Consider the following 281,554-nt stretch of genomic DNA (forward strand, 5'->3'; position numbering starts at 1 on the left):
AGGAAAGACTGTGAGACTCATCTCCAATTTACCACCAGAAAACAGGAAGTAGAGCTGTGGCTCAAAGTGGTAGAGTACTAGCTTTGAGCACAAAAGCTCAAGGATAGTACCCAGGCCTTGAGTTCAAACCCCAAGATGGACACAAAAAAGAAAAAATCGGGGTAAGATAGTAAAACTGGAAACAAAGTAATTTAAACAGCCTCTTATATACATTAGGAGGAAATTAAGAAAATGAAGTCGATGCTATAGTTTTTTTTTTAATATAAGAGAAGCATCATTTTTGTAATGCAAAAGCCACACTTTCATAATATAATTAAGAAGCAAATGCTGCTTGGTTGTCCTGCTGCTCTAGTGAGGTGTCCTTTGTCACACAGCTTTCATGCCTGATGCCAGTCTTGCTAGCCTTCTCAGTTAATCACAATCTTCTTTGTTCTGTCCTCCTCGGCCGCCCCCAAGCATTCATGAGCCCAGTAAGTAGGCCAAGTAGATAACTTCATTTAAAGAAAGAAAAAGAAAAAACTACAGAATTCCTGCACACTCCCTTTTTCAAACACATTTGGTTTGAACTTATTTTTTTTAGTAGCTGTAGGACACAAAGAAAAGCCCATGAGGAAGCAGGTAAGTAAGACTTTGCCACATTTGGATGGTGTTTTCTTGTTCCTTGAACTGGGGTGATGCAGTTCAGTTCTCCAGTTCAAAGAACAAAGTACCCTGGGAAAAGCTAGTGACGCCAGGATTTATTTATTTACTTATGTTATTAATTATTTTTTATTATCTTTAAGTGGTTGTAGGGGTTTCATCTCATGTCAGTTCATGAGTACAATGCATCTTGATCAGTGTCACCCCTTTCATTATTCTCCCCATCTTTCCTAATCCCATCCATCCCCTCAAATTTTCTGGTTCCATTTTCACATATGTATATTGAATATGCCTGGGGTTTTGTTTTGTTTTGTTTTGTTTTGTTTTGGGTCCGGTTGTGGGGCCTGAACTCTGGGCCTGGGCGCTGTCCCTCAGCTCTTCAGCTCAAGGCTGGCTCTCTACCACTTGAGCCACAGCACCACTTCTGGCTTTTTTCTTTTTGCTTATGTGGTGCTGAGGAATCGAACCCAGGGCCTCAGGCATGCAAGGCAAGCGCTCTACCACTGAGCCACCTTGCCAGCCCCTGAATATGCCTGGTTTTGTTTACACCTTCCTGATAATGTTCTGGCTCTGGCTTCTCTCTGTGCCCAGATCCTTTTGAGAGCAGAGTGGCCTGGGCACCATGAGAGGCTGTGATACTCAGAAATATACATCTGCCCACCTGGCTCTGGCCTCAGGGCACATATCACTTCATCTAGATGATGGGAAGCCTGGCATGAGCAAGTTTGCTTTAAAGCGCTAATCAACCAACTGGCTCAGCTGCCCACTCAAGGCCTGGAATCCGCAACAGGTCACTGGCACTGCAATCTGAGCAGAGACCTCCACTTGGCATGGGCTTGGAATGCTGGCAGGAAGCACGGGCTAGAAATTAGAAGCTGGAGTTAATAAAATGGATCACGGTAAGGGCATCACTGTTTGCCAAGCACTTTGCCATAAATATCTATCCTCCACTTGGCCAAGGTCTGGGCAATACTGGCCTCTGACTCAGCTGCTTTCTCTGGCTTCAACTGGGAACTTGGTCCCCTTTGGTTTTGTAGATTACGCATACTCAGTTTGTTTGGCTCAGCTTCCTTTGTGTTCTTTACCTTTATCCTAAAAAGGGAGGCCACTGTATCCCAAAGCCTAAAGGACTTTCAGAGCAGGTATTCCGGGTGGGCCTAGCACAGGTGCCATAAGCAGCTGCCCATGTGTTTTCAAGAGCCCTGATGGTTGCCCCATTCTGCCTTTAGTCCACAGAGCTCCCAGTGCCTTGAGAGTACATAGGAAAAGCAGGTTTGTGAATTAGACCCCTGGGTAGTAACTGGAGAGGTTAAGTACCAAAGATCTCACCATGAGCCAGGCACTATTGGCTCACATTAATAATCCTAGCTACTCTGGAGGCTGAGATATGAAGATCATGGTTTGAAGCCTGCCTAGATAGGAGAGTCCTTGAAACTCTTATCTTCAATTAGCTATCCTATTGACTCTCAAAATGCCAGAAATGAAGCCGTGGCTCAAATAGTAGAGAGCCACCCCTCAGCAAAAAAAAGCAAAGGGTTAGTGCCTAGGTTCTGAATTCAAGCTCCAGCATACCCCCTCCCCCCATACACATACATTCATGTATGTACGCATACACACAAGGCCTCAAGACGGACTCTGAGACTAGCATTGTCTGCTCTGCCGCCTGCCAGCTCATTTTCTAGATTTAGTTAGTCATACTCCTGGAACATAATGCTCTTCACCTAGATTGCCTGTGATCCCTTCCCAGTTCTTGTTTAGCCTTTTGTTCTAGTGTCAGTCACTTACTGAGGCCTTCCACAGCTACCTTCTCTACATTTTTTTTTTTTTGGGTCCGGTCGTGGGGCCTGAACTCTGGGCCTGGGCACTGTCCCTCAGCTCTTCAGCTCAAGGCTAGCGCTCTACCACTTGAGCCACAGTGCCACTTCCGGCTTTTTTCTTTTTGCTTATGTGGTGCTGAGGAATCGAACCCAGGGCCTCATGCATGCAAGGCAAGCGCTCTACCACTGAGCCACCTTCCCAGCCCGCTTCTCTACATTTTTGACCCTTTATCATTCCTTTATTCCATCCTGTACTTTTTTTTTCTCAGCACTGCTCACCTACCTTCCTTACCTTGTCTGCAGCTGGTGTCGCTGCCCAAGTATCTGTCTGTTCATTGCCAATACCATAGTGCTTGACTATACTAATACTAATATTCATGCAAGGTGAGAATGAATGAGGCTGGAGGGTGAGCTGATGGAGCTCTCACCATGGCAGATACCAAGCAGTAATATGGTTTATCTTAATCCTCCTCCTGACTCAGTTTATCTGCTGAGGCGGCACATGAACTGCTGTATAATCTGCTTTGCAGCAGTAATAATTGATGAGTCTAGGCACTATCCACTTACCACCCCAGAGAGGCCCAAACAGAAGGCAAGTGGGGAGGGAGGCAGGAAGCAGCTGCCAGGATGACTAATTGGAATCTCAAGACCTTGTCCCCTAGTGTCAATCCTTACAAGCCTCAGGAAAGCTCAGGATTGTTAGCTCTTGAGACTCACATGGTCCCCTGGCCTGACCCGTCCTAAGTGACCATGAGGTACCTTCAGAAAAATGACTCCATGTGTTAAGGTATTGACACAAAGGGCTGGAATAGAGATGTAGTTAACCTTGTAGTTAAAATGTAGTATAAAAGATGTAATTAACCTTGTATAACCCTTCATAAAACCAGACTTGACTTTTTTTTTTTTCTTTCTGTCCCTTAGCTGTTTTGCTCAAGGCTGGCACTCTACCTTTGGGCCATACCTCCACTTCTGGCTTTTTGCTTGGATGTAAGAGTCTCATAGAAAAAAAAAAAAAAAAGATTTGTCTACCCAGACTGCTTGTGGGCTGGGAAGGTGGCTCAGTGGTAGAGCGCTTGCCTTGCATGCCTGAGGCCCTGGGTTCGATTCCTCAGCACCACATAAGCAAAAAGAAAAAAGCTGGAAGTGGTGCTGTGGCTCAAGTGGTAGAGCGCTCACCTTGAGCTGAAGAGCTGAGGGACAGCGCCCAGGCCCAGAGTTCAGGCCCCATGACCGGACCAAAAAAAAATAAAAAATAAAAAATAGCCTCATAGACTTTTCTGCCCAGGCTGGCTTGAAACTGAGTTCCTTAAATCTCAGCCTCCTGAGTAGCTAGGATTACAAGCATAAACCCCAGCACCAGCTTCCTTCTTGTCTTTGGTCCTACCATTCTCTAACACACCTTCTGTGCCTGCTGGACCTGTTGCCTTTGTGGCCCCCAAATTAATTGTGTGTTGGCTATTTCAGTCCTTTTGTGCCTTCATCAAGTTTTTCTTACCTGAACTACTCTCTCCCACCTTCCTTTAGCTTCTTCAAAGCTGATTATCATTGCTTAGTCAATGGCCCCAACCTGCAAGCAGGCTCTCATACCCTTTCTGAGTTCACCACCTCACACACCTGCTTAGTGCTTAGCGTGAGAGTGCATTGTCACAACTTTCCACATAATTACTTGGTATCTAAGGTTGTTTTGTGTGTGTGTTATCTTTCTATGAGAGGAAACTTAACTGAGGGCAGAGGATTCTTCTCTTTTCATATCCTCCACAGCTTCAGCCTTCTACTTACTCACTGATGAATTCAACCTAAATTTACCAAAATCCAATACTTAAGAAAAATACAGCACTCAGGAGGCTGAGCCAGGAAGATTGCAAGTTCAAGGCTGGCCTGGAAAACCATAGCAAAACTCTCTCTCTCTCTCTCATTTTGGCTGGGTTCTAATGTATTCCTAGCCTCTCAGAAGGCTAAGATCTGAGGATCAGGATTCAAAGCCAGCCCAGGCAGGAAAGTCTATGAAAATCTTTTTTTTTTTTTTTTTTTGTCAGTCACATGCCTGAACTCTGGGCCTGGGCGCTGTCCCTCAGCTCTTCAGCTCAAGGCTAGCGCTTGACCACTTGAGCTACAGCACCACTTCCGGCTTTTTCTGCTTATGTGGTGCTGAGGAATTGAACCCAGGGCTTCATGCATGCAAGGCAAGCACTCTACCACTGAGCCACCTTCCCAGCCCCGTCTATGAAAATCTTATCTTCAGTTGGCCACCAAAATGCTGGAAGTGAAGCTGTGGCTGAAGGGGTAGAGTGTTAGTCTTGAATGAAAAAAGCAAAGAATATATCCAGGCCTGGACTAGATCTAGTACTGACACCAAAAGCAAAACAAAACAAAAAACCCACAAAATATATATTGGGAAAAGGAAGGTTATGGGCATGGCCTGCTAACTGTAATGTGGACTATTTCCATATGAGTAAAACTGTAAGGTAATTGGTAAAAAAATAGAGTTGTGAACTGGAGATACATGTAGCTCAAGTAGTAGAGCAACCGCCTAGCAAGCACAAGGTCCTGAGTTCAAACTCCAGTACTACAAAATAAAAAAAGGGTTCTGTGTTAGTTGTCAAGTTATGAGAGATTTGTTTAAGCAGCCTATGACTATTGCTGGTGTGGGAAAGGTTGTTTAAATGTATGGAGGAATTATGGAATCCTTAAAACATTCCACTGTTGGGTGTAAACTCACTAAGTCTTAGTCAGAGCCTGGAAGGCAAGTGGGGTGGGGGTGGGAAATAGGGAGATTGTCAACCATTTATCACTAAGTCTTAGTCAGAGCCTAGAAGATGGACGGAACGGACGGAGGGGATAGGGGGATTGCCAACCATTTGGAGAATTTACTCAAGAGTTGAACAGAGAGGAGAAAGAAAAGCCCTTTTCTTTTTTCCTCCAAAGGTGGATTCTCTCAGAAAGAGACAGGAGGCTAACTGTTTAAATAACTGAAGGAAGGGCTGGGAAGGTGGCTCAGTGGTAGAGTGCTTGCCTTGCATGCCTGAGGCCCTGGGTTCAATTCCTCAGCACCACATAAGCAAAAAGCTGGAAGTGGAGCTGTGGCTCAAGTGGTAGCTCGCTAGCCTTGAGCTGAAGAGCTGAGGGACAGCGCCCAGGCCCAGAGTTCAGGCCCCACGACCGGACCCAAAAAAAAAATAAAATAAATAACTGAAGGAAATCATGTGAGCTTTAAGGGCTTGTTTCTCTTTGAACAGAAATCGGAAGTCCATGCAGGCTCTTTGAGCTTTCTCAGCATTTTGGTGGCTAATTGAAGATAAGATTTTTCATGAGCCGGGTGCTGGTGGCTCACGCCTGTAATCCTAGCTACTCAGAAAGCTGAGATCTGAGGATCACAGTTCAAAGCCAGCCTGGGCAGGAAAGTCTGTGAGACTCTTTTTTTTTAAATTGTGAAAATACTATACAGAGGGGTTAAAATTACATGGGCAAGGTAATGAGTGCATTTCTTATCAAGCATTGTTGTCTCCTCCATCTCATTGTTGCGATGGGTCAACCTGTATCCCTAGTTAAACGATTTGTTTTTTCCCTTCCCTTCCACAAATTATACCAACATCAAATACAGTGAAAGCAGGGGTATACTGTGGGGGAGGGACATACAAAGCAACAAAGAAATCATCTTATAAATACGTTAGAAACAATCACAAGAAAGAAAAAATGCTTGAATCCTTGGGGTTCATTTCACCTAACATCAACGTATCTGACCTCTTTTGCTTGTCTCAGACATATACTAGTTATTGCAAGTAAGGGAAACCATGGGACCTATGTTTCTTTGGGTCTGACTTACTTCACTTAATATAATTTTTTCCAAGTCTTTCCATTTCCTAACAAATGGAGCAATGTCATTCCTTCTGATGGAGGCATAGAATTCCATTGTGTATATATACCACATTTTCTTGATCAATTCAACTACTGAGGGGCATCTGGGTTGGTTCCATATCTTAGCTATGGCAAATAATGCTGCAATAAACATAGTTGTGCTTGTAGCTTTAGTACGGTCTTGTGATCATTTGGGTAAATGCCCAAAAGTGGGATTGCTGGGTCATAGGGGAGCTCTATGTGGAGTCTTTTGAGGAACCTCCATACTGCTTTCCAAAGTGGTTGAACAAGTCATCTCCAATTAACTACCAGAAAACCAGAAGTGGTGCTGTGGCTCAAATGGTAGAGTACTAGCCTTGAGCTGGAGAGCTGAGGGACAGCGCCTAGGTCCAGAGTTCAGGCAGGCCTTGAATTTACAATCCTCCTGGCTCAGTCTCCTGAGTGCTATTAAGGCCCAGCATCTGGGAGAGGGAGAAATTGACTGCACTTATCCATCGAGGCAAGTTCTGAATGCTGAGTCACACATGTCCTCTGATTCCTTGACCTCTACTTACAAGTTTATCTTATCTATACCACAGCCATGTGGGATCTTAAAGATGAGAGCCATGATCTTCCGCCCAAGTGTTTCTCTCATAGCACCTGCAATATGTAAAACGAATCTAGCAGGTCATAGATCCAATCCCCTTGCCAGACACAGAACAACCAGGCTTTTGCCAAGGCCATCCAGCTAGGAATTCTCTGGAGGACTGGTTTTAGAGTACTCTGGGCTTCTCAAGCTTAGCCTTCATGGTACCACTACTTAGCCTGGGCATTTAGAACTTCCCTCTGATTCATGGATATTTGCCCATATATCCTTTAGGCTAAAAAGATGGCAAAAAAATGGGAAAAGACCAGTGAAAAGTAAGCCAAACTCCTGATGTTAAGAAAGTTAGAAGCCAGGTACTGGCGGCTCACACCTGTAATCCTAGCTACTCAGGAGGCTGAGATCTGAGAATCACAGATCAGAGCCAGCCTGGGCAGGAAAGTCTGTGAGACTCTTATCTCCAGTAAGTTAACAGAAAAATCCAGAAGTGGCTCAATTGGTAGAATGCTAGCCTTAAGCACAAGGAGGTTCAGGGACAGCACTCAGGCCCTGAGTTTAAGCCGTAGGACTAGCAAGAAAAGAAAGGAAAGAAGGAGGGATGGAAGGAAGGAAAGAAGGGTGGAAGAGAAAGAAAAAGTTAGAAGCCAGCTTTACTGTGGCTTTGCTGGTAGGTTCCCCTGGCCAAGGCTCACTGCTTTTTTTCCTGCCACCAAGGATTCCACGTGACCCCAGGCTCCCAGGCCAAGTGTAGCTACATCCATACTGTCCTGGGCCAGCAGATCCTGGTATAAGTGGACAGCTCCAGCCTGGCCCTCCCCTCTTATGCCAAGCTGAAGCTGGTGGGCAGCAGCTGCAGTAGCAACCTCGTGGCTAAGAATCTACAGATCCAAGAGCAGATGTAACAGACCCTGACTTGGAAGGGCAGAGGCATAGTAGTCAATGGCTGGCTTTGAATTATGCTTCTCAGATTTCAAAGTTACTGGCACATGGCTTTTAGAGCTCTTTTATCCACATTAGAGAAATCTCCAAGAGTCTGCGTTAATTCACCCACTGATCCTGGAAGTCACTGGAGCCACTCCAGCCTTAAGGCTGCTGCAACTGGGCAGCAGTACATGTCTCCCCAGAAAGGGAGCCCCACCCCCACTTCCGGGATGGAATGAGGATCCCAGACAAGTTCCCAGTATTTGGAAGCACAGGACCCTCCACTGTCAAAATGAGGCACTCAAGAAATTGGTCTCAGAAAATTAGACACACAAAAGATAAAGGAGAGCCAGGTACTGGAGGCTCAGACATATAATCCTAGCTACTCAGAAATCTGAGACCTGAGGGTCACTATTCAAAGCCAGCCCAAGCAGGAAAGTCTGTGAGACTCTTATTTCCAATTAAATTATTTCCAGAAAAAGCTGGAAGTGGCACTGTAGTTCAAGTGGTAAAGTGCTAACTTTGAGCAAAAGCAGCTCAGGAACAGTGCCCAGGCCCAGAGTTCAAGCCTCAAGACCAGGTTAAAAAAATTATACATACATATATGTGTGTGTGTGTGTGTGTATACATATCTATCTATCTATCTATCTATATATATATAGATATATATAGAGATATATATATAGATAGATATATGAGATCTCTTAAAGTAATTTACTTTGGCACAGAAGAGTGCATAGCCACTCTCTTCAGAGTTAAACAGGCACATGGGGCAAGACTCCTAACACAAGGATTGGTGCTGTTCTTCCTCCCCAGTAGGAGCTTGGTTCACAGGCTGATTGGCTACCAGGGGGATGATTTAAGGACCATAAAAAGCTGTGATTGGCTCCCAGGGGGTGTGATTAAGGAAGCCAAAAAGCATTCTATCAGTGAAAAAATTCTCACTCTGGGAGTCTGTTGTTTTAATCCTACTTTTTTTTTCTTTGCCAGTCCTGGGCTTGAACTCAGGGCCTGGGCACTGTCCCTGAGCTTCTTTTGCTCAAGACTAGCACTCTATCACTTGAGCTACAGTGTCACTTCAGGCTTTTGGTGCCACTTGAGCCACAGTGCCACTTCTGGCTTTTCTGTGGTACTGAGAACTCGAACCAAGGGCTTCATGAATGCTAGGCAAGCACTCTACCACTAAGCTACATTCCCAGCCCTCTCCTAAGTTTTGTGAAATGAAGTTATATAGTTCTTGAGCTGGAAAATATTTGTAATCTTTTTCTTATTGCTATTGCTAGAAAAGCATTTTTTTCTGTCAAACCAAAATGTCTTCATCTTGTAAGCAGCCACCATTATACTTATATTTCCTGGAAGTATTTGCTTCTTGACTTGCAATATAACTGTCAGCTGTGTTGTTTGTAACCAGCCAACCCTGCAAATGTGTATGAGTCCTTACCAATAGGGTTAAAACAAGGCTGAGAATGTAGCTTAATGGTAGAGTGCTTGCCTAGCATGTGTGAAACCTTGGGTTCGATTCTTCAGTACCATATAAACAGAAAAAGCCAGAAGTGGTACTGCAGCTCAAAGGGTAGAGTGCTAGCCTTGAGCAAAAGAAGCTCAGGACAGTGCCCAGGCCCTGAGTTCAAGCCCTATGACTGACAAAAATAAATTTAAAGAAAACCAAAAAAAAAAAAACAACACTTAGGAGAGTTTATACCTGTCAATCAAACAGCCATAAACAGAGAAAACCCACCAGGATTTAGTGAAATCCATTGTCTGAGATTGTTCATTGTATTTTCTTTTCCTTTTTTTTTTTTTTTTTTTTTTTTCTGACTTGAATTCTGGGCCTTGGCACTGTCACTGAGCTCTTCAGCTCAAGGTGAACACTCTACCACTTGAGCCCCAGCGCCACTTCCAGTTTTCTGGTGGTTAATTGGAGATAAGAGGCTCACAGACTTTCCTGCCCGAGCTGGCTTTGAACTGTGATCCTCACTCAGATCTCAGCTTCCTGAGTAGCTAGGATTACAGGCATGAGCCACTGGCCCCCGGCTGTTAATTGTATTTTCTAGTTTATACTCACCTTCACTAAGAACATGCATTTTAACATCAGCTACTTTGCATAATCCTTCTTTTATTGAGTAAGGAAAATGAAATGTATAGGCCTACACAATATGATAGACACTAGTGAGTCACATGTGGTTATTAAGCATTTAAAATGTGGTCAGTAGGTCTACTGGAAGAGGATCTTGATGAGAGCCGAGACAAGTGGGCTGCAGTTGGGTCAGGGTGGGAGAGAGGAACACAAGCACACTATGTATTATAAGGCCCCTGGCAACTGTTCAGTTCTGAGTCCTTGAGTAGAATCCCAAGAGAAAGGCTAGTTGGAGACAATGCCCCTGCACTTATGGGATCAGGGTCCACTAGAGGTTAGAGAGTAGTAGTAGCTAGGAAATGGATCCAGGACGGAACCAGGTGGGAAGAGGACAGGATCAGGAACTTACCAGGAAGGAATGGGGGAGTTGTGGAACTGGGACAGAAAGGAGTACTGGATGGTAAATGCATTGGTGGTTATCTAAGACATGAGTATGTGGGGCCAAGTTATAAAATTAGGAGAGGGCTGGGAAGGTGAACACTCAGTGGAAGAGTGGTTGCCTTGCATGCCTGAGGCCCTGGGTTTGATTCCTCAGCACCACATAAGCAAAAAGAAAAAAGCCAGAAGTGGTGTTGTGGCTCAAGTGGTAGAGCGCTAGCCTTGAGCTGAAGAGCTGAGGGACAGCGCCCAGGCCCAGAGTTCAGGTGCCACAACCGGACTCAAAATAAATAAATAAATAAAATAAAATTAGGAGAGGGACTGTATAGTGATACAGTATCTCTGTTGCCTGTCACTCACTCACCACTTGAGCTCTGGGGTCTGATCCCCCGCCCCCCCCCCACACACACATACACTAGTCATGAGAGTACAGCATGAGAGGGTCTAAGGAAATGACCTAAGAGTGGCCTCTCGGGATCACACAGTGATTACAATTGTGTGATGGACATCATAGTTTTGAACCATCTCCAGTACAGCTGTGCAGGCAACACAAATAGAGCTGGTTCTGCTCTGCCCCCCTAGTGGGCAGGATGGATTAGATAAGGGGCTGCAGGAGAAGGTCCCATTGTGACTCCAGGATCTGGCCACACCCTTTTTATTTTATGTTTCTCCCTGACCAATGGGATATAAAGGCTACACTCACATTCCATGCTCCCTAGTTCCTCTGGCATTCTTTCTATTGGCTCATACAACTAACAGCAGTTAAGAGAGAGGTAGAGGTGCCACAGGGTGATTGAGAGAATCAAGGTGATTTTGGAGATCCTATAAGAAGTAGACATAGTGATTGCAAGAATAGAGGTGGTTTCAGAGAGCCTGGGAATGCCCTTCCCCCTACTTCCCTGGCCCAGCTCTTGGGATGTTGGAGCAAACAAGAAGAAAAAAATTAGTTGCAGAAAAGAAACTGCTGCAAGAATTCCTGCAGAGGAATTGTTCTAGTGGCCCACTGAAGCCAACAAAAACAAGAAAATTAAAAAGGAGGTAACCCCAAGACAAACACCACTGGAGACTGTAACTCAATCAGAGATGTGACCAAAGACCACACTGTTCCTGAACCTCCCCATGTCCTTCTCTGCCAGCGTTCTCCACTGACACTGGAATCAGTAACATGTCCAAAGTCCTCCTTCAATTTTCTAGTGAATATCCACCTTGAGATAATAACCAACAAAAGGTAATGGAGGAGTAGACAGAGCTAGAGAGAGATCTAGAGAACATGAAAGAATGAAAAAATGAAGGTTGGAGAGTGACAACATTGCAGAGGACTTGAAGGTGGAGAGCTCCTTGTGGAAGGAGAGATTCCAACAGCTCTTGGAGCAGATGAAGTCAACCGAGAGGAGAAAGAGCCAGGGGTGAGACAGGTTTTTGAGCTAGAGACCAACCTAGAGCTGCCAACCCTGCAGCCGCCTGGCGCAAGGGCATCTCAGGCTGAGCTGCAGCTGCAGGCCAAGTCCTGTCCGTTGCAGAAAGAGCTACAGATCCTGGAGGAGCAACTTTACATCCAAATGCAGGCAAACCAGAACCTTAGTCTCCAGAACCTGGAGCAGCAGGTAGAGATACAGAGACAACAAGCCCAGGACTGGCACAGGCTCCTTGAGACAACTGGAAGTGAACATAAGATGAGATGCACAATCTTGCACAACTGAAAGCTTAAAGATCAGGTGGCAAAGTGGCAGGATGCCTTCTACAGGCTGAGCGGTGCAAAGGAGGAGCTTGCCAACATCCTGCACTCAGGAAATCAGGGGGATGGTGGTGGTGGGGGAAATCTGTAGGAGAAATTGGGCCAGATAGAGGAGAAGTTAGAAGAATAGAAAGAGATTGAGGTAAAGAGCTGAGTCAAACAGCTCAGAAGCTGCAAGGGGCTGTGTGACCAATACATGGTCCAGCTGCAGGAGCTCAGAGCCACAGTGTCCAGCACATGGCCTCTAATCAGCTGCTCACTTCAGAGAAGGGAGCCTGGCACCTGATGAAGCACACCCAGCTGCTGGAACAGCTGAAGCAGAAGCAGTTGCAAAGCGAATTGGGGAACCAGATAGTAACTCAAAAGTTTCAGGACATACTGAAGTGTCTGGAAGCCACCAAACATGAGAACGAACAGCTGTGGGCCCAGCTGAGCTTCCTGGCTTTCCCTAGGGAAGGTGAAGGCATGAGCAAAGAAGAAGAAAAGGATGAGAAGGCAACTCTCCCCATGTGACTGCCCCATAGTTTGTAGACATCCCACAAACCAAGTGGGATTTTTTTTTACCTTGAAGCACTATTTGTTGCTGAGTCAAAAAAGGAAATTCTCAGCCATCAGCTACAAGAAGAGCAACAGGCCTGCTGGCCAACCTGGCAGCCCAGTGCCAGATAAAGCTGGAACACCAGGCCTTCTTCCCGAAGAGCTGGCACCAGGTTGTGTCTGGGGAGAGGCAGCAGGATACACAGGTGCCCAAGAAGCTAAAAATCTGCTTCACCCATCTTTGTGAAGGTGGACTACCAAAAGCAATCAGACGAAATCCAATATCAATGCAGCCAGCTGTTAGGACACATGACCACCATTAGAGAATCTATTGTATTCTATAAGGAACAGATGTTAGTCTTGGATGAGCTGTATCAGGAAAAGGAGGAATGTGTCAGCCTGCTGGCCCAGGGAAGAGGGAGAAGAAGCAGGAGCTGCAGGAGCTGCTGTTGTGCCTTACAGGTAAGGGCACAGAATACCAGGACAAAGATGCTGGCAGCAGCCCATACTCCTGCTACTGAGGCCACCCCAGACCTTGCAGATCATACAGACATGGAAGTTTTGGAGGGGCAGCAAGCTTTTGAAGCGGTGAAACTTGAAGACAACATGGAACTTGCCCAAGCAGAGGCTGAGGTGCCTTGCTGCCTCAAGGACGCTACAATAGAGCAGATTGTGCCACAGCAGTTCAATATCCAGCAACTGTTAGAGCTGGCAGGCTTGGGCAATGACCTCTGCTTCCCCTTGATCTACAGGAAAGACCTGGCAGCTTCCACCTGGAGAAGTGGGCTCCTGTCCTCTGAAGCATACTTTGGAGCATGGCAGCTGGGTGGCCTTCTCTCAGGCCTAATTATAATGGGGTGAGGGTTGGGAGGCCTAACTGTAGTCCAGACAGAGCAGAGGTTGCTGGGAGGTGACTCAAACACTAGGGATATCTTACAAAGAAAGTGGGAGTGATGGCATAGTTTTAAACTACTATTTTATAGTAGTGATGGTAATTTTTATGTGTGAGCAGGGGCTTGAATTTAGGGCCTGGGCACCGTCCCTGAACCCTTTTGCTCAAGGATATACTCTACCACGGTGAGCCACAACTCCAACTCTGGTTTTCTGGTGATTAATTGAAGATAAGAGTCTCATGGACTTTCCTGCCGGGGCTAGCTTTGAACCAAGACCCTCAGATCTCTCCCTCTGCAGTAGCCAGGATTATAGGCATGAGCCACCAGTGCCAGGTGTGAAAATAATTATTATTAATGATACTATATTGCCTTAAGTTCATAACATTATATTGTCTTAATGTTTATATACATTTATATTATAATATTATATGTTATATTAATCATTTCATGTTATATGTACAGTCATAGTACAGTCACTTGCTTTTTTTTTTGTCAATCGTGGGGCTTGAACTGTGGGCCTGGGCACTGTCCCTCTGCTCTTCAGCTTAAGGCTAGCACTCTACCACTTGAGCCACAGCATCACTTCTAGTCTTTTCTGTTTATGTGGTACTGAAGAATTGAACCCAAGGCTTCATGCATGCTAGGCAAGCACTCTTACTACTAGGCTACATTCCCAGTTCTGTGAGACTCTTATCTCCAATTAACCACCAAAAAGGCAGAAAGAGGGCTGTGGCTAAAGTGGTAGAGAGCTAGCCATGAATGGTAAAGCCAAGAGCACAGGGCCCTGAGTTCAAGCTCCAATACCAATTTTTTTAAAAAAGGCTAAAATGAGGGATGGGGAAGTGGCTTAGTGGTAGAGCACTTGTCCAGCATGTATGAAGTCCTGGGTTCAATCTCAACACTGAAAAGAAAAAGAAACTAATGACAATAAACATTAAAATTATGTGTATTGTTCACAATGAAAATAAACTAATGAGGGGTGTGTTCTTGGAAGCACTCGTGGTGGAATTGCTATTAGAAAATGAACAAGTCAGAGAAGAGAGATGAATGCAAGGATGAAGAATCACTTTTAGGGTGATCAACTGGGGGAGGTCTCACTGAGAAAGCAAGGCAGGGCACAAGAGTGAACCATGCAAAAATCTGGGGCAAGACTGGTTAAACACAGGGATCAGAATTATAGTTATGCATATCTTGGAAAAAGCTGTAAATTCAGGTTCTATTACCGTTTATGGTTTCAGTCATCCACAGGCATGAAGGTGAGAGGATTCTTATAACACATTCCTCATGGAGAAAAAGGACATGATCGTGGCTCGTGCCTGTAATCCTAGCTACTCAGGAGCTTGAGATCTGAATATCGTAGTTTGGAAGCCAGTCCTGGCAGTAAAGTTCATAAGGATCTTATCTCCAGTTAACCATCAAAAAGCTAAAAATGGAGCTATGGCTCAAGTGGTAGAGTTCCAGGTTTGAGCAAAAAAAGTTCAAGAAGGGGCTGGGAAGGTGGCTCAGTGGTAGAGTGCTTGCCATGCATGCAGGAGGCCCTGGGTTCAATTCCTCAGCACCACATAAGCAGAAAAAGCCAGAGTGGTGCTGTGGTTCAAGTGGTAGAGCACTTGCCTTGAGCTGAAGAACTGAGGGACAGCACCCGGGCCCAGAGTTCAGGCCCCATAACCAGCCAAAAAAAAAAAAAAAAGTTCAAGAGCAGAAAGAAAAAGAGAAAGAAAAGAAAAGAAAAAAGATAAAGAGAATAAAAAAGATAGTTTAAAAGCTGGGCACAGTGGCTCATACCTATAATCCTAGCTACTCAGGAGACTGAGATCTGAGAATCACAGTTCAAAGCCAGCCTGGGCAGAAAAGTCCCTGTGAGACTTTTTTTTTCTAGTCATAAGGTTTGAACTCTGGGCCTGTGCACTGTCCCTCAGCTCTTCAGCTCAAGGTAAATGCTCTATCACTTGAGCCACAGCACCACTTCTGTTTTTCTGGTGGTTTATTGGAGATAAGAGTCTTAGGGATTTTCCTGCCCGGGCTGACTTTGAACCATGATCCTCAGATCTCAGCCTCCTGAGTAGCTAGGATTACAGGCATGAGCCACTGGCACCTGGCTCCTGTGAGACTTTTATCTCCAATTAACCACCAGAAAGCTGGAAGTGGCTCAAAGTGGTAGAGTCCTAATCTTGAGCAAAAGGAGCTCACCAACTAACACCCTGGCTCAGAGTTCAAGCCCCAGGACTGGCTGAAAAAAAAAAAAAAGGAGCAGGGGGATAATTTGAGTTCATAAAAGAAAACTTTTGATATCAGCTGAACACTGGTAGCTCACACTTGTAATCCTAGCTACTCAGAAGGCTGAGATCTGAAGACTGATTCAAAGTTAGCCCAGGCAGGAAAGTCTATGAGACACTTATTTCTAAGTGTAATTAAACACACACACACACACATACACACACACACACACACACACACACACACACACACACACAGAGCCAGAAATAGAGCTGTGGTTCGAGTGGTAGAGCATTAGCTTTGAGCATTCATAAGCTCAGGGACAGAACTCTGGCCCAGTGAAAGCCCCAGAACCAGCCCAGAAAACAAACAAACAAGCAAACAACAAAATCCCAACCCTTTGGTATACAGTAGTTTAAAATAGTATCATATATACTTAATACTTGAATTGCATCATGGGTTTATCTTCATCTACTTAAGAAATTTCAAAATACCATTTTTAAAAATGATTTGAATTTCTGGCTGAGGAAAAGGTTAATCTTAGTTGGGTGATTATTAGTATAGATGTTTTAATGTTCTGTGTGTTTATTTTTAAATTTTAATTCTGAGTCAAAATGTTATGAGTTGAATTATGTTTCTCAATTGAAATTAAACTTCATGTATGATAAGGAAAAAAGAAAAAAAAACAGAGGGATCAGTGCAAAAGGCCTGATTCCAGATAAGGATTTGTGAGGTTTCTCTCTAGAAGTAGGGACGCTTCACTTAAGATTTTAGTACCAGGTCTTTGACTTTGATGACATAATAAGGATTTCCAGACAAGTCACAATGGGAAGGAAACTTGGCAGAGCTTTATTAAGCATGCAAGCAGGCAAACAGAAAGGTAGAGTTACACCCTAACAGAAGGTAGGTACTCAAAGGGAGACACACTGAGCACTTTGGCATCAGGGGTATATATAATAAAAAGCATGGTTTGCCTTAAGGTTATTCTAGAATAAGTGATTTTTCTTTGTTCTCACATCTGGCACATTTAATTACTCTTGGTGTTATCACTTGGGCTCAGGGTCTCTAAGACTGGCCTGCTCACTAAGCTTTGATCGTTGATGTTTGGGCCTCATGCTGATGTCACCACCACACATGCTATGCACACAACCATGCCAGGCTCCTCGGGAGTGGGATATCAGAGGGTGGCTGGGGGAGGTGGTTACCATAGATAGACAGGCAGGCAGGCAGGCAGGCAGGCAGGCAGGCAGACAGACAGGCAGGCAGGCAGACAGACAGGCAGGCAGGCAGGCAGGCAGGCAGGCAGGCAGGCAGACAGACAGACACACACACACACACACACACACACACACACAGATAGATAGATAGATAGATAGATAGATAGATAGATAGATAGATAGATAGATAGATAGATAGATAGATAGAGGCTGGGAATTCTGGAGAGAGGGGAAAGATAAAGAAACAGGCCACAAGAGATGTGCCTCCCAGAACGGAGCAGTGCCCAGGCTCTCCTCAGGCCTGAGGTAAGCCCAGGCCAGGGGAGAGGCCCAAAGAAAGGCCTGAGGAAGCTTCTGGATAGGCCTGCATCTGGGGAGACTCAGTGAAAGGCGGGATGCAGCACTACTTTCCAAGTCTAAGGCCAAGATGAGATGTCACCCATGCCTCCTGGGCATGGCTTCCTTGAGAAGCCATCTAGGACCTCTTTGAGAAGTCATCTGGGCCCTCCTTGCGTGGTTTTCTGGGACCACATCAAGAGGTCATCTGGGAATGCTTTGAAAAGTTATCTGGAGCGTCTTTGAGAAGCCATTGGGGACTTCCTCAAAAAGTCATCTAGGACATGTGAGACATATGGGTTAAGTGTCTGTGGCCAATTAGCTGTCTTATCTGTCTTTTGGTGTTGACATTTGGATTCCTTGGAGATACTGTGGATGGCCTTGGCAGGCCGGCTCCTGGGGGGATGAAGATCCCCCCAGGAGAGGCACCCACCAAAACATTTCAAGGCACCATGGTCTTTCTGCCACTCTGTCAGGTAGCTCATAGATGCCAGACATGCCATAAAAAAATCTTTTCAGAGTCAGAAATCTTCCAGAAGTAAGTCTCTGTTTGTCTTCTGTCTGCATGTTTTCTGAATTCTGGGGATCGATCCATCTGGAACAGTGAAGATAATGGGTAGTGGACATACTTGGCAACCCATCCACTACCTCCACTACCACGGTGACAGCACCATGAGGTTCTGTTCTGTAGGGCCATGATTGAGGGAGACCACTCACCATGGCATTTATAGTCTGGCTGTGGTTGGATTCTACCTGGCATCTGATCCAACCATGGTTGAAGAGGGGGACCCCTACTGGCATCTTGTCTGGTCATAGTTGTGGGGGGGTCTCTGGACAGTCCACCTGGTATCTGGTAGTGCTCACATACTATACAGTAGGGAGTTTAGCTTGCTGAGTGGGCATGGCAGGCCCACTCAGCAGACTCTGAGTCCTGGTAGGAATGAGCTAAGGCCCCAACTGAGCCTTTGGTTTTTGTCTTTTCTTGCTTTTGGAATTGGTACCAGTGTTAAATGTGGATCTGTGTTTTTGTTGCTCATTTGGATATATCTGGGGGAATAAAAGTTCCAGCTTCCAGCTGGGCCTGATCACAGGCCTACTATGTCCCCCTCCCTGTGTGTGTGGTGGCAGTCAAGAGGAGGGGCAGAGGTGGTTGCAGGCCTGGTTTGGTCTTCTGACAATCTAAAGAGACAACTGTGGGCTTGGTTCGGACATTTGGCTGATCCTAGCAATGTAAAAAGTTGTAAAGTGGCTGGGAAGGTGGCTCAGTGGTAGAATGCTTGCCTTGCATGCATGAGGCCCTGGGTTCGATTCCTCAGCACCACATAAGCAAACAGAAAAAAGCCGGAAGTGGCACTGTGGCTCAAGTGGTAGAGCGCTAGCCTTGAGCTGAAGAGCTGAGGGACAGCGCCCAGGCCCCAGAGTTCAGGCCCCATCACTGGACCCAAAAAAAAAAAAAAAAAAAAAAAAGTTGTAAAGTGCTCTTGTCTAAAATTAGATAAAAGAGTCAGGCCAGTTTAGTTTCAGGTGACCCCTACCCAGCCTTCCTCCAACTAAAGGTATTTAAAAAAAAGCCTGTGCAGTAGTTAAATTTGGTACATAATTTCCAGTTTGAAATAACATTGTTTTTAATGACATCTAATCTAACAGGCTAAAGTTATAGGTTCCTGGCAAGTAGGGTCAGCACCCCTGAGTTAACCTGAAGAAGTTACCCATCAACCTCTTTTAAGATCAAGGGACCAGAGTCAGTGTTTGGAAAATGGGGCAGGACAAGATTAAAGGAAGAGGCATGGAAAACAGTGAAAACAAGTGTGCAAGTGTGGAAGACTGCATGTGTGAAAAATGGTTACAGGCTCAAGCCTTCTGTGTCTTTCTATATCTTGTTATTTGTCATCCTGGTAAATTGTCCCAGGCCTCTGCCTAAAACTATCTTGAAAACCAGTGGGGCCTCAGCCTGCCAAGCCTATGTAATATATTCTTTTTTTTTTTTTTTTTTTTTTTTTTTTTTTTTTTTGGTCGGCCGTGGGGCTTGAACTCTGGGCCTGGGCGCTGTCCCTCAGCTCTTCAGCTCAAGGCTAGCGCTCTACCACTTGAGCTACAGCGCCACTTCCGGTTTTCTGGTGGTTTATTGGAGATAGGAGTCTCATGGTCTCTCCTGCCCCGGCTGGCTTTGAACCACGATCCTCAGATCTCAGCCTCCTGAGTAGCTAGGATTACAGGCGTGAGCCACCAGCGCCCGGCATATGTAATATATTCTTAACCAGTCTATGTAGAAATTTTCAGGAAACCCAGCAGGAGGTGTGAAAATCCATTGAAGCCGCTAAGAGACAGACACTACCACAACCCATCCCAGATCCAGCCCATCTCTTCCAACCTGGACATTCCGATTGGAAAAGGTTGAAGGATGGTCTGTTGTAATCTGCTGGACCTGCCTCCTCCCCCAGGGAAAGTTTTAAGATTTGGCCCAAAAGAAGGACCTAAAAACCAATGATTTGATTAGACATGAAAACCAGTGGGTAATGTGAGAACCAGGTGGGACTTCCCACCCCACACTGATGTCACCACCATGCATGCCATGCATGCCAGGCTGCTGGGGAGCGGTCAAGGGGTGGCTGGGGGACAGGGCCCCCACTATATATAGGTTGGATGTTCTAGAGAGAGGGGAGAAATAAAGATATGCTACAAGGGAAGCACCTCCTGGAGCAGAGCAGTGCCTGGGCTCTTCTCAGGCCTGAGGAGAGCCAGGGCTAGTGGAGAGGCCTGAACAAAGCCAAGAGGTTTATGTAGATCCAAGAGGCCTGCAGAGAGAGGCCAGTGCAGAACAGAGAAGCCTGCGGAGAGGTCATTATAAGTGCTTTGTGCCAGGAGAAGTCATTTTCCCAAGTATTTGCTTTCCTAGACTATGTATCTTCTTTCTTCCTCTTCCCTCTTCCTCTTCCTCCTCTTCCTCCTCCCCCTCCTCTCCTCTTCCTCCTCCCCTTTCTCCCCGTCCTCCTCTTCCTCCTCCCCCTTCCTCTTCCTCCTCCTCCTCTCTTCTTCTTCTTCTTCTTCTTCTTCTTCTTCTTCTTCTTCTTCTTCTTCTTCTTCTTCTTCTTCTTCTTCTTCCTCTTTCTCCTCCTCCTTCTCTTTCTTCCTCTTCTACTCCTCCTTCTTCTTCTCCTCCCTCTTCCTCTCCCTCTTCCTCTTCCTCTTCCTCTTCTTCTCCTTCTCCTCCTCCTCCTCCTCCTCCTCCTCCTCCTCCTCCTCCTCCTCCTCCTCCTTCTTCTTCTCCTTCTTTTTTCTTTTGGGGCTAGCAAGCAAGGTCAGATAGAGAAAGGTGCTCTTATTCTTTTTTCCCCCCTTATTCTAACATTGAAGCTTATCGAGTATAGCAGTTAAAGCAAAGAAGAAGGTGCTTCTATGTTTCCAAATAACAGTGTTTATTCCTGAAGTCCTGGCTACTGTTTACCATGCCTCATTTTCCCTAATTTATCCTGCCTCATTTTCTGCTAAATTGACTTTGGTCCTTTAATCTTTTTTTTTTTTCTGAAGCTGCAACAAATTTAGTAACAGTAAATGATAACAATATTACATTATACCCCCCAAAATACAACTAATAGAAATGAGCCCACACATGACTGAATGACTGAATACATACTTTTTTTTTTCTGTTGAGCATGGAGCTTGAACTCAGTGCCTGGGTGCAGCCCTTGAGCTTTTTCATTCAAGGCTAGTGCTGTACTACTACGAGCCACAATGCCACTTCTGGTTTTCTGGCGGTGGTTTGGAGATGAGTCTCATGGACTTTCCTGCCCAGGCTGGCTTCAAACTGTGATCCTCAAATCTCAGCCTTTTGAATAGCTAGGATACAAGTGTAAGCCACTGGCACCCAGCAAATATGCTTTTCTTACAGGACAAATCTAATAAAAATGCAGAAGGGTGGAGGGAAATAGGAATAATCATAAGGACTATACAGTGAAAATTGCTACAGATGACTCTACTGATGAATAAATCACGGGCCAAATTTTTGGGAAGAAACACAGTATTGGCATAGGCTGAAAATGCCTACCCCCAAGTATTTCTTAACTACTGAGTTAGTCTAAACATACATCCACAATTTTTTGCCAGTCCTGGGGCTTGAACTCAGTGCCTGGGCACTGTCTCTGAGCTTCTTTTACTCAACTCTAGCATTCTACTTGAGCCACAGTGCCACTTGCAGCTTTTTCTATGTAATACTGAGGAATCAAACCCAGGGCTTCATGCATACTAGGCAAGCACTCTACCATTAAGCTACATTCCCAGCCCCATCACAAATAAATTTTGGGTCCGGTCGTGGGCCTAAAGTCTGGGCCTGGGTACTGTCCCTCAGCTCTTCAGCTCAAGGCTAGCGCTCTACCATGTGAGCCACAGCATCACTTCTGGCTTTTTTTTTTCCTGCTTATGTGGTGCTGAGGAATTGAACCCAGGGCCTCATGAATGCAAGGCAAGTGCTCTACCACTGAGCCACCTTCCCAGCCCCACAAATTTTTTTACTGATGATTTCCCATGTTGGTAACATTCTTTTTTGAAAGATAATTTTATGGTTGTTGTTAGGGTATTATATAGAGGGGTTACTATTTTGTAAGTCTGATAATGAGTACATCCCTTTTTGTGGACAATGTCATCCCTTCCTTTGCTTTCCCCCAGTTTCCCACCTCCCATTCCTGCCCACAAGTTACACAGGTCATTTTACACATAGTATACACTAGGTATATGATCCCTTAATTTTAAACAAACAAACAAAAAAGCAGATGGGTGAAGACCAGTCTTCTGTATTTCTTTCTTCCTCCTCCTCCTCCTCCTCCTCCTCCTGCTTCTGCTTCTGCTTCTTCTGCTTCTTCTTCTTCTTCCTCCTCTTTTGCCAGTCTTGAGGCTTGAACCTAGGGCCTGGGCACTGCCCCTGAGCTTCTTTTGATGAAGGCTAGCACTCGACATTTGAGCCACAACACTACTTCTGCCCTTTTCTGTTTATGTGGTACTGAGGAATTGAACCCAGAGCTTCATGCATGCTAGGAAGGCACTCTACCACTAAGCCACATTCCCAGCCCCAGTCTTCTGTATTTCCTTCAATCTGAGTAGGGGACATTGACCTACCTAACCAGGGACTTGAAGTCATGTCCTATCTTTTTGTTTTTACTGGTCTTGGGGCTTGAATTCAGGGTCTGTGCATTATCCCTGATCATTTTGCTCAAGGCTAGCACTCTATCATTTGAGCCACAGCTCCATTTCTGGCTATTGGTAGTTAATTGGAGATAAAAAGTCTCACAAACTTTCCTATCTGTGCTGACTTGGAACCGCATTTCTCAGATCTCAGCCTCCTCAGTAGCTAAGATTACAGGAGGATAATATACCACAGAAACAATAAAAGGAACAGCAACTAATATTCCCCCGCATATTATTACCACAAAAATAAACATTTTTTCCCACCAACTGTTTCAGGAGAACCATGAGGCAAGGAGCTTGTTAAAGCTAAGAGCAAAGTCAGACCCTGACAGACTGAGAAGATAATTTCTGAGTTTTGTGGAATAAAATGTCAGAGCCATTTTCATGAGAATCCATTGTTTTAATTTTGTCCTCCTTTGGTTAATTCTAGCAGCATGATGGAAACTTATTAGGAGTAGAATTGAGACAAACCATCCCCAGCCAGAGGCAAGTAATAGCCAGTGCATGGAGCATTATTTGAGTGAAGAGTAATTCAATTTGGCTTGCTTAGCTTTGTAGTGATGTCACTATCGACTCTAATCGCTAATCTTCTTTCAAGAACATGAGTACTCATCCCATTAGAACTTCATGTGATCACAGCTTCATTTCTCTGGAAACGATTCTGCTAGGACAGGAACTGAGAATTCTTTCTTCATGACCTCTGGTTGGGATTATGTTCTATGAGAACATTGAGTTTTACATTTCTCATTATACTGCCCTCATAGCTCCTGGGTTTGGAAGAGATCACTGTTGTTAACCTCTTTTATGACTTTCGCCCCCAGAGTATCAGGAATAAAGATGGATAAAAGAAATACACCCAAGGCTGTGAATGAGGCTTAATAGTAGAATGCTTGCCTAGCATGCATGAAGCCCTGGGTTCGATTCCTCAGTACCACATAAAGAGAAAAAGACAGAAGTGACGCTGTGGCTCAAGTGGTAAAGTGCTATCCTTGAGCAAAAGAAGCTCAGGTACAGTGTCCAGGCCGAGTTCAAGCCCAAGGACTGGCAAAAAACAACCAAAACACCATCCAAAGTAGAATGCTCAAATACCCTAAGATGTTTCCTTTTTCATAAAACCTATAGTCTTCTGCCAGGAGTATTACAGACAAATAAAGTCAGGGTAGCCAAGTGTAAATTATACAGTTATAAATAATGCTATGAGACAGAGTCTTTCCTTTAAGATTCTTTAATTTGCTAGAATAAAAAGATAGTAAAATAGGGGCTGGGAATGTGGCTTAGTGGTACAGTGCTTGCCTAGCATGTATGAAGCCCTGGGTTTGATTCCTCAGTAACAGAAAAAGCTGGAAGTGGTGGTATGGCTCAAGTGGTAGAGTGCTAGCCTTGAACAAAAAAGCTCAGGGATGGCATCCAGGCCCTGAGTTCAAGCCCTAAGACTGGCAAAAATAAAAATAAAGCCAAATGGGTTCTTTCCTTCTTGAAACTTTGCAAGCTTTGTGGCTAATGCCCACTGTAGGTAGGCTATAGAGCATCTCTGTCAAGATGTGACAGCCAAAAACAAGTGATGACTTTTCAGAGTGAGCTTGCTCAACCTGCCAGTCCCTACTATCTTGGCCTGGCCCACAGACAAGCTGCCCGACTGTTTGATCTGCAGCCCCAACAGCTTGTCATTTTGTGGAGGGTTCTATCTGCAGTTTAGTGGATGCTAGTTTGGGGAAATCTACTTGGAAGGTGTGTGTGTGTGTGTGTGTGTGTGTGTGTGTGTGTGTGTGTGTGTGTGTGTGTGTGTGTGTGTGTGTGTGTGTGTGTGTGTGTGTGTGAACAGTGGAGCTTGAACTTGGGACCTCCTCCTCTTGCTCGGCTTTTTGGATCCAGGCTGGAACTCTACCACTTGAGACACACCAGCCCGACTGTTTGATCTGCAGCCCCAACAGCTTGTCCACAGACAAGCTGCCCGACTGTTTGATCTGCAGCCCCAACAGCTTGTCATTTTGTGGAGGGTTCTATCTGCAGTTTAGTGGATGCTAGTTTGGGGAAATCTACTTGGAAGGTGTGTGTGTGTGTGTGTGTGTGTGTGTGTGTGTGTGTGTGTGTGTGTGTGTGTGTGTGTGTGTGTGTGTGTGTGTGTGTGTGTGTGTGTGTGTGTGTGTGTGTGAACAGTGGAGCTTGAACTTGGGACCTCCTGGTGTGTGTGTGTGTGTGTGTGTGTGTGTGTGTGTGTGTGTGTGTGTGTGTGTGTGTGTGTGTGTGTGTGTGTGTGTGTGTGTGTGTGTGTGTGTGAACAGTGGAGCTTGAACTTGGGACCTCCTCCTCTTGCTCGGCTTTTTGGATCCAGGCTGGAACTCTACCACTTGAGACACACCAGAACTTCTGACCTTTTTTTGGTTAGTTGAAGTTAAGAGTCTCACAGATGTGTCTGCCCAGGCTGATCTCAGCCTTCTGAGTAGCTAGGATTGCAGGCATGGACCAGTGCCAGACTTTAGCTCAAAATTTATTGCTGAGGGAAGTTTAATGCTATGGAAGGACTCTTCTCTGGAATTTTCTGCTAATACTGTGCCTAAGCCACTGTATTATTCAAAAGACATAGAACCAAGTAGTAGAACACTTGCTTGACAGAAGTAAGTTTCACAGTTTGATCCCCAGCACTGCAAGAAAGAGCATAGTACCATATTCAGAAAGTTTGAGCAGGACACTAGTGTCTTACACCTATAATACTAGCTACTCAGGAGGCTGAGATCTGAGGATCACAGTTCTACGTCAACTTAGGCAGAAAAGTCTGTGAGACACTTATCTCTAATTAACCACCACAAAATGGGAAATGGAGCTATAGCTCAGGTAGTAGAGCACTAGCCGTGAGCATAAAAGCTCAGGGACAGCACCCAGGCCCTGAGTCCAAGTCCCAGGACTGGCACACAAAAAAGGGAGCCCAGCACCATGGCTTATACCTATCATAGTAGGCTAAGCTGGGGGAGGATCTTGGTTCCAGGTCAGCCTAGGCAGAAAAGTCTACGAGACCTCTATCTCAACAGAAGAAACTAGGTAGGGTATTATGTGCCTGTGATCTCAGCAATGATGAGAAACCTAAACAAGATAGATTGGAGCCTAAGTGCACTCCTGAGCAAGAAGTAGAACCCTATCTCAGAAATAACCAGTGAAAAACAGGCTTCAAGAGCGGCTTAGCAATATGGTGCCAGCCTAGCAAGCATGAGGCTCTGAGATCACACCCAGTACTGAGAAAAATGAAACAAACAAAACAACCAACCAAGTTAAGAGTGCAACTCAAGTGGTAGAGTGCTTTCCTAACACGGATGAATTCCTGGGTTCAAACCTCAGTACCACAAATATAAACATTTAAATATATCAATATTCGCCTATTGGTGTTTCAGAGCTGGTCACCAGGATTCACTGTGACTCCTTTTGCTGGTCAGCAGCTTTCCTGTCACAACCTACCTGCAGACACAGATTCACTTGGCAGTGGCAGCTTCTTTAGCCCTCCAGCCCAAACCCTGGCCCAGAAGCACCTGGAAGGCCTGCCTCAGCTGCCAGTGACCTTTTATCTCAGGTCCAAATTGCTTATTTACCTTTCCTGGCTATTGGAGTCATTAAAAGAAATGTATTAGTTTGCTCTTTCAACTTCTCTATTCTCTAGAGTTTTGCTTCCTCCCTTGACAGGATAAAGAAGTTAAGCTGAGTGTTTTTGACTGATTAGTTACAGTTTTTCCTAAAGGGAAGAGGGTGTCAAAAAGGAAGGCCTGATCTAAAATAGAAAAGGAGACTATTATTTCTGTTTTTTCCTTTATATAATCATGCTGCTATCATGTCCTAAGATGTGATTTTTTTTGTATGAAAATAAACAGAGGGCTGGGAAGGTGGCTCAGTGGTAGAGTGCTTGCCTTGCATGCCAGAGGCCCTGGGTTCGATTCCTCAGCACCACATAAGCAAAAAGCAAAAAGCCAGAAGTAGTGCTGTGGCTCAAGTGGTAGAGTGCTAGCCTTGAGCTGAAGAGCTGAGGGACAGCGCCCAGGCCCAGAGTTCAGGCCCCACGACCAGACCCAAAAACATGCCTGTAATCCTAGCTACTCAGGAGGCTGAGATCTGAGGATCACAGTTCAAAGCCAGCCCGGGCAGGAAAGACTGTGAGACTCCTATCTCCAATAACCACCAGAAAACCAGAAGTGGCACTGTAGCTCAAGTGGTAGAGTGCTCGCCTTGAGCTGAAGAGCTGAGGGACAGCGCTCAGGCCCAGAGTTCAAGCCCCACGACCGACAAAAAAAAAAAAAGAAATAAGCCCCAGTACTACAAATATAAACAAACATTTGTACATACACAATATTAGCCCATTGGTGTGGGCCCACACCAGGTGTGGAAGGCCCTGCCCTTCATGAATGTAATGATTTCTGCCTTCTAGGGGTAATACAGTTCACTTGGGCTGTCTGTGTGGAATAAATTACATATACTGGGTTAGGATAGAAGTTGCGCAGAGAGGAAAATGGTTAAATTGTAAGATGGTCAGGAAGGCTTCAAGGAGGTAGGAACTTAAAGGATGAGAATAGAAAACAGAAGGGAAGATTCTGAGTGGAGAGAAACTGGAAGTAGAGCAAGGCTGACACAGGCTGGAGGGGGCTGAAGAACTTGGTGTTAGGAGCTTGCTGGAGGAGAGAGGAGGCGTGGTGGAAGGGGTGAAGAAAGTGGATAACAATGAAAGTAAAGCCTGATCACAGAGCAGAGTCCAAACCAGAGTCCACTGCTGGCTTGGAGAGGCCTGACCCATGAAACTGTTTCTTGGGGGACATTTTTGTACACTTACGTTGAGGTGGCCAAAGGGTCAAAGCCATGGGAGGAGAGCTTTGTATGTCTTGGCTGGGTTTATTCTGGGTTTATTTCTAGGTTTTATTATATGGAATCCAATAGATTGGGGGTAGAATAGAAGAGAGATAATATGGGAGAAAGGTTTTGTAAATGGAGGTTTTTTTGTTTTTGTTTTTTGCCAGTCCTGGAGCTTGAGCTCTACCACTTGAGCCACAGTGCCACTTCCAGTTTTCGGGTGGTAAGGGTTTCACAGACTTTCCTGTCCGGGCTGGCTTTGAACCGTGACCCTCAGATCTCAGCCTCCTGAGTAGCTAGGATTACAGGTGTGAGTTACTGACACCCAGCTTTTTTTTTTTTTTTTTTTTTTTTTTTTTTTTTTGTCGGTCGTGGGGCTTGAACTCTGGGCCTGGGTGCTGTCCTGAGCTCTTAAGCTCCAGGCCAGCACTCTACCACTTGAGCCACAGTGTCACTTCCAGCTTTTTCTGAGTAGTTTATTGGCAATAAAGAGTTTCATGGAGCTGGGAACGTGGATTAGTGGTAGAGTGCTTGCCTAGCATGCATGAAGCCCTAGATTCAATTTCTTATCACTACATAAATAGAAAAAGCCAGAAATGATAATGTGGCTCTAGTGGTAGAGTGCTAGCCTTGAGCACAGAGAGGCTCAGGGACAGAGCTCAGGCCCTGAGTTAAAGCCCCAGGACCAGAAATAAAAGAAGGACTTTCCTGCCAGGGCTGGCTTCAAACCACTATCTTCAGATCTCAACTTCCTAAGTAGCTAGGATTACAGGCGTGAACCACCAGTGCCCAACTATAAATGGGTTTTTTGTTTTGGAGTTTGGTTTTAGTTTTTGACAGTTCTGAGGTTTGAAATTAGACCTTGTACTTGCTAGGCAGGTGCTTTGTCACTTGATCCCTTGGTTATTCTTTCTAAAATCCTTCTGATGAATTTATTCCCAGTATCTTTATTTTCATGGTTGTGTGTGTGTACTAGGGCTTGAACTCAGGGTTTTTTGCTCTTGCTTAGCTTTTTCTACTCAAGGCCTCCATGTCTAACTTTTGGCTGGTTAGTTGGAGATGAGAGTCTTATAGATTTGTTTGCCTAGGCTTGCTCATGGATGGTACTGACACTAACCCTCCCAACTCTCAGTCTCCTGATAGATACTAGGATTATGATGAACCACCTGTACCAGGCTTTTATGGGCAGTTTGGCCTTGGGTCAAGGGAAGATCTGAATTGTCACAGCCAAATTGTCCCCTCTTAACTTTAGGGGAGGCCTTGGCAGTACAAACTCGTGGGCTTTGCCCCAACTCTGACTTAAAACAGGTCTAATGGAGCCCAAAAGTGACAACAGTAAAACTGCAGCTTGGAATGAGAGGTGAATCTGGGGACCTCCTTCAGAAAATCAATTTAACATCATCTAAATCACTTGAAAATGTGTCAGTCTTATGACCCAGAAGTATCCCTAGAGGGAAAAATTCTCTTGACTGTAGACTTTACCATCCCTCTCAAAAGCATTCATAGCAGTCAGTAATAGCAAAAAAACAAAGCAAAACAAAACATAAAACAAAACAAACAAAACAAAACAAAAACTAGGTGTTCCTTTGGTAGAAGAACAGAGAAGAAAATGGCAGTGTTCACCTGGTGGGATTTTATACAGCTAGCAGAGACTAATGTCACAGCATCGTGTTGAGGTGAGGATAACAAACACAAGAATACATGCAGTGGGGGGGGGGGGGAGAGGGGGAGATGGGAAAGGATAGGAAGGGGAAACAAAGGAGGAGGCAACAATGCTTGATAAGAAATGTACTCATTATCTTACCCATGTAATTGTAACTCCTCTGTATGGTATTTTCATAATAATAATAAAAAAAGAATACATGCAGTGTGATTTATTCTACATAATGTTCAAAGTTATACAATGCAGCATATTATTATGTGATGCCTATTAATGTAGGAGAAATTAAGAAAAGTCGGAGAAGGATCAACACAAGTATAGAAGGGGGTAGGATGAGGAGGCGCATACAAGAGGGGTATTGTTCTTTAGTTTTTTTGCTCAAGGCTGGAGCTCTACCACTTGAACAACAGTTTCATTTTTGGCTTTTTTTTGTGGTTAACTGGAAATAAGAGTGAGTTTCACACACTTTCTTGCCCAGGCTGGCTTTGAACTCTGGTCCTCAGATCTCAGTCTCTTTAGTAGCTGGGATTACAGGCTTGAGTCACCAGTACCTGGCTTTATATGACCTTTTCTTTTCTTTTTTTTTTTTTTTTTTGGGGGGGGGGGATCTGGTCGTGGGGCCTGAACTCTGGGCCTGGGCGCTGTCTCTCAGCTCTTCAGCTCAAGGCTAGCGCCCTACCATGTGAGCCACAGCGCCACTTCTGGCTTTTTTCTTTTTGTTTATGTGGTGCTGAGGAATCGAACCCAGAGCCTCATGCGTGCAAGGCAAGCGCTCTACCACTGAGCCACCTTCCCAGCCCATGACCTTTTCTTTAGCATACATTTACCATTAAATTTTGAAAAAATAGCAGAGGGGCCCTGCAAATAATGTGATTACAAAACCCTATCCTCATAATCCTGGAACTCCAAACACATCAACTATCTCTTTGTTTAATAGACCAATAAAATGAAAATGAAAAGGCCAAGGTTACAGACTAAGCAAATACAAACAGAAAAAAAATGACCTAAGAGCCACGAGTTTCTGTCTTCTGAATCACATTTGCCTTTCAGCATTTCTTCTTTTGTATATTTAGTATAAACATTTCTAGAGGATCCCATAAACCAGGAATAGCTTAGCCTGTGAGGACTGGATCATGAAGCACAATACAGGCCAGTTCCTGCCTCCCAAAGAAGATAATAAATCAACTAATAAAGACAAACAAAGACAGGTGTTGTGTAAAAAGGTACAGGATGGGAAAGGGAGATGAGGGAGAGAGATGGAGGGTGTGAGTCTACTTAAGGTTCATGGACATGTCAAAATGAAACCTCTTTGTACAACTAGTTGATGCTAGACTTAAAAAGGCAAAATTTTTTTTAAAATATCATTTTTAAACAAAACAGTTCTGGAGACCATGGCTCCTCAGGGAGGGGCACCAGAGGCAAGCCAACCTTTGGAGATGAACTTCACAGCAATGAAGATCGATGTATTGTTGGACGGTGGACTTATTATTTGTTTTGAACATTTTACAATATTCCTTACAGCATATATTAACACACTAAACCTTCACTTTGTAACAATTTAAATGGCATAAGTATTATCATTATCTCCATATTACAGAAGTTAAAGCTGACAGGCAAAGAAAGGTTGAATGACCAGGAAAAGGACACATTGCTCCTGAGTGCCCAGCCAATACTCATACTCTTCCATCCTGCTGTTCTTAAGAACTACACTCTGCTGCTCCTCATTCATTTTCTGGGAAAGTGACATTCTGGCTAAGACCTGAGATAAAAGGCTGTCTGGGAGGAGAAGGGGCAATAGGATGAGAGTTCTGGGCAGCAGATGACTGTATGCATCACCTGAAGGTTACTCAGAATGAATGTCAATATTTAGCCATGAAGAATGTGAAAGAACCTTCTAGTTGAGAACAGTCTTCCTTCACGGCTTTTCTTTCAGACTTAGTCTGAGAATTGACAGCTCTAAATGAGATGAGGTCTGTGGGAGCAGTCCTGGGAGGCAGGGAGGTTATGCTCCATGGTCATTTTCTCTGGGTGAGATGCAGGCCTTGGTGCCAGGAATCAGTGGGTTTGTTTCTAAAGGCCCATGGCAACCACTGCCAGGGCCCCTGGGAAAGTCCCCAGGCATCCAGGGCCCTGCAAGCTTGGCAGCCCCTGTGACTCCTCTTGGCCTGGGTTCCCAAATGGACCCTAAATGAATCAAAGGCAAAAACCCAAAACACGACTGAGCAAACAGCTGGCAAACTATTTTTAAAATCTAGCCTAAAGTGGTATATGTGTAAGCCCCAATGGATTTCTCTGGGGGATGGGGGGGGGGGATTCTATCTTTCAAGTGGAAAAATTTCTAAGTCAAATAAGGTAATCTCTGTTTTGATTCTCAAGTCCAAGAGCAGGCCCCTGCTGGTCTACAGTAAGTGCTAATCCACTTTAAGCACAAACAAGGCTGAGCTGGGAGGGGGGGGATGGGGAGGGAAGATAAAGTCGGGGAGGGAGGTGTTGCAAGGCGATTTGAGGACCCCGGAGGGAAAAGTCAGGACTGCTGATATTTATCATGTGAATATGGTCAGTGAGTGTCTGGCTCTGTCCTACAGAGAAGAAATCAAAGATAAAAGCTATGGCTGCAGGAGCGAAGGAGAGAAAGGCTTCTGGAATCTGCCCATATGTCACCCAGCTTCTGAAAAAGAAAATAAAATTAGAGAACTCAGAAAGAGTAAAGAGAGAAATGGAGCAGGGTTCTAGAACAGAGAGGGAGGGGGAGGGCAGGCAGGGTGTGAGGCAGCCAGCCTGCCCAACCCTCTAGGGCCTGCTTGTCTGGCTCAGACTACTGCCTCCTTTTGTGATTCCACAGGCATCAGGCTTAGGCTTCAGGCGCCAAAGGATAGATAAAACATCTTGTCCCCAAGCCAGCAGCACTGTGTTCTCTGGGAGGAGGACATCATTTTTGCTGCTTCTAACAAACACCTTCCTTGCAACGCAGATTTACTTGTCTGGGTTCCCCCCCACCCCTGCCCCTGTCTAGGGCTTAAAGTTACAAATATGGACAGATACAGCTGGAGAAGGATTTCTTCTGTATTTCTCCCCCTCACAGGGCCCTTTGCAAATGTCATTGCTCCTGCCTCATACTTTTTGTCTAAAACAAAACCAAAAAGCAAGTTTTAAAGTACTGTAAAAAGGACCCTTAGCTACCTGAAAGATCAGATCTGCTGTAGCCATATCCCTTCCTACCACAACCTTCCTCTCAAAGACATCTCACCAAGTAATTGTTTTCGGTAGTTGAAAGGAGGGAGAAAGCCATGCTGTCAGATCCTGGGGTGGGGGATGAGATAGCAATAGAGAAGCCCTGGAGAAAAGGGAGAGCATCTGAAGGAAGCTTCTTATAGAAACACTTTGGAACTTTTCTACTATGAAGTGGCCCACAGAGGTGCTATAGAATATTCTGGAAAGAAGGCAGATCCATTAGAAAAGGAGGAAGTATATATTGGGGGTAAGAGATTGTCTGTAGCCATGCACTGATCACAATTTCACCAGGCAGCTCATGTTCAACTCTCATTTTTTAAAAGTCATTCTTGGGGAAAAGCACAAGAAGGGGTGACATTGTCCAAGAAATTTACTCATTACCTGATTTATGAAATAGTCACCACTCTGTACAACACCTTAATAGTAACAATAAAATTATATTTTTAAATGTTCTTCTTCAGATATTTAGCCAATATTGTCTTCAAAACCAACCCTGTAGTTGGGCCCTGGTGGCTCTTACCTGTAATCCTAACTATTCAGGAGGCTGAGATCTGAGAATCACAGTTTAAAACCAGCCTAGGAAGAAAAATCTGTGACTCTTATCTCTAATTAATCACCAAAAATCCAAAAGTGGAGCACTAGCCTTGAGTGAAAAAGTTAAGGGACAGCACTTAGGCCCTGAGTTCAAGCCTTAGTACTGGTGTGCACATACAAGCAAGCAAGCAAACATGTACGCATGTATGCATATACATACACACAGCAACCTTGCTCATATCGGATCCCTTTTGTTCTTGTTTCCATGACAAATGTATTCAGTGCCTTCCACCCAACATGATATCACACAGATTCTAGATATAACACTATGATATGACCACTTCTATAGACATTTAAAATATGGTGCCGAAGCATACACGCAATATTCCAGGTATTATCTTCTCATCCTAGAATATAAGGAAAAGTGCTCTCCTTGCTTTGCAAGGCATTATGCTAGGCATGTGTAAAATGCTGGAGATACAGAGATGAGTCAAACAAAAACAACCTGGTCCAAGATGATCTTTGTTCTTATCTCTGTACTGGATACTTTTAGTGATTTCTACATAGCTGACATTACAAGAGTTCCAAACAGGCCGGGCACTGGTGGTTCATGACTGTAATCCTAGCTACTCTTAGCTGAGATCTGATGATCACGGTTCAAAGTCAGCCCAGGCAGAAAAGTTCATGAGACACTTATCTCCAATAAACTACTTAAAAAACCAGTAGTGGTGCTGTGGCTCAAGTGGTAGAGTGCTAGCCTTGAGCTGAAGAGCTGAGGGATAGCGCTCAGGCCCAGAGTTCAAGCCCTATAACCAACCAAAAACAAAACAAAACAAAACAAAAAACAAAAAACACACAGTTCCAAACAGGAAAACACCCAAGGCTGGGAATGTGGACGGTGCCCAGGCCCTGAGTGCAAGCTCCAGGACTGGTAAGAAAAAAAAAGAAAGCACCCAAATTATCCACCATCAAATATGAATGGTTAAGTAAATTGTGGGCTATCCACATAATGGAATATTTTACAGAAATGGAAATAAACAACATAGAGCACTCAACAGTATGGATGAATCTAGTGAATGTGACTTAATTTAATCACACATTGGTAGCTCACACCTGTAAGCTATTCAGGAGGCTGAGATCTGAGGACTAGGGTTCAAAGCCAATCTGGAAAATCTGTGGGACTCTTATCTCCAATAAACTAAGAAAAAATTGGAAGTGGTACCGTGGCTCAAGTGGTAGAGCCCTAGCCTTGGGCAAAAGCAGCTCAGTGAGCAAGAGGACCTGAGTTCAAGCCCTAGTGATAGCATGAATACCCCAGGCTTAGGGTTAGAAATGGGCCAAAGAGGACTCTTGGAGGGACAATAACACTAGACATTTTGATAGAGTGAAGATTGTGTTATTAACACTATTCACCACTAAAGACCTTGTTGGGAAGAAGAAACAAAACTGCTCTGAGGTCTTCAAAACCCCAAATATCCCAATGGCATTTTTTTGTTTGTTTGTTTTTGCTGATTTTAGGGCCTGAACTCGGGGCCTGGGCATTCTCTGAGCTTTTTTGTTCAGGGCTAGTGCTCTACCACTTGAGCCATGCTTCACTTCCCATTTTCTAGCTGAGAATTAGAGATAAGATTCTCTTAGATGCCTGCCCAGTTTGGCTTCAAACTGAGATCCTCAGATCTCAGCCTCCTGAGTTGCTAAGATTACCGGTGTGAGCCACCAGCACCTGGCCCAATGGTTTTATTAATGTAGCTAAACAAGGTTGTCTTGTGTCAGGACAAGCATTATCTCCCAAATATAAGAGATCCCTCATCTCCCTCTCTATTATCTCTCCATGTTTGTTTGTTTGTTTGTTTGTCATTCCTGGGGCTTGAACTCAAGGCCTGAGCACTGCTCCTGAGCTTCTTTTTGCTCAAGGCTAGCACTCTATCACTTGTGCCATGGTGCCACTTCTGGCCCTTTCTGTTTATGTGGTACTGAGGAATCAAACCCAGGGCATGCACTCTACCATTAAACCACATTCCCAGCCCTTCTCCATGTTTGTTGTCTACTTTCCAAAGACTTTTTATTTATTTATGTATTTATGCATGCATGTATGAATTTTTGGCAGTCCTCAAGTGTGAACTAAAGACTTAATACTTTTTTTTTTTGGGGGGGGGGGTCTGGTCATGGAGCCTGAACTCTGGGCCTGGGCACTGTCCCTCAGCTCTTCAGCTCAAGGCTAGCGCTCTACCACTTGAGCCACAGCGCCACTTCTGGCTGTTTTGCTTATGTGGTGCTGAAGAATCGAACCCAGGGCCTCATGCATGCAAGGCAAGCGCTCTACCACTGAGCCACCTTCCCAGCCCCATACTTTTTTTTTTAAGACTTCATACTTATTAAGCAGGCATTCTACCATTTAAGCCTCACCTCTAGCCCCTTTTTATTCTGGTTATTTTTGAGATAAAGTCTCACTTTTTGTCCAGGATAACTAGACCACAATCTTCCCTGCTGTAGCTTAGATGATAGATAAACACTACCACACCCAGCTATTGGTTGACATGGAGGTCCTGGTATTGAGAACTTTTTGCCTGGGCTGGCTCTCAATCAGATCTTCCCAATCTCTGCTTCTCCAATACCTTAGATTATAGATGTAAGACAATAAGTTTGCTAGGTGCCACTGGCTCACACCTGTAACCGTAGCTACTCTGGAGGCTGAGATATGAAGACTGCAGTTTGAAGTCAGCCTACGCAGAAAAGTCAGTGAGATTCTTATCTCCAATTAATCAGCAAAAAGCTAGAGCCGGGCACTGGTAGCTCACGCCTGTAATACTAGCTACTCAGGAGGCTGAGATCTGAGGATCGCCGTTCAAAGCCAGCCCGGGCAGGAGAGACCGTGAGACTCCTATCTCCAATAAACCACCAGGAAACCGGAAGTGGCGCTGTAGCTCAAGTGGTAGAGCGCTCGCCTTGAGCTGAAGAGCTGAGGGACAGCGCCCAGACCCAGAGTTCAAGCCCCACGACCGACCAAAAAAAAAAAAAAAGCTAGAAGTGGAGTTGTGGCTCAAGTGGCAGAGTGCTAGCCTTGAGTGAAAAAGGGATGGTACCTAGGCCCTGAATTCAAGTCCCAGGATACACACACACACACACACACACACACACACACACACCACAATCTATGTATACCTGTCTCTCAATTCTTAAAATTTAACACAAATGAGATCATATTGTCATGCATATTGTGGGTTTTAAAAAATGTTTTAATGATTGCATACTGTCCAATATACAAATGTATTTAATAGGTCTTATGCTGAGGAATGTCTGAGTGTTTTCCAAAATTGTTATTACAATATTGTAGTGAACATATTTGCTCATGATTTGAGCATATTTTGCCAATATTTCCCTAGGGCAAATTACTAGTTAGGGAAATGCTGACTCAAGTATTCCAAATGTTGACAGACATTGTTAAATTGCCCTCTGGAAGAGGTGAACCTGTTTACACTCACAGCAGCAATGAATGAAAATACCTATTTTTTCACAAACTTTTAAGCACCAAACTTTGTTTCCAAATTGACAGATCAGAAAAAAATGAAATTTCATTTTTGCTTTACATTTGACTATAAGTGGAGACTGAGTATTTTTTCACCTGTTTATTGGCTATTTGTTATTTCTTGTAAACTGTTCTTTCTGCTTGTATGGAAATTACCATATTGAGTCTGGGTGTTTGAACCATTATCTGATTTCTCAGGGAAGTTGATAGATTTCACCTATGCCCAGGTAAGGTTTGCCTTAGCCAATCGGGGGTTTGAGCATCCCAGACAGTTCTAGGAAAGGGCCAGTTACCTATGCTTTTGTTCTGCTGGTGTTTGGCCGGCCAGCTCCCTTGAAGTACCACCACCTTCTCCTTTCTACCATCTGTGTAAAACATCCTCAAGCATCAGGAAAATTAGCCAGACACATGGCCACTTAACTGTTTGAGAAAGGACCACAGCACAAATCAATAAACTTTAACCTAGTACTTCTATTTTGACCAATTATTGTACTTTGGGAATCATTTCTAAAGGAAGAACTCCAAATATATGAAAAGGTTGTTTGCACAAACGTTCATTTACAGTGTTTAAATAGTGGGATCAGTAAATCCTCTTTTGTCCTATTATGAAATAATAAGACAAATAACTGTATAGTTATAAATACAAAAGCTGGTGAAAAAAATGATTCAAATCTGATGAAACTAGGGCTGGGGATATAGTTCAGTGGTAGAGCAGTTGATTAACATACATGAAGCCACCGGCTCAATTCCCAATAACACACACACACACACACACACACACACACACACACACACACACACACACACACACACACACACACACACACACACACACACACACACACTAGGACCTGGTACTGATGGCTCATGCTTCTAATTCTAGGTATTCAGAAGATTGAGATTAGAAGGCAGTCTGGTTAGATTCCTGACAAATCCATAAGACTTAATCTACAATTAACCAGCAAAAAGCCAGAAGTGGAGATGTGATTCAAGTTGTAGAGTGCCATCCTTTAGCAAAAAAGCTAAGCACGAGCTCAAGCCATAGGATTAGCACACACACATGCGCACACACACACAGAGTTATAAAACTAATATATTATTAATTTGCTGGAGTATATATAAGTACTTTTTTATGATCAAGCAATAGTTCAGGGCATTGCTTTGCTATGTTTTATTTATTTATCCTTTGGTAGATGGTAGCTTCCACTTTTTTTTTTGGGTGTTGGTCCTGGGGCTTGAACCCAGGAGCTAGCTGTCCCTGATCTCTTTTGCTCAAGACTAGCACACTACAATTTGAGCCAGAGCTCCATTTCAGGTTTTGGGGGACATAGTTTATTGGAGATAAGAGTCTTATGGACTTTCCTACCTGGGCTGGTTTCAAACAGCAGTTCTCAAATCTCAGCCTCCTAAGTAGCTGGGATTACAGGTGTGAGCCACTGACACCCTGCTCCACATTGTGTGTGTGTGGGGGGGGTGTGGGTGTGGTGCTAGGGCTTGAACTCAGAGCCTCATACTTTCACTTAGCTTTTTCTTTCATTACTGATACTCTGTCTCTTGAAAATGCCATCTGTTCCTTTTTGGTTATTTGGGAGATGGAGTCTTGCAAACTCTTCTGCCTCAGGCTGGTCTCAAAACAGGTCTCAGGAGGCTGATCTCAGGTGATCTCAGCCTCCTGAGTAGCTAGGATTATGGGCGTGAGCCACTGGTGCCTGGCCATGGAATATATCTATAAATATATAACAAGTATAATGTTTAACACAGTAAACATATATATCTCTTCAAATATTTATTTTTATAGGTGAATATAGTTTTTGCTTTTGTTTAAGAGACAGGATGTCACTATTTTGTCCAGGCTGGCATGAACTCCTGGCTCACAGAATTCATCTGTCTCAGCCTGCTTCATAGCTGGGAATATGAGTACACATGCCCAACTGAACAGTCTTTTCTTTCCTCTTTTTTTTTTTTTTCTTTTCTGCTCTTCTCCCTTCTCCTTTCCTCTTTTCTCCTTTTATCTTTTTTTTTGGAGGGTCCGGTTGTGGGGCTTGAACTCTGGGCCTGGGCGCTGTCCCTCAGCTCTTCAGCTCAAGGCTAGCGCTCTACCACTTGAGTCACAGCGCCACTTCTGGCTTTTCTCTTTTTGTTTATGTGGTGCTGAGGAATCGAACCCAGGGCCTCATGCATGCAAGGCAAGCGCTCTACCACTGAGCCACCTTCCCAGCCCCTCTCCTTTTATCTTTACTTTTACTTTTCTCTTCTTGCATTGCTGGGACTCAAACTCACAGCCTTACATAGGCTACATATAGATTGTACATATGAAAGATAACACCAGCCCATATTAAAGTGATAAAGCACATCAAAGAATGTTTGGAGGAATAGAACTAGTGATCCAGAAACAAACCCATACATGACAGTCAACTGAATTTTCAACAAGGTGCCACAACTATTCAGTGAGAGAAAATTCCTTCAACAAATAATAGTGGAACAGCTAGACAAATAATACAGGATGGTGAATTTACAAGAATCTATGAGACTCCATTTCCAGCACAACCAGCAAAAAGCAGGGTTGGAGGCAACACTCAAGTGGTGGAGCGCTAGCTGAGCAAGGAAGTCAAGTAAGTGTGAGATCTAATACTGTCAAAAAAAACCTCACGGTATATCATCAGTATGTATAATTTTTATTTTTTAATGTGTCAGCCAAAAAGCAAATGTAATAATAGTGTTTAAAAACTCAAAACACAAGGGCTGGGAAGGTGACTCAGTGGTAGAGTGCTTGCCTTGCATGCATGAGGCCCTGAGGTCGATTCCTCAGCACTACATAAGCAGAAAAAGCTGGAAGTCGCGCTGTGGCTCAAGTGGTAGAGTGCTAGCCTTGGGCTGAAGAGCTGAAGGACACTGCCCAGCCCAGAGTTCAGGCCCCATGACTGACAAAAAACAAAAACAAGAACAAAAACCACCACAAAACATGGGATAGGAATGTGGCTTGGTGATAGAGCGCTTGCCTAGCATTCATGAAGCCCTGGATTTGAATCCTCAGTACCACATAAACAGAAAAAGCTGGAAGTGGCACTATAGCTCAAGTGGTAGAGTGCTAGCTTGGGCACAGAGACGCTCAGGGACAGTGCCCAGACCCCACAACAGATAAAAAGACAATGGATACAAGGAAGTTAAAATATCCAAGTCTATATTTCTAGTTTCCTTGAACAAGAATATAAAACACATGTAAATCCCAAATAAATATATAATTTGCTGGGCGTTGGTGGCTCACACCTGTAATCCTAGCTACACAGGAGACTGAGATCTGAGGATTGTGGTTCAAAGCCACCCTGAGCAAGAAATTCCCCATGAGACGCTTACCTCCAACCATCCACTAGAAAACTAGAAGTGGCGCTGTGGCTCAAGTAGATTGTTTGCCTTGAGGTGAAGAGCTCAGGGACAGCGCCCAGGCCCAGAGTTCAAGCCTCACAACCAACAAAATAAATAAATATATAATTTTTATCGTTATTTTTATTTTTGCCAGTCCTGGGGCTTGAACTCAGGGCTTGGGCACTGTCTCTGAGCTGCTTTTGCTCAAGGATAGCACTCTACCACTTAAGCCACAATGCCACTTCCTGCTTTTTCTGTTTATGTGGTAGTAAGGATTCAAATTCAAGGTTTCATGCATGCTAGGCAAGCACTCTACCACTAAGCTATATTTCCAGCCTAATTGTTTTATTTTTTTAAAAAGAAATAACTAAACCCAGCATCAATGGCTCATGCCTGCAATCCTAGCTAATCAGGAGTCTGAGATCTGAGGATTCCAGTTCAAAGCCAGCTGGGGCAGGAAAGTTCATGAGATTCTTATCTCCAGTAAACTACTCAGAAAAGTAGGACGTAGCATTGTGGCTCAAGTCCTAGAGTGATCACCTTGAACAAAAGCTCAGGGACAGCAAGCATCCGGGCACCGAGTTCAAGTGTGTGTGTGTGGGGGGGGAATCCCATAAAAAACAACAAAAAATACTATAAGGAAGGAATATCTGTATTCATCATTTAGTTCCCAAAATAAGAAATTGCATAAGAACATATTTATTATTAAAGTTGTGATAGGTAACTTGGTTTCTTACAAAAAACTGGAGGGCTGGGGGTATAGCTCAGTGGTAGAGTACTTAACCTAGCATGTTCAAAGTCCTGTGTTCAATCCCAGGGATCACAAAACAAGATAAATCCCTCTGGGTATTATACAAATGTCTTCAGCCTTTCCCACATCCTGTGCTGCCAAGTGTGCCTTAAGAGGAATCTCAGGGTGGAAGCATGGCTGGAGGCCAAGGGGAGAGCCTGGCAGTATCATTGGTGGCAGCAGTAGACCTTGCAGGGTTAGAAGTCCATAGAGAGGGCAGAGTCTGCACATTCAGACCATGTGTGCGAGCTATTTATCAAGTGGCTTGGAAAACATAGTTCTCAAGGCTCAGAGTGTAGGCACCATGAACAAAGTGTGATTCCAAGTAGGATTTTCATACTAAAGCAATGCATTAGAGCAGTGTTGCCTCTGGAACAGAGTATCTCAGAACAGTACTGCTTAAACTGAAGATATGGCAGTACTCGAGTGTGGCTATTTGTGTGTATAATAAGTAGTTGTAGTTTGTATATCTAAAAAGCAAAACTTGGGGAGTGGGAAATGTGCCTTGTCTATGATGAGCACTTGTCTCTGATGCACAAGGACATAAGTTCAGTCTTAGACACTGCAAAAATAAAATTAAAACCCAGTGAAAACAAGATGATTTCAGAAGAATTAATAAAGAGAAGCATGGAACTGTCTGTCCCACAGAAGTTTCTGTAGTGGTGCTGACTCTTCAGAAGCGGGTCATTTGGTACTGGAGAGTTTCCCTATGGGAACTATGCCATAGAAAGTGCTGATCCTAGACAGGCTCTGGTGGCTCAAGCCTATAATCCTAGCTACTCAAGAAGTTGAGATCTGAAAATTGTGGTTTGAAGCCTAAAAATGAGAAGATTTATATAATCCTTATTTCTGATCCTAGTAGAATTAGCTTTCATCTTAAGTCATTTGAACCCAAACTTTGGCTCTAAAGAAGATCTGGTCTAGATTTGTTTCTTCTTGATTTATCTGCACAGAAAAGGTTCTCTTAAGGTTCATAGCAAGAGCTTCCTTCTCAGCCTTTCCACACCTTCCTCTCTATTGCTCTTTGATACCCCTCTTCCTCTTTTCTCCAGTCAAATCAACAGTTTCTTGCATTTTTTGCATTGTTAAATGCCCTTTCCTTCCTTCCTTCCTTCCTTCCTTCCTTCCTTCCTTCCTTTCTTTCTTTCTTTCTTTCTTTCTTTCTTTCTTTCTTTCTTTCTTTCTTTCTTTCTTTCTTTCTGTCTGTCTGTCTTCTTGATGGCTTTCTCTGACTGGTGAAGACTTGTGGAGTTTTGCTATCTTGAGTCATAACTACCTGTTTATTCAATCTCAACTTCACCTTTTTTTTTCTGGTCCTCGTGCTTGAACTCAGGGCCTGCACACTGTCCCTGAGCCTGTTTGTGTTCAAGGCTAGCACTCTACCACTTGAGCCACACATAGTACCACTCCTGGATATTTCTTTTTTTTTTTTTTGGTCCAGTCATGGGGCTTGAACTCTGGGCCTGGGTGCTGTCCCTCAGCTCTTCAGCTCAAGGCTAGCGCTCTGCCACTTGAGCCACAGTGCCACTTCCGGCTTTTTTCTTTTTTGCTTATGTGGTACTGAGGAATCGAACCCAGGGCCTCAGGCATGCAAGGCAAGCGCTCTACCACTGAGCCACCTTCCCAGCCCACTTCTGGATATTTCTGAGTTGTTTTTTTTTGTTTGTTTGTTTTTTGTGGGTTTTTTTTTTTTTTTTTGGTCGGTAGTGGGGCTTGAACTCTAGGCTTGGGTGCTGTCCCTGTGCTCTTCAACTAAAGGCGAGTGTTCTATCACTTGAGCCACAGTGCCCCTTCTGGTTTTCTAGTGGTTTACTGAAGATAAGAGTCTCACTGACTTTCCTGCCCGAGCTGGCTTTGAACCGTGATCCTCAGATCTCAGCTTCTTGAATAGCTAGGATTACAGGCATGAACCACCAGTGCCTGGCCTGAGCTGTTTATTGGATATGAGAGTCTCATAGACTTTCCTGCCCAGGTTGGCTTTGAACTGCAATCCTCAGATCTCAGTCTTCTGAGTAGCTAGGATTAAGAGCATGAGCCAGCAGCACCCAACTAATTTTACCACTTTAATGGCACCACTGCTACATTAATGCTACCTGGGTTGAGAAATCTGGAGCATTTAGACAGTGATTAGATTATTCCTATGTGTGTTAGAACATTGTACATTTAACAAATCTCACTAATGCTAACTATGAAATAAACTATGAAATAATTTATCTTCAGGGCAGTTATCTATGAAATCAGCAATATAATGCCACTCAGGAGGGCTCTGAGCTTCCATTAGTGAAGAGTTCCCCAATTAATTATGCTTGTGACTTAAACAAAAGGATCTCTTTTCATTGACCACACATAATCATCAAGGTCTGTAATTTCCCTACTTCCTTCTGCTATCCCTTATATTCACTTGCCTTTTTTATGTCATTTATTAAAGTCAGGACCTTGAGCTCTTGCTTGGCTTTCTCTGCTCAAGGCTGGTGCTCTACCAATTGGAATGTACTTTTCGCTTCCTGCTTTTTTCTGGTTAATTGGAGATAAGAGTCACAGCCTAGACCTGGTAGCTCAGGCCTATAATCCTAGCTACTCAGGAAATTGAGATCTGAGGATCATGTTTGAAGCAAGCTGGGGCAGGAAAATCCATGAGACTTTTTTTTTTCCTTGTTGGTTGTGAACTCAGGGCCTGGGAGCTGTCCATAAGCCTTTTTGTGCTCAAAGCTAGAACCACTTTGAGCCACAGCACCACTTTGGGTTTTTGAGTCATTTGTTGGAGACAAGAGTCTCATGGGGACTTTTCTGTCTGGGACTGCCTTCGAACTGTGATCCTCAGATCTCAACTGCCTGAGTAGCTAGGATTAAGGGCCAGAGCCACCAGTGCCCAGCCCACGAGACTCGTATCTCCATTAACCACCAGAAAACCAAAAGTGGCACTGTGGCTCAAAGTGGTAAAGCACTAGCCTTGAGCAGAAAAAATTCAGGGACAGAGCCCATGCTCTGAGTTCAAACCTCACTATAGACCAAAAACAAAAAAAGAAGTCTCAGTCTGGCTTTGAACTTTGATCCTCAGATCTTGGCTTCCTAAGTATTTAGGAATACAGTTGTGAACCACTAACGCCTGGCTCACATGCCTTTTTGTCTCCTTTCCTTCTTCCCTGTCTTCTCTTTCCCTCTCAAGCATTCTTTTGTGTACTTGTATCCATTCCGTGTGTTTGTGTGTGTGTGTTCCCATCCTAGGGCTGAACTCAGGGACCTGGGTGCTGCCCCTGAGCTTTTTTGCTCAAAGCTAACATTCTACCACTTGAGCCACTGCTCCACTTCAGGCTTTTCTGGTCCTTAATCGGAGTCTCAAGAACTTTCCTGTCTGGGCTGGATTCAAACCCTGATCCTCAGATCTCAGCCTCCTGAGTACTGAGGGCTACAGGAATAAGTTACCAGTGTTGGGCTTTGTGTCAGTTTGTTTTTACTGGTGTGCTTTTTTATTTTTTTTTCTTTTAGACAGGGTCTCACTGTGCAGCCCAGGCTGGCCTTGAATTCCTGTTTCAGCTTTGAAACCACTGGAAAAACAAGCTTTAGACATCACTGGCTCCCGCTGTTTTGATGCAAATCAATTGCTCAAATTGAATTGTAACTAACACTAGAAGAAATTCAAAATGCAGACAAAAGGTGTATTGTACAGGGTAAGGTTGAAGCAACAGTTGCAAAATTAAACTCAGGTCTTTAAGAGGTCTTTAAGAGTATATAGCTATTTTAGTTTTTACACTAGTATCAGTGGAAGCCAATGACAGGTGATAACAAAGGTATCTAAATTTTTAGTTTTTTATTTCCAGCACTAGAATTTGAACTCACTCTATCACTTGAATTATATGCCTCTAGTCCAGGTTTTTGCTGGTTATTTTGGAGATGAGTCTCATAGACTTTTCTACTCAAGCTGGCTTTGAACCTCAATCTTCCAGATCTCAAGTCTCTCTAGGATTAGTCATGAGCCACAAGGACTTGGGTGATTAAAAATATGTGTGTACTTCTTCCTTTTCAGCCATGCTTCTCCACCATGTATGGTGGGGGCAACAGTTCAATAAATAAACTTCTTTTCCTGCCTGAAAAAAAAAATATGTGTGTGTGTGTGTGTGTGCTACATATTGTGTTTAAAGAATTTACTTGTAGCCAGGCGCCAGTGGCTCATGCCTGCAATCCTAGCTACTCAGGAGGCTGAGATCTGAGGATCCAGATCAAAGCCAGGCCAGGCAGGAAAGTCCATGAGACTCAAATCCAATACTACTCAGATAGAGCCTCAAATGGTACTGTGGCTCAAGAGGTAGAGTGCTAGCCTTAAGCACAGAGACGTTCAGGGACAAAGCTCAGGCCCTGAGTTCAAGCACCAGAACTGGCAAAAAAAAAAAAAAAATTACTTGTATGATTTTATTTACCTCTTGAAACAATCCTGTGAGGATACTATTATTTTCCCAGTTTTACAAGCTGAGGACACTGAGGTATAGAGGTGGTTGTCAAGAGGCATGATTTCAAATTCCCTACTTTAACCACTGGATTACGTAAGAAAGAGAAGTAGGTAAGCAAGTATGTACAGCTAATTCTAATCTGCTTGGCAGGAAGAACCCATCGTAGAGCTGGTAGCAAAGGGGTATATCAGGATTTAATGACCTAATCATTGAATTTAACTAATCCCTTCCTTTTGACTTCCCATTAATAAAACAACCTTCTAATTATACTCTGGCTTCCTCTATAGATTTTTCTTCTGGGAGATAATGCACTGACCAGCCCACACATGCATTGTGCTCCAGGTGACAGTTTTATTACCCATTCAAGTTAGTAAATTAGCACTCTCTACTTTTAATAAGAGGTCATAGATTTAAAAAATTAAGTCATGTATTTGAAGGGTTGGTTTGAAAAGCAAAAACTGAGAAATTAACAATTACGTCTCTTTTAACCTTTTCTGATGGCCTGTTTGAGTGCCCCTGGTTGTGGTGGTTTAAATCTGGGGAGGACCCTTTTCCTACCTTGTCTGTGGGAGCCCCTACCACTGCCCGAGGGCTCCCTTTTGTTTCCCTGTAAGCCTTCCTCAACCTCGCACCTGGTCCTTCAAGAATTTCCCCAATACACCGAATGACACACTTGGAGGGCTTGTCACCGGACAGGCTGCCTCTTCGGCATAAAGGGGCATCCATGGTAAGGAGGTGCAGGCCGTTCCTTAGTAATCACACCTGAAACCCGGTGTTCCTGTCATGGGCTGGCGCTCTTGGGGGTCACCAGCTCCCAGGGACACCTGCCTCCTGGTGACTCCCTAATTCTAGGCAGCTCACGTTTGATTCTCCCCCCTACAATTCCGCTCATGGGAATTTCACAGAGGAAAGTGTCATCAGGACACGTCCCCAAGACACAGAAGCGAGGCACAGGGCGAGGATCTCCCCCATGAAGCAGCATCCCGAACGGGGACTCGAGCCGCACAGGCTGGGGCGCGGCCTTCTTCGGGGACGGAGGAGGCCGGCCACAGCGCGGGCCCGCGCCTCGGGGTCCTTCTGGAAGACACTGCGGGGCCGAGGCGAGGACGAGCAGCCCGTCTGATTGGTTCGCTCCCCAGCCATTTTCGCCAGCCGGGCCGCAGTGAACGGGGCGGCACTGGATCAGGCTGGGCGAAGCAGCCCGCCGGGGCCAGCCAACATGGCCACTCTCACATGGCGGAGAGCCACCGCCTCCCCGCACTCAAGGACTCTTGAAAGCTGGGGCGAGGGGGGTCGTGGCGGAAAGACACCCCCCCCCGGCGGATCCGGGGCACAAAACCCCCGCCAGCCCCGCCGCTACCACTGGGGGTGAGGGGGGGCGACCTCGCCCACAGAGATCCCGGCCAACGGTCGGGAAGGGAGGTACCATGTCACGAAGCAGGGGAGCCGTACCCCGAAAGCCGAGTCCTCCCTTTCCTTCCACATCCACCGGCGGAGGACACAGAAATCCAATATACGACCATATCCGTTCCCCTTTTATGAAAATTACCTAAGAAGCTAACTCCTGGCCGGAAGGACAGGTGTCTCCGCTCCCTCTTCCGGGCTGCAGATTGGTTCAGCCCTGGCTCAGCTCGGCGCACTACTCTCTCCCTCCCTCTCCTCCCCCCCCCGCCCTCCCCCTCCTTCGCGAGCCTCCGAGCCCGCGCCGGTGGCGCATTGGCGCGCGGCGCCGAGGGGCGGGGCCCGAGCCGGGCGCGCGCAGGCGCTGCTCTATAAATACTGGGCCGCACCGCCCGCCGCTTCGTTCGCTCGGCGCCGTCTGCCCGCTGGGAGAGGAACCTCGCCTTTTGCCTTGCGCATTTCGCAGTCGTTGCCTGGCCGCTGCTTTTTCCTCCCCGACACCGCTTGACCGCCACTTGATCTTTCACCGCCAGCCAACATGAACGGGCAGCTCAACGGCTTCCACGAGGCGTTCATCGAGGAGGGCACGTTCCTCTTCACCTCCGAGTCTGTGGGGGAAGGCCACCCAGGTGAGGCGATGGAGGGTCTGGAGCGCGGTGAGGGGCCGGGGCGGCGGGCGGCGGCGGCGGCGGCGGCGGGGACTCGGCCGGCTGGGGCGCGCTGGTGGCCCAGCCCGCGCCTCTCCGGGCAGTGGGCAAGGGCAGCGGCCGCGCGCCTTTCTCGTGGAGCCAGCCGGTGCCGAGCGCGTGGCCGCCGCTCCCCTCCCCCTTCCCCTCGGCCTCCCATCCGGCCGCGCGCTCCCGGAATGAGGAAGATTCCAGAAAACGAGAAGGGCGGGAGCCCGCGAGAGCCCCTGCCCTGCCCAGGGAGGAGACTATTTCCTTTTCTGAGTCTTGTAGTCCGGAGCCGTTCCAGTGGGCGACCCGCCCCGCGTGCTCGTGTCCGCCTTCGGGAGCGCGCGCCCCGCATTGCAGCTCGACCACGTGTTCGCCGCATGTGGCTGGCATCTGGGCGAGGGGGAGCCGTGGGCCTCCGCTGCCCGAGCTCCGGGTTTGAGCGACTGGGGACTCGTGCCCCGCAGTGTCCTCAGATCTTTATTGTCAGTGGCTCCGGGCACCCTCACACGGACATAGCCTTGCTTTGAGCGAACATGGCCTTGCCTTCAAGGTGACAGCTCCTCACTAAATATAGTACTGTGTGTTGGGGAAGGCAGGCCTTATATGGAGTTATGTGAAAAGGATGGGAAGCGCGAATTAAAGAGTAAGCTCCCATTGCACGAGGTTTCCATTTAAAGTCTCGATCTTAACCACCCTTACAGGAGGTTTTACTTCCCAGGGCTTTGTCCATTGAACCGCCATTATGGAGTTCAATTTACACGCACTGAAGCCATTCCCAGAAACTTTCAATCCCGGCTTGATCCCACCACTCAATAATACTGCCCTTAGGTTCCCACAATTAACTAATCTTCATGATTTCAGGGTCTGCTTCTCTCTAGTTAGTGGGCTTTGCCTATAAGGAAATCTCACAAGCAACCTACTTGAAGGTCAGGTGTTTTTGTGGGCTTTTTTTTTTTTTTAAATGTGTGTGGTTGTAAGGCTTACCTCTCACCAGATGTTTGATCTGCCCTTCATTAATGTGATCATTTAAGCTCACAGGCTTTTGTGGCAGTTCTCAGATTTAAGTCTGATCTTCTGGCTTGACTGCAACGCACATTTTGTTGGATTCGGCTTTGGATGGCTGTAAAATTTTGGGGAGGGTATTTGTTCTTTCCTAATATTGGGTGACATGTATTGAAATTAAGAGCTTCAAGAACACATCGGTGAATTTTCCAGGCTGTTTAAGCAAGCTCCTATTCCTGAACAAGCAATAAAACCAAGTGATTACTATTTTTTTTGTTCATAAAAGTCCTAATTCTTTCAAAGTTTTTATCTTTAATTGACTTCTCTTGTTGCCCTATGTGGCATTTGACAAGATTAAGGACACTGATTTACATATGGCCCCAGTTCTTCCAAATCACAAGTTGCATTGGGGTTTGCTCAGTACATTTGTGGGGTGGAGTTACTGTCTCATGTAGAGGACATATATTATTGATTACAAAATTAGCAAAAATGTTTCTCCCTTTTTTTCTTCTTTTTTTTTTTTTGCCAGACATTGGGCCTGAGCTCAGGGCTGGGACACTGTCCTTGACCTTCTTTTGCTCAAAGCTAGCCACAGCACCACTTCTGGCCTTTTCTGTTTATGTGGTACTGAGGAATCGAACCCAGAGCTTCATGCATGCTAAGCAAGCACTCTACCACTAAGCCACATTCCTAGCCCTCCCATTTTTTTCCTGCTTATGTGGTGCTGAGGAATCGAACCCAGGCCTCATGCATGTAAGGCAAGCGCTGTACCACTGAGCCACTTGCACAGTCCCTTTTTTTCTTTTTCTACAATAGCCCACTAATAAAATACTTGTTGAAACTTCAAAAAATATATTTTGAAATGATGGATAAAGAAAGACCTGGGCATTGTGCCTGAGCTCTTCAGCTCAATGTGAGCATTCTACCACTTGAGCCACAGGGCCACTTATGGTTTTCTCGTGGTTAATTGGAGATAAGAGTCTCACAGACTTTCCTGCCCTGGCTGGCTTTGAACCTTGATCCTCAGATCTCAGACTTCTAAGTAGCTAGGATATCAGGCATGAGTCACCATTCTGAGTTTATGTGGCTGGACTGCTAGAGGTAGAACTGAATTTTTTTTTTTTTTGCCAGTCCTGGCCCTTGTGCTCAAGGCTAGCATTCTACCGCTTGAGCCACAGCACTTCTTCCGACCTTTTCTGTTTATGTGGTGCTGAGGAATTGAACCCAGGGCTTCATGCATGCTAGGCAAGCACTCACCACTAAACCACACTCCCAGTCCAGAACTGAATTCTAAGTAATGTATACTGCTATATCCAATATTCTGGCAAACAGCTTCTGTTTAAAGCAGTGCTTTAATGAGCAGTTTAAATCTCCATGTTTTATGCTACTGAGTTGTTTAACTTCAAGTTGGTAAAGTTTGTTATAATCACAATAAGGTTAAAAACTTGAAGTAAGAGTTAATATAAGGAAAAGAACATAACAAGGTTCAGGTAAATAATGAGTTAATGAAATTAAGTCGATTTTTTTCCTACCCAGATAAGATTTGTGACCAGATCAGTGATGCTGTCCTGGATGCCCACCTTCAGCAGGATCCTGATGCCAAAGTGGCTTGTGGTAGGTTCAGGACATTGCTTAACTGGTAGAAAGGTTATATATTGAAAGGGTTTTGTTTTGTTTTTTTGCTATGAAAATAGCATTTGAATCTGAACCTCTCTTTTATTAGAAACTGTTGCTAAAACTGGAATGATTCTTCTTGCTGGGGAAATTACATCCAGAGCTGCTATTGACTACCAGAAAGTTGTTCGTGAAGCCATTAAACACATTGGATATGATGATTCTTCCAAAGGTGTGTTTTAAATCCTCCTCCCAGGCTCTTTATTTTTGCACATACAAATACAGCTGAAAACTGATCTACTGATCCTTAACTCCACTTCTGAAGGTTTACTGTGCTTTACCTAGCCATTTTCTAAAATGTCTGACATTCTTTCCTAATGTCAAAATGTTTTTTTTTTTTAACTAAAAGGAAGCACTTTAACATTTTTCTTCAATATATTCAAATTTCTAACATTCCTTTTTTGGGGGGGAACGGGTCCATGAACTTTTGTGTCTAGTACTCTACCACTTGAGCCACAGCTCCACTTCTGGCTTTTTGTCATTAAGTAGAGATGTTTCTTATACACCTAGTTTCCATCTCTTGATCCTCAGATCTCAGGCTCCTGGGTAGCTAGGACTGATTACAGGTGTGAGCCATTGATGCCCACCTCTAGCATTCATATTAGTAAAATAAAAAAATTTTTTTTTTTGGTCCAGTCGTGGGGCTGGACTCTGGGCCTAAGCGCTGTCCCTCAGCTCTTCAGCTCAGGGCAAGCTCTCTACCACTGAGCCACCTTCCCAACCCCAGTAAAATAAATATTTGAGTACAAGCACTGTTTGATAGTGAAAAGCTATTTAGGTGCTTAGGTGGGTAGCATATACAGTATGGGTATATTGGACAAAGGGTCTCATGTCCTGGGTGGGGCAAGATTTCATACTATTAGAACAGTTGGCAATTTAAACCTTTGAAACTATATATCTATATCTATATATATATACACACACACACACACACACACACCTAAAATTTTCAAATCAGTATTCAGGGCAAGTGAAAAGATGGAAAGTGGAATCATGAATGGGCTTGGCTACTGTTATATTGTGAATTTTTTGGGTCTTTTTGTATTTCCTGAGACTTACTGTGTTTTGTTTATAGGGTTTGACTACAAGACTTGTAATGTGCTGGTTGCCTTGGAACAACAATCACCAGATATTGCTCAAGGTGTTCATCTTGACCGAAATGAGGAAGACATTGGTGCAGGAGACCAGGTATTGTAAGAAGCTGTTTGAATCTCTCTCCTCTAATACCAAATTCTGAAATTTGGGATCGATCACATGAATAATTTTCCCTTTTTTTAGGGACTGATGTTTGGTTATGCCACTGATGAAACTGAGGAGTGTATGCCTTTAACTATTGTCTTAGCACACAAGCTAAATGCCAAACTGGCTGAACTACGCCGCAATGGCACTTTGCCGTGGTTACGCCCAGATTCTAAAACTCAAGTAAGTAAAGATTGGTGAAGGTATAGTGTCTCACATTACACTGGCACAGAAAATCCATAAAGTTTTTTTAATTATGGTTGATATCTTGACTTAGGATAGAAAACTAAACTACTGTTTGGTGGATTACGTTCTGATGATTTATGTTGCTTTCAAGGTGACTGTGCAGTATATGCAAGATCGAGGTGCTGTGCTTCCCATCAGAGTCCACACAATTGTTATATCCGTTCAACATGATGAGGAAGTTTGTCTTGATGAAATGAGGGATGCCCTAAAGGAGAAAGTGATCAAAGCTGTTGTACCTGCAAAATATCTTGATGAGGATACAATCTATCACCTGCAGCCAAGTGGAAGATTTGTTATTGGTGGACCTCAGGTAATACCAAATTCAGTGTTCTTTGTTTTGGGTCATTGGTTACTTGGAAAATTTTGACTGTCACCTTTTTTTTTTTTTAACTAGGCTTTCTAATGTCAGCATGTGAATCTTCCATGACACAGAATAGGCAAACTAACTTAGAGCTGTTTATTGTGGGAAGGATTAAGCCTGGAGTGATTTAAATCCTGTAATTTCAGGGTGATGCTGGTTTGACTGGCCGGAAAATTATTGTGGACACTTACGGCGGTTGGGGAGCTCATGGAGGAGGTGCCTTTTCAGGAAAGGATTATACCAAGGTGGACCGTTCAGCTGCTTATGCTGCTCGTTGGGTGGCAAAATCTCTTGTTAAAGGAGGTCTGTGCAGAAGGGTTCTTGTTCAGGTATATATACTCTTCATTGTAACTGAAATAAAGTCATGTGTGTGGGAGGAGGGTATTTTCAATAATGTACATAGCTACATTTGTATCAATGTGTTACCTAAGAATGTTTTTCAGTTACTGACTTAAAATATTTGGGTCCTTTTAGGTCTCTTACGCTATTGGAGTATCTCATCCATTGTCTATCTCCATTTTCCATTATGGTACCTCTCAGAAGAGTGAGAGAGAACTATTAGAGATTGTGAAGAAGAATTTTGATCTTCGCCCTGGGGTCATTGTCAGGTAAAGATGGTAAAGCCTATTGCTAGTGAGAAGTAGAGAGTATGTGTATACATATTAAAATCCAAGGAGGTAAAGGTAGACTCCTCAAATGGGGAAGTACTTCCTAGAAGATGCTGTTTTAAATTGTTTTCAGAGGAGAGTTAGATGAGAAATACAAAATTGTATTGCTCTGTACCTTAAACTACCCTAGAAAGTTTACTATATTCGATATTGGGCTTTGTGAACAACACTTTTAGGTTTTCACATTAAGAAATTAACAGATAAGTGATTCGAATGTTCAAGGTTGTTACAAAGAAAATAACCATAGTCGGCAATGTGACCTTGGTAAGTATTCCATGAACTCAAAGTAATGACAAGTTTTCATATTTGTTAAGCCAGGGCCGGAAAACAAGAACTATAGTTACTAATAAGGACTGTGCAAGGAGTCTGGACACCAGGGAAGTAACATACTTTTGCCATGAACTTTTTTCCTAGCATACCTCAGAGAGAACTGAACTCATTTGCCAGAGTTCTTGAAAATTGAGTCTTGCTGTTTGTTTTGCTTCATTTTAATTAAATGCTTCATATTAAGTTACGGACTTATATATTCCAGGGATCTGGATCTGAAGAAGCCAATTTATCAGAGGACTGCAGCCTATGGCCACTTTGGTAGGGACAGCTTCCCATGGGAAGTGCCCAAAAAACTTAAATATTGAAAGTGTTAGCCTTTTTTCCCCAGACTTGTTGGCGTAGGTTACAGAGAAGCCTTCAAGCTCTGAGGGAAAGGGCCTTTATTCCTAAATTTTCCTGTCCTCTTTCAGCTCCTGATCAGTTGCAGTCACTCTAGTTAATGACATGAATTTTAGCTTTTGTGGGGGACTGTAAGTTGAGCTTGCTTATTCTGTCCCTAGGTGTTTTGTTCACCATTATAATGAATTTAGTGAGCATAGGTGAACCATGTAACTGCCTAGAAACAAACACCACTTGTAGTAAATAATGCTTCGAAATTTGTGCCCTATCACCCAGTTGCCCAACCCTCCAAAGTCTATTGCATTTACTTTCCCACCAAACACTGAAAATGTCCTTGTGATGTGCACGTAAAGTACTTGTAGTTCCATTATAGCCTGTCTGGCAATGCCATAGCCCTGTCAGCATGAATTTGTAATGTCTTGAGCTCTTATGAATGTGAAGCCCTTCCCCTTATCCTCCCTGTAATCTGATCCATTTCTAATTATGTAGCTCTTTGTCAGGGAGTGTTCCCTATCCAGTCAATCTTGCATGTAACGCAGGTTCCAGTTGGAGCTCTAGCCTGACCAAAAAAAAAAAAAGGCAGTTACCATCTCCCTGGTGCTTATGCTCTTAATTGCCACCTCTTTAACAGCACCAAATCAAAATCTCTCCACGTTTAGCTGTCTTTTGGAGGACGTACGTAATAAGGTTTTTATTTAGTAAACCAACCCTATGCATGGTTTCAGCACTAGCCAAACCTTACCAACTCCTAGTCTAGAAAAACAGGCACTTGGCACCCTTGTGATGTCATACAGAGAAGTCACAGGGCAGTACCTGAGGGTCTGTAGGTTGCACACTTTGGTACCAGATAACTTTTTTTTTCTTTATAAGAAAGACTGAGTACTCCACACTGCACAATAACTCCTCCCAGGGTTTTTAACTTTGTTTTATTTTCAAAACCAGGTCCAATGAGCTTTCTGAACAGCTGGTGTAGCTACAGAGAAACCAGCTTCCTTCAGAGAGCAGTGCTTTTGGCGGGGAGGAGGAAATCCCTTCATACTTGAACATTTTCTAATGCTTATTTATTGTATTCTGTGGTATGGCGTAAGTACAGAGAAGCCATCACCTCAGATGGCAGCTTTTTAAAAAAAAATTTTTTTTTCCTCAACACCATGATTCCTTTAACAACATGTGTCCAGCATTCCCAGGTAGGCCAAGGTGTCCTACAGAAAAACCTTGGGTTAGACCTACAGGGGGTCTGGCTGGTGGTGTTAACAGAAGGGAGGGCAGAGCTGGTGCAGTTGGCCATGGAGAAAGCTGACTTGGCTGGTGTGGTACAGAGAAGCCAGCTTGTTTACATGCTTATTCCATGACTGCTTGCCCTAAGCAGAAAGTGCCTTTCAGGATCTATTTTTGGAGGTTTATTACGTATGTCTGGTTCTCAATTCCAACAGTTTAATGAAGATCTAAATAAAAATGCTAGGTTCTACCCTAACTGTGTTCATTATTTTTTTAAGTGCTGTGGTTGTATGACTTTGAATATTATAATCAGTAATTTCAGAAAAATTTTCTCAATCCTCTTATCTCCTTATGGGTTTGCATTATAGACTTAATAAGGCTACCCCTACATGAAGAATAGTCTTTTTTTTTTTCTTTTTTTGTTGGTCATAGGATTTGAACTCCAGGCCTGGGCACTGTCCCTCAGCTCAATGCAAGCACTCTACCACTTGAGCTACAGCGCCACTTCCAGTTTTCTGGTGGCTTTATTGGAAATAAGAGTGTCATTCATGGTCTTTCCTGCCAGGGCTGGCTTTGAACAGTGATCCTCAGATCTCAGCCTCCTGAGTAGCTAGGATTATAGATGTGAGCCACCGGTGCCTAGCTAGAATAGGCTTTCTTTTTAAAAAAGCAAATTTAGAAGGGCTGGGGAAGTGGCTCAGTGGTAGAGTGCCTACCTTGCATGCATGAGACCCTGGGTTGGATTCTTTAGTACCACATAAGCAGAAAAGGTCAGAAATGGTGCTGTTGCTCAAGTGGTAGAGCACTAGCCTTGAGCTTAAGAGCTGAGGGACAGCGCCCAGGTCCAAAGTTTAGGCCCCATGACCTGACTCCCCCCCCAAAAAAATAATTTAGACATAATATTCTATACTCCAAAACACCATGGATTTTTGGTTTTTTTTTTTTTTTTGGCTGTTGTGGGGCTTGAACTCTGGGCCTGGGTGCTGTCCCTCAGCTCTTCAGCTCAAGGCAAGCGCTCTACCACTTGAGCTACAGCGCCACTTCCCACCATGGATTTTTGGAATTAAAGCTGATTGAGTTGGACTAAAAATATAAGTGCACTATAGTAATACAGCAAGTGAAACTGAATGTGTGGTACCATTTCTATGTCACATATAATCTGAAAAGTTGTTTTTATTACATAGACAATTTCAAAAGGAATTAAAACATGAAAATGACACTTTATGACAGCTTATATAGAAGTAAACTACATTGGCCTTGACCTAGGAACTAAAGAAAGAAATGAAGTCATTTGGCCTGTTTCTGGCAGTATGATGCCAAGTGGTATCAGGTAGCTCAACTTCTTTTTGTGACTGTCTTGAAGATTGAACTCAGGACCTTGTGATTTTTTTTTTTTTCCCTCAAGGTTAGCACTCTACCACTGAGCTGCTACTCCACTTCCAGCGTTTTGATGGTTAACTGAAGATAATAGCCTTACAAACTTGCCAAGGCTAGTTTCAAATCTTTGTCCTCAGACTGTAGCCTCCTGAATAGCCAGGATTGCAGGCATGTTACCAGTGCCTTTGTGAACCTGCCTAATGTTAGTTCTATGGAGGGTTACAAAAGGTTTTGAAATTTTTGTAATGAAAAGTTTGAAGGAATCTACAAATTAATGGGTAGCATATGCTTGTTGATGCAGGAGAATGTCAATCTGGGCTCCATAGAATAACCATGTTGGCCAAGCAACGGTAATAAGGATTGGGTGAATGCATCTTAAATTTAAGGTGAGGTTAGGCCTACTGTTTGCTAGTCTAGACCCCCTTTTCTTGGGAAATGTTGGTGTGTAGGTGGAAGGTGGTTAGTATACTAACAAAGGAAAAGTCATGCACTCAGTGCTGCATTCCAAACCCTAGTATAAAGAAAGGTGCCGTGGGGCACCGGGTGGCTCAGGCCCGTAATCTTACTTGGGATGAAGCCAACCTGGGCAGACAAACCTAAAGACCCAAGCTCCAAATAAGCAAACAGCCTTAAGTAGGGATGTATGTGGCCATGAGTGAAAAAAAAATGTGAGGGTGCAAGGCCCTGAGTCAAACCTTAGTGTCCAGCATGGAGTTCCCAAATGGAAGATGTGCTTCTGTTAGCTTGGAAGACTAAGGTGTATGCTTTTACCATAAAGCAGAAAGGCTTCAAAACCCATGTAATTCAGGGTACCCTATGTGGCATGCCCATCAATAGTCCACACAATGCTTTGGATTAAGTTTCCTTAGTCCTAGCCTGTACTAATAAACATGATCCTGACTAGATCCCAGTATGAATGAAAACTAAAAGGATCCAAGTGGTAAAGATGAAAAAAGTATATACGGAAGGTTGATTCAGTGTTAGGTAAATGGAGCTAGGCACTGGTGGGTTACACCTACAATCCATGCTACTAAAGAGACTAAGATCTCAGAATTGTGGTTCTGAGCCCAGGCAGAAAAGTCCTCTAATCTCCATTTAACCAGCACAAAATGCTGATCACAAAAGCCAAGGCCTCAGTACCAGTATATAAAAAGAAAATGCAAGATAAAAAGTCAAGGTTGCTGTCACAGACATGGCTTGGTCAAAATACAGATCTAGGGGCTGGGAAGGTAGCTCAGCTGTAGAGTGCTTGCTTTGCATGCATGAGGCCCTGGGTTCGCCTCCTCAGCACTACATAAAAGGCCGGAAGTAGCATTGTGGCTCAAGAGTGCTAGCCTTGAGCTGAAGAGCTCAGGGACAATGCCCAGGCCTAGAGTTCAAGCCCCACATCGAAGCAAAAACAAAAAACCCAATATACTGATCTATCCAATCACCTAGATTTCTCTGTATTAAGATAACATTACCTTAGAGCTGGGAATGTGGCTTAGTGGTAGAGTGCTTAATGAAGCCTTGGGTTTGATTCTTCAGTACCACATAAACAGAAAACCAAAAGTGGCACTGTGGCTTTAGTGGTAGAGTGCTAGCTTTGAGCAAAAGAAGCTCTGACAGTGCCTAGGTCCAATTCAAGACCTGACTGGCAAAAAAAAAAGAAAAATATATATATATATATATATACATGTATATATATGTGTGTGTGTGTGTGTGTGTGTATATATATATATATATATATATATATATAAATAATCTTTGGTTTCAGTTATCTGAAAATTACAAGCAGTAGGGTAAGCTAAACAGACTTAAAAGTTCAAACCATTAAGCCCAGCTGGATTGTCTGGGTACATTATTTTACCCATTTAGTCTGTTCCTCAGCAGTGCAATGGGGCTAATGTTACTGAGGATTTATTTCTTAGCCTTTTTATTCTTTTTTTTTTTTTTTTGGTCAGTTATAGGGCTTGAACTCAGCCTGAGTGTTGTCCCTGAGCTCTTCAGCTCAAGGCCACCGCTCTACCACCAGCAATAGCACCACTTACGGTTTTCTGGTGGCTAATTGGAGACGAGTCTCAGGGATTTTCTGGCCTGGGCTGGCTTTGAATCACAATCCTCCTACCTCAACCTCCTGAGTAGCTAAGATTACAGGCATGAGCCACCAGCACCCACTCCTTTCTTTTAATTCTAAGAGGACATTCCACATTGCTTTTAACTTCATGGCCCCTTAGTCCTGCCTGGATTTTAAAATCTTTAGCCAGGCTCTCTGTAATCCCAACTACTCAGGAGGAACCAGAGATCAAGTGAACTGGTACACCCCAGCCCAGGCAAAAAATTACACTTCATCTCAATAAAAGCTGGGCAATGGTGGCACATGCCTGTAACCTAGCAACTTTATATCCAAGCTGGCTTGGATATAAACAAACATGAGAACCTATCAGAAAAATAAAGCAAAAATGGTTGGGGTTGAGGCTCAAATGGTAGAGTGCCTGACTGCCTAGCAAGCTTAAGGCCCAGAATTTAAAACCTAGTACAACGCCCCCTCCCCACCAAAAAAAAAAAAAAAAAAAAATTGCTTTATTTCCTTAGCTCTTACAAGCTATCAAAGAGCTTTGAAGGAAAAAAAGCATTAAAAATAACTCTCAAATATATGTCCATTGCACAAATAATAGGCCTGTGGTTGGCTGTTTCTACATCTGCACTAAATATCTGGGCCCCTTTATAAATCTGGGTGGTTATGTTCAGCATCTGGCTCAGGAATATCAAGATTTGAATAATCTCCATTTGAAGGACTTGATTCTGTGACTGGCTCAAAGGGTCGCAAGTTTGCATATGTCACCTCTTGGGCCAGCTGCTCTAGGGAAGGACGGCCTAGGAGCAGATTTCGAAGTGAAATTCGAGTCATCAGGAAGCTGAAAAACAAGAAAAAGTCATTTAAAAAAGTTTAGCCAGTCTAAACTTTCAACTTAGTTCTAGTAAAATACTTAAGAAGCCAGGCACTGGTGGCTCATGCCTGTAATTCTAACTACTCAGGAGGCTGAGATCTGAGGATCCCAGTTCAAAACCAGCCCAGGCAGGAAAAGCCATGAAACTTTATCTCCAATAAACCATCAGAATACCGGAAATGGTGCTGTGATAGAGCACTTGGCTTGAGCTGAAGAGCTGAGTGACAGTGCCCAGGCCCAGAGTTCAAGTAGCAGGACAAAAAAAAAAAAACCTTGGAGGCACATGGTCCCTAGATCGGCCCCCCCGTAGTATGAGATGTCACCCTCAGTGACCTTTCCATATCCCAGCTGGAAGGGTACCCTGTTTGTGCAGTCTGGTAGATACAAGGGTAGGGCAGGAATAAATAAAAGGGAAGGTGAAGTAGAATAGTGGGTCGTCAGTCACCAGCCACTTACACTAAATCAGGGAGAGAAGTTCAAGGGGAAAGATCTAGAGCTAGACTGTCCTTTCCTGGGGTAGAGTATCTAGTGTTAACTTCACTAGCAAAAAGTTACCAATCTGGGGCTGGGAAGGTGGCTCAGTGGTAGAGCGCTTGCCTTGCATGTATGAAGCCCTGGGTTCGATTCCTCAGCACCACATAAGCAAAAAGAAAAAGCCGGAAGTGGCGCTGTGGCTCAAGTGGTAGAGCGCTAGCCTTGAGCTGAAGAGCTGAGGGACAGCACCCAGCCCCAGAGTTCAGGCCCACGACTGGACCCCCCCCCCCCCCCCAAAAAAAAAAAGTTACCAATCTGGCAGAAATGATAAGTGCTGTGGGTGGGTGAAACTGACCTGCGTCGAAACACATACAGCTTTCGCAGCAAGAAACGCAAGAGTCTCTCATAGAAAGGGGTATTTCGCCGACGTTCAATCTCCTGGAGCCTTTGTTGGCGTCTAAGAAAGGTCTGAACCAGAGGTGTTGGCTCAGGGCCTCCTTTTATTTCCCCTTCCAACAGAGGCTGCAGCTCTGGAGGTAAAGGTCCTGTTTCTGCCCAGAAGACAGCAAAAGAATCACTGAGATAATCACTCCCTTAGAAGGCCCTTCTATCAAGTCCATTCTTCATTGGCAATATCTTCATTTGATAGACCAAGGGCTATCTCAACTTTCACATACTCACCAGTTCCATTTTCCACTTTCTCCTTTAATTCTTGCAGATAGGCCAGATCCTGCTCCAGTGCGACCTCTGTAGTGTTGACATAGACATACATGTAGCAGGAAGGACTAGGTGATATTGTATACACCTTATGGTATTCTCCAGCAGGCAACTGAGAAAGGGGAGGAAATGGATATATTTCACTCTCTAGCTTTTCCCTGGCCAGCCTCCCTACTCGTTTTCCTTCCATGTTTTTTCCTCATTGTGTTTTGGAGTCTGAAGAAACTGACCTTTGAAATTTTATGTAAAGTCCCCAAAGCAAGGGGTGTGTGTTTGTGTATTCAACCTCTGAGCTACATCCCTAACTGAAGCCCTTTTCCTTGTCTGTTTTTGTGGTATACCACCCCACCCAGCTGAAATTCCTTTTTGAAATTCCACGGTACTGGTCTATAATATGATCCCTACTCATATAAACTTTATACCACTGGTGGAGTTCTTTGGGTTTGTTTGTTTTGTTTTTTGTGTTTGTCAGTCATAGGGCTTGAGAATTGTGGGCCTGGGCCTTGTCCCTCAGCTCTTCAGCTCAAGGCGAAAACTCTACCACTTGAGCGCCACTTCCAGTTTTCTGGTGGTTTATTGAAAATAAGAGTCTCATGGACTTTCCTGTCCAGGCTGGCTTTGAATCGTTATCCTCAGATCTCAGCCTCCTCAGTAGCTAGGATTACAGGTGTGAGCCACCGGCACCTGGCTTTTTTTCTTCTGATTGCACTCAGGGTCTCATGCTCTTGGCTTTTTTCACTCAAGGCTGATACTCTACCACTTTAGTCACAGCTCTACTGCAGCTTTTTTTTGTTGGTGATTATAAGGCTAGAACTCAGGGCATGGGTGCTTGTCCTTGAGCTTTGGCATTCAAGACTATAGTATTCTATGAACACTTTGAGCCCCAGAGCCACTTCCAGTTTTCTGGTGGCTAATTAAAGAGTTTCATGGCTGGGCGCTGGTGGCTCACACCTGTAATCCTAGCTACTCAGGAGGCTGAGATCTGAGAATCACGGTTCAAAGCCAGCCCGGCCAGGATAGTCCGTGTGAGACTCTTCATCTCCAATAAACCACTAGAAAACCGCAAGTGGCACTGTGGCTCAAGAGGTAGAGTGCTCACTTTGAGCTGAACTTTGAGCAGGGACAGTGCCCAAGCCCAGAGTTCAAGCCCCACAACCGAGCAAAAAAAGTTTCATGGACTGTTTTGCTCAAACTGGCTTCAAAACATGATCCTCCTATCTCAGCCTCCTGAGAAATAATAGTGAAATACCTGCATTTTTTCTCCCTCATGAAGAGTCTGATTCTTCTGTTCTGCCACCAATTCTACAGTTACCTCCCCCTGCAGCAGCTGGATGCTAGTGTTGCCAAGATCTTCACTCACAAAATTCTCCAAGTGCAGCCCTGCCGGGGACAACAGAAATGAACATCCCATCCCACTGTTGAGTAAACTCACTCCCAGCCAGAAGAGACACATCATACCTTCAACACCATCACCTCTGAAACCCACCCACCTCTGGAACCACTCCATCTTATGCAATGTTGCTAGCCAACGAAGCCAAGGAAAGAGCACAGTCTCTCCTCATTTTGCTCCATACCAGGGAAATCTGCAATGAAGACTACTTCGGTGTGGTTGTCCAGGCTGCTCTTAATTTCCTGTAACTTGGTTCGCCAGGGAGACAGGTCCATCAAGAGTGGTTGCACCCAAGGTGTGCGCTGAAAGGGGGACCAGAAGGCCTGCACAATGTCCACACGAGGGTCAAAAAGCCTTAGGGAAGAAAATCATGTTCCAAGGTGGCCACAGCCACCCAACCCACCAGAACTGGTTTTGTTCCTTTTATCATTGTACCCATGAAGGGGAAACAGGATTTCCAAACAGAAGAAATGATCTGGTGTCAGCTGGTTATTGCAAGTCCATGGCAGAGAGAAGGGGAAAGAGATCCTGGAGCACTAGAAAGAATGGGGGTTAGTGGCCACCTGGAGAAAAGGCATTGTGTTAACGGTTGAAAAGCACAAGTCAGTTTGCTTTTCTCCAGGATGACAGTGCCCCCTGCTGGAAGTGACCAGCAATGCCTATGACTATAACAACCCCAACATGCACTAGAAAGGATGGCTCTTTTAAGCAAGAAAACACGGGGAACATGAGCCATTCATCTGGGTAAAGAGAGGCTGTGCTTCATTTTTTTTCCCCTTCTCTGCTACCCTTGCCCACCTCTGCTGGAAGCGGTCATTGATGGAGACCCAAATATCAAAGTAGATCTGGGGCTCAGTGACATTGTACTTGGGAAGCAGGAGGCTCAGGCAAGTGGCATATTGCTTCAGCATGTCTGCGTGATCCTTCCATCGCCGGCTCTGTGTAAATACCTGTCCCAAACCCCTCCGTTAGTCCCACGTCAACATTATCAATCTCCCAGACAGAGCATGCACTGCCAATGGCACAAACAGATCTCCGTCTGCTCTTTATTTTGGCCAAAAAAAAAAAGGAACTTATCTTTGGGGATGAATTTTCCATTACTAGGTTACTGATACCTACCTTTCCTACATCAAAGCTGTCTAAATAAGTGCCAATCATTGTCCAATCTCTCCCCACATTCAAAAAAGGGGGGGGGGGTAGGAATGTGGTTTAGTGGTAGAGTGTTTGCCTAGCATGCACGAAGCTCTGGGTTTGATTCCTCAGTGCCACATAAACAGAAAAAAGCCAGAAGTGGCAGTGTGGCTCAAGCGGTAGAGTGCTAGCTTTGAGCAAAAGAAGCTCAGAGACAGTGCCTAGGCCTTGAGTTCAAGCCCCAGGACTGGCACCAAAAAAAAAGTTCATTCTGACTTTTGAGAAAAAGCAGGGACCCATATTTGCTTAGGTATAAAGGATCAAATCGGCCCCAAAACTCAAAGGAGCTGTAAAGAACAGTCAGCTGTCAGCATCAGACATCTCACCCCAGGGTTAAGGTAGCCCTGCTCGCCAGTAAGGCCATCACGGTATGTGATCTTCACATGCTGGTGGGAGCGGGAATGTACCATCATGTCCCAGGAATAGCCATACAGCCCGTTTGTCCAGTTGTTATAACCCTGGGAGGACAAAGCAGAGGGGAAGTCAGCTCAGCTGAGGTCCAGCCCCTTTCCTTCTCAACTACTGTCACCTCCACTGCTTTCCAAGTGCACCCTCTGCTATATACCTGGAGGTCTTACAAACCTGGGTAAGGAAATGGGAATAGGGCAGGAACAGCTGCTCAAGAAGGTAGAGCAGGGTAAAGGCTGTTCCCAGCTGATGGCGCAGTCCTGGCTTCTGGCCACTTTTGGTCCGGCTCCTCTTATATACACAGGAAGCACTGGGTTGAGGAGCAGCCTTGAGGGGCAACAGTTCCTGTAGGCTTTTCGGGCAGTGGGATATCAGCTTCCGAGGCCACTCAGGGGAGCAGAAGAGAGGACTGCTGGCCAGCATGACATAGGGGAACATACCTAAGAAAGCAAGAAGGAAATACTTTAGGACTCTGTTTGGACTCCCTGAACCACCTTCCCTTAAGAAGCATCTCCCAGATATTCCACTTAAAAATAGTTCTTAGCTGGTGGCTCATACCTGTAATCCTAGCTACGCAGGAGGCTAAGATCTAAGAATCACAGTTCAAGATCAGTCTGGGCAGGAAAGTTCAGGAGACTCTCACCTCCAATAAACTACTCAGAAAAGACCAGAAGTGGCACTGTGACTAAAGTGGTAGAGTGCTAGCCTTAAGCAGCTCAGGAACAGCTCCCAGGTCCTAAATTCAAGCTCCAAGTTCAAATGGATTGATGAGGCAGCAGTTTCCATGTACCTTTTGCTGCCTAGCATAGAGATATTAAGAAAAACTTGAGGGGCTGGGAAGGTGGCTCAGTGGTAGAGCACTTGCCTTGCATGCATGAGGCCCTGGGTTCGATTCCTCAGCACCACATAAGCAAAAAGAAAAAAGCCAGAAGTGGCGCTGTGGCTCAAGTGGTAGAGCACTAGCCTTGAGCTGAAGAGCAGAGGAACAGCGCCCAGAGTTCAGGCTCACGACTGGACCCCCCCCCAAAAAAAAAAAGAAAGAAAGAAAGAAAGAAAAAGAAAAACTTGAATCAAATGAAATGAAGTAATCAAAATGTTTACTTCAAGAAACTGTCAGTGTCTTTGGGGGATTGGACAATGGAATCATATCTTTACCGAATTTAGGCCTACAATAGTCATCTTATCCCCATGCTAAATTCTATAGGAACATTGTATCTTGTCATCATAAAGACACTTTTAAGAGCCAATGTAAAAATGTTTTGTATGAGCTGGGCACCTGTGGCTTACATCTGTAATCCTAGCTACTCAAGAGGCTGAGATTTGAGGACTGCAGTTGAAAGCCAAACTGGGCAGGAAAATCTGTGACTCTTACCACCAATTAATCACAGAACAAGCTGGAAGTAGCTCTGTAGCTCCAGTGGTAGAGTGCTAACCTTAAGCAAAAGGAGCTCAGACCTAGTTCAAGCCCCAGGATTGGAGGGAAAAGAAGGTCTTAAGTATAGGACATTTATTCTTTCTCATTATGAAACATACTGAGCCCAGAAAGCCCAATCCTCTTAATCCTCCTAATTAAGTTTCTGTATTCACTATCTCCCACTTGCAGACACTGCCTCTTACCAGTCCCCTTGACAAACCTGTGTGCAGGTTTCCTGCCAAGCTACAGGTACTGACCAATGCTGAAGAGTTGAGAATTCATGCAGTGGAAGTAGGATACGAAGAAGAAGCCAATAGATCTTGAGACATCAAAGAAGAGCAGGAAACCAGCTGAGAGGTCAAGAAGCAATCCACACCAATGTACCACCAGCAGGCTAGTCAGTTCCTCGGACAACACCAATCTGCAGAGACAGACAAATGTCCACCTCCAGCTCACTGGGGAACCCAGCAATCCCAGTACCTAACAGAACAATGTACATCTGCATCTGGTACCCTGTCCTTGAAAAGGATCCACCCTACCATTGAGGTAGATAGTGCTTACATATCTAACCACCCACAAAAATACTCTACAGTGAATTTCCCAAGCCCTTTACATTTTCAGGTGTCTCCCTGCCCCAAAATACCGTATGTACTGAGCAAGAACAGATCTCCTAGGATCAAATTAATTGGGAAGTGTATGTATTGTGGGAACCACGTTCCTCAGAAGGTATGAATGAAAAGAAACTTTTAAACAGTGGATGCCTCTCTAATGTAGGGAGTAGAACATAATACAGAAAGAAAAAGCAACCAAAATAAAATGAGAGGAAGAAAGAAAATCAGAGGTAAACCTTTGCTTTAGAGTTGGTAATGGTTTTGACAGAGCAAGAACTATAGCTGTCCATCCTCAACATACTTGCTAAGGAGCTCTTAGCTCTTAAGGACAAAAGCAATCCCCAATACAAGTTCTGGGGGTACTAGTTCTGGCCCCTTCTTTATTTATTTTGCCCTTCTTGCCCATCTCTGCTGTATGCCTTAAGTCTTCAGCTAGGCTTCAATTCTTTAATGTCACTGACTGTCTTTGGCTCTAAAGGGAGATGAGTGCACAGGGGAAGGTGTGAGGCAAATTCAGGGAGCAGCCATTACTGCAGTCCTGAAGAACACGAGTCTCTTACTCTATCTATGCCTAACAAGGCTTCAACCCTGCCTTCTACTCACTTGAAGGGACTGAAGAGCCAGTGCCGGGACAAGTGTTCCATGGAATAACCTTCAACCCAGTCTGCATCCAGCTTTTTCACACCCGCAATGAAATACACAATGAAGATCTGCAGACACAATATGCAACACAAATGTTCAAACAAAAAGGAAGGAACTATGTTTTCTACAAACAGTCAAGAATTAAGTAGGTTCTGATCTAGTCTAGGGCCCAAGGCAGAAGAGGTACATGCCTCTATTCATCTCAAATATTCAGTCATCCAACACTTATTTACATTCTACCTATGCCAGGCACAATACTAAGCACCAAGGAAGAAGTCATGAAGCACAGAAGTGACTTTTTGGCAATGGGATGGCTGTCAAGGGACACTTCCTGTCTTCCAATCCCATACCTGGCCACGCAGTACTGCATAGTTCCAAAGGGGCACATGGGCATTCCTCTTACGGGAATTCAGCAGGCCATCCACAGACCTACACCAAGAGGGGTAAAACACGGAGGAGTTTCTTAGTCATATCTACTTTTCCTTTTAATTATGGCAAATCTACCTCAGTAATCTCTTGTGTCCTCTCTGACCCTCTGGGCTACTCTGAAACTTTTAGAAATATAGGAACAAATTCTAATAGTGATCAAGTCATAAAAAGAAATATTCCTAATATAACTGTTCCTAACCTAAAATGGACTTTTATGTTTCATGTTTTTTGTTTGTTTGTTTTGTCAGCCATAGGACTTGAACTCAGGGCCTAGGCACTGCTCCTGAGTTCTTTTGCTCAAGACTAGTGCTTTACCACTTTGAGTCACAGCTCCACTTTTGGTTTACCGTTGGTTAGTTGAAGATAAGTCTCATGGTCTTTCCTGCCTGAGCTGGCTTTGAAAAGCACTCCTCAGATCTCAGCTTCCTGAATAGCTAGGATTACAGGTGTGAGCCACCAGTGCCCAGCAAGGTTATATCTTAGTAACAACTGTAAGTTGAAAATGTCTCTAATATACATAACCTGCTAAATATCCTAGTTTGGCAGGCCACATTAAAGGTACTCAGAGCACTTGCATTAGTCTACTGATGGGTAAGATGATGTAACACAAAGCTTACTTTATCATGTAATTTATTGATTATATCAAGTGAATAACATAATAGCTCTACAGGTATGCTCTTACACCATCATGAAATTGTTATGTTTAACCATATCAGTGACTGTAATAAATTATAATAAAAGGTTCAATGTGTATTATTAGCTCACAATTGAGTTTGTCCTAGTCAAGTCAACTCAGGAACCAAAGGATCAAAGTCTAGAATATGCCTAGAGAATAAATTTGGGGAATTTCTGAAAAGCTAAAGATTTAAGTAAATATACATACATGTTCATATGCATGTTTAGTGTATTATCATTTATTCTTTTGTTTTGTTTTTTGAGATAGGCTTTTGCTAGGTAGCCCAGGCTGGCGTCAAATTCTCAATCCTCCTGTTTCTACCTCTAGGGTGAGATTACAGGCATTGAGCTACCATACCTAGCTATACAATGTATTGACAATTTTTTTTTTTGCTGGTAATAAGGCTTGAACTCAGGACCTAACACTCTTGCTTACATTTTTTCACTCAAGGCTGGCACTCTACCACTTGAACCACACTTCCACTTTCAGCTTCTCTGTTAGTTAATTGGGGGAAAAAAATCTTTAGGATTTGTCTGCTCTAGCAGACTGAGATCCTTAGACTTCAACCTCCTGATAATGAGGATTACAGGCATGAGCTACCAGCTACCAGCAACCAGCTCAGTGAATTATCTTAAAAATCCTAGGGTGGAACTTTGACTTAATTATATAGTACTTGCCTAGCCATTTGCAAGGCCCTCATTTTTTTTTCTTTGCTGGTCGGGGCTTGAATTCTGGGCCTGGATGCTGTCCATAAGCCTCTTTGTGCTCAAGGCTACTGCTCTACCTCTTGAGACACAGCGCCACTTCTGGCTTTTTCTGAATAGTTTATTGGAGATAAGAGTCTCACATACTTTTCTGCCCGGGCTAGCTTTGAACTGTGATACTCAGATCTCACCCTCCTGAGTAACTAGGATTACAGGCGTGAGCCACTGGTGCCCAGCTAAGGCCCTCAATTTGATCCTCAACTTTACCAAAAAAAATTAAGAAATTAGAAAAATTCAAATAATTCCACAGCAGAATGTACAGAATTAGCTAATACTTATAGATCTGATGCTTGTTCTGTGATTAATTGGTGGTAAGAGTCACAGATTTTTCTAAACAAACAAACAAACAAGCAGTTGGAGGCCATAACCCAAGTGGTATTATCACTTGCCTAGCAAGCACAAGGACTTAAGTTCAAACTCTAGTACTTCCAAATAAGAATAACATAAACCTCAACATCATAAACCTGATAGCTAGACATCCTAAAGGAGATGAAAGTTAGCCAAGTGCCAGCATCTCATGCTTATAATCCTAGCTACTCAGATGGCTGAGATCTGAGGACTATGGTTCAAAGCCAGCCCAGGCAGGAAAGTCTATGAGACTCTTGCATCCAACAAACTACTCAGAAAAAGCCAGAAGTGGTGCTGTGGTAGAGCACTAGCCTTGAACACAAAGAGGATCAGGGACAATACCCAAATCCTGAGTTTAAGACCCAGGACTGGGGGGGGGGGGGGGGGGAAAGCAGGGTGAGAAGGGGGAGAGAGGAGTGGGAGGGAAGGGATGGTAGGGAAAAACAAAGGAGGGATAACAATGCTCGATAGGAAATGTACTCATTACCTTACTCGTGTAACAATAACCTCTCTGTACAGTTATCTTTTTTTTAAGCAGGTGTACAGTATCTTTACAATAAAAAATATGTATTTAAAAAAAAGACCCAGGCAGACAAAAAAAAAAAGTTGAAAGTTTTACACAAGTGGGGTCTGCTGAATAGTGATATAGCTCATTATCATTAAAGTAAACACTTAACATGCAAAAAGCCCTGGGTTTAATCCTCCATACAAAAAACAGAATCAAAAAGTTTCACAGAGCCAGGCCCAGGTGGCTTACACCTGTAATCCTAACTACTCAGAAGGCTGAGATCTGAGGATCGCAGTTCAAAGCCAGCCCTGGCAAGAAAGTATGTGAAACTCTATTTCCAATAAACCACTCAGAAAACAGGCAATAGTGCTGTGGCTCAAGTGGTAGAGCACTAGCCTTAAGCTGAAGAACTGAGGGACAGTGCCCAGGCCCAGAGTTCAAGCCCCACAACTGACAAAAAATAATAATAATAATAATAAAGTTTTACAGAAAGGGAATTTGTATGTATTCATCAATGATGCATACTGATGACTGCTAATGAATTTAGTATTTGAGATGTTGTTCCTATACCCATATTACTGACATTTCATATTTGCTTTGCTCATAACCAATGAGAAGTCCTTAAGGTCATGTGTTCTGCCACCCTACTCCAAATCCTTTGCCCATATTCCTTAAGAGGTGGTCACCTAAGCCAGAGATGGGGGAGGGTTATTTCCTCCCTATCCTGCTGAGCAGCCTTGGTCTGTCCATCTCCTCTTGATGTCATCTCCATTTCACAGTAATATCTACTCTTGGCTCTAACTCTGCCCCTCTGGGCTCACACAGACAAAAAAAAAGAAAGAAAGAAATCTGCTTTCTCTCTCACATATAAGCACCCTTGGAGTATCTGAAAACAGCTATATCTGGCTTTAGTCTTTCCGTCTTCTTACTAAGAGGTTACAGGAAGTGGATAAATCAAGGCACCTAGAGAGATATGGAAAGAGTAAATGGGTAGAACCATTTTGCTTTTGGTCATTGCAATCACCCTAGCTGTCTGGCCCTTCCCCCTCCCAAATCCACTTAAGTGTGACCATGTAACTGTATTTTACAAAATATAGTTTAAAATATTCCCACAAGGACAATTTCTAGGACTCCACTGGGTTCCTATCTCTGATAAGCATCTTTACCCAGCCAACCCTTCCCCATAAACCCCCAGATTCATACCAGTAGTGGTTTGCATCCATGAATGTCAGCTGAAAGGCCAACAAACCATACAGATAGGAATGGTTGTTCCATGATGTCTTGTCCAGGAGAAACACATACCAGTATGGCAGCAGGAATAACACACAGCTTATCCGGTAACACAGGCCCAGCATCATGCCCAGTGCCCCTGAGATTTGTGGGGAGAGGATTAAGAAGAGTCACCACAGGCCCAACTTCCCTGGGATAGGCTGTGACTGGGATTTTAAAAAGTCATTGATAGTTTATAACAGGTAAAACCAAGTGAAAATTGAGTGTTATCTTAATATTTTAAGAAAAGTTATGGGATCCCAGCTCACATGACACACAGAGCAGCAGTATGAAACTGAATCACAGGAGAAGTGAAATAGGCGCCCAAGACTTGTCATTCACCAGCACGCTTCTTATTTCTGTGTTTCTGAAAGGCCAGTCAATACTCCCATCTTTCCCACAGTTGTCCTCACCCAGAAACATGATAGTGTAGACAAGATACATCCAGTCAAGTGGCAGGGGACGCAGAGCATCCAGCAAGGGGAAGCGGCACACATCCAGTCCATCTAGGTATTTTCGGTCTAAGGAGCTGAGTCCCCGCTCCTGGGGAATGTCCAGTACCATCAAGAATGCTGTAAAGGCAATAGGGGAGGGAACATTATGCTTCAACTGAAGAAGTTATAGAATACACTAGAACACAATTGAGCATGACTAGCTCCAAGACTACCAGACTTCTTGTCTAATTTTGGCACTGCCAGTTATTCAACAAAATCTACTGAGCTTATTGTCACAAGGCAGTATGTTAATCACGCATCAAATAGTCCTCACAGCTCAGTGAGCCAATTCCACTTTGTGAAAAGTGGGTTAATGCCAGTTGGCTCACGCCTGTAATCCTAGCTACTCAGGAGGCTGAGATCTGAGGATCACACTTCAAAGCCAGTCTGGGCAGGAAAGTCTGACACTCTTATCTCTACCAGAAAACTGGAAGGGACTCTGTGGCTCAAGTGGTAGTGTTCACCTTGCGCTGAAGAGCTGAAGGACAGCGCCCAAGCCCAGAGTTCGAGCCCCATGACCAAAAAAAAAAAAAAAAAAAGTGAGTTATAATACTTCATAGGGTTTTAGAAACAGTTAAATGAGGGAAATGTACAAAATGCTAAGAAAATAGAGTTCTATAACTGGAAATATGGTTCAAGTGGTAAATCACTTGCTTAGCAAGGTCAGGCCCAGAAGTCAAATACTAGACACACACACACACACACACACACACACACACACACACACACACACACACACACACACACACACACACACACACACACACACACACACACACACACACACACACACACACACACACACACACACACAACTGTGGAGATGTGATTGAGTGATAAGGCTAAGGTATAGTGCCCAGGCTCTTGAGTTCAAGCCCCGGTATCAGCACAGATACAAAAAACAAAGCTGTTAGGGTTCTAACATTTTTATTTTTATTTATTTATTTGGTCGTGGGGCCTGAACTCTAGACCTGGGTGCTGTCCCTTAGCTCTTAGCTCAAGACTAGGACTCTACCACTTGAGCCACAGGGCCATTTCCGGCTTTTTCTGCATATGTGGTGCTGAGGAATCCAACCCAGGGCCTCATACATGCAAGGCAAGCACTCTACCACTGAGCCACCTTCCCAGCCCAGGGTTCTAACATTTATAACAGATACATCTCACTGAGCTATAGGAACTGCTGCAAGGGATCCTTCCCAACATTGTTTTTCCTTCTTGGCATTCCCAACAAAAAAGTGATATTTGAATAAGGGGCTTGCTTAAGGCAGGGTTTCTCAATCTCTGGTTTAGTAACATTAACCAAGCTGGTTAATTATTTGCTGGGACGGTTGCCAGTGCATCACAAGACACCAAGGAGCAGCATCCCAGGTGCCTGCACAGATGTTAGCAGTCAACTATTCCTCCACCCCTCAAGTTGTGACAACTAAAAATGTCTGTATATATTGTCTAATGTGTCCAGGGAGCAAAACTCCCTCAGTTAACTGGGCTAAGAGGATGATACACTTGATATATCTATAAGTGCTACCACCCCAAAAGGGGACTCACCGAAGAGAAAACGAAAGACAGCCAGGTTTGCTGGATCCGTTGGTCGATTAAGCAAGGTCACTAGCCTCTGCCAGCTAGATAAATCTTTCCATTCAAAGCCCAGAAGTTTTCCCATTTGGCTGCCTGGCGTGGGCCCTGAGGTCTGTCCAGGCTTGTCTTTCTGTCCTTTATCTACAACCAATGAGAAGAGACCATGTGTGAGCAGAGTTGAAGCCTGTCTCCACTCCAAATCTCAGCACTTCCCGCCTTAACAGCCCAGGGGTAATGTCACCTGGTTCTCTGATCTCTGACTACCAGAAACTTCCCCCTCTCAGGATCTCCACGGTCCCCAACCTCACATTCTCTAGGTCCCACTAGGCGTCTCCGGCTCCGCCCCTCTGAAACCAGCGTCCTTCTCTCTGCGCCTGCCCGGCCGCCCCCAACCCTACCTGAGTCGAGGGGGGCCCGCGCGGACCGGGACACAGCCATACCACCGTGCGGCCGCTGCCAGCAGCACCACCCAAGTCCACCAGCCTAGGCTCCGCCCCCTCGACACATCAGCACCTGCGCGGCCAGCCGGAAAGCGACGACACTGTCGTGAAGTGCTGCCCAAGTCCCAAGGAGCCTCAGCTTGATCAGGAGGCGGAGCGCGAAGGAGCGTAGGGTGTGGCCGCGCAGGCGCAAAGGGACGTGGGCGAGCTTCCTCTAGAACGGTGAAGAGGCCGGCGTGCTTCGAGTAAGGGTTGTGTGCGCGAGATGCCAGCCGCACCCTCAGGCCCCTCTCAGGACGATCAAGCTTCGAAACGCACTGGGTCCTTCCCCGACCCTATTAGGCCTCTATCGCGTAAGGGGATCGGTGCAAATGGCAGACTTTCCCCCGGAAAGACTGGCCGCCGACTTGAGGTTGCAGGGGGAAGAGCCCTCTCTTAAATCTAGAGCGCGGATCGTTTTATTCTGTCTGTCCCGTACCTAAGTTTAAAACTTCAGGGGAGCCGGGCGCCAGGGCTCACGCCTATAATCCTAGCCACTCAGGAGGGGGAGATCTGAAGATCGGCCGTTCAAACCAGGCCAGGAGGTTAGGTCCCTGACACGCCTATCTTCAATCAGTTACCAAAAAGCTGCAAGTGGAGCTGTGGTTCGGAAGGTAGAGCCCTAGCCTTGAGTGAAAGAGCTCAGGGACAGATCCTAGGCCCTGAGTTCAAGCCCCAGCGCGCGCGCGCGCGCGCACACACACACACACACACACACACACACACACACTCAGGCACCCTGTGCAGGGGAAATAGGATAGTGTAACTGAAGAGGGCATAGAGAGCCAGCTTAGGGAAGGTTGTCTTGAGCGCAGTTGTTAATACCTGAGACTGTCCACTGGGGTTCGCTAGCAGCATAAGAAGAGAGCATTCTAGGGCAGAAGCTCTGAAGCCTTTTGATCTCCGTTCCTCTTGCGCTGTTGGAAACAATGCTTTGATTTGACCTTTATGTTTCAAAATTTATGATAAGGAAAACCTCTCTAAATTTTTGATAGTGCTGGATATCAATGGATATCAGATTCAGAGTCTGGAACATTCTAGGCAACCTTTTTCCAACTTCAAAACTTTTTATTGAGAATTTTTTTATGTTTTGGTTTATTCACATACAATATGATTATTATGTGTTTACATAAGTAACATTTTTGTGTTTGGGGAATGTAATCCAGTAGTAGTGCTGGCCTAGTATGGGTGAGAACACCTAGGCTGGAACTTAAGCATCATAAAACATAAAGATTTTGTTTTGTTTAGGGAAAGAAAATATATATAAAATCATAATTTTAAAATTTAAATCTTTCATTTTTGGCTTAGTTGAAAACAGCCACATTATTACATCTCATTCAACCTGCTGTAAAATATTAACTAAAGCAGGGTGCTGGTGGCTCACACCTGTAATACTAGCTACTTAGAAGGCTGAAATCTGAGGATTGTGGTTTCAAAGCCAGCCCAGGCAGAAAAGACTCTTATTCCCAATTAACCACTAAAAAGCTGGACATTGAGCTCTCTAGCCAGCCTGCAGCAAAAAAGGTAAGTGATAACATAACGTCACAGGTTTAAGCTCCAGTATTAACACACACACACACACACACACACACGATTTTTCAAAAGGAATTATTGTAAGAAAAGAAAAAGCAGGGGCTGGGAAGGTGGCTATGATCAAGTGCTTGCCTCGCATGCATGAGGCTCTGGGTTCAGTTCTTTAGCACCACTTAAACAGAAAAAGCCGGAAGTGGCACTGTGGCTCTAGTGGTAGAGCATTAGCCTTGAGCTGAAGAGCTGAGGGACAGTGCCTAGGCCCAGAGTTCAGGCCCCACGACCAACAAAAAAAAGAAAAAGCAGAAAAGAAGAATTCAACAGTCCAATAAGTTTTGAGAGGAAAACCTGGGAGGTCAACCAAGTCAGAAAAAGTGAAGGTGGTAGAGTGCCAGTCTAGCAAATTCAAGACCCTGAGTTTAACCTCTGTACTGCCAAAAACCAAACTATTGTGTGCAGGAAGTCTGTTACTCTATACTCAGCCTCCACCTGCTATGAAAGAAAAATGAAGTCATCAAAAGTAAAACTAATACCTAGCCAGATGCTCATACCTATAAAACCAGCTATTCAGCTGGATACTGGTGGCTCATACCTGTAATTCTAGCTACTCAGGAAGCTGAGATCTGAGGATCACGGTTCAAAGCCAGCCCAGGCAGGACACTACTCAGAAAAAGCCAGACGTGAGGCTGTGGCTCAAGTGGTAGTGCGCTAGCCTTGAGGAAAAGAAGCTCAGGGACGGAGCCCAAGCTCCAGGACTAGCAAATCAAATAAGAAAAAAGCTATGGGGGTAGGGGGGTATAATTGGGTGGGGGGAGGGGGGAGGCTGGGAAGGGAGGTGAAGCGTAAACAAAGGAGGAGGCTGCAATGCTTGGTAAGAAATATATGCATTATCCTGCCCATGTAATTGTAGGCCCTCTGTACAGTATGTTCTCAAATAAAATAAAATTAAATTTAAAAAAAAAAAAAAGAAAAAAGCAAGCAAACAAACCAAAAACCAAGCTATTGAGGAGGCTAAAGTTTGAGAATGGCAGTTCAAAGTTAGTCTAAATAAACAAACTTGAGTGACTTTTCTTTTTCTTTTTCTTTTTCCCCCCTGTGGTCCAAGACCAGGACTTGAACTCAATGCCTAGGGCCACTTTTGCTCACTGGCTAGTATTAGCTCTACCAACTGAGCCACACTTCCAAACACTAAATCCAAGAGACTTTTAGCTCCAATTAACTAGCAAAAAAATAAGTGGAAATAAGGCTCAAGTGGTAAAGCACCAGCTTTGATGCTAGGGGAAGCTAAGTAAATGCTCTAGGCCCTAGACTTCAAGAGCCAGTACAGGCAAAAACAAAACAAAAACAAACAAACAAAAATCACACCTTTCTTGGTTGTTTTTTTCTGGAGACAGCATCGCATTATCTAGCCCAGGTTGACCTTAAAGTGAGGATCCTTCTGTCTCAGCCTCCCAATTGCAAGCATGAACCACTATTTGGCCTAAACTACAACTACAGACCACCCTGCCTAGTTTAACTAAAGTGCTATCAGGAAATGTGGAGCATAGTGCCCTCAAAGGTTAAACCATAGAATGTTCCAAAGGACTTGGATAAACAGTTGAAGTCATTATCAGCTAGCCTTCAACATTCCTTAGCTAGGAGTACCCTAATTACTAACCATTCAAGAGGGGGTTGAAATTTTTATTTCTGCCCAGCCAATGACTTGCCTTCAAAAACTACTGAGGAAATCCCTATTTAAAAACAAAACAAGGGGCTGGGAAGGTGGCTCAGTGGTAGAGCGCTTGCCTTCATGCTTGAGGCCCTGGGTTTGATTCCTCAGCACCACATAAGCAAAAAGAAAAATGCCGGAAGTGGTGCTGTGGCTCAAGTGGTAGAGCGCTAGCCTTGAGCTGAAGAGCTGAGGGACAGTGCCCAGGCCCAGAGTTCAGGTCCCATGACTGACAACAACAATAACAACAACAAAAAGACTTTAAAAAAACTTTAAAAATCTTGCCTCCCACATAGCTTTATAGTATTCTATTCAAGGGAGTTCTAGTTTAGTTGATGGGAATTGCAATTCTTTGTTTCCCAGATAAACTCTATTTCCTTTAACTTCTTTCTTTCTTTTTTCTTTCTTTTTTTTTTTTTTTTTTGGTCAGTTGAACTCTGGGCCTGGGCACTGTCCCTGACCTCTTCAGCTCAAGGCAAGTACTCTACCACTTGAGCCACAGTACCACTTCTGATTTTCTTGTGGTTGATTGGAGGTAAAGAGTCTCACAGACTTTCCTGCCCAGGCTGGCTTTACACTGTGATCCTCAGATCTCAGCCTCCTGAGTAGCTAGCTTTACAGGCATGAGCCACCAGCACTGGGCTTCCTTAAACTTCTATTACTGTCTCTCTCTTCCTTCCTCCCCCTCTGGCTCTTTCTCCTTATTCCTTCAATTCCTCCTCCTGCTTCCCCCTGTGTTAACTTTACAGTATTTTGTGCACATGCCCTGCTCCTAGGCTTGAACTTAGGCCCTGGGCGCTGTCCCAGAGCCTCTTTGTGCTCAAGGCTAGCACTCTACCACTTGAGCCACAGTGCTACTTCTGGTTCTTTTGAATAGTTTATTGGAGATAAGAGCCTCAAGGCTAGCACTCTACCACTTGAGCCACAGTGCTACTTCTGGTTCTTTTGAATAGTTTATTGGAGATAAGAGCCTCACAGGGACTTTTCTGCCCAAGCTGACTTCAATCCTCGATCCTCAGATCTCAGCCTCCTGAGTAGCTAGGATTATAGTCATGAGCTACTGGCACCCAGCTAACTTCAGAGTTTTGTGTTTTGTTTTTGTTTTTGTTGGTGGTGGGGATTGATCTCTGGGCCTGGGCGCTGTCCCAGAGCTCTTCAGCTCAAGGCTAGCACTCTACCACTAAAGCCACAGTACCACTTCTGGTTTTCTGAGTGGTTTATTGGAGAAAAGAGTCTCAAAAACTTTCCTGCCCAGGCTGGCTTTGAACTGTGATCTTCAGATCTCAGCCTCCTCAGTAGCTAGGATTACAGGCGTGAGCCACCAGCACCTGGCCTAACTTCAGAGTTTTAAAGAAGTCAAATGTGTATGCAGTTAATGACAAAACATATATAGTTTCTTGAAAAGAGGAATTGTGATGGAGATTAGATGCAGAAGAAATCAATTAACTGTCTTAAGTATGAGAAGAATTTCCTCAACCTGGAGGAGTAAAACCTTTAAACAAAACTGTAACTTGGGACAGTGTAGAATGTTTGGAAGAACAAGTGATTTGGGGCTGGGAAGGTGGCTCAGTGGTAGAGCGCTTGCCTTATATGCTCGAGGCCCTGGGTTCGATTCCTCAGCACCACATAAGCAAAAAGAAAGAAGCCAGTAGTGGCGCTGTGGCTCAAGTGGTAGAGCGCTAGCCTTGAGTTGAAGAGCTGAGGGACAGCGCCCAGACCCAGAGTTCAGGCCCCACAACCGGACCCCCCCCCAAAAAAAAAACAAAAAACAAAAAACAAAACAAGTGATCTGCTATGGCCAGTGGGAGGTGGGTCTCATTGGACTGAAGCTTGGAAAAGCAGGAATGCCTGCTGATAAGTTTGGCTTTAACCTAGAGGAAAGCTGGACTTGCTCACTCATTTTGGTGGATGGATAAGACACAAAAGGTAGAGAAGATATATGTATATCTATTTCTTTCTTTCTTTCTTTCTTTCTTTCCTTCTTTCTTTCTTTCTTTCTTTCTTTCTTTCTTTCTTTCTTTCTTTCTTTCTTTCTTTCTTTCTTTCTTTCTTTCTTTCTTTCTTTCTTTCTCTTTCTTCTTTCTTTGTCAGCTGTCAGGCCACTTCCGGTTTTCTAGTGGTTTGTTGGAGATAAGAGTCTTCTGGGCTTTCCTGCCTGGGCTGGCTTTGAACCGTGATTCTCAGATCTCAGCCTCCTGAATAGCTAGGATTACAGATGAGCTATTAGTGCCTGACTATGTTCTTTTTGTGTCAATATCAGGGTTTGAATTTATAGCCTCACTTTCTTGCTCAGTTTTTCAGCTCATAGCTAGTATTCTACCAGTTGAACTACATCTCCAGTTCTGTTTTTTTGGTGGCTAATTGGAGGTAAGAGTATCACAGACTTTTTTTGCTTGAGCTGGCCTCAAATCTGGATCATCAGATCTTAGCCTCCTGAAAATTAGGATTGTATGCATTAGCTATTGATGCCCACTCTGGTTGTTTTATATTAAATTTGGTGTGTAGTTTACATATCTCAATTCAGATTAACCATATTGACAATGTTTGTGGCCACCAAATTGGGCAGTACAAGTAGAAATCAAGAATGGGGGTGGTGGTAATACACCAGTCCTGGGGCTTGAACTCAGGGCCTGGACACTGTCCCTGAGCTTTTTTTTTTTTTTTTTTTTGGGTCCGGTTGTGGGGCTTGAACTCTGGGCCTGGGCACTGTCCCTCAGCTCTTCAGCTCAAGGCTAGCACTCTACCACTTGCGCCACAGCGCCACTTCGGACTTTTTTCTTATGTGGTGCTGAGGAATCGAACCCAGGGCCTTGAGCATGCAAGGCAAGTGCTCTACCACTGAGCCACCTTCCCAGCCCCTCCCTGAGCTTTTTTTGCTCAAGGCTAGCACTCTACTATTTGAGCCATAGCTCTACTTCCAGCTTTTTGGTGATTAATTGGAGATAAGGGTCTCCTGCACTTTTCTACCAGAGCTGGCTTTGAACTACAGTCCTCAGATCTTAGCCTTCTGAGTAGTAGCCAGGACTACAGGCATGAGCCATCAGCCTAGCTTATTTTTTCTTTGAGGCACTGAGGCAGTCACTGAACTATACACCCCTGTCATCCCCCATTTTTTCTGAGAAAGAAACAAGATCAGCCAGGTGCTGATGGCTCATGCTTGTAATCCTAGTTACTCAGGAGGCTGAGATCTGAGGATCACAGTTTGAAGCCAGCCTGGGAAAGTCTATGAGATTTTCTCCCATAAACTACTCAGAAAAGTGCTGTGGCTTAAGTGGTAGAACCCAAGCCTTGAGCACAAAGAGGCTCAGGGACAGTGCCCAGACCCTGAGTTCAAGCCCCACAACTGACAAAAAGGAAAAAAAGAAAGAAAGAAACAAGATCTAAGTTGCTCAGTCTAGCAGTAAATTTGTGATCCTCTTGTTTCAGCTTCTAGAATAGCTGGGATTACAAATGTGAGTCACAATATCCAGTAAGTTTCTAACCCATCTCCACCTGGACACATTACTGGCTTTTTTTTTCTTTTGCAGTTTTTGTGGCTTATTTAAGCACAAATAAAATACAAGGTGTATGTGAGGAACCTATTCATTTTCTTCACTGCACAGCCTGGCATTGGGAATGATGACTCTGATGGCTAGCTAGGTTGCTCTTTCCAGGATGGCTTTTGGTTCTTGGAGGAGACATTGTGGGCCATTTCAGAGCAGTAAGACTTGTTGCACATGAGCAGCCAGCTCCTTGTGGATGTTGTAGACCAGGAACTTCCGGAATCCACTGGGCAGCTATGCTTTGTTTGCTTGTTGTTCCTATAACTAATGTAGGGCATCAAGATCTGGCCCTTGAATCTACTCTGCACTCTGCTGTCAATGCCCCTGGTGTCTGCCAGTTACGCTTCATCTTTTTTTTGTTGGTTGTGGGGTTTGAACTCTTGGGTGCCGTCCCTCAGCTCTTCAGCTCAAGGCTAGTGCTCTACCACTTGAGCTACAGTGCCACTTCCAGCTTTTTTTGCTTATGTGGTGCTGAGGAATCGAACCCAGGTCCTCATGCATGCAAGACAAGCACTCTTACCTCTGAGCCACTTTCCCAGCCCCAGGTTACACTTAATCTTGACTGGTGGCAGATGAATTTTTTGGTCCTCTTTTTGACGATCTTGGGCTTCACTAGAGATCTGAGGGCAGCCATGATGCCTAGCAGGAGGAGATGGCAGTGACCTCCATAGGCCGCACTGAAGAAGAGGTGTTACTGGCTTTTTAAGAATGGTGAGGGGTGCTGGGAAGGCGGTTCAGTGGTAGAGTGCTTGCCTAGCATGCATGAGGCCCTGGGTTCGATTCCTCAGCACCATATAAGCAGAAAAAAGCAAGAAGTGGCACTGTGGCTCAAGTGGTAGGGCGCTAGCCTTGAGCTGAAGAGCTGAGGGACAGTGCCCAGGCCCAGGGTTCAGGCCCTATGACCGATGAGAAGAAAAAAAAAAATGGTGAGGGCCGAGCGCCGGTGGCTCAGGCCTGTAATTGTAGTTACTAATGAGGCTGAGATCTGAGGATCACAGTTCAAAGCCAGCCCGGGCAGGAAAGTGAGACTCTCCAATAAACCACCAGAAAGCCAGGAATGGCCTTGAACTAAAGAGCTGAGGAACAGCGTCTGGGACTGACACCCCCCCCCCCAAAAAAAAAAGAACCGTGAGGGCCAGGAACATGGCTTAGCAGTAGTAGTGCTTGCATAGCATGCATGAAGCCTTGGGGTCAGTTCCTCTGTACCACATAAACAGAAAAAGCTGTGAGTAGCACTGGTGGCTCAAATGGTAGAGTGCTAGCTTTGCGTACAAAGAGGCTACCCAACAACCAAAAAAAAAATAAAAAGAATGGTGAGCCCGGCACTGAGGATCACAGTTTGAAGCCAGTCAGGGCAGAAAAGTCCCCCTGAGACTCTTAACTCCAATTAACCACTCAAAAAACGGAAGTGGCTCTGTGGTTCAAGTGATAGAGTGCTAGCCTTGAGCGCAAAATGTCTCAAGGACAGTGCCCAGACTTTTAGTTTAAACTCCACTACCTACAGAAGAAAAAACAAAACAAAACAAAAACAAGAATGGCGAGGCGACAAGAGGTAGCTCTCTGTGAAAGCAAGATAAGATTATACAAGTTAAACTTTATTTAAAAAGGCTTGAAAAGCTGGGCGCTGGTAGCTCCCACCTATAATCCTAGCTATGCTCGAGGCTTAGATTGCAATTCAAAGCCAGTCCTGGCAGGAAAGTGCCTGAGACTCTTTATCTCCAACTATCAGAAAACTGGAAGTGGAGCTATGGCTCAAAGTGGTAGAGTACTAGGCTTGAGCAAAGGAATTGAGGGACAGCAACCAGACCCTGAATCCAAGCTTCACAACCAACATCAACAACAAAAAGTTTTAGAGTTGGGCGTTAGTGGCTCATACCTAAGAGGCTAACCTGGAGGATCAAAGGTGGACACCAGCCCCTGCTGAAAAGTCCATATCCAAAATAGCAAGCAAAAAGTCAGGAAGGAGGTAGAGGACCAGCCAAATGAGTAAGCCGAGCAAGCTCAGGGCCCTGAATTCAAACTGAATTCAATCTTCCTCTCCCCTAAAATAGTAGCAATGTTTGGTTGGGTTCTGTGGGCATTTTGACAACATGGATTTTTCCTGTGGAGTGTTTAAATGTTGTTTTGTGAACATCCTTGCAGTTAAAGATAACACTTTAAAAATAAAATTCTCTCTTCACGGCAACTTGAGCTCTGACACTTGGGAGAATCAACGGAACCTGGAGGACATTGTTTAGAGTTGACATTCTCTATTGTAATCTTGTTCCTGTTTATTTTTAAATTGTCACTTATTTCATTGGAAAGGAAAGGTGTTGCTCAGTTTTGTTTTGTTTTGTTTTCCAGTAGTGAGGCTTGAACTCTGGGCCTGGCGCTGTCCCTCAGCTCAAGGCGAGCACTCTACCACTTGAGCCACTTCCGGTTTTCTGGTGGTTTATTGGATATAAGAGTCTCACGGACTTTCCTGCCCAGGCTAGCTTTGAACAGTAATCCTCCGATCTCAGCCTCCAGATTAGTTAGGATAACAGGCATGAGCCACCAGCACCCAGCTGTTGCTCAGTGTTAAAACGTTCCAAGTTGCTTTGTTACAGAATGACTAAAGGTATATGGTGGGGGAGGGGGAGGATAGTTGATTTGTGACACCCCCACCCGGGTCAATCCCTAATATCAGACATACTCACAAAGTACACACAAAATAAGAAAGGAAAGTTTCTCCAAAATGCCACAGGGGTCCAACATTTATTAAAGCCTTGTCAAAAGCATTTGTTAGAGAAGTTGACATTTCCTCCTTGGAACTGATATGTCTTCTGGAATGAGACAAGAATGTTTGTTTCCTTCTCCTTGCCCCTGTTATTGTTCCTCTGCCTTGATAAACACCATCAGGGAAGAGTAGATTTTCTCTGGCTCTGAGCCACATGGGTGGAAAAATCCTTGGCCCTGCCCGCCCCCCTCCCCTGGTTCATCCAACAGTGCTCTGATCACTCACCCGGGTCACCAACTCTCACGGTGACCCTTGAAGTAAAATGCAGAACTGCTGAACCCTGGAAAGAAAGGGGGGTAGTGAGCCATCACTTCCTCATTATCCACACAACTGTGTTAGTAGGCACATGGCCTGGGCTCTTTTCACTCCTTTCTAGCACAGACAGCACACCAAGCACCTGCCAAATCAGAGGGGAGAGGCTGACCTGGGGCCACCAAGGCTATTCTGACACACCAGAGCCCAGACTTACAGCATTCCCAATTGAGGGGATTTTCTGCTCCTGGAGACAAGGATTGTGTAGCAACAAACCAACTCACCTCTGCCTTCTGTTTCCCCGCAAACCAGGCCTGCCAGGATACTGGATGGGTGATTTGGAGCCTTAGAAACTGGGAGTTAGGTAGTCAAGACAGAAAAACCACACGAATTGGCTCCAGAGCACGTCGGTGGGCTTTGGATCTGAATTCCCCCCAGTCCTGACAAGCCAGAAGACCTTGGTGCCAGGGCTATCTATCTGTGGCTTTAAGCGTGAGCCTCTGGGAGGTGACTGGGAGGGCGGTGGAGGGCGCCCGCCTACCTGGGGAACCTGCGTGAGGTGTGGCCGGAGCGCCGGGGATGCGAGGAGGGTCGGGGCGGGCTGAAAGTTGGAGCAAGCAGGAAGTGAAGCCTGGGCTGCGCGGGGAGGAAACCGACTGGGCGAGTTCTGCGGCGGCCAGGCCTGAGCGCTCCGAGACATGGTGAACGTCCCGGGGACCCAGCACCGGGCCGCCTGAGAAGGGGGGCGCAGAGGGGGGCTCGGGGAGTGGGGGTGTCGGCTAGGGGTGGGAAAGGGGAGTTGGTGGCGAAGTTCGAGAGAGAGAGCGCGCGAGCTGGGCCGGCCCTGCCCGTGGCCCCTCTTCTTTGACAGCTTGGCCGCCAAGAGTTCTGAGCTGCCTGGGTGGAGGTTCCTGCGCTTTTCTCCCCCGGGTCACTGCCTGGGAGCAGGACTGGGGGGGGGGGGGGGTGGAAATTCCAGGCAGAGATGACAGCTCGCCCTCCCCCTCACCGTCCTCCTCCTCCTCCTCTTCCTCCTCCTCCACCTCCTCCAGCTGGGCCCGAGCCCGGGTGTTGTGACACTAACCCGGGCTGGGAGCGCTTCTGCTGTTCCTGTCTCAGATTCCAGTCCAGCCCCTCGGAGTTCCCCCCCCCCCCCCCCGCACCTTGGCCATTCCCTGTATCCCCCTGTACACCCCCCCCCCCCCAAAGGGTCTGGCTGTCCACCAAGTCCAAGGAGGCTTCAGCCTCTTCTCCATTACTGTGAGAGTTAAAGGTTTATGACAAGGAACCACACGTTGGTGCTCCGTGATCATCTAGTTTGAGCCCACACCCCGACCAGTTTCTAGAGGCCCACTGGGTCACGGAGGGAGGAGCTTAGGAATTGTTTTTCCCTCCTGGTTCAAAAACCTTATCAAGAGGTCTCCAGGTGGGGAGGACTTGTCCTCCATTTCCCCAAGGCCCTGGTGACTGCGGGTTTTGTTGGGTGTTTTTGTTTTTAAATATCTGCATAAGCAGGCAGTGGTGTGGGGCCTGCCCAGGGTGCTGAGTGGTGGAGAAAAACAGACGTGTGAGTGAGGTTCAAAGGTGCTAGGAAACCTCTGGGAATCTTGGTTGTCAGTTGTTTTAGGTCCCCGTAGTGGATCTGCTGATTACACTGGCCACGAGGCCCCTCACTTCCCCCAGGCCAGATCAGCTCTCCAGCAGCTGTCTGGGAGAGAAAAATGAGTTGTGGGGGGGAGGGTTAGGTAAGGGTGATCTGTTAGCTAGCACCCACACTTTTAGTGAGATCCCAGTGGGATCAAGGAAAGGAGGTGGCTCCGGGGATTGGTAAATAGTGCTTGAGTGTACAAGTTGTAAGATGTCACTTCTGGCATCTCCATGACTCTCTCTGAGACACCTCTCCCCCCCACCACACCCCCAATAAAAAGATTTATCTAATGAGTCTAGTATCAGATCTCACCTCGGGTCCTAAACATATACTTAGGTTGGATTACAGGAGTAATACCTAAAAAACAAAAAACAAAAAAAATAGTCCCTTTGTTAACAATGAAAGCATTATAAAAAGCTAAAATCCACTTTAGCCCTACCTTCCTCTGGTCTTTTGGATCCTCCACCACTTGGCCTAATTAACCCCTGTTGCCATCCAGGAGGAGGCAAGTGGAGGTGGAGGAAATGATCGGGTTCGGAACTTGCAGAGTGAGGTGGAGGGAGTCAAGAATATTATGACCCAGAATGTAGAGCGGATCCTGGCCCGTGGGGAGAACTTGGACCATCTCCGCAACAAGACAGAGGATCTGGAAGCCACGGTGAGATGGGGAACAAACTGGAACTGCAGGAAGAGGGAAGGAGAATTATTGGCAGGAAGAGAAGTTTTTGTGGGAATGAACAGAAAGGATGGAAGTCTTCCGTTTCTGTTGCTTTTTTGCTTGTTTCGGGAATTGTTCTGAGTCAAGACCCCACTTCTGGTCCAGCACTGCTCCACTGATTGGGAGGGGGCCCACCCACAGAGGCATTTCCTGAGAGTGACAGACATCTCTGTCAGTCCGTACATTCTTAGGCTTCTTTCGTGTAAAACTGATTCTGCCTACTCTTGACTCTTCCAGGGCAAAATATTAGCTCTGGAAATATTCTCCAAGAGTTTTGGCCTTCTCTAGGGGTTATTAGACAAGGAGTAGAAAACTATAGAGTCTTGCTGAGTTGGCGTTAAGAAGCTGGAAAGAGCAATGAAATGCTTGGATCCCAGAGTCCTCTGTCAGCCAAAGGCTAGAATAACATATCCCACACATCTTGCCTCTTTCTCCAGGCCAGTTGCTTGGAAAGAGCTGGAGATTCTTAAGCCAAGGCTGAAGCTTTAAGTTCAATGTATAGTGAAGAGACTGGGAGGTTAGGACTGGTTTTCTTAGTCCTTTGTGAAATCGTGTGTGTGTGTGTGTGTGTGTGTGTGTGTGTGTGTGTGTGTGTGTGTGTGTGTGTGTGTGTGTGAGACTGGGAGGTTAGGACTGGTTTTCTTAGTCCTTTGTGAAATCGTGTGTGTGTGTGTGTGTGTGTGTGTGTGTGTGTGTGTGTGTGTGAGAGAGAGAGACTGGGAGGTTAGGACTGGTTTTCTTAGTCCTTTGTGAAATCGTGTGTGTGTATGTGTGTGTGTGTGTGTGTGTGTGTGTGTGTGTGTGTGTGTGTGGTGTGTATGTTATTGAAGGTTGAATTCAAGGCTTCTTAGGCATGTGCTTTCTCATTCTGAGCCATGTTCCTCAGCCCCTTTTGCTTAGGTATGGTCTAGTACTTTTGCCTGTGGCCATTAGGCAATCAAGCCCAGTGTTGTTTTTTGTTGGTGGTGGTGGTAGTGGAGGTGGTGGTGGTGGTGGTGGTGGTGGTGGTGTGTGTGTGTGTGTGTGTGTGGCTTGAATTCAGGGTGAGGCAGTCTGAGGCTTGAATTCAGGCCCTGGGTGCCACTTGAGCCACAACTCTGCTTCTGGCCTTTTGGTGGTTAATTGTAGAGATGAGTCTTATAAAAGACTTTATTGCTTGGGCTGGCTTTGAACTGCAATTCTCATATCTCAGCCTGAGTAGTTCAGATTACATGCATTAGCCATTGGCACTCAGCTGCAGGTGTGTGTGTGTGTGTGTGTGTGTGTGTGTGTGTGTGTGTGTGTGTGTGTGTGTATGTGTGTGTGTGTTTGTCTGTCTTTCTGTCTGTCTGTGCTGGTACTAGAGCTTAAACTTGGGAACTTTCACTCTTACTCAGCACTTAGCTTGCTAACTAACCACTTGAACCATATCTCCAGCCCACATTTTGTTATAATTAGAGATGGAATCACTGACTTTTCTGCCTGGATTAGCTTTGAACCATGGCCCTCATGGTCTCAGCCTTGTGCATAGCTAGGATTACAGGCATGAACCATCGGAGCTGGGCATCCAACTTATTTTTTGAGATAGTACCTTGCTAAGTTTTTTTTTTTTGGGGGGGGGGAGGGGTCCGGTCGTGGGGCCTGAACTCTGGGTCTGGGCGCTGTCTCTCAGCTCTTCAGCTCAAGTCTAGCACTCTACCACTTGAGCCACAGCGCCACTTCCAGCTTTTTTATTTTTGCTTATGTGGTGCTGAGGAATCGAACCCAAGGCCTCATGCATGCAAGGCAAGCGCTCTACCACTGAGCCACCTTCCCAGCCCCTAAGTTGTTTTTTTTTAACCTGGCTGGCCTTGAACCAAGATCCTCCCATCTCTACCTCGCACTTAGCTAGGATTATAGATATACTTCATCAAACTCAACCCACTGTATGAAATCTTGGATACCTATTTGGTCTGCCTGGGACTTAGTTCCTCTTTCTGTAGTTTAGTCTGAGTACATGTCTCAGGGAGACTGTGTCTGCAACTTGAGTTAGGAAAAGAGGAGTTTCCCTCACACCAACCTCCTATGCTGTCCTGTGTTTTCCATCTTTCCTAAAGGATAAAGAGCTGGGAGGTATGCCCACCTGGAGCCTGTACCACTTAGTCCCAGAGTTTGCCCTCCTAAGGGTGAAATATACTACCAGTGTTGCACATTTAGGTGGGGACATGTATGAAAGGCCCCTTGGGGTGCATGACAATGTAGGGGTAAGAGGAGGGAGAGGACTCCAGGGCTGTTGTCATGATTCAGGTGAATTCCCAAAAGACCAACGATTCTACCTTTGAACTAGATTGTCAGGAAGATGTAATTGTCAAGATAGGAGGATAGAACATCTTTTATTTCAAAGTTGGTTACTTTAGTAATGTAAACACTTAGATGTGTGGCATGTGGGACTCCGTTTGTCTCTTGTTCTGGGAAGGAGTCACTGGGTCACTCATTTTCCCTTGTCCCCAACAGTCGGAGCACTTCAAGACAACATCGCAGAAGGTGGCCCGGAAATTCTGGTGGAAGAATGTGAAGATGATTGTCATCATCTGTGTGATTGTCATAGTCATCATCCTTTTCATTGTGCTCTTTGCCACTGGTACCATCCCCACTTAGGAAGTCCCTCCCAATCCCAACCTCTTCTTCAGGGGTGACCCTCCAAAATGGGTGCCAAGAGAAGCCCTCTCTCCTGTCCTCCATGGGAATGCTGCTCAGTCCCTCAGGCCCCTCCGCCACATAGTATGCCCCAGAAGCAGCCCTGGAAGGAGAGCTGGACTGTGGTGCATTTCACAAGTCCCTAGAATGGGTTGGAGAGGACTCAGAGGATGCTGTGTGTATCTGGGAAACTGTCGGTGGCCAGTGGGCAATAAAGGCCTTTCAGTATCCGTATGTGTGAGGCACCCTCTTCCTTTCCACTCTTCCCTTTGACACTTCCATTTATTTTCAACCAGAATGTTCTCTGGCTGAAGTTCTCCCATATGAGGCCCAAGTTGTTGGAGAGGAGGAGATGTCATGTTTGGAAAAGAAAGATGGAGGGCTCCCTGTTTTGTGTGTGCGTGTGTGTGCACATGCGTATATGAGTATATGTTATATGTATGTCTGCCACTACTGAGGCTTGAACTCAGGGCCTGGGTACTGTCTTCCCATTCCTTTGCTTAAGACTGGTTCTCAAGCTGGGTGCCGGTGGCTCACACCTGTAATCAGGAAGCTGAGATCTGAGGATCGCGGTTCAAAGCCAGCCCGGGCAGGAAAGTCCGTGGCACTCTTATCTCCAATAAAAAACCACCAGAAAACCGGAAGTTGCATTGTGGCTGAAGTGGTAGAGCCTTCGCCTTGAGCTAATGAGCTAAGGGACAGTGCGCAGGCCCTGAGTTCAAGCCCCATGACCAACAAAAACAAAAAGTCTCTTGGACTTGCCAGCCCAGACTTGCTTCAGTTAGGATTACAGGCATGAACTACCAGTGCCTTTTTTTATTCTACCCTAGCTTCTGCCTTTCTTTACTCTAGCCTTTATGATCATCACAAGTCTCAAGTACAAAAAAATTTCTGGAGATATTGGCATAGAAGAATTCAAAACCACATGAGCTTTTTAGAGTGGCATGCAAGGGTAAATGGCCTCTTGGATCCTTTTTCTACTGAGATATGAAACCCTTAACAAGAGCATGTCCAGTGGTTTAGGACCTCCTGCCTTGTCTGCCATCATCTCTCTTCTATGGCCCTGTTGTAATCAATCCAGAGGCAAAAGTTGGAGGAACTATACTACTTTTCCTTTTTTGGAGTTTCTGTGTTCTGTTGGTCTTTTGTCTGCTCCTGCCTTTCTGGGATTTAATAGGGCCTTGGGTCTCAGCTGTCTGGAGTGGGTGAGTATGTCTCCCCCGCATACCATGGCTGGGCATAGTCAGTGTCACAGGACAGAGCCTGCAGCCCTCCTTCTGTTTCCTAGACAATGAGCTTTCTGTCTCTGGCTTCCCTTCTCTCTACCATGTTCCACCACCATTGCTATTCTTTGCAGTGGCCAGTCTGCCTTGGCTTGTGTGAGGAGGGTTTTTGCCATTTCAATTTGTTTCCTCCATAGGCTTTCAGAATTGCAAACAAACCTGCTGTTGGGGAAGATAAGGCTTAAGGACTCGCTTGGAGATCAGGTTCTAGAATCATGCTCCAAATTCTGAGGAGGGTGGGGGAAAGCCCAGAAAAGTCTTTCTAAGCAGACTCCATCCATCCTTTCTCTCAACCCATGCCTGGATGCAAGCTCAGGCCATCCGGGTTCTGTGAGAGTCTTCCTCACAGAGAAGGATCAGACCCAGAGAGGGAAACCCTATTTGGATGTTGGCAGTGGCCTGAGTAGGGTGGAGGTACCTAGTGATTATTAGCTAGCAGCAAGAAGAAGATGGTACATTCAGCTTAGGAGAACTCTCTAGCAATAGCAGACATGTCAGCTTACCCAGCTGAAAAACAAGCTTCTGGCCAAGTAGAGCTGAAGTTCCCTTCTGAAGAATCTAGAATAATTCCTTTCCCCATGGGGACAGAGGCTTCCTTTCTTTCTTTCTTTCTTTCTTTCCTTTCTTTCTTTCTTTCTTCCTATTTCTCTTTCTTTTCTTTCTTCCTTTCTTTCTCCCTCCTTTCTTTCTTTTAAATAGTTATTATAAAGATGATATACAGAGGGGCTACAGTTCATAAGTCAGGTGACGACTACATTTCTTTTTTTTTTTTTTTTTGTTGGCCGTGGGGCTTGAACTCTGGGCCTGGGCGCTGTCCCTCAGCTCTTCAGCTCAAGGCGAGCGCTCTACCACTTGAGCTACAGCGCCACTTCCGGTTTTCTGGTGGTTTATTGGAGATAGGAGTCTCACGGTCGCTCCTGCCCGGGCTGGCTTTGAACCGCGATCCTCAGATCTCAGCCTCCTGAGTAGCTAGGATTACAGTCGTGAGCCACCAGCGCCCGGCTGACTACATTTCTTTTTGGACTGTGGCACCCCTTCCCTTCCTTCTCTCCCAGTTTTTCCCTCCTGTCTCCACCCACAAGTTGTATAGTTCATTTTCAATAGTGTCTAGTGAGTTCTAGTGAGTACTACTACAGAAGAGACTACTTCTTCCCTTCTTCCCTCTTTTCCTCCCATCCTCCATCCTTTCTTTCCTTTCTTCCTTTTCTTGTCTTTTCTTTTTTCATACTGGGGGTCGAACCCAGGACATTGCCCCTGCTAGGCTAGTGCTTTGCCACTAACCTACTTCCCATCCCATGACCACTTTCTTTGTAAGTGGGGGTGAAATCCACATAAGATATAAATGTCTTATGTGTGTGTGTGTGTGTGTGCACGTGCACGCTGGTCTTGGAGCTTGAACTCAAGGCCTGGGCACTGTCCCTGAGCTTCTTTTTGTTCAAGGCTAGCACTCTATCACTTGAGATACAGCTCCACTTACGGCTTTTTCTGAGTAGTTTATTGGAGATAAGAGTCTCACAGACATTCCTGTCCAGGTTAGCTTTGAACCGTGAATCATCTCAGCCTCCTGAGTAGCTAGGAAAAGGCATGAGCCACCAGTACCTGGCTACAAGTTATAATTTTAAGGTGTACAACTCAATGACCCGTGGGGTGCTCAGACTGTTGTGCAACCACCTGTCTTCCATTTGAGAATGTTTGGGGCATCTATTTTTAGCTAGGGGTAAGATGCAGACACTAAGGTGGCAGACACCCTGCCTGGCTTGTTCATGACATTCCCAGTGCCTGCACAGAGCCTAGCAGGGGCTCTCATACGTGGTTAGAGTGAATGGCACCTCTCTTACTAATGTCATCTACCAGATCCCTGGCAGCCCCAGCTCCAGGGTGCACAACTGCGTGCGGTTCATGGATTAGGCAGGCACACACGTCCACACGCACTCCTTTCAGGGGTGCCCAGCATGCAGAACTGGCACCAGGCTGGGGTGTCATCTGAAGTTGGGCGCTGGTGGCCCGGCAGGAGGCGCCCCATGGACCCTGTCGCGGGCCAGCTTTCGGTTTGACCTGGTCCGGGTCATCGCTCACGGAATCACGGAAGGCGCAGCTCCCCCTCCACTCCCCCCGCCCCGTCCCTCCTCTCCCCCCCCCTCCCTGCCCCCGCCAGCGCCCGGCCCCGCCCCGCCCCACCGCTTCCTCCGGGACGCTGGCAGCTCAGTGGGCACAGAAGCCGGGACCAGACGAGGCGGCTGCGGCAGCGATGGTGAGGGCGCGGGCAGGGTCACCTGGCCCGGTGGGGCAGAGGGCTAGAGTGCAGGGTAGGGGGCGGGAGGCGGGGGTGAAAAGCCCTTGGGGAATGGGAGGCTGCGCAGGGTGGACCCGCAAGGGAATCCGCACGGGAGCGGGCAGACCCGGGCAGACCCGCAGCTCCGCACTCAGCCTGCGGGAGAGCGAGGCGTACGCCCCGTCGCGGCTGCCCCAGGCAGCCTGACTCTTGCTTCCCACGCCTGTGCAGCCCAGTGGCCTCTGTGACTTTGGCTTTGCAGACAGACTGGGTTTGAGATCTTGTCTGTGTGACCCAGGGCAAGTCACTTAACCTCTCTGAGCCTCCTTTTCCGCACGGTGAAGTGGGGCCAGCAATAACCCTTACTGGTTTAAAGGGAGGTGACCTGGAGCTCCTATGGCAGAGGCTGACGGCCAGGCACGCAGAGCCAGCCCTCTGCTAAGAAGTTGGGGGTAATGTGATGACCTCTTCAGCTCTTCCCCAAGCTCAGAGAAGCCAAGCCTGGCTGGGGGTTGGAAATCCGATCCCACACCTGGTAGAGGCCCTTCCAGACTGACACACTGGGTACTAGAGTGTGAACTTTTTCCCTGGGAAAGAGGAACCAAAAAAAAAGTTGTTTACTCCTTTGTAAAACTTCCCTGTGGTTATCAAAGTGTGGCACAGGTTTGATCCCCTCCTAAAATCTACCTGGTGACACAGCCCGGACTGAGTCACCTTCACCCTGATTCAGACACTGGGCTCTGTCCTCACTTGCCGTTTCTAAGGCAAGAGTATCAAGAGTCAGTTGGTGGCAGGAGCCCCCTCCCCTGGGGCTCCTGGGAAGATGGACCCCGCAGGAAGTGGTGGGTTTGGTGCCTTAAAGGTTCTGTCTTGGAGAAGCCGGTGGGGTGCGATGGATGTGGTCTGCCTTTCTAGGGGTCTTGATGCCTAGATGGCCTCCTCTCTGGGGAACTGAAGGCAGGAAAGGGAAGTGGAGCAGGAAGGTAGTAGGGAGGTCTGAGGCCACACCAGGAAATTGAGGGAGGCTCTGGGAATGGGCAGAGCCTTGAGCCCACTTCCAAGCATGTGGGGGGCAAGAGATCAGGCAAGGCTGGGTATGGGCTGCTAGCCCTGGAGGTAGACTGTGAGCTGGAGAGAAGAGGAAACTGAAATGAAGGTGATGGCAAAGATCATAGTGGGACTCCCGTGAGGATAGAACTTAATAGTGGATCAGAGCCTGGAAAGGGCATATTGATTGGGCTCCCAGCTTCACCCTCTTACGGTCTGTCTCTCTCATTCTTCTCTGGACTCTCATTCTGGCTTGGTGTTTTCATTTAAGGCTCTACCCCTTGAGCCACAACTCCATTTCTGGCTTTTTACTGATTAACTGGAAGTGTCTCTCAGACTTTTCTGCGAGAACCTGGCTTTGACCTGAGATCATCAGATTTCAGCCTCCTGAGTAGCTAAGATTTCAAGTGAGCCACCAGCACCTGTCAAATCCTGTGTCTTTAATCATGTCCTTTCTTTTCTTTTTTTTTTCTGTCACATTCTGTAACTTCCATTTACCTTATTGTTACAGAGGTGATGTACAGAGGGATTTCAATTGCATGAGTCAGGTAATGAATGAATACATATCCTTTCATACAGTGTCTTCTGTTCCCTATTCTCTCCCAGTCCCTCCCTTCCGTCTCTACCCACGACTTGTATAGTTCACTTTAATCAATGTCCAGTGAGCTCCACTGCTGCACCTTTTCATCCTTTTTCCCTTGAGTTCTGTGCTTCCCCCTCAACCATCCCCACCAACCCTCCTGAAGATATAGATGTGAGTACACCATACATAAGGTAAAGAAAAAAGAAGTCTTTTGATTCCATATCTTGGAGTTTGTTTCAGTATGCATATTACTTTATATAAATATAAAGTCCTTGCCCTTTCTTTCCTTTCCATCACTTTCCTTTTCCTTCCTTCTTCCCATACTCTTTTTCTACCCTTTTCCTTTCTCCTTTTCCTTCTTCTTTATGACACATTCAATCAACAAGAATTTTGTAGGATGTTCCTTTGTGTTGCTCATGATGACTGTAGAGATTAGAGTAGAAACAAAGCAGTAACGGGAAAGACAGAAACTGAATGAATCAGTCTATTGAAGTCATTCACATTGTAAATGGGCCCCTCTCTAAAGAGTTTGTGTGTGGAGTCACATGCCTCCCTCAGATGCACCCAAGTTGAGCTGGCAACATCAAAAGGGCTGAAGAAGTCAGGCACTGGTGGCTCATGCCTTGTAATCCTAGCTACTCAGGAAACCGAGAAGAGAAGGATCATGGTTCAAAGTTAGCCCACGCAGAAAAATCAGAGAGACTTCATCTCCGATTAGCTATCAAAAAGCCAGGCTGGAGGCATGGTTGAAGTAAGTAGTGAAGTGCCAGCCATTAGCAAGCAAGCTCAGCAGGAGGCTCTAAATTCAGATCTCACTGAGGAGAATGGGAGTGGGAGGGTTAGATGAATCTTTAGCCAGCCACTGCAGCATGGGCTCTCCCGTTACCTGCATCTGGTTTAGCACAGGGTTTGGAATGTGATCGCTGGAGTCTATGTTGGCATCACACTCTGATCTTAAACTTCCCAGCTCTGTGCTATTAAGTGATTTAACACCTCTGGACCAAAGTTTCCTCTAAAATGGGATACTAGTACTGTGTTCATTGGATTATTGTGAGAATTTAATGAGAAAAGGTGAACAAACAGCTAATAGCACCATGTTCAGGTAAGGTTATAAGCCTTAAGCTGTTATAAGATGTTAAGGCTACCTTTATGGCCCGCAGAAAAGTGGCATGGCTCAAGTGGTAGAACATTTGCTTAGTAAGTGAGTTCAAACCTGAGTTCAAACCCTAAACCATACACACACACATACATACACACACAAAAGGTGTTATTGCTCAAGATATCTAATCTTTTCAACAGCTCAGAGTGCCTGATGAGACTAAACCAGATGCAGTTTTCAAAGGCCAATGAAAAGTCTTCATTTGGGTTAGAAAGAATTAAAGGCACAAGGGTACAATAGGGAAGAACTTGCTTGATTGAACATTTTGTAAAACTTAAGTGGTCTGAACGACCATAAGTATTTTGCTCTCACAGTAAGTATTGAGGTCTGACCTCTAAGGGAAGATTTTTTTTAAGAGAAGGTAAACTTGGTCTGTATCAATATTAGCTCTTATTTATTGAACATTTCATATGGGTAAAGCATTGTGCTAAGGTTTTTGTTTTTGTTTTTTTGACAGCTGTGGGGCTTGAACTCTGGACCTGGGTGCTATCCCTGAGCTCTTCAGCTCAAAGCTAATGCTCTACCACTTGAGCCACATTGCCACTTCCAGTTTTCAGAGTGGTTTATTGGAGATTAGAGTCTCATGGACATTCCTGCCCCAGCTGGCTTTGAACAGTGATCCTCAGATCTCAGCCATTGGCACTCGGCTATGCTAAGGTTTTTGTTTACAACATGTCACATAATTCCAAACTAGTATTATGAGGTTTATATGGTAGGTATTTTTATTATCACCATTTTGTAGACAAGGAAGTTGAGGGCAGAAAGGTCACATCCTCAATCCCATTCACTCAGCTGGTGAGTGGCAGAGGTGGGATTTGAAGATAGGGATGGGATGAACCTTGCAGTACATCTCAGAGCTGAGTGCCAACCCAGGGAGGAGATGACTCAGTACCACCTGTACCTGTCCATCCTTACCAGCTGGAACAGGGCTTCTTGGATAACAAGAAGAGTTAGGATAGGAACTGTGATGTATTTAGTTGTTTATTGTTTTTAGTTAAGAGATAGGATTTTATTATGTTACAAAGGTTGGTCTTAAACTCTGGGGTTCAGACAGGTACTGGTGGCTCATGCCTGTAATCCTAGCTACTCAGGAGGCTGAGATCTGAGAACTGTGTTTCACAGCCAGACCAGGCAGCAAAGCCCATGAGGCTCTTGTCTCCAATAAACTATTTAAAAAGCTGGAAATAGAGCTGTGGCTTAAGGTGTAGAGCATCAGCCTTGAGGCTCAAAGATAGCACCCATGCCCAGAATTCAAGTCCCAGGGCCAGCACAAAAACAAAACAAAACAAACCTCTAGGTTTCAAGTTATCCTGCTACCTCAAATTCCTCAAGAAATTTGTTTTTCAGATTTTTTTTGTGTGTCCGTTGTGGGGCTTGAACTCTGGGCCTGGGCACTGTCCCTGAGCAAGCCCTCTACCACTTGAGCCACAGCCCTACTTCCAGTTTTCTGGTGGTTAATTGGAGATAAGAGTCTCACGACTGCCGGGCGCTGGTGGCTCACGCCTGTAATCCTAGCTACTCAGGAGGCTGAGATCTGAGGATAGAGGTTCAAAGCCAGCCCGGGCAGGAGAGACCGTGAGACTCCTATCTCCAATAAACCACTAGAAAACCGGAAGTGGCGCTGTAGCTCAAGTGGTAGAGCGCTCGCCTTGAGCTGAAGAGCTGAGGGACAGCGCCCAGGCCCAGAGTTCAAGCCCCATGACCCACAAAAAAAAAAAAAAAAAAGAAAGAAAGAAAGTAAGAAAGAAAGAGTCTCACGACTTTCCTGCCCAGGGTGGCTTTGAACTGTGATCCTCAGATCTCAGCCTCCTGAGAAGCTACAATTACAGGTGTGAGCCAGGGGCGCCGAGCTTTGTTTTTCAGATTTAACTTATGACCAAGCATGCTAGGAAAGTGTTCTACCATTGAGCTCCCAATATGGAGGGTTTTTTTCTTTGCTGTTGTTGTTTTTTTTATTTTTTGTTTTTGTTTTCTTGTTGGTCCTGGGGCTTGAACTCATGGCCTGGTGCTCTCCCTGAGCTTGCTTGCCTGCCTGCCTGCCTGCCTTCCTTCCTTCCTTTCCTTCCTTCCTTCCTTCCTTCCTTCCTTCCTTCCTTCCTTCCTTCCTTCCTTCCTTCTTTTTCCCTTCCTTTCATTCTTTATTTCTGTTTTTCTTTTTTAGCTCAAGGCTAGCACTCTACTACTTGAGCCACAGCTCCACTTCCAGCTTTTTGATGATTAATTAGAGGTAAGGGTCTCTGGACTTTACAGCCCGAGCTGTCTTCAAACCATAATCCTCAGATCTCAGTCTCCTGAGTAGCTAGGATTATAGGCAAGAGCCATCAGCACCAGGATTAACAGGGAGGATTTTATGAGTTGTGTTTGCAAGAGTATTGAGTTTGGAAAAACCTGGAAGATTGTTTAGAGGATTAAGGATATAGCTCAGTGGTAGAACACTTACCTAGCATGTGTGTAGCCCTGAATTCCATCCCAGCTCTGTGTGTGTGTGTGTGTGTGTGTGTGTGTGTGTGGTTTAGTGTTTTAGGGGGATATTCTGTACAGATAGGAACAGTCAGTCAAGAACATTTCCTGTATAACTACAACCTCTGTTTAGCAACAACTGCATTTCTTCCTTTTTCTAGGCTCAAAACCCCAAGTCCTGCCTCTGTAATACTTTCACACCCCCCACCTCCTCTCTGCAGTCTGTTCCCCATGCCACCCTTCCCTCTTCCCAAGGCAGACATCTCATACTCCTGCTGATGTCCTCCACCACCCTTGGGCTGGCCTCTCTGCCCAGATTTTTCTCCTCCCTTCCATATCCTGAAGCTCCTCTGGCTCATCACTCCCTCCATGCTAGACTTTGCTAGACTCCTCGATTGTACTGTTTTCCTCAGTGCCACTCTGCCCTTCCCCACTTACCTTTGGCTTAGCCCTTCACTGTTGCAGTGTGCCCCCCCACCGCTGTCTCTCTGCCAAAATGCCCCAGCTTCACCCCATCCTTCAAGTGCTCACCACACCATTCGAATCACAATTTTCCCTCTTGCAATCATGCCCTGTCTGTGGGCTGCTACAACACTTACCCTTTGTATCTCACAGTGTAACTCTTTATCCTACTCTGATTGTATCATATGTGTCTCTTCCCCAGCTGAAGAGGAATCTCCCTGAAAAGAGGCACAGTTCATTCAGAAAATATTTATCACTCACCCACTGCCAGCCAGTCACTATGCTGAGTTACAAGTGGCACATGGCTGCATGGCCCTTGCCCTCTAATTGCCCATCTCCTTCTTTAATCCCTAGTGCGTTATCTCTTCGGATGCCAATAGAGGTCCATGCACCAGAATTTCCTTTTAATGCTGCAGAATAGGACTGCAGAGGACTGAGACTCACTTGAATGGCTTTATGTTCCCTGGAGCACATGTGTTCTTTGAAGCCTGGGCCTATCTTGGCCCCACAGTGAAGGAGACTGCTTCAGATTATAGGTGGAGAACCAGCCAACCCTCTGGAGAATGTGACCCAGTGCCACCCATGTGGGAATAAGAATAACAACAGCTGTAGCATTCAGAACAGAAAAAAAAATCACAACTAGTATCCTACCAGTTTAGCAATGTCTCATTTTCCTATCTTTATTGATTCCTAAATTTTTGCTTGCGACTATCAGAGTGTGAGGGAAGCTCGCTTATCTAGCGATAACCGAGTGTTGTTGAATAAAAAATAGTAGTAGGAATAAAAATCCAGGCACCAGTGACTCATGCCCTCATCTTAGCTACTCAGGACTATCTCAGTTCAAAGTCAGCTGGGGCAGACAAGTCCTCAGGGAGACTCATTTCCAATTAACCACCAAAAAGCAGGAAGTGGAGCTGTGGCTCAAGTGGCAGAATATCGGTCTTGAGCAAAAAAGCTAAGGGATAGTGCCAGGCCCTGAGTTCATGACACAACACATTTAGTGGTGATGGTTGACTCATGGCTCCCCTGCTCTCTATGTGATTGCCCTGGTTCCCCAGCCTGTGAACAACCCCCACCCCCTGTTTGCCTGCTAGCTCTTGAAGTAGGTTGTTTTTCTAGCTCATGAGTAAATATTGACCTGTTTGGGTTTCAGATGCCTTCCCCTCAAAACTCCTGCTGAGCTGGATAACCACAGGAGGGCATCTCTTGAGACTAAGAGTTGCTTTTGGATAGACTATAAAGCAAATGACCCCCTCACTATGTCCAGCACTGTATCCTGGGCCTCTGCCCTCCACTGGGAGCTTGTGGTCTAGTGGGGGAGAAAAGATTCCGGCATTGGGGATGCTTCCATGCTGAGTGCAAGGCAGCTGCAAGGATCCTAAAGGAGAATTCTTGCGTGAGGAGGAGGTGGTCCTTTGTGAACTGCCAGATCCCTTCCAGCACTGAAGTTTTCTGGTTTTAAGTGGAATTCAGTCAAGTGCCAAAATGTCTGCTGCAAACAATGGGCGATATGGGCTGGCAGGAAAGGGGGGTTGGCTGATACTCTGTGTGAGGAGGAGATAGAACAGGCATGGGTTGTGGAGGACTAGACTGAGGGGAGGGAGTTGCTGTGGTTTGCTAATCCCCTGGCATTCATCTGCTTGAAATGTCCCTGGACCTGCTCCTGGGCCTGCAGCTCATAACAGTGCCTGCTGCCCGAGGACTCTCAGTCACATGTAACCAGAGCGCAGGGTATTTCCCATTCATGATCCAGACTTTCCTTTCTATTCTCTCAATCTCCTCCAGCTTGGAACCCCTGTGCCTCCCTTCCTAGTCCTCTAAAATGAGCTGGATTTTTGATTAGGTGAAGTTGATGCCTAGGTTGGGAAAGTTAAGGCTAATGAACTGGACCTCATTGAAGATCATGACTGATTAGAAGGCTGGAGACTAGAGGCCAGAGACCAAGTGGAATGATGTGAAAATGGAAAATGGGTTGACCAGGAGGCAGTACTGGCTTGACCAGGCAGAGGCCAAAGGATGAGCCTCAAGGATGAGCCTAAGCTTCTCAGTTTGGAAGTGATTATGATGTGACCTGGTCCAAAACAGCCCTCCCTCTCTCTCTCTCTCTCTCTCTCTCTCTCTCTCTCTCTCTCTCACATCTCTCTGTCTCTGTCTCTCCTCCCCACCTCTCTCTCTATCCCACTTGAGCCACAGCTCCAATTCTAGCTCTTTTTGGTGCTTAATTGAAGATAAGAGTCTCACAGCCTTTCTTGCTCAGGCTGGCAAGATCTCAGCCTCCTAAATAGCTAGGTTTATAGGCCTGAACCATCAGCACCCAGGTCAAAATTGCTTTCTGATAGAGTGAATGTCTTCCCTGTATGGCTTCCAGTTAAGTAGCTCTGATCCCTGTTCTGGTTGCCCGCTTGGGCCAGAGTGAAGCTATAGGGAAGGTATGCAAATCTAGAACACATGAGCATAGTCAGTGTCTGCTTTGTGAGTTGTGGGAGGAGGGGGTCCTGGGAAGCCCCCATTGAATGGGGTCTTAAAGGAAGCTGAAATGCTGACAGTCATGCTGACAGATTCTGGTCTTGATGGGTGATGGGCAGAGCCTGTGAGACCTGAGTAGGTGAGCCCCCACCTATTCAAAAGGCCAACCGGGGGGCTGGGAAGGTGGCTCAGTGGTAGAGCACTTGCCTTGCATGCATGAGGCCCTGGGTTCGATTCCTCAGCACCACATAAGCAAAAAAAGAAAAAAGCCGGAAGTGGCGCTGTGGCTCAAGTGGCTCAAGCCTTGAGCTGAAGAGCTGAGGGACAGCGCCCAGGCCCAGAGTTCAGGACCCACGCCCGGACCCAAAAATAAATAAATAAATAAAAAACAAAAGGTCAACCTGTTTGTGCACACACCATGCACTTCCATGAAGGATGCAATTCCTCATGTGTCATACCCATTGGTAGTACAGGAAGAGAACTTTGGGTCTTAGGGACAAATGAGGGGTTGGGTGGGTTCTCATGCAGTCCTGACCTTAGGCTTGGTGCCCAGGCAGGGAAAGAGTTGGAGCGATGCCAACGGCAGGCGGATGAGGTGACGGAAATTATGCTCAACAACTTTGACAAGGTCCTGGAGCGTGATGGAAAGCTGGCAGAACTGGAGCAGCGTTCAGACCAACTCCTGGACATGGTGTGAGGCCCCAGGAAGCAGGAAAGGGAGGGGAAAGGAGGGAGGGGAGGGGAGGGAAGCTTGACACTCAAGCTGCACTCAGGGTTTCTAAATCCTTGATAGGGACTGAGGCTGTTCTCAGCCTTCTAGCCTAGATATGCAATGAGCAGGCTAAGAAGTGCTTTTTTTTTTTTTTTTTTTTTTGAAGTTGTGAACCTTCCCAAAGATCAAGGATTTGGCCTTGTTAACTGGGAGTAAGCTGATAGGTCTGACAGTCAAGAGCTCTGTCAGTCTCTGAGATGGGGAGTCAGGTTGGGAGGATCCCAGGGAAGCCTGAGTAGAGGGAAAAGAGATAGGGTGGGGAAGATGCAGGAGACCAGGCCTCCCTGGGATGTGGTGAAAGGAGCTGGCTCTGAGGCAATGGGGAACCTCTAACTCCTATCCTGTGTCTGGGGACTTCCACAGAGTTCAGCCTTCAGCAAGACAACCAAGTCCTTGGCCCAGAAGAAGCGCTGGGAGAACATCCGCTGCCGGATCTACTTGGGGCTGGTGGTGGCTGGTGGCCTGCTCATCCTCCTGATTGTGCTGCTGGCCATCTTTCTACCACAGAGCAGTGGGGACAGTACTCCCCCACAGGCCCAAGACGCAGGCACTGCCTCAGGAACTGGGGATTGACTCAGCTGGGCCTGATGAGAGATCACATGTTCTGGTATCCCAAGAGCTCTGCCATTTGCTCCTGTCTGAGCCACCATGTGAGAGACAAAGGGCAGCCCTGATACATGCACCTCTGTATCTTCCATCATGCCAGAGACTGGCCCTCAGGGCAGCCTGCTGCACTGGCCAGGCCAGGCCAGCCCCACTTGGAGCTCAGTAAAAGCTGCTGTTTGGTTAAAAGCGTGTGTGTGTGTGTGTGTGTGTGTGTGTGTGTGTGTGTGTGTGTGTGTGTGTGTGTGTGTGTGTGTGTGTGTGTGTGTGTGTGTGTGTGTGTGTGTGTGTGTGTGTGTGTGTGTGTGTGTGTTAGTACTCCAGGGCTGGGAAGGTGGCTCAGTGGTAGAGTGCTTGCGTTGCATGCATGAGGTTTGATTCCTCAGCACCACATAAGCAGAAAAAGCCGGCAGTGGTGCTGTGGCTCAAGTGGTAGAGCACTAGCCTTGAGCTGAAGAGCTGAGGGACAGCGCCCAGGCCCAGAGTTCAGGCCTCACGACTGACCAAAAAAAAAAAAAAAAACAAAAAAAAAACAGTCTTACAGACTTTCCTGCCCAGGCTGGCTTTGAATCACCATCCTTAGATCCTCAGATCTCAGCCTCCTGCGTAGCTAGGATTACAAGTGTAAGCCATAGATGCCTAGCTGCCCTTAGCTTTTTTTTTTTTTTCTTATGCTACTGAGTATAGAACCCAGAGCATTATACCTGCTGGGCAATGACTTTGCCACTGAGCTACACCTTAGCCCTTAGCTTTTTTTGGGGGGTGGGGATTTGGATAGTGTGGGGCTTGAACTCAGAGGTTGGGCACTGTCTCTGAGCTCTTTCTCTCAAGACTAGTGCTCCACCATTTTGAGTCACAGCTCCACTTCTGGTTTTCTAGTGATTAATTGGAGATAAAAACCTCATGGACTTTCCTGTCCAGGCTGGCTTTGAACTGCAATCCTTAGATCTCAGCCTTTTGAGCAGTAAGCATTATAGGCGTGAGCCACTGTCACCCGACTTGCTCTTAGCTTTTTTGATCAAGGTTGGTGCTTCCACTTGAGCCATACCTCCACTTCTGGCTTTTTGTCGGTTAATTAGAGATAAGTGTCTCAAGGCTGGCTTCGAGCTGGGATCTTAGCCTCCTGAGTAGATAGGATTACTAAAGTGAGATACCAGTGTCCAGCTTCATTTTTGACATCTTGAGGATGCTCAGAGGACCAGTGGGATTCTAGATGGAAAAAGAGAAAAGCACTTCAGAGATGATTTCATGAGGCTCTCATGTCAGATAGACCTTTGCCCCTTGATCACTTCCTACTTCACAATTTCTCAGCCTATACCAGTGTTATTCCTAAGACTCTAAATCCAGTTTCAGATGTAGCAAATGAAGTGAAAACCCAGAGCCTTTTATGGTGTTATAATGTGGAGTCACAAAGGAGTTTGTCTTGTAGGAAAGAATTCAGGGCTTTCCAGTGCTCCAGTATCTTTAGGGACACAGTAAAGATTACTGGGCAGGAACAGCAGAAGGAAAGAAGGCCCCACCAAGACTAAGGAAGCAGAGCAGCCTCTGCCTGGTTTAACTATACTTCAAACTCAACTATGAGTGGCAAGGGAAATTCAGAAGTATATACAATAAGAAACTCATTGTTCAATAGAATGAGGGCTACTCACAGACACAAGACCAAACCCTGAGAAGTATATGGAGCTTTATCTCTTACAAATTTTGTTCCTTCTTTACCTTTTTTGGGGAGTTACTGGGATTTGAATGCAAGGCTTTCCAATTGCTAAGCAGACATTCTACAACTTGAACCACTCCACTAGTTTGTGTGTGTGTGTGTGTGTGTGTGTGTGTGTGTGTGTGTGTGTGTGTGTGTGTGTGTGTGTGTGTGTGTGTGTGTGTGTGTGTGTGTGTGTGTGTGTGTGTGTGTGTGTGTGTGTGTTGATCCTGGCTTGATCTCAAGGCCTGGGTATTATCCTAGAGCTTTTGTTTTTTTTGTTTGTTTGTTTTTGTCCAGTCATGGGGCCTGAACTCTGGGCCTGGGTACTGTCCCTCTGCTCTTCAGCTCAAGGCTGGCACTCTACCACTTGAGCCACAGCACCACTTCTTTTTTTTTTTCTGCTTATATGGTGCTGAGGAATTAAACCCAGGGCCTCAAGCATGCAAGGCTGGCACTCTTCAGCTCAAGGCTGGCACTCTACCACTTGAGCCACAGCACCACTTCTTTTTTTTTTTTTCTGCTTATATGGTGCTGAGGAATTAAACCCAGGGCCTCAAGCATGCAAGGCAAGCACTCTACCACTAAGCCACCTTCCCAGCCCGAGTTTTTTTTTTTTTTTCCTCAAGGGTGACACTACCACTTGAGCCACAGCTCCACTTCTGACTTTTGGTGATTAATTGTTGATAAGAATCTTACAGACTTTCCTGCCTGGTCTGGGAATTGTGATCTTCAGATGTCAGTTTCCTGAGTAGCTAGGATTTCAGGTGTGAGCCACTGGCCGGCAGTTCCTCTTTGCTCTGGTTAATTTCAAGATAAAGTATGTCCCACATGGCCTAAATTATGATCTTCCTATTTGTGCTTCTATTTGTCTCTGAAATGACAGGCGTATACCACTGAATCTAGCCATTATGCTTTGTCCCCTGATCCCTTGTGTTGGAAGGTGTGGCATAGTGTGCATACAACCAGTGGTTAGGATGGAGTCTCAATTTTTTTTTTTTTTCTGCCTATGCTGGCCTTGAAGCCCAATCCCCTGATCTCCTCATCCTAGCTAGTTAGGATTATAGGAATAAGCCATCATGCCTCGCACAAGAGCTTCTTATATTCACTAGGCTTACTACCGTCCTCCTTTTGCAAAGATTTTGTTTTATTTTTTGTTTTTTATTTTTTTTTGCAAAGATTTAAAAAAAAATTAGCCTTGCTGTTGCAAAAGCACTAACTTTGCACAAGCCACTTCTTGTTTTTTGTTTTGTTTTGTTTTTTTTGGCCAGTCATGGGGCCTGAACTCTGGGCCTGGGCGCTATCCCTCACCCTCTTCAGCTCAAGGCTAGTGCTCTACCACTCGAGTCATAGCACCACTTCTGGCTTTTCTGCTTATGTGGTGCTGAAGAATCGAACCCAGGGCCTCATGCATGCAAGGCAAGCACTCTATCATTGAGCCACTTTCCCAGACCACAAGCTACTTCTTAAACTTGGGTTTTACACATGGAAAAAGGACAAGGTAAGGCGGTTGGCTATGGTGGCTCACACCTTAATCCTAGCTACTAAGAAACCTGAGATCTGAGGATCATGGTTCAAAGCCAGTCCTGGCAGGAAAGTCCGTGAGACTCTTATCTCCAATAAACCACCAGAAGTGGCACTGTGACTCAAGTGGTAGAGCACTCGCCTTGGGCTGAAGAGCTGAAGAGCTGAGGGACAGTGCCCAGGCCCAGAGTTCAAGCCGCACAACTGACAAAAGAAAAAAGGACAAGGTAGCTGTGTGCCTGTGGCTCACACCTGTAATTCTAGCTACTCAGGAGGCTCAGAAGTGAGGATTGTGGGTTGTTTTTTTTTTTGGTGTGGGGGGGTCCGGTCGTGGGGCCTGAACTCTGGGCCTGGGAGCTGTCCCTCAGCTCTTCAGCTCAAGGCTAGTACTCTACCACTTGAGCCACAGCGCCACTTCTGGCTTTTTTTTTCTGCTTATGTGGTGCTGAGGAATCAAACCCAGGACCTCATGTATGCAAGGCAAGCGCTCTACCACTGAGCCACCTTCCCAGCCCAGGATTGTGGTTTAAGGAAAATGCCTGTGTTCCCATCACACTTAGGAGGATGAGAAAGGAATTCAAGGCCAGATTGGTCTACATAGCAAGACCCTGTCTCAAAAAAAGGAGGTGGGGAATAAAATAATATAATTTGCAGGGAAATGGATGGAACTAGAACAAATCATGGTTTTTTTTGGGTTTTTTAAAAAATATTTTTTATTGTGAAAATACTGTACAGAGGGGTTACAATTACATGGGCAAGATAATAAGTACATTTCTTATCAAGCATTGTAGCCTCCTCCTTTGTTTTACCCTTCCCATCCCTTCCCATCCTCCCTCCCCCCCCCCACCCCCAGAACAAATCATGTTAAGTGAGGTAAGCCAAGCTCAGATAGACAAACTGTGCATATTCTCTCTGATATTCAGAAGTTATATCCAAAATGCACTGGAATATGACAAATTATACAGGAGTCTAGACACACACACATGGTAAGACTGAAAGAGGATACTCTTAGGAGAAAAACAAAGGCACAATGTCTAAGTGCCTCTTCATATTTATATAAAATAGTTTTATAGAATTTCCAAGATATGGAAACAAAGGTTTTTTGTTTTCAGTTTTTTATGATTCCGTCTTTACCTTATGTATGGTGTATTCATGTGTATGGGAGGGAAGGCAGAGAACTCAAGGGAAAAAAAGGGTGAAAAAGGGCAGCAGTGAAGCTCATTGGACACTGATAAGACTGAACAGTGCAACTCATGGGTGGAGATGGGAGGGAGGGACTGGGAGAGAGTGAGGGAACAGGAGACACTGTATGAAAGGCAGTGTACTCATTACCTGACTCATGTAATTGTAGTCCCTCTATAATAACAATAAAGTAGCCAGGTGCCGGTGGCTCACGCCTGTAATCCTAGCTACTCAGGAGGAGGATCATGGTTCAAAGCCAGCCCGGGCAGGAAAATCCATAAGACTGATCTCAAACCACTCAGAAAACCGGAAGTGGTGCTGTGGCTCAAGTGGTAGAGCGCTTGCCTTGCAAGCATGAGGCCCTGGGTTCGATTCCTCAGCACCACATAAGCAAAAAGAAAAAAAAAAGCCAGAAGTGGCACTGTGTCTCAAGTGGTAGAGCGCTAGCCTTGAGCTGAAGAGCTGAGAGACAGTGCCCAGGCCCAGAGTTCAGGCCCCACGACAGGACCAAAAAAAAAAAAAAAATGGCAGAAGCTGGGCACTAGTGGCTCACACCTGTAATACTAGCTACAGAAGATAGAGATCTGAGGACCGAAGTTCTAAACCAGCCTGGGCAGGAAAGTCCATGAGACTTATCTCTGATTAACCACCAAAACAACAACAACAACAACAAAAAAAAACTGGAAGTGGAGCTGTGGCCCAAGTAATAAGTACTAGTCTTGAGCAAAAAAAGCCCAGGGACAGTGCCCAAGCTCTGAGTTCAGGACTGGCACAAAAAAAAGGAGGTAGGCAAAAGAAAGGGTGGAGGTATAGCTCAAAGGTGGAACAAGGGGCTGGGAAAGTGGCTCAGTGGTAGAGCGCTTGCCTTGTACGCATGAGGCCCTGGCTTCGATTCCTCAACACCACATAAACAAAAAGAAAAAAGCCGGAAGTGGTGCTATGGCTCAAGTGGTAGCGCGCTAACCTTGAGCTGAAGAGCTGAGGGACAGTGCCCAGGCCCAGAGTTCAGGCCCACGACTGGACCCCCCCCCCCCCCCAAAAAAAAACTAACAAAACAAAACAAAACAAAAAAAATAGTGGAGCAAGTACTTACCATGAGTCTAAGGCCTTGGGTCCAAACCTCATAAGCACACACATATACACGCACCCCAGTGTAATGATGTTTGGTTATCATGAAGATTATTGACACTGCATGTAAAATATCCATCAATATAAATCACTGAGTGTACTTGTTTTCTACCCTATTTCATGTGGGAATCAATGCAGAGCACATGCCATTACCACACCTCACAGTACATCAGTTAAGTAACAAGCATGAGTGCTTTTCTTTTCCTTCCTTTTTTTTTTTTTTTTTTTGGGTCAGGTTGTGGGGCCTGAACTCTGGGCCTGGGCGCTGTCCCTCAGCTCTTCAGTTCAAGGCTAGTGCTCTACCACTTGAGCCACAGCGCCACTTCCGGTTTTTTTCTTTTTGCTTATATGGTGCTGAGGAAGCGAACCCAGGGCCTCAGGCATGCAAGGTAAGCACTCTACCACTGTGCCACCTTCCCAGCCCTCCTTCCTTTTGTGTGTGTGTGTGTGTGTGTGTGTGTGTGTGTGTGTGTGTGTGTGTGTGAGAGAGAGAGAGAGAGAGAGAGAGAGAGAGAGAGAGAGAGAGAGAGAGAGAGACAGTATTAGGGCTTGAACTCAGTCTTGTGTTCTTGCTTTCTTTCTTTTTTTTTTTTGCCGGTCATGGGGCCTGAACTCTGGGTCTGGGCGCTGTCCCTCAGCTCTTCAGCTCAAGGCTAGTGCTCTACCACTGGAGCCACAGCGCCACTTCCAGCTTTTTGTTTATGTGGTGCTGAGGAATCAAACCCAGGGCCTCATGCTTGCAAGGCATGCACTCTACCGCTGAGCTACCTTCCCAGCCCCTTGCTTGCTTTCTTGTATACAGCTGGTGTGCAATTCATTTGAGGTGGAATTTCTCAGACTTTTTCTGTCTGAGTTGGTTTCCAACCTTGATCCTCCAGGTTTCAGCCTTCTAAATAGCTAGGAAACAGGTGTGAGCCATTGGTTTCTGGCCTTTTGCTGTTTTTACTTTCATAGACTACATTGAGAAGGATTCCCTCCGATGAGATGGAGTTTCCTGGGCTGCCTTGGAACCAAGATCCTCCCAATCCCAGCCTCCCATGTAGCTAAGATTACAGATGTGAACCATCATACACTGGTTTTCTTTTCTTTTGGCAAGGTCTCACTATGTAGTCCAACTGGCTTTGCTCTTTCCATACTCTTGCCTCACTTGTCAAATCCTGGGATTACGGGCATATACCATACCTGCTATGAATGTCTTCCTCCCCTCTACCTTCCCTCCCCATCCCTTCCTTCCTTTCTATGATAGGAAAATTAGGAAAGGAGTACACTTTCAATACAATGAAAGCCTATCATCTCCAGGGAGAGAATGCCTATGATTTTCACTCAGTACACATTTGTATCAAAATGTTAGGCTTAGAGCTTTAAGTCCTTTTCCAACACTAACCCAAGGGTGCCAAGGGTGGGGGAGGTTTACTGAATTATATTGGACCCCTAGGCCACAGTTTATTGGCCCAAGTAGTTAAAAGATCTATTCTTCATGGATGTTATTTTCTACAGCTACCCACTTCTCTCCTCAGGGAATGCAGTATGCCCGGGATGCAAACCACTTATTTAGCTCTAGCCACTAGTTTTACAGAAGCTGGGGATACGGTGGAGCAATGGACTGAAGTTCATCTACATAGTCCTATGCACAGGTGAGGCCTCAGTTGGGTTACTGAGACCACTCTTGAAGAGGTTTGCCACCTTCGTTATTTTACCTAATACATAAGAAACGCTGAGGACCCCTTTCCTCCCAAACACCACCACACCTTCCCCAGGAATCGAGGAGTAAACTCCAGAGCCAGATGTCGGTTGTTTCTTTTCTTTTTCTTTCTTCTCATTGGCTAGCTCTCTGCCAACGGGGCCAGGCCTTCAATCCAGAACCAATTAGTGGGCAGCAGAGTGGAGATCACGGCTGAGCGGCGGGAAGCACCAGATATCTGGCCAGTAAAAGGCTGATTCCCTGGGCCAGAGTCTCCCAGTCCAGCACTTGCGTCGCCGAGGCGCTCCACGCCTCAGGGTACACGGGGGGCTCTTACTGCCCCCACACTAGAATTTTCTGGGCATCGACAACGCGACCGCGACAGAAATTCCGGGGAACTCATTCTTCCTCAGACCCCATTGGCCTTAGCCCTCAATCACCTGACCTACCCAGCCAGGGAGAGGTGGCCGATCAACACTTCCGCTTTGCGAATCTGTGAGCGAGCCTCTAGCCCGCCCCTCCGGTACTTTGATTGGTCGTCCCCTCTCAACCCGCTATCTTATTGGTCAGTTCCGCAGGGTTGCAATTCAGCCGGTTCCGAGGGCTGTGTCAGACTGCTTCGTAGCCATGGCGTCCTATTTCGATGAACATGATTGCGAGCCGGTCGACCCTCGGCCGGAGACTCGAACCAACATGTTGTTGGAGCTGGCAAGGTGGGCGCGCAGGGCTCAGGACTGCGTTCCACACGTCAGGTTCCTAGGCTGAGGCTGGCGGGAAATGGCGGATGGACTAGGGCTGCAGTTTCTAGGAAGGGGTTGTTAGTCCCAGCAGCGAGTTCGTGGGGGTCGGTGGGTACGGATAATTGGGGCCCTGTGTAGGCAGGGCTAGACAAAGGGGGCTGTGAGAAGGACTGAGTAGGGGAGTGTTAAGAGTGGGGATGAGGGCAGCAGGCCATGGGAGCATCCGAGGTGGGAAGGGGGTAGCAGGTAGGGGCTGTGTCCCTTGCGTCAGTTTGCTACCAACAGCACACAGAAGCCCACGGTCGACTTCCAATCTTTACTAAGTCACTTCCGCGTGGCTTTCCCAAAGTCTATTGGCTTATTTGTAAATTGGGAATCAACAGATTACATATTAGGGCTGTCTGGTAGCAGCTGGAAACCACTTTCCACCGAGCTTTCCGTCTATAAGCGTTAATCTTTAGTATTACTGTGGGTACTTACTGGTTAATGCGGGGTAGATGACAGGACCAAGAGAAAGAAACTGATTTCCTTGGTTCTGATTTATCATCCTCCTTCTCAGGTCACTTTTCAATAGGATGGACTTTGGAGATTTGGGATTGGTGGTAGATTGGGACCATCACTTGCCTCCACCAGCTGCCAAGGCTGTGGTGGAGAACCTCCCTAGGACAATCATCAACAGCTCCCAGGCTGGTGAGGACACTTTTTAATTCATTCTCTGTGGGGGCAGGTCTGCTGGACTTGCCTCCTCCCTTAAACCACACCTACTGTGGTTAGGAGTGGGAGCTGGGGGTGGGGCCTTCTGCAACTCTCCTGATGACACTTCTCCTCAAGAGCTCAAGTGCCCGGTGTGTCTTTTGGAATTTGAGGAGGAGGAGACTGTTGTTGAGATGCCTTGCCATCACCTCTTCCATTCCAGCTGCATTCTTCCCTGGCTAAGCAAGGTACCATTGCCTTCTTCTGGCTCCCGCCCTGCCCTAGACTGGGTTCTCAACCTTCTTTCTGGTTATGAACTGTGGGGGAATGAAGGAAGAGCAGGGAGGGTTATTGGTTTAGGAAGACCTGGGCTGGTACACAGCATTACTTTTTCCAGACAAATTCCTGTCCACTGTGCCGCCATGAGCTACCTACTGATGATGACTCTTATGAGGAGCACAGACGAGATAAGGTAGGGGCTGGTGTTTGAGGGGAAGGGGGTCATATGGGCCCCCTCACACCCTATCCCCACTGCACTCATTCCCTTCCTTTAGCAGACTTGGGTAGGCTCCAGACTCCCTGGCTTTGGTCACTTTTCTAGTGATTTAGGTGGGGGTAAATATCAGCAGATACTAGGCCCTAAAACCTGTGAGAATCAACCTCATGACAGCTGCCCTATGTCCTTACCCTTGGGACTTTAGGCTTGGCCTTGCCCAGTGTTCTTTTTCTTCCAGGCTCGAAAGCAGCAGCAGCAGCACCGACTAGAGAACCTCCATGGGGCCATGTATACATGAGACAGCTAGGACTGAGCACTTGCCCTCTAAACAACTTCTTCCTGCACTTTGAATTCTCATTAAAGGTTTCTTTATCCACCCTGCAGTTGCATTGCTCACAGGCCTGCAGAGGGGCTCTAACTGTACCACCAGTTCCCTCCTGCTAATGGGGAGGTTGGTATAAAACTGTAAGAGTGGGCTGGGAATGTGGCTTAGTGGTAGAGTGTTTGCCTAGCATGCATAAAGCCCTGGGTTCCATTCCTCAGTACCAGATAATCAGAAAAAGCCAGAAGTGGCACTGTGGCTCAAGTGGTAGAGTGCTAGCTTTCAGCAAAAGAAGCTCAGGGTCAGTGACCAGGTCATGAGTTCAAGCCCCAGGACAGGCAAAACCAATCCAAATAAAAAAAAAAAACCCCAAACACCCATAAAAACCCCACAAAACCCTATAAGGACACTAGGCTCAGGGTTGGAGGTGTAGCTCTGTTGGTAGAGTACTAGCCAATGAACAAAAAGCATCAGGTACCCAGTTCGAGTCCCAATCTTGGATAGAGAGAGAGAGGGAGGGAGAGGGAGAGGGAGAGAGAGAAAGAAAGAGAGAGGAGAGAGGGAGAGAGAGAGGGAGAGAGATACACACACTCACACAGAGACAGAGACAGAGAGAGAGACAGTTGGCTGCATTTCCCTCTGTAATAATCTGTTTGGACTCTGGGCAGTGGGCCTCAAGTAAATAACTAGTCTACTAGACCAGTCAGGGCTTGAGCCTGTGTTCATGATTGGAAGGCAAACTGTGTCAGAGCCTAACATCCTATAGCTATTTATTTGCAACCCTTCTGCTCTCCCCACCCCCACAAGCAAGTTCTAGTTAACCTTGGAACCTTTAGTTAACCTTGGGATTCTGAGAGTTTTCATTGGCTTCACAGAGAATCGCTTCTAACATTTCAAAGTTGTTCTCTGTACCTAACCCCTGCTACTAAGGAATCAAAGTTCAATCCAGACTTTGAGTAGAGGAAGGAAGTGAGATTATCAGGTCAGGACAGGTCTTTAGACTGCTTAGCGTTTAAGCCCGTTCGGAATATTTGGATGGCACCTGGCATCCTTTGTTCCTGGAAGCCCTGCTCTTAAAAAGCAGGTGACACTCAGGGCTCTCCCTGAAAGCAGAGGCTTCCTCTCATTCCTTGCTTAGAAAAAGTTGTTTTTGGGCAAGCCCTTCCTGAGTATCTAGAACAGACTACAAACGTGCAAATTAGAATTCTTTTAATAGATATAAAAAAGTACTAAAATACCCACGTGTTCTGTTGTGTTATTTGCCCTAAAGGAAGTGAGGGGCAGAGTGAAGAATCCCAGTGCAGCTCAATTGGGCCTTTTCCTAGGCTAAGGCATGCTCCCCCCACTACCCAGACTTGTATTTCCCCCTGGGGTTCCCAGCCCCCAACTCCTGCAGCACGAAACCCCAGTGGTCTGGCTCTGGCACTGGGAGTAGAAGGCACCTGAAGGGCTGGCTGGGCAAGTAAGGGCAGGTGACCTTTAAGCACAATACTGTAGTGTCAGGGAGCAGGATGTGCAGCCCAGGCAGCGGGCAGGGTCTGCTCCTCTTATGGCACAGGTGGTGGGATGGCCACTTCTCCAAGAGTGAGGAAGCCCAAATCCCAACATAATACTTTCTGAAAAGTTGTTTTTGGTACAAAATAAATGCAAAGAAGATAAAGGGTTGGGTGTTGCGGAGGCCGGGCCAGCCACCCTCCAGACCTCAGATCATGGCGATGCTCTCTGGGGCACAGTTGAGGTGTGTGGAGGTGCTGCTGCTTCCGGAGGACTTGCAGGCTCGGCCAGAGGCTGGCTGCAATGCAGCCACCAGTGTGTCTGAGGAGACGGCCCCAAACTCATAGCTGAAGGTGCCATAGAAAATGAGGATATCAATGACGAACACCCATTCGCACAGGGCCGCCCCGTGCTGTAGCTGAGAACTTTCATGGACAAAGAAGACACCGCCTGGAGTGGGGCTAAGGAAACATTTTGATGTGTGAGAACCTGGTAAAAACCACTCTGCAGTCCCAGACCTTTAACCAGGCTGGGGCGAAGGATCAGACCTCCCCATAGGAAGACCACATGGTCAGTGTTTACTGCAATCTGCCTCCCACCCTCCCATTTGGGGTGGGAGAAGGGCTGAGCTGGAGAATGAGTTCCTGGTTTCCCTGTCCCAGAAGGATACTAAGGACCAGAGTGATGAAGGCGATGACAGCCAGCACAATTCGAAGGTAGGCCATTGCCAGGTCCAGGGGGGTAGTGGCCCCATGGTAGGAGAGAGCACAGTGCAGGCAGACAAAGAGCAGCCCTGCCGGGAAAGCCACTCCAGCTCCAATGTAGTGCAGAGACTTGGCGTAGTCCACCTGGCCCAGACAGAGGGGCTAGTCTGTGAAGTGGTTCCATTCATCCATCCCTCCCATCTTCTTTCTCTCTGTCTCCTCCTTTGCCTCCCAGTTCCTCCTTCCTAGACCCCCAACCTCTAGGTGGTTCCCCTTCAGGCAGCAAGGCCCTACTAAAGGAAGTTCAAGGGGGTGGTTGGGAAGGCTAGGGGCACCTGAAAGTTGCCGACCACCACAAGGCCTGCAGCGTTGGTACAGCCTGTGATGAGCGCTGTAGTGTTAACCCAGGAGTGCCGGCTCTGCTCCAGGAGCTGCCCATACCGAAGGAGGCAGATCAGGGCCACTGAGGAAGGAGAGCACACTGGGGTCAGTCTTGGACCTTCCTCCAAACTCTTCTGCCCAACTCACCCCAGTTCAGCCTCCCAGCTTCCTGCAGGCTCTCCTAACTCCTCTGAGGACCAGAAGAGGAAGGGACAAATAGGTGTTAACTTGGGTTTCCTCAAGGCTTAATGCTAGCTCTGTGGGAGTTAGCATCTGGCCTTCAAGGAAGGGGTTGAGAAGTTGCCCTTCATGTGTTAAGTCTTCAGTGCAGAAGGGCTTGGGGGAACAAGAGCTTCTGGGCTTTTTATGGGGAGGTGGTAGAACCAGGGGATGGGCTGGCCTGTGAGAAGGGATGAAAGTATAACTCACCCATGAAAGCACCCAGGTTTCCAATGAGGCTAAAGAGGCAGCTCTCAGGGGGATACGTGCCGCACTTGCTGAGGGGAGGGGTGAGGACAGAGTGAGAGGCAGGAGGATCAGTGGGCCCCATTCTGACTCCTGCTCAATCTGTGCTTTTCCTCAGCAGGCAAGCCACTAATTTATGAGACAGACAGGGGTCTTTGTGAACAACTGGCTCCAGACTGAGCCACCCAGAACCTCAACAGAGCTCGTGTGGAACAGATAAGAAAGAAGCTGTTGGGCTGGGAAGGTAGCTCAGTGGTAGAACGCATGCCTTGCATGCATGAGGCCCTGGGTTCAATTCCTCAGCACCACATAAGCAAAAAGAAGCCAGAAGTGGCACTGTGACTCAAGTGGTAGAGCGCTAGCCTTGAGCTGAAGAGCTGAGAGACAGCGCCCAGGCCCAGAGTTCAGGCCCCACGACCGGACCAAAAAAAAAAAAAAAAAAGAAGAAGCTGTCCTGGAAAGCTTCCTAGACCTGAGAGTCTTTACTCAAGTTTGCAGCTGGTCTGATTTCTTTGAACTAGAACTTGGGTTGGACAATCAGAGAGCCTGAGCTTGATTGAGATTGATCCAGGTGTTTTCACTTACTAGCTGAGGATGACTAACTCTGAGCCTCAGTTTCTTCATGCATAAAATGGTGGTAACAAAAGCAGCTTCCCTGCTGGAAGGAGTAAAAGACACTACACAAGCCTGGCAATGGTTGCTCAGGAGGCTGAGATCTGAGGATCACAGAAGCCAGCAGGGAAAGGAAAGTCCATGAGATTCCTCTAACCACCAAAAAGCTGGAAGTGGGATAGGAAAGTCCATGAGATTCCTCTAACCACCAAAAAGCTGGAAGTGGGATAGGAAAGTCCATGAGATTCCTCTAACCACCAAAAAGCTGGAAGTGGGATAGGAAAGTCCATGAGATTCCTCTAACCACCAAAAAGCTGGAAGTGGGACTGTGGCTCAAGTGGTAGAGCACTAGCTCTGAGCACAAAAACTCAGGGACAGATCCCAGGCCCTGAGTTCAAGCGTGTACACACACACACACACACACACACACTCTCTCTCTCTCTCTCTCTCTCTCTCTCTCTCTCTCTCTCTCTCTCTCTCTCTCTCTCTCTCTCTCCATAAAGCTCTCAGCACAGTGCTCAGTTCCTAGTAACTGGTAAATAGTATTGTCAGTAAGTGTATAATAATTATTCTCAAGACCTAAGAAACTATCCTTTTTTTTTTCAGAACTCTAGAAAGACTGGGCTGGGGAGGGGTTAAGAGATGGTGTTGGGTGGGTTTCTAAGACCTACCTGATTAGGGGGACATCATCCAGGGTGCAACAGGTTTTGGGACCCCCTTGCTCAGCAGGGTCAGGAGAGCAGGATTCATTGTAGGACCTGGCAGGCAGGACACAGAGTAGACTAGGGGCAACGGATGCTCCCAGGCCTTAAAGAAGACCCTCTCCCAGACCTCCCCAGCAAGGCATAAGAGCCCACTCCCCAGGGCCTGCCTGAAACAGAAGACAAACGGGTGACAGCATGGTAGGAAGAGGGTAGATGGGCAGGAAGCCATGCCTGGGAACCAGTGTCAGAGAACAGCAGTGAGGCCCAGAGTTTCATCTGGCTTGTGGCAGCTGAGGGCCCCAGAGGGGATAGAGATGAAGGGAGCTTTAGACAGGCTATGTGCAGAGTGCTCCATACCAGTTCTCCACAGGGCACACGTGGCGGTTCATCACGGCCATGGCATACCTGCAGGAGCACAACTGTCACCCTGCCTCCATGTCCCTCCTGGGCCAGCACTCCCTACTGACTCTACCTGAATTTCTGGCCTCATTCAGTCTCATTATTCTTGTTGGGGACTCAAGTTTGGGTCAGGGGAAGGTCAGTTGGGATGCCACAGAATGCAGCAGCCCCGACCTAGAGGCTCTCTTGTAAGAAGCCCCGGTTAGAAATATGTCTGTCAGGACAGTCCTACTGAACAGCAGTGGTGCCAGCTTGTCCTAAGGGGCTGTGTGCCCAGGCATCAGGCCAGGCTTTGGAGACAGCCAGAGTGACCGTGGGTACCACCCTGGAGCCTACAACAGGACAAGGGGCTTTGTGTGTGCCATCAAGCTCCTGTTGGCCCTCCCACCTTCACCCATTTTACTCACACGGTCCATATGCCAGTGATGGAGAATGCTGACAGGCTGACAGGAAGGAGGATCCAGGCGGTCATGAGGGAGGGGAGCCAGGGTGGTGGTGTAGGGGGAGGACAACAGGTAGGTGGAAAAGAGGGGGCCGGCCCAGCTACCTTGAGAGTTTTTTTGCCACCACCATCAGCTGCTCTGGCCTGGTAGGGAGAGATCAAGGTCCAGGGTCTGGTAACTGACCAAGGCAGGGGGGAGGAGACAACGATTAGCTCCTCATCCAGACCTCCCCTTATGTTTGTGAGCGTCCAAACTTTGGGGTGAGCCCACGCTAGAACGTGGACACCCTCTGGCATCCATCTGGGGCCTCCGCGGTCACCAAAGGCCACGGGTGCTGGGAGAGACTCAAGCAGTGCTATAACATCTGGAAAGGGAGCCACCCTCCCTTTGCCCAAGGAAGGTTGGACCAGGACAATTAAGGTGTCCACGCCAAGGAAAGCCTGGGAGGATGACTGGCAGCCAGCCGCTGGTGTGCGGGCAACCACCTGACCACGAGCCCCGGCCAAGGGGCGGGTTCTGGTGGGAAACCCGACCTGGCCCTCGCTTGCGTGGGCTCGGGGACCCTGGCCTGGGCAGGAGCCCGCAGCTGGTGACACCACCCTCCTCCCCCGGGACCGAGGCCCCAGGCCTCTCCAGGTGATCCCGGGAACCCGGGAAAAGGAAGCAGCCCGTACGCACCTCCCCAGAGCGCCCAGCCGCCGCCGCCGCGCCCTGCTCGGCCCCCTCGTGGCGCGGTCTCCGGCTGCGGCCCTCGGAGCAGCCCTGAAAGGTTTAAAGGGCCGAGCGGCCCCGCCTCCGGCGCCCCTGGCCGCGCCGCGCCGCCCGCCGGGACGTGGAGTCCGCGGAGCCCCAGCCCCCGTGTCCAAGCCCCGCCCGAGACTACAACTCCCGAGCCCCCGCGCCCGCGTCACCGAGAGGCGAGGGGGGCGGCGCTCCAGCTTCGGGGACCCGGGCGCTGAGGACTGCGGCCTGGGGACCTCTGACACCGAGACCCAGACAAGCTGTCCCGAAGTCTGTTCCCGCTCCACCGAGCGGGAGGACGAGCGCCTCATCTGCCTCGGCGCCCATCGCCGCCAGGACCAGCCGCCCGAGCCTTCCGGGAAGCCCCCAAGTGTGGAGCGCCGCGCCCGCCCGCCTCTGTCCGAGCGAGAGGCAAGTCTGCGGAGAAGCAAACATACAATGTCCTGGCTGATTCTAAAAACAAAATAAAGTAAATCCAAGCACGCCGGATTCGGCTTACGCTCCCGCCCCCCGGGGCTCAGCAAACCCGAGGGCTGCTTTCACCATACTTTATTTTTATATACAAGAACACAGAGTACTGGCCAGAAGTCACCGTGTCCAAGAAGTGACGGATCAACACTTGACATACGGCTGCAGAGGCCACAGCGTCATTCTAAAACACTTGCTGGCGCAGGTGTAGAGTAGATGTCATGGCCAGGTGTGGTAAGCAGAAGGGAAGGCCAGAGACCCAGAGGAATCTGGGAAAAAGCAGGCAGGATTGTTTGGGGGAATAAGTATCTATTAGCTTCATCAAAATTCATAGTCGAAGAGTTATACACCTAAACATTCTTCTCACCGTTGAAAGGGCAGGAAAACTTCCTTTCACATACTAAATATTTATCTGGCTCAGCCCAACATGTATTATCCCCAGGCAGATGATTTTTCCCTAGGATAGTTCCAGGGAATTAGGACCGTGAGATGGCCACAATGGTGGGGCAAACACTATGTGCAGAAATGGCCCTGGACTGTAGACAAATAGAGCAATGGAGAAACCTCCTCCAAGGGGCAGATAGTATAAATAGAACAGGAAACCTGTTGGAGAGCTCTCTTCCCACTAATTAGTAGTTATGTAGGGCCAAGAAATATGGCAGTGCAGTGATCACTGTACAAGAATACTGGACTAAATGGACCAGGGCATAAAATCTAGACTATCTGCTCACCCTAGGGACAAAGGTGCTCTTTTCCTGTTTTTTTTTTTTTTTGTCCTGGGGCTTGAACTCAGGGCGTGGGCACTAACTGAGCTTCTTTGCTCAAGGATAGCTCTCTACCACTTAAGCCACAGCACCATTTCCAGCTTTTTTTTTTTTATTATTATGTGGTATGTGGTACATAATTAGGCATGCTAGGTAAGCATTATACCACTAAGCCACATTCCCAGACCCATGGTGCTTTCTAAGTCACACAGAGTTTTTCAACTTTCTGTCAAGCTGCATTCCCACCTAAGCAGGTACTTTTTTCTTATCTGCCCACTGGGACTGTGAACCCTGCAGATTCTTTAAAATCTTTTTTTTTCGTTGTTTTGTTTTGTTTTTTAAAAAGCAGACTAGCCCAGACCAATCTTGAACTTAATGTTCCTGCCTCCACCTCCGGAGTGCCTGGCTAGCTTTATGATTTTAAATCAACTATATTCTGCTGGGTTTGTATCATGTCTGATTATCAGGGGAATTACAAAAGGATTTTTCATGTAGGTTCAAGTGGCTATTCTAATATGATGTGGGATTGAAGCTAAGCCATTAGTATCCAAGAACTGACACTGGAAGTACTTCTGGTTTTTTTTTTTTTTTTTTTTTTTGGTCCGGTCGTGGGGCCTGAACTCTGGGCCTGGGCGCTCTCCCTCAGCTCTTCAGCTCAAGGCTAGCACTCTACCACTTGAGCCACAGCGCCACTTCCAGCTTTTTTCTTTTTGCTTGTGTGGTGCTGAGGAATCGAACCCAGGGCCTCAGGCATGCAAGGCAAGCGCTCTACCGCTGAGCCACCTTCCCAGCCCTGCACTTTTAGTTTTAAAACAGCAATCCAAATAGCTACTAAAATAGAATTACTCCAAAACAGAGATTCCTATGACAGAACTCTTTATGGGTACTTAATGGGAGGAGCCACAGATAAGTAGGTACATATATCTTTAAAAATTCCCTTCCAGGCTGGGTACCTGTGGCACAGACCTATAATCCTAGCTACTCAGGAGAATGAGATATGAGGATTGCAGTTTGAAGCCAGTCCAGGCAGAAAAGTCCGTGAGATTCTTACCTCCTTAAAGTGGAGCTGTGGCTCAAATGGTAGAGCACTAACCTGAGCCAAAGAGCTCAGGGACAGCACCCAAGCACCTAGTTCAAGCCTCAGAACCAGCACAAACACCAAATTCCATTCTAATTCTAATTCTAAGTGACTCTAGCTGTTATGTTCCAACCAGGACAGCTCTTAAAATAGTTGAGCACAGCAAGAGATGAGATTTCCAGTGCTGATTCTGTTGTGGAAAGACTTTAGGTCAAACATTTAATCTCTACTTCTCCGTGTACACAAATGATTTCACAACTCTTGACAAAAACAGGGCTGTAAAAAGCGTTTATTGATTTAAAAAATATTGTACTCAAAAAGTAACTTCCTCCTATGATTTTCAAATACTTTGCACACTTCATTTTATTCGTCCACACATACAAACATTGGAAACGAGAATAAAGAACATATGGCTCTTATACATTTAGCACCATGGCACAGCCAGTGCACCCAGCCTCTTGTTCTGTTGGTTCTGGGGAAGGCATTTACTAGCACCTTCACTCCAAATCCTAGGGAAATATGGCTTCTTCACCATGTGATTCAAGGACAGGGCAAGCATTCAGAGGAGTTAAAGGTTTCAAACTGAATTTAAGGTGATTTTCCCAGCAGTCTCAGTGGTAGTCATGTGTCCTTATTCGTCTTTCTACTCGCACAGCCCTCATTTACATTTGTTACCACCTGGGAACACCTATCACTGCCACACATGGATCCTGCCAAATGTACAACAGGATATTCACCACCCCATAGAGCTTCCTGCTACCTGCCTGGGCTAATGTCTAATTGGTGTGCTCCTCAGACAACCAGGGAGATAGGATGACCCTTCCACTGGGCTGGACTGCAGAGGCTCCCACTCTCAGTACTTATGATTTTATAGCCTCTCCTTCAAAGACCTCCAGGCATCCCAGCTGTCTACAACTCAAGACTTAGGGTTTACTCTTGCATAGGCCTCTGAAAACTAGCTTCCTTTTTATCAGTAATATAAGCCATTGTGGCCCAGGAAATACAAAGCCTTAAAATCTAGGCTCAGACTTCAGTCATCAAATACTTCATTATTATGGACTCCCAATTTGCCTTTCTTTTCGTTGTGTGTGTGTGTTTTAAAATAGCCAGAAACATAGCTGGTCAAATAAGTGTTGTTTTTGAAGCCACCTGCTTAGAAGTTCTACCTGGTCCAACATGGCTCCTACCTCACCACCCAGCACAGGGCAGTCTTCTTGGGGTCATCTGGGGAACTGTAAAAACTGCTCTGGACATGTTCCTTGATGGAAAAGCACTGCTTTTTTAAATAGGTGACAGATGTCTGGTGGCAGGTCTGGCAAGCTGCAAAGTACCATCTTAGACCTCAGATGAGGAGTGGCGTAAGCAATGAGGCTGAGCTGGAAGGCGAGAGGCATTCCAGGCACATCTGGAGACAGAGCATCAGCTCCAACACGCCTACCTTTAGCATAAGGACAACTGCTTTATTTACAGATATTACATAAATTAGCTAAGAACCAAAGAAGTGCTTTCTTGGGCAGAAAATATTTTATAGACACAATAAAGTGCCTCAAGAAAAAAAATTGTTTTAATAATAAAGATTTTTCCATTAGTTTCCTACCTGAGGTCTTAATTGTGTGAGCAAACACATAAAAGGACACAACAGGTTCATACTAATTGCTGCCTTTAACCTCTTCTTTTCCTGAGAAACAGGAATGAAGGCTAAAATTTTAGGTGTCCTCCAATGCTTTGGGGTTTTTTTTTTTTCCCAAAACCAGGAAATTTGTGATATAGCTTTAAGAAGAGAGACCTCAAAAAGTAGCCTGAGAAGCCTAAGAGGGAAATCCTACATTTTAAGTTATAAAATCAGCTGAAGAGCTGGAGGATTAAAGTGACTGGTCCTCTGACCTGCAGGAAGAGGGGGGTGGAGTTGGCAGGGCCTCCTTGACTCAAGAGGATAGTTTACACTGTAAGTCCAAAGGCACTTCTTGCATAGTTACATAAGTAGAGGGCAAAGACTTTCTCCTTGACAGCAGAATGGAGTCCACGACTAACAAGTATAAGGCACTTAACCCTGGGCCAGTGCTGTGGTTCTTGTGCACTTCTGGTTCCTGGCTTCTTCATTACCAGGCCCTTTTAAAAACTTACCACCTCACTGGGCACCCTAGCATTCTTCCAGCAAAATCCAACAGTGTTTAATGTTTTAATAGCCTAGTTGAAGTAGCTGCCTTGACCCATTTTGTGTCTGTGTGTGTCAGGGATGCAAGACATGAACCAATAAAACTCTAAGGTGCTTTTTATGAGAAAACTTGCTGAGATAAAGCAGCCAGACTGATCTTGAGACCCTCATGCAGAGAAGCCCTTGAAGCAGAGACCTTAGGGGTTTAGTAAGTCTTAGTGTTCAGAGGCTTAAGAGCCCACATTTCCAGTCATTAAAGTCAAGACTATCTCTGGTGCACAGGGTGTCTTGAGGACTTCAGATCCTAGCCTAACCTTGAATAAGGAAAAACCGTTCTCTAGATGAGAGGACTATTGCTAGGGATCATCTTTTTTTCTTTTCTTTTTCTTTTTGAGACAAGACGTATTCCAGGCTGGCTTTGAACTCATGATCTTCCTATTTCTACCTCCTGAGTGCTGGAATTACATACAGATGTGCATCCCCATGTCTGAGATTTCCTGGGAATTTTTATATCTTAAGATCAGTTATTTACTCTTGGGAGGTAGGGAGAGAAGGGATACAGGAGAAGGTATTCATTGGGAGGGGGAAGAGAAAGAGAAGGGGAGGTGGAGGAGGGAAAGAGAAAGAAACTAGAGCTTTAAAAGACCGATTATCGCTAGTGTTGAGTTTCCCTTGGCATGCATGCTCAACTATGAAGTAACCATGAGAGAGTCACTGTCAAACTTGTTTTCATAGTTCCCCTTTAGTCTGAGCTGATAACCTGTTCACAGCTAGGGGCTGAGGTAAAAATCTATAATTCTGTAGCCTTAGCTAAAGCAAGTTTTGGTGCCACTGTTTAGTTCTAGCCTTTTCTTCTGAGATCTTCTATCTGTAGTTTCCTAAACTACAGAGCAGTGGAACATGAGCAACTTGGAAAAGGCATGGAAGGGGAAGGAGACATGCTTCCAAGTAGGCCTCAAAAAAAAGTTCTCCCACTTTATTGATATCAGAATTACTTGGAGAACTTGTTAGAAAAGTGGAGCCTCCCCACACCCAAAGTACTGAACAGAAGTGGGGGGAAAAAACTGATGGATTTTACCTGAGACAAAAAAGAGGGGGAAAGAACAAAGAAACTGAAAAGGAAAGAAAAAAAAAAGTCTTTTAAAATAACACACATGGCTTTAGAGGCTGAGTGGAACGTGGCTCATGGAGTGGCCAGATGACCTCAGTGATCAAGCACCACATTGGCAAAAGGTTTCACAAACCCTGGTTCTCTCTGAAGCAAATTAGCAAAGCAAAATTTTCAAAAAAAAATTCCAGAAAAATAGGCTGGGCACATGGCCAATATCTAAGAAAGAATAGCAGCCAGAGAGGTAGACCATATGTTGCCCTGCAACACCCTAGTGGATGTAGCAGCTCTACAGGGTCTCAAGATCAGATAGACTGGTTCTGGCACCCTCAAACTAGGGGTGAGTTCCCTGGGCAGATTTCTTCCAAGTGCAGTGAATCCAGTCTGGAGAGAATGCCTTCAACCTGGTTAGTGTTGACTTTGGCGCTTTGCAATCTCCTCCTGGATACGCAACTTGAGGGCCTCTTGCATGGGTGCATCCAGAGGTGTGTGTGCTGATACCTCCTCACTCACCCTTCCTGGATCATCATCCTATGTGAAAGAAGAGTCAGGAAGCTCAGGGCCTGGTCTCTTCAGGAAAGGTGACCTACCCTGTATCTATACAACATGCACAGAACTCCATTTGGCTTGAGGCTTCCTGCTGACACCTACCATTTCTCAGAAGTCCACTGTGATCATGATTCTCAACTGGGGACCATAAATCCTCCCTGTTCCCCCTACTGACAATTACTGTGACAATGACTGGAGAGAGCTGTCTGGAAAGCATCACCCAGAAGTCCTCAGTTTCCCCGTGGACTAGAAACTTCCCATTGGCTCTGAGGTAAACAATGGTTCGGGGCCTAGCAGTGATTTCTGTATGACCCAACACCTTCAGGTTGCAGCTGTATTTATGAGGCATACCTGATACACGATAACTGATGTGACCTCTCCACTGTCCGCCTCATATTCTAAGCAGAAGAGCTGACGGCCAGGAGGCTCCAGCTCGGAGCTGCCACTACTGCTGCTATCACCGGACTCTTCACAGTCTGGGTTGACTGGATGGTTAGAGACATCTGGAAAGATGAACCAGAGTAAGAGGGAAGAGGGGGGATGCTGCTGAAACTCCTGTCACCTTTGTCCACTGAGATGACTCAGGAAAACTTACTACAAAGAAGCCCCCATCTTCCTGTGTAGTGTGTTGTACTGCTAATCAGGAATTTCACTTCTCTTTGTATTCCTGCTCTGGAACCTGCACATTCCTGTCACAAAGTAGGTACTTGACTCCAGCAAACAGGACTGGAGGCTACTGGAAGGATGAATGAACTCTGTCTGGCTTGAGATCTAAGCACAGCCATTTACTAGAGCTGAGATCTTGGGCATATTAGCTAACCTCTCTGTGCCTGCTGCCTGACGGTGAAAACAGAATGACCAGTTCTCCACATATGGGGTATTACAGAGGTAATATATGCTGTATCTAAAACTGCAAGCTACAGTAGATAAACTTAAGTTTCACAAATTTGTTACTGTGATTTCTAGATTGGAAGAAAGCTGGTGGGGGGGGGAAGAAGAGACTATTTTTTGTTGGTTGATTCTTTATGTTCTGGTTGCTGGTTTGTGAGTGAGGCTCTGTGAGCTAGTGGGAATGCAGTACGGTGGAACTAACAGGCAGACAAATGCTTCCTTGCCGATTCCCAGTACTCTCTGAGATAGAGATGCTTCGCTGTGGGAGGCCAGGTGAATCTCCACGCGGAGACCTGGGATCGTTGAGGTGGAGGCCCGGGGGGGGGGGATTCGGAGTGTTGGGCTGGGAAGTGGGGTTCTCTCTATGGAGAAGGGGGAGGGGCCGCAGGGAGGGCGGCAGGCGGAACGGCATCTCACCTCGGTGTCGCGGCAGGTACACTTGCAGGTCGGGCTTGCGAGGCCGCGTCGGCCCAGGCATGTGCCGCCTCCTGGCCTTCTCCTTGGCCGCCTGTTTCACCTTCTTGTCGTAGTCGTCCCTGCGGGGAGCCGAGCGGGAGTCAGGGACTGCCGCACAGGGCCAGCCCGGACCAGGGGTGACGAGAGCAGGGCGGGACGGTACCGAGCGATCTGGTTCCGTCGGATGTGGTGCACGAAGCCGTGGTTCATGTCCAGCCGCCCGCCAGGCTTGCAACAGAGCCCCGGCCCGGGATCCGGCACCGCCTCCATGGAAAAGCCTGGGCGCAGAACCACAGCGGCTTCAACTGCCCAAACGACACCTTTCCCCCGACACCCGGGACTGCGGCTCGCAACGCTTCGGGCCCCGAATCCTGACTTCCGGTCCCGAATCCTCACTTCCGCTCCCAGGAGGCCTGGCGGGGCTGAGCATCCCAGCATGCAGAGTTGGCAGCGCGGAAGGGGCGGGATTTCCTCCGCTAGGGCGGGCTTTTGTTGTCTTTGTAGTAGTATCAATGGGAAACGGGAACTCCAGTTTTGAAAAGGTAAATCAGGACGTTCAGAAAAATGTAAGCCAAACAAAAACACCCATTAACATCACTTTTTTTCCCCTGAGGATAGAGACTGTAGAACTCTTTTCTTTTTCATTTTTTTAATTGTGATTAAGTGGTTACATAATTTCCCAAATTTCACAGTATTGTGGGATAGTGATGCTTAGTTAAAGTGACAAACACATTCTAACTTTCATGGGGCAAATTGTCTATCACGGTCTATAACATTTATGAGTTCTATGAGCTTTGCAATACAGTTATTTCTTCCACATTGGGTGATATGTACATTTCTTTGTTTTGCATAGAGTCAGCTGTTCCCTCTTTCCCACTTGTTCCCTCCCTCCCATTGCTGCCATGGAGTTGCTTAGTTCATTTTGGTCGATGTCCAGTGCAGCTGATGGGTCCCGTTGTTGTATGTTATTCCCTCTAGTTCTGTGTTGTCTTCCTGGTTTCCCTCCGGTGTGCATATATAGACCATATATGTGATCATCAGCATGGGGTTATTTAGTAGTGATTCGACCAGATGAGTGGAGAGACTGTATAACTTTTTAACACCGATTTTGTGACTTTCAGTAGCCTTCTTATGCCCCAGTTTTCTCATTTGTAAATGGGGACATGGACAACTATCGCAAATAGGTGATGAGGCTGCAAGGTGCTTTGTACTTGGCTGTGAGAAGGCTTTCAGGCTTCACTCCCCCCCCCCCCCCCCCAGCTCCACTATGTTGCCCTTTCACAAGCCGCTTGAGTGCCTACTGCACAGGTGACTTAACTGTCCCTGCAGAAGGAGCCAGGGCCTTCAATGCCTTCTTTTAAAAAGTCAAAACCAGGGCTGGGAAGGTGGCTCAGTGGTAGAGTGCTTGCCTTGTTTGCATGAGGCCCTGGGTTCGATTCCTCAGTACCACATAAGCAGAAAAAGCTGGAAGTAGCACTGTGGCTTAAGTGGTAGAGCGCTTGCCTTGAGCTGAAGAGCTGAGGGACAGTGCCCAGACTTAGAGTTCAGGCCCCAGGACCAACCCCTCCCCCCCCAAAAAAAAAGTCAAAATCAGGAATTTGTGATTGGAACAGGGAAAATTATGTGCATTCACTATTAGGTTTTTAAAAAGAGGCTGCCAAGTAAGAACAGCACCAGCACTCACATGGTATTCAGGGAAGGGGTAGGTTTATTCAGTAGACCTGATGGGACCAGGCAAGGTTGGTACTCCACGTGGCTGGCAAAAGAGAGAGGAAAGAGAGAGAAAAGAGCTAGAAAAGAGCAGAGAGAGCAAGAAAAGAACAGAGAGAGAGAGAGCAGAGAGAGCTAGAAAAAGGCAGAGAGAAAGCTAGAAAAGAACAGAGAGAGCTAGGTAGCAGAGAGAGCTAGAATAGAACAGAGAGCCTGGGCCTGAGCTAGGCCTTATCTAGGGTATGGGCGGGGAAAGGTGTGGCCACATCAAATTCAGATGTGACCTCAGCAGATGCAGATGTGACCTCTTCCAGGTGTCCCAGTTGCCTAGGTAATGCAGGTACTGGGTGGAGACTTTGCTGCGAGGAGGGTGGAGTCTGCTAGCCATCCAGGAGCGGACCTTACATCCACAAAATGGAATATCACAATACAAGACAAAGGAATGAACTGTCCAAACACTTCACTATGATGGGATCATGGAAAAGACGGAAAGTGAAACAAGCCAGGGCACACTCTATGATACCTGGGTATAAAACTACAGAATATACAATTACTATAGTGACAGCAAGTTAGTGGTCCAGGTGGAGATACTTTAGAGGTACAGGACCCTTCTAGGGTGGGACAGGTTCCCTTCCTTGATTGTAGTGATAGCTTCACAAGTGTCCAAACAAGAATTTAGCAAATAGGGGCTGGGAAGGTAGCTCAGCGGTAGAGTGCATGCCTTGCAAGCATGAGGCCCTGGGTTCGATTCCTCAGCACCACATAAACAGAAAAAGCCGAAAGTGGCGCTGTGGCTCAAGTGGTAGAGCGCTAGCCTTGAGCTGAAGAGCTGAGGGACAGCCCCCAGACCCAGAGTTCAGGCCCCATGACTGGCAAAAAAAAAAAAAAAAGAATTTAGCAAATAGTACACGTTAAATGCTCAATATCCAATATGTCAATTGTATTTCAATGGAACGGTTAAGAAAACCCAAGTCACTTTTGGAGGATAAAGGGGAGGGCACAGAAATGGAGGGACAAAGGGTAAACAAATGCAGCAGTGGTACTCACTAAACACTATGGTGAAATGAACTGTACAACTTGTGGGCAGGATGGCAGGGAAAACCTGGAGGAAGAGAGGGAAGGGGTAAACATTGTCCAAAAAGAAATGTACTCATTACCTGACTTACATAACTAACACCTCTGTATATCACCTTTATAATAAAAAATTAAAAAAAGAAAACTCCTAAGTAGGTGCTAGGAATGTGGCTCAGTGGTAAAGCCTGTGCTTAGCCAGTGTGAGGCTCTGGGTTTGGTCCCCAGCACCACAAAACTATATCCTTACCCCTTTCCATACCCATCTCACCCAAAACATTTCCAAAAATGTCAAGTTCAAGGCAGGTCTTGAATCTGCAGTTTTACTAGCTTCATGTGTAAGTGCGCCCCGGTAGGGCCTTTGCATTTTCCTGATACCAATAACCCTCTAAACTGGGATTAAAAGCATGAAGGAGATAATTTGAGGATATTGTCTCCTTTTCCTGTGCAAGGTCACCAGTCTTCAGGTGTGGAGGAGACAACACGGAGTGTCTTTAAAAATCTGGAGTGGCATGACAGTTTCCTTTATCCAGAAAACTAACTAGTCAAAGGCACTGATCTCTTTAATCGGGGAAGAAACTACGGGTATTGAGGCGGTAGGCCCAGGACCGGCCCATAGCAACGCACCTACTCCCCATAGGGCTTCAGCAGCTAGATTTGTCCTTCTCGGCGACTCGTAGCGAGCTTTGCGTTGACCTGCTCTTCTTCTCCTGATTGGCCGCGGGCCGCGCGCTCGAGCGTGCCCGGCGCCTGCGCTCAGTCCTCCGGTAATAGTGGCGATGTCCAGCCGATCTAAGCGGGAGTCTCGTGGTTCCGCCCGCGGGAAGCGCGAGTCCGAGGCGCGGGGCAGCTCGAGTCGTGTCAAGCGGGAGCGAGACCGGGAACGGGAGCCCGAGGCGGCAGGCTCCCGGGGCAGCCCGGTGCGCGTGAAGCGCGAGGTCAAGCCGGCGAGCGCGCGCGAGGCGCCGCAGCTGCTGCCCGCGGCGGTCCCGCCCGTGCGGGTGAAGCGGGAGCGCGAGGCCGACGAGGACTCGGAGCCCGAGCGGGAGGTGCGAGGTGCGCGGGGCCGGGGCCGGGCGCAACTTACACCTTCACAACCTTAAAAAAAGAGAGCTTTCATTTCCTTGCCCGGAGGCGGGAAGAGCGAGGCGGGGGTGGGCGGGTGGACTTCGTGGTGACACCAGCCCCGGGGTTGAAAGTAACTACCGTCGTTAGAATCCACATTAGCATCTCCCCCCCCTCCCCCTTTACCCTCTGTGGGCCTCGGGGCGACTGACTGCCGATGTTAGCTGCTTCCGTTTTTGCAAAAGGGAGGTAGGTGTGTGTGTGTGGGTGTCCTGCTCCGAGATTTCTGGTTATCAGACTATTGAACGGAGAGGCTGAGGTCCGGACACACCTGAGTGCTGGCTAGTTACCAGTTCGGTAGTTGGGAAACAATTCGGTGGTCTCTCCAGAGTTCTGCCTTAGGGTGGCCAGAGGCTGATTGATTGCCTTTGGCTCTGGCACTGTCTGGTCAAGGTGGTGGGTGTGGTGCACAGCCTTGTTAGACTGAGGTGGTGTCTTCTACCTAGGGAAGGAAAGAGGCGGGTGCCCTAGCATTTGTAAAAGATTCCGATTCCCTTAGGGTGTCCTTGAGTAATGAGACTCAACATGTGGAATGTATTGTTTTCATAATCCTGTTTGGTAACGGACCCAGTGCTTGTATAGTCTTGGCAACTGCTATTCCTGCAATAATCTTACCTTTTGTTTTAGACCAAATAGCAGCATGCGTTCTACTAGCATCCACCCAACTTCTTAGTTTGCGAATAGTTTGGTAAAATACCAGATCCTACTCGGTTCTTTAGCAGTGGTAGATTTGAGGATATACAGTTTACCTTACTGCTTGTGATGTGTTTCATGGTATTTTTAATGTTTCTTTGGATTCCTTTATGTGATAATGAAGCTTATTGATAGATGTGTTGTAAACATGTATGTTAGTCTCCTAGTTTGTGGACTGTTCTATTACTGAACTCTTCCTCCCCTCTTTTCCCCCCAAAATAGGATCTTCTTTGGGGTCAGTATTAGGGCCTTGTGCTTGCTAGGCGGATGAACCACATTCCCATCCCTTTTTATTTATTTATTTTTAATAGATTCTCACTTTTTATTCTGGATGTCCTAGACCTCGATCCTCCTCTTTATAAATCCATGGGATGACAGGCATGTACCTCCATGTCCAGCTTTTTATTAATTGAGATGGGGTCTTGTAAAGGTTTTTGCCCTGGATGGCCTTCAACTATAGTCCTCCCAGTCTTAGCATCTTGAGAAACTACAATAATAGGTGTGTACCATCACATCCAGCCACAGATAGAACTTTTTATTTATCACTATTAAAAATCTGTAGTACGTATCCTGGTGCAGTGGCTCATACCTATAATACTAGTTACTCAGGATGCTGAGGATCTCAGTTACAAGCCAGCCCAGGCAGGAAAGTTCATGAGACTGTTGTCTCCAGTTAACCACCAAAAAGCCAGAAGTGGAGCTATGGCTTAAGTGGTAGAGCACTGGCCTTGAGTACAAAAGCTCCAAGACAGTGCCCAGGCCCTGAGTTTAAGCCCCAGGACTGGCACCCCTCAAAAAGTGTGTTAACTGAGGGCCTTGTGAGTTACACCTTCTGTCCCCATTACTGGGCTTTTTTTAGGGGCTGTTTTTGCCATTTGAAAAAGACGAGCTCAATTTAGGATTGAGCTTGTTTTAATCGGGGTTTTCTCTCTCTCTCTCTCTCTCTCTCTCTCTCTCTCTCTCTCTCTCTCTCTCTCTCTCTCTGTGTGTGTGTGTGTGTTGATAATTGATGTATGATGGTGTTTCTTTTAGCAAAGAATGGCCGTGTTGATTCTGAAGACCGGAGGAGCCGCCACTGCCCATACTTGGATACTATTAACAGGTGAGTGTGATAGAGATGCTGGAGGGTACTAAAAGAAAAATGTAATTTATGTTGGAAGTTTTTTGGATTGTACATTAGACAACACATCCACTAATTTGATTCCTTTTAAAACTTACTGCAGAGAAAACGTTTCTTGCCATGTTTATTTATGTTTTTTTGAGAGGATCTTGCTATGTAGCTCATACAGGCTTTGAATTCAGAATCCTCCTGCCATAGTTTCTTGAATGCTGTGATTACAGGATTATAAATATGTACAATAATGCTCAGCTCTCTTGTTATGCTGGTCCTGGGGCTGGCCTGTGAGTCACTGGCACCTGTATTTATTTTTATTTTTATTTATTTTTTGGGTCCGGTCGTGGGGCCTGAACTCTTGGCCTGGATGCTGTCCCTCAACTCTTCAGTTCAAGGCTAGTGCTCTACCACTTGAGCCACAGTGCCACTGCTGGCTTTTTTCTTTTTGCTTATGTGGTGCTGAGGAATCGAAGCCAGGGCCTCATGCATGCAAGGCAAGCGCTCTACCACTGAGCCACCTTCCCAGCCCCTTTATTTTTATTTTTAAAGTATGTATTTTTTCCTTTAGGTAGATGTACAAAGGAATGCCATTCAACAGCAGTTTATGGATGCAGTGCCTCTTGATCAATGTCACCCCTTTCAACATTATCACTCATCCCAGTCTTTTCCAGTTTGTTTGTTTGTTTGTTTTGTTGGTCATGGAGCTTGAACTCTGTTGCTGTCCTTCAGCTCTTCAGCTCAAGGCTAGCACTCTACCACTTGAGCCACAGAGCCACTTCTGGTGTTCTGGTGGTTTATGGGAGATAAGAGTTTCACGGATTTTCCTGCCCAGGCTGGCTTTGAACTGTGATCTTCAGATCTCAACGTCCTGAGTAGCTAGGATTATAGGCAAGAGCCACTGGTGGCCCGGCTCCAGTTTATTTTTTTTGTGGGTCCTGAGTCTTGAACTCTTGTCCTGTGTGTTGTCCATGAGCTTCTTTGTGCTCAAAGCTAGTGCTCTACTTGAGCCACTGCACTGGCTTTTTCTAAGTAGTTTATCAGAGATACAAGTCTCATGGACTTTCCTGCCTGGGCTGGCTTTGAACCTCAATCCACAGATCTCAGCCTCCTTTGTAGCTAGGATTATAGGTGTGAGCCACCCATGCCCAGCATCCCTCCAGTTTATTTTTATGAACAAAAAAATACTTATTTTTATCAAAGGTTGTATTCACTCTCCCTGTCCTCTCTCCTCCTGGTTGTGGGTCTGAGTACTGTCCTTGAGCTTTTTCTTTTTTTCTTTTGGTTAGTCATGGGGCTTGAACTATGGGCCTGGATGCTGTCCCTCAGCTCTTCAGCTCAAGGCCAGTGCTCTACCACTTGAGCCATAGCACCACTTCTGGTTTTCTGAGTGGTTTATTGGAGATAACAGTTTCACAAATTTTCCTGCCTTGGCTGGCTTTGAACAGTGATCCCCAGATCTCAGCCTCCTGAGTAGCTAGGATTATAGGCGTGAGCCACCAGTGCCCAACTTTCCTTGAGCTCTTTTACTCAAGGCTAGCACTCTATTACTTGAACCACATCCGCTTCTGGCTTTTGGGTGGTTAATTGGAAGAGTCTACCACTTAAACCACACATCTGCTTCTGGCTTTTTGGTGACTAATTGGAAGTAAAAGTCTTATGGAATTTCCTGTTTGGACTGGCTTTTAACCATGATCCTCAGGTCTCAGCCTTCTGAGTAGCAACAATTATAGGTATGAGCTACTGGTATCCAGCTATATTCACTCTTTTTATGTCCTTTCACCCCCAGGATATTGTGGGGCCTTTTTACTTTAATTCTACTTGTAGCTTTGCCTCCAAAGAAAGTGACCATAACCGAAAGTCCTTGACTGGTTATAAATATGGTTATCCCTTTGTATACTTGGGAGATCGGTACTAAGACCAATTTGGATGCTCAAGTTCTCTAAGCTAGCATAGTATTTGTATATAGCTCATATACATCCTCCTATATACTCTTAAGTCATTTCTAGGTTTTCAGTAATCCCTAATTCAGTGTTAATGCTTGTCATACTATATCTGTTAGGAACTAATGATACAATAAAGTAAATGGGGCTAGTGTGTATGCAGTTATTTATTTTCCCAAGTATGTTGATCCAGGATTAGTTGAATTCACTCTTGAAGAATTCATGGTAAGTAAAAACTAATGAGGAAGAGAGTCATGGACATTGTGCGTTCAGTGTAGACATGACATTGCTGTGAAGTGTGGTAGGTTGAGATGGGGAATGATAGAAACTTGCTGTGGTTATATGTGGTTTTTGAACTGTTCTATGAAGGATGCTATGTGATTTTGTGAAACATGTAGCCAGCATTGCTTCAGTTGGGTACCCTCTTAGATATCCTACCTTATTAATTGTATTTTTATTGTTGTGCTATTTTGGTTCTTTCAGGAGTGTGCTGGACTTTGACTTTGAGAAGCTGTGTTCTATTTCTCTCTCACATATCAATGCTTATGCCTGTCTGGTATGTGGGAAATACTTTCAAGGTAAAGATGGATATTTTAAAAGTATAAACTTTTTGGGGGCACTATCTGCATGTCTATTTTGTGTGTGAGTGTGCTATTTTGGGACTTAAACTCAAGGCATGGGCACTGTTCTTGAGCTTTTGTGCTCAAGGCCAGTCCATACTACTTGAGCCACGCTCCATTTCTGGCTTTTGGTGGTTAGTTGATAAGAGTCTCATGGACTTTCCTTCCAGAACTGGCAGAATTCAAACCATAATCCTCAGATCTCATCCTCCTGAATAGCTAGTATTATAGGCGTGAGCTATACACATGGCTTATTTTTGCTGTTTTTAACACATTCTAGTACATAGGAAAAAGCAAATCTGAGCTATGCTTTTTCTAGGACCTTTTCTTACAGCCTTTTGCCCTTCCATACAGGCCGAGGTTTGAAGTCTCATGCCTACATACACAGCGTCCAATTCAGCCACCATGTCTTCCTCAATCTCCATACCCTCAAGTTTTATTGCCTTCCAGATAACTATGAGATCATTGATTCCTCCCTGGAGGATATCACGGTATGTATCTGAGAGGGGGTAGTTTGGGACACATTTTTTTGTGTGTATGTGTACCAGTTGTAGGGCTTGGACTCAGGGTCTGGGTGCTATCTCTGAGCTTCTTTGGCTCAAGGCTAGCACTCTACCACTTAAGCCACAGTGCTTTTCCAATCTTTTCTTAGTAGTTTATTGGAGATAAGAGTTTCATGGACTTCACTGCCTGCACTGGCTTCGAACTATGATTCTCAGATCTCAGCCTCCTAAGTAGCTAGGATTACAGGTGTGAGCCACTAGCACCCCGCAACACATTCTTTTTGACATACTCAGGAAACTGCCAGGAAAATGCCCTGCCTAATATCAGGGAAGAATCTGGACAAAGAGAGAAATTGAAATAAATTCAGGGTTACAAAACAAGTTCATGATGACCTCTGTCCAGCCCAAGACATATGGGCTTATAAATCTGTGACTGTGAAGCTTGTGGTCTTGTTCCTTGGAGCCCCTCCACCCCAGTCTTGTGCAGAGGCGAAGAATTGTTCCTTTCCTAAGCTAGCTACTATTGAGAGTGCTGTTAAGGGTGCGACTCTGCCCAAGACTCAGGCTTCTCTTGCCCTTAGAGAACTAAGAATCTCATGGTATCTGATAGATATTGATCATGGAGTTGACCAGACTGGAAGTCTGAGGAAAGACTTGAGACTCAGTGATTGTGTTTAGACATAGAGAACTCCTCAAAGATTAGCAATGTGGGAGACCTTACCTCATGTTATTTTGGTCTTTATCTCTAATGGTTGGTTTTTTTGTTTCGTTTTGTCAGTCATGGCACTTAAACTCAGGGCCTGGGCACTGTCCCTGAGCTTTTCTGCTCAAAACTAGCACTCTCCACTTTGAGCCACAGCTCTACTTTCAATTTTCTCATGGTTAATTGGAGATAAGAGTGTCAAGGACTTTCCTGCCTGGGCTGACTTTGAACTGCAATCCTCAGATCTCAGCCTCCTGAGTAGCTAGGATTATAGATGTGAGCTACTAGCACCTGGCTTAGACATAATTTTTAAATTCTGTTTACAGCTGTAAAACAATTTGGAATTTTCTTTTGCTTTGTAGTATGTGTTGAAACCAACTTTCACAAAACAACAAATTGCAAACTTGGACAAGCAAGCCAAATTGTCTCGGGCGTATGATGGTACTACCTACCTGCCGGGTATTGTGGGACTGAATAACATAAAGGCCAACGATTATGCCAATGCTGTTCTTCAGGTGAGATCAAATAAGAACATGGTAACTGAGAAGCAATAGGAAGATTGGCTCAGAAATAACTGCTTTCTTATAGAGTACAAGCAGACCATCCTAGACACTGGATCTGGTGTGATCTCTACTTGAGTATCGTTCTTTGACAAGCAGAACGGATCTTTCTGGTCAAGGAGAAATGCTGTGACTTTTTCCAGTCTCTAGGCTTATGGATTTTGTACTTTTCAAGAAACTGGAGGTAGGGGCTGGGAAGGTGGCTCAGTGGTAGAGCGCTTGCCTTGCATGCATGAGGCCCTGGCTTCGATTCCTCAGCACCACATAAGCAAAAAGAAAAAGCTGGAAAGTGGTGCTGTGGCTCAAGTGGTAGAGTGCTAGCCTTGAGTTGAAGAGCTGAGGGACAGCGCCCAGGCCCAGAGTTCAGGCCCCATGACTGGACCCCCCCCCAAAAAAAAAAAAAAGAAAAAAGAAATTGGAGGTAGAATCTATTGCAGGGCAGTGCCAAATAAGAAGCATATCAACCTTTCTTTTCTGTTTTTCTTGATGTAGATGTCTTTTGTGCAAGCTGTCCTCTTCTGTGCTTGGAACCTGAAATGGGAAAGGCAGAAAGACAAAGTTCTATTTTCAAATACAAGATGTTTTTTCCAAGATTAAAAAACAAAAACAAACAATATGTACATTGTAGAAATTTAGAAGCTAGGTGTCATTGGCTCATGCTTGTAATCCTAGCCACTGAGGAGGCTGAGATCTGAGGATCTCGATTTAACTCCAGGTGGGCAAGAAAGCCTAGGAGATTCTTTTCCCCAATTAACCACTGAATAGCTAGGAGTAGAGCTGTAGCTCAATTGGTAGAACACCAGCCTTGCTAGAAAAAGCTAAGGGACAGAGCTCAGGTCCTTAGTTTTTTGTCGGTTATGGGGCTTGAACTCTGGGTCTAGGTGCTGTCCCTCAGCTCTTCAACTTAAGGCTAACATTCTACCACTTTTTGAGCCACAGCTCCACTTCCGGCCTTTTCTGTTTATGAAGTGCTGAGGAATTGAACCCAGGGCCTCATGCATGCGAGACAAGCACTCTATCACTGAGCCACCTTCCTAGCCCCAGGTCCTCAATTTAACCCCTAGTACTGGCACAAATAAGAAAAGCACCAGTGGCTCACAGCTATAATCCTAGCTACTCAGGAGGCTGAGATCTGAGGCTCGTGGTATAAGAAGCCAGCTTGGGCAGGAAAGTCTGTGAGACTCTTGTCTCCAATTAACCACCAGAAAACCGGAAGTGGTGCTGTGGCTCAAGTGATAGAGTGCTCATCTTGAGTTGAACAGCTCAGGGACCAGGTCCAGGCCCAGAGTTCAAGCCCTATCACTGACCCCCCCCCAAAAAAAAAAAAAAAAAAAAAACCTATCATGGTTCAAGAAGTGGGAGCTGGAGGATCTAGGGTTGAAGGCCAGCCTGGGCTACATAAATAAGACACTGCCTGCTTCCCCCCCCCCCAAAAAAAAAATGGCAAACATGGACACAGGCTTATTGAGAGAAAAGTGCACACATTAAGTGAAAACTTTAGGGCTGGGAATGTGGGTTAGTGGTAGACTGCATGCCTAGTATGAGGCCCTGGGTTTGATTCCTTAGTACAACATAAAGCAGCTGGAAGTGGCACTTTGTCTCAAGTAGTAGAGTGCTAGCCTTAAACAAAAAGAAGCTAGCTGAGGGACAGTGCCCAGGCCCTGAGTTCAAGCCCCCAGGACTTGGCCCCCCCCAAAAAAGTGAAAACTTTGTAATATAATTATTTATTCCTTTACTTCCCTAATGCACTTAACTACCTAGAATACTAGGTAGTTAACACTGTATAGTAGTACAACTTTTTTCTTTTTTTTTTTTTTTTTTTTTGGGTCCGGTCGTGGGGCCTGAACTCTGGGCCTGGGCGCTGTCCCTCAGCTCTTCAGCTCAAGGCTAGCATCTACCACTTGAGCCACAGCGCCACTTCCGGCTTTTTTCTTTTTGCTTATGTGGTGCTGAGGAATCAAACCCAGAGCCTCATGCATGCAAGGCAAGCACTCTACCACTGAGCCAACTTCCCAGCCCAGTACAACTTTTTTCTAAGTGTGTGTATGTATATATGTAATCTGTCGTGTGGCAGCCTCATTTAGCCATTTCCTGATTCATAGATAAATTAACTAAAATTTAACTAATGTTGACCTTTACCATTTGCTTTCACTCTAATGAGACTACTTCAGTCTTGGAACTTAAATACAGAAAGTACCTTATTTCAGGGTAAATTGTGGCTCTGGACAGAAAACAAATTGTGCCAATTTGTACCTTTTGTGATCTGATACTTAAACTTGTTTTGCACTGTATTTTTGCCATAACACTTTGGGTAAAAAGATTTGGTGTATTCTTTTAGTATGATCCCTTGTTCCTGGAGAACTTAAATCCTAAGGTGGAGACATTTCTTGTTCTTTCTCTATAGAGAAAGGCTATAGCCTTTCTTGACTTTGGGAACTATTCTTATACAGGTAGGATTTGGACATGGATAGCGCAGTTAGTCTTAGTGAATTCTAGTTCCCATAAGAGTCTCTTTATGTGTAAGAATAGCTACATGAACAAACCTTCTGATGATATTTCTAGTAAAATAGAATTGAAGAGACTTGGCAGTTCTCTGGAGGTCTGCTAATTTCTTTCTATTGATGGTTGGCTATATTTGTTGTCAATGCCAAAGAGCAGCCTCTCTACAGGAAGATAACTGAGAATCAGCCATGCTCTTTCTCTTCTTGAAAGTTACTCTCCTGTTTAGTAATTATTCTGTAAGCAAGAGGTTCTTTTTTTTTTTGTATATATATATTTTTTGTAAAGCTACAGAGGGGTTACAGTTACATGAGTAAGGTAATTCCTATCAGGCATTGTTACCTCCTCCTTTGTTTTTCCCCTACCATCCCTTCCCTCCCCACCTCCCCAACTCTTCCCTCCCCCCAGCAGGAGGTTCTTGTTCCTTTAGCTGATTTTGATAAGTTTGTTCCCCTTTTTAATTATGGTGACCTGAGTTGTCTTCCCCAGAGATATCCTGGATTAACTCTAAGTGGCAGAAAACCTTTATTGTCTGTCCTTCCTTCCTTCCTTCCTTCCTTCCTTCCTTCCTTCCTTCCTTCCTTCCTTCCTTCCTTCCTTCCTCCCTCTCTCCCTCCCTCCCTCCCTCCCTCCCTCCCTCCTACCTTCCCTCCTTTCCTCCTTTCCTCCCTCCTTTCTTTCTTCCTTCCTTTTTTTCCTTCTCACATTTTTTTTTTTTTTTTTTTTGGTTGGTTATGGGGCTTAAACTCTGGGCCTTGGCACTGTCCCTGAACTGTTCAGCTCAAGGCAAGTGCTCTATCGATTGACCCACAGTACCACTTCTGGTTTTCTGGTGATTAATTGGAGATAAGAGTCTCGTGGACTTTCCTGCCCAGGCTGGCTTTGAACCAGGATCCTCAATCTCAGCCTCCTGAGTAGCTAGGATTAAAGGTGTGAGCTACCAGCACCGGGCCCTACTTACATATTTTAATTCTGTGGTCTTCCATCCTGTTCTATTACCTGAGATTAATGAATATATGCTTTTTTTTTCTTTTCTCCCGAAGCTTTATCTTTTTGCTTAATGAGGTCAGATTTATTTTTGTTCTTATAAACCTTGACCTTTTCTATCATATCCGAGTATGTGTGTTTACTTTTATATACAACCATCAAATTTTTTTTTTTTTGGGTCCGATCGTGGGGCCTGAACTCTGGGCTTGGGTGCTGTCCCTCAGCTCTTCAGCTCAAGGCCAACGCTCTACCACTTGAGCCCAGCGCCACTTCGGCTTTTTTCTTTTTGCTTATGTGATGCTGGGGAATCGAACCCAGGGCCTCATGCATGCAAGGCAAGCACTCTACCACTGAGCCACCTTCCCAGCCCCACAACCATCAAATTGTATTAAGGTAATTTTTACATTATTTTAGTGTAGAGTTTAAAGATTTGGAACTTCTGTTCCCCAGGTAGATTTTTCTACTCCAACCAAAAGAGACAATAAAGAGAATGTTTGTATTTCTGGCCTTTATTGAATTTTAATGTCACAGGCATAGAGTAAAAAAGGAAAATACTAATAAGTTTATGAGTGGCTAGGGGTTTGAACACCTGTTTTTCTTTCTTTAAAAAATTTTTTTTTTTTGGGGGGGGGGGCTGGTCCTGGGGCTTGATCTCTGGGCCTGGGCGCTGTCCCTGAGCTTCTTTTGCTCAAGATGAGATCACAGTGCCACTTCTGGGAAGGCTTTGCTAAGGGCCTGCTTACTTCTACTCTTCAAGGTTTTCCCAGGTTCATCAGAAGATTCTATCAGAAGGATGTTAGCTAGTACAGCCTGGCTCCAAGTAGCCCTGCAGAATGGCTTGGATTAACCAGAGGGTTTGATTTCTAGGCTCTGTCAAATGTTCCTCCTCTCCGCAACTACTTCCTGGAAGAAGACAATTATAAGAACATCAAGCGTCCTCCGGGGGATATCATGTTCTTATTGGTTCAGCGTTTTGGAGAACTGATGAGAAAGCTCTGGAACCCACGAAATTTCAAGGCACATGTCTCTCCCCATGAGATGCTTCAAGCTGTTGTCCTTTGTAGCAAGAAGACTTTTCAGATTACCAAGCAAGGTAAGGAACAAATCTATGTTTTTCTGCCTTGAGGACAACAAAACTAGTTTGATGAACACATTTATTTCCATTACAGTGGATTTTGTTCATAGCAAGAAGTGAGTGTTCACTGCATGTGGTTTGATTCCTTGTCTGTAATCAGTGAGCCCTGCTCAGAGTCCCAAGAACTTCCAGCTGTCTTGTTGGGCAAAATGAACTTCACCCCTTAGGGGAAAACTGAGAGATTGGGAAAGGCTCATCCCTTACTAGGCCTCTGTCATATCTTAAACCTTACACTAAAGATATTCAGATGAACCATTTTGATTATTCTCATTTCTTTGAGCCTCATTTGGCATTGCTTTATGAGTGGACATTATCTCTTGGTATTTTATATGGTATCTATTAGCACCCATATCAGATTCTTTTTTTTTTGTGAAAATACTGTACAGAGGGGTTACAATTACATGGGCAAGATCCATATCAGATTCTTTTTTTTGGGGGGGGGTCCGGTTGTGGGGCCTTAACTCTGGGCTTGGGCGCTGTTCCTCAGCTCTTCAGCTAAAAGCTAGCGCTCTACCACTTGAGCCACAGCACTACTTCCGGCTTTTTTTTCTTTTTGCTTATGTGGTGCTGAGGAATCGAACCCAGGGCCTCATCCATGCAAGGCAAGCGCTCTACCACTGAGCCACTTTCCCAGCCCCCATATCAGATTCTTTAACATGCATTTGTGCTAGGTTTTGGAGCTGCTATAGCAGGAGACATGATTTTTCTTTTCCAGGATCTCTTAGGCTAAGATCATTTGTTGTCACATAAAAGCGTTCTATGTGAGGAGAAAGAAGATCATTTTATGGGTTGTCAGAGGCCTTTAGGATTAGGGAAATTAAGTTAAGAAGGGAATGTGGTAGAGTACGTGAAGCCCTGGGTTCAATTCCTTAGTACCACAATTCCTTAGTACCACATAGCTGGAAGTGGTGCTGTTGTTCAAGTAGTAGAGCCCTAGCCTTGAGCACAGAGAGGCTCAGGAACAGAACCCAGACCCTGAGTTCAAACTCCAGCACTGGCAAAAAAAAAAAAGAGGAAGAAGACCACGACCACATGCATATCTTTGAGTTTGAGCTTTTAAATGAGCAAAGAGGAAGTAATTAAAAGCGCATCTTAGGGAAGTTGGGAGTACAGCACAGAATCAGTGGAAAGCGGGTGAAAAAATACAACAAAGGGTCCCAGCAACTGCACTGGACATTGATGAAAATGAACTAAGAAACTCAAGGGTGGTGATGGGAGGGAGGGAGGAAATGAGAGAGAAAGAGGGAACACCTGATACTAAGCAAAAGGAAAGAAAAGTACATAACACCTGATTTGGAAGAAATAGTCTTAGTGTTAAAGTTCTTAGCATTCATAAACTTTGTAGATGATGATGATTACCATTGTGAAGATTAAAATGTGTTTGTGACCTTAACTAAGTATAACTGTCACAGTATTGTGAAACATGTAGTCACTTAATCTTAATAAAGAAATATTTGGGAGGCTGGGAAGGTGGCTCAGTGGTAGAGTGCTTGCCTCCCATGTATGAAGCCCTGGGTTTGATTCCTCAGCATCACATAAATAGAAAAGGGTGGAAGTGGCACTGTGGCTAAAGTGGTAGAGCACTAGTGTTGAGCTGGATTGCTGAGGGACAGCGCCCAGGCCTAGAGTTCTAGCCCCACAACTGATCAAAACAAACAAAGAAAGAAGTATTTGGTAAGGAAGTAATTGTGATCCCAGAAATGCCTGAGTTGATAGGATCATTAGTCAGTATTTTCGTGGGTCAGAATTACCCATAGTGTTGTTCCAGAACTCCAAGTTGTAGATACCTGTCAGATACTTTTTCAGTATTAGCACTAGGAAAGTTCCCTTGCTGGAAAAGAGAAGGAAGTTGGAGCTTACTTTAGAGAAGTAGATATTATAAGATCTTAATTAATTTCTTTTTCTTTTTGTTGGTCATGGAGCTTGAACTAAGGGCCTGGGCTCTGTCCCTGAGCTCTCTTACTCAAAACTACTGCTCTACCACTTTCAGCCACAGCACCACTTCCAGTTTTCTGATAGTTAATTGGAGATGAGTCTCATGGACATTCCTGCCCAGACTGGCTTTGAACCTCAATCCTCAGATCTCAGCCTCCTGAGTAGCTGGGATTACAGGTGTGAACCACCAGTGCCTGGCCATTTATTTTTCATGACTGGGTATGGAGATACAGGTATGAGCTATAAATGATCATTGAAAGCCCTTCCATGGATCAGAATGTCTAGGGAGAAAAGAACTTGACCATAGTCAAGTAGAAATGAGAGGAAGAGGAAGAGCCGTGACTGGAGTGGGGCCAGCAGTACTTGGTTTGGTTTTTTCTCCTGCCTCCCAGCTTCATCAGGCTTCATTTTTTTTCTCCCAGGGGATGGAGTTGACTTCCTGTCTTGGTTTCTGAATGCTCTGCACTCAGCTCTGGGGGGCACAAAGAAGAAAAAGAAAAGTAAGTCATGCTTAGAAAAAGGAGCTCTTTTTCTGTGCTTCCCTTTGAAAAATGTTGCAACTTCCCATCCTTTTGTTTTTAACTGTTTATATTTGGGTATGGAGGTTAGTTAGTGTCTATTACATATATGCAGTAAAATGTCTTCCTAAATAGACCCTTCTTATATTTTGTTAAGAGCATGGTGTGTGGTATGTGTAATTTTACTGTACAGGATGTCATTTAGATATCCAGGCTATCCTAGAATTTACTGTACTAAGGCTAAGAACTCATAAACTCGTGATCCTCTTTGTTTCTGCCTCCCAAGTGCTAGGATGTATGCTACCATGACTGATTCTCTTTCAATAACCAGAAATACTTTGAGATGTTACATTAATTGAAATAAGTCAGGCACAGAAAGACAAATATATATACTGTTGCTCATATGGATGGCAAAGAGGTTTATCTCATCGAGTAGAATAGTGGTTACTAGAGATGGGGGTGGGGGAAATAGGGAGCAGACAGGATGGTTAACATGTACAGTTGGACCTGAGGAATAACCCTGCTGTTCTGTAGCAAATAGGGTAAATATGGTTGGAAGCAATATTTGTATTTTAAAATAGAGAAGATTTTGATTCTTCCCAATACAAGTGATGGGTATGCCAGTTACTCTGATCTGATCATCATATATTGTATACATGAATTGAAATAATCTAATTGTATACTCTAAATATGCACAACTAGTATTGTAATTGAAAATATAAGAATAAGAGTCAGGAGCTGGTAGCTTATGCCTGTAATGTTACCTACTTGGGAGGCTGAGACCAGAGAATTGAGGTTTGAGGACAGTCTAGGAATACATGAGACTCCTTCTTAATCTGTAGCTGGTTGTCATGGTTTATGCCCATAATCTTAGCTACATGGGAGGCTGAAAATGGGGAGGATTATGTGTCCAGGCCAGCTGGAGCAGAGAAGTTCCAGAGTTTTCCTTTGAACTGAAAGAAGTCAGGTGTGGTGGCTCACACCTGTTATCCTTGCTATGGTGGGAAGCAAAACTAGTCATCACCATCCAGGAATGCACCTGGACAGGAAGTAAATTTCTATCTCAAAAACAACCAGTGCAAAAAAGGGCTGAAAGCATGGCTCAGCAGTAGAGTGAATTAAGTAGTTGTAAATAATTAAAGTAAGGGCTGGGAAGGTGGCTCAGTGGTAGAGTGCTTGCCTTGCATGCATGAGACCCTGGGTTGGATTCCTCAGCAGCACATAAGCAAAAAGAAAAAAGCCAGGAGTGGGGCTGTGGCTCAAGTCGTAGAGCACTAGCCTTGAGCTGAAGAGCTCAGGGACAGCGCCCAGGCCCAGAGTTCAGGCCCCATGACCAGAATAAAAAAAAAAATAATAATAATTAAAGTAAATTTAAAAAATAGTAAGTAGTTTGTGTCCTAGAAATCCTGACCCAGTTTTTTTTTTTTTTTCTTTTTTGCCACACTGGGCTTTGAACTTAGGGTCCCATGCTTGCAAAGCAAGTGCTCTTGAACCATTCCCCAACTCTGATTCTTTTTTTTTTTTTTTTTTTTTTGGGTCCGGTCCTGGGGCCTGAACTCTGGGCCTGGGCGCTGTCCCTCAGCTCTTCAGCTCAAGGCTAGTGCTCTACCACTTGAGCCACAGCGCCACTTCCGGCTTTTTTCTTTTTGCTTATGTGGTGTTGAGGAATTGAACCCAGGGCCTCAGGCATGCAAGGCAAGCACTCTACCACTGAGCCACCTTCCCAGCCCCTCTTATGGACTTTTAATTATTTTCGATAAAATCTTGTATTTATTGCTTGGCACCAGCCTTGGACCATGATCCTCCTACCTAAGCCTCCTGAGTAATGAATTACAGGCATGAGACATCACACCTGGGTTGTTAATTGAGATGGAATCTAGCTAATTTTTTTTTTTTTTTTGGCCAGTCCTGGACTTGGGCCTGGGCACTGTCCCTGAGCTTCTTTTGCTCAAGGCTAGCGCTCTACCATTTGAGCCACAGCACAAATTCAGGCTTGTTCTGTATATGTGGTAGGGCTTCATGCATGCAAGGCAAGTACTCTACAATTGAGACACATTCTCAGCCCTCTAGCTAAATTTTACCTGGGCTGATCTCAAGACATAATCCTCCATAGTTCTCTGCTTCCTGATTAGCAAGGATTATAGGTGTGTACCACCATATCCAGCCTGACCTAGTCTCAAACTGAGGGTCTGGGCACAAGTTGTAGACCTCTAGAGTCCTCACTGTGCAAGTGTTAGTTCATTAGAAGGACTCTACTATTACCTGATGACCATGCAATCCACTAGTGTCTTTAGCCTGTGCTCACCCGTGAAGTTGTGCATACTCTTACAGGTAGCTGCTAGCACCTGGTTATGCTTTCTCTCGCTGCTTTTGTTCTATTGTGGTCTCTTAGTCATCTTCCTTTTTGGGTCCCTTTGTAGGCAATAATGGGTATGGGAAGTTCCTTGGATGTGCCTTGTTTTGCTTGTGAATTCTTTTTTTTTTTTTTTTTTTTTTTGGTCGTGGGGTTTGAACTCTGGGCCTGGGCACTGTCCCTCAGCTTTTCAGTCCAAGGTGAGCGCTCTACCACTTGAGCCACACCTCCACTTGCTTGTAAATTCTTGTATCTCCAGGCTCCATAAATCACTGATTCATTTCAGACATACCTTTTTCTTTTATGGGACAGGCCCAATGTTGAAGGTCCAAAGGAGGTTTTGTGGAGAAGACTTACATTTATGTAGATAATCATAAAGGAACCGTGGTGGGATATGTTACATAGAGAAAAGTTGCATGTTTTAAGAAGAGCTTTGGGTTTAAACTAGAAATACTGGTTTATTTTTAAACTTTTGAAGTTGGGAGTGTGTTTTGACATGCTTTCTGATATCTTGCTTTCTGTTTGGCAGCTATTGTGACTGATGTTTTCCAGGGGTCCATGCGGATCTTCACTAAAAAGCTCCCCCACCCTGATTTGGTGAGTGGATTGAAACAGATCTTGAGCTGATTATGTTGCCTGAGGAAGTTCAGTGGGGAGGAAAGGAGATACTTAGAAAACTGACAAGCTGTGTGTCCCTGAAGAGATTCCGCTGAGCACCTTGTCAAGTGGCAGTCCATCAGGGCTGTGATATGGCAGCGCCCTCTAATCTTGGGAGTTAGTGGTTGGTATTGTCTGCTGATTGAAGTGGTCTGGCCACTGAGTGGTGCTGGTGTTTTTGTTTCTCTAGTCTGAGAACTTTGTAGATAGTCTGGTATATAAACAAAGCCCCTCAGAAGTTGGAAAGCCATCAGTCCTCAAACTGATACGATACTGCTGCACATGAGATTATCTGGCTCTGGGCATCTCTGTTCATCCCCATCAAGTGAAGGGAAACTGTCCATTAACAAACCATTTCTCTTTATGTGTTCTTCCTTTGCTGCTCACATTCCTTACTTCTTTTCTTCTCACTTATTTCTAGCCAGCAGAAGAAAAAGAGCAGCTGCTCCATAATGATGAGTACCAGGAGACAATGGTGGAGTCCACCTTCATGTACCTGACGCTGGACCTTCCTACTGCCCCACTCTACAAGGATGAAAAGGAGCAGCTCATTATCCCCCAGGTGCCACTCTTCAACATCCTGGCCAAGTTCAACGGCATCACTGAGAAGGTAGTCCATACACATCTTCCCTCCTAGCACTTAACTTTGTTCCCTTGACTTGTTTCTTTTTAAAATTTTCTTTATGCTTTTTTTTGTGATGCTGGATATTGAACTTGGCATAGTTGAGTAGAAAATGTTTAGGTGTATGTTTTCATATCCATGTATTTATAAGTTACCAAAATTTGATTGTAATTTCTGTCCCTTCAGATTTATTGAGGTTAATTTATAGTCTGTCCTACAAATTATGCCCTTGAATCTAGAAAGAATATCCTTTTTTTTTTTTCACTGCTTTTTCTTTTTGTCTTTTCTTTTCTTTCTTTTTTTTTTTTTAATGTAGATAGAACCTTGGGTCTGTGTATGCTAGTATTCTACTCCTGAGCTACAACCTATATCCATTTTTCTACTGTTTTTGATGGTTTTCTGTATGTCTGTTACATATAAAATCATATAAACATATAAAACCACATGTCTGGTTTTTAGATTTTTTTTTTGGTGGTTCTGGGAATTGAACCCAGGGATTTATACATGATAAGCATGTGTACTGCCATTGAGTTACATCACCAGCCCATATATATATATATATATATACAGTTGTTATATGTTATTCTTCCAGTCCTTATTACATTATTGTGTGTGTGTTCATAGAGTAGAGAATCCTCCAACTGTTTAATTTTCATTTCTGTTTCTCTCATTTTTGCTCATGTATTTTGAGTACTCACCTGTAATTTAGCCTTAGCAACAAGTAGCTGGGAACAATATTAGATATGCTGACATCCTATCCCTCATGGGAGAATATTATGGAGACTATTAAATGTAGAGCCCCTTGTTCTTGGCTGTCCCTCTAAAAAGTAGAATTTTTGCGAAGCACCAGTGGCTCACTCCTATAAATCATAGCTACTCAGGAGGCTGAGATCTGAGGATTGTGGTTCAGATTGTGGTTCAGAGCCATCCCAGGAAGAAAAGTCTGTGAGACTCATACCTCCATTTAACCACCAGAAAACCAGAAGTGGAGCTGTGGTTCAGATGCCCAGACCAAGTTCAAGCCTTACAACTAATTAAACACACACACACACAGCTGTGGCTCAAGTGATGAGTGCCAACACACACACACACACACACACACACACACACACACACACACCCCGCCCCCCCCCCCCCCCCCCCCCCCCCGTGGCTCAAGTGATGAGTGCCACATTGAGCAAAAGAGCTCAGTGATAGCACCCAGGCCTTGAGTTCAAGCTCTATAACCAATTAAAAAAAAAAAAAAAAGAGTAGGATCTAGAAGGGACAGTCTTCATTCAAATACCTTAGACTTTTGTTTTTCTTACCAACTTACTAGATTTAGTAGCATTTTAGAAGAATCATTAAAACGTTTTTGTAATGTTTCTTCATTTGCTTTAAAGCTTTTTAATAGTTTTCACTAGTTTTAATGCTGGGAGTGGACCTTTTTGTTGTTGTTGTTGTTGGTCATGTGGCCTGACCTCTGGGCCCACTGTACCTCAGCTCTTCAGCTCAAGGCTAGTGCTTTACCAGTTGAGCCACAGTGCCACTTCCGGCTTTTTCTGTTTATGTGGTGCTGAGGAATCAAACCCAGGGTCTCATGCATGCAAGGTAAGCACTCTACCACTGAGCCACCTTCCCAGTCCTGGAAGGTGGACCTTTCTACTTGATATTTTATAAGGTCATCCTATAAATTGGTTTTAAGTATGCATATTCTAATTTTACTTTTCTCAATTTTGACATTTTGAGTTTTTTTGTGGGATGTGTTTGTATGGGGGGGGGGTGGTAGTAAGCATTTTTCTAAACCAGGCTCCGGTGGCTTACGCCTGTAATCCTAGCTACTCAGGAGGCTGAGATCTGAGCATCATGGTGCAAAGCCAGCCCAGGCAGGAAAGTCTGGGAGTGTAATCTCCAATAAACCACCAGAAAACCGGAAATGTTGCTGTGGCTCAAGTCGTAGAGCACTCACCTTGAGCTGAAGAGCTGAGGGATAGTGCCCAGGCCCAGAGTTCAAGCCCCATGACTGACAAAAAAAAAAAAAAGAAAGCATCTTTCTATGTAACCATGATGGCCTTATACTCATTATGTAGCTCAAGCTGGTGTCCAGCACATGATCCTTTGCCTTAGCCTCCAAATGCTTGGATTGCAGGCATTTTTCCCTATGACAAAATTTGTATTCTAATTTTTTTTTTTCCAGTAGTGGGGCTTGAACTCTGGGCCTGGGCACTGTCCCTCAGCTCTTCAGCTCAAGGCTAGCGCTCTACCACTTGAGCCATAGCACCACTTTCAGTTTTCTGGGGGTTTATTGGAGATAAAAGTCTCATAATCTTTCCTGCCTGGGCTGGCTTTGAACCACAATCCTCAGGTCTCAGCCTCCTGAGTAGCTAGGATTATAGGCATGAGCCACCGGTGCCTGGCTTGTATTCTAATTTTTTTTTTTTTTTTTGGTCCGGTTGTGGGGCCTGAACTCTGGGCCTGGGCGCTGTCCCTCAGCTCTTCAGCGCAAGGCTAGCGCTCTACCACTTGAGCCACAGTGCCACTTCCGGCTTTTTTCTTTTTGCTTATGTGGTGCTGAGGAATCGAACCCAGGGCCTCAGGCATGCAAGGCAAGCGCTCTACCACTGAGCCACCTTCCCAGCCCACTAATTTTTTTTTTTTTTTTTTGGGTCCAGTTGTTAGGCCTGAACTCTGGGCCTGAGCGCTGTCCCTCAGCTCTTCAGCTCAAGGCTAGCGCTCTACCACTTGAGCCACAGCGCCACTTCCGGCTTTTTTCTTTTTGCTTATGTGGTGCTGAGGAATTGAACCCAGGGCCTCTGGCATGCAAGGCAAGCGCTTTACCACTGACCCACCTTCCCAGCCCTGTATTCTAATTTTGAATAAAAGTATTTTCCTGGGAAACTTGGACATTCCTGGAAAGGTCTATAGGCACTCAAGAGAGAGGGGCTTTCAATGGTATTTTCTTTTTTGATTATGTTTAGTCTTGTTTTTATTTGGTTGGTCATGGGGATTGAACTCTGGGCCCGGGTGCTGACCTTGAGCTCTTTTGCTCAAGGCTAGTCCTCTACCACAAGGCAACTTCTGGCTTTTTGTTGTTGTTGTTGGTCGTGAGGCTTGAACTCTGGGCCTGAGCGCTGCCCTTCAGCTCTTCAGCTCAAGGTGAGTGCTCTATCACTTGAGCTTCAGAGCCACTTCCCATTTTCTGGTGGTTTATTGGAGGTAAGTCTCACTGACTTTCCTGCCCGGGCTGGCTTTGAACAGAGATCCTCAGACCTCAGCCTCCTGAGTAGCTAGGATTACAGGCTTGAGCTAACAGCACCCGGCTTAGTTCTGGCTTTTTGATGGTTAGTTGGAGATAACAGTTCATGTACTTTCCTGCCTGGGCTGCTTTGAACCATGATCCTCAGATCTTAGCCTTCCAAGTAGCTAGGATTATAGGTATGAGCCACAAGTACCTGGCTCAGTTTTTCACACTTTTACTTTTTAGTAAGAATAGGAGTTTGTGTTAGAAAACCAATTTGTGTTAATCAGCTTTTAGACCTTGTGGTCCAAAAGAGCCAGATTCCCTGGCTCTTCACCTTCCTTCTTGGGGATCAGTGAGGCCTCAGGAAATGTTCCTGTCAGATTATACTTGAAACACAGGCCTTGAGAACTTCTTGTCTGTGTGGTGCTAGGGATAGAACTGCTGGCCTCAGGCTGGGAAGTGGCCCAGTGGGAGAGTCCTTGTCTTGCACGCCTGAAGCCCTGGGTTCAATTCCTCAGCACCACATATGCTGAAAAAGCTGGAAGTGGTGCTGTGGCTCAACTAGTAGAGCACTAGCCTTGAGCTGAAGATCTGAGGGACAGCACCCAGGCTCAGAGTTCAGATACCACAACCAACAGAAAAAAAATTAAAAAAAGAACTGCTGGCCTCATGGAGGCTAGCAGCACTCTACCTCTGATCTACGCCCCACATGTAGCACAAGTCTTGGGACTAGTAGAAAGTTGATAGCCACCTGTGCTGAAATATACTTGTGTTGTAAGGTGAATCATCCCAGAAGTTACATTTTAAAATATAGAATATTGGAGTATTTATTACACAGTTAACAGGCTGCAGGCCGCCAGTTATTACAAAGATCTGCAGCATGCAAATACACATAAAACAGCTAGGAAACATGCTAAAGAGGAAAGAAATAACAAAAACAATACCAACAAGCCAATTCAGCTCCAATGGAGAGCTGAGTTGGGATGCCATGATGACTGGAGACGAGCCAGGACAAAGGACACGATCACAGAGACACATGTGAGACACATGTGGCATCTTCTGGCGGTTAGGCTGGTCTGGGTCTAAATAAGTTGGCGCAGGGAGCAGATCCTCAGGAAATTCCCAGTCTCAAGCACTGGAATTACAGATTTGGTAATCTATCAGTCCAGTGCCTGCCCCTGCCTCCAGGGATCTGGACAAGCACATTACCTGGGAGGCAGGTGATGGAGTGGGGAGCTTCCTGCACTCTGCATGAAGACGATGCCTGATCCTACAATCCACCATGTGGCCAATATGGTGCTAGCCAGACCTGTCCTTACTTCACTTGATGAAAGATCTCTCTCTCTCACTATTGAAAAACATCAGGAGATTCCTGCAAGGCTTTAATTCAGCTTTTAACAAATCCCATTTTGCATTTGCCATGTTTATGTAGAAGCATAACTATGGCTAAAAGTCTGATCATATGATGGCTGAAACACAGCCTACATTGAGATACTTTAATCAACCTCGGCCAACTTGTAATGTTAACCTCTTATGGTTTCTGGGACCAGAAGTGTAGGTATAGGCAAAATGATGTTTGAAAAGCAAACAACTTATTTCTGATCTTGTGCCTACTGATCTCTAGCACTAATTTGGTAATCTTCTTTTCTCTCTCTAGGAATATAAGACTTACAAAGAGAATTTTTTGAAGCGCTTCCAACTCACCAAACTGCCTCCATATCTAATCTTTTGTATTAAGAGATTCACTAAGAACAACTTCTTTGTGGAGAAGAATCCAACCATTGTCAACTTCCCTATCACGTGAGTTTCAATATACTTTACTTCTTTTCTTCTTTTTTTGTCCCAGTCCTGAGGCTTGAACTCAGGTCCTAGACACTGTCCCTGATCTTCTTTTGCTCAAGGCTAGCACTCTACCACTTGAGCTACAGCACCATTTCTGGCGTTTTCTGTTTATGTGATATTGAGGAATTGAACCCAGGGCTTTATGCATGCTAGGCAAACACTGGACCACTAAGCCACATTCCCAGCCCTGCTTTTCTTTTCTTTCTTTTTTCTTTTTCTTTTTCTTTGTCTGTCGTGGGGCTTGAACTCTGGGCCTGGGTGCTGTCCCTCAGCTCTTCAGCTCAAGGCGAGCGCTCTACCACTTGAGCTACAGCGCCACTTCCGGTTTTCTGGTGGTTTATTGGAGATAGGAGTCTGACGGTCTCTCCTGCCCGGGCTGGCTTTGAACCGCGATCCTCAGATCTCAGCCTCCTGAGTAGCTAGGATTACAGGCGTGAGCCACCAACGCCCGGCTTTCTTTTTCTTTTTTTTTGGTCTGTCGTGTACTCAGCCTGGGCGCTGTCCCTCAGCTATTCAGCCTAAGGCTAGCGCTCCACCACTTGAGCCACAGTGCCACTTCCGGTCTTCTGATTTATTGGAGATAAGAGTCTCATGGACTTTCCTGCCTGGGCTGGCTTTGAACCACAATCCTCAGATCTCAGCCTCCTGAGTAGCTAGAATTACAGGTGTGAGCCACTGACGCCCGACTTGCTTTTCTTTTTAAAAATACAGTTTTAGTGTTATTAAGGTATTGTACAGAAGGGTTATTGTTTCGCAAGTCAGGTAACGAGTACATTTCCTTTTGGACAATGTTACCCTTGCAGATCTCTTTTCATGTATTTGTTCCTTTGTTCATTTTGGACTGATGCAATTGGGAATTATTCAGTTGGGATTTTTATTGGAAGGATGCTTTCCAATAAATGGATGTTTGCTTAGTAACAATATTCTTTGTTACCTTCTCTTTCGTTCCCTGAGTAGGAAATGTGTTCTTTGGTGTGGGGCAGAAGCATTGATGCAGTGGGGTAGGACAAATATAATTCTAGCTTGTTTTATGGTTTTGTTGTTCTTGTTTACTGGTACCAGAGATTGAACTCAGGACTTCATGTTCCTGCTTGGCTTACTTGCTCACTGCTGATACTCCACCACGTAAGCCGTACCTCCAGACAGGCTAGGGTCTTAAAACAGGGATCAGAACTTCATGATCCATTTGTATAGGATAGTTTCCTCAACTTCACAGCATTGCTCTGGCTTTATTTTCATCTTCACCAGAAACGTGGATCTGAGAGAATACCTGTCTGAAGAAGTACAAGCTGTTCACAAGAATACCACCTATGACCTCATTGCCAACATCGTGCATGACGGCAAGCCCTCTGAGGGCTCCTACCGGATCCATGTGCTCCACCATGTAAGTGGCAAAAATGAGTGTTGTTCAGGCTGGGAAGATGGCTCAGTGGTAGAGTGCTTGCCTTGCATGCATGAGGCCCTGGGTTCGATTCCTCAGCACCATATAAACAGAAAAAGCCAGAAGTGGCGCTGTGGCTCAAGTGGTAGAGTGCTAGCCTTGAGCTGAAGAGCTGAGGGACAACGCCCAGGCCCAGAGTTCAGGTCCCATGACCAACCAAAAAAAAAAAAAAAAGATTGTTGTACCTTTGGTGTTTCAAAGGGCATTTCTTTCAGTTTGCCCTTTCTCACCCTACCTTTGGGACTCTGCAAGTAAATGAGCTGCCAATGATTAGTTTAAGACAGTGGCTCTCAGTTTTAACTGCATATTGGACACATTGAGGGTCTTATTTATTTTATTTAATTTTATTTTTGAAACTGCATTTATTGTAGGGGATTATAACACACAGGTAATGGAAGAACCAACAAATCAACAGGGGATGGTGAAGCAAACTTGTTTAGAAGTGACAGGCAGCTTTTCCACAACTGCACATGAGGTGATGTGGTATTCCTGGATTCCTAGTGTTCCAGTTGTCAGTTTATTGCCTCTTCACTCCACATCCATATTTTATTACCAGCAGGCACGATTCTGAGATGCACTGAAGGTTCTTACCTCTGGTGTCCATGTCCTGTGTAGCTTACACTGGGGATCTTTCTAAAATCCTGATGCCTGGACATCATCCAGCCAGTTACATTGATTACGTTACTGATTTTCAACTGGAATAGAAGCCAGGGTTGTCGCTACAGATCCTGCAGTGCATAAGACAACCTCCACAGCAAAGAATTACTTGGCTTTAAATATTAATCAGCATCAAGGTTAGAGACTGCATTAAATTATTTGAGATAGAATATGACATTATGGTTCTTTGTTATGGTTCTTGGTTTTTGTGCCAGTACTGGGGCTTGAACTCAGGGCTTAGGCACTGTTCCTTGGCTCTTTTGCTCAAGGCTGGCACATTTACTACTTGAACTCCGTTTTCAGCTTTTTGGTGGGTAATTGGAGTAAGAGTCACATGGATTTTCCTGCCTGGGTTGTTGACTTCAGACCTTGAATCTCAATCAGCCTCCTGAGTAGTTGGACTCACAGGCACGAGCCACTGGCACCTAACAACTTTTATTTGACTGTATTGTTGCTGTTATCTGAGATGGGAGGTATGGAGAAGGAGAGTATATACTTTGAAGCCAGCCATTTCTGGACAGGAAGGAAGCATCTGAGGAAAATTTGAAAATTTCTTTTCAAGCTGAGAAGGTGGCTCAGTGGTAGCGTGCCTGCCTAGCATGCATGAAGCACCAGGTTTGATTTCTTAGCTCCACATAAATAGAAAAGGCTGGAAGTAGTGCTGTGGCTCAAGTGTGGTAGAATGCTAGCCTTGAACAAAGGAAGCTTAGGGATAGTGCTGAGTTCAAGCCCCAGGACTGGCAAAAAGAAAAAAGAAAATTTCTCCTCTTGTTGTCTACCTAAATTTTCCTTCAAAGATAAAGTGCAGAAGTATTTGAGACTCCATTGTACTTCAAAGATTCCTTAATAGGGATTGAGGTTTCTATGGCTGACATACCAAGTTCTCTTAACTGACTCATCTAATGGGCTAATGGGCATATCATTTGTTACGGCTCTGGTTGATTGATACATAGTTGCTTGTTCTCATTTTTTTCTAACTGATCCCTTCCTTCTGTATGTTGTTTTGGTTTTAGGGAAGAGACTAACTCAGCCTTCCATATTTTCTATAGGGGACTGGCAAATGGTACGAGTTACAAGACCTCCAGGTGACTGACATCCTGCCTCAGATGATCACACTGTCAGAGGCATACATTCAGGTGGGTGTGGGCCAAGGCAGAAAGTAGAATTGAGATAGAGCCTTTGTTGAAGTTTAGGCACCTGTTAGGATATGCTGAAGACTGTGGCAGGACAGGGGTGTCAGATTATTTACACATACACACACACACACACACACACACACACAGGTGTCAGATTATTTACACACACACACACACACACACACACACACTTTCAAAAGAGAAATGTAGGAAAGCATAACAATCTGGGAAGAGCAAAGATGGCTCTGTTTTGTCCAGGTGAGTTTTACAGAAATGTGTAGTTTGGTTTCAAGGAGGATGAATCAGAGACTTCTGCTCTTCAGCAGCTGAAGCGCTCTCCAAGGCAGAGTTAGTCAGCATTCTTCTTTGTGACCCTTGTACTTTCTCCATGCCTATTTGCACTGCTAACCATGTCATATTGACTGTCACCTTCTACATTGGGTTGAGGGCCTGGGGACTGATTTTTTGTTTGTTTGGTCAGTCATGGGTCTTGAACTTTGAGCCTGGATGCTGTCCTTGCACTCTTCAGCTCAAGGCTAGTGCTCTGCCTCTTGAGCCACAGCACTACTTCTGGTTTTCTGGTGGTTAATTGGAGATAAGAGTCTCATGGACATTTCTGCCTGGGCTGACTTTGAACTGAGATCCTCAGATCTCAGCCTCCTGAGTAGCTAGGATTACAGGCATGAGCCACCAGTGCCATGCTGGGACTGAGTTTTATTGTGTGACTGTTATAGATTGTGATAGAGGAAGGAGGGTTGGGACTAACAAAAGGCATAGCTTTGCAAAAGAGGTATGCTTGTTCTAGAGCTAACTCTTCTTAGTGACTTCCTCTAAGCTTGTAGACTTGGCCACATTTTTTTTTTTTATATCCGGTCGTGGGGCCTGAACTCTGGGCCTGGGCGCTGTCCCTCAGCTCTTCAGCTCAAGGCTAGCACTCTACTATTAGAGCCACAGCACCACTTCCGGTTTTTTTCTTTTTGCTTATGTGGTGCTGAGGAATTGAACCCAGGGCCTGAGGCATGCAAGGCAAGCGCTGTACCACTGAGCCACCTTCCCAGCCCTTGGCTACATTTTTGTTTTGTTTTGTTTTGTTTTGGGTGCTGGGGAGTGAACTTAGGATATCATGTATGATAAGCGTGGGCTCACTACATAACCTAATTTTAGAAGTGGAGTTTGGAATGTGGAGAGAATGAGTGGAAAAATGAAAATGGGACGGAAAGGAATGTTTGGGGAGGGTGTGAATTACTTTTTTCAGGATATATAGCAGGCATGTCAATATGGTTGCAGGTTGTAATTTGCCTGGAACAGGATAGGTATTCGTTAGTCATCTGTTGACTGAATATCTTACCAGCTCATTGATGTCTGTTTTCCTTTCTTACAGATTTGGAAGAGGCGGGATAATGATGAAACCAACCAGCAGGGGGCTTGAAGGTGGTGTCCAGGGCTTTGTTCCCAGGGGTTTTGGCTGAGAATGGTAAATAAGATGCTGAAGCTATAGCTGAACATGGACTGACTGGTAGGTCCCCTGGGCCAACCCGGTTTTCAGGAGACTGGTTTGTTCCTTGGTGACTCCCTGTTCTTTCTCAGCTTTGCAAACTGATGCTCTTTTTTCCTTTCAGCTTCAGCAGACAGAACTCTTACAGATGGCTATAATTTATTTCTGAATAGCTGTATCAAAGTTCAGACAATTTGTTGTATACACTGAGCTCTGGGATTCCAGGAATAAGAGTACATAACATGCTCATGTCTATTATAGTAGATTATTTCCTGTATTTCTTGATGTGTATGGATTTTTTTTTGAATGGATTAAATATTTTTCCTCTTTTTAAACCGGCCTCTTGTTTTTATGTTCTTCTCTCAGGCTGCTAGCTGAAGGGAAGATTTATCTTCCTTTTCACTCTTCCTAAACTGTCTACCTGTAGACTGTGATCTGGTGGACCTCATTCTTACTTCTTTCTGTCCACTGGGGAGTGGTGTGTCCATTGGCATACATTTGTCTTTTAAGTAAAAGAGTCTAAAAGTCATAAATTCCTGTGCTTACCTAAAAGGCTGAAGGTGGGTGACTTCAGATCGCACTGCAGCTCTGGAAGGGATCAGAAAGGAAAAATAACTATGAAGTCAGACACCAGTTTCTCAATCCTAGCCACTCAGAAGGCTGAGATCTGAGGATCACAGTTCAAGCCAGCCCAGGCAGATAAGTCTGTGAGACTCTTAACTACCAAAAAGCCACAAGTGGAGTTGTGGCTCAAGTGGTAGAACATTAGCCTTGAGCAACAAAGCTAAGGGACAGTGCCCAGGTCCCGAGTTCAAGCCTTGGACACTAAAAATCCTCCACATAAAAACTAGGAAGAGTTTCCCATTCAGGAGTGTAAGAACTCTAAGGAGTTCTCAGCTAAGCCACTGGGGAGCCCTGGAGCTTTTGAGCTTCTGTTAAGCACAAGTCATGGATTCTGAATAACCTGAAAGAAATTATGGCCTTAGCACAAGTAATGTGATAACCTAAGGATGTAGAAAGCTGACAGCGCAGCAGCTAGCAGCAGTCAGTTTTCTACTTCCTTTCTCTGTTCTGTGACCAACTCCTGTCCATTTCCCTTTGTAAGTATCCTTTTTTGTTTTGTGTTGTGAGATAAGATCTCACTCAGTAGGCTTACCTGAATATTGCTTTGTAGCTCAGTCTGACCTCAAACTTCTAATCCTCCTGACTGCTTGGAGGCATGTACCATCCCACTTGGATATTAACTATCTCTTGGACACTCTCCCTACTTGTCATTCTCTACTACCATCTGTCTAAGTTATATTGGCTTAGTATAGCTGAAGTCAAATCTGGGTCCCATCAGGAGAGAGAAACTATATAAGAAAACTGTGATCTAAGAAGGATTAACTTCAGTAATTATTAATTACAACAGAGGTGTAGCATGATGATGAAAAGTAACAGATGTGTAGGAATGGTTGATATCTCTAAGGCTGACGTAGTGTCCACAGCCAGGTTCTATGCTTGGTTGAAAATCTGTAGGCCATAGCTTAGTGATAGAATATTTACTTCACTGTTATGAGATCCTGGTCTTAATCCCCAGCATCACAAATAAAACTAAAACCTGCTTTTTCATGTGTTGAGGAAAGCTGTTCATAGATAGTACCTCAGTGGAGGTACTCTGAAGCAACCCTGTTCCAGTGTGTGTAGGGGACACCAGGTGCTATGAATGAATGAATACATAGCAGCCAGGCCCTGAAGAGTACTAAGAGCTCTGCGAGAGCCTGATGCTGGAGAAAAGTGGCACCTACTGCTTTCAGATGAGCATTCCAGAACCAGGAAGCAAAGCCCTTCTGCAGTGTCTCTTCCATGCCCTTTTCTGACATAGCCTTAATGCTGACTGCAAGGGAAAAATCCAAAGGTCTAGGTACATTTTCACAGAAGAGGCCAAAAGGTCAAGTTTGGAGCTGAAAAAGCAGCGAGTAAATTGATAACCCCTTTACCATAACCCAAAGCTAGCCAGCAGCTATTTTTTTTTTTTCCCAAAAGATTAACTATTGGCAGAAAGCATATACTTCTTGCAAAGTCCAGAGTTCTGCACTGTGAGTCTCCTATTGATGTTTGTCAAAGACTGTACAGTATTCCTGTTTGCCATGGATACTTCAAAATAGCAGTGGATCTTCAGGATCATAAGACCAAAGGATAGTGTAGGCCATTTTGTAGCCTGTGCTTGTTCCAAAATCGAGTACTTGTTCTCCCTTTTAAACCTTTCACCTTATGCTCTGAGTGTACATGGGTCAGACCAGTATAATCCCTATGGTTTATGCACCCTTTTGTTTGAATATGGTTGTTGGAATGGACAGTAGCTTGTCTTTTATTTTGGAGGAGATATTTTGAATCTCAGCCATTGCCATCTCCCAAACTTGAAACTTCACTGAAATGACAGTCACTTAAATTGTTTTGGGGGGTTCAGCTTCTTACCAAAGCATTTAGTGTACTTACTGCTCATCAGATCTAACCAGCATAGTATCATCAGTGTATGTAGTGGACTGGTGGGTTGTGTGGGAAGTCCAGATTATTAAGATCTCTGTGGTCAGACACAGCGGCACACCATGTAGTCTCAGCTATTGGAGAGGCTAATGTGGGAGTAACGGTTGGGCCCAGGAATTTAAGACTGGTCTGGGCAGCTGGTCTTAAATGAAATTTTTCAGGCTGTATTATATGTATTATATACACCAGGAGAATTGACAATTCTGGGCACCACTGTGAAGGCTTTCTTTTGACCCTGTCAGTCAAAAGCAAATTACTTTTTGTGATTCTTACATATTGGTGTCAACAAACCCCATTTGATACTAGCTTGGTAGCTGCATACCATGTGCCAGAGGTTCTGCTATATCAGTGAAGATGCCTCATCTGCAAAGCAGCTTCAGTTGGAGTCACCATCCAATTATGTTGAGGATAATCCATAGTCTTCTCCAAGGGTGAACCTCTATGCCCAACTTTTGTGTCATCCTCTTATTAAATAATCTTGTCTATAGTCCGTGGCAATGGAGTTTGGGGACCATCTGTCAGGCTGCTGACATGTCCTGGGAGAGACATACGGCTGTGAGCAGGAGCCTGGCTTGTGTGCCCTTACAGCTATAATCACAGAGTGCCCTTTCTCATTTGAAGGCCTCAGTTTCTGGCCAGAGTGTGAGCCACAGATGAGGAAGTAAATTCATGCTCTCTTACCATAATCCCAAACTAAAAGTCACAGAGCATCAGAAAGACCCAGAGCATTTCTATCAAAGACTTTTGTGTCTCAACCCTCGCCCACAGCAATCGAATAGAAAGCTTACTCTGGTACTTGTATGCAATTGTATGCAATTGGAGGTAAGCCAGCGGGGGAGAAGGGGTTGAGAAAGGTCTGAGTTAAATGTGAAAATATACGTCTTGCTATAGTTCTCTCTGGGAATTGGTAGAATTGTGGGTGTTTCTCTCTGTTTTGGGGGCTGTAATTTCTAAAATTTTAAACAAATTTAGAATAAGACAAAAGTTCTTATATAAATAGAAGGACACTTCTGGTATTTAGGTCTTCAATGCTAAAGATGTATTTGTTTATTCATTTTGTTGTGGTACCTTCTTTTTTTGGGGGGGGGCGGTCCAGTCGTGGGGCCTGAACTCTGGGCACTGTCCCTCAGCTCTTCAGCTCAAGGCTAGCGCTCTACCACTTGAGCCACAGTGCCACTTCCAGCTTTTTTCTTTTTGCTTATGTGGTGCTGAGGAATCGAACCCAGGGCCTCATGCATGCAAAGCAAGCACTCTACCACTGAGCCACCTTCCCAACCCCATGTTGTGGTACCTTCTTACCATAGAGAATCTTGGGAAGAAGGAAGGCAGGAGTTGGTAGGCTACACTGGAGTGGTAAAGAAGAGATGGGGTTATCTATTCTTATTAAGGCAGGGTGAAGTAGGTCCCAACCTTACTGGCTTCAGGGTGAGCCTTTGGCTCTCACAGCACAGCAAAGGACAGTGTCTTTTCTTTTTTCCCCCAGTCTTGGGGCTTGAACTCAGGGCCTGGGTACTGTCCCTGAGCTGCTTTTTGCTCAAGGCTAGCACTCTACCACTGGAGCCACAGTGCCACTTCTGGCGGTTTTTGTTTATATGGTACTGAGGAATCAAACCCAGGGCTTCTTGCGTGCCAGGCAAGCACTCTTCCACTAAGCTGCATTCCCAGTCCCAGTGTCTTTTTTAGCACATGTGAATAGGACTTTATTAGCAGTGTCACAGAAATTACATTACATAAGAACTGACCATTGGTATGCACAGTCTCAACTGAGCTTTGAGCAGATAAATCAGCATAAAATCACCTTTGGAATTTCAAACAAAAGTTTGTAAGTTTGCTTTGCAAAAAGATAAAAAGAAATCTGTCCCCTTTGAGGAATGTTGAGGATCAAATAGTGCCTCATGCATGCTAAGCAAGTACTCAATAACTGAGCTACATCCCGAGACTTAGAAATCCCCATAAAAAAAAAAAAAAAAAGAAATCCCCATAAAGCAACAGCTCTCTAATAGCAGAACACATGAAGCACAGAACTTTGCCTAGTCACCTTTTCATCATGCGTGAGCATGCAGCTTTGCTTACATCATGGCTTGCCTATGGTTTTGAAAAGGCACAATTTGAAATGGTACAATGCTGTTTGTTCCCATTCTCTATTCTGAATTTGGATTTGGAATTTCATAGAAGCATTAGCGAGGAACTATAGAAGCTAGTCTCCTAAGCTTGTGGAGAGTGTGTGTGTGTGTGTGTGTGTGTGTGTTTGTGTGTGTGTAAGTAAAGTAGGGCCCAGCTTCTTTCTCTTTGCCTCTTGGAGCTTGGGTGGTTTCTCTTCAACCCCTGAAGGCTATGGGAGCTGTGGTAGGCATGAATGCCAGATTCTCCCTCTGTAGACCTTAAAAGGATGCTATCCCTGCTGAACCTGACACCCAGAGGAGTGTGGTTCTGGTGTGGGGTTGTAATTAGAGCTAGGACAGACAAGGCACATGCTGGGGTTTGTGGTCTTCTAGTACAAGGTACTGAGAGGAAAGTAGGTGGGAAGGACACTTGTGGGTGGTAAACTTCCTTTACACTGAGGACAGGGGCCCCAGGCTGGAGGGGGACCCTTGCTGAGATGGTGAGGAGGACCTCTCATTGAGCTGTTACCATCCTAGAGAGGGGCTTGTCTAGGAACTCAGTGCCAGTTGAGAGCCCAGTTGGGGCCACAGCCTGGCTTCCTTTGCTAACCCATTGCTCCCTGTTTCAGTGGCAAGGCTGGGAGCTTGGGAGAGGCATCTGCCCTTGGGCGGCTTCCTCACACCAGAGCCCCAGCTGTCAAGGATAGGGGGAGCGACACATTAAACCTGTGCTGTGCCATGGGTCTGGGTTGGAGCAGAGAGCCCCTACTGCCCTTTACAGATGTTATGTTGGACAAGGTTTCCAGGCAGGGTGGGCTCTTCCTTCAGATGGAAGAGATGGGTCTGACTCCATGCTGGGATGACAAGGTGTCACTTTTACTCAGCAGCAGCCAGAATGTGTCCTGACCACAGGCGCTCACCAGACCAATGTGAAACAAAAAGCACAGGTGAACAAATAGATCAGTGTCCATCCAGTTGAAGCTGGCTATGAGCAGATTTCTAAAGTGGCCTAAGTTTGCTTCAAGGTTGCCTCAGGGTCGTTTTCTAGGTCCTTCTAAAGGTCATCTAACTCTGCTCCACCCTAAGGTGCTGCCCCTCTCTAAGAAAATGGTGGGCAGAAGGAGAGAAATGGAGCTCCAGGAGGTGGGGTGAGCTGACAATAGTGGCTTTGGCATCTGAAGGGGAGACAGCTTTGGACAGTAGAGTCTGACTTCTTCTGAGGTCCAGGAAACATCGGCCTTGGCAGAGCAGGTCAGATCCCCCAGGGTCAGCCAGTCCAGTGAACAAGGAAGGTGAAGGAATTCCGGCCTCAGCAGGAGCTAAAGAGATCTTCAACAGGCAAAGTGGTAGGGAATAAAGATGTCCAAAACAACCTTTTCCTGCTGGTACCAAAAGAGGTCCTTAGGAGTCTGGAGCTGTGCCTAGGAAGGTAGGATGGAGCAGCCTTCAGGAACCACCACCTTCTTCCTGCTTGCCAGACACCCTGGAAGTCAAGCCTACCCCATCCCCAGCTAAGACAGACTTACCTGAAGGCTGAGTTCCTATCAGAGATAGGGGCTTCGGAAACATTGGAGAGGGCTGAAGGTGGCTGCACACGCTCCTAGATCCTGTCACAGGAAGAGCATTAGAGCCTCAGCTCCCCAATCCCCGATCCTAAAGTCCAGAAAGCAAGGAGGGTGAAGGGAAGGCCTCAGGCGGGAGCTGAAGAGGGCTGGTACAGGGCAAGGCAGTATGAGCAGGGCATGGAGGCCCCCAGAAGGTTAATTCTCTCTCCACGTGGGCCTAGTGCTCTTGGCATGACCTTTTCAGTCCTTCGTGACACTCTCTGAGCCAGAGGAGTTAGAGATGAGTCCTCACTCCATCCTCCCACCTACTCAGTGAACACAGCCCCATCCCCAAGTGCACATAATACCACAGCCTCTAGCTGTCCCTCCCACCCCATAGGTCTTCATTCTGTTGTGATGTTTTCTCTGCCTCTGAGATCACACCTTCTCTATTTGCAAACATGAAATCACCTAGTCCTGCACCCAGAAGCATGGGATCTCTGATAACCAGGAGGGTAGAGGCTCTGAAAGGGAAGTCTAGATGGAGAGATGGATGTACCTGGCAGATGGTACGGGCATCCGAGGCCTTGGGCCACAGGGCCAGCAGTTGGAGGGTGTGCTGCTCCACAAATTGCTTGCACTGAGGAAAGACAAACATGGAGTGGGTACACCAAAACCCATGACAAGACATTCTTGGCCACTGTACCTTGTTGGATCATGCCGGGCACCTAACCATCAGCCCCACTGAGCAGCTCTGACTGCAAGTAAAACCGAAGTCTGAAGCTTTCTGTAGGAAAAGCATGGAGGCCAGAGCTGCCTCCTGGAAAAAGGATGTACTGGCTTGTTTCAGAACACCACCCTGCTTTAAGAAGGAAATGTAGAGGCTGGGAATGTGGCTTCAGTGATAGAGTGCTTGCCTGGCAGGCATGAAGCCTTCAGTTGGATTCCTCAGTACCACATAAACAGAAAAAGCCAGAAGTGACACTGTGGCTCAAGTAGTAGAGTGCTAGCATTGAGCAAAAAGAAGCTCAAGGACAGCCAGTGCCCAAACCTTAAGTTCAAGCCCCAGGACTCACAAAAAAAAAAAAAAAAAAGGGAGGTGTACTGTCATCAGCCACATATAGACAAGCTGTTAGGACTTTGAAGACAACAGGTCCACTGTGCCACCATTAGTCACACTGAGGAGGGTAGAGCACAGGGAGGGACCCAGGAGAGAAGTCCAGGCCCTTGTCCACTTCTATCTGCCTTGGCTATACCAGGTACTGGTTGTGTCACCTATTACCTGGGCTACCCATGACCCACCTGGGCCATAGCACAGCTGATACACTTTGGAGCAGATGGATGGCAAGACTCCATTGGAACTAGCAGGACTCACCTTGCATTAACCCATGACAGAGGCCTGCTGGCTCCTTTGAACCCACAGCCTTGTGTCTAGGATGACTTCCAAGCTTGACTTTTGTGTCCAGAGATGACTTACAGTCGCTACAGTCCCACTATTGTCTGACCTATGTCCTTTCTGCCTGTCTGGATTACAGTCTACCCTGCCCTACATGTTTCTGGCTGCAAAGCTTGTTTTGGGTCAGCCCTCCCCACAGACAGGCCCTAGACCTAAGTCTCTTGCGTGTCCGCCCCTCACCTTCTGCTTATCTGAACTGTAGTTGAGGCAGGCCTGGTGCATTGCCTGCGGCATGGCTTGCTCGCTGCTGTTCCATGCCTGAGTGGTCACTGACACGCAGAGCTGGCACTCGGAGTCTTGCAGCAGCCCCTCTTCTGCCAGAGATCCTAGAGCTGGGGGGGCTAGAGAGAAAATAGCCAAATCTACCCTGCAGAAATTCCAGGCTGGGGTGGGGAAAGGAGGAGGAGGAGAGGGAGAGAAGCCGGGAGGAGAGGAGGGAGAGGAAGAGGGCAAGAGGGAGGTAGAAATGAAAGGGGAGGGGTGGAGAGGAGAAAAGAAGGGGGGGGGTTGCATAGTCAGGACTGCAAAAGGACAGTGGCCAATGAGGTCACTGGGGACAGTGGGTGGGGTAGCATGAGGCTCACCTGGGACAATACCATTCTCAGTGGTGCATCGCAGGACAAGGCCGCAGACCAGCTGGGGCAGCATGCGACCCAGCAGTACATCCAGCAAAAGGACTGTGTAGCGCTCAGCCAGACACTGACAGATGCCACCCACCACCAGGGGTACCACGTGGCACACCTGGGCCACCGCCACAGCCAGCACACCCTGGGGTAGAGGTGGAGAGGGGGCAGCGTGGGACCTTCCCATGGCAAGATTCTACCCTGTCCAGTGCCAACCAAACACACACACACATACACACACACACACACACACACACACACACACACACACACACATACACATATCTATCTATCTATCTATCTATCTATCTATCTATCTATCTATCTATCTATCTATCTATCTATCTATCTATCTATCTATATCTTATTCCCTTTCCAAGTAAGGGCATAGAGGATAAAGAACTAGGAGATTCAGGGGACACCTGAGTGAGTGATCATCCAGCAGTTCCTGGCTTGCTGAATGGGATGTGGCTAGCCAGAGAAAGGCGTGGCTAAGGCCACCAGCAGGGATGTGGACCCCACTAGTGTGATGCCTTTCGAATGGGGTATTTCACCAAAAGCATCCACGCACATTTAGCCTTTGCTCCTGCTCTGACAAGACTCTTGGTTTTTGCTGTCAAAGGCCAGGCTGCTCAGTCCACTGAGTCCTTACCCTGCCTCATCTGGGAGTATCCTCTCTCGGCCTCAAGAACTCTCCAAGGTGAACTGGTGAGCATGTTAACATGACTCCACTGACACTTGTGGCAGTGATGGAAGAATCTGCTATTCTTCCCCTTCCATTGTCTCTGGAACCTATTCCATTTGGGCTCTGTCCCCACCACTCCTTCAGAACACTGGCCAGGGTCACTCACAACCTGCCTTGCCATATCTGCGGGACACCCCTATGCCAGCCTGGGACTTGAAATTCAGGGCTTAGGTACGATCTCTAAATGTATGCTCAAGGCTAGTGTTCTAACACTGAGCCTCAGTTCCACTTCAAGCCCAGGCTGGCTTCAAACCTGGATCCTCAGATCTCAGCCTCCTGAGTGTCTAGGATTTCAGGTGTGAACCACCAACTGATAATGCTATAGCTCAGGTAATGCCTTTCTGAAATGCCTTCTCTTGGCTTTGTGCCACACCATGGTCCCCCCACCCTCCGTCCCTGTCCCCAGCTCTTCTCTCAGCTTTCCTGTTGCTATCTCTCTTTTATCTGGTTCTTCAGTTCTGCCTCTGCATATTCTGTTCCTTGTTGGCCTTCCTCCTCCTTTGATTTTTCATCTGGTTCACTCTCAGCTTGATCTTGCTGCTTGACCTTTTCCCCAGAGCTTGATGTCCAGCCACTTGCTTAACCTCTCTCTTTCTGCATATGGCACATCCAATTTAACAAGGAAGAATGGGTCATAAGGATTGCTCTCATGCCCTCACTCCTGCAGACCATCCATTGGTAAGCCCAGTCAAGCCTCCCTCTCCAACATACCCCCATCTACGCTCTTAGCTCCATCCTGCCCACCACCCCATTGTGACTGTTCTTTAGTAATCTGTTAAGTGTCTTGCCTGATTTTATTTTGCCTCCTACCTGCCCAATGGAGTCTGTGTGTGTGTGTGTATGTGTATTTGTGCATGTGTGCACACTGGGGCTTGAACTCAGGGGCTGTCCCTTAGCTTTTTTGTTCAAGGCTGGCACTACCACTTGAGACACAGCTCCACTTCTGGATTTTTTTTTTCTTATGTGGTTAGTTGAAAATAAGATTCTCTCAAGTATGCCTTCTTGGGCTGTCATCAAACCATAATCCTCAGATCTCAGCCTCCTGAGTAGTTAGGATTACAGACATGAACATGGGTGCTTACCGTCCCATCTATTCTAGCAGCAAGAGTGATCTTTCTCCTTGGTGAAATTCTGCACTAGCTGTAAATGACATTCAGAATGATAGCCTTTGTCTTTTTTTTTTTTTTAACTTGTCTTAACAAGGTCTGGATGGCATGATTGGGCCATCTCTCTCTTGCTGGTCCTCCTGCTTCAGCCCCATTGGCTGCCAAGCTCATTCTTGCTCTAGGCCCTTGATCTATTGAGGCCTTGTCCTCTCAACCTAACTGTCACCTCCTCAAAGCCTCTCTCTGTCTTATCAGCCTGATATCACTGTTCGTCCTTACCCTCTGCTATGAATCCTTAGTGGCCAGAGGGCAGACAGGACCTTGTTTGGGCTGGGTTATGAGAGAGGGCATCTCTGGGCTAAGGGGTTATGGGCAAAAGCCACTACAGATTTGGGTAACTCGAGTCAGACGCTGGCCATGTTGGGGAGCTTATCTGTGGACATTCTCCCTTTGAGAATTAAAGCATCTTTTCTACAGAGACAACTGGAGAGTCTTCGCCATTAGATACTGAGCTGGGGCAGACAAGGCTGAGCCTTACCTATTCTCATATATCTGAGCCTTGGGATTCCATTGGGTGGGGACAGTGCACAGATGGCTCCTCTCCTAACTCTGGCAGAGCTGGACTCTACAGAGCTGTGAATGGGCAAAGGTGGAGCTGGGAGAGGTTCACCCAAGCTCCATGCGTGCTGGTCGCCTCACCTTGGGGATCACGACTTGGACTCGCTTGAGGAGAGTCTTGCAGAGCCAACAGTAGGGCAGGGGGATGGGGAGCCTCTGCTCAGAGAGGTCCTGTGGGAGAAAACAGAGGGGAGGGCTGGGAAACTGAGGGCCTTGGCTGCCCCGCCTCCTCCTCCCCTTCTCTCCTTCCTGACTTAGGCTCTGTCCCAAACTTCTAGTGCCTTCTGGCTCTTCTCCCAAGTGCTCAAGAGGCCTCAGCTGCCACTCTAATAACCCTGTTGTTCCTCACCTGACTTCCTTACCTGAGTATGAGGCCCAAACTGCTTAAAGATGGTCCCTTGCAGCATAGGGAGGGACAGCTTGTCTGGTAGAGGGTCAGGTAGAGAGTCTGCCACCCCTGGCTCCTGCTCTGTCTCCGGCTGCCCAGACTGGCACAGGCCCACATGCCGGCAGACAGTCTTTGGGGTCTAGGGCACAGTGAGGATGGGGGGCTGTTAGGCTCATGCTCAGGCTGGTCCAAATGCTCAGAGACAGGGAATCAGGGAGGTGGGGATGATGTGTCCCAGGGCTCCATGGAAAAGGGGATGGAAGGCAAAGATGGGCAGGGGGGTGGGGGAGAGGGAGGGAGGAGAGACTTGGGGAAGGTGCCTAGGAATGTGTGTGAATGGTTGTGAGTTTGGGTGTGAGAGGGGGGATGTGTGAGTCTCTATAAAGTGTGCAGGCTGCTGTGCGCTGCTGAGCAGGTAAAGCTCTGACCTAGGTTCCTGACTGAAGAGCATGTTTCCTGGGCCTGTTGTGGAATGGTGTGTGTGTGGGGTGGGGGGGGTGGGTCTATCTGGGTGCTGTGGAAGTTGTGTGTATGTGTGGGGGTGTGGATGCACATGCACACATGTGTATCCCTGGGGCTTTGTCCAAGTGGTGGGAGGGCAGGTCGGGGCCTCACAATCTGGCTCTGGAAGTAGTCGATGACCAGGGGGAAGTAGACTTCAAGCACATGGCGGCACTGGGGCACTAGCAGCTTCAAGGGGAGGACGTCACACTCATGCTCCAGGAACTTGCGAATTGTGTCCTGGGAGGACAGAGGGGAATGATCAGCTTGGCCTTTCCAAGGCCTGCTTCTATCTGAATGTCTTGCTGCAAAGCTGCCACCAGAGAAGATTGGCCCACTCCGCTGGGGCACTATAGGACGCTCCTCGTCTGGCAGGGCCATCTGGCTGTGGCTGAGCTCAGTCCCAGGGCCTGCTTTGGTCAGGAGTGTGGAGTTGCAGGCTTCACCTTTGATCTGGAAATGCCCTCTGTTTTGGTCTTCATCTCTTGTTCCCTAAACTCTATTCAGGATCTGGGCATCTTTACCTGGAAAATGGCCTCCTTAGCCACCTTTGTAAGGATGCGGATGATGTCTTCACACTCCTGGCATAGGTCATCCTGGGGCGGGGGGCCAAAGTGGGGATACATGAGTAGAGTACCGAGGGAGACTCTCTTGGGCAATTGTTGACAAGTACCTCCAAAATACCAGCAACTGCCCACCATCCCACTCCATCCACCTTACTCTAGCCCCACTCTATGCCATCACATTCCTAGGAGGACTTCAAGCCTCTTAGGCCCATTCAGAGCCCACCTAGCACCCTCCTTCCCAGACCCCCACTGTAGCCCTTGGATGATACTCACAGCTTCCACATGCCCCCAGACTTCCTGCAGACAATGCCCCAGGGCTTTACACTGCACAGCTTGCTCCAGGTTTTGGCACCAGAACTCGGGACCCTGGGCACAGGCCGGGGATGAAGTGGTCCAGACAGCTACAGTTTGGAACCAGAGCAACTTTTATCAGGAACCACCGTACACATGCCACCCTGATTTTACCCAGCCTCAAATTCAATTTTGCTGCAATTGTATGGCCATCACACATGTCAGACTGTGCTAAGTCTCCTTCCAGGATGTACTATTTCTTTTTTTCTTTTTTTGTCAGTGATGGGGGCCTGAACTCTGGGTCTGGGCACTGCACTTCAGCTCTTTAGTCCAAGCTAGTGCTCTACCACTTGAGCCATAGTTCCACTTCCCGCTTTTTCTGCTTTTGTGGTGCTGAGGAATAGAACTCAGAACCTCATGCATGCAAGGCACTCTACCGCTAAGCTACCTTCCCAGCCCCACCTGGGAGTTTTTCTAGGCCTTAGTTGTCATGAGTTGGGCACTAGTGACTCATGCTTGTAATCCTAGCTACTTGGAAAGCTGAGATAAAGAGAATCTCTAGTTAGGACCAGGTTGGGTGAACAGTATATATGCCCCAATTTTAACAGAAAAGAGCTGGGGCCAGGTGCAGGTGGCTCATGCCTATAATCCTAGCTACTCAGGAGGCAGAGATTTGAGAATCATGGTTCAAAGCCAGCCTTGGCAGAAAGTCTATGAGACTCTTATATCTAATTAACCACAGAAAACCAGAAGTGGTGTTATGGCTCAAAGTGGTAGAGCACTAGCCTTGAGCAAAATAGCTCAGGTACAGCACCCAGGCCCTGAATTCAAACCTCCTGACTGATGAAAGCAAGCAGGAAGGAAGGGAGGGAGGGAGGAAGGAAGGAAGAAAAGAAGGAAGGAAGGAAGGAAGGGAGGGAGGGAGGGAGGGAGGGAGGAATAACTAAATAAACTAAAGCCAAAAGGGATGGAGTCTGGCACTAGTGGCTCATGCCTATAATCCTAGCTACTTAGGAGGCTATGATATGATAAATGAAGTTCAAAGCCAGTCCTGGGAAGACAAATCAGAAAGATCCTAATCTCCAGCAAAAAGCTGAAAGTGGGCTGGGAATGTGGCTTAGTGGTAGAGTGCTTGCCTAGCATGCATGAAGCCTGGGTTCAATTCCTCAGCACCACATACACAGAAAAAATGGTGCTGTGGCTCAAGTGGTGGGTACTAGTTTTGAGCAAAAGAAGCTCAGGAACAGTGCCCCGGCCCTGAGTTCAAGCCCCAGGACTGGCCAGAAAAAAAAAAAGCTGAAATTGGAGATGACTTAAGTGGGATAGTACCAGTTGACTGAAGAAGCTGAGCGAGTGTATGAGGCCCTGAGTTCAAGCCCCAGTACCAGCGCATGTACAAAACAGGGCTGTAAACAAGTGCTTAGTAAGCACAAGGCCCTAGTACTTAAAAAAAAAAAAGATCAGGATTATATACAGACTTGGGATAACTGGGCAGAGCTAGTACTCAGTAAGTGGTAGAGATGCCTCCATGACAGAGGCTGGGGAGACTCACCAAAGCCTGGACCACAGAGCATGAGCAGCAGCAGCAACCATGGCAGCAGGTATGACTTGGCCATGGCACCTGCAACCTGGGCATCCTGCTTGGGGCAGGGACCCTTATAGCTGGGGGTGGGAGGTGGGGGTGGAGAAGGCCTGGGGAAAGGACTTGAAGGGAGCAGCATTGACCTCAGTGTTTGCCTGGGTCCTGGAGAGCTCTCCAGGTGCTTTGATCCCACCTCTTCCCATCAGGAACTCTCCTGCCTGCCTTTGCCCTGTCTTGGCCCACAGCCCGACCCTCCTCTCTTTGCCTCCCCACCGGCCCCCATGGTCTAGGAGTCCTGGTTCTCTCCAAATAAGGGGCCTTCACACTTGGTCCCAGTAATCTGGGCTTTGGAAGGGAAGATGAGGCAGGGCCACATTGAGGGATAATGTGGACCCCCCCACTCCTTCTTCCCCAGACGCACTCCATTCCTCTGCTCTTGAGCAATGCTTTGAAGAGCTTCCTGCCTGGCTCTTGATCTAGAGTAAGCTCCGGAAGGGCAAACTCTGGACCCTCCTGGTGCCACCTACCTCCCACTCCATCCTGCCCCTTCCCCCTAGACACATGATTGGCAACGGGCAGAGAGTGTTTACATGAAATGAAAGAATGCCATAAGTGCCCGAGACAGGGATGTGGGGGATTGAGATTTCTGTGGGCCAAAATGGCTCTCAGCCTATTCAGGGGCTGCTGCCCATGGCTTCTAGGGACTCCTCCAGAGCACAGCTAATGGCTCAGAGATGGTCTTTTGAGGCTGTGAAGGACTCACCTGGGTCCCCACTGGGCACACTGGAGTTAAAACTCCCAAGATGCTGTGGGGCAGGCCCTGTTGGAGAGTAGCACTCATTACTGGAGCTCTGTACCTGGTGGAAGATCCCAGGCCTCATGGGGCTCCATGGCTCATGGGGAGGGAGAGCAGGAGCTTGGCACCTGATGAACATAGTTGGACACAAGATGGTAAAAAAATGACACATTCAAGATCACTCAAGGCTTCGTGTGGTTTCTGTTGGCCTCAGGCCCTTGTTACTATGACAAACAGAGTTGCCATTGTGGGAGTTAACCAACAGTGTGTGAGAATGTGTGAACCAAAGATTGGGAACCCAGCAACTTGCATAAATAGCTAGGGTGGTGGAGCTGGAATGTGCTAGTAGTTTAGTATGTGTTAAATGTCTATGAGCCAAGGGGCTGAGAGGTTAGTTCAGGGGGAAAGTGTGGATTTAGCATAAATGAGGCCCAAGATTCCATCTCCAGCACCCAACATGCAAAAAGCTAGATGAAATAAACAAATGAGCTGAGCTGTGTCCTATTTGGATACAATTAGGGCAACGGGATTTATGGATGGGCCCTCCAGGATTATATTGGCCAGGGAACAACAGTACCAAAATCCCTTCAAGCTCTCCTTGCATACATGATTCCTTCTCGTTTGTGTCACTGGGCAGAGCAGGTTAACTTCAGGTGGGGAGGTTCTGTTCTACATGGCCATTCAGGGGCCTGGGCCCCTCCCTGTGCTTGCTCAGTCCTCCCTGGGTCCCTGAAAGGGATGGAGAGAAAGAGTAGGAGGTAGTGAAGGAAGTTTTAGGGACCAGGGCTGAGAGTGGTGGTCTTATTGCTGCCCACCTCAGTTAACATGACTCCCCCTTAATCCCAGGGGAGGGCGAAATGCCATGTCTCATATGACAATCAGGAAAGGGTAATGGGATCGGTGGGTAGGAGGGGTCTCAAAACCTTCATATCAAAGGCAAACCTGTAGAGTTTTCTGGATGAGGGGTCCAGACTTCCATCAAATCTTAATAGGAGCTCTCCATACCGTTGAGAGCTGCCGGTCAAGAGCACAAATACAGGAAACATAAAAAGCGAGCCTTTTATAATTCCTCTAGTAGACAGCCCCTGGCTCGGCATTCTCTGGTTTATTCTCATCTCTATTCAGAATTGGGGTTCCTTTGGGGCCTAGCCGCAAGGAAGCCTGATGGGACTGTCTATGCCGTTGTCACTGTAAATGAATAAACATACCACAGAAGAGGCAGTGGTCATGAAGGCATATAGCTCTAATCCCAGCACAGGAGGCTGAAGCAGGAAGATTATGAGTCTGAGTCCAGCTTGGGGCTACATAGCAAGAGTGTTTCTAACACAAAACAGCTGGGTGCTGGTGCTCATTCCTGTAATGCTAGCTAATCAAGAGGCTGAGATCAGAGGATCATGATTCAAAGCCAGCCAGGGCAAGAAAGTCTATGAAACTTATTTACACTAAACTACAAAAAACCAAAAAACCAAAAAACCAGAAGTGGAGCTGTGGCTCAAGTGATAGAGCACTAGCCTTTGAGCAAAAAAGCTCCAGGTTCAGCACCCAGAACCTGAGTTCAAGCCCTAGGACTGGCACTAACCAACCAACCAACCAACCAACAGCAGCAACAGAACCAAGAACAGAAGAGATAAGGAATAGAAAAGAGGCCATTCTGACAGCTGTTGCAGGTGGGAGAGCATGACTAACTAGCCTGATTGACAAGAGACAGCTCCCTTCCTGGTGTGAGGGATGGAAGGGAACCATGTTTTTCTTTGTGACTATGGACAGTATGAAAATCCCAGCCGTGGGACCTAAGATCTGGAGGCTGAGACAAAACAGGATCCATAAAGTGTCACGTTTTATATTCAAATCCCTTCTGTCTGTTGTGATTGAACAGTGGAATTTCTTTTTGTTCCTTTTGTGGCATTTCAGGTTGTCTTTCTCTGCTGGTATTCTGGCCTATGTCTTTCCTCCTCTTACCCATCCCTACCCTTGAGTAATTGTGGTGGTGATGGTGGTGGTTCTTCTCCTCCTCCTCCTCTTCCTCCTCCTCCTCCTCCTCCTCCTCTTCCTCCTCCTCCTCCTCTTCCTCCTCCTCCTCCTCCTCCTCCTCCTCCTCCTCCTCCTCCTCCTCCTCCTCCTCCTCCTCCTCTTCCTCCTCCTTCTCTTCCTCCTCCTCCTCCTCCTCCTTCTTCTTTTTTCTAGTACTGGGGATTTGAACTCAGGGCCTTGTGCTTGCTAGGCAAGGCACTTTACTGCTTGGGCTACACCCCTAGATCCTCTTGCTTATGAAAATGTAGTGTCTGCTTTAGGGGTAGGGACTATGGAATATCAAATGGTAACATCACCCTCTGGGGAGTGTCTCATAATAGTCTTCTGGAGTATAGTCTCTTTCTTTTACTTTCAAAAAATTTTTTTTTCTAGAGGATAGGAGAGGAAACCATGAAACTTTGTTTGTAATGATCTTTGACTAAAACCTAGTTAATGAGCTGGGTATGGGAGGATAGTGGGTGTATGTGGGTAGAATGCTGAGCAGTAATCAGTATGGGGCCTGAATACTAGGCCTGGGGAGGAGAGACTCTTTCAAGGGCAGGACCACTAAATGGAGACCAGGAGAAGCACAGGAGTTGGCCTGGTAAAATGGGGAAGCATTTACTCTTGCAGACTCACACCTGTAATCCTCGCTACTCAGGAGGCTGAGATCTGAGGATCCTAGTTAGAAGCCAGCCTGGGCAGGAAAGGCTGTCAGACTCTTACCTTCAATTAAACACCAAAAAGCCAGAAGTAGAGTTGTGGTTCAAATGATAGAGCACTAACCTTGAGCAAGAAAAGCTTGGTGTCCCTAGGACTGTGCGTGTGCATACACGCACGCACGCACACAAAGTGAGAGTTCAAGACAATGAGTTCAAGCTATAGTATTGGCACCAAATAAATAAATTAAATTAGATTTGTTCCTCTGGGGAAGTGGCTTTCCTTCACTGATATGGGCCACTGTATTATTTAGAGGGCTCTTGATTACAAGCATTAGAAGTCTTAGCTCATTCTGGATGATAAAAACAAAAAGATAATTTCTTGTTCAAATAATTAACCAAAGCCTGCCATTGGGGGCTCATGCCTATAACCCTAGCTTTTTGGGAAGCTGAGATCTGAAGATCTTGGTTCAAAGCCAGCCCAGGCAGAAAAATTTGAGACATATCTCCAATTAGCCACCAAACAGAAGTGGAGCTATCACTCAAGTGGTACAGTGCCTTGAATGAGAAAACCAAGAGAGTGTGAGATCCTGAGTTCAAACCCCAATACCACCACAAAAATCAAAACAAACAAACAAAAAGCAATAATTAACCTGTCCACAGACAGCTTCTGGTACAGAATGATCCAGAAACACATGGCATCAGCAGCAGAGTTCCTGTTCTATTTTTTCACAGTTTCCAGTTCTTTCCACTTCTCTATATTGATACTGGCCTGAGGCTGGCTTCCTTCTTGTCAGCAGAAATAATTTTGAGGTGCAGCCCTCTCATCTTTGCAGCATGGAACTCGGAGGGAAAGAGGACTCCTTTGGCAGTCCTGATCACCGGTAACCACTTACAGGTGTGAGTCACCAGTGCCTGGCAAACATTCTTTGATGATACTTCATTTTTTTCCCATAGCCCTTTCTGTCCCCCCCTCCTCCTATACACTGGGCATTTAAACTATGTGATGGAGCAAATCTGGCTATCTGGTCACCTTTTCTACTTCACCGCAGGCTTGTTATTGTTACTGGCTTGTTTGTCTAGTAATTGGCTGGATTACTTTAGGAACTGAGTTTGAAGACTGTGGTGCTCCTGAACCCTGGAGGCTTAAAATAGTGCCCCAGCCTGGCAACACTTTCCCAGTCTCTGACAACACCAAGCTGTTAAACTATACTAATTTCTGGCTGATGGTTCTATTGTTTTTAACAGTGCCTGAGGTCTTAAATAAATTGGTTTATGGAAGAATCCAGTTAACCTAGCCCTAGTCTGAGATTTGTTCAAAGGAACCCTCTTCACAGATGTCTTTTCCTCCCATTTCTTTTCTTTTTCTGCGGGGGGGGGGGGGGGGGGGGCAGTCGTGGGGCCTGAACTCTGGGCCTGGGCGCTGTCCCTCAGCTCTTCAGCTCAAGGCTAGCGCTCTACCTCTTGAGCCACAGCGCCACTTCTGGCTTTTTCCTTTTTGCTTATGTGGTGCTGAGGAATCGAACCCAGGCCTCAGGCATGCAAGGCAAGCACTCTACCACTGAGCCACCTTCCCAGCCCCTCTCCCATTTTTTTTTCTAGCAAACTAACCAGCCTATAGTTTAGCCCTTATTGCCTATGAATCTGTCCATCAAATCTAATTCAGAAACTGTAAAGGCCAAATTCAAAGTCTTAGAAACTATAATTTGGAAGACACAGATTAGGATAGTTCTAAATCAGCATTCTGAAGAAGACAGGGAAGGCGGGAGTTTATACTGAGCAAATAGTGTTCGTGTTTTTTTTTTTTTTAATTTGTTTTACAAGGCAATAAAAATTCTTTTGTGGGGAAACTTGTGGTGGAGTTGACAACAGGTGCAGGGGCCCACATGACTGACAGAAGATTAAGAAAAGAATTCATGTTCTTGTAAAAAAGTGCCCATAAAACTAGAGTCTAATCACCTAAGATATCCATCTTAAGTCTCTGGGCAGATGCAGTTACCTATCCTATCTGCATGCAGTGAGCGGATCAAGGTCCACATTTTCCGAGTAGCAGGAATGATGAGTAAGTTCTTCTCCCTGATTGCCTTCAGGTCCAATCTGAAACCGTCTTTCAATGTTGTGTTCATTATCATTGCCTAGTTATTTCTGCAGATATATCGTCTCTTTCCAGGATGTCTTTTTTTTTTTTTTTTTTGGTCCGGTGACAGGGCCTGAACTCTGGGCCTGGGCACTGTCCCTCAGCTCTTCAGCTCAAGGCTAGCGCTCTACCACTTGAGCCACAGCGCCACTTCCGGCTTTTTTCTTTTTACTTATGTGGTACTGAGGAATCGAACCCAGGGCCTCTGGCATGCAAGGCATGTGGTCTACCACTGAGCCACCTTCCCAGCCCCTTTCCAGATGTCTTTGATCATGTCTTCCCATGTTTTTCAGAGTAACCTTAATCTAGAATTTTCTCTACACTCAGTTGCAATTGAAGTCCAATCATTGAGGAGAACTTGGAATTCCGTGTGTGGAAGACAGCAGCCTTGATCCCATTTCTTGCCCTTCTCGGAGGGAATTCTTCATCCAGAGTGCTGGATTGAGGGGGCATTTGTCGCTTCAGGATTCTCAGCAACACTACACAATGTAGATTCTCAATCCAACTGTTATCAGTCTGTGGCTGTAGAGGGCCTGACTCTTGGGAGTCCTAGCAAATTACTTCTAAACAGCCCCCCGAGATCAAACAGAAAGTAATGGTGGAAGGTAGAAAAGGAATTTAATTAGAGAACAATATCAAAAAGACAAGGAATGAAGTATTCCAGCCCTGGATTTCAGGGTATTTATATGAGCACCAAGATTATATAGGGGGCCAGACACTGGTGGCTCAAGCCTATAATCCTAGCTACTCAGGAAGCTAAAATCTGAGGATCACAGTTCAAAGCCAGTCCGGATAGGAAAGTCTATGAGATTCTTATCTCCAACCAAACACAAGAAAAGTGGAAATGGTGCTGTGGCTCAAATGGTAGGTTACTCGAATGAGCTGAAAAGTTCAGGGACAGCGCCCAGGCCCAGAGTTCAAGCCCCACAACCAAAAACAACAACTAAAAATAATCTCTAAAAGCCAGAACGCCCAAGTGGTAGAGCACCAGCCTCAATTGAAAAAGCTTAAGACAGTACACAGGCCCTGAGTTCAAGCCCCAGTACTGACACAAAAGCACACATCCACAAAATCCTTTCATTCTGCTTTTTTCAGGCATCTGTCAGTGCTTTTAGCAAACATCGTCCTGAGTCTTATGACACTGTAGCAGTGCTTTTGTGACAAAGCACAGATTCCCTACTTGGGCCTATAAATTAAAAGCAGGAGAAAAGCTAGGCTGGGTGTATTGGGACTAATAGCAGACATGACCTATGAAACCTAGGAGTTTGAGCCTGGGCCCTAAAATCTGCAACAGGATCATCAGTGGGGTGCATAGGAAAAAGGCAGCCCCTATTTCATGGCTGCACTTGCTTGGAACCTAGCCTCAGCCACAGGCAGCTGGGACAAGGTGAGAAGTACTTGCCCTCAGGTCAATAGCCCTGTGGCTGGGAGTTGCTGGGGGGTGAGGGTGGGGTGGACAGGGAGCCCTGAGATCTTGACTGTTTCAGTCTGGAGTGGAGTTTTACCCTCACTGAACTGGAAAACAGAGGGAAAAGGCAAATGTGGTTCTTGTAGTTCTTACTGAGCTTTAGTACCTTTATAAAAATAATTTTTTCTTCATTTGCTCTCTGCATTCAGGTCAATTTCCAGAGAATTATAATAGCTGTTTTCGACTCAGTGTTTCATGCTTATAATCCTAGCTACTCAGGAGCCTGAGATCAGAGGATCATGGTTCAAAGCCAGACAGGGCAGGAAAGTCTGACACTTTTATCGCCAACTAATCTCTCTGTCTCTCTCTCTCTGTCTCTCTCTCTCTGTCTTTGTCTCTCTGTCTCTCTGTCTCTCTGTCTCTGTCTCTGTCTCTGTCTCTCTCTCTCTCTCTCTCTCTCTCTCTCTCTCTCTCTCACACACACACACACACACACAAACACACACACAGAGCCAGAAGTGGCCCTGTGACTCAAGTGATACAGATCAAAAAAGCTCAGGGATGGCAGCCAAGCCCTGAGTTCAAGCCAGGACAGAGAGATGGAAGGAAGGAAGGAAGGAAGGAAGGAAGGAAGGAAGGAAGGAAGGAAGGAAGGAAGGAAGGAAGGAAAGAAGGAAGGAAGGAAGGAAGGAGGGAGAGAGGGAAGGAAGGAAGGAAGAAAGGAACATACACACCACTACCATTACCAAAACAACTTCCAGCAGTTTCTTGGATCCCATGGCATGCTTCAAACTGGCATTGCCAGGTCCAAAGACTTCCATGTTGACTTTTGATGAGTGTAATTACCAGTGCAAAGAAGGCGGGGCAGGTAACTTCGACCAGATGCTATGTATTTTTCACATCTGTTGCCTGATGCCATGACAACATTAGAAAGACAGTATAGGTAACCATGATTCCATGTCTAAATACTTCATATGTATTGACTATTATCAGCTTTAGGAATGTGGAGACTGAGGCACAGAGAACAGATGACCTGGGGAAGGCCTTATGACCCTTGGAGACTTGAATCCACACAGTTCCATCTCTATGCCACCACACAATCCTGTCTCCTCTCCAAAGAATGAAGGTTCTGGCTCCTTTGTCACTTGAGAAAAATAACCTGGACATAGATCCTTGAGGAACAGCAGGACTAGAATTCTCCGTACACAACTGGGAATGGCTATAGGTTGAAAAACAAAGAAACTGACCACGTTGACCATTTCTACCATCCTAGGGTGCGATGGACTTTGCCCAGCCACTGGGATCCCAGTGCCCAGAAGCTTGGGAGTGAGGCAAGTGCACAGGGGATCAGCAGGCTTTCTGTGGGAGTTGACTAAGCACTTAAAATTCCACACCTCCCTTTCTTTTTATAACAGGTGGCCCCGTTGAGCCAAGAGAACTCACATTTTCCATGTTCCAACTGGCTGTTGAATAAGGCTAGCTAATGATGTAAACTTCTGTGTTCTTTTTGGCTAAGAATCTTAGGAATTTCATTTTCGCAGGTAGGAGGGTTGCATTTGATCTGTAGGTCTCACACTGGACTTCTTTTTTTTTTTTTTTTTTTTGGGTCCGGTCGTGGGGCCTGAACTCTGGGCCTGGGCGCTGTCCCTCAGCTCTTCAGCTCAAGGCTAGCGCTCTACCACTTGAGCCACAGCGCGCCACTTCTGGCTTTTTTCTTTTTGCTTATGTGGTGCTGAGGAATCGAACCCAGGGCCTCGAGCATGCAAGGCAAGCGCTCTACCACTGAGCCACCTTCCCAGCCCCCTCACACTGGACTTCTTCAGGGGAAAGATGGAGGAATTCTATTTCTTCAGGATGAGCCGGCTTGCCAGCCAAGTTCATTGATAGCAAAATTATGAAAAGGAAAGTGGATGGCCAGGGCTGCCATGGGAAGATGGATCCCTGAGTTTGTACACAGTAGGTTCTTAATTCCCCAAAGGAAGTTCAGATGATGTGAAGAAAGAGAAATAGGGGGAAGAGGGTACAGAACTCGAGGGAAAAAAGAGTGCGAAAGTGCAGCAGTGGAGCTCACTGGACATTGATGAAAGTCAACTATACAACTCGTGGGTGGAGACAGGAGGGAAGGACTGGGAGAGAATAAGGGAACAGAAGACACTGCACAAAAGGAAATCTACTTATCATCTGACTCAAGTAATTGTAATCTGTACATCATCTCTATAATAACAATAAAGCAAATTAATAATTTTAAAAAAGAAAGAAAAATAGGCGTGTGTCCAAACACTCATCTTGTAATGGCAGAGAGTTCTGTCACTGCGGTACTTTTGAATAGGAAGAAGTTTCTCTCACAGGATTGGAGGCCTAGGGATTTGCCCACAGGAAGACTTGGCCTGCATGAGAAATTGCTTTCCATCTAGTCAGGCTGAGGACCTTGGAGCTTCATGAAAAGGCTTCCAGAATGCCATGTGTGGTTCACATTCAGGCTGTCTCTTGCTCTGTCCTTTGGCTCCTGTAGCTGGATTGATAGCACCTGGATAGAGAAAAGAGCCGTGACTCTGTAGACACCTTGATCTCTTGAGTCTGAATATCTTATTTTGAAGTTAGAGTGACACAGATTCTGTCATGGGGTCTCCACCCCTACCCTTTATAGCCAGACTGAGTGGGTCAGACTGAGATTTGCTTCACATGGAGACTCTCAGGCCAGGGAAGAGTGTTCATGTGGGCTCATGTGTCTTTCTAAGACCTGCTTGAACCCTGGGCCTGGGGTACTGAAGGGCAGAGGTCTGAGAACCTGATTAGCAACTTGTCTGGCTCCGAGACATCCACTAAGCCCTTCCCAGCAGGTCCCTTGCCTACCCCAGAGATGTCTTTCCAAGGTCCAAAGACCGAGCTTCACCTACCAAGGAGTAGGTTCCCTGTGGCCTGGCTAATGTTTGGGCAGAATTGCTTGCGCTCACTTGCAGGTACTTGCCAAGTATACATTTCTTTATTTCTTTTTGCTCAAAGCTGTGGATTATTTCTTACATTTTTTGCATGAGGACTTTAATTCTGTAGTAGCATCCTTTCTCTAGAACACTTGAACCATCTCCTGCTATGATGATATTATTACCCAAACTTCATGAAAAAAAACCTGATTCAGCCAGGCATACATAGTGTTGCATGCTTGTAATCCCAGCACTCTAGAAGCAGAGGCAGAAAGATCATGAATTTGAGGCCAACTTAGACTGTATAGTGAGTCACCATCTTAAATACAAAACAAACAAAAAAGCCAGATTGTGCACAATGGTTCAGGTAACCTCAGTTACACAAGAGGCAGAAATCAGAATTATCAGAATTATCGGTCTGGTCAAAAAATTAAAGATCCCATTTCAAAAATAAACCCAGTATATAGCACATTTGGTAGTATCAGCTATGCAAGAGGCTATCTGTAGGAGGATCAAAATCTGAAGGTAGGCCCAAAGCAAAGAAAGGCTGGGGTATGGCTTAACAGGTAGAGTTCCTGTGTTACAAGCGTTAGAGCCTAGGTTCAGACTTCAGTACCACCACTACCAATACCACCACCACCACCACCAAAAAGAAAAAAAAAGAAAAAAAAATGCCTGGGGCTCACATTTACTTAAATCTCTAGCTATTCACGAAGCTGAGATCCAGGAGACTGCCATTTGAAGCTAAGCGAGGCAGAAGAGTTCATGAATTTCCATCTCCACAATAACCAGCAAAAAGCAGAGCTGAAAGCATGGCTCAAGTGGTAGAGTATCAATGGAGCAAACGAATTTAATACCCTAAGTTCAAACTCCAGTACAGAAAACAAAAAAGACACAAAAGAAGTATTTGATTGTAAGGCAGTGATACATATGCTGCCACCTACTGGAAGAAAAGCATTATAACATGACAAAAATTATAGGTCTCCAAGCTTTCACACTCTCGATTCCCTTCCTATCAACTGGTATCATTATAGATCAACTATTCATTACAACAGGTGTTATTGTTCTGACTTTGAGAATCAGGCACTTCCCACTTTAGGAATTCTTAGAACAGGGGGTGAGTCTGACCAAGGCACATTAGATTGCTGAGCACTGTGCCTGATGCCTGGAATCCCAGGAGTCTGAGATCTGAGGACCTTGGTTCAAAGCCAGCCCAGATGTCCAGAAAAGTCTGTAAGACTTTTATCTCTAATTAACCACCAAAAAGCCAAAAATAGAGTGATGGCTTAAGTGCAAGAGAGTCAGACTTGAGTGAAAAAAGCTAAAGGACAGTGTCCAGTCTCTGTGTTCAAGTCCCAATACTGGAATACACACAAAAAAGAAAAGGTACATTAGATGTATATAGGAATATATCAAAGGAACCCCCCTTGTACAGATAAAAAGAATTGAATGCTGGTACTGGTAGTGTATGCCTGTAGTTTTGGCTCCTCAGGAGGCTGAGATCTGAGGATCAAGGTTCAAGCCAGCCCAGGCAATTAACCACTAAAAACCAGAAACCCGAAAGTAGTGTAGTGGCGTAAGTGGTTGAGTGCCCAGACCTTGAGTTCTATCAAGCTTCAGTAGCAGCACCACACACACACACACACACACACACACACACACACACACACACACACACACACACACACACACACACACACACACACACACACATTTGGTTTTTTATTTTATTTATTTATTTATTTATTTTTTGTGTCCGGTCATGGGCCTGAACTCTGGGCCTGAGGGCTGTCCCTCAGCTCTTCAGCTCAAGGCTAGCGCTCTACCACTTGAGCCATAGCGCCACTTCCGGCTTTTTTTTTTTTTCTGGTTATGTGGTGCTAAGGAATCGAACTCAGGGCCTCGTGCATGCAAGGCAAGCGCTCTACCACTGAGCCATCTTCCCAGCCCCCACACTTTCTTTTTTTTTTTTTTTTTTTTTTTTGTCGGTCGTGAGCTACAGCGCCACTTCCGGTTTTCTGGTGGTTTATTGGAGATAGGAGTCTCACGGTCTCTCCTGCCCGGGCTGGCTTTGAACCGCGATCCTCAGATCTCAGCCTCCTGAGTAGCTAGGATTACAGGCGTGAGCCACCAGCGCCCGGCTTCCCACACATTTGTTTTTAAAGAATTCCACTTAGATGTTCATCTGTGCCCATCATTAACATTTCATTATTTGGCTAAAATTTCACAAATATTTTAAAATGTTTGTGAAATACTGCACCAGATATACTGAAATTATTTCTTATGAATCTCATAATTAGACAAATAATTATTTTACTGCGCAAATGGTGTAACCAATATGGAAGGGCAAAGGTTGGAACATATCTTTTGGTGTTCAATTAGACCTAGAGGAGGGCTGGGAAGGTGACTCAGAGGACTGTCAAGAAAAAAAAAATACTATTATTATAAAGGTGATATATAGAGGGGTTACAGTTACATAAGTCAGGTTAAAAAATACATTTCTTTTTTCTTTCTCTTTTTTTGGTCATGGGGCTTGAACTCTGGGCCTGGGTGCTGTCCCTGAGCTCTTCAGCTCAAGGTGAGCGCTCCACCACTTGAGCCACAGCTATACTTCTGATTTTCTGAGTGGTTTATTGGAGATGAGAGTCTCATGAACTTTCCTGACCAGGCTGGCTTTGAACCATGATCCTCAGATCTCAGCCTCCTAAGTAGCTAGGATTATAGGCATGGGCCACCGGTGCCTGGCAAGAATACATTTCTTTTTGGACAATGTCATGCCTTCTTTTGCTCTCTCCTAGTTTTTCCCTCTAGTTCCAACCCACAAGTTGTATAGTTCATTTTCAACATTGTGCCTAGTGAGTACCACTGCTACATTTGTTCACCCTTTGTTCCCTCCATTTCTGTGCTCCTGCTTACTCTCCCAAAGACAGATAAACAAGCAAACAAGATAAAAAGAAAAGAAAACAAAAACAATAATGAAGAAAAAAATCCCTCCCCCATTTCCTGGAGTTCATTTAGATAAATATTATTATTATTTTTTTGGGGGGGGGGTCCAGTCATGGGGCCTGAACTCTGGGCCTGGGCGCTGTCCCTCAGCTCTTCAGCTCAAGACTAGCGCTCTACCACTAGAGCCACAGCACCACTTCCGGCTTTTTTCTTTTTGCTTATGTGGTGCTGAGGAATCGAACCCAGGGCTTCATGCATGCAAGGCAAGCGCTCCACCACTGAGCCAACTTCCCAGCCCTAAATATTATTTTATATGCTCAGAGACACAGGGGCATTACACCTCTGTGTTCTTCTAAGAATATCCTCTTCTGGTCCTAGCGGTTTCCTTTGAGAGCCACTAGAAATGATGACCTTCCAGTACTATACGCATATTAACCTACTCACACCTCCCCCCCCCCCCCATTGTGTGTTTTACTGGAGCTTGAACTCAAGGCCTCACTCTTGCTAGGCAAGCATTTTATCACTTGAACCACATCTCCAGCCTTTTTTTGGTAATGGTTATCTTCAGCAGCTGGACTGGGCTGTGATCTTATTTGTCATCTCCAAGTTTCTGGGGATAACAACAGGCACTTGCCATGGGTTGAGATGGAGACTCAAGAACTTTTATTTCCAGGCTGACCTCTAACTTCAATCCCCTGGTCCCAGCCTCCCAAGTAGTTAGAATTAGAGGCTTGAGCCACTATGCTCAAGATCTTGATCAATCCCGAGATTGATCACCAAGTGCCATTTTCTAATAAAGACAAAGGCCAATGCAGAGACAATAAAAATGAACTTGGCATTGCTAGAAAATTACTCAGAAATGATGAGGACATTGTCTAAGAACATCGGAGCCACATTGATGAGGGTGTCTGGTGGTCAAGTCTGAGACAATATGAATGACACATAACAATTGTAATAGATTCTAAGTCATTATACGTCATGGGGACTGCAGATGCAGCCCAGTGGTAGATCACCCACCTAGGTTATAGAAAAATACAAATAGCCATTATTCCAACTGACACAAATACCTTATTGAATAAATAAGTAAATAAGGAAAGAGAAAACTCTTGTTTCCTTAGAATTTCAATAAACAAGTATAGAAGGGATGACAGAAACAGAATAAAAGATGACAACAATAATTGTTGCAGCCAAGACTCATCCAGCCTGGTGCCAGTGGCTCATGTCTGTAATCCTAGCTACTCTGGAGGCTGAGATCTGAGGATCTTGGTTCAAAGCCATCCCGGGTAGGAAAGTCTGTGAGACTTTTATCTCCAATAAATCACTAGAAAAACCAGAAGTGTTGCTGTGGCTCAAGCAGTAGAGTGCTCACCTTGAGCTAAAGAGGGCAGGGACAGAGCTCAGAGTTCAAGCCCCAGGACAAAAACAAGGGGGGGGGCTGGGAGGGTGGCTCAGTGGTAGAGTGCTTGCCTTGCATGCATGAAGCCCTGGGTTCGATTCCTCAGCACCACATAAGCAGAAAAAGCTGGAAGTGGCGCTATGGCTCAAGTGGTAGAGTGCTAGCCTTGAGCTGAAGAGCTAAGGGACAGTGCCCAGGCCCAGAGTTCAAGCCCCACAACCGGAAGAAAAAAAAAAAAAGAATCATCCAGAGCTAGGTGCTGGTGGCTCATACCTGCGATCCTAGCTACTCAGGAGGCTGAGATCTGAGGATCCAGGTTCAAAACCAGCTTGGGTAAGAAAGTCTGTGAGATACTTATCTCCAATTAACTGCCTGAAAACAGGAAGTGGTGCCGTGGTTCAAGTGGTAGAGTGCTAGCCTTGAGCAAAAAGGTTCAGGGACAGTGATTCCTGCAGGCCTGGAGTTCAAGCTCCAGGACTGACAAAGAAGAAAAGAAAAGGAAAGGAAAAGAAAAGAAAAGAAAAGAAGAGAAAAGAAAAGAAAAGAAAAGAAGAAAGAATCATCTAGACCCTGAAGGTAGTGTGTGATAGGAAACAGAACATTTCTCCTCATAAGACACTTATTCATTACAAAGGGAAAACATTAACTTCCCAGGGGCCTAATCTGGTGGGCTGCGCCTTCCCAGAAAGATCAAGTTAATGTCACCAGACACTTGTGTAGCTGTGTCCTGGGCCTCCTACTATGATGACTGAAAAGGACACAATGTCCCTTTTGCAGGGTGGTGGTTAAAACGCATTACTGTAATCTAATCATGCAAAACACCAGATACACTCAAAGTGAAGAACATTCTATGTAAGTGTCACCATCATGACACAAGAGTGAGGAAACTGTCCCAGAGCAGAGGAAACAAAGAACACAGGACAACTCAGTGCAGCGTGTGTTCCTAGGCTGGGTGCTGTTACAGAAAAAGTACATTAGGGGGAAATTGACATTTGAATAAGCAGTCTGGTTTTACTAATCATGCAGTGGTGACATAAAATGTTAACCTGTTAGAACACTGTGGTGTATATGCTAGGCAAGGCCTAGCCCACACATCTGCAATGTTTTTAGTTTAAAATGAAATATTAGCTAGACACGGGTGTCTCATGCCTGTAATCTGAGATCTGAGGATCATGTTTTGAAGCTAGTGCGGCATGAAAGCCTCTGAGGTATTTAGCTCCAATTAACTACCAAAAAGCCAGAAGTGGACCTATGGCTCAAGTGGTAGAATGTCACTTTTCAAGGAAAAAGGTAAGGGACAGTGCCCAGGCCCTGAATTCAAGCCTCAGTACCAGACAGAAAAGAAAAAAAAAATCAAATCCATATGCTTTAGCTTTTTAGCTTTTTAATCTGGTGCAGAAGTGGAGCTGTGGTTCAAAGTGGTAGAAATCTTTGACCACAAAAACTCAGGGACAATGCCCTGGCCCTGAGTTCAAGCCCTACTACTGGCCAAACAAACAAACAAAAAACTAAACTGGTGGCTCATGCCTGTAATCCTAGCTATTCAGGAGGCTGAGATCTGAGGATTGCAGTTTGGAGCCAGCCCAGGACAGGAAAGTCCATGACCAATTAATCACCAGAAAATTGGAAATGGTGCTGTGCATCAAAGTAGTAGAGCATTAGCTTTGAGCAGAAAAAGCTCAAGGACAGTACCTGGGCCCCGGAAAAAAAAAAAAAAGCCTTTGCCAATGGTTTACACCTATAATCCTAGCTCTCAGGAGACTAAGATCTAGAGGATCAAGGTTTAAAGCCATCTTGGGCAGAAAAAGGCAATAGATTCCAAAATAGCAAACAAAAAGCAAGGCTGGAGATATGACTCAACTGGTAGAGTCCCAGCTATGAGAAGAAAGCTGAGCGCGTATGAGAGGCCCTGAGTTCAAGCCCTAGTACCAGCCTACCCTATACCACCTCCTTCCCCCACAAAAAACATATTACAAAATGTATCTTTTTTTTTTTTTTTTTGCCAGTCCTGGGCTTGAACTCTGGGTCTGGGCACTGCCCCTGAGCTCTTCAGCTCAAGGCGAGCACTCTACCACTTGAGCCACAGTGCCACTTCTGGCTTTTTCTGCTTATGTGGTGCTGAGGAATTGAACCCAGGGCCTCATGCATGCAAGGCAAGCACTCTACCACTAAGCCACCTTCCCAGCCCTGTATCATGTTTTTGATTACCAAAGATTTGGATTCCCTCAGCCAGAGCTTAAAGTTATCTGGTTTTCAATTTTTTTTTCATCTAGCCAATGAGAACTTCTGTCTTATTTCTCCCTTTATCACAAAAGAATGAAGGGAAGTATTTAGGCAAACATTGAGCAACACACAGTCAATGTTCCTGAGCTGTTTGAGCTGAATTGCAACAACACACACACTGGATGAACCAAGCCCTCTTGTTGAGGAATATTCTCATCTCATTCTGGCTTATGTTCCTACATTTCACGGATTTCCCCAGCATGGTCCTGAGAATCACGCGACTTAACATTTCCTGCTTTCACAATGTTGGCCCTTGAGAGATGCACTTCAAGGGAGTAGAGGAAACAGCTCATCTCTGCTTGAGACCAGGAGGATGACCAGGGTTGCTGAATTACCACCCACCAGGCAGTGTTTCACGTTTTAATGCTTAAACCAATCCTAAGGCGTCTCCGATGCTACACATTTCAGACTGGATGACTGGTTGAGACTCTTTCTTACACACCCAGCTAGTTAAGTGGTGGCGCCAGCCTCTGGATTTCAGCCAGCAGCTTCCAAAGCTCATGTTCTGATGAATAAGAACAAGAACAGGGGGTACAGGACTGAGCTGTGGGGCTCAGCTGGGGAGAGATCAGTCCTTTTAAATCTGATTGCAGTTCTTCCTGTTGAGTCTAGGAACAGAAAGAGATCCTTGAAGCTAAAGCCCAGACAGTGGCTCTGGGAGGCGGGTTTGACGTCAGGTTTGTTCTCAGGGCTGCAGAGGTGACGAAGGAGCTGCCACCTCGCTCCCCCATGCCCACTCTTATCGCCAGATCTTTAGCTAACCATTTAGCAACTTCTCTCATCAGTGCCATGATCTGGAACATTGGGAGGTTCTGATTCATGGAGGTTCCCCCTGACTCCCACCCACTTCGGGGCACCCTGATATCTAAGGTACTTCACACTCGCTCCTGTTACTATACTGGGCCTCAGTGTTGATCTCCAGAAAGACTCAAGCACTCCATATGGACAAGTATAAGATGGAAACTTCACTAGAAACAAACCCAAAAAACAAACTCCCAGGATTTTCCTCTCTCCCTCCTTCCCTTCACTCTCTCAGAATTGTTTATCACAGAAGTAATAGATTGGATTGATATTTTCTTGCTGTTTTTTTGTCAGTTGTGGGCCTGAACACTCTCCCTCAGCTCTTCAGCTCAAGACAAGCTATCACTTGAGCCACAGCGTCACTTCTGGTTTTCTAGTGGTTTATTGGAAATAAGAGTCTCACAGACTTTCCTGCCTGGGCTGGCTTTGAACCGTGATCCTTAGATCTCAGCCTCCTGAGTATCTAGGATTATAGACGTGAGCCATCGGTGCCGAGCTCTGTGACATTTTTGTGTGTGTGTGCCAGTACTGGGGCTTGAACTCAGGGCTGAGGTGCTGTCTCTGAGCTTTCTTGCTCAAGGCTAGTGCTCTACCAATTTGAGCCACAGCACCATTTTTGGTCTTCTGATGGTTAATTGGAGATAAGAGACTCAAACACTTTCCTGCCTGGGCTGGCTTCAAAACATGATCCTCTACCACCAACCATTCTGCCACTTGAGCCACAGTTCTACTTCTGGCATTTTGGTTGTTAATTGGAGGTAAGAGTTTCAAAAGTTTTGCTGCTTCCCCTGGCAGGCTTCAAATCATGATCCTCAGATCTCAGCCTCCAGAGGAGCTAGGATTATAAGTGTGAGCCTCTGTCCCCTAGTTTTTGCTGTATGACTTTCAACAAGGGGACTGCTTGCTGTCTCTGAGCTTTCCAGAATTCAGCTGTCAGTGAGATGTGGGTGCAGATGATTTATTTCTAGGTTCTCTGCTTCCAGCACCTTCATTTATGGCACCAAGAGCGCATCACCAGGGTGGAAGGAAGCCAGGCCCATTCTTGGAGGACTTAAAGGTGCTTGCTCTTTTTTGGGGGGTGGGGGGTCCTAGAGCTTGAACTCTGGGCCTGCACACTGTCCCTGGGCTTTTTTGCTCAAGGTTAGCGTTCTACCAATTTAAGCCACAGTGCCACTTCTGGTCTTCTGATGGTTAATTGGAGATAAGAGACTCCAACACTTTCCTGCCTGGGCTGGCTTCAAACCATGATCCTCAGATCTTGGCCTCTTGAGTAGCTAGGATTACAGGCATGAGCCACTAGTGCCTGGCTATCTTTATTCCTGTGGAAGAGCTTGGCTTGGTGGAAGGGAGGGATTATGGCAGCTCTGTCTGCATATAATTAGGGCTGACTCAGAAGCAAACACGCCATGTGTTAAAATAAGAGTTGGCATTTCTGAGAAGGGAAGTCCAGGAGCCAGCCAGGGCCGGATTAGCTGTTGATAAGGGGCTTGGCATTGTTCTAGCCCTCCCCGGAGGCCCAGATCACATCCTAGAGGAGGAGCCAGGGCCTGAGGTTGGGACAGTGGAGATGGAGCTGGGGAGCGGTCTCAGAGGCGATCTGGGGCTGTGGTCCAATGGTTAAAGGGCACAGTTTGGCGTCTGTCAGGCAGGCAGGCTGGCTCTGTTTTTACTTAACCCAGTGCTCTGGCTTGTCACCTGATCTATTCTCACTCCAGGGCCAGAGTAGGGTTGAGTGGAGACAATGGACAGGAGCTCTGAATGTCTAGCCGGCAGTCTGAAATAGCCCTACAAGGGCCAGCAATGCTTGCCAGGTCCCCACCTGCCCAAGGTCAAGACAAAAGCCAGAACACGGGGAAGGGGAACCTCTCCAGTTTAGGCACTTCAGTCTTGACAACAAAGGTTGTCAAGAATGTGAGGAAACTACTGTTTACGGTTTTCCCAAGTGTTCCACTCAAATGTGTCCTAAACGTTTGTAGGCTGAGATGGATCCGGGAGGCATGTAGATGTCAGCCAGAGATGGCGTTAAGGACTTCCAGTTCTTAGAGAGGAGGCCTGGGCTGGAGAAGAGGCCATTTCTCTTCTTATTCGTGGGGGTACATGTCAGTCTGCAGCTGAAAATGAGCCAGAGAAGGACTTGGGGACGGAAGCACAGAACCCAAGGACAAGATTTAAAAATTTTGTTTTTTGGTGCTGGTCTTGGGGCTTGAACTCAGGGCCTGGGTACTGTCCCTAAGCTTTTTGAAGGCTGGCGCTCTACCATGCTGGGGCCACAGCCCCACTTCCAGCATTTTGGTGGTTAATTAGAGATCAGAGTCTCTTGGACTTTGCTGCCTCAGCTGGCTTCAAACCACTAGCCTCAGATCTCAGCCTCCTGAGTAGCTAGGATTATAGGGTGAGGCACTGGTGCCTGGCTGAGAGCAGGATTTTGTGTCCAGCTCTGGAAGAACAAGAATGAAATCACACCCTAGGGGGACGGCGGACCAAAAAAGAGTCATATTCTTTCTCATGACCTCAGCCTGCCTCACTAATCTAGCTGGTTGGTTATCTCTATGGATATCTATAGACCCAGTCTCTCAGTTTGGACATTGCTGTTCATGACCTTAAAGTGTCTTTCTTCATGTAGTGGCTACCTCAGGTTCTGCAACTTTTGATCTTCTAAAGACAGAACATGTCTCCAACTTTCCCAAGACTCTGGGTCTCAGCCTTATCTTGTAAGGAGAGCATGTAGTTGTCATGGACCGGGACTTCATCTCCTAATCTTACGGGCTGAGCTAGGTAAAACAGGCTATTGGAACAATGAGAATCCTTCACTTCTTCAGCTGCTGTGGGTGGGGATATTCTTGTATTCCAAAGAGGTAAACTGCAGAGACAAGGGAGCTACGGGTGCAGAGACTGGACTGGGGTGTGGTAGGGGAAGGGCACTTCCTGAAATTGAGGCTTTGAGAGAAGAGTCCAGAAAGGAAAGGAGGATCTAATCGGGACAAAACATATTCATATCCAGAAGCTATATAATTTATTCACATGAAGAGTGGTTTGGACTCTTATGTATTAAAATTGCTCTTGAAGCTCATCTATAATCTGATTACCATTAACCAAGATAGCTAAAATGTCTGATTTCTCTGGAAGGTTATTTTATTTTATCTTTTGTCAGTCGTGGGACCTGAACTCTGGGCCTGGGCGCTGTCCCTCAGCTCTTCAGCTCAAGGCTAGCGCTCTACCACTTGAGCCACAGCACCACTTCCAGTTTTTCTGCTTACGTGCTGAGGAATCAAACCCAGGGCCTCAGGCATGCAAGGCAAGCACTCTGCCACTGAGCCACCTTCCCAGCCCCTGGGAGGTTATTTTTGAGCAAGATAATCTCAGAAGAGAATTAGGGGCATTTAAGACCAACACATTTATCACAGCCAGGAGAGAAATCTCCTGCCTTGAAAGAAACCATAAAGGAAAGGTCTAGAATATGTCTTTGGGGAAACCTGGACCCATTCCTAGATCACAGACCTCACAATCTGTTAGAATAAGGCATAATCTTTCCAGATGGTTCCTATATGCATTCAGGGTTTTAAGGCACTGGCCTAGAGAAAGACAACAGGCCTTCCCTTTCTCCATGACAGACACTCAGTATTTGGAAATTGCCAGTAGAAGTCAACAGGGCAGAGTCTACTCTGTGTTTTTGGCCTTGGGCTTTGAGAACTGCTGTTAAAGCATCTTATGAGCCCTGTAGCTCACACCTGTAATCCTAGCTATTCAGGAGCCTGAGATTTGAGGATCATGGTTTGAAGCCAGCCTGGGCAGGAAAGTCTGTGAAATTCTCCAATTAAACACCCAAAAGCCAAAAGTAGAGCTGTAGCTCAAATGGTAGAGTGTTAGCTTTGAGCTCAAAAGCTCAGAGACAGCACCCAGGCCCTGAGTTCAAGCCCCAAGACTAGTGTACACACAGTTACTCCTACTTCTGCAGCTACTCCCACTTCTCAGCCTCCCAGTAGGGCAACTCTTGATTATCTACTACATTTCCAGAAGAAAACGATAGTGGCAGTGCTCACAGAACTGCAACTGTCTTGGTTTTCTGGAACTTTCTCAGTTTGAGCACTGACTGTTCTGCATCGAGAAACCCTGAAGTAAGCTGAAGTACTGGTTGTGTTGCACAGTGCTTACTCAGTTGGTGCACAAGTCAGGAAAGGTAACAAGTTGAAGCTCAGAAAAGCCCAGCTGACCAATGTTAGCATCACCTCAGCTCCAGCCTATGGCCTCTTGGTGGAGTCTTTTTTCCAGGTTCCAATTCCTAAGTCTTTCTTGGCACTGGGCTCTGCCCTAGCCTGGAACAAGCTGGCTTTTCTCACACCCACACTAGCACATTCATAAGAGGGAAAAAAGCAGGTATTGTTCAAACTTATAGCAGGTTATATTCTAGGAAAAGGTGGTGTACAGTAAAAACAGATAAAAATGGGATCATTTTTTTTCCCACAGAAACAATACCATCATGAGAATTCCTGAGCAAGAGAAAGAGTTCTATAAAAAGTTGCGACCTGTCCATAAAAAAATTTCTCTTGGGTAACACCTTGAGAAATCAAACCTCAAAAATGATTAACTGAAAGTTAAATACTTCTCCACTTGACTGTGTTAGCCAAATATATGTGTGTGTGTGTGTGTGTGTGTGTGTGTGTGTGTATAAAACCAATATTTGATTAGACATGATTCTGCATATAAAACACACATATATACGTATATATAATCAGCCATTAGTCGCATGCAATATTCTTTTTTCTTTTGTGCCGATACTGGAGCTTGAATTCATGACCTATCCTGTAGCTTTTCCACTCAAGACTGGCACTCTACCACTAAAGCATACCTTCACTTCTGAATGTTTGGTGATTCATTAGAGATAAGAGTCTCATGGACTTTCTTGCCCAGGCAGGCTTTGAACCATGATCCTCAGATCTCAGCCTAATAAGTAGCTAGGGTTAAAGGTGTGAGTTGCTAGTGTTCAGTCCTAGAAGGATTATTTGAAGCCTTATCAGAACCAGAAAATATGCCTCTCCCTCCGAGCCACCTGAGTACATTTGGCAGAGAGGAATGATAAATGTTCAAATTCACTGCATAACAATGTGAATAAGCCACAAGTGACAGATAACACCCACAGGACATCTGTGTGTGTAAGATCTTGGCCTGGTCATAACATTACAGGCTGTTTGGGTAGTAGAAGTCCAACTGAGGGCTTCCTACCAGCTTTTAATTGCAACTATTGACCATCTCTTAAATACTATTTTGTAGTAAAAATTCTATCTTTCAAGTCGGGTACCCAAGGCTCATGCTTGTAATGTTAGCTACCCAGGAGGCTGAAATCTTAAGATTGCAGTTCAAATCCAGCCTGGACAGGAAAATCTGTGAACTCTTATCTCCAATTAACCACTCCAAAGTCAGAAGTAGAGCATTAGCCTTGAGCACAAAAGCTGAGGGACAACATCCAGGCCCTGAGTTCAAGCCCCAGGGCCAACACATAAACAAACAAACACTCTGACTTTCATTCTCTACTAACATTTATGCCCCTGTGTCTGCTGTAATCAAATTAATAGGGACCCTGCTAAATGCTGCCAGAGATCCAGCTCCCCGCCCTTCTCAGTGTGTCAGATGGGAGTAGGGAAACAGAGTCGGCTCAGAATATGCACCCTGTGAAGCTTGAGGCCGGGTTTCTGGGTCTTCAGCCTTCCTTGGAAGGGAAGAAGGTGCTCTTTGGGGTGGGTGCAGATGATTGGGCCAGCTGTGAGGTCTGCTGGGTGTGGAGGACAGGCAGACAGTCGGACTGGCCGAATGACCAGTCTAGGGGGGAAATGTGTGCCATGGCAGCTGAGGGAGGCAGCCTACAAAGCTAAACTGTCCCCTTAAATCCAGGGAAGAGCCGGGCACCGGTGGCTGTAATCCTAGCTACTCAGGAGGCTGAGATCTGAGGATGGCGGTTCAAAGCCAGCCCGGGCAGGAAAAGCTGTGAAACTCTTATGGCCAATAAACTACCAGAAAACTGGAAGTGGCGCTGGGGCTCAAGTGGTAGAGCACTCACCTGGAGCTGAAGAGCTGAAAGACAGTGCTCAGGACAAGAGTTCAAGCCCCATGACCACCACCACCACCACCACCACCACCAAAATCCAGGGAAGGGAGAACCTTTATAGGTGAGAAACTATAAAGCCAGGAACCTCCTCCCCATACTCCCCCCACCTCTCCCTTGCAGTGAGTAGCAGCGATTAGATCAGGTGCTGGGGAGAGGTTATATGATTCTCCACCACGGCCCTCATGTCTCTGATGGGAGAAGACACCAAACTTGCCTCAGGCTCTAAATATGAATCCCAGGCCCTCAGTCCACTCACCTTGGAATCCCATTCATCTTCCAGCTAACCTTGGAAGACACCCTTAGTCCTCCTGTGCCTCAGAGTCCTCATCCTTCCTCCTCCACCCTACACACGTGCTGAGAGGAGAGAGGCAGAGGTAGAGGCTCTTTGTGAGGAAGGATGAATAGAGGGCGATCTCAGTAGGGAAGTAAGAAGGACATCTGGGAATGGAGCTGTCTCAGATCTTTTTGTTGTTGTTGTTGGTTGTGGGCTTGAACTCTGAGCTGGGAGCTGTCTCTGAGCTCTTTTTGCTCAAGGTTAGTACTCTACCACTTTGAGCCACAGCGCCACTTCTGGTTTTCTGGTGGTTAACTGCAGATAAGAGTCTCATAGCCTTTCCTGCTTAGGCTGGCTTTGAACCATGATCCTCAGATCTCAGCCTCTGAATAGCCAGGATTACAGGTGTGAGCCACCAGCACCTAACTTGGCTTTTCTTTTCTTTTCCCTCCCTCCTTCCCTGCCTCCCTCCCCCCTTCTTCCCCCCTCTCTCTGTCTCTCTCTCTCTGTCTTTCTTTCTTTTGCCAGTCTTGTGCCTCGAACTCAGGGCCTGAGCACTGTCTCTGAGCTTTTTCTCAAGGCTAGTGCTCTACCACAGCACCACTTCTGTTTTTTTTTTTTTTTAAATGTATGTGGTACTATGGAATCAAACCCAGGACTTCATGCATGCTAGGCAAGCACTCTACCACTAAGTCACATTCCCAGACCCCCCCCCCATCTCCCCCTCTCTATTTTTCTTTCTTTCCCTCCCTCCCTCCCTTCCTCCTCCCCCTCTCTTTCTTTCTTCTTTCTTTCTTCTTTCTTTCTTTCTTTCTTTCTTTCTTTCTTTCTTTCTTTCTTTCTTTCTTTTCTTTCTTTCTTTCTTTCTTTCTTTCTTTTCTTTCTTTCTTTCTTTCTTTCTTTCTTTCTTTCTTTCTTTCTTTCTTTCTTTCTTTCTTTCTTTCTTTCTTTCTTTCTTTCTTTCTGCCTTGAACTTTGGGGCTGGGCACTGTCTCTAAGCTCCTCTTGCTCAAGGCTAACATTCTTCGAGGCCACCCAAATGTGAGTTTTGTTTATATGCTCTTTCCTGCTCTGAAGCTGTCATCTCTCCCTGCTTTCCAGTGCTGAAATCTCATGATGATGTGCTTTGTGGTGAATCCATTTACCCATATTTATTGGGCAAAGAAAATGCAAGCTTTTCCAATTTGGAAATGAATGTACAGCCTTCAGTACCAGGTCTTTTTTTTTATGGTACTGGAGTTTAAATTCAGAGTTTTGTCCTTGTTAAGCAGGTACTATACTACTTGGGCCCATCCCTCCATGCCTTTTTGCTTTGATTATCTTTCTGGATAGAATCTTGCATTTTTACCATAGCCTTTGAGTTCTCCTATGTCTCCCACTTAGCTGGGATGACAGGAACTCGATAGTACTCTTGATTTGTTAGTTGATAGAGGGTCCTGATAGCTTTTATTTGGGCTGGCCTCAAATCACGATCCTCTTAATCTCTGTCTTCCAAGTAGCTGGGATTACAGGCTTGAGTCACGACTCCTCCTCCTCCTCCTCCTCCTCCTCCTTTCTTCTTTTTTCTTTCTTCCTCTCTTCTTCTTCTTCTTCTTCTTCTTCTTCTTCTTCTTCTTCTTCTTCTTCTTCTTCTTCTTCTTCTTCTTCTTCTTTCTTCTTCTTCTTCTTCTTCTTCTTCTTCTTCTTCTTCTTCTTCTTCTTCTTCTTCTTCTTCTTCTTCTTCTTCTTCTTCTTCTTCTTTTTTGCAGTGGGGCTTGAAAGGCATTATCTCTGAGCTTTTTTGCTCAAGGCTAGTGCCTGACCATTTTGAGCCATAGTGCCACTTCTGATTTTCTGATAGTTAATAGAAGATAAGAGTCTCATGGACTTTTCTGCCCAGCCTGGCCTTGAACCATGATCCTCAGATCTCAGCCTCCTGAGTAGCTAGGATTACAGGCGTGAGCCACCGGCGCCTGGCACAGTCTTATTTCTTTATTGGTCCCTTCCCTGCCCTCCTTACTTCATCTCTCTAGAATGCAGGAGGAGAATTTGAATGTAGGGCTTCCTGCTCTCCCTCCCTCCATCCTTTGCTCTTTTCTCTTTTCAGGGAAATAAATTTTATTCTCCATACTTCCAACTGAACTTTTCATTGCTGCCATTTTTATTATTAGGTTTTTTTTTTATTCTTGAGACAGTACATGAAAAGGTAGCTCATCAAACTTGGGAGTCTAAACATAGTACACATGTTTCTTTTTTCTTTTCTCCTTTCTTTGGTGGCACTGGGGTTTGAACTCAGCTCCTCCTATTTCCTATGCTGATGCTCATTCACTTATTTGAGCTACACTTCCGGCCCAAATCCCTCTCCCTCTCCCTCTCTCCCCCCCTCTTTCATTCTTGCTAGTTCTCTCTCTCTCTCTCTCTCTCTCTCTCTCTCTCTCTCTCTCTCTCTCTCTCTCTCTCTCTCTCTCTCTCTCTCCCTCTTTCATTCTTGCTAGTACTGGCATTTGAACTCAGGGCCTAGATACTGTGCCTTAGCCTTTTTGCTCAATTTGGTAGTCTAACAATTGAGCCACAGATCCACTTCCAGCTTTTTGATGATTGGATTTAAGGGTCTCATGAACTTTCCTGCCGGGACTGCCCCCCAAATCAGAATCCTCAGATCTCAGCCTCCGGAGTAGCTAGATTACAGGGGTGAGTCATTGCCCTCACCTCAAACACATCAGGTTTACAATTTTCCATTGAACTGTTTTTAAAAAATTCTGCTTGTGTTGTCTTCTGTCTCAGTTACAATGACAGATGGGAAGAAGCTAAAACAAGCCTCAAAGCAGTTTTCTGACGTCTTCTTGGAAAGCAAAGATTTGAGGATGGCAGGGACACCATACCACTCCAGCTATGGTAGCTGTTCATCCCTTCAGAGAGCAACTTACAGAGTGATGTAGAGCGACCCCCTTTACGCTGAGATCCTTTACTCCGGCATGCAGGAGCTCAGAGTAAGCTGCTTGGGGAATGTGGAACTGTACACTGGGCAGATGCGTCCCAAGTCTCTGGATGTGGCCCCCAGGAAGCCAGCACAGCTCTCTGCCTTGGCTTTCCCAAGAAATCTTTTCTAGCTTGGCCTCCATCATGGTGTCTCCAGACTTTATTCAATTCCATAGTAGCCCACTGCTGTCCCAGACCACTGCGGTGCCATCTCCCCTGTTGCTGGAGCTGGATAACTTGACCTCCAACTTCTGCCTCAGCCTCCTGAGTGCTGGGATTATAGATGTGCACCACCAGGCCCAGCTATTATTATTTTCACTTTAAAAGCCTTTTCTTTTTCAAGCATGTGTATTGTCAAAACATAGGTTTTAGAAGGAAGTTCATTGTGACGTTTCCAAATATGCATACGATGTTCCTCATCAACCTCACGCCTCTCTACCATTCTCCTGTGTCTCCCTTCGTCCCCTTCTTAAAACAATTTCATTAAAACTGGTTTCATGGTTCTATTTCCACACATGCATGTAAATCAAGAAAGTACACCAAACTGCTGTATAGGGCAGTTTCTGTCATTGGGAAGTTCCCCGTTAGGAGAACTTCTAGAACTTTGTAGGAGGGCCACAGTGAGGGGTGCTCTCTGTTCTCCATTCTAATCCCTGGAACTTTCTGTACTTGTGAAATGACTGTATATAGTACAGGTGTGATTCACATTTTTTGAACCACTCTCTTCTATATTCTTAACTTTACTGCAGTAATATATATACATTTTATTGTATATATTATGTATATGATATATATGTATATATATGTATATATATATATATATATATATATATATATATATATATATATATATATACACAAGACACACACTTGAAAAAGAAAAGGCTTTTAAAGTGAAAATAATAATAACTGGGCTTGGTGGTGCACACCTATAATCCCAGCGCTCAGGAAGCTGAGGCAGAAAAATCAAAGAGTTGGAGGTCAAGTTATCCAGCTCCAGCAACAGTGGAGATGGCACCACAGTGGTCTTGGACAGCAGTGGGCTACTATGGAATTGAGTGAAGTCTGGAGACACCATGATGGAGGCCAAGCTAGAAAAAAATATAGATAGATAGATATAGATATGGATAGATAGATATGGTACCGTCCTGGGGTTTGAACTCAGGGCTTTGGCGCTATCCTGAGTTTCTTTCACTTAAGGCTAGCACTCTGCCACTGGAGCCACAGTTCTACTTCTGGCTTTTTTGGGTAGTTTTTTTTGAGATCAGACTCTGATGTTCTAGGGTGAGGGTCCTGGGTGTGTGTGTGGGGTGGGGGATGGTAGCAGTTCTGTTCTCCTCCCTAGGCTGGGAGCCGGCACCTCACTTGTCATTAGGCTTGGCTCTTACAGGTGTCTAGGCCCCAGTGTGGCTGATAATTGCCTGCATCAGGAGATTGTAGAAAATTGGGGTTGAGATGAGGAGAGAGACATTAGGGAAAGAGTGGACTTTTGTCATTCATTGACATAGGAAAGGGTCCACTGTGAAGAATACAGTCCACTCATTCAGAAAGGATAATGAGCAGCTGCTAGAATGAAGAGCAGAGAACCCTCCTCCCCCATCTCAGGCTAGGAGTGTTGGTACATGTCTGTAATCTCAGCTACTCAGGAAGTATAGATGGAGAGGACCGTAGTTTGAAATTAGACTGGGCAAAAAGTTAGTGAGACCACATTTTAACAAGCAAGCTGGGCATGGAGGTGTGCATCTGCAATCCCAGTTACAGGGGAGGTGTAAAGATTGAGATCTGAGACCTCAAAACAGGAGATTACCTGAAATTTAACTAAAGCAACAACAACAAATGTTGTGGGTGTGGCTCAAGGAGAGAGAGACAGAGACAGAGACAGAGACACACAGAGAGAGACAGATACAGAGACACAGAGAGAGAGAGAGAGAGAGACAGAGACACACACACAGAGACAGAGAGACACACAGAGAGAGACAGATACAGAGAGAGACAGAGAGACACAGAGAGAGACAGAGAGGCATAGAGAGAGAGACACACACACACACACACAGAGAGAGAGAGAGAGAGAGAGAGAGAGAGAGAGATCCATCTCAGCCTTCCCAGGAACCATGCTCAGAAAGGGGCTTCCCAGTGGCAGAGAGGAGGCGTGGGGAAGGAGAGGGCCACCTAGCTTCTCTGGAATCATAGGTCTTTTCTCTGAACTAGGCCTTTGCTATTTGCAGAATAATTTCCATTCATTATGTCCTGTAATCCATAGGAAGTATGATAGGTGTTATCACTCTCGTTTCACAGACAAGAGAGTTGGAAAGGTGAGGGTCACCTCACTAGTAATGCTGCAAGCTCTGCGTTTCCTGGGGCCGCGTTGCAAAGAGGCTTCCCTAGGCATGCGGATGGAAACCTACCTGCAAGCCTGCAGTTAGATTCCGCTGGAGCAGGATCCCAGGAGGCGCTGCTCAGTCATGGCCAGCAGGGGGCAGCCGAGGCACGCAGTGGCGGGGCTGCCTGTCCCCAGCTGACTGCGGATTCCGGGCGGTTGTCCTGAATCAAAACCTGAACCTCCAGTAGCCAGGAATAGCAAGGGGCTGTCCCTCACGTGGGTTCGCGCCATCCTAGGGTTTCGAAAGTCCCTCACGTCATCCCTGTCGATTCCTAAGGCTGCTCACAGAGCACTTTTTCCAGCTTCCTCCCAACAGGTCTGTTTCGGGTCCTACAGAGCTCAGACCCATGTGCTTCCTGCTCATAGGGAGTTAAAGGCTGGGCTGGGCACTGGGGTCACAGATATTAAAAACAAAACCCCAAACCCCACTCACTCTGGTCAGAAAATCAAGCCTTGCCCCTCAGGAAGGGACTGCCCCCTAAATACATCACAAGGCGTAAGGTACAACCCTGGATTGTAAAGTAGCCCCTGGCTCAGAGTGGCCTAAGTTTGGATGTGCATCTGCCTGTGTGTATAGAGGTAGAGGCTGAGAATTCAGGCCTGGAAGAGGGTCAGGTAGAGGGCTCAGGTTGGGAAACATCACAGGATGGCAACAGGTGGAACTTGTAGTATCTTTTTTTTGGGGGGGGGTCCAGTCGTGGGGCTTGAACCCTGGGCCTGAGCACTGTCCCTCAGCTCTTTTCAGCTCAAGGCGAGTGCTCTGCCACTTGAGCCACAGCGCCCTTCCGGTTTTCTGGTGGTTAATTGGAGATAAGAGTCTCATGGATGTTCCTGCCCGGGTTGGCTTTGAACCGCCATCCTCAGATCTCAGCCTCCTGAGTAGCTAGGATTACAGGTGTGAGCCACCAGCACCGGGCTTGCTCCAGCATTTGACATGCACCTGGCTGGAGGAGGTAGGTGCTGATGATCTTAATTCATTCTTGGCTGAAAACTCATGTGATCTTAGAAGCTCTGTCTTTCTCCAAGACTGGCTCCCAAGGGAGTGAGGTTTGAGGGCAGTTGGAGGTACTGAGCTGCTGCGGAAGCTGTAGTCTAGTGGCTTTTGAGTGTGCCCATTCCTCAGGCAGGCATCATGACACAGGAGGGTCCCCTCACCCCACGGGACAGCTAGGAGGCTGCCTGTGTCATATGGATAGCTCAACATTCCCAATCTTTAATTTTAGTCCGCGGCTGCTTCCCTCTAGGCAAGCTAATCCCAGAGAATGGTTTGACTCTGTCCACAAGCTTTATTCTAGCAGCCTGGCCCAGGGCATGAAGCAAGGAGGGTAGCAGCTTTGGGCTTATATGCCCTTGACCTCTCCTTTTTTCTTAAAAGTCCACATGCTTTTCAAGCATGGTGGCACTCACCTGTTACCCTAACTACTCAGGAGGTGGAGATCAGGAGGATCAGAGTTCCAGGCTAGTCAAGGCAAAAAGTTTTCAGACCCTATAAATTCTGGGTACAGTGGTTCGTACCTGCCATCCCAGCTATGCAGGTATAAATAGAAAAATCTCAGTCCAGCCTGTGAAAGTGATGGAGCACCTGCTGAGCAAGACTAATGCCCTGGGGGCTGGGAAGGTGGCTCAGTGGTAAAGCGCTTGCCTTGCATGCCTGAGGCCCTGGGTTCGATTCCTCAGCACCACATAAGCAAAAAGAAAAAGGCCGGAAGTGGCGCTATGGCTCAAGTGGTAGAGTGCTAGCCTTGAGCTGAAGAGCTGAGGGACAGTGCCCAGGCCCAGAGTTCAGGCCCCACAACCGGACCCCCCCCCAAAAAAAAAGACTAATGCCCTGAGTTCAAATCCCAGTATTAAAACAACAACAACAACAACAAAAACCTTCGGGATTAGGGGGTGAGGCACTGAAATGGAGGGACAAAGAGTGAACAAATGCAACAGTGATACTCACTGGACACTGAGTTTAAAATGAATGATACAACTATACAACAGGAAGGAAAAACTGGTAGAGAGCAAAGGAGAGTGACATTGTCCAAAAAGAAGTGCACTATTTACCTGACTTACGTAACTGTAACTCCTCTATATGTCACCTTTATAATAACAATAAAACAATTTAAAAAACCTTCCAAAAATCTGTGTGTATTCGTTTTCTATATTTTAGAGTCCTGGCAAATTTTAACCTAAAAACAATTACTTAATGCCTTACAGTTCTATACAGAGTGGCAGGTTTGTTTTGGCAATTGTAAGATGCTATCAATTACAAGAAGAATCCCTGATTGAACGACATTTATTAATTTTAGTTGTAGGAGCAAGAAACATGGCCACATTAAGCATTGATTTTTGACTAAAATTTTTGGCTAAATCTAGATGCATGTAGGTTTTAGAAATGCTAAAAATATGAAAAAATTGCACATCTTAGAGCAAGGAAAATTCTTGTTGGTAATTTTCATCCTTTAACAAAACTTGGGATTAAAATTGGCCATCTCAGAAGACATGTGATGTTTGTCCTTGGCTTTGTGTCCCCCTTATGCAGCAGTGAGGGGTACAGGGTGAAGTCATGCTTGTTATGAGCTGGCTCTGTATTTTTCCAGAAAGAATTCTTTCTGGTCACTCAAAAATGTTCAGTGGCTTAGTAGTAGAGTAATTGCCTAGCATGCATGAAGCCCTCCAATGGATTCCTCAGTACCACATAAACAGAAAAAGCTGGAAGTAGTGCTGTGGCTCAAGTGGTAGAGTGCTAGCCTTGAGCAAAAGAAGCTCAGGGACAGTGCCCAGGCCCTGAATTCAAGACCCAGGCCTGGTAAAAAAAAAAAAAAAAAAAAAAAAGTTTAGGGACTTGAATGCTAGTTAATGGAAATACTCTGGTTAATTAAGAGGACCAAGGAACAGTGGTTCCTGCCTGTAATCCCAGCTACCAGGAGATGGAAATTGGGAGAATGGAGATTTAAGGCCAGCAGGGCAGAAACATTAGTGAGACCTCATCCCATCCAATAAGTAGGGCATGGTGATGTGTGTCTGTAATCCCAGAGCTATGTGAGAAACATAAATAGGAGGATTGAGGAAAAAAAAACCCTCAAGATCCTTGGTAAAAAATAACTAACTCATATTCAGAAAATAAGGAAAGCCAAGGGACCCGTGGTGTGGCTACATTGGTAGAGTTCCTGCCTACCAAGAGCAAGACCCTGAGTTCAAGTCCCAGTACTAGCTGAAAGGTGGGGGTGGGGTTTCTTAATACAATGGAAAATTTGAAAATTTGGAAGTGTGCATCTTCCTCAAATAGACTCTCATCCCAAGGGTTGAGTGGCTCCCTGGGGTTGAGTGGCTCCCTGGCATGGACCTGTCTCTCTGCCTTGGTGCTCTCTCTAGAACACGAATAGCTTCTCTCGTCACTGCTGGGCAGTCATGGTGGTCCCCCAGGCCCTGTCACTGGCTCCAGTGTTTCCAGAACTGGAAATGAGAGACAGTTGAGATGGAGCTGAACAAGACGCGATTCCATGGGTGTGTTCAGTTTTCTTGCCAGGTACTCTGTCACCTGTCACCTCATTTACTCCAAGACTGGAAATATGATTGCCATCCTTCTTCTTAGGGGTCCAAGGAAGAACTTTTGTCTCTGACCTATTGAGAGCTTTCCTGGCATCACATGGCTAAGTTTGCTCCTGGTCTTAGTACCAGGCCGCGGCACCGGGCCTCCTTCTGTGGCTTGTTGTGTGTTGAACCAGCTAGTAGCTGGTTTTGTTTGTTTGTTTTTGCCAATAAAGTCAGGCTGATTTTCAACACCCAACTAACTCCAAGACCTTGAAGAGAGAGGACGGAGAGGCCCTTGCGGTTGGAGTAGGACAGAGTCTAGCATAAAACCTAATTCATTAATAATTATAGTTTTAGAAGTAGAGCTGTGGCTCAAGTAGTAGAGTGGTAGCCTTGAACTTAAAAAAGCCAAGTGAGAATACAAGGCCTTGAGTTCAAACCCTAGTACTAAATTAACCCCCTCATGAAAAAGAAAAAAACAAAATCAAGAAGTGTTTATATACCTTTTTCTTTCTGTATCAGGATTTGAACTCACAGCCACATGCTCACTCTACATGTTTGCCCAGCTTGGTCCTCTATACATTTCATATATACCTTCAGCTTGGCCTTTTGTTTGTTTGTTTGTTTGTTTTGGGTCCAGTCGTGGGCCTGAACTCTGGGCCTAGGCGCTGTCCCTCAGCTCTTCAGCTCAAGGCTAGCACTCTACCACTTGAGCCACAGAACTACTTACGGCTTTTTTCCTTTTTGCTTATGTGGTGCTGGGGAATCGAACCCAGGGCCTCATGCATGCAAGGCAAGCACTCTACCACTGAGCCACCTTCCCAGCCTAGCAGCTTGGCCTTTTTTATTGTTGTTGGTAGTGGTCCTGGGGCTTGAACTCAGGGCCTGGGTGCTATCCCTGGGCTCTTTTGCTAAAGGCTAGCATTCTACCACTTTGAGCCACAGTACCACTTCCGGTTTTCTGGTGGTTAATTGGAGACAAGAGTCTCATGGACTTTCCTGCCCAGGGCCAGCTTTGAATCATGATCCTCAGGTCTCAGCCTCCTGAGTAGCTAGGATTATAGGCATGAGCCACCAGTGCCCAGCCCAGCTTGGCTTTTTGCTGGTTATTTTGGAGATGGAGTCTCACAAATTTCCTGCCTGGGCTGGCTTTGAACCTTAGTCCTCCAGATCTCAACCTCCTGCATAGCTAGGATTATAGGCATGAGCCACCAACAAGCTTACCTTGTTTGACACATGGGTTATTAGGCAGCATGGAGTACAGGAGGGAATTTCCTTAATTACAGTTAAGTAGGAGGAAAACCTATTTAAATGTGTCCCCCCTCCTTTTATTATTATTTTTTGCCAGTACTGAGACTTGAACTCAGGGCCTGGACTCTGTACCTTAGTGTGTTTGCTCAAGGCTGGCACTTTGGTGTTTTGGTGCTTAGTTGGAGATAATAGTTTCACCGACTTTTCTGTCTGGGCTAGCTTTGAACTGTGCTCCTCCGTGTCTTGATTGGCTAGGATTGTGGGTGTGACCCTCAGAGCCTTGCAATGCTTGCCTTTAAAAATGGTCTGTTTGAGCCCCACCTATGTGCTCAGCATTGACAAATAAATGCTGTGGGGAAATGAGTAGGTTGGGTGTCCTCATGCTTGTCTGCAAACCTCTGCAAAGATGGACCCTGCTGACCACGTGTCCACGTAGGGTCCCCTGGGCTGCCCTTGAGGTCCTGCTGGCTGGTGGGGTTGAATGGCAGATGGCTGTGGTGCTGTGGACTCACATAGCACTGGGCATGGAGTGCAATGAACCCCCTGCTAGTGTGGAGACAGGCAGCTGGGGCTGAGGGTCTGGGGGGGGGTGGGAACACACTGAGGAGGTGACATTCAAGCTCCCCTTGAAGGTTGAATTTACTCGGTGGGTGGAGGCGCATCACTGGTAGAGCAAAACTCACAGGCTTCAAATCACAACAATGGAGGAGTGATGGTGTGTGTGTGTGTGTGTATGTGTGTGTGTGTGTGAGAGAGAGAGAGAGAGAGAGAGAGAGAGACAGACAGACAGACAGACAGACAGACAGACAGACAGACAGAGAGAGAGACAGAGAGAGAGAGAGGTTTCTCCTGCCTGCATCCATCTATTTTTGCCTTTTCTCTGCTCCTCCTTACCACCCTTCCTTAGCACTCTGGGTCCAGCCTGGGCTCCTCAGGCCTCTTGGTCCCCCCCTCCTATTGCTCTCCCATGTCTCTGGACTCCTGTGTTTCACCCCACAAGTGCCTCCCATTCCCATAGCAGCTCCCTGCTTTGAGTTTGCCCTTTGTCAAAAATGCTGCCTTTGAATTTGTTCTTCCCAAGCCTGCCCTAAGCTTGGCCTCCAGGAGAGCAGACACTGGATCCATCCCCTTGCTGGCAAAGGGGCGTGGCTCTGGGAGCAGCTGCGAGCGAGGGTGGCATTGACTCCAGATGGAAAACGTTTGGAGAATTCTGACGTGACATCACGCACTGTGACACTGCCCAGGCGATGAGTGATCTGGATGCCCTCTCCTCCCCCCACCCTCCGGCCCCGTCTGCTTCTTCCAGGACCAGCTTAGATGGAGGGGTTCGTCCAGGACCAGCTCAGATGGGAGGGGTTGGTCTTGCTGAGGGAACCATGGCTAGATCCAAGAGAGAGGCCTGCTGGATGTCTACACCTGCCCTGCATCAACCTGGCAGCAAACAGGTGTCTTTCCCCTGTGCTCAGTCACTCAAGCCCAACAGAGGTTCTGACTCAAGTCACTGGCTGGGAGACAGTGGCAAGTGTGCAGCTCTGGGCTCTGCTACCCACCCTGAGCCTCACCATCTCGCTCCTCACAGCCAGGACTCTCAAAGGGCTTCTGGTGCCCTGCCTGTGGCCTTCTGAGCCCCAGCCTCCCAGGCTTGCTAAGTCCGATTGAGTCAGGTGAAGAGCTGGGGCTGCCCCAGCTGCAGGCTGGGATGAAAGGAGAGCCTTGTCACAGCTGACACCCGCACACTGGGCGCCCGCCCAGGCCTTGCCTTCAAGGCGCCATCTGTCACCGAGAGGGCTGATGAGGGGCAGGAGGCTGGGCCTGGGGCTCACAAGGCAGGGCTGGAGGGGAAGTCATGGGGTCTGCCTAGTGGTTTTCATGAGACCCTCTGGAGAGAGAATCATCTTTGCTCCCTCTTCACTTGCCACTTTACCCACTTTTAGATCTGAGGCTGGAGGGTAGGCGGGGTTCAGGCCGGCTTCAGCCACCTGACATCTAACAGAACTCTCTCCCGGGGAAGCCAGACAACATAGCCAGATGGTCTCCAGCCCAGGCAAGTGGCCAGTTCCAGGCATCTCTGTGGTCACTACAGAGTCATGAGACAGGAGTTGAGCACTGGGCCTCCAGCCACAGGACAGGCTGCTTGGGGTTGGCACCCTGACTGGCTTTCTGCTCCTTTCCCAGGAGAGGCCACAGAGCTGGGCACAGAGTTGGACATAAAGGGGGAATCCTCTAGGTGAGGACACATCCCTGGAAGGGCAGGAGGCTTAAGACTGAGACACACTCACAGAGGCTGGGGAACAAGACGGTTGTCTGCATCCTTAGACCATTCTCATGACCTGCCACTGGAGAGAGGCAGTGGCTTGCAGAGAAGAGAGATGAGGAAGGGGGAAGAGGAAGGAGGAGAGAGGAGAAAGAACAACATGAAAGAGAAGGGAAGGAGAAAGAAAGGAGGGAGAGATTAAAAAAAATAACAATGGCTCCAACAAGAGGAAAGCTTACTTATGTAACACTTCAGAGCTAATGTGAGCATCCAGGCTCCTTCTCTTTCTCCTATTTCTAGGAAGTTCCCCTTATCTCTGTGATTCAAGATGGCTTCCCCTCCAAATACAATAACCTATTTCAATCAGCAGGATGGAGGAAGGAGTGGTGGAAGGACACATTTCTGACTTTAGGGACCCTAGTGGGAGCTGATACTACTTACCCTGCCACCTCACTGGCAAGAATATTCTCACCAGAACTAGATCTAGCTGCAAGAGAGCCTGGTAAATGTAGTCTTTATTCTGAGCATGTATGTCTCAGAATAAATGTCTCAAGAGAAAGGAAACTAGCTAATGGAGCAGAGATCAGTAAAGAGGGAGGGAAGCTCTTAGAAGGAGGAGGAGGAAGACAGGAAGGAAGATAGGACTGTGTGAAACAATCTTAACAGATCTGCCTTCTGACACTCCTGGCTCTTCCCAGGGTGAATGGGTCTAGGGATTTGTCATAGATGAGATCCTTGGGGTTGGAGGGGGCTTGGCTCAGTTGGTAAAGCTCAGAGAAAGCAGAAGGTACCAAGTTCTAGTCCAGGTCTTGGACCTAAAAAATAGAAAGAATAGATGAGATCCTTGGGAATGGAGTCCTTCTCCTTGCCCAGAGATCAATGAGCCTGCCCTTGAGTTCCAGACCAAACCAACAGTCACTCTGGCAGTGAATGCCATGTGAAGCTCTCTGGGAAAGGGATGCAGTTAAGATAAGAACAGAAGATAAAGTACAGGATTTTACTGTTTATTAAGCTAAGAAAAGGCACCAGAGTGTACCTGATACTCATGAAGAAGGATGTGATAAGCTATACTGAGTCAGACATGAGGAAGGAATTGGTTTGGCTTTCTTCAAGGTATGTGAAGGTACATAAAACATGTATAGCTAACTACACAGCACCAAAAACCCAGCTGAATGCTCAAGAAGAACACTTATTATCTCGAAGCAAGAACTTCCAGAGACGGCAATTCCAGGATTGGCTAAGTCAACAGCTCTTTGACATTTGAGCTCTACTTACATCTTCCAGAAATCCTCACAGCTTTTCCTTTTGGTTGTAAGGTGACTGCCAGACTTTCAGGAATTATGTCCTGTCCAAATTGCTTTTAAAGGAAGTATTCTTCTCACCAGTGTCATTCAATCTTGGAAACAAACTTTTCTCAGAACTTCTTCACCAAGATTGCCAGACTGGGTGCATCTCTCCCCCTAAGACAATCTTTGGCACAAACAAATAGGATTATTCCTTTCCATGGGATGCTGGTTTAGGCCAACCTTATCTGAACACATTAAGATTGAGTCGCAAACAAAGACAAATTCTGTTATCCAAGGAATAGGGAGCAATGACTTTTGCTTTTGCCTCGGGCAGACATTAATAATCACAGCTCATTCTCAGACAGTCAATACCAATCAAACATAGTTGGCATAATTAGAGATAAGGCATATGTATGTGTCACTTCGGCATGAGACAATGGGAAGCAGACAAGTCATGATTTAGACATCTTTATGATTCACTCATTTTGTCATGGCCTCAAGTGGTGCTCTTAGAGATGAGTACAAGCTCTTTGACATGTGTTTTAAAAGGTATAGTATGCCAGGTGCCAGCAGCCCCTGCCTGTAATTCTACTTACTCAGACTCAGAGATCTAAAGGATTCTGATTCAAAGCCAGCATTGGCAGAAAAGTCCTCAAGACTCCATTGCCAAAATATGGCTAGAGTTGTGCTTCAGTGATATACTGCCAGTCAAGCAAGCAATCTAAGCCTTGAGTTCAAACTGAAGTGCTACAAAAAACAGCAAAAGGTAGAAGTTCATGTCTTTTCTCTTGAATGTGGGATAAAATTAGGAAGCCATTTATGTGTTTTCATCGTTGTTGTTTTTGTGTGTGTGCCAGTATTGGAACTTGAACTCAAGGCCCAGGCGCTGTCCCTCGATTTTTCATTCAATGTTTGGTGCTCTACCACTTGAGCCACCCCTTCCTATCCAGTTTTTTTTTGGTGGTAAATTACAGATAAAAGTCTCATGGACTTTCCTGCCTGGGCTAGCTTCGAACATTCACCCTCAGATCTCTGCCTTCTGCGTAGCTAAGATTATAGGCATGAGCTACCAGTGCCTACCTTTAGTGACTCATTTGTAATGAACAGAAAGTAAAGGAGTGATGGCGTCTGACTTTTATGATTAGGTCACAGAAGGCTTTGTAGTGTTCTCTGTGCTTTGGGCCGCTCATTCTGGAGAGGCCAGCCAGCATGTCATGAGGTAGAATCAGCAGCCATGTGGGAAGACCATATTGGGTTGTGAGATTGAGACCTTTTGCCAACAGCCATTTGGGAAGTGGATTTTTCAGGTAAGCCTTCAAATATCTACAGTCCCCAGTGATATCTGCACTACAAACTCATGAAAGACCTCCACCCAGTACCCTCAGATAAACCACTCTCAAATAAATGTTTATTGTTTGAGGCCACTGGGTTTTGGGATAATTTGTTTTCAGCCAGAGCTGTCACCTGGACGAGAACAATGACATATCTAGGGTAGAAAATGGAAAGTAGTGCTCACTCTCAGTATTATGGAAGTACAGGGTCAGCATATGACCCTGAGTGGGATTCTGTATATGTGTGTGTGTGTGTGTGTGTATGTGCAAGTATGTGTGTATGCATGTGCACATGTGTGTGTGTGTGTGTGCCTGTACTGTGATTTGAACTCAGGACCTTGGCATTGTCTCTTAATTTTTTTACTCAAGGCTGGCACTCTAATACTTGAGCCACACCTACATTTCTATCTTTTTGATAGTTAATTGGAGAGAAAAGTCATGGATTTGTCTTCCTGGGCTGGCTTCTAGTTGTGATCCTCATTTTTCAGCCTGCTTGAGTGGCTAGGATGACAGGTATGAGCCATACTGATGCCCACCTTAGGAAGCTCCTGATTAAAGGTCTGGCCACAGCTCTTTCTCATCATATCCTAGGCCCACCTCTAGGAGTAGTAGAAGAAGCACCTTCACATTGCTTTTTTTTTCTCTCCTGACACTTTCTAGCTTGGCTCGTGAAGTTCTGAAGAAGGTGCTCCATCACTAGTACCCAGAATAGAGCATGTGATTAAACCAATCAGTATATCTCATTTCAATGATTAGATCAATGATTAGATCTCTTGTAGCACATGACTGAGTCTTATTAATCAGAGTAGATGTTCAGCCTTTTGTTAGGAATGCTGAGATAAATATGATCTCATTGTTTTTTTTTTTTTTTACAATGTTTTAAAATAATACACATTAGTTGTACAAGGGGAGTTTTAGTGTGGCATTTCCATACATGCATACAATGAATCTGGATGATCTCAGGTTTTAGATGTAAGCAAGATAAGCAGGGGCTTCTAGAATGTTTTTGGGAACCTCCCAAAGAAGTCAGTTTGGGGGCCAAGCTAACAGCAGGAAACAAAGGAAGTGGGTCCCTTGGTGATACATGAATTGCTTACCTGGAGCCAGCCTCCTTTCTGAGCTTTTCAGCTCAGTGAGCTAAGCATTTCCCTTTACAAATTTAAACCAGTTTGACTCTGGTGTTCTGTTACAGGCGAAGGAAAGCTCAAATGTGATGTTAAACATACAGAGGAGACCCCACATCACTTACTCTCCCAGATGCTGCCAAGGATCCAGCTGTTCCACACTGCGCAGAGTGAGTATCCAGATGTTCTGTTCAAGGGCTCGTGTTTCAACCAGATGTTTAGCATCTTGGTGATGGGAGTTAACATGATTTAATGCTTAAACACAAACATCCTTCACTCTAGCCTGGCTGACCCCAGCCCACCCCACCCCAGGTCCGGTGCTTGCCGACTCCTAGCCCCTTCCAGGTGGCTATGCCCTGTCTACATCCTAGGAGCAGGTGCTAGGTTTGGTATCATTTAATTCTACACTCCTCCCACCCCCTCACTAGTTACCTTCACGTGGGCCAGGGATTGGTATCTAGCCCAGAAGCTGGCCAGCAACCCATGTGTAGTTTGGCATGAAGAGATGAGCTAGAGCCATCCATTTGCTTTGCCTCTCTGAACAACAGTGTTCTGAAGGAGGAAGCAGGGCTAGGCAAAGCCACAGATCAGGGCCTGGGCCATGGAGACTGTTAAGCAAGCAACAGTGCTGAGAGCTGAGTTGAGGAGCAGGTGAAGACTCCAAGAAAAAACCATCCTGGAGTCCAAGGTACTGAGAAGAAAAGGGAATTGAATCCCAGAAAGTAGCAGCCTCGCCGGGCACTGGGGGCTCACGCCTGTAAACCTAGCTACTCAGGAGGCTGAGATCTGAGGATTGTGGTTCAAAGCCAGCCCAGGTAGAAAAGTGAGACTTATCTCCAGTTAACGACTCAAAAAACCAGAAGTGGAGCTGTGGCTCAAAGTGGTAGAGTGCCAACTTGGAGCAAAAAAGTTCAGACACAGCATCCAGGCCCTGAGTTCAAGCCCTACCACCACAAAACAAAACAAAACAAAAACAAGAACAAAAACATAAACCCCAGCAACCTTTCCTGAGAGAGGGACAGGATGATTACAAGGATAGTCTGTGCCATGGAAGCCACCTGAAACTCTCAAGGAGGGTCTCTTCTTCACCACACGCAGCCTGCCCATCGTAAGTCAACAGGGAAGGCTTGGGTCCAGTAGTATGTGAGAACACGGGCTCCTGGGAGCTCCAGCTTGGCAGCTTGACACGTGTGTCCACAAAGGAAATTCAGCTAATTACACGTCTCAGACTTCTATGTAGGAGTAACACATCACTCATTAAGTGAATCTCATGGCCACACTGAAGTTTATTGTTTAATTATTTACTTTATTTCAATTAATGAATTAATAATTCAAAATAAACTAGTAATAATACATAACTTAAAATTAATAGATAATTAATTTTTGGCACCTCTCCTTGGGTTTGAACTCAGGTCTTCTCATTCTTGTTTGGATTTTTCACTCACAGCTGATGCTCTACCACTTGAGCCATACCTTGACTTCTGGCTTTTTAGTGTTTATAGTTAGAGATAATTGGGGGGGGGGGTCCTGGGCTGGCTTCAAACTGTGATCCTCAGGTCTCAGCCTCCTAATGTTAAAGATAGAAGAGTCACATGATGCTACCCTGTGCATGGAAAGAGGAGAGCTGAGACTGGTTGTAGTTCTCACAGGTGGCAGAGCTGGTTCCCAGAGGTTGGCTCAGACCTCACAGGCCATGATTAGACCCAGCTCTACCTTACTGTAACTCTGGCTCATTCTCATAGGAGGTGCTTTTCCTCTTTACTGTCTCATAGGTTCCTTGCATGCTCACCACCATCCACACATAGGTTTGTGTGTTTCTTCTGACTGGAGCCATCCGTCACATCCCCGATTTCCTCTGAAGGCTCTGGAGAAACCCTCCCTCATTAAGTCTCACACCAGCACAAGCACCCTCAGAGTCTACCACTGAGCCATTCCCAAGGACTGTTCTATAGCATGGTGGGTGCAGGCAGGCCTTCTTTCCTGGAGAACATTCAAGGGCTGACAGGAATGTCATGGGCACACATGAAGAGGACATAGGCTCCCCAGGTAGGTAATAGCACGCATTTCTAAGATTTTTTTTTTTTTTTTGTCAGTCATGGGGCTTGAACTCTGGGCCTGGGCGCTGTCCCTCAGCTCTTCAGCTCAAGGCGAGAGCTCTACCACTTGAGCTACAGCGCCACTTCCACATTTCTAAGATTTTTCTAGTGCTTACTGGTTGTGGAACACTGTGCTGAGAACTTTGCCTTTTTTACTTCATTGAAAATACTTTCAACCAGCCAGTGCCAGTGGCTCAACCTGTAATGTTAGCATATTCAGGAAGCTGAGATCTGGAGGATCCCCATGTCAAAGCTAGCCTGGGTAGAAAAGTCTGGAGATGCTGTACCCATTTAACCAGCAAAGAAAGCCAGATGGGAAGTGGTAGAATACCAGCAAAGAACAAAAGAGCCAAATGAGCACACGAGGCTCTGAGTTTCAAGCTCTAATACTAACACAAACAAAAAGAAAAGAACAAGAGATTTTTTTTTTTGTGCCAGTCCTGGACTTCAACTCAGAGTCTAGGCACTGTCCCTGAGCTTTTTTTTGCTCAAGGCTGGTGCTCTACCATTTGAGCCACATCTCCACTACTGGTTTTTTGTGGTCAAATGGATGTAAAAGTCTCATAGACTTTCCTGTCCAGGCTGGCTTCTGACTGGGATCCTCAGATCTAAGCCTCCTAAGTAGGTGTGAGCCACTAGTGCCTGGTGAACAGAAAGTATTTTTAACTTAACTTTGCAGATAGAGGAACTACGGTGTAGAAGACTGAAGGTGATGGTTGGTCCAGCCCTGGGGTGTGGAGGAAGTCTCCGGGGAAGGAGAAGAGAGGAGGTAGCCTCAGCTGGACAGGGCTGGCCTCCCTGGATTGAGAGCACCTAGGATTAGGGAGAAACATCATGAACAGTCAAGCTATTGTATCCTTTGGGTACCCTTGGGCCTGGACTCGAGTCCCTCTTGGACATGGTGGAGAGGAGATGGAGACAGAGGCAATCAACTGTCTTTGAGCACGTAAATTGTCCTAATTGTAGTCTCTAAGTGTCTTTTCCTGCTGAAGAGAACAAAGGCTTCTTGGAGAATTGTGTATTTCCAACCCAGGACATCTTGTACCAGAAAGCACAGAACGCTGTCAGACACCACTAGGGTTATGTCAAGAGGACTCTGGTGCCAACTTGAAGGTGTTCCTGCTGGACAGAATGGGATCCTTTGCATATCAAAGGCAAAACAACAACAACAACAGCAACAGATAAGCAAAAACCCTACAAGGAATCAAACCCTTAAAGTTTAAAGTGCTAACAGTTAAAAACATTTGGAGGGTGGTTAGAAAGCCAGCTCACTATTCTAAGAACTGATAAATAAAAGGAATAAAGGGACTTAAAAAAAAAAAACCCAAACAACAATCCTTGAGGCCACCCAATGATTGAGTGGATTTGAGGATTAATTGCAAAGCCTTTCAGCTACTCCTAAAACCTCTCCCTGTGGCTTTTTCCAGGCCTGAATTTCCACCATTAGAGACTCATTTCTTTGGGTTAAGGAATGTCCTGAATAAAAGCCAAAAATCTCCTTGGGAAAGGTTTCTTAACTATTTGCCTTGAAGATTATGAGTGATGAAGAGTAGAAGTTCTAGAGTCTGGGCAAAGGGGCAGCATAGAGCTGGAGAAGAGGGACAGGGAGACAGGGACGATCAAAGATCTTGACAGGAATTCTTCCACTTGAATGTGCAGAGAAGCCCCTGGGCTGGCTATTTGAAGTTAAATTCCTCAGCGTGTCAAATAGAGTCTTATCTCACAGGTAGAAGGAGTGGTTGGAAGGTGTATTTGATTACATGCACCCAAGTGATTTGAACCCAGGTCCTACAGAATCCCTGAGTAGGGCAAGTGGGGCAGGGTGGTGCTGAGTCTTCCCTACTGGCCAGTGTGACTTTTCACTGTAGTAGCTCTTGATGGTCACTACTTAGGACTTACAGCCATGGAAAACTCCACCTCTCACCCATCGGAGTCTAGGACCCACCTCCCAGCACCCTGGTTCCCCAGTAGGAGGTTCTTGACTCAGTGGTTCAGCTGTATTTGTGACTATCCTCATTCTGCAATTTAATGTCTTCCCCTCCCTGCCACCCCCCAGACGCTGCCTCCTGGGGGTCCACGGCCGTCCTCCAAGTGCTGAGATGAGCGAGGTATGAAGCCTGTGATGCCATCTTTTCCCCAGGGATCCAGTGCGGGTTGGGACTGACCTTTGATGTCCTGTCCCCACATGCCCTAGACCTTGATTAACCAGGCCCTGGCTACAGTCCCCTGCTCTGACACCTGGCCTTTGCCTGACCCCATGGGCAGGCCTGGGCGCCAGCCTTGGCCCTCCCTGGCTGGCCTGTCCCCTGGGTTATGACATCTTTTACTGAGCAGCTCTTATTTTGAGAAGGCAAACCCAGCGGGGCGCCCACAGGCATGTGCACACGCTTGCACACGCACATACCCCATCCAGCACCCTGACGCCACACGCACTGGGCTTCAAACCCTCCTGGCTGTGTTTATTTTTTCTTCCATTGGAACAAACACGGGTCCTATAATCCCCCATCAACCTCTCCTTACAGATCCACAGCCTCCCCCCAACCTGGTCTCCTCTCTTCTCCCTGCAGCCATGAATGAGAACAGAGTCAGGCTTTTAGCAGCAGCCTGAATGAATTGGTCTCAGCCTCAAAGCCAGCAGGAGAGGAGGGGTGATGAGCGCCTTGTGTATTTGCTTTCTCAAAGATTCTATGCAGCACCCCAGAGCTTCTATTTTCCACGGACCTTAGAGCAAAGGCCTCCTCCCCCCCCTTCCCCTCCTTTTAAAATTTATTTTGTTTGTTTCTTTTTTTTTTTTTTGTCCCATGCATTTTGTTTTCTGTTTTCTACAAGGGAGACTGAATTAGGGCCTCAGCAAAACAAGGCTGAGCTGCCAACTGGAAATGTTTGCTCTGGGGGCGAGTTCGGAGGCTGGCGTCAGGCGGGGCAAGATCCGTGCCAGTGGAATGTGATTTTGGGAGGAAGCTGCAGGTCACTCAATCGCTGGCAGCCTGCCCGGGAGCAACTGGATGCTTTCTGGGCTGTGTGTGTGAGCAGACTTTTTCCCCCCCTCTCATGCAAACACAGCTCTGGAGACGTGGAGACAGAAGCATTAAGAACAAACTAGATGAGGGACTGGAAAATCAGAGGAACCGGGGGCTAAGGTGGGTGGATGAGGGGTTCCAAGAGCTTGTGCAGCCACTTAATTCAGTACCCACTAAGTCCTTACCTCTGGGGGGGGGGCTATATACCATCCAGCCCCCAGCGACTCCTGCCTGGGCTTTTTAGAGAAATAATGCTCTCAGAACAAGACACAGGCAGGTCAGCTTAGAAGTCCTCCCTCCAGAACAAGATGCATAAATAGGCTGGGTTGTTCAGGGAAATCTTCTTGAAGGAGGTATGGTAGGGCTGGAGCCCTGGTACATGTGTGCTGAAAGGAAAAGAGAGATGTTCAAGATCAGGTTGGTGGCAACCATGTGCCAAGTTTTGTGCTAAGCCCCTTCTGTCCACCATCTCTACACCCCTGTGAGGGTTGGCCATCTCTTAATCCTGACTTGGCAAATAAAGGGACAGGCCCAGAGAGATTGGGAAACCTGGGCTAGCTTCTAGTCCTCACCCTCGTGATCCAGGGTCCAAAACAGCTTTTCCTCTTCAGACTTGAAGCTCTCTCCTACTTTGTTACTCAGAAATAGATCTGTTAAATTCAAGGTGAGTCTGGGAGCCTGTGGTTCACACCTGTAATCTTGTCTTTTCAGTAAGGCTGAGAGCCTCTGGATCTCAGTTTAAGGCCAGCCTAGATAGAAAAGTCCATGATAGGAAGTGGCGCTGTAGCTCAAGTGGTAGAGCACTCGCCTTGAGCTGAAGAGCTGAGGGACAGAGCCCAGGCCCAGAGTTCAAGCCCCACGACCGACAAAAAAAAAAAAAAAAAAAAAAAGAAAAGTCCATGATATTCAGTCTCCAAATAACCAACTAAAAGCCAAGCTGGAAGCACTGGCTTAGATGATAAGAGTCTCAACTGAGCAAGCAAGCATGTTTAAGGCCCTGAGTTCAAATCCTAGTAGTGCCCCCACCCTGCAAAACAAACAAACAAAACAAATAAAAATGGGGGCTGGGAAGTTAGCTCAGTGGTAGAGCGCTTGCCTTGCATGCATAAGGCCCTGGGTTCGATTCCTCAGCACCACATAAGCAAAAACAAAAAAGCCGGAAGTGGCGCTGTGGCTCAAGTGGTAGAGCGCTAGCCTTGAGCTGAAGAGCTGAGGGACAGTGCCCAGGCCCAGAGTTCAAGCCCCATGACTGGACCCCCTTCCCCTCCCAAAAAAACAAATAAAAATGGCCAGTATTGGGGACCTAGAATGCTAAGGTAGACTTCCCAGTGGGTCAGTGTGGCCAGTGTTTAGAAACTTCAGAGAGAACCTTCCTAATTTTACCACTCTCAGGATATGGTGGCTGAGTTCCTGGGATATCCTGTCATGTTCATACCATGTTTGTTCTCTCTGAAGCCTGGCTACCTCATCAACATCCCTGTCCAGCCTTTTACTCACAGAGCTACCTCACATGCCAAGGGCTTTGCCACCCAGAGCTCAGCTTCAGGAATGCCTAGTTCTGGGGAGTTACCTGTGTTAACTCTGAGAAACGAAGGAAACCAGCATAGATTTATCCAAGGCAACAGCACAACCCTGGGGTTGGAGTCAGGACACCAAGAGCCTTCATTATCTTTTGTGGATATCAAGTGAGCCTTTTTTTATTTCTCAGGCCTCAATGTCCCAAGTATAAAAATGAAGAATGGGCTGGGCACCCAGCTACTCAGAATGCTGAGATCTGAGGATCGCAGTCCAGGCAGGAAAGTCCATGAGACTCTTTTCTCCATCTAATCACAGAAAAAGACAGAAGTAATGCTGTGGCTCAAGTGGTAGAGGACTAGCCTTGAGCACTAGGCTCTCAGGGACAGTACTCAGGCCCAGAGTTCAAGCCCCAGGACTGGCCAAAGAGAGAGGAGACAGAGAGAGAGAGGGGGGGGGGAAAGAAGTAGAATGGGGCTGGGGGCTGGGGGCTTACACCTGCAATCCTAACTACTCAGGAGGCTGAGATCTGAGGACTGCAGTTCATTCTTTTTTTTTTTGGGTCCGGTCGTGGGGCCTGAACTCTGGGCCTGGGCGCTGTCCCTCAGCTCTTCAGCTCAAAGCTAGCGCTCTACCACTTGAGCCACAGCGCTACTTCCGGCTTTTTTGTTTTTGCTTATGTGGTGCTGAGGAATCAAACCCAGGGCCTCAGGCATGCAAGGCACGCGCTCTACCACTGAGCATCTTCCCAGCCCCTGAGGACTGCAGTTCAAAGCCAGTCCTTGAGACTCTTTTTTTTTTTTTTTTTTAATTTTTATTTGTCGGTAGTGGGGCTTGAACTCTGGGCCTGGGCACTCTCCCTCAGCTCTTCAGCTCAAGGCAAGCATTCTACCACTTGAGCCACAGCGCCACTTCCTCCATGAGACTCTTCTCTCCAATTAACCTCCAGAAAACCAGAAGTGGTACTGGATTGCTTTGAGCTGAAAAGCTGAGGGACAGCGCCTAGGCCCAGAGTTCAAGTCCCACGACCAAAAACAAAAACAAAGAAAGAAACAAACAAGTAGAATGGCCTGAGTGGTTCTTGAGCTGTGGTAGATAGAAGCAGAAGACTTTGGGTGTCAGAATGGATCTGCAGGTGGTGGTGAGGTCAGAAAGGCTTGCCCAAGGTAGCCAGCACACCCCAGAAAGAATTTCTGGCTCCAGAAAAGAGACAGAAATAAGCTAGGCTAGGAGAGTGAGGTCGCAGTCAGAGTGGTTAGCCTAGCTTGACCAAGTTTGTTAGGAAGCATCAGATGGGCAGTGGTTCCTTTATTAGAACAATCCCACTGGGCTAGAGGTGTGACTCAAGTGGTAAAGCCCCTGCCTACCAAGTGCAAAGCTCTGATTTCAAATCTGAGTACTACCCCAAACAAACAACTAAACAAAATCCAAAAAAGAATTCCATTGACCCCTTAGGTGTTTTATTGACCTGGCAAGCAGGGTGGGTTTTTTGTTGTTGTTGTTGTTTTGTTTTGTTTGTGTAGGTCGTGGGGTCTGAACTCTGGGCCTTGGCGCTGTCCCTCAGCTCTTCAGCTCAAGGCTAGCAGTCTACCACTTGAGCCATAGCGCCACTTCCAGCTTTTTTTCTTATGTGGTGCTGAGGAATCTAAACCCAAGGCCTCATGCATAGGCAAACTCTCTACCACTGAGCCACCTTCCCAGCCTGTAAGCAGGTTTTTTAGTGTGTACCAACACTGTGATTTGAACTCCAGCCTTGCATCTTTGCTTAGCCTTTTCCATTTCCCACTTTTTGCTAATTAATCAGAGATGAGTGAGTTTGATTTGTCTGACTAGGCTGGCTGTGAACCATGATCTTCAGATCTCAGCCTCCTGAGTAGCTAGGACTATAGGTGAGAGCCACTGATGCACTTTATTGTCCTGCTCCCAACATATTTAATTAGCCTCACCCACATATCCTTTTTGACCAAGCTACTGCTTGGTCATATGTTAGAGAGTCTGACTTGGTGATTTCTTGGGCTTGTCACATCACCTGCATTGGTGGATCTGACAATTATTTCCAGGAAGCAGGCAAGTAACCAAGTTAACCAAGACCGGTAGTTGTCTGAGCTTCTTGGAAACAGTTTTCAGAGCTGTCCTGAGACTAAACCATTGCCACTTACCAATGGTAGCCAGAATCCAGAAAAGGCTAGGAAAACAACAACAACTCTACAGACAACAGGTTTTGAGATTCAGTCATCCCCATCAATAGCATGGCAAGGTTGGACCCAGAGCAGGAGTGGGAAACACATGGTGGGAACAGCACTGCCATTCCTCAGTTTTTATTCCATGGCAGACGTTGCTAATCAATTACAGCACTGGTCTCCAAGGGACCCAGATCCTGCCTCAGAATTCTTTTCAGCCTAGGGCTTCAGGTGGCCCCTCCCCATCAATTTGATTTGGCATGTATCATCAAAAGCATCTTGTCCTTGAACACTAGAAAATCTAGCCCATGGCTGAGCTTTCTTCCAGCGGGGCTGATCTAGAGTTGCAACCCGATCAGGAGCCTAGAGGACTCAGCCTGGAGACCACCAGCTCTACAGCTGTCCCCGGGGCTTCCTGGGTCTGCGGAGCTTCCCTTATGCGGCTGCCTTATTAATTTTCCTCACTGCTAATAAATGTGCGTTGAGTCAGCTCCATTCTGCCCCCTCATGTTCTCTGGCTGCCGCCATCAGCTGGGACTTTTTCAGAGAGCTGTAAAAATAGGAATTTTTTTTTTTTTTTTTTTTGGTGGTGGTGGTAGGGAAGTCTGCAGTGAAGAAGCTAGCCAAAGCTTTTTTGTTTCCTTTCTTTTCTGCGGGACATGGGGAGATGAGTGGAGAAGACTTCATAATAAAAGAATGTACTCCTTGGGGAGTTGAGAGTTATTTTCCTTAAAAAAAAAAAAAGATGATGAAAAAGGAGAAGTTATCATACTCTGGTTTTGAATCTAGCCACAGAGCACATCCGTGGGGATTGACCACCCCCAGGGACAGTGGCTGAAGTCTAGTATCCTTAGGCTGTTGACAACTAGGTCACAATGAGCACTACTCTAATGAATGGTTTGCTTGAGCACTTACTGCCTGTCCCCTTGGCCTTGGAGTGCCAAAAGTGCCATCCATCCATTGGTCCGTCCATCCATCCATCCATCCATCCATCCATCCATCCATCCATCCATCCATCCATCCATCCATCCAGGGAGTTTCCCTGCCTGTGGGGAGGCTGGGTGGGCAGGAGGGCTTCTCTTTCCCGATTGGATATTTCACATTTCCCATAGCTGTTGCCTGTGGATTGTGGAGGCTTAGGACAAATCTTAATATGTTTGGGATGGGAAGGACTTGTGATCTAGGGGTTTTCCCTCCTCCTATCTCATCTCTATTTACAGCTGAAGAGCTGAGGCTTGGAGAGGGTGGGGGCTAGGTGGGAGTGGTATGGGAGGAGGGCAGCATGGGGGCTGGGGATGAGAATGTAACTCTGTGTTCCCAGACCCCTGAATCAAAGCTGCAGAAAACTCAGATAGTTTTCAGGCCAGAGCATCTTGGACTTGGGTAATGCCTGTCTTTGTCCCAGGAGAAAACACCTATCCTAGTACCTTAAGATATGAACTATGCTTTAGGATTTTCTTTCTTGTATGGTTTTCTTTCCATAGCCCTGAAACAACTAATCATCACAAACAAAGGTGGCCAATGTTCCCATAAACAACATTAAGTTGCCATAACAAATAATTCTAGTGTGCATGCATGTGTGCGTGCGTGTGTGCGAGTGTGTGTGTGTGTGTGTGTGTGTGTGTGTGTGTGTGTGTGTGTGTGTATGTGTTGGGACTGGAGCTTGAACTCAGGGCCTAGGCATTGTTACATAGCTTTTTTGCTCAAGGGTTGTGCTCTATCACTTGAGCCACATCTCCATTTCTGGTTTTGGGTGGTTAATTGGAAATAAGAGTCTCATAAGCCGGTGGCTTGTGCCTGTAATCCTAGCTACTCAGGAAGATGAGATCTGAGGATTGCGGTTCAAAGCCAGCCCAGATTCTTATCTTCAATTAACTACTAGAAAACTGGAAGTGGCACTGTGGCTCAAGTGGTAGAGTGGTAGACTGGAGCTGAAGAGCTGAGGGACAGTACCTAGACCCAGAGTTCAAGCCCCATGGCTAACCAAAAAAAAAAAAAAAATGTCATATGGTCTTTCTTGCCTGGACTGGCTTTGAACTACAATTCTCAGATCTCAGCCTCCTGAGTAGCTAGGATTGCAGGCGTGAGCTACTGACAGTAATTCTGTTTTGTCAGAACAGAATTCCATGGAGCATACAGGAGGCGCAGAGAGCTTTCAGGAGTCCCTAGGCCTTCCTTGTCTACCTGTGTCTATCAGGAGGACAGCATAATGTCAGAGGAAGGAAGAGAACCAGGAGAGGGCTGGGTCACATCAGAGAGTGGCTTAGCCGTTTAGGCCTTCTGCATGTCATTTTCTTGGGGGTGAACCTTCCTGACACAGCCTGGCGGATGGTGCATCTGCCTTCATCTCTCTGCTGGCTGAAGTCATCCCCTCACTCCTTAGCAGGTGTGTGTGTGTGGTGGTGCACATGCATTACTACTGGCACTTGAACTCATGGCCTGGGTTCTGTCCCTTAGTTTTTTGCTCAAGGCTGGTTCTCTACCACTTAAGCCACAGCTCTACTTCTTGCCTTTTTGGTGGCTAATTGGATATGAGTCCCATGGACCTTTCTACCCAGGCTGGCTTCAAACCACGATCCTCAGATCTCAGCCCTTTGAAGTGAAACCATGCAGGTGGTTCTACAGGTAAAGCATGGACCATAGGAGGTTACAGCTGTTGAGGGCTGATAGTCCCAGTTGCAAAGGGGTGATGAGGTGACATATAGCAAAGGTTTGAAGAAGGGGAGGGAGCAAGCCATGGGGTTGTGTCTGACTGGGAAAATCCCACCTTCTTCTAGCCTGGTTCAAATATGCCTTCTTCTAAGAAGCAGCTTAGAGCTGTTTAACCAAACTCTTTTTTTTTTTTTTTTTGGTCTGGTCGTGGGGCCTGAACTCTGGGCCTGGGCGCTGTCCCTCAGCTCTTCAGCTCAAGGCTAGCGCTCTACCACTTGAGCCACAGCGCCACTTCTGGCTTTTTTCTTTTTGCTTATGTGGTGCTGAGGAATTGAACCCAGGGCCTCAGGCATGCAAGGCAAGCACTCTACCACTGAGCCACCTTCCCAGCCCATGTTTAGCCAAACTCTTGCATCTATCACTTTGCAGTGGGTCACACTTGCCCCTTCTTGAGGTAGACATGTGTTTCTTCCCATTACAATTCCTGATTCATGAGGACGGGGAATTTGTCCTTCTCACTGCTATACTTCCAGCCTCAGCAGGCATTCTGGAAGGAGTATTGAAATGTTCAGCTAGAGATCTGCCCATCCTTAGTACACGAGCTCCTGATGCCCGATCATAGCACCTGACTCAAAATCTGTCCAATGTTTGAATGACTTGGTTTGACCCCTGTGTCTCCTGTTAGTCTATCAGGAGAAGTTCTTGGAAGCATGGCTAACCCCATGGCACTCTCCATGTGGCCTTACTCTCCAGCAGAATTCCCAGGATTTCACATGACCACTGAGGGAATCCAACTGGCAAGAAGCTGAAGCAGCCAGTCACATAAAGCAGAGTGCCACTTCTGTAACTAAAGGGGACACAGGCAAGCTGGGATGCATTGCCTCACTTCTTCACACGTGTGAGGAGGGAAGGAATTTATGGAAGTTCTAAACATCTGAACAAAAAAAAAAGAGGAAGCCACAGGGAAATTTTGAGCCAAGAAATGAAATGACATCTGGCCAATAGTGTGAAATCCGTTAGGACAAGGTCTTCCTGTTACTTCTGTACCACTCTCCCAAATTTTGCCCTTCTTGCCCCATGACTGAGTCCAGCCCCATGGACGCTGCTCCCTGTCCAGGAATCTGCTCCATTAAGGGCAGAGACAGGGCTCAGAGGAGCACTGAAGGTCTCTTTCGTTCCCTCCTGCAGAGACCCCTTATTCAACTTCTGTTTCAGCCCCAAAGACATGGCCACTTGGGTGAGCTTCCAGCCCAGATGTCTCCATGCTGGAGCCAGGGTCCTCTGCTTCATGGTGGGCAGGGTTGACTCTGTGCTGAGAGGCAGGGAAGAGCTTTAGGCTCACTAAGTTGACCACATCCCTTTCTTTCCTCTGCCTTGGTTGGTCCATTGTAGGGCCTCAGTGAGCACAACTCTCCTGAGTGGATTCCACCTGCAGGATTTCCTCTTGGCCATCGAAGTGTCACACTGCATCCTTTTTACTAGCGGGTGCACATATATAACCTGAACACCAAGAAATGGAGATTCCAGATTCAAGACTGTAGAACTTTGGGTAGCAAAAATCCAGGGCTCTGTCTTGGCTGGTAATCATGAGATGCCATCCTGCAGAACTGTCCTGTCCATGTGGGTGATATGAGAGGACCAAGGAACTGCCAGACAGACCCTACTAGTGCTGAAGCTAAGATCTAGTTTGTAGCCCCAAACCCCCACTGTCTGAGTTAGTGAACCTCCCATCTGCCCCTAACCTAGAAGGAGCCAGAAGGACATAGGGCTAGCCTAAGGGAGGCCAGTGACTCAGGCTGGCAGCACACGCAGGGATTGCTGGCTGCCATAGAGGTTAGCCCCACAGGTGGCCCACACACCTCTGGATGCCAGTCTCCAGGCTCTCAAGAGTCTTGGGTTCAAATCAAGTCTTGGTCTGGGTTCAAATCCCATTTCTGTTATTTTCTGTACGATGGCAAGTTTCTTTCTCTAAGAGCCTTAGTGCTCTTGTCTGTAAAATTTGTTTGCTTCCCCCCTTCCCCCGCCCCACCACCCCCGAAGAGTAAGTGAAATTGAGCTTGTGTTTAGAGCTCCCTGTGTGGCAGTACTTCATTTTGTTTTGTTGAGATGGGGCATCACCATGGAGCCAAATCTCATATGGGCTTGCAATGTATTTCAGACTGAAACTTGTGATCTTCCTGACTTAGCCACTCAAGTGCTGAGATTGCAGGCATATAGCCCATGCCCAGCTGAAGTAGTACTAGACTTATAAAGACCTAGATTAGTCTTATGTCTTAGTTTTAGGGGTTTTGTTTTTGATGAAGCTAAGGATCAAAGCCAGGGCCTTGGGCATGCTAATCAAGTGTGCTACCCAAGCCACATCCTATCCCTGGTAATAAATTACCTGACTTTCTAGCATGGTGTCCAGTGATATAAGCTCTAAGATCTTGCTTTTCCTTCCTTTCTTTCTTTTTTTTTTTTTTAGGTTAGTCATGGAGCTTGAACTCTGGGCCTAGGCACTGTCCCTGAGCTCTTCACCTTAAGGCGCACACTCTACCACTTGAGCCACAGTGCCACTTCCAGTTTTCTGGTGGTTGATTGGAGATAGGAGTCTCACGGACTTTCCTGGCCTGGTTGGCTTTGAACTGTGATCCTCAGATCTTAGCCTCCTGAGTAGTTAGGATTACAGGTGTGAGCTACCAGCACCCAGCTTTTTCCTTTCTTTTCTAGCTTCCCTCCTGTTCCCTGAACCAGTTATACAGGAGATAATGGAACATTCCAATGGCAAAATTACTCTCTTCCTCCTTCTCCTCCTCCTCCTCCTCTCCTTCTCTTCTTCTTCCTCCTTCTTTTGCCAGTCATGGGGCTTGAATTCAGGGCCTGGGCACTGTCCCTGAGCTTCTTTGGCTCAAGGCTAGCACTCTACCACTTGAGCCACATCACCACTTCTGGCTTTTTCTATGTATGTGGTACTGAGGAATTGAACCCAGGGCTTCATGCATCCTAGGCAAGCACTCTACCACTAAGCCACATTATGTTTTTCCTGAGTACAAAAAGTTAACTCAGTGAGGGGATGGTGTCAATGAAAGGAGCAGGTTTCTTTGGGTTTCTGCAGTCTCATCCAAATAAACAGGTGAGTCCACCTGGAAACTTTCTCCTCGCAACTCTATGAATTCATGAAATACATATTGCTGTCATTACAGGGTGAGTCTCAAACCAGCAAGGGAATTCCCTGTGGTGTGCAGTTCCCCACAATGATTTACCACCAGGGGGCGCTCCCAGCTGGTCTCTATCCTCAAGGTAGCTAAGAGGAGTAATTCCTAGCCCTAGCAGGAGGCAGATGTGACTTCAGAAATGTGGATGGCTAACTAGCTTGGACCTGAAGGTATGTGACCTGGAAGGGTGAGGCGGCAGTACCGGTCCTTTCCCCTAAGTTGGGCTATTTACACTTGTCTTTTCCCTCACCTACCATGTCCGTCATCAATAATGTCAAAATGCTTAGCCAGAGCGGGGCACTGGTGGCTCACACCTGTAATCCTAGCTACTCAGGAGGCTGAGATCTGAGTATCACGTTCAAAGCCAGCACAGGCAGGAAAGTCTCTGAGACTCTTTTTTTTTTTTGGGGGGGGGGGGAGGGTCTGGTCGTGGGGCCTGAACTCTGAGCCTCGGCGCTGTCCCTCAGCTCTTCAGCTCAAGGCTAGCGTTCTACCACTTGAGCCACAGTGCCACTTCCAGCTTTTTTCTTTTTGCTTATATGGTGCTGAGGAATTGAACCCAGGGCCTTATGCATGCAAGGCAAGCGCTCTACCACTGAGCCACCTTCCCAGCCCCTCTGACACTCTTATCTCCAGTTAACTACTAGAAAACTGGAAGTGACGCTGTGGCTCAAGTGGTAGAGCGCTAACTTTGAGCTGAAGAGCTCAGGGATAGTGCCCAGGCTCAGAGTTCAAGCCCCACAACCAACAAAAAACCAAAACCAACCAAACAACAACAGCAAAAACCTCTTAAGACCTCTCCTATGGTCCACTCTAGAGCCCTGCCTGCAAGGTGTTGGAGAGGGGTCTATCTAGCATTCTACTGCCACCCAGAAGGGATGACCAACCATTCAGAACCATTCTGTTCCCCTTGGACAATGATCTTACTTATCCTCTATTGGGGAAGAGCTAGGAAAGGGCTTAGGATCTGCCTCAGTGGAGCCCTCCATAGTGAACCAAGCTGTTTTTCCTGAACACATCCTAATCTTTTAGGGAACCATATTGAGTCCTGTGAACGATTCTCAAACATCCTACCAGCCATGAGCACCCTGGTCTACAACCATACTCCTAATCTGGGGACAAGGACTGGAATGTATGGGGGCCTGAAAGTCTTCCCTTACTCAGGTCATCCCAGGCCACCATTCACTAGACTTTGAACACTGTTCTAAGTACTGTATGCTTAGCCTCTGTTAATCCTCACACTAGTCCTATAGAGCATGCTATTATTACCTCCATCTTACAAGGGGAAAACTGAGGTTCAGAAAGAACTCAGCAGCTCTGGAAAGCGGTGACTGACTAGCTAGACAAACAAGTGGGCAAGCTGAGGTCTTGTACTATGCTTGGGATTTTGGTCCCTAGATAGAAGAATCTAAGGGATAAAATCATTGGTTGTCCTTCAGCCAAGATTTCTTAGGCATTAACAGAGGGGGAAGGAAAGAGCTTTCATTTCATGAGCTAACAAAAGTTCTCCCTGCTACCTATCTCCTCTCACTCCAAGGGAATTATCAGGATGAGTCAGAGCTAAGGCCATCAGGTCTGTTTTGGAGGGCAAGGTGTATCAGTACTGGTGAGCAAGCATGTGCAGAAGCCAGCAAGAACAAGCAAAGGCTTAGGACAGGAGCAATGGAGCATTAAAACACAAGAAAAAGGCTAGATGCCAGTGGGTTAGGCCTGTAATCCTAGCTACTCAAGAGTCTAAGATCTGAGGAGCTCAGTTTGAAGCCAGCTAGGGTAGAAAAGTCCCTGAGACTATTTCCAATTAACCACCAAAAAGCCAGAAGTGGAGCTATGACTTCAGTGGTAGAGTACCATCCTTGAACAAAAAAGCTAAGGGACAGGGCCCATGCTCTGAGTCCAAGCTCCAGTGCCACTAACACCACACACACACACACACACACACACACATACACACACACACACACACACACACACACACACACACGCTGTGCAGAGGGGAGGTGTGGGAAGCCTTGGGGCAAAGGCTAGTGCTCTGGGGGTTGCAGGAGAATGAAGATGCCTCCCTCCCTGGGCACACTGTTGGCCTTCTGGATGGAGACAAAGTGCAAGAAGATGTGGGTGACCCAGGAAGAGGATGCTTTATGATGCTGGCTTCTGCAGTCACGATGGCTCAAAACCTGCATGCTTCAGTGTGCATATGTCTACTGAAAACCTATTGTCAGCTGGGCACCGGTGACTCACAGCTGAAATCCTAGCTACTGAGGAGGCTGAAATCTGAGGCTTGCAGTTCAAAGCCAGCAGGGGCAGGAAAGTATGTGAGACTCTTATCTCCATTATGCGACCAGAAATCCAGAAGTGGTGCTGTGGCTCCAGTGGTAGAGGGCTAGCCTTGAACTGAAGAGCTGAGGAAGAGGCCCAGAGTTCAAGCCCCACAACTGACAAAAGAAAAAGAAAACCTATGTCAAAGTCCGTGCACATTCAAGTCCAGCTATCCTGAAAAGTTATCGGAATAGGAACATTCTCCTCAAATACAGAAGCCAGCCCCGCTGAGATGAAGTGTCACCTCCTCCCAGCCCACCCCCAGGGCATTCTCTGGTGGAAGAGAGAGGGTCCTTAGGTCTTCCAACACTTGGCATTTTCTTCAGAGCTTAAGGCCACGCTTGAGGATCCATCTTTCCCCAAACCTATCTTTTGGGGTTTTAATATACACCCACTTCTAGGAGGTGTGCCATGCAGAGAGGATCTGTGAGAAGAGGACTGTATTGGCCCTTAGAAGATAGAATAGAGAAGATGGATAAGGGTCTTCTGGTTTGACCTGCTTTCCAGAATCTTCAGTTTCCTGAGACAGGGGACGGGGAGTCTGGGTGTCGTTCTGTGTCCCTTCTGGTAACAGAGGGCACTTGCCAAACTTGTACTTGGGTGCCAGGCTCTCCTCCGAGTGTTGCTAGGTTCGTTCTATTACTTGAGTTCCACCTCCAGCCCCCGCTGGCATATAGGCTCAACCCGTCTTTGAGACGAGAAAATACAATCATGACTCTTGACTTAGCAACAAGGAGAGGGAGGTTCTGAGAGGTAAAGGACTATACCAGGTTCACCCCATAAGGGGTAGGGCTGGGGTCTGAATTTAGGGAACGCTGCCCGGAGGAGCTATTCTGTCTCAGCTATTAACAACAATCAGCACAACTACGTGGAACTGGCACCTGGTGCCTTAAGCCCTCACAGCAGCGCGGTGACAGGCGTGGATGTTCTCTGACTTTCTCATTTCACAGATGAGTAAATCTGGGTTTAGCAGGGCGCCTGGGGTGAGATGATTTCAGAGTCTCACAGATGCTGGGGCTGCCGATTCCGAAGCTCCCATCCTCCTCTGCCTCTGATCCCGGAGTCACTGCAGGAAATCAAACAGGCTTTGAGGCCTCAGTTTCCCAACGCTTCATGCCCTCTCCTGTGCTTGCCAGTGGCACCTGGGGAGCGTGGTCTTGGGGCGAGGGTGAGGATGGATGGCAACTCTGTATCTCTTAACGGACGGACCCTCCCGCCCCCTCCCTCCCCAACGTCTCCCTCGTTTGCACGTTTGGGTGGGAGGTAGGCGCGAAGAAGCTGGGTGGGGAGAGGCCAGTGTGACGGGGTGGTGAAGGTGGGGACAGCATCAGCCACGTGCTCGGGACAATTGGGCCGCGAGGAAAGGAGGCGCGCCCCCGACGTGGGCAGTGGGCAGGGGGCGGGGAGGGCGGGCGGGCGGAGGCAGGAGTGCGGGGAGGGGTAGGTGGGGGGGGGGAGGCCGAGAGCACGCGGACAAAGGAGGCGGCCCCGCAGCCCAGCTGTTTTAAAAAATGCTTCCTGTTTCTTTAAAGGCGCTCGTGGCCCGGGCAGCCGGGGCTGGCGAGGCGGCGGCGGCGGCGGCGGCGGGAGCTGCCGGGGCTTCGGGGCGGCGGTGCTGACTGATCTGGCGAACTGGGCTTCTGTGTAAACTGAGGCTAAACAAACACAGATGGAGCGCAGCGGGCGTTCTGCAGAAATGTTGGCAAGTCTGCAGCGACTTCAGATGACACTCTGAGCGCTCCGGGAACGGACAAGCCGGCGGCTTCGTGGAGCCGGCGGCGCAGCTGCTCGGGGCGAGGGCGGGGGGGGGGGGGGAGAGGGAGGGGGGAGGGCGGGGAGGAGGCGGGGGGGGGGGGGCGGCGGCGCGGCGGCGCGGCGCGCGGTGGCCGCCCGGGCAGAGCCGGCGTGCAGAGCGAGCGCCGCGGGCGCGCGTCCCGGGCTGCAGCCTCACGCCCCGGCGTCGCGCGCGCCGCCCGCGCCATGAAGCACATCCCCGTGCTCGAGGACGGGCCGTGGAAGACCGTGTGCGTGAAAGAGCTGAACGGCCTCAAAAAACTCAAGCGAAAAGGCAAGGAGCCGGCGCGGCGCGCGAACGGCTATAAAACTTTCCGATTGGACTTGGAAACCCCCGAGCCCGGCGCCACCGCCACCGACGGGCTGCGGGATAGGACTCCACGGCTGCAGCCCGTCCCGATCCTCGCCTCGCTCCCAGCCCCGGTGGCGCCAGCCGCTCTTCCCGGTCGGGGCGCGGATACGCCCGGGGAGCGCCGGGGCGCCCGAGTGCCCGAGGTCTCGGACGCACGGAAGCACGGTTTTGCCCTGGGCACCGTGGGACCCGGACTCCCCACGCCGCCGCCGCCGCCTCCAGCGCCGCAGGGCTCGGCACCCGGAGGTCCCGAGGCTCAGCCTTTCCGCGATCCCGGCCCGCGTCCCCGCATCTTGCTGTGCGCACCACCCGCGCGCCCCGTGCAGTCCGCGCCTCCCGCACCCCCGGCACCCCCGGAATCCTCCGTGCGCCCCGCGCCCCCCACGCGCCCGGGGGAAAGTTCCTACTCCCCAATTTCACACGTCATTTACAATAACCACCCGGATTCTTCGGCGTCGCCTAGGAAACGGCCGGGCGAAGCGACCGCCGGCTCCTCGGAGATCAAAGCCCTGCAGCAGACCCGGAGGCTCCTGGCGAACGCCAGGGAGCGGACGCGGGTGCACACCATCAGTGCCGCCTTCGAGGCGCTCAGGAAGCAGGTACCCACGCTCCGCCGCGCGCTCGCGCGGGGCGCGGGGAGGGGCGCCGGAGCGCGGGGGGGGGACGAGGGGTCCGTGCGCACAGGCTAGCGGGCTCCCCCCCACCCCCCGCACTGTCCCGAGACCCTCGCGGGCTTGGGCGATGGGCGTCGGCGTGGATCTTGAAGTTTGAAAAGTGGGGCGATTACTGGAGATCGCTGGCCTGGCCAGATTTGTCTTCGCGTCTGACTTGAGCCCGCATGGGTCGCTCGGGCGCGCGCGCTTAGAGAGCAGGGAGGGGAGATCTGGGCATCGGCATGGTTAAGGGGCTCGGCGCCTAATGGAGTGGTCCTGAGGCCCAGAACCCTGTGGAGTGGCGGCTGGGGGGGGGGCGTTGTTAGTTCCTCTTCGACCCCCAGATTCTAGTAGGGAGCCCCTGTACGTCCAGCTCGCTGCTAGACTTTGCGCCGCCGCCTCTCTCCCGGCGTTCTAAAGGACCGGGCTACAAGCCCGCGCTCCTCCCTAGGGGCGACTTCAGGAACTGGCCCGTGGGAACCTCCCCCGGAGACCTCGCCCGCCGCTGCCCTTCCTCTCCTGGCAAGCAGGCACCTCTGCTCCAGTGGTGGGTCTTGTGTGTCCCTGGGAAGGGCTCTTCTGCGGGTCTTCAGAGCCCACCTCTGAGCTTCAGTACAGGGTTAGTTGGGGGTAGGCTGACCTCACCAGACAGTGCCTCTTCTGCAAAGGGGTAGAATTGCCCAGGATGGAGGACCCTTACCACTTCCACTTTAGACAAGGTTGGAGTGGTCCTAAGAGCGGACCTCTCTCTTTTTCTTAGAAGATCTAGAAGGGGGCTGCTGAGGGCCCTCCCTCCAGATCGTGGGAAGAGTGGGTGGTGGATAGAACTAGTTTTGATGGATGAGTTTTCTTTTGCTTACTCTGCATCTGATTAGCTGTTTGTCTCCAGGAAAGTTACTCAACCTCTCTGGGCTTTAGCCAACTACAACACGTTTCAGAAAACATGGTCTTTTGGATTGTATAGTTTCTTCCTCCCCATGTGGGTAGGATGTGTCTGTGTGTGTGTGTGGGGGGGGTGATACTGCCTTCATCCATCTGTGGGCACGAAATTGAGCCCTGTGGCTTTTGAGCCCAAGTGCCTAGCTTGAGTTTGGGAGAGATGTCTGGTCATTGAGGTAGGGGTCAAGTAGCTGTCACAGACCAGGCTGGGCCACTGCCAGCAGTCAGGGACCTTGAGTGGTGGGCTTAGCAGAGTGTCCATTCCACTGTGGGCTAGAAACTCTGTGCTGTCTGTCTGGGTAGGGGCAGCTGCTCATAGAGCATCCCACAGTTCATTCCCCAGGACAGAAGGATGACAGAGGGCAAGAAGACGCCTGGCCACTGCTCACCTTGCAACTAGGAAAGCCTCCCACTGGCTCAGAGAGGCCACGTGCCTAGAGTCAAACCGCTGGCGAGAAATAGGGTCTCAAACTATAGCTCAGCATCCTTTCTGAGCCTTCAGCTGCCTCTGTCAGTTCTCTGTGTGAGTGACTATTGGTGCCGCATCTCATTTGCTCCATAGCATTTATATCTTTCCACAAGAGATTCCACCCTGTTTGATTTCAACGATGTCGCAGTCAGGATTGGATTTACCCATGTTATGGAATGGAAAATTGGGGCCTGGAGAAGGAAGACATGCCCAAGTGGGTTAGGAGAAGGTGGCAATGGTTTTTGGAATGCCTGCCTGGCCACGTGCTTCCCACATGCCATCTGTACCAGCATCCTTCCTCCCCAACCCTTGACGCTTGTTAACAATCAGGGGCTGGGTGGTGCCCTTGGCCACTCTCTGAGATGGGATTGTTAATCCTGGTCTTTCATTTCCACCCTTCCGTGGGGGAACTTCTATATAAAAGAGTCAAGTTTGGTGTGTCTAGGGAGCAAGCAAGCCCAAGCTCTCTCTCTCAGAAGAGGGTGCATCACGTACGTACATCTGTGTGCATATGGTCATTACATGTGATGATGTGCCTGCCCCTGCTCCTTTCTGCCTTGCTCCAACAATTCTGTCCCTTTCCTCCCCGCCCCCCCTCCCAAAAAAGCTACTAGTTTGCAGTGGAGACCTACCTTTTGTCTGAGAAGCACAGCAACACCGCCAGGGTACTTCTTGTCACAGAGCTCCAGGCCACATAGTATGTTACAGACCCACAGTCCCTACCCCCATCTAGTGGACAAAGGCCTGTGTCCAGATGAGCTCTGTGCCTCATTCTCTCACTTAGGAAATGCACCCACCACCCTGCCCCAATCCATATGGGCAGAGGCCCTGGCTATAGGCTCAGACCTCCTAGAAAGGAGAGAGGTGGGAGGCGCTGCCCGAGATGGGGCCTTAGTAGATGTGGCCCCGAGGTTGGCTGTGGGATTGTAGCTCTAATCTCGTCGGATCTGGTGATTTGTTTTTTCTGAACAGCTTCCTAGTGTGGTGAAAAAAACACCAGCCTGGGAATCCAAAGGCTGGGATTTGAGTATCTCTTGCTACTCTAACTTTGTGGGAGCTAGCTTCATACAGATCCTCCTACCTTCACCTCCTGCGTAGCTAGGACTAGTGGCAAGAACCACCAAATACATCCAGCTCATGGCATGGTTTCTGTGTGGCTACAGAGAAGTCACTTTCCTCTCTGGGCCTCAGTTGCTGAATGAGTTAGAATGGGGCTAACAGTATCACAGGCACACGTTTTCGGCAAAGAGCAAATGAAATCAGGAAAACAGTAGGGAATAAACATTGTTTTAAATTTTTTTTCCTTGAGTGTGTATATAAATTTAAATAGTTATGCAGAGGAGCTTTAATTCAACATGTCAGTTCATGAGTAAAATGCATCTGGATCTGTTATCACCCCTTTCAAGTATTTATATGGTCGGAGCTCTTGACAGGTATAACAGAAACATTCCTTAATCATCTTAATAAGCATCCTGGGAAAATGCTGTTTATCAGGCACCATGCTTAGCACATTTTGAGTACTAACTAGTTCACTCAGTGAAACTGGGGCTGCTATTGCTCCCTCCCCATTTCACACATGTTGACACCAGGGTCCAGAAAACCCTATGCGTTGACCAAGCTTGTGTAGTCTTTTTCTCCCTGCAGATAGTTTCACCGGTTCATGCCTCGCAAGGCTTTGGCATGTCATTTTCCAGATTCCCGTGTAGCTGTGCCTCTGTGGCACTGGCCAGTCCCAGCCAGATCTGTGTGCCACGGTCACTGTGAAGCCTGGACCAAATCAGAGCTAGTGAGCCCCTCTAGTGCTCAGCCTCTCTAGGCCCTGGAGCTGTCCACACAAGCCAGGGAAGCCAGTGCTCTGGGTTGTGGAACACTATCTTCCCAGCCTGGAAGATTCAGGGAGGGCCACCGTGTGGCTGAGGTGCAGGTGTGGGAGAGGCCCTCTGGTCTGGGGGTGGAGGTGCAGGGCAGCTGGTCAGGCCTCAGCACATGCCATCAGCCCAGCTGCACCCGCGTCTCCCCGAGCCTCATGTGAAGGCCATGTGTGCACAGCTGGGCCTGGCCATGTACAGGCTGCTCCCTGCCAGGTGGGAGTGGTCCAAGGGAAAGGCTGGCCTGGCTAGGTGGAGGAGGGGAGGGCCTGAGTCCTGGGCCTCAGCCTCCTCACAGGACCTTGGGGCATCTGGTCTGAGGGTGGATTTCCTTTCTCTTTCCATACCCCTCAGTGTTGATGGGGATGGGGAGCAATGTGGGGGGACCCTCAGCTGCTGCCTCTCCCACAAAGAAGCACCAAACAGATGGGGTCTAGGCTGCTCCTCGAGTCTCCCAAGGAGTCCTTTCTGGTTGAACTCAGGGTGATCCTGAGGGGAGCATGGGAATGGAGGCCCCAGCCCAGTACTCGTTACCTTTATTCTCAAATCCCACGGGGTGAAATAACCTGGGGTACCCACATAGCGTTGTGCACCCCCTCAGGTAATAGGAGGCAGACTTCTTGCACTTGTGGTCCACTCACAGGAGGTAAGGTTGACAGAGGGCTCTCTTTGTTCATATATTCACAGTCTCCAGGGAGGCTGCTTGTTGAACTCCATTGTGGGGTACCTTTGCTAGGCCTGTTGCCATTCTGTAGAGCAGACTGCCCATTTAACAGTCAAGGACTGTCTGACTGACTGACTCAAGGTCACCACATGACCAGGAATGGTCCTGGGGTCCTAGCTCTTAAAGATCCAGGTGGTTTTCTGTGTCTGTGATTTCATAGCCATGTAGGAGGTTGGATTTTTTTTTTTTTTTTTTTTTTTTGCCAGTCCTGAGGCTTGAACTTAGGGTCTGGGCACTGCCCCTGAGCTTCTTTTGCTTAAGGTTCACACTCTACCACTTGAGCCACAACAAAACTTCTGGATTTTTCAGTTTATGTGGTACTGAGGAATCGAACCCAAGGCTTCATGCATGCTAGGCAAGCACTCTACCACTAAGCCACATTCCCAGCCCTGAGGTTGGAATTTTAGAGGAACTACTTAAATAGACCTTGACCAGGGCCTTGAGCAGTTCTGGGTAGGGTGATTTCATCCCAGGAACCCTGTACTCATGGACACTCACAGGATTCTCAGAGAATAGCCAGTGCTCAGCGGTGTGCAGCAGACACAGGGCTCTTGGAGCTCGGTGGGTTGAGGAATCTCGGTGAGCTTCCAGGAGGAAGGACATCTTGGGCTAACTCTGAAGGGCTGGCATGGGAGTGACATAGAATCCTGAGGGCCGAGGGTTCAAGGCTTTTCCTACATGCACTAGTAGGTTCTTGACTTTGTTTCTGGATGGTGCTTTCCCACATTTGCCTGCTGAAGTCCCATTTTGGACAGCAGCTACCTTGCAATTCATTTTATAGATGAGGAAATAGAGGTCCTGTGAGGTAGTGATTCTGCCTAAGGTCACAAGTGTAGCTAGGCAGACAGCCAGGCCCTGGAGGCTGCCAGGCCAATGTTCTTCCTGCTTGCTGGAGCTCAGGGAGGATCCGATATGTTTTGGAGGCACATAGGACTTTGTGAAAATGCCCAGATCTGCTCCTCTGAATTTTAAAAATCCTCAAGGGCTGAACATGAAGGCAGGTATTTTACTTTCCTACAAGGCAAGCAATCTGAGGACCAGGAGCAGGCCCCGTGGGCCTGCCTCCTTTGGTGTTTGTGCCTTAACAGAGCTAGCTAGTGACAGCTGTGGGCTCCTCTTAGGCACCAGGTAGGTGGATGGGCTGTAGGCCTTTCAGTGGGTGCTTAAAAACGTAATACACAAAGCTGCCCACGGCTTCACCTTCAGCATGTGAAAATGTCCCAGCGGTTCCTTCTGGCCACTTGGAAAGCGCCCGCTAAGCAATGAGTTGAGAACCCATTCTCCTGGGGGTCAAGTAGAAGAGATCATTCCACCCCACTGGGCTGCCATAAAGACAAGTATGGATGGTGTCTTTGAAATACCACTCTCACCCAGCTTACATGAAAGATGGGCCTGGACCCCACAGTCATGGACTATCTATGCTGCATAGACTCAAACATGGCTGCTTGATGAAGTCTCTGCAGCCTGGGGAAGTCTACAGGCCATGCAGAGGAGCAAGCAGGCTCCGAGAGGTGAAGGCATTTACCCCAAATCACATGGCTGATAAGTGCCTGGAATTTGGACCAACCCTTTCCAGAACCAGAACCTGTCCTGGATTCTTACTTTGCAATGACAGCCAAGGCAGATGCTTCCAAGCTGGGCTCTTAGAAGTGGCAAAGAGTTGGGGGAATGGTGACCCTGCATCCTGTGGCGTAGCCACAAGGAGGATTTGGAGGGGCCAAGTGAGTTTAGAGCTCAACTCTGGGTCTGGGAGAAGGGAGGGGCCACCCCCAAAGAGCCCATTTTGAACCTTTGGTTCTAGGAAACGCAGTGCCCTATGGCATGTGCCTTCCTGGGGTGCCAGTCAGATGAGCTTGTGACTCTTCAGGGCTCAGCTGAGTGGTCAGGGCTCATCTGTTTGTTCCCTCATGTGCAGATGGGGGCATTCATTATTTGGGGACAGGTTTCAAATGAGACAATGCTACCTGTAGGTAGCTGCCACCATGCAGACATATTTTGGTTCGAGCTGAAGCATAACAGAAGCAATGGTACAAAAAGCAATGCATCTGCTACAAAACTGGCCCAGAAACCTGCCTGGGGCCTGGGTCAGCCTTGGTCTCACCTGTTGCTTGGCAATGACCTTGAGTCATGGCACACACACACACCACTCCTCTGCACCTCCCCCTTCCCCTTATTCCTGGAAACCCAGCTGTTCTGGGGTCCAGGTGCACCGAGCTGACTAAGGGAAACTCCCAGTGGCTTCTGGGTGACAACAGGGTTGTGTCACAGAGCTGCATGTGCCCAGTCCCTAGAACTCCCTTTCCCTGCAGTCAGGCAGCCTGCCCCGTGCTGAAGAGCAGGCAGAGGTGCTGAGCTGGCCCCGGAGCCCCCTTCTCTGCCCCAGGACTGCCAGATCTTGTTTATTTGTTCAAGCTGATGATAAAGCAAGATTTTCTGGACTCTGGCTGGGAACAAGCAAAGCGCATTGTTCTGCCAGCTTTTCTTGGATGGCTTTGGAGCTGTGGGCAGGGTGGGGTTGGAGATGGGGGCTGCAGGGGAGTTTGATTTCTCTCTACTGCCTTCCTCCCCCTCCCTGGGTCTCCTAGTCTCGAGGGGGGCCTTGGGGGTCGGGGGATAGGCAGGCTCCACACTTCCTGTTTCTCACTCTGTCCATCTGTGATACCCACTATAATCTTTTTGTAAGGCAATGTCATCTCACTGAATCCTTGCTACCTCTTGAAGACAGTCCTGTTGGCAATGTGATGGAGAAACCAAGGTTCAGAAGTGTATGCTGCTGGCCTAAAGCCTTACAGCTAAGCGGAGCTACAGCTAGGAATTGAACCAGATGACAGAAAGATTGACTTTGGCACCTCGGAGAGATAAAAGATTTTTAAGCCCCATTCTTCACATTGTAGATAGGCCTGCTGAATGTAGGGGGAGATCATTCACTTGCCCACTCAGTGCCTCTCTCAGTCAGCCCTTCCAGGGCCTACTGTGGGCAGGACCTGGGCCAGGTTTGTGCACGGATCATCTCCCTGGCATGTGGGGTCACTGACTGCTAATGGGGACTTAAAGACAGATGGGTGTCATTAGAGAACCATTAAGGGTAGACCACCTCCTAGGTGTGGGGTGGCTGTGGAGAGATCGGGGAAGTTTCTAGCCAATCATAGGTTAAAGTGAATAAGATGTAGAGTCCCAGCCTGAGGTGACTATTTTTTTTTAATTTTTATTATTTATTTATTTAGTGTCATGGGGCTTGAACTCTGGGCTTGGGCGCTGTCCCTGAGCTCTTTGGCTCAAGGCAAACAATCTACCACTTGGAGCCACAGCACCATTTCCAGTTTTCTAGTGGTTTATTGGTGATAAGAGTCTCACAGCCTTTCCTGCCCAGGCTGTCTTTGAAATGTGATCCTTAGATCTCAGCCTCCTGAGTAGCTAGGATTACAGATGTGAGCCACCAGTGCCTGGCTTCTGAGTGACTATTTTGTTCATGCTTAACTCCATGGCTTGGAATAGAGACTTAAAAAAATTCCTGGACACTATTGAGAGTTTGGTCCAAGGAATTCTTTGTTGTGGGGCACTGTTTGATCCTGTATGATACAGGATACTTAGCTACATCCCTAGACATCCAGGTCCTGTGGTTCCCCTGTGGTGACAAGAATGTTCCAGACATTGCCTGCATCTCTTCAGGGACAAGATTATCTCTGATTGGACACCACTAGCCTCAAAGAGTGCCTGGCATATGGAACGCTCCCCAAATTCTTATGTGTGTGCACTGTGTGGGCCCCACTGTAGAATGGGGTACAGAGGAGTCAGTGGTAATGGATGCTGTGCGTAGATCCTAAGAGCCATGGGTGGGTGGGGGGCACTGGAGCGTTGGTTGTTGGTAGGAGCATTTTAGCTATTTGGCTGAAGAGTGCATCCTAGGACCCTCATGTCTATTGCTTAGCACTGGCCAGCTAGATTTTGAAGAGTTACTTCCATGTTGTAACATCTCACTCCATTCAAGTGTGCAGTGGCTCTCTAGCTTTTCGTTCATGCAGTATATGCTACCATGGTGTGCCATGGCTGAGAAATTAGAAGCTTTGAGCTGGGCATTGGTGGCTGATGCCTGTTGTCCTAGCTACTCAGAATGCTGAGATCTGAGGATTGAGGTTCAAAATGAGCCCAGGTAGGAAAGTCTATGAGATTCTTATCTCCAATTAATTACCACAAAGCCAGCAGTGGAACTTTGACTCAAGTGGTAGAGTGCTAGCCTTGAGCAAGGTATCCTTGAGTTAAGGACTAGTGCCCAGGCCCAGAGTTAAAGCCATAATACTGGTGCATCTGTGTACACACACACACACACACACACACACACACACACACACACACACACACACACACACACACACACACGTCTTTCCCTGCAGAATGGGAATGTAGATAGATTCCTGAGTATGAGTGGATGACTTGAGATGTGGGTGCAAGCAGCAGGTTGTCCAATCAGGTGGAGGGCCCAGATATGCCTTAGGCCATCTCCATGACCCCTGCCCAACCTAGGTGGGTGTGGGGCACGTACTCAGCACAGAGGTGATGGGCATTCCCTGTTGATGCCTCCTTCTTGCCTTCCCCAGGTGCCATGCTACTCATATGGGCAGAAGCTGTCCAAACTGGCCATCCTGCGGATTGCCTGTAACTACATCCTATCTCTGGCACGACTGGCTGACCTCGACTACAGTGCTGACCACAGCAACCTCAGCTTCTCGGAGTGTGTGCAGCGCTGCACCCGTACCCTGCAGGCTGAGGGACGTGCCAAGAAACGCAAGGTAGGTACCAGTACTGAGGCAGCAGTCTCCAGGGAAGACAGGGGAGACAGCCTGTCCGGAAGCACCCCACATGTGCCCAAGACTCCTGAAGTGCCAGAGATAGCCTCTTAGAATAATCTTGGGGTCACCTCCGTTTCAGGACTCCATGCATCCCAGTGATCACGGTGATACCCATTGTCTCTGGTAATAGCACTTCTGGTGACCTTGCACATTCATCCAAGGCTGCTGAGTGTGAATTTGTGCTTCACTGAAATGAGGAAAGTTTATCCCAAGCCCTTGCTGGCCTTATGTGCTCTGGTATTGGACTCACGTGGGACATAATTGGTCAGAGCAGGTGACCACCTTGTAGAAGCCTTCTGCAGGTTTTGGGAATGTGACCTGGCCTGTATCTGAGGGTGTATATTACAATAAATGATATTCAGTTATTTATTCTAGCGAGATTTATTGAGCAAGCTGGACAGGGGGATAATGAGGGCGTATATCTTGTCGTGGTCCCCCTGCAGCTAACAGGATGGTTAGAAGGTTCCTTTTGCAAATAGATAAGTGGAAGGTGCTATGGCTTGTTCTCAAATTAGGGGAAGACCAGATCCCATAGGATAATTAGGAGGCCACTAGGCAGACAAAACAGAAAAGCTTCAGAGGCAGAGGGGAAGACCTATACAAAGTTGTATTGGGAAATCTGTGCAGGGAGAAAGGGGTGAGGCACATCCACAGTTTTCCAGATGGCCGTTGCTTTGAACATTTCCAGTCAGGGGTCAGTGCTGAGCAAAGATTATTGTAGTTGTCTGGATCTCTGTTCCCATGTCACTGGAGGGAGAAAAGCAGTAGAACCCAGACTATATCTGTGAGTAGATGCCCAGGGGCTCTGTGAACAGGAGGGCATCCAGATAGTGGGGTGGCTCTGGCATCATGTAGTCTTTTGGCCATCTCCTTCCTTCCTGGCTTGCCCCTGCCCCCAGGCCCCTCTCAGCCAGGGCCCTCTGTGGATTCCCCAGGTTTTCCCAGAGGCTTCAGGGCCCCCAGCCTCAAGGGTTTCTGTGGACTTCCTGGCTCCTCCTCACCACTAGCCTGTTGCATTTCTGGGAGTGATTTAACATGGACCAATTAGGAGAAATCCTCATCAAGTGGGTAAGAGAGGAAGCGCCACTGGCTGCTTTGGGGCCCCTGCTTTCCTCTTAAGAGTGACATGGGTAAATGAAGGCGTGATTGATGGCTCCATGCCGGGCTCTGTGACAAAGGAGGTTTGTAAACTCTCAGTGAACTCCCCTGGCATTCAGCATCCTACTCCCCTGGAGGTGGTGCGGATGGCAGCATGGGCAGGCGCAGTGTTCTCCAGCCTGACCCCTCGCCCTGCCTTTCCCCTCCTCCCACCCTGCCCCTCCTTTTCACCCCCGAAAGGCAGCACTGTCTTCTGCTGTTCCCTTGATTGGAGTAGACAGTGTCCTGGGCTAGGAGGAGGTAGGCCTGAGAGGACAGGGAAGATGAGCAGGGTAAAGCTGCCAAGTAAAGCTGAAGTTTTGCCTTCCCCCCCAAATTACCTCAAATCTAAGCAACCTTAGGGACAGATGGGAGACTAAGATTGTGATTAAAATTAGCAAACACCTCTGGGTTTGAGTCCTGAATGTCACCTACTGGATTAATCCATTTCCTAATGTCCAGTGATTCCATCCTGATTGGTAAAGAGACATGGCAGGAACAAGTCCTCATGAGACGTGGGACACACATATCACAGGAAGGGAGCTGCTTCCTACTGCTGTTCTGCACTCAAAATCATGAGTCCCTCGTTTCTATCCTGAATATAAAGCTCACCCTGCAGGGTCTACTTAACTGAGGAAGCTGCCTTGGAGTGGGGTGTTGGGAGTCTAGGTGGAAGTTCAAGGGGGAAATGTGTCTCTTTTCCCTTTCATCCTCTCTCTTCCTCCCCTTCCTTCACCTCTCTACCTAACCAGGCCTGAATTAGGGCCAGGGGCCAGACCAGGCCCTAGGTCTTTCCGATGTGCTTCCCTCAGCCTTCCAGTTGTAGGAAGTAAGGGCCATTTGTTTTTGCTATAATGAATTTCATAATGACCTTCAGAGTGACACATTTTCTTTGAAATCTCCAGAGACCTCTGCTGACCTGATTCTCCCCTTGGGGACCTGTCTTTGTAATTCAGTCCTTCTCAGCCTCCACACCATTTCAGGAGTTTCAGCTGGATAATCAAGATTTGATGCTTTGGCCTTCCAAACTTTGGACCATTGGTTTCAGATTTCTTTTCATCACAGGATCCTGGTGTCCTTTGGAGCCCTTGGGTTTCCTGACATTCTTTTTTATTCCTGAGGACCCCTCCCCCACAAAAATCTGGGTACCTTAGCTTTTAGTTTCTGATAATCATCCTCTATTCCATTGAATGTCTGGCCCTCACTCCCTTCTTCCCTTTCGCCCTCGGTTGGGCCGTGTGGCACCATAGTGAAGCCCAGTAGGGACGGTTAGAGTCTCTGGGTGGACTTTTTGCTATGGGTGATGTCTTGATTGGCCCTTGAGGCTGGGGTGGGAAGGGGGCTGGAGTCCCAAGAAAGATGTTCATAACTATGCGCCTGGGCACTGTCCCTCAGCTCTTCAGCTCAAGGCTAGCGCTGTATCACAGAGCCACTTCTGGCTTTTTCTGCTTACGTGGTGCTGAGGAATCAAACCCAGGGCCTCATGCATGCAAGGCAAACCTCTACCACTGAGCTACCTTCCCAGCCTCTGTTCATAACTTATAGTGGGGGGAGGGGACTGCCCTTCCCTTTTTGACTGGGGGGCTTCTGATGACCTGAGCAGGGAGCACATCTTTAAATGTGTCCTGGCACAGGAACAGCAGCCTTCTTTGATTCTTCTGTAGCCTCTTAGCCTGGGCCTCCAAGGCCACACTTTTGTCTACTAAAATTCTGTTTAAGAAGCCAGTATTTGTTGACTTCTCTGGTCAGGACTGTGAAGGTGTAGCAGTGGGCCACTCTGGTTTTGTATTGACGGGAAGAGGTGATTGAAGTCCGACTCTGACTGTAGGACTCAGCCTTGCCATAGCCACAGGCTGTGGCTCAGGCAAGGTCTAGAGAAGGCCTGGGAGCTTATGGCAGCTGCGGGGCCCCAGAATCCTCACCTCCACTTTCTTACCAGATGTCCACCCCTTACATGACCACTACATGAGTCTCCAAACAAGAGATGGGGAGGGGTATGCCTTAACGCTCTCCTCAGCATCTCCACCTCTCTCCAGCCCTGTGACAGCTGACAAGCACCCTCTTCATGCAAGGCCTGGTGTAAGTAGTATAAGTCCAAAGTAGTTCACTGAATAGACCCTGCCACTCAGTGACAACTGAATACCCACACAAGGAGGAAAAGGCCTTGCTTTTCTCACAAGCCCTCACCATTAGGTACCCTTAGGAATTCATGGATTTGTGGGGGCCTAGCAGGGCAGGAGGGCTGGACTGATTATCTAGAACCTTGCTCTGGGGCATGAGGAGGTAGGAGAGGTGACACTTAGAACCTTCCATCCAGAGGTCTGCTCCACCCTTTCTGTTTCTGGAGTAGCACAGAGTCTCTATGTCATTACCCTGAGCTTGCTGTTGGCAGCACTTTTGGGAAGAGCCTAGGACAGGGTGCTTGGGTTCCACTGGAGGTCTGAGTCACATTTTGAATCAAGGAGTTTCTCTGTGGGACTTTCCACTTGATTTTAGGTCACTGTCCTCCTAGAAGCTTAGAGTTGTTTTTGTTGTTGTTGTTTCCTGTTCTTCCCTAGCAAACAAGCTGACCACCTCAGGCCTGCTCACTCCCCAAACCCTTTCTACCTAGACTGAGCCCTTGTGGTGTTGGTAGGCCTTCCACAGGTCTGCTGGGGTTACCAAGATCCTGAGGTGAATGGCAGGCAGTAGCTTCACTATTACACTCTGTCTTAGTCTATTTGGTATTTTTGCTTCACTAAACATCACGGCTGGGTAATTTATAAAGAGCAGAAGTTTATTTAGCTTGTGGTTCTGGGTTGGGAAGTCCCAAGAGTGCACCACTGGTGTCTGATGAGTGCCTTTTTGCTACTTCAAGGCCTAGTGGAAGGGTGTCACACAGCCTGGCTAAAAGCGTTAGACAGGGTCTCTCTACGTGTTACAAAGCTACTGCTGAGGACCCCACCCTGAGGACCTCATCTCACCCTGTTTATCTCCCGAAGGCTTCATCTCCAAATCCATTTACCTATAACTTTGGAGAATACATTTCCAACATATACACTGGAATCACATTCAAACCACAGCTCCCTCCTGACAGCTCAGCTGCATTTTGACTGGGGGTCAAGGCCTCATGTTGAAAGCATAACTCTGAGGATAGGAGGCTGGAACAGAGGTTAGGCAGCTGGGTCTGTGGGCAGACGTCTGCTCCTGCCTCTTTGCTGGTCCTGGCAACATGACTGTGCCATCAGTCATGTTCTCTCATTCCGGAATTGCTCCGGAGAAGCTGAGTGATCCTTTTTCAGGAAAGCCTATGAGATGTTGCGCCCAGGATCACCTGCAATCGCTGGCCGATCCCTGGAGCTCCCCTGTACCTCTGGGCTGTGCTAAGAACGGGACTGACAATGAACTCCCTGACTTTCCCAGACACATTGCCTGCTCATCTCAGCCCCATCTGTGACCAGTGAGTTCCCCCTTTCTGGGCTTTAGAAAGCCAGGATACTGATGCTGTTCAGATAGTTCATTGTCAGAGGCCACCCAGCAAAGAAACAGGGCAAGAGGCAAGAAGGTTCTGAAGAAAGCAGTCTGGACTCTATTGCAGCCAGAGATAAAGCAGTTAAGCACCTGGCCCTGGGCCACATTTCAGTAGCTCCTGTTTTTAAAGCAGCAACTCCTGGAAGCTTCTGAAGAGAGGAAGGGTGGGGGGAGGTGCAGGACTATTCTTCCACATCTGGGTAAAGGGGGTCTTGCGAGACCTGGGAAATAGGAGACAACCAATAGTCTACAATCTAGGTCCCCCTCCCTTTTTATAGTGACTTGAAGCCATTGAGTAGCAGCAGCAGCAGCTACTACTAAAACTGATGGGTGATACCAGTGCTTTAAAGACACAAGTCCTTGTCCTCCAGTGTGTTGCAGGCCATGGGGTGAGGTAGGGGAACAGAATGAATAGAAACCTACTGAAGTAAGTATAAAAGGGTGCTATATGGCTAGATAGTGTTAGCCAGGGTTTCTCTGCCTCTTACAAAGCTACTGCTGCCAGCTTGAGGCCCCACCAGCCTATACCCAAGGCCTCTGGTACCTTGCTGAAAGTCTTGAACAAGATTCTGTATCAGAAAGGGTTGGCATTTTCTTTGAGGGTCACAAAGTCAATGGCATCAAATAAACAGGATTTTGTGATGGGGGAAGTAAAGGTATGCCCACACTTAGGCCTCCTAGAGCCTGGCATGGCATTGGACAGGTACCGCTCAGTAAGCTCAGTATCTTTCCTCTGTTCTCTGCTGCTCTCTGGGGCAGAGTAGGGGGTAGGATTAAGGGAGGTTCGTGGTGATAACAGATTGAAGGTGGCAAGACCCCCCTCTTTGGAAGACCCCTCTTTGGTGAGACCCTTCTTTGGGTATAAGCTACTCTGCTCATCCATGCAGCAGCCAGACTGAGGTAGCACTCTGGTCTTGGATGGTGGAGGGTTGGTGAAAAAGGAGGGTGTCTGAGGGGCCCCTGGACCAGCCCTGGGAACAGCAGCCCAGTTGATGATTGTCCCTCAGGCCCACGTGTGTAGTCTAGGGTCCTGAGAGCTCTGCTCTGGCTGGATGCAGCCTTCCCCTGCCCTCTCCCTGCTTTGTCCCTCAACTGTCCACCAAAGGTACTACCCTGGCCTTGTCCCCAGCTGTCTGTCATATCTGTAGTCACCCTCATTGGGCATCTTAAGGTTGATTCCCAAGACCCTTGGAGTAGACTGCACCAGGCTACCATCTTGCTACATCCCCATCCCTGCTTTTCTCCCTTACTGCCTGGTTCACGAGTTACTTTCCTGCTGCCTACCACAGATATTTCACACGGATTTGAAACCACTGCCTTAATACCAAGGATACCCAGAGCCTTGATCCTATGCCGGGCCTGTCACGTGTTTATCACCTCTATGGTTCACCTCATTTATACTTCCCCAGCTGTCCTGGGTGGGGACTAGTGTTGTCCCATTGCACGGATAAAGAAACCAAAACTGAGAGGCTGAGGTCTCCTGTCAGTAAGAGAGGTGTGTCCAGATCCTGCCACGATGCTGCCTGCCTCCCACATGGAAGTGGGGCGGGTGGGAGGTGGTGTTCATTTCCAAATCCTCTGGGCCAAGTTATTGAGTTAAATACCATTTGCTCTCAAAGCCCTCCTTGCGTCTATGCTGGGCGAAAAACAAGGGGGGTGGGTGGGAAACCACCATCAAATTCCCCTCCAGTCATAAAAATGGATGCAATTTATTTTTTCTGGCATTCCAATTACATAGACGTTTGTCGCCAGCTGTTTGTTCTAAGGCAGAGTGCTCTCTCAGCTGCCGTTTCTCCTCTCACACTTGACACCGTTAGGCCACAAGTCTGGCAGGACCATGGCTGGCGGGGTCATTAGCTGGGGAGCCTCCCAAGCAAGCCTGCCCTCTGATGTTCTCTGGGTGGCCTGAGGTAGGGTTGCCTCATGCTGGGTCTTTCTTAAGCATCTCTGAGTCAGGATTCCTCTCTGGAAGGCTCACTGGCTAGGGAAGGGTGTATGTGTAGTGTTGGGATTCACTTCACAGAGATCTATGGTTTTTTTCACTTCTTGTGAGCGCTGTCATTTAAGAGGCTTGAAAACCTAGCAGGGAGATCCTCTGCAAAACTGTGAAGTAGCCAGGATGTAGAACTTTGGAGTCAGAGACCTGGGATTGAATCGTGGCACTGGTACATCTCCCTGTGGGAACCTGGCCATGTGACAGAACCTCTCTGATCTCTAGTTTTCTCTTTTGTAAAATGAGAGCACAGGTACCTTTCTTGCCACCTTGCTGAAAGGCTCGAACAAGATTCTGTATTAGAAAGGGTTGGCATTTTCTGTGAGGGTCAGAAAGTCAATGACACAAATTTATAGCAATCAAGTCACAACTTCATAAGGACAGGTTCCTGGTGGGGTGTCAGATGAGGACCAAAAGTTCTGAGTAGGGGATTCTTTTATCTTGAGCCCTTCAACCCAAACCCTTGATCATGTACCCTTAAAGTAGGGGCTAGCAATCTGTGAATCAAGATGCCCTGGATTATTTTTTCTTCTTCCTCCTCCTCCTCCTCCTCCTCCTCCTCCTCCTCCTCCTCCTCCTCCTCCTCCTCCTCCTCCTCCTCCTCCTCCTCCTCCTCCTCCTTCTCCTTCTCCTTTTCCTCCTCCTCTTCCTCCTTCTCTTCCTCCTTCTCCTTTTTGTGAAGCTGGGGATTGAACTCAGGGCTTCACACTTGCTAGTCAGGCACTCTACCACTTGAGCTATACTGCCTTCAAATCCAGGATTTCAAAGGACATGGATTCAAACCAAGAAACTCTCATAACATTTGGTATATGAAAATGCTAATAAACAGATTGCCACCAACAGCTACTCGGCCAGATGGTGTGGCCCACAGTGTGCCTCTTACCCATGTTGCTTCTACTTATTACATTTGGCCAATCACCAGTCAGGAGTGCTTTACCTACTGCACAGAAGGGAAACTGAGCCAGGTACTGGTGGCTCATACCTGTAATCCTAGCTATTTAGGAGGCTGAGATTTGAGGATTGAAGTTTGAAGCCAGCTTGGGAAGAAAAGTCCATGAGACTCTTATCTTCAGTTAACCAGCAAAAAGCCAGACGCAGAGCTGTGGCTCAAGTGGTGGAGCACCAGCCAAGTGAATACTTGAGGCCCTGGGTTCAAGCCTCAGTACTGTCACATACCCAGAAAAAGGGAAACTGAGGCCAGGGTTCTCTGTTTAGTGAGTGGCAGAACTCAGTTTTAAACCCGTTTTCCATGTTTGGTTTCAAATTCCAAGCTTCTCAACTCCCACGTCCTGCCCTCCCAAGTCCCTCTGGAGCTTGTCTGAGGTCCAGCATGGTGGCCCATGTTCTTGAGATTCCCCTCCTCCCTGCGTCCCCCCCCCCCCCCCCATGCCTAGAGCAACAGCCTGGAGCAACAGCTCTTATGTAAGCAGCCAGCTATACAGCACGTGGAGGCTCCATTTAGCCGCAGGGAGCCACCAGCCCGCTGGTGGTGGCGCTGGTGGTGGTGAGGAGTAGGGTGGGCCGGGGGTGGGGGGTGTCATCAGCTCTGAGCACCCCCCAGGGCTGTGCCGCCAGTGGGGCCTGACACCGGGTTAAGTCGCCTGGCGGCCCCTGGGCTACAGCTGAGATCGCGCCGCCTGGTTCCCATTCGGTGCTGTGGTTTTGATTAGCTGCTCTGCACGGCGGGCCTGCCGGCGGAGTCCATGGGAGCTCTGCTGGAACAGCGGGTCCCCCCCACCCCCCTGCTGCCCGCCCCCCCTCCCTCCTGGCAGCCCCAGACTCCAGATGTTCCGAGCGCTCGCTGGGAAGGCCTGCTGGCGCCACGGAGGGCAGAGGGCAGGGAAAGCACGCGAGCTGGAAGCCCAAGCACTCAGTCACCGCAGGCCTTGGCAGCCCGCCCGGCCCTCTGCTGGCACATTCCCCAGCTCTCCCCTGGCCATCTGTTCCCCAAAAGCCCTTTCAGAGCCTCATCATCACTCAGGATACAACAGCGCGAGCAGCTGGTTTGGAGGCAGCTGGGAAAACCGTGCAAAAGGTTCTTTGTGAGAGGAAACTCGCTTATGAATAACAGGGCTGGTTGCTGTAAAAGTTGGCGGCTGGAATTCTTGTTTCTCAGGCGCCGCTGTTTGCTCTTGATTTTTTTTTTAATCTGTTTTTTTATTCTCCCCCCCCCCCTTTTCCCCCTCGTTGTTTGCTTTTAAAGTTGTTTCTTCCTCTTCTGACACCAGGTGTAACTTTGTCTTCCTCAAGGGTACCTGAAGGCCACCTACTTAGTTCTGTGGATACAGGTGAACTTACTTTCTTTCTTTCTTTCTTTCTTTCTTTCTTTCTTTCTTTCTTTCTTTCTTTCTTTCCTTCCTTCCTTCCTTCCTTCCTTCCTTCCCTTCCTCTTCTTTTCCTTGCCTTCATTCCAAAGTTATGCATGCTGGGGATGGTTAAAAGTGACCATTTTCCTTAGACCTGGACTGGAGGGGACAGGCAAGCAAGAAGGTGGCTAGGGACGTCCCTGTGTCTAGGTCCTGACCCATCAGTACTAACCAAGTATCACTAGTATGGAACGTTGTCCCACCCATTACCCCAGGGGAGCCCAGATTGCAAGTTTGAACATTATGCATGCATAGGGTGGTAGGGGAGCTGATAGGATGAGAGACCCCTATCAGCTCATCAGAAGGTAACTCTGAGGGGGGGCTTTGCTCTTCCAAAGTCACAACCATAAACACTCCAGTGCCTGGGCCCACAGCTGATTGCAGCATGACATGTAGTCTTTTTAAAGAACGGGCTGCTGCCACTGCCACCAAAGGCTTCTGGGACATGTCTGCCTGGAATCTGGGCACCTCCTGGGATCAGTCACCAAGTGGCCTCTCCCAGGCTGTGGGGTTCTGGAGCCCTGGAATGAAAGGAGAGAAGGGCAGGCTTTGCTGACTTCCTCACACCTCTTTGGGTCCAGGAGGAGCCCGGGCTGGGCTGCCCTTCTCCAGTCTCTTTGTCCATCTGCCTGGCTCAGTTCTGCCCATTCTGGAAACCCTCCCTGAACCTTACCCCAGCTGTAGCAGAACCACCACGTGTTCTCAGCACAGGGGTGTTTGTGGTCCAGGGCAGTAGTTTATAGTATGCTATGATGCCACCGGGATGCCCTGTTGTACAATCTGTGGGAGTTCACGTCTCCCATGACAGTGAGGATTTCAGATGACCTGTTGTATGGCACAGCATATCCCATTACACCATGCTGTACGCTTTTGCATGGTGTCAGCCTCTCTATGGAGACGCTGGGTCCCACTCAGCGAGGGATGACTTTCTGTCCTGAGGTTCATCAAGAGCTTCAGGACACAGCTACACAAAAGGTCCCGGGCTTTCCTGGCTTGTACTCTTGTTGCCCTGATTTAGAAAGGAAAGCTTTACATTTCAAATATTCTTGAGAAGCAGCTGAAATGAATAGGGCCCCATATTGCTCCTAGTTGAGAAGTTTGGCTCATGCCTGTAATCCTAACTCCTGGGAGGCAGAGATCGGAAGGATTGAAGTCCTTAAAAAAAAGTTCATGAGACTCTTATGTCAACCAATAAAATCTGGATGGGATGGTGTATACCTGTCATTCTCACTACGGGGGAAATGCAAATAGGAATATCTCAATCTAGGTTGGACCATGGAAAAAGTGAGACTCTACTTGAAAAAGAAGACAAATGGAAAAGGCTGAAGGCATGGTTCAGTAGTTCAAGTGGTAGAGTGCCTGCCTACCAATTATAAGAACCAAGTTCAAACCCCAGTACTACCAAGAAAGGAATTATGAAGGGAAGTAGCTGTTTCAAGTCTCCAGACCTCTTTTCCTCTCTGCCTCATGACTGTATAGTGGCTGCTATAGCACCAACCACTTCATCCCCAAGCTGTACCTATTCAGGGTAGGGGCCACTCTAGGAAATGAATTTCTTCTCTCCAAGAAAGTCAGACCTCCCCAGATAGCTCCTACCCTCCCTAAAGGAGGGATATTCTCCTTGAACCTGAAAAAGAATGTCAGGGTCTGTCAGCTTTCCAGAAGGGCTGCTAAGTAACAGCCACATAGCTCACCCTGGAGGCTTCCTCCCTGGGGAGCCAACCAGTGTCATGTGTTCATGTAACTCTTGCCACAGTCTGCACAGCCAGTGCCACTAGCCTTGTTTCAGCCGGTGGCCTTGGGATTCCATAGAACCAAGGCAACTAGGCTGCATCCCTGCATACAGCACCTTACAGTTACAGAGCCTGTGATGCCTGTTATTCTCTTCAATCCTACAGAAACCTCCTGGATTCTCCTTTTTTTTTTTTTTTTTTGCCAGTCATGGGGCCAGAACTCTGGGCCTGGGCACTGTCCCTCAGCTCTTCAGCTCAAGGCTAGTGCTCTACCACTTGAGCCACAGCGCCACTTCCAGCTTTTTCTGCTTATGTGGTGCTGAGGAATCGAACCCAGGGCCTCATGCTTGCAAGGCAAGCACTCTACCACTGAGCCACCTTCCCAGCACCATGGATTCTCCATTTTTACCATGCATGTGAAATGAAGTCATCTAAAGCTGGACGGAGCTGGGTGGGGCCTGGGTAAGCTCCACCTCCAGGCTGCCGCTGTCCTCTGTCCCCTCTTTGTCAAAGCTGAGACTGTGAGCTGAGGGGCTACCTGGTAGCATGAGGTCAGGGAACAGGACTCTGAATCTCAGCCCAGACAGGCATGTGCCTTTCTCCTAAGATGCAGACACACTGCCTGGGATGGAGAGGCTCAACGACATGGCTATAAAGAGTTTTGTCGACTGGAAGCTCTATATGGTAAGAGGATTTCCCAGAGGTCATATTAGTCCATCAGGAAGGTGGACAGAAGGACCCAAGAGTCCCCTCCTCACATTGTGGCCAAGAAAATGGATATAAGGCTAGGCTGCCCACCAGGGGCTTGATTCTGTGGCCAGACACAGCATCAGGGTCTCTCTCTGCTGCCTGTGTTTGCACTGTATGTGTGTGTGTGTGTGTGTGTGTGTGTGTGTGTGTGTGTTGTGTGCGCGTGAGCGCGAACACATACACGTGCACATGTGCGTATGCACACACACATGCATACCATGCATAGGTATGCTGGGTGTCATAGGCACCATCTGTCAGGATCTGAAAGGCTTTTGATATAGCAGGCATTTTCTAGTGCACACGGGAAGGAGGTCATACCAGAAGGCAGTAGGTGGTATTCAAGACTTTCTAATTTTGCTCCCCCAGGTCTCAAGGGCCTTTAGAATGGTCTGTGAGTGTGACAGGGCAGGGCTAGGCAGTGAGGTATATGGGGAGCAGCTCTAGGGAGGAAGCTACTTGGAACCTTCCAGAAGCAGTGGCCTGGCATTGCTGCAAGTCACCCTCCCTCCACAACAGCAGCACTTTCCACCTTGTTCTGCTGCTACTTGTCCTCTTCACCGGGGACAAGCATAAGTGGACAGACAGCCAGTGCGGTGATTCACGAAGTGTGACCTGCTTTTTCTCCCTCCCTGTCCACAGTGATTGCTCTCTTGTATAATCTTATTATGTCCATGAGTAGGAAAAGACCCAAAGGACTCTGCACCTTTATATGAGACTCAATCCCTGGGTGCCAGTGGCTTACATCTGTAATCCTGGCTACTCAGGAGGCTGAGATATCTTAGGAGTGTGAGGTTACAAACCAGCCTGGGTAGGAAAGTCTGTGAGACTCTTAACTCCAGCTAACCACAAAAAAAAAAAAAAAAAAAAAAAAAGCACTGCTCTAGGTGCAGGGTCACTTTGGAAAACAAAGCAGAACAAACGTTCCACTGTAGTCTTTGGGTCTCAGAGCTAAGTGACAAACACAGTGAACAGAAAATCCAGACTAGAGGAGCTGACCCCATCAATGTACATGCAGGTGTCTGGCATTGGAGCAGACTCGCTCTCCTCCAGTTGTCTGCAACCTGTCCACATGAGGCAAGCCCAGACAGCAGGTCAGAGCATAGTCAGTAGCCTTATTCCAGGTAAGGATGCAGAAATACAATAAAGAGCTAAGAAACACAAGCCCTGAAGCCTCAAGGACCTTGGAGCCCCATGAAAACTGTGATAGTCACAGCTTGACCTTGAGTAGCCAAGAGGAATCTGAAGTTCAACCAGCCATGTGTGTGGCTGAGAACTACTGGGAAAGGCCCATCTGAGCTGCATCAGCATAGAACACATGGGGCTGCCTTTCCCTAGAAAAGGTTGTTTCTGTGAAGGGGCTCGTCCAGGGATGTCAGAACTGGAAGAAGCAACCTTCATGTCTGTTGGGGGATCCCAGATCTAACCACAGAGTAAACATTTGCCCAAGGACTGAAAGAATAGAAGCATGAGGAAGTGAGGGTTTTCACATATCAAGTGGACAGTTCAAGGGTGAACAAATGCAGCAGTGGTACTCAGTGGACACTATGTTGAAAATGAACTGTACAACTTGTGAGTGGGGATGGGAGGGAAAAACTGGGAGAGAGTGATATTGTCCAGAAAGAAATGTATTCTTTACCTGACTTATGACAGTAACCCTTCTGTATATCACCTTTTTAATAACAATAAAAATACTTAATAAAATAGATAGCTCTTCTGTCCCCTACTGAGGACAGCCACGGTGATCTGGAGATACAGTTCCTATCAAGTTGCTGATGAGAAAATAAAGAGGCAGGACACACACACACACACACACACACACACACACACACACACACACACACACACACACACACACACACACACACACACACACACACACACACACACTGACATATAGCTTCCAAACAGGTCCAAACAACTTCTTGCTGTAGATACTGTTATTACCATTTAATAGATAAAGAAACAGAGTCACAGAGATGTTAAATAACTTGTTCAATGTCACATAGCCAGTAGAATGGGGAGGTCAGAATTTACATGGACTCAGTCTGATGCTGTGACTGGTGCATTTTTAACCACTGAGCTCTATTGCACAGAGGTGCACCTGTGTGTGGGTGGGCATGGATTGTGTCGGGGGTAAAAAAAAATCATTTCTCCTATCTCAGCCTTGACAATGCGCTAGTGTGCTGGCAGCTGCTTTTGTGGTGTCACTGATAGATAAGGTGACAGTGAGCCCTGGTGAGAGATGTCCCCAGCCCACCGGGATCCCACAATTGACTTTAGATCTAGCTAGTGGCGGGGCCTAAGGATAAAGGGAGTGAGTACTGGAGGTGTTTTCTTATCTGAAAACTGCATTTGCAAACTGGATGGGATAGCACACGCCTGAAATCCCAGCACTCAGGAAGCTAAACAAAATAGGACACTATATATGTAAGTTTTCATACTCTGTTTTTGTTTTTTGTTTTGTTTTTAAGAATTGGTAGAACGCAAATTGATCAATATGTAACATTTGTTTCAAAGTGACTCTTTCCAGTAACGTTTTGAGGTATTTTCAGCCTGTGAGGCCACTTGAGGTTTTCAAACACCAGTTAGTCAGCCAGGTACCTAGTACTCTAGCTACTCAAGAGGCTGATATCTGAGGATCACGGTTCAAAGCCAGCCAGGGAAAGAAAGTCTGTGAGACTCTTATCTACATTTAACCAGCAAAAAGCCAGAAGTAGAGGTGTGGCCCAAGTGGTAGAACAACTAGACTTGAGCCAAAAAGCTCCAGAACAGTGCCCAGACAGTGCCCCAGGATTGGCAAAACAACAACCAAACCAGTTAGCAAAACCAGTTAGTTAAATTGAGGGCCTGACGTGACTATGGGGACACACACCAGAAGGTTTCTACTATGTATCAGACCTTGTCTGAGGGGTGGCTTGACTAACTCACTGGGTTTTTGCAACTGACCTAGAACATAGGTACTATTGTTGGCCCATTGTAAAGATGAGGAAACAAAGGTTTGGTTGAGGAAGGAAGCAGCATTCAGAGCCAACACAACGTGCCATTCTAGCACAGATTTGGTATAGAAGGAAAAATAACCCTTAATAGCATGGTTCTTAGTTGGGTGCCAGTGGTTCATGCTTGTAATCCTAGCTACTCAGGAAGCTGAGATCTGAGGATTGCCATTCAAAGCCACCCAGGGCAGAAAAGTCCCTGTGAGACTCTTATCTCCAATTGACCACTCAAAAACCAGAAATGGTCCTGTGGCTCAAAGTGGTAGAGGGCTAGCCTTGAGCAAAAAGAGCTCAGGCCCTGAGTTCAAGCCCCACAACCAACCCCCGACCCCCCCCTTCCCCCAAAATAGTGTTGCTCTTGTATGGTACCTCTCACATTCTTTCTACTATAATATCTTATTTTATACTATAATATCATATTTTAGTTTTGTTTGTTTTGCCAGTCACAGGGCTTAAACTCTGGGCTTGGGCGCTGTCCCTCAGCTCTTCAGCTCAAGGCGAGTATTCTACCACTTGAGCCACAGTGCCACTTCCATTTTTCTAGTAGTTTATTGGAGATAAGAGTCTCATGGACTTTCCTGCCCAGGCTGGCTTTGAACCATGATCCTCAGGTCTCAGCCTCCTCAATAGCTAGGATTACTGGAGTGAGCCACCGGCGCCTGGCAGTTTTTGTTTTTGCCTTTTTTTTTTTTTTTTTATTGTTGTTGTTGATTGTGAGGCCTGAACTCTGGGTCTGGGCGCTGTCCCTCAGCTCTTCAGCTCAAGGCTAGTGCTCTACCACTTGAGTCACAGTGCACTTGCAGCTTTTTCTGCTGATGTGGTGCTGAGGAATTGAACCCAGGGCTTCATGTATGCAAGGCCTGAGCCACCTTCCCAGCCCCCATATTTTAGTTTTAAAACAGCTTTGGAAATCTGACTGCTCTTTTTAGGATAGACCAATTAAATAAGTCTGTCAGGATCTGAAACTTGTTATTTTTTTCCCCTTCACATAGAAAGCTGTATAAAATTACTTAAATATAGAAAAAGGTATAACTTGGCAATAGTGAAAAGTGATTAAGTGGAAATTATAGACCAACAGTTAATTTAAAAGGCAACATGACACAGATTAAAATTGTTTTTTAAGTGCTCCCAAGGTGGTAAAATTACCTCACAAGACCCAGCACAATCAAGGAAGAGTTCATCAGAAATAAGCTGGAAGGGAACAAAAGCAAAACAATGGAGTTTGTTCTAGAGTTCACTCCCATCGGCAGGAATTCCCAGAAAGTCCAGACATGTTTACAAAAGTGCTCAGTGTTCCATTGGAAACGGGAAGCGTTGGCCATGATAGGTGTAAGCCATAGTCAATTAGATGTCTGCTACTGCAAAGCTCAACAAGTATTTATTGAGATGCTGCTGTGAGCCAGGCACTCTGCTAGAGTGCAGAGGCTGTAATAGTGAACAGAGCAGGCCTAACCTCAGGACTGGTATTCTGTTGTCGTCATTGTTGTTGTTGTTATCTTTAAACAGTTACACAGGAGAGTTCAACTTTTGTGAGTACGATGCATGTGAATCTACAGGGAAGTGGTGCTGTGGACAGAGGCATGTGTGGCTGTCACACGGGGAGTGCTTACTCACCCTATATTTGCAATTATGCAAATAAGAGGCCATGGCATTGGTTTGTTTCCTAACCCTTAGCCACAGCAGATTGGTCTAAAGGAAGGAATTGGCCATGGTTGGACTAATCAGCTTCCTCTCCTGGGCCTTGGAGTTTGGATGCTCATAGCTGTCCATGGCTCCTCAGTGGAAAAGCAGCAACCATGTGCAAGCAGCCAGTAAGGCTGTGGTGCCTTCGGAAAGTTCTTCTTGAGTGTCACAGCTTTATCTGTCTTGAAACCTTCCTCCGAGCTCTTGGTAATAATGCCTTTTTACAGCATTATCAGAGGTCAAGAGTGTTTCTACTCATGAAACTGTCAAAACAATATGGTCAAATCTGCTGTGAGAAGACTGGGTAAACAAAATCACGTGAATTTTTTTTTTTTACTGTAGGACCTGTGTGTGTGTGTGTGTGTGTGTGTGTTGAGACTTGAACTCAAGTCTCGAGTGCTGTCTCTTAGCTTGTTTTGCTCAAAGCTAGCGCCTAACCACTTGAACCATACATATCTATCTCTACTTCTGGCTTTTTGATGGGTAATTGGAAATACCCAGCCTGCCTGGGCTGGCTTCAAACCATGACCCTCAGATCTTACTCTCCTGTGTAGATAGGATTATAGGCATTTGTCACCAGTACTTGGCTACTGCAGAACTTTTTGGAGCCTTTATTTGTTAATATACATTCCAAAACAATCTATGGTGTTGCCCAAACTCCTGCTATACTCTAACTGGTTAGTCCCGCAGAATGCTTTGGGGAATGCAAATCCATTTATACTATAAGTGAGAAGGAATTAATGCACAGAGAGGGAGAGGATTACCCAAAGCCACATAGCCATGTAACTGTAGAAAATGTCCTGCTGGCCGAGGCCTTCCCGTGTTTTTCTCATTGAGCCTTCCTGGACATGAGCTTCCCTGGCTGGACGTGCATGTGCTGGAATTCCTGGGAGGAGGTGGGTGATGGGCACGCAAGTGGAATGTAGACCCAGGAGAAAAGGTGGGATCAAGAATTGAAGCCCAGTCTCCTGACGAGTGGGTGGCAGCTGTGGCTGAGCAGGGTCTGAGATCTAACAGGCCTTGCTGCTGGCCTAGGCTGCCCCAGCCACCTTCACAGTGTGGCCAGGAGGATGGCTCCGGCCTTCCACAAGTTCCCCAAACCACAGGCAGGCTGGAGAAGAAAAAAGCTCAAGGCCCGGTCCATGGCAGGGCCCGCCCAGGCGGCCAGCGCCGGGATGACGGGGGTCTGTAAATCACCCTGTGAACCACAGACCCAGTGCCATCCCCACGGGTTTCCTTTCCGCTTCTTAATCCTCCTCTGCAGACTCAGTAACAAAAAGCAGATTCCTGCTGGGGCCAGCCAAGCACAGTGGACTGGGAGAATGTGAGCCGAGGATTTACCACATCAAGACCCTGCCCGCCTCTCACTTTTCCTTTTCTCCCCACTAAGCCACCATTAGCTGGACAGCTTTCCTACCCCTGGCCCTGAGCCTTCATCGGGCTTGGACCCTGCTTCCAGCCTGGCCCAGCCTATTGGATCTTGGACCACATCTTGGCTGAGCTTCTACTGGCGCCTTTGGCCTCTAAGACACACCAAGGCCTGTGGTTAGCAGCCCTCTAGCCTCATGGTTTGGCTGCTTCCTGTTCCCCAAGCCTCACTTCACCCGGGCAGCCACTGTGTGGTAGAAGAAACACTGCCGTTCTGGATTCAAATCCTGCTGCCTCCAGCTTTTAGCACCTAACTCTCTGTGCTCACAACCGATTACCTTGAGATGGGATGTGAGGAAGCACTCTGGCATGTCTGATCTTCCTGACAGATGTTTTGCTTTAACAAGAAGTACTAAGCTATGTTCAGGGTTGTTGCAGGACGGAGAGAAGGATGTGCAGTCGCTTTATTTGGGAGTGTGTTGGTCCAAGGGAGGGAGCCTGTGTATTCTTGTCCACGTTCCAGGTGGACTTGGACACCACCACCCCCTCCTACTAGCTTTGACCTTCCCCAGAGGGTCATTGCCCATGAACTTTCTTCCCTTCCTCCTGCCCATTCTTGGAAGCAAGGTACATCCTCTGATCAGTTTTCTCCAGATGAGCATCAGGTTCAACTGCCAATACAGATGCAGCAGGTCAGGGTTTCTACAGACTTTAAGGTGGTCTTATCCAGCAATTTCCAAACTGTTCCCTTAACTCTCGGGTTCTCGGGATGTCTCCATGTCACCAGTGGAGAAAGCACAATAGAACTCAGTCCTTCTCTGTCCCTGTCCCCCTTACCCTCTGATCACCCAAAAGGACAGAAGGGTTAATCTGTTTGTTGGGTCAGCATTCCACAGGTCACACTTGATTTCTACTGCTTAGAAGGAAGTTTGGAAATGACTGATCTGCTTAGGCAGATGGGGAAGTTAAGTGACTTGTATCAGGTCACCTTGCTGGCAGCTGAGGGGCTGCATATAGAGTGCACCTTGGGCTTCCTGGTATAATGTTCCTTTCCAAACTGTGTGGGGGAAGAGGTACCATGGACAGCCACTCCAGTGGGGGCCAACTAGCCTGAAGAGGAGTCCCCCCCTCCCCAGATGAGCCTGACTGGGATCCCTGTGGATCATGGTGTCAGTACCCTGGGTCCCTCCTCACAAGCCAACCAGACATCAGGGGCTCTAAGTCCAGAGTTGTGGAGGAAAGGGACAGTGTGGGCTTTGGGGGGTAGCCAGTCCTGGATTCAAATCTGGCTCTATTTGTTAACTGTGCCCCACAAGGTACACTCTCCTGCCCCAGGTCCACAAGTGTGATGGTCTTTCTGGGGCAGGAGCCGTGGGGATCATGTGAGAGGACATTCTGGGGGTGCCCACTTGGCATCAGGATGATTAGAGGGCGCTTCTTTCTGATGGTTGCTCATTTCTTTCAGGAATGACACGTGATGGACAAGACCAAGGACACTGCTGTGGGTCACTTCCTAGCCAGGCTTGAGGAGACGGGGAGCCTGCCAAACCAGCCTGGCTTGTTGTCTTCTCCAAGATGCTGCCAGATGCTCAGTCCACCTACTGCCTCTCAGGGTCTTCAAGGACAGCAGCAGCCTGCCTCCCTCTCCCCTTCTGCCCTTACCCAGTCACTCTGTGGTTATTTTGTACTTCGGGCTCTGCCTGGTGGGGAGGCAGTGCTCAGCTGCAGAAGTTTATTGCCAAAGATTCTACAGAGACACTAAACAAAAGGGGGGGGGATAAAACCCAACAGTGAAAAGCCACGTCATTGCTCCATGAATTCTTTTTCTCCTGTTGTCCACGTCCCATCTCAAGCCAAAGATGAGCCAGTACCTTCACCCGGAACTCATACAAGGAATGGACATTTGGTGCCATCAGAAGCACTTGGTCCTCTAATCCAGCGTTGTGTCCACGACTGGACCCCGAGCTGTATGGATACATGACAAGCCTTCTTGGGACCATGAGAAGGAGGTTGGGTGGAGGGTACCTGGCTGCCTAAGTGTCTAACTCTGATTCTTTATGTTCCTGGGGCTCAGGCTCTCTCTTGGGCCTTGAGTATCAGAGAAGGGAGTAAGAGGGGAAAGAAGCAATATTCCCCCCACACCTCACTAAGGGACTTGCCCCAAGGCAACCTACCCAAAGACCTTTGCTCCAGAGCTCAGCCCCTATCAGCTGCCTCTCCCCAGTGTTCCCCCTCAGCTGTTGGAACTGGGCAGACAAGATGGCACCCTGCTGGAGGCCAGTGGTCTATGGCTGGATGGGCAGAAGGGCAGAGGGAGGAAGGGACCACGGAAATGGGCCAGTATGTGGGGGAGGGGCATGTTCAAAACCAAGGCCTGCTCCTCCCTTGTACTCCAGAGGCCAAAGCTGTTCACATCTGTGCTCAACCATCTGCTTCAAATTGAAGTAAAAGTCCCAACATGTAAAGAAAATGCTTGTGTTGAATAGACTTGATGTGTGACCAGGACTTCGACTGATCATTGGCTGGGGAGTTTTAAAGAAGGAGGCTGGTGTTTATCTAGAGGTTGAGGGTCCTATTATTGTTAATCCTGCCATCCAGACAATGAGGCCCCGAAGAGACAAGGCTGGAGAGTGACAGAGCCAGGTTTTGTTTTTGTTTTTGTTTTTTTGGGGGCAGGGAGGAGGTGGGTGGGGGGTAGGAGGAAGCAATAATGGGCCTTACACTTGCTAGGGAAGTTCTCTACCCACTTGAGCCCTGCCTCCAGCCTTTTTTGGTTTAGTTTTACAAATAGGATCTTGCTTTTTGCCTGGGACCAGCCCAGATTTTGGTCCTATTGATGCTTCTTACACAGCTGGATGACATGTGTATACCACATAGCCAGCTTTTCATTGTTTTAAGGTGGGAGTTTTCTCCCACCTTACATGACTAGCCTCAAACTCCAATCTTCCTGATGTCAGCTTCCCCTCCAGCTCAGATTACATGTATGAACTCCTGAGCTGGCCAGTTCTTGAAACAGGATGGCCTCACTCCATGTCCTGAGCAATCAAACCCTTTCTAGGTCTGTTTGCATTTCCAACCAAAATCCTTGTGTGGACTTATCACACCTTTACCTCAGAGGGCCTGTCTAGAATAGGGACAGTAAAAGCCCACAGGGATGTGGGCAGCGACTGTAATAAGAAATAGGAAAGGTGAAGTGGAGGCATGACTCAAGTGGTAGAGCTTCAGCTGTGGGCAAAAAAATCAGTGAAGACCTTGAGGTCTTGAGTTCCAGCCCTAGTACTGGCACAAAAACAGCACAGAGAGAGAGAGGGATGGAACGGGGGAGGGAGGAGTGTTGGGGCTTTAGGGACAGGCTGCCCAAGGAAGGCAGTGGTCAGTGATAGAGACCAGAAGCTACAACTATACCAGAAACACAGATTGCCCTTTGGTCTTGCCCCCGGATGCCTGTGTTGTCTGGACTTGGGGTTTCTGTTAAGTGGAGCCAGCTTCAGGGGGACGCCTGCTGTTCACTGGTCGTTCTCAGCTGTGGCTCTCCATCAATGACCAAGGGCCTGGCCCTGGATCCCTGGGTAAGCACAGAAGCAGGGGGATGGGGGGAGACTGCTCTGGGTACTCCTCAGAGCAGAGGTGTCCTGGAAGCAGGTCAGACAGGGCTTGCGATGGGAAAGGTCAGCCACCCTGGGACTCAGGCACAGGTCATGCGGCCATTCAGCAGTCTCTCTGAGCCTGAGACCCTGGTGGCACTTCGAGAGGAGCAAGAGATAGAGACCAACCAGGGCCACATTGTAGATGTAAGAGGAACCTCTCCATAAAGGGTGAAGGCATCTTCATCATACTGCCTCAACACCCAGAAACTTACATAGCCTCCACCTCCCACCCCTCTGCTATCATAACCTCCATCATCTTTGTCCCTTTCCTTCTGAAGCATCTGTGGATGCTCTGCGAAGGAAACAGATAGAGCCCGTGTAGAGACTGTCTTCTCTGAGCTCATGCTTCTATTTAGACAACAAGCCAGTAATTATGCTACCATTAGATGGCTCAGGTGTGGTTGCAAGCCTCAGGCAAGAAAGAACTAAACTCTCCGTGGGGATGCTAGGAAGGAAGAGCTTTGCTGGCAAGAGCCAATATGAGGGCAAGAGGAGTAGCAGAAGGGTCTTCAATGTAACAAGTAAGTACCTGGCCCTCACTGGCTGTTGGAACCACCTAAGGAGGTTATAATGGATGAATACCAGAGCCCCATCTCCAGAATTTCTAGTATATTTGTCTGGTGTGTGGCTTGGACATTGGCATTTTCAAAAGCTACCCAAATAGGCTGGAGGCATGGTTCAAGTGGTAGAGTACCTGCCTAGCAAACATAACACCCTGAGTTCAAATCCTAGTACCCACCCTCACAAAAAAACTACCAACTAAGTAACCAAGCAAAGCTCCCCCACAGGATTTTATGAGAGCCACTAGTCAAAGTGGGTTGGAGAATCTGACAAAATAGTGATTTAGAACCATGTATAGAAACATAGGCTGTGTCAAAATATGTGTGTGTGTGTGTGTGTGTGTGTGTGTGTGTGTGTGTGTGTGTTGGTTCACATCTGTAATCTTAGCTACTCAGAAGGTTGAGATCTGAGGATCATGTTTTGAAGCCAGCCTAGACAGACAAATCCAAGAAACTTATCTCCAATTAATCACCCAAAAGCTGGAAGTGAAGTGAGTTGTGGCTCAGTCTTGAGTTAAAAAAAAAAAAAAGCTAAGCAAGAGTGCAAGGCCCAGAGTTCAAGCCCTAGTACTGGCATCAAAACAAAACAAAGTGCATGAGTGTGTGTCTGTGTGGGCAGTGATGTGCACACATCTGGAGGGATGTGCGTGAAAATCTGTGCTTGTCTTTCCTTTCCAGCTTCCTCTCCAGTATAGCAATGTGTGTTCCTATGTACACACAGGTCCACACATTACACACTGCCTCACATGCACACTTGCACTCAGATGTACACTTGTGTCTGTTTTCACTAAAGGGCATCCCTCTCAGTTCCAAACCTGATGGACTATCCTCTAAACAGTTCTGTGCAAGAAGACTTCTTACAATAGACATTATGAAGAGCCACCCCCATGTGGCCTTGTGAAGGCATTTTTCAGTCCAGTGAGGGTTGAGGTGACAGAGCCACCTGCAGGCATGTTTGTGGCATGCTCATGTTTGCTCTGGATTGTCAGAAGGCTGAAGAGGGACAAGACACCTGTGTACCACAGGCCTATGTGTGCATGCCAGCTTCCTGCTCTCCATCACAGCCACAAAGAATGACTCCAGAGTCACAAAATCCTCAGGTCTCAGGCCACACTTTTCAATATCCTCCCAAACTCTATGCACAGGCTACAGGCTGCTCCTCTTCAGGTGGTCCCAGAAGAGAAGGTGAAGCCATATATAAGAAACCCACATTTTAGACTACGGGAAGGAGAAATGGTGGTCATGCTTTTCATTATTTTCATCTTGATGGTGGTGAACAGACCTTGGTTTGCAGGTGATGTGTGGGGAAGATTTGGCTTACCTGGAGGGATTTTGGTATTTTAGTACTTGGATTCTCCAAATTTTCTGATGTCCCTTACTGCCATAAGAGTCAGCCAGTGTGACATTGATAGATTCTTTGATGCTACCATTCATTTGATACATGAAGAGAAGGTTTTCAAATGCTATCAAAAAATCAAAATGGGATAATGAAGGGTGATATATTCAGATAAAAATTTGATAAAACTTAAATTGAAGTAAATGGGGGGAAAGAGCAGGGTACCAGTGGATTATGCCTGCAATCCTAGCTACTTAGGAGCAATCTGAGGATCACAGTTTGAAGCCAGCAAAGACAGAAAAGTTCATGAGACTCTTATGACCAGTTAACCAGCAAAAACTGGGAAATATAGGTGTGGTTCAAGTGGTAGAGTACCAGTTTGAGCAGAAAAAACAAAAACAACAAGCAAGAGTACAAGACCTTGAGTTTCCCAACTGGATGTCTTATTTCCACATACCCTTCATCCCTATACTCCATCTTGTCCTTGGGCCCGGCCCTCTGTTCTGGCACTTCTGCTCTTTGCAACATCCTTTAAAACCTTGTGCTGGCAGGGTGCCGGTGGCTCACGCCTGTAATCCTAGCTACTCAGGAGACTGAGATCTGAGGATCGGGGTTCAAAGCCAGCCCAGGCAGGAAAGTCTGTGAGCCTCTTTTTTTTTTTTTTTTTGGTCGGTTGTGGGGCTTGAACTCTGGGCCTGGGCGCTGTCCCTCAGCTCTTCAGCTCAAGGCGAGTGCTCTACCACTTGAGCTACAGCGCACTTCCGGTTTTCTGGTGGTTTATTGGAGATAGGAGTCTCACGGTCTCTCCTGCCTGGGCTGGCTTTGAACCGCGATCCTCAGATCTCAGCCTCCTGAGTAGCTAGGATTACAGGCGTGAGCCACCAGCACCCGGCTTCTGTGAGACTCTTATCTCCAATTAACCACCAGAAAACTGGAAGTGGCTCTGTGACTCAAGTGGTGAAGCACTAGCCTTGCGCTGAAGAGTGCAGGGACAGTGCCTAGGCCCAGAGTTCAAGACCCACACAAAACAAACAAAAAAACCAGAGTTCAAGCCCCACGACCAACACCACCACCACCAACAGCAACAAATCCTTGTGCTGTTCAGTTTCTCCCCCTTACTCTGCTTTTCCTGGTCTCCCCTTTCTCCCAAGCTCATGGGAGCATGAGTGGGAAGATCCCAAGGATTGGATCCTGGGCAGTAAAACTGTGGCAGAGGCTGTGCTGGGAACTTCAGGTGCAAGAAAATCTCTTTTCACCCAATGGATTACCTGTGATCCTAGGCAGGGACATCTATTTAGGAGCACCTGTTGATCAAGCTCTAGTAATCCTGCCAGAGCTATAGTGGGGATTCTATTTAACTCTGTCCTAGATGTTTCCTGCCTGCAGAGTGGTCACTGGTAGCAGCGAGGTGACAAACAGCATGGTTATTTTCAAAGCCATTCTCAGTGGGTTTGTACTGTCCCCTTGCTTTGCTCTATAGCTGCTGTCCACCTGCACAACTACTTTCTGCTTCCAGTCCCAGGAGAAAGGTAAGACACTGAAGGGGCACAGCCTTGTAGGAAGGGATTGCCATTACCATTTTCCCAATTGCAAAGACCCTCCCAAGGGTCTAGGTCTACCTCCTTGAAACCACGTACCTACATTGACAAGTATCTCTTGTGATACAGAGCAGTGGGCACAAATATCATGTCCAAATGGCACTGTGAACTCCAAGGGGGCAAAGGGATTGTGTCTAATTCATCTCCAAATCCTCAAACGGGCCTTGCACCATGTGAATGACTCTTTGTTGAATGAAGAATGGAAATATTGTTGTTGTTATTTCCTTCCTTTCATAAATAACTAGCAAGCATCTAATTTGTTCAAGACTTTGAGAGAATGGGATCCAGGTCAGATGGCCGTTCACAAACAAGATCAAAGGAGAAAAGGCCCCAGCTGTAGGGCTTTTTGCTCTGTCTGTATTCAGGCCTTGGAGAACTGAGAACAACATCACAGCACCTGTGGGTGCTGTGAGTAAACACTGGTTGTGTGAGGATGAATAGATTCCCCTGGCCACACCTTCTGCAGCTGGTTACATCAGTAACCAGTGGTGACTTTCTCTCCAAGGGTCCTGATCAGTCTGAACGCACATGACAAAGCTCCAGGCAGCTATGATACAGCATCTGTTGAACTATCTTTGCCATCCTGGTCCCATGGCCTCCCCAGAGCCAGCCAGCCTCCTCAGGGCACTTGCAGGATGATTTGGCTGAGGATACGTGGGGAGCTGGACTTTGTTATCACTTGTGGGGGCCACGTGGCTGCGTTCTGACTCAACTCCATCTCCCGTCTTCTAATCTTCTGTTTGCATGGCTGACACAGGATTATTTCCAAACTCCCTCCCTGTGCCCATCGCCTCCAGGCTGAAGTCCAGACTTCTCACCTGCCTGTCATTAGTGGTCCATGCACTCCTCCAGGGCCTCCGAGGTCTCCCAGTGTCCACCACACCTGATCGTGCCCCAGCTTGGCCTTTTCTGGCTCCAGCTGAATCCTGTTCTAAGAAGTCATTACCAGCCCCCTTTCCTCATCCGGTTTCCTTTTTATCTAGCTGCCCATAGAACAAAGTTCTTTTTGGACTTTCATGTTTTGCAATAGTAGAAATAGGTCTTTGTCTTTTCAACTCTAGGTTTTGAACTCAGGGCCATGTGTTTCTTAGGCAGGTCCTTTACCACTGGTCCATGTCACGAGCCCTGTTTTTTGCTCTGTGTGTGTATGTGTGTGTGTTGGTTCTGGGGCTTGAAGTTAGTGCCTGAGCTTTTGTGTTCAAGGACAGCACTCTACCACTTGAGCCACAGCTTTATTTATTTATTTATTTTGGTCCGGTCATGGGGCCTGAACTCTGGGCCTGGGCGCTGTCCCTCAGCTCTTCAGCTCAAGGCTAGCGCTCTACCACTTGAGCCACAGTGCCACTTCCGGCTTTTTTCTTTTTGCTTATGTGGTGCTGAGGAATTGAACCCAGGGCCTCATGCATGCAAGGCAAGCACTCTACCACTGATCCACCTTCCCAGCCCCCACAGCTTTACTTTTTGATTGAGAGGTAAGAGTCTCCCAGGCTTTCTTGCCTGGGCTGGCTTTGAACCTCTAGCCTTATGTCTCAGGCTCCTGAATAGCTAGAATTACAGGCATGAGCCACTGACACCCAGCTTATGTTGGTTATTTTTAAGATAAAGTCCAGCTTCAGGCCCAGCATCCACCTAGTTTGTGTAGGCTTCCTGTATTTGCTGGAATAACAGACATATATCACATATACCACCATGTCCACCTTCTATATGGAGCTGAAGTTTTGTGGATTTTTCTGCCCAGGCTGTCCTGGAATTTTGATCCTCTCAATCTCAGTTTAGGATATTTTAGGATAACAAGTATATACAACGGCACCCACCTAGGGGTTGAGGATGGGTCTTGTGAACTTTTCTGCCTAGGCTAGCCTTGAACTATGATCCTCCCATTCTCAGCCTCCCAAGTAGCTAGGATTACAGATGTAAGCCACTTGCAGCTGGCTAAAACTTTGTTGTTATCTAACTTTCCTTTGCATCTACCCTGCCAGGTCCTTGGTTCATTTGGGAGCTCCAGTTCTCATAGTTGCAAGCATGAGGTGACAGAGGCCCTAGGCCCATGCCCTTCTACCCTAGGGCATGTCTTTCCTTTTCAGATAAAAATAAAAACATTTCCATCCCTATGTCCTATGGGAAGCAAGCCCAGCAGCAGCCCAGAGCCCCAAGGGTTCTGACATCTGGAGATCTCTGGCTTTAGTCTCCTGGGTCTGCTAGATTTCTCTTCTGTCCCTCAGCTGCTTCTCCCACTCTCTGCCCTGTGTCTGCTCAAGGGAACATGGCTCATCTTCCTCAATCTCCCCAAGATGACTCATACGAGGCAGTGAGTGGAGGAAATGCTTTACCTATCTTGATCATTTTCTAAAAAATGTTTACACTCAGAACAAACAAACAAGCAAGTCCTTGCCTTTGACTTCCTCATGTAGTCCATTTCCTTTATGTTTGATTCATTGTGTTTCTGGCAGTTGTAAAGCTTTTTCCACTCTGATTTTGTTCTCTGACACTATGTTTCTGGGCAGTGATTCACCTAACATTGTTCTATGGCTGCACTTAAATCCCGTATTTTTCCTTCCCTGACTGTCACCCATCTCCCACCCTCACACCACCCCCGGGTCACCATCAAACCCAGGCCTGAAAAACAAGAGACTATGAAGTATGGTGGCCTGTGGGTGGACCTTGGTCCAAGAGACAGACAGGCGGGCAACAATTGGCTGACGTGGAAGGAGGGAACAGAGCAGAGCATGCTCTTCCCCAACAAGCAGGCAGAGCACCATGATGCCCCTTAGCCTTCAAGGCCATCTGGCTCACAAACATACTTTCATCCTCTGATTTAATTTCCAACCCCACAACCAGAAGTTTTGAGAGATTCCTTTCTCACATATACACAAATTCAAGTATGCCACACACGCGCGCGCGCGCGCGCACACACACACACACACACACACACATGTTCTTTTTAAAATCTTTAATTAAAAACTAAGAATGTTGCCAAGTTTCAAAATGGAGAAATTTCCATTTGGGGAGAAGAAAATAGAACATAAAAAGGAAGTTGGATTTTTGGCGCACGCGCGCGCACGTGTGTGTGTGTGTGTGTGTGTGTGTGTGTGTGTGTGTGCGCGCGCGCGCGCGTGTATTCTGGTCCTGGGGCTTGAACTCAGGGCCTGGGTTCTATCCCTGAGTTTTGTTGTTCAAAGCTAGTGCTCAACCACTTGAACCTTACAAACTTTTTTGCCCAAGCTGACTTTGAACTGTGATCTTCAGATCTCAGCCTCTTGAGTAGCTAGTATTACAGGAGTGAGCCACCAGGCTTGGTATATTATTTTACCTCCCTCCCTCCCTCTCTCCTTCTCCCCTCTCTCCCTCCCTCCCTCCCTCTCTCCCTCCCTTCTTTCCTTCCTTCCTTCCTTCCTTCCTTCCTTCCTTCCTTCCTTCCTTCCTTCCTTCCTTCCTTCCTTCCTTCCTGTCTGTCTTTCCTTTCTTCCTTTCTATACATCAGGATAACTGCTGATCTTTACTTTCAAATTGAAAATCAAGGTAAGGGATTTGACATTTTAGTGTCTCTTCTAAGCATGAGAAAGTGCCCAGGAAGCCAAATATTGTAATTTGAGAACTAGCAGTAAGATGAATAGGACTGGGCCTTTTAAGTACACAAGGCTTCATGGCTCTCTCCATTGAGGACCACAGCATAATGGATCCCTTTCATTAAGGCTCAGAAAAGGCCTACAGGAGAAAAACTCATTTAACTTTGTGAACTCAGTGCTTCTAAATTTATTTGAACATGCATTCTCCTTTGAAAAGAATTCCATCATGGTAAAATGTATACAAAATAATATTTTCATTTTAACCATTTGTATGTGTATAATTCTGTAGCAGTTCGTATATTTAGAATCTTGATAACCATCCCCACTGCCTATACTCCAAACTTTCTCATTACCCAAACCAAAACCTCCGTATCCATTAAATAGTAACTTCCTACCACTCCTCTTGCAACCATTGTTCTCCTCTGTCTCTATGAATTCATCTATTTAATACCTCATATAAATGGAATATACAATACTTTTGTCCTACTCTGCTGGGCTTATTTACTGGGTATGAAGTTTTCAAGATCCATCTATACGGTAGGTAGCATATGTCAGAATTCTATGTTTCGCTGGTCCTGCGGCTCACACTCTGGTCCTGGGCATGCTCCCGAGGGTCTTTTTGCTCAAGTCTAGTGTTCTACCACTTGAGTAACAGATCCACTTCTGGATTTTTCTGTCATTAATTAGAGATAAGAGTCTCTTGGACTTTTCTGCCTGGGTTGGCTTTGAACCACAATCTTCAGATCTCAACCTCCTGAGTAGTTAGGATTACAGGCATGAGCCGTGGTTGCCCAGCCAAAATTCTATGTTTTTAGTAACTGAACAATGTCCTATTGTATGGGTAGACAACATTTGTTGGTGACAGCATTTATACTTTATTTCATGCACTGACCTGGCATGGAATACAGGGAAGGGTTGTGGTACCACTGGAATATTAGGATTTAGGGGTGGGTCAGGATCTCCCCTCCCCCAATAGCTCTAGGAATTACTGACAGAGTGTGTAATCATGTCTCTAAACTCAAGGTAGAGCTGAAGCCTCATGTTGAGGGCTGCCTAAGAAATATTCCAGATTTAGAGCCAACAGCTCATGCATGTAATCCTAGCTACTCAAGAGGCTAAGATCTGAAGGACAGTGGTTCAAAGCCAGCTTGGGAAAAAAATGTTCAAGAGACATCTCCAATTAGCCAAAAAAAAATCTGGGGTTGGGGGTGTTACTCAAGTGGTAAGAAAACAAGCCAAACAAAGCTTGAGATCCTGAGTTCAAACCCCAGTCAGTAGCTTCAGATATATATCCTAAAGGCAGTCAGGGATCAGCTCTGCTTTGTCCTCCAATCCCATAGGACATTCAGTCCTGTTGGGCCCTGGGGGCTGCTGAGGAGACTGACAGCTCAGTTTGGGTGCCATCTGCCAGGGCTGCCTTCCCTGGCATGGGGAACAGGACTGGACAGGAGCCAGGCTTATGGAGCTGTTGGTCAGGAGGCTCTGGCCCCCTTTTGGCAGGCTCATAGGCCCTGGTCCCACACAGAGCTGGACGTGCTGTTCTGACCAACTGCCCCTCCCTGACGGCACCTCCTGCAGCTCTGAGTGGGGCAGCCCCACGGGGGACTGATGGGCTAAAGGGTGTGCCCCATCCATAGACAGCTCAGCCTCTGGCAAACTATGAGACACCAGAACTGAGACTCCAGTGACATGGGACAAACAAGGAATCCTCTGGGAGCCTAAGTTCCCAGCCAAAACTTCAACCCATGGTGACCACTCTTGAGTGCAAGCAGGCAGTGGCCCCATGACCTCTGAGGTCCCTCGAGCTAGGCAATGTCTCACCCAGGTCCCCAAATGGCTTTGTCCTGCAACTGTTTATGTTCTGAGCTCAGATGAAAACTCCCCACACAGACTGCACTGCCATTGGGAGTCTGAGGGCCTCCTTGTTCCCACTACAAGGGATCTGTTTCTCCTACAGGGAGATTAGCTTTGGAGCCAGAGAACTATTTGAAGGAAGCCAAGACCATCCAGAGTTGTTAAAATATAGTGCTGGGTGCTAGTGGCTCACACCTCTAATCCTACCAACTCACAAGGCTGAGGCTTGTGGTTCAAAGCCAGCCTGGGAAGGAAAGTCTGTGAGACTCTTATCTCCAATTAAACATACAGAAGTAAATAAATAGTAATCCAGAAGTAGAGCTGAGGCTCTTGTGCCAGCATTGAGCAAAAAAGCTAAGAGAGACCACTTAGGTTCTGAGTTCAAGCCCTAGTATCAGCACACACACACACACACACACACACACACACACACACACACACACACACGAACAGAGCATTTCTAGAGATATTACAAACAAATGGTGTTCACTTTTCAAGTCTCTTTGGACTCTACAACCTGAACCTACATATACCTAGGCCTCCCATGACCCTTTCCTTCTCTCTCATTGCAGGGTTAACTATAACCCTACCTGTCTTCCTAGCTGAACAGTACATCTCTGGGAGACAAGAGTAGGCCTGGCTTGTCTCCCCAAGGCAGGACCGGGGCATCGGTGCACTTCATGGGAGCCTGGACTACAGAAGCTCCCTCCCATCTTCACCCTGGTGAGGGGCTGTCCAGTGAGCCTACAGGGTCCTTCCCCCACTACTTCTCTGCCTGTCTCGCTGTGCCCAGAGTGGGAGAGATCCAGGCAAGGGGCCAGAGAACAGCAGTTGTGTTATGGGCATGGAATAAACAGGGAGTTGGAGTGTGGCGCTCCAAGTAGCATGGGGCTTCTCCAGCGCCAAGTTGTTCAGAGGGATGGAGTGATAGGTCTCGCTCACTGGGCCAGGCTGTCCCTCCCAGATCCTCTCACCTGAGGGCTGTTTCTCTCAGAGCTCCACCCCTCCCTCACCTACATAGGTTACGAGCCCACCCTGCTCAGAGCCAAGTCTCTCTGCTCTTGCGTGCCATGCCATTTAACCTCTCCTCACTGCTGCTTTGCCTTCCCAGCTCAGTCTCAGTGTGTGGACGCTGGTGCCCCCCGGGGTACTCTGTGGCATGTATCTTGTCATCGGTGCCAGGGCCCCTGGTGCTAATTTTCAGCCCTGCCATTCACCAGCTGGGTGATCCAAGGCAAAGTGGTTCATCTCTGAGCTTCAGTTTCTCCTTCTGTAAACTAGGTGGTTGGAATACAGGCTACCAGAGCCTCTTCCAGTTCTATCATTCTATCTTGTTCAATGCTATCTGCCACTCACCAACCGCTAGGCTGAGTTATATACTATCGACTTTAAATTTGCCATTGAGCCTGCCCCGCCAGGCATCCCCACATGGGAAGGAGGAGGCATTTGGTTCCATCTGCTTTTCTCACTCAGCGCTGGCCTCAGCTGGCCCGGCCCCTCCCTGGACTGTGGCCTTCCTCTGCCCAGGGCCCTTAGTCAGTGGCTCGTTTCCTCTTCCAGGCCTGAGCACTGATCCAAGGAGTTGGCGCCGGGGGCCCCAGGCCCCATGTTGCCTGAAATCTTCCGCCAAGGCAGGGCTTCAGTGAGTAAGGGCTGGCCTGCTGTTGATGAGCCTTAATTAACCCAGTGATCCGGAGCTCAAGGACACAGGGCACCGCATTGTTCTCTGGAGAGACACAGCTGCTTGTCTGCAACTGCGCCCCGTGGCTGGCAGCTGCTGCCCTCTTGCTCCTGGTTGCCCTCGGGGGTCCTTTCCATTTCCTCCCTTTCCAGTGCCCACCCTTCTCGTTAGACTCTCCTCCGAGCTGGTGTCTCCTAGCCGTTCTCCTTCTGGAGGTCCACAGCCCCCTCCCTCTCCCTGGAGTTCCTCTCCGACCCCTCTGGCTGCGGACCCTCAGCCCCTCTGCTTGTGGGCCTTTACTGGGCCTCCATGGCTCTCCCTCCTCATCTGGGCTGATGACTTCCAAATCCCTAACTGTATGTAGTCCAGGGATGGCTGAATACCATTCAGAGTAAAAACCAAGTCCTCACAGCAATCTCCAAAGCCCGAAGCCTCTTGGCTCTGAGGGCTCCAGATCTTAACTCAGCCTAGTGATGGGTGGTAGATCTTCTGTCCTCTGTGGGGTTTTTTAGTTTTGTTGTTGTTTGCTTACTTTGTTATTTATTTATTTATTTAATTTTTGTCGGTCGTGGGGCTTGAACTCTGTATAGCCGACTGTCCTTGATCTTGTGATTCTCCTGCCTTCACCTCCTGAGTAAGGCTCTCTCTCTCTCTCTCTCTCTCTCTCTCTCTCTCTCTCTCTCTCTGTGTGTGTGTGTGTGTGTGTGTGTTGTGTTTGCGAGTATCAAGATTTGAATGCAGGGCCTGATGCTTGTTTATTTGTTTGCTTATTCAGCTGGTGCTCTATCACTTGAGCCTCTTCTCCAGCCTAGCTTTTTGCTGGTTATTTTGGCTAACTTTTCTACCAGGGCTGGCTTTGAATCACTATCTTCAGATCTCAGCCTCCTCAGTAGCTAGGATTATAGGCACGTGTCACTAGCAGCCAGGTCTCCATTTTGTTGTTATTGTAGCAGCCAGGTCTCTATTTTGTTGTTGTTGTTGTTTTATTAGACCCAGGGCATTGGTTTACTCCCACTCTTATCCCCCCTCCCCACCCCCACTGCAACCTGGGATGCTCTTCCCTGAATATCTGTTCTCTCAGTGCTATCTTTCCATGAAACCTTTCCTAACTACTCTAAATTATCTGCTCCACGACCCCCGCCCCCGCCACTTCTCTTTGCATTGTCTTTTACTTCACTTTAGTCCGCTCCACAGTACTTGTCACGATTGCCATGCCATGTCTTGTAAATAGTGTGACTCTTGCCTCCTAGAAAGAAACCTCACCGGATGGGGATTGGGGCTGTTTTGGTTCCCACCATGATCCTTGTGTCCACATGGTGCCCACAGAGGCTGCTTCACAAATGCTAAACAAGTGAGTGAGCGCTTCAGTAAATACAAATGAATCTAGAGTGCTTTAATTTCTATAAACAAACTATGCTAAGAGGTGGAGACTTTCCTGCCTATTTCCTTGCTTGTGCTAGACAATATCACACATGAATTTTTGCCAATCTTAGGGGACAGGAGAGGTATCTTATTGTTTTATTAATTTTCCTGAGTAATAGAGAAGAATTTTTTTTGTATTTATTGATGCCATCAATTTTTACTTATGTGAATGGCCTTTGATCATTTTTGGGAGGGTGGCAGGAAGAAGCTAAACTTTTTCTAAGGAGCTTACAGGAGGGAATGTACAAGTGTGTATATATATATATATATATATATATATATATATATATATACATACATACATACATATATAAACAAGTATCTATATGTATATGTACAGACATATATATACATATATATGTTTTTAACAAACACATTCCAGGTAATTCTGACACGTATACAAGTTCCAGAGCTATCACACTGATTATGAGATGCTTCCTGGTTTGCTACTGCCTGCAAAGCTCTAGGGTTCCCCAATGGGACTAAAGGTGTTTTTAAGTTCATTTCTTGTTGGTTCTCTACATTTTTTTTTAAAAGGATATTAAAAACAATCATAGGAAAGTCCTTGGGCTGTAATGCCAAATGGAAAAAGTATTTATAATTAGGATGTACCTTTTGATTACCACTACATAAAAAGGCTCTCTAGAGCCTTAGAAAGTCCAGCAGTGAATCAGCCAAAATGCACAGGGTGGGACCTTGATTATTATTATTTTTTATTATGGGAGGCAGCCAAATGGGGGAAGAGGAGGTGAGGTCAAATGCCTAAGCAAAAGAAAGATAAACTTTTGAACTGATGGCATGTAGACCACTGCATTCTCCTTCTGTGCCTTGGCAGACATCACTAATCAATCATCTAAGTAGTTCTTTTCAAACTCAGGCTCAGCCCCATTGTTCAGAGAGATTTACCTCACAGATCCAAGCTGGTGGACAACATTAAACCCTTCCTTATTCTTGCTTGAGTAGGGGGCATGCAGTCAACACCTGCATTAGCTTCCACCACTGAGACTGAGCATGGCTTTCTGTAATCTCTTTCCCCTCTGGACTTCAGGAGATTGTTGCAGTAGGAACACAGTCGGCTGCCTGGATGCTTGACCTATTCTTTTGCCCAGACATTGGTACATCCCTTTGGGCACCACATTGTGGCCATTCTGTTTTTTGGCTTGACTCTTCTGTCCCTGACCTCTGTTCTTGTGATTCTTGGCATGGCCTTTCCCACTTCCATAGTCCTGGCTGTGATTTCATGCCCTGCTGCTGTGTCCTCTGCAAGTACTTTCTGGCTCCCCAGGCCCTGGCCCTGCCCTGCCTGCCTCCCTGCACTTGGCCCACCTCAGAACTGATGCATTGCATTCACCGCAGTTCAATGCTGGAAATGCCCATTCAAGCCTCCTCTAGACCCATTGGAGAGGTGGTCTAATTAGAAAGGAGAACAGGAAACATTTTTATTACTTTTTTCTGCCTTTGGAAAAATAGTGCATGATACCGAACAAATGACCTTTATTTATTTTATTTCAAAAGTGTTTTTAGACCTTTCACATGCTAGAGAAATGCTCTACCACTGAGCTATACCCCCAGCTACTAGGAAAATGACATTGAAATGTATGGAGGGAAAAATTCCACCTGTAATTCAGCTACTTGTAGATAACCAAAGGTATTGTGTTGGTGAACTTCCAGTCACCTCTGGGCCTCCACACCCAGGGAGATAGAGAAGTATGTATATAAATTGCCACCAATGCTGTTACTCAGCCTGCATTTTTTCACTCACCCATATGCCAGAGGCATCTTAAATAATGTCAGTGATCAAAAATAGGCTTTCTTCTTCTGGAAGGTAGAGGAGATGCCACTAGTTTTTGGTCTCTCTCTGTCTCTGTCTCCCTGTGTATGTCCCTCTCCTCCTAGCATACCAGCATTTTGCTCCTTCTGAGGCAGAAATGTCATGTGCTTTCCATTCCCCCCCCCCATAGGAATAGAGTTTGAAGTAGGTGTACAGCCACTACAATAAAGACAACATTCCTTGACTCCTCATGGGCCAATGCGAGTGAGTTCGTCAGCAGGGCGGGTGCCAGCAGAAGAGAGACATGTACAGCTTCCTGGAGATGCCCTGTGGTGGTCTAATATCCGTCTACAAATTCCTTGACATTAGGATGGAGTCTTCATACCTCTCTCTTGAGTGTGTGCTGTGCTTAGTGATGTGCTATGGGTAGATAGAATATGATAAAAGTAATGGACTTTGAGATTGGGCTAGAGGAGATAGCTGGCTTTCTTGCTCTGTTTCTTCGGTTTTCCCCTCTGAATAGAGAGAACTAGTTTGCATATCATGAGGTCCATGAGGTAACCCTATCTAGGGGAGGGCATATGATAAGGAACAGAGGCTTTCAACCAATGGGAGTGAACCATTTGGGAACAAATCTTGAAGCCCAACTTGAGTCTACCAATGACTGAAGTCCTGCAGATACCCTACCCCCTCTGGATTCCTAACCTACAGAAACTGAGGTAATAAATGCTTTTCAGCTAGCTTGTTTGGGGGTAATTTATTATGTCACAAGACAACCAAGATAGACCCTTAAAGATCTGGGTGGAGAAGAGATCTGAAGGACAGTGATGGATGGACAGAGTCTAATTAACATATGTAGATGGACAGATGGAAGTGAAACTACCTTGTACAATGAATTGTTGTAAATAAAAACATGGAAGAAAAAATGGATTAGGTGGGCCTTCCCTTCCTCTTGACCTTCTTTTTATATGGAAAGAGGATGTGCAGTGCACCATCTTGGATCTTGCAGGTGAAGGCAATATACTAGGGCTGAAAGAGCAGCAACCTAGATGGGGGCTGGGTCCTTGATGGACTCTTTTTTTTTTTTTTTTTGTCGGTTGTGGGGCTTGAACTCTGGGCCTGGGCGCTGTCCCTCAGCTCTTCAGCTCAAGGCGAGCGCTCTACCACTTGAGCTACAGCGCCACTTTCGGTTTTCTGGTGGTTTATTGGAGATAGGAGTCTCACGGTCTCTCCTGCCCGGGCTGGCTTTGAACCGCGATCCTCAGATCTCAGACTCCTGAGTAGCTAGGATTACAGGCGTGAGCCATCAGCGCCCGGCCTTGATGGACTCTTACAGCAGGGTCAGCTCAGACTTCTATATGAGAGAACAACAAACCTCTCTATTAATTAAGCCAGCACTTCTCAACCTCTGTTAGTCCCCCCACCATGTGCTGTAAATGTGTTAGAGGTGCATGGAGCTCCTCCATTCTGGACCAGCTGCTTCTGTACACAAGTGGTCTGCTTTGAATTAAATGTTGAACTCAATGTGCTATTTGGAGGTGGGGCCATAGAGAGGTGATTAGGTCATGAGGTAGGGCCTTGATAAATGGGATTAGTGCCCTTGCAAGAGGCAGAAAGACCAGAAGCTCCCCTTCCACCATCTGAGGACAATGAAGAAGGCACCATTCATTAGCTAGCAACAAGCTCTCACCAGACACCAAATCTATAGTCCAGGGCTGTGAGAAATTTGTTACAGCAGTTGGTTTGAGCAGACCAGAGACACAGCTGTAGTCTTTTATCCCTGTGAGCTGTATGATTGTTATCATTTTCTCTGTGTTCTGTGGTAGGAATAAAACTTGTGAAGCTTTGGGTCTGTCCCAACTGATCAGATTTTATCCTAACAAATGTATTTTCCAAAGTGAGACATTGCTCATTTAATGCTGTCAATAGACTTTTTTTTTATATGAAGGGTTGATGTTTCCAATATATTCTAAGCATCCACAGATGCAATTAACTTGGAATCAACTTCTTTCTTCTTTCCTGAATCCCTGGTCTCTGGATCCTTTCCCCATGTCTGTCTGACATCTGGTAGTGTCCAGGTAGGGTGTTCCATTTCTGTGATAAGAAGAGGAGCTGTCTGGGAGGGGAAGGGAGGTGGGTGGGAGCGGTTGCTAGAAGCAAAAGCTCATCAATGGTATCAGTGGAACACATGGCACATTCCTCTCTTTGGTGATAGCTCAGGAATTCCTTGTGTTACACACTATTTTGTGTGCTTTCACTAACACCATGCTGTGTGTGTGTGTGTGTGTGTGTGTGTGTGTGTGTGTGTGTGTGTAAAAGGTCACTCTGTGTTTTCTATGTAGTTTAATGCAAACTCCATGGTGGAGGGTATGTGTCAATTACCCTTTAACTTGGAAGATACCAAGACCTAGAGAGGTGTTGGGTTTGTCTCCCCAGATGGTCAGTGGCAAGTTGGGTGAAAAGCCCAGCCCACAAAGTCCAGGACTTAACTTCTGTTGCCTTTCACAGCATCTGGGAGGTAGAAAAAGTTTCAGGTTCCTTCCTTCTTGCACCATTCTTTCTCCTTCTAGCTGAGGGGCACCAATGGAGTGATGGGGGTATAGAAAACACGTGGGAGGTGTTTCCTCACCTCCAGGCTCACCTGACCTCGTTTCTAGCCATCATGTGCTGAGTCTGGCGCCCTCAAGAGGCCAGGGAGGGAAGGGAGCAAAACTCCTGGCTAAAGCCATGGTGGTGGAAGCCTTCTTATCCTACAGGAAGATACCAGGAACTTAGAGCCATTTGAGAGTTCATGAACTCTCTTCCCTATACTTGAATTTCCTTGCTGGCCTTCTCCTTGCTGAGATGGTACAGGGAACAGATGTTGTTTGCAATCTGGTGTTCTGGTGGCACATGAAGTTCAGGTAGAGCCATCTTGTTGTTCTGTTCTCAAGGCTAGTGATAGCAAAACAAGAGGACTCTTGAGGGAAGACCAGAAGCGCATATGAGAAAGCACCTAGCACAGTGCACTTCCCTGGAGTTCAGGACCTGGATTCATTTTGAAATTCAATTTGGTGGCTGTATCAGTCAATTTACGTTGGGTCATGCAGAGTAACAAATGACCCTGTGATATTGTAAAATATATATTTATTCATCTTACCATTTCCTAGTACACAGCTCCTAGAACCTTTGGACTCTTCAGAGTGATGGTCTTTTGTATACTAATAAGTTGCATGGTAGCTGGCTACCCTTAGTAGCTTCAGGATGGGGATTGGCCACCAGAAGGACTCAGGGAGAACTAGGGAACTGGGGTTTGTGGCTTTTTAATCTTTCAGCCTCTGGGGAGCAGAGAGAGGCCAGAGATTGAGCTGATCACTAGTGGCCAAAGATGTAATTAATCATAGCTATGTAATAAAGAATCTATATCCACCCATACCCACCCTACCCCACCAAACAACAGGGATGTGGATTCTTTAAGAATGCCTCGATGAGCCAGGTACTGGTGGCTCACGCCTATAATCCTAGCTACTCAGGAGGCTGAGATCTGGGGGTTCAAACACAGCCCAGGCAGGAAAGCCTGTGGGACTCCAATAAACTCAGAAAAAAGTCTGAAGTGGCACTGTGGCTCAAGTGGTAGAGTGCTAGCCTTGAGCACAAAGAGGCTCAAGGACAGTGCCTAGGCCCTGAGTTCAAGTCCTAGGACTAACAACAACAAAAGAAAAGTAATGCCACTCTGGAGAGCTTCTAGAGGGTTCTGGATTGGGCATGGGAGCATGTATCCCTTCCATGTGACTTGGTCTAGACACCTCTTCCATCTGTCATTCACCTGTATCCTTTGCAGTAAGTGGTAAATGTAAGTAAAGCGCTTCTCTGAGTTCTGTGAGTTGCTCTAGCAGATTAATCAAACTGAGGAAGGGGCTGAAGAGGTGTTGGTTTGTATTAGCTCAGGAAAAAGCACAAATAAAACAACCTGGGGACACTCAGAAAGTATCTGCTGTAGAATTGCTTTTTTTTGGGGGGGGGGTCGGTCATGGAGCTTGAACTCTGAGCCTGGGTGCTGTCCCTGAGCTCTTCAGCTCAAGGTGAGTGCTCTACTACTTGAGCCATAGCGCCACTTCCATTTCTCTGGTGATTAATTGGAGGTAAGAGTCTCACAGACTTTCCTGCCTGGGCTGGCTTTGAACTGTGATCCTCAGATCTCAGCCTCCTGAGTAGCTAGGATTACAGGTGTGAGCCACCAGTGCCTGGCTGGAATTGCTTGATTGATGTGTGGGGACCCTCTTTCCCCCAAACAAACTTATCTGATGTCAGAAATATTCTGTGTTGAATGTTTTGTGAGGGTACTTTATTTTCCTATATTGAGTTAGCCCTAAAAATGCAATGGCTTAAACTGACAGGTTTATTTCTCATTCATTTTGAAAGTTCATTGTGAGTCTTACTGAGGCTCTGCTCCATTTCTCCCCACATCGGGACCCAGGTGGATGGAATAAGCCATTGTCTCTAATTTACCATGACAGAGGGAAAGCAACATTCTGGAGGGACTATGTAATTTCAATGTTCCCACTTGGGAACCACACACATAATTTCTGCTCACAATTCCTAGGCCAGAGCATCACAGCCTAACTCCCTCCCAATTTCAGCAGGGCTTAGAATGTGAGAGATAGGAGCCTAGAAGATGGAGCATGCTCATGAACCCAGTAACTGGACAAGAAGATAATTTCTCTGGACCTCCTTTATTTCATCAACAACTGGGAGTAGGGTCTGGAATCCTTTCACTTAGTCCTTTCCATAGGCAAAACGGAACCTTGACCTGGTCATATGCAAAAATTAACTTGCATTCAATCTCAGCATTCCAAGTGTGTGTGTGTGTGTGTGTTTGTGGGTGTTGGTCCTGGGGCTTGAACTCAGAGCATGGGCACTGTTCCTGAGCTTTTCTACTCAAGGCCAGTGCTCTACTACTGACGGCATAGCTCCATTTCTGGCTTTTTGGTGGGTTAATTGGAGATAAGAGTCTTACAGACTTTCCTGCCTAGGTTGGCTTTGTATCTCAATCCTTGGTCTCAGCCTCCTGAGTAGCTAAGATTCTAGGTGTGAGCCACCAGTGCCCAGCAATAAGTATTTTTTTAATTACTTGAAATGGATTATAGTATCTAGTGAAAAACTATACAACTTGAAAATGTACAAAAGAAAACCTTTGGGGTCTAAGGCTAAGCAACAGAGTTATCAATCTCTCTCTTTCTCTCCCTTACTCTCTCTTTCTCTTAGCAGTACTAGGGTTTGAGCTCAGGGCCTTGAGATTGCTAGGCAGGTATTCAATCAGTCATATCCTCTGCTCTCCTCTTTTGATGCTTTAGTTCAGGTAGAATCTCATGTCTCTGCCTAACGCTGACAATTCCCCTACTTGTATCTCCTGTTTAACTATTATAGCATGAGCCATGACACCTGGCTTATTGATTGAGAAATGGTGGTTTTGTTAACTTTTTGTCAGGGATGGTCTTGAACCTTCACTCTCTTGATGTCTACCTCCCAAGGAGCTGGGATTGCAGATATGAGCTATTATCCTCAGTCAGAGTGCTCATTCTAGATGCCAGAAACAAGAACCACAAAAGGAAACACTGATAAGTTGGGCCTCATTAAAGTATGAAAACTGCTCCACTAAAGATCCTTTTAAAGAGGCTCAAAAATGATACAAAGCTACACATAAAATAGAATCACAAAGACACATATATACACACATGTGCACAGGTAATTTCTAATAAAAAGTCAGGATGCATCATAAGTATTGTACCAATTCTACTTTCCCAGGGTTGATTCTGTGCCATAGTACAGAATAGCAACTCAGACTTTGGGAGAGGCTGGGGGAAGGGTACTCCAGACTTCCCCAGACATTTCTTCGCACCTTTCTGTGAATCTATAATTAAAAAGTAAGGCAACAACAACAACAACAAAAATCCCTTCAGCTGCCCATACGCAAACGTGCTTTAGGGACCCACATTGCATGCAAGCACCCATATAGTTAGGCTCCCAAATCACTCTTAGTCCCTAAGATGCCTCCCATATGGTTCTCTCCAAAAACAGAGGGGCTGGGGCCACTGTGTCCCCTCCTCCAGCAGAAACACCTGATTTTTGCCACATTTGTCAGCTTTTTATTTTTAAAGAAACCTTTGAGGTCAAGAGGTCTTGAAGTTTGATATTTTTGTCTTGAGAAGGGTTAGAAAAGCCTCACAGTGAGTGCTATGGTGTTTATGGTGGGCCTGTTCCCTTCCCACAGGATTGAGATAGCCTTTGTCACCAGATCCATCCATGTAAATATCAAATGATGCAAGGTACCACTGTTCTCCGTGAACAGGATAAGAATAGACTAAAATGTCTTACGTCACTTCAAGTCACCAAACGAGTTTTCTGTTCAGGATAGATTTAGCTCCAATCATCACACACACACACACACACACACACACACACACACACACACACACACACACACACACACACACACACACAACATGTGCAGCTGGTTTCCAGAGCTTCTGGACTGCAAAGGCGCAGAGCAACATGTGGGCAGTACAAGGCCCAGGCTCTGTCTGCTGGTGGGGGTGGGGGCGGGAGTCTGGGGATGCTCAGCCAGCAATTGCTCCCTGGAAGGCCTGAGACCAGACCCCAAGAGTGGGGTGCTCAGAGCTCCCACAGCCACAGTCCTCACATCCCACTCGGTGTCCATCCCCAGCAGAGATCTGCTAGGCCCTGGAACCCATACTTCCCTTGCTAGGCTGGTTGTGCCTAGAGTTCAAAGTCCGTCCTTTTTCTTCTCCCCAGAGCAGGCACACCTGGTTTGCAGCCCTGGCTTCTGACAACTTCAGACTCAAAGATGCTGGAGCAGGCTAGAGATGGAGACACTTTTGATTCCAAGTGCTTCAGACTCTAAGAGCTGACTCCTTTAGCTGATTCCTTCTTACAAACAGAAGCCAAAGCCAGGTGCTGGTGGTTCACGCCTGTAATCCTAGCTCCTCAGGAGGCTGAGATCTGAGGATCACAGTTTGAAGCCAGCTGGGACAGGAAAGTCCTGAGACTCTTATTTCCATGTAACCTCCAAAAAGCCCCAAGTGGAGGTGTGGCTCCAAGTGGTAGACCACTAGTGAAAAAGCTCAGGGACAGTGCCTAGGTACTGAGTTCAAGCCCCCAGAGCAGCACCAACAAAAAGAAAAAGAAAAACCAAGTTGCCAGGCTAGAGATGGAGACACACTAGCTGTGGGGTTTTACCCACGAAGGAACCACCACGGTCCAGAGACAGTGTAGACTCACACAGCTCAGGTACCAGATGGTTTCATGCACAGAGGCCATGGGGAGGGGGGGGGGGGAGAGGGGAGGGATGCAAGGATACTTAACCAACCTCCCAGCCACAGGGAAATGGACTTTTCCCAGGCTCAAGGGGAAGAAAGGGTCAGGGATCCGTGACCTTAGCCTCCCCCCGTGGACTGCACCCCGGTGGTGAGGTTGGCTCAGCCGAGGTAGGCGCAGCCATGGGCGGGCGGGACTGCTGGAAGGCAGCAGGCCACGGGGCCTGGACACGGGTGGGGTTGCCTTGGACTCTCCTGCTCACCACCCCCGGTAGAGTCACCCCCCACATCCCCTCCCCTCTTCAGCATCGGCCCCCCTCCTGCAAGCTGGCGCCTCCACTGTTCATTCCACCGCCCCCCCAGTCCTGCTCCAGCAATCGCCCCCTCTCCCAGGCCCCTGCCCCCCTGCCCCTCCTCCTCTACAGGCGCCCCATCCCTGTGTGGGCTGCTTTGACTCAGCGCCGGGAGCCCGGCTTAGGCAAACCACGCCGCACTGGACGCCATTCAAGCTTTTACAGGCCCTCAAATTGGGGCTGGAGCCGGAGAGGAAATACTAAAATCCTGTGTACACAACTTCTGTCTGTGCGCCCGCGCCGCCGGGCTTGCAGAGATCAGGCGGCGGCCAGGGACACATTTGCACTCTGTGCAAAGGCTCCTGCCCCTCCTACCCTCCCTCCTCCCCGACCCCCCGCTCTGCCTCTGACAGACAGCCGCCTGGAACCGGGGTCCTCCAAGTGGGCAGGGGTCGGGGGGAAGACAGGGAGGAGAGGAACTGCCTCAAGCCGGCCCTGACACCCCCACACCCCCAGAGTCCTCACCCAGCCTCTCCCTGCACCTCTCTACAATCCCACTCACTCCTGGGCTCCCACAACCCTGAGGCTCAGGGCTCAGTGACTGCCAGCAGGAGCCCCTACTTCCTCATCTGGGAAGTGGGGTTGAAAATGGCAAGCTAGTTGGCGGTACTGAACCACAGCCGGAGTTCTTGTTTATGGGATAACAGTATTCATCAGCACCAGCAGGAACCAGGATGTGTATGCAAAGTGTTGTCTACAGTTCAGCTCTGTTAATCTTCTTGGAGGCTCCAAGAAGTACCCCATGACCAATCCACTGACAAGCTAGGACCCTGAGGATGGAGAGACTCACCCGTAGCCACCCAGCTGGCTGCCGGCTGGATAACTGCACCTGAGCAGGGTTGGTTTGTTTTGTCCAGGTGTTTCTCAACCTCTGTAAAAGAGGAGCTGCTGGTGGCCAGCTCTGTGTGGCCCAAGGCATCCTCAGTCTGGCACAAAGCCCCCCTTTACCTGTGCCCCATCCCACTGTCCCAGCTTCTTCCTGCCCTCAACCACCACCCACTGCTGGTCTCCTGGGGGCCTCCCTCACCCCCACATTGATGGCCTTGGCTCAGCTCCTCTAGTTACCCCCAAAGCTCTGTCTGCTGACTACCTAAGTATCAGCCCCCCCCAGCCCTCCAGAGAAGGCTCCTCTTCCTGTGAGCTGCCAGCCATGCCCACCTTCTGGGACCTCCCACCCTGTTAATTCCGGCCTACCCTGATCTGTTCTGATTCCTCATCTAAATGAGAAATTGCCATTTAGGAGAATGAATTTTCACTGGTAGTACATCTAGGCAATTGGAGACCCCAATGAGGAGAACAGAAGAGCGGCCCGAGTCAGACATTACCCAGTGTTCTTGATGTCTGCTGCCAGTCTGTCATCGGGACACGGTGGTGCCTGTGCTCAGCCACAGGGAAGGACAAACACCTCCCAGCTACCCATGTCCCTTCCAAACTAACAGCCCACCATGATGGGCACCCAGCCTGGGCTCTAAGCCTGTTCACAGTCCAAAGACTTGGACCACACAGTGGATCTCCCAGACCTCCTCTGGAAGCTAGAACCCCTAAACAGCCTGAACCACCCCCCCACCCCGCCGTGCCTAAAATGGTGTCATGGGAGTGATGTGGGACCCACAGGCCTGGGTGAGTCCTGGTGCTGTGATTCCTTGGGATCTTGGGAAAGTTCCTTTTCTCTGAGCCTCAGTTTCCCCTGAGGGAGATTGTGTAGATCTCACGTTATAGTGTGTTTGAGAGCCTCCAGCACACTGGGAGAGTGTAGTTTGTTTCAGTGGAAGTCACCAGTGGAGTGACAGCCGCTCTAAGTAGGCTGAAGGGCTGTTTGATGGGATGGTCCAGTGTCTGGGGTGCAGCAAAGACGAAGGAGGATCAATGACAGGAAGGTTGGTATGCCCTCATCTGCTCCCTGTAGGATTTGTAGCCGAAGCCCTCGTTCCTCCTAGAGTAGGGCAAGTGTGTTCTCGACCCTGATCTCTGTGTAGCCTTGACTCTTGAAGAAGGGGTCCAGGTGAAGGCAGCCCAGACTCGGAGGGGCCATCCTCATAATGCCTAACAGAGCTGCACTGGCACCTGGTAGAGACAGTCCTATGAGATCTTAATTGAGTCACTCTGGGGGGTCTTCTGGAAGGGCCTAGGGCTGAGGGACCTGAATGGTAGCCCAAGGTGGATAAACTTGGAATATGTCACTGATACTTGCTAGTTAGTGTCACAACTGGACCCGCACATCTTGCATAGCCCTGAAAATCAGTGGCCTCGGAACAGGAATAGTGTGCATGGTATATTGGCGCCATCTGCTGGCCATTCTGGCTCAGCACTGGTCACTCACAGTACAGGATGCTGTGCAGCCCCCATACACTGGAGACCTCCCTCCCCCCCCCCCCCCCCACACACACAGCAGCCCTGGGCCCAGAAAGGCTCCTGATAGGTGGTAAGTTCATCTTCATAATACAGACAAAAAACTTAGGATCAGAGAAGTTAAGGAAGATGCTCTTGGGTCTCACAGCTACCAAATGACCAACCAGTCCTGCCCTTCAGTTCTGTCCTGAAACAATCATCTGAGACTACCACAGGACTCAGGCATACTGGAAACTGCAGTTTTTACTTCATTAAAAATTAATTTCTGGGGCTGAGAAGGTGGCTCAGTGGTAGAGTGCTTGCCTTGCATGCATGAGGCCCTGGGTTTAGTCCCTCAGCACCACATAAGCAGAAAAATCTGGAAGTGGCGCTGTGGCCCAAGTGGTAGAGTGCTAGCCTTGAGCTGAAGAGCTGAGGGACAGAGCCCAGGCCCAGAGTTCAGGCCCCAAAATCGACAAAAAAATCCAATTTATTCCATGCACAGTGCTAATGCTGTCATACCATCTACCTGTGCAATTAGTGAGATTCCCCATCTCAACTAACAAGTGAGGTGTTGTGGTGTGTGATTATTATCTAACTACATCAGTGGTGTAAGTAGGGGGATTGTGATTCAGGAATGCTCAGGGGAAAAAATGAGAGACCCTACCTAAAAAATAAAGCAGCTAGGCATAGTAGCTCTGTCTTTAATCTTACTTACTTAGGAAGCTAGCCCCAGACAAAAAGTACCTAATCCTCCTTCTCAACTAATATCTGGGTGTGGAGGTACATAGCTATCCTCATAGCTACAAGTGAGGCTGAGATCAGGAGGATCTCATTTCTAGGCCAGCCCTGACAAAAAATAATTCTCACACAATCATGTCAACGTAGTGGTACACATCTGTCATCCCAGCTACGGCATACAGTTTAAAAAAAAAATGAGGATCAAGGTTCAAGCAGTCTCCAGCAAAAAGTGAAATCCTATTTCAAATACCAGCGTTAAAAGGGCTAAGGGTGTGGTTCAAGTGGTAGTAGACCTGCAAGCACAAGGGTCTGAGTTCAAACCTTATTATCTCTAAAAAAGAAAACAAATCAGTTAATTCAA

The 281,554-nt window shown here is 46.9% G+C and overlaps 10 protein-coding genes and 1 long non-coding RNA gene across 18 annotated transcripts; 6 read left to right on the top strand and 5 right to left on the bottom strand.

Moving 5' to 3' along the window:
- Nucleotides 1-46,608: 46,608 nt before the first annotated feature.
- Nucleotides 46,609-54,224, top strand: LOC138825209 (S-adenosylmethionine synthase). The gene is made up of 9 exons (XM_070019595.1): nt 46,609-46,843; nt 49,430-49,507; nt 49,617-49,739; nt 50,643-50,755; nt 50,846-50,989; nt 51,144-51,362; nt 51,560-51,742; nt 51,888-52,021; nt 52,614-54,224. The coding sequence occupies exons 1-9, from the start codon at nt 46,753-46,755 to the stop codon at nt 52,714-52,716; spliced, it is 1,188 nt and encodes a 395-aa protein (XP_069875696.1). The 5' UTR covers nt 46,609-46,752; the 3' UTR covers nt 52,717-54,224.
- An 899-nt stretch (nt 54,225-55,123) lies between these two features.
- LOC138825207 (vitamin K-dependent gamma-carboxylase) lies at nt 55,124-71,663 on the bottom strand. 2 transcript variants are annotated; one of them, XM_070019593.1, is made up of 15 exons: nt 71,584-71,663; nt 71,156-71,326; nt 69,530-69,688; nt 69,051-69,216; nt 65,473-65,551; nt 65,084-65,190; nt 64,127-64,290; nt 62,630-62,895; nt 62,374-62,505; nt 61,655-61,806; nt 61,041-61,210; nt 60,716-60,846; nt 59,431-59,578; nt 59,105-59,300; nt 55,124-58,242 (listed from the first exon to the last, which is right to left on the bottom strand). In XM_070019593.1, exons 1-15 carry the CDS (start codon nt 71,621-71,623, stop codon nt 58,050-58,052), a joined length of 2,274 nt encoding a protein of 757 aa, XP_069875694.1. In that variant the 5' UTR covers nt 71,624-71,663; the 3' UTR covers nt 55,124-58,049. The 2 variants fall into 2 exon arrangements, with proteins under 2 accessions (XP_069875694.1, XP_069875695.1); XM_070019594.1 differs by lacking the exons at nt 69,530-69,688; nt 71,156-71,326; nt 71,584-71,663 and adding an exon at nt 68,534-68,810 and having other exon boundaries at nt 69,051-69,134.
- A 10,395-nt stretch (nt 71,664-82,058) lies between these two features.
- On the top strand, nt 82,059-86,709 carry LOC138825210 (vesicle-associated membrane protein 8). Its single transcript, XM_070019596.1, has 3 exons — nt 82,059-82,155; nt 83,602-83,760; nt 86,293-86,709. The coding sequence occupies exons 1-3, from the start codon at nt 82,153-82,155 to the stop codon at nt 86,434-86,436; spliced, it is 306 nt and encodes a 101-aa protein (XP_069875697.1). The 5' UTR covers nt 82,059-82,152; the 3' UTR covers nt 86,437-86,709.
- Nucleotides 86,710-89,885: 3,176 nt separating this feature from the next.
- On the top strand, nt 89,886-99,771 carry LOC138825211 (vesicle-associated membrane protein 5). 2 transcript variants are annotated; one of them, XM_070019597.1, is made up of 4 exons: nt 89,944-90,009; nt 91,589-91,625; nt 98,761-98,898; nt 99,343-99,771. In XM_070019597.1, the coding sequence occupies exons 2-4, from the start codon at nt 91,617-91,619 to the stop codon at nt 99,550-99,552; spliced, it is 357 nt and encodes a 118-aa protein (XP_069875698.1). In that variant the 5' UTR covers nt 89,944-90,009; nt 91,589-91,616; the 3' UTR covers nt 99,553-99,771. The 2 variants fall into 2 exon arrangements, with proteins under 2 accessions (XP_069875699.1, XP_069875698.1); XM_070019598.1 differs by lacking the exon at nt 91,589-91,625 and having other exon boundaries at nt 89,886-90,009.
- Nucleotides 99,772-107,362: 7,591 nt separating this feature from the next.
- LOC138825214 (E3 ubiquitin-protein ligase RNF181) lies at nt 107,363-109,096 on the top strand. The gene is made up of 5 exons (XM_070019603.1): nt 107,363-107,503; nt 108,090-108,220; nt 108,362-108,471; nt 108,621-108,695; nt 108,958-109,096. Exons 1-5 carry the CDS (start codon nt 107,418-107,420, stop codon nt 109,015-109,017), a joined length of 462 nt encoding a protein of 153 aa, XP_069875704.1. The 5' UTR covers nt 107,363-107,417; the 3' UTR covers nt 109,018-109,096.
- Nucleotides 109,097-110,233: 1,137 nt separating this feature from the next.
- Nucleotides 110,234-115,578, bottom strand: LOC138825212 (transmembrane protein 150A). Of its 2 annotated transcripts, XM_070019601.1 has the most exons (8): nt 114,922-115,578; nt 114,208-114,386; nt 113,759-113,806; nt 113,369-113,455; nt 112,050-112,117; nt 111,575-111,702; nt 111,206-111,383; nt 110,234-110,985 (listed from the first exon to the last, which is right to left on the bottom strand). In XM_070019601.1, the coding sequence occupies exons 2-8, from the start codon at nt 114,270-114,272 to the stop codon at nt 110,744-110,746; spliced, it is 816 nt and encodes a 271-aa protein (XP_069875702.1). In that variant the 5' UTR covers nt 114,273-114,386; nt 114,922-115,578; the 3' UTR covers nt 110,234-110,743. The 2 variants fall into 2 exon arrangements, with proteins under 2 accessions (XP_069875702.1, XP_069875701.1); XM_070019600.1 differs by lacking the exon at nt 114,922-115,578 and having other exon boundaries at nt 114,208-114,689.
- A 1,987-nt stretch (nt 115,579-117,565) lies between these two features.
- LOC138825213 (UPF0561 protein C2orf68 homolog) lies at nt 117,566-122,824 on the bottom strand. Its single transcript, XM_070019602.1, has 4 exons — nt 122,617-122,824; nt 122,415-122,533; nt 121,458-121,609; nt 117,566-121,088 (listed from the first exon to the last, which is right to left on the bottom strand). Exons 1-4 carry the CDS (start codon nt 122,721-122,723, stop codon nt 120,966-120,968), a joined length of 501 nt encoding a protein of 166 aa, XP_069875703.1. The 5' UTR covers nt 122,724-122,824; the 3' UTR covers nt 117,566-120,965.
- A 1,349-nt stretch (nt 122,825-124,173) lies between these two features.
- Nucleotides 124,174-126,128, bottom strand: LOC138825216 (uncharacterized). The gene is made up of 3 exons (XR_011371366.1): nt 125,862-126,128; nt 125,211-125,265; nt 124,174-124,563 (listed from the first exon to the last, which is right to left on the bottom strand). It is a non-coding gene; the product is annotated as an uncharacterized lncRNA (long non-coding RNA).
- Nucleotides 125,984-153,324, top strand: LOC138825215 (ubiquitin carboxyl-terminal hydrolase 39). The gene is made up of 13 exons (XM_070019604.1): nt 125,984-126,290; nt 128,085-128,154; nt 130,590-130,684; nt 131,081-131,217; nt 132,295-132,447; nt 136,846-137,071; nt 139,471-139,548; nt 142,449-142,516; nt 142,998-143,186; nt 148,076-148,218; nt 149,509-149,644; nt 151,408-151,494; nt 152,876-153,324. The coding sequence occupies exons 1-13, from the start codon at nt 126,014-126,016 to the stop codon at nt 152,921-152,923; spliced, it is 1,707 nt and encodes a 568-aa protein (XP_069875705.1). The 5' UTR covers nt 125,984-126,013; the 3' UTR covers nt 152,924-153,324.
- Nucleotides 153,325-157,190: 3,866 nt separating this feature from the next.
- LOC138825217 (pulmonary surfactant-associated protein B-like) lies at nt 157,191-167,115 on the bottom strand. Of its 5 annotated transcripts, none has more exons than XM_070019608.1 (11): nt 167,008-167,115; nt 165,438-165,565; nt 165,123-165,194; nt 164,713-164,838; nt 164,072-164,236; nt 163,791-163,880; nt 161,202-161,316; nt 160,798-160,958; nt 159,721-159,801; nt 159,144-159,224; nt 157,191-159,038 (listed from the first exon to the last, which is right to left on the bottom strand). In XM_070019608.1, exons 1-10 carry the CDS (start codon nt 167,069-167,071, stop codon nt 159,162-159,164), a joined length of 1,065 nt encoding a protein of 354 aa, XP_069875709.1. In that variant the 5' UTR covers nt 167,072-167,115; the 3' UTR covers nt 157,191-159,038; nt 159,144-159,161. The 5 variants fall into 5 exon arrangements, with proteins under 5 accessions (XP_069875709.1, XP_069875708.1, XP_069875707.1 ...); XM_070019607.1 differs by having other exon boundaries at nt 160,798-161,000; XM_070019606.1 differs by having other exon boundaries at nt 161,202-161,385.
- Nucleotides 167,116-225,756: 58,641 nt separating this feature from the next.
- Nucleotides 225,757-255,520, top strand: LOC138825219 (transcription factor ATOH8). Its single transcript, XM_070019610.1, has 3 exons — nt 225,757-226,589; nt 235,239-235,430; nt 254,489-255,520. The coding sequence occupies exons 1-3, from the start codon at nt 225,825-225,827 to the stop codon at nt 254,492-254,494; spliced, it is 963 nt and encodes a 320-aa protein (XP_069875711.1). The 5' UTR covers nt 225,757-225,824; the 3' UTR covers nt 254,495-255,520.
- Nucleotides 255,521-281,554: the final 26,034 nt, after the last annotated feature.

The sequence above is a fragment of the Dipodomys merriami genome, unplaced genomic scaffold (assembly GCF_024711535.1).
Source record: "Dipodomys merriami isolate MVZ:Mamm:240054 unplaced genomic scaffold, mDipMer1.0.p SCAF_136, whole genome shotgun sequence".
In the NCBI taxonomy this organism is placed as follows: Eukaryota; Metazoa; Chordata; class Mammalia; order Rodentia; family Heteromyidae; genus Dipodomys; species Dipodomys merriami.

Excerpts from the sequence above, each read along its gene's own strand:
- LOC138825209 (XM_070019595.1), top strand. The coding sequence starts at position 46,753 with ATGAACGGGCAGCTCAACGGCTTCCACGAGGCGTTCATCGAGGAGGGC. Across the intron at positions 49,508-49,616 it reads TGATGCCAAAGTGGCTTGTG|AAACTGTTGCTAAAACTGGA; the intron begins GTAGGTTCAGGA and ends CTCTTTTATTAG. Across the intron at positions 52,022-52,613 it reads CGCCCTGGGGTCATTGTCAG|GGATCTGGATCTGAAGAAGC; the intron begins GTAAAGATGGTA and ends TATATATTCCAG.
- LOC138825207 (XM_070019593.1), bottom strand. The coding sequence starts at position 71,623 with ATGGCTGTGTCCCGGTCCGCGCGGGCCCCCCTCGACTCAG. Across the intron at positions 60,847-61,040 it reads CTTCATTGCAGATTTCCCTG|GGCTGCACTTGGAGAATTTT; the intron begins GTATGGAGCAAA and ends TGTCCCCGGCAG. Across the intron at positions 59,579-60,715 it reads ATGAGGGAGAAAAAATGCAG|TTGCCTGCTGGAGAATACCA; the intron begins GTATTTCACTAT and ends CCCCTTTCTCAG.
- LOC138825217 (XM_070019605.1), bottom strand. The coding sequence starts at position 167,071 with ATGGCCAAGTCATACCTGCTGCCATGGTTGCTGCTGCTGCTCATGCTC. Across the intron at positions 164,839-165,122 it reads CTAAGGAGGCCATTTTCCAG|GACACAATTCGCAAGTTCCT; the intron begins GTAAAGATGCCC and ends CTGTCCTCCCAG. Across the intron at positions 159,802-160,797 it reads ACAGTTCAGATAAGCAGAAG|TGCAAGCAATTTGTGGAGCA; the intron begins GTGAGGGGCGGA and ends GTCTTTCCTCAG.
- LOC138825210 (XM_070019596.1), top strand. Across the intron at positions 83,761-86,292 it reads CAGAGGATCTGGAAGCCACG|TCGGAGCACTTCAAGACAAC; the intron begins GTGAGATGGGGA and ends TGTCCCCAACAG.
- LOC138825215 (XM_070019604.1), top strand. The coding sequence starts at position 126,014 with ATGTCCAGCCGATCTAAGCGGGAGTCTCGTGGTTCCGCCCGCGGGAAG. Across the intron at positions 131,218-132,294 it reads CCTCCCTGGAGGATATCACG|TATGTGTTGAAACCAACTTT; the intron begins GTATGTATCTGA and ends TTTGCTTTGTAG. Across the intron at positions 149,645-151,407 it reads GGATCCATGTGCTCCACCAT|GGGACTGGCAAATGGTACGA; the intron begins GTAAGTGGCAAA and ends TATTTTCTATAG.
- LOC138825211 (XM_070019597.1), top strand. Across the intron at positions 98,899-99,342 it reads CAGACCAACTCCTGGACATG|AGTTCAGCCTTCAGCAAGAC; the intron begins GTGTGAGGCCCC and ends GGACTTCCACAG.
- LOC138825213 (XM_070019602.1), bottom strand. The coding sequence starts at position 122,723 with ATGGAGGCGGTGCCGGATCCCGGGCCGGGGCTCTGTTGCAAGCCTGGC. Across the intron at positions 122,534-122,616 it reads CGACGGAACCAGATCGCTCG|GGACGACTACGACAAGAAGG; the intron begins GTACCGTCCCGC and ends GGCTCCCCGCAG. Across the intron at positions 121,089-121,457 it reads CATCAGTTATCGTGTATCAG|GATGATGATCCAGGAAGGGT; the intron begins GTATGCCTCATA and ends TCTTTCACATAG.
- LOC138825212 (XM_070019600.1), bottom strand. The coding sequence starts at position 114,539 with ATGCCAGAGGGTGTCCACGTTCTAGCGTGGGCTCACCCCAAAGTTTGG. Across the intron at positions 113,807-114,207 it reads ATCACTGGCATATGGACCGT|GTATGCCATGGCCGTGATGA; the intron begins GTGAGTAAAATG and ends GTGCTCCTGCAG. Across the intron at positions 112,118-113,368 it reads GATGATGTCCCCCTAATCAG|CAAGTGCGGCACGTATCCCC; the intron begins GTAGGTCTTAGA and ends CCCTCCCCTCAG.
- LOC138825219 (XM_070019610.1), top strand. The coding sequence starts at position 225,825 with ATGAAGCACATCCCCGTGCTCGAGGACGGGCCGTGGAAGACCGTGTGC. Across the intron at positions 226,590-235,238 it reads TCGAGGCGCTCAGGAAGCAG|GTGCCATGCTACTCATATGG; the intron begins GTACCCACGCTC and ends TGCCTTCCCCAG.
- LOC138825214 (XM_070019603.1), top strand. The coding sequence starts at position 107,418 with ATGGCGTCCTATTTCGATGAACATGATTGCGAGCCGGTCGACCCTCGG. Across the intron at positions 107,504-108,089 it reads ATGTTGTTGGAGCTGGCAAG|GTCACTTTTCAATAGGATGG; the intron begins GTGGGCGCGCAG and ends CCTCCTTCTCAG. Across the intron at positions 108,696-108,957 it reads AGGAGCACAGACGAGATAAG|GCTCGAAAGCAGCAGCAGCA; the intron begins GTAGGGGCTGGT and ends TTTTTCTTCCAG.